This window comes from Artemia sp. Qi Xiang Cuo, chromosome 5 (genome assembly GCF_049724085.1).
Source record: "Artemia sp. Qi Xiang Cuo chromosome 5, ASM4972408v1, whole genome shotgun sequence".
Taxonomy (NCBI): Eukaryota; Metazoa; Arthropoda; class Branchiopoda; order Anostraca; family Artemiidae; genus Artemia; species Artemia sp. Qi Xiang Cuo.
In genome coordinates, this window is record NC_142798.1 from 37,949,620 (window position 1) to 38,209,985 (window position 260,366).

The 260,366-nt window shown below is 35.4% G+C and overlaps 3 protein-coding genes across 3 annotated transcripts in view; 2 read left to right on the forward strand and 1 right to left on the reverse strand.

Moving 5' to 3' along the window:
- Positions 1 to 42,708, forward strand: part of LOC148952113 (proclotting enzyme-like) — a 57,998-nt gene extending 15,290 nt beyond the window's left edge. Inside the window, exons 3-6 of the mRNA XM_089089556.1 lie at positions 3,028 to 3,223; positions 25,298 to 25,572; positions 36,337 to 36,476; positions 40,675 to 42,708. Coding sequence (XP_088945682.1) covers positions 3,028 to 3,223; positions 25,298 to 25,572; positions 36,337 to 36,476; positions 40,675 to 40,833 — 770 coding nt within the window. The 3' untranslated portion in view covers positions 40,834 to 42,708. The remainder of the gene's footprint in view (positions 1 to 3,027; positions 3,224 to 25,297; positions 25,573 to 36,336; positions 36,477 to 40,674) is intronic.
- A 39,088-nt stretch (positions 42,709 to 81,796) lies between these two features.
- Positions 81,797 to 130,645, forward strand: SdhA (succinate dehydrogenase, subunit A (flavoprotein)). The gene is made up of 12 exons (XM_089089557.1): positions 81,797 to 81,980; positions 92,402 to 92,619; positions 101,926 to 102,120; positions 106,173 to 106,365; positions 108,417 to 108,555; positions 110,152 to 110,381; positions 112,109 to 112,243; positions 114,550 to 114,747; positions 118,591 to 118,783; positions 122,848 to 122,990; positions 126,245 to 126,358; positions 130,451 to 130,645. The coding sequence occupies exons 1-12, from the start codon at positions 81,891 to 81,893 to the stop codon at positions 130,535 to 130,537; spliced, it is 1,935 nt and encodes a 644-aa protein (XP_088945683.1). The 5' UTR covers positions 81,797 to 81,890; the 3' UTR covers positions 130,538 to 130,645.
- A 1,542-nt stretch (positions 130,646 to 132,187) lies between these two features.
- LOC148952115 (uncharacterized) lies at positions 132,188 to 227,688 on the reverse strand. The gene is made up of 5 exons (XM_089088848.1): positions 221,651 to 227,688; positions 205,720 to 205,892; positions 139,243 to 139,423; positions 134,558 to 134,866; positions 132,188 to 132,460 (listed from the first exon to the last, which is right to left on the reverse strand). The coding sequence occupies exons 1-5, from the start codon at positions 227,663 to 227,665 to the stop codon at positions 132,425 to 132,427; spliced, it is 6,714 nt and encodes a 2,237-aa protein (XP_088944974.1). The 5' UTR covers positions 227,666 to 227,688; the 3' UTR covers positions 132,188 to 132,424.
- Positions 227,689 to 260,366: the final 32,678 nt, after the last annotated feature.

The following is a 260,366-nucleotide window of genomic DNA, read 5'->3' on the forward strand; positions in this document are numbered from 1 at the left end:
TTCTTGGCCCGCCAACACATCCAGATGGTTCAACTTTATCTCCCAAGCCGATTTGCTACTTTATAGATTCTAGTCCCACAGGGGCTTAAAGTGCAAAATCTTCTAGGTAATTTTAGGCCAAATTTCTTAGCGCCTCTCTCCTTCTCCTCGAGTCAAAAATAGGGATTTATGTACCCCTCCGCCCACAAAAAAATTTTGGTCATTTTCAATTTGATCTCCCAAGCCATTCCCAAGATATTGTAGATACGCTGTTTTCATTAAGCTTGCAACAGATAGTGTTTTTAAATTACCTTTTTACTTAACTAAATCTCGTTTCAGCATATAGCGGAAAAACTGTCTAAGTTGATTTGAAACAAGACACATTTAGCCCCCCCCCCCCAATGTAAATTTGAAGTCCCCCTGCCCCTCCTCCTTCCATCTCCTAAATTCTTCGGAAGTTTCAACTCCATTTCCTTAGCCCAGCGGTGGCAATTCACAGAAGTTAGGGAGGGGGAGGTAAAAATTTAAATCTAGGGGGGATAATTTTGCCGTTTTAAATTTTTTCCAATGAAAGCACCAAAAAACTATTTTTCAATGAAAATACCGAATAAAGATGTTTTCAAACTCTAGGGGTCAATATGATCTTTGTGGGTCAATTCTTCCCCTCCCCCTAATTGAAAAGACTGCCTGAGACGTTCCTAAAATATTACAGACAGAGCCGTTCAAGGGGGGGGGGTAGTTAACTCGGGGCATTTCCGGGGGGAGGGGGGGGCCAAGGGGTTGCCCACTTTGATCCAATTTTTACTTTGATTTGGTTTTTGCTTATATTTGTAGTTAATTTTTCCCTGGACGCCACCAGCCCTAAGAACGGCTCTGATAACAGATATGGTGTTTTGAGAACCTGGATGTAACTAGCGTCGTTTGATTTAACTCTACCTTCTCTTCTATTCATATTTCAACGTCCAACTGTACCGCCACCCCCCTCCGCCTCTAAGAATTTGTTGAAGGTTTCTACTTGATACTTTTCGCAGTTTCTTTTGAATTACGTCGCTGCTCAACTGTGCCTAGTCCTATAGTAGCTTATATTGCCATAAGGTTGTAGTGGCTCAGAAACATGCATTTTTGGACCCCTTCTGCCTCCTTGAAGCACAAAAGTTGACTTAACTTTGCCACACACTCTCCCCTTCCTTTCCATAACAATTCCTGAAAGTTTCAACTTCATCTCCCCAGATCTTCCAGATATATTTCAAATATGATGTTTTATTAACCTGGATACACATGGTGTCTTTCGATTTAGCTCTGCCCAGCCTCAAAGTCAACATTTGGGGTCCCTTTAACCCCCTCCAATTATAGTTTTAAATCAATTTTTCAAACCATTCCCAGGATATTACAGACTATTTGAAAACTTGGATGCATGTGGTGTTCTATTTTTTACTCGGATAGGCGTGTTATTTTCACAGTGTACTGTTGCTGTCTCTGGGGGCTCTTGGGGTTATGTTGATACCAGAGGCGTATTTATTGGACATTTTGACGTTTCTTACCAAAATGGCTTTATCAATATCCAGATCCAATATCGGGTGGTTACGCGGGGATAGGGGTAGCAGGAAAGGACATAAGACAGAGGCTGGGTGATCCCCAATCCCTTTTGATCCTTAAAGAAACACTAAAACTTCTAATTACCAATCGAATGAGCCCCTTCCCAAGTTTCTACGACCACCCTTGCCATGCGAAGTGGATGAGGAAAAAAAGTGACTGTCGCTTCTCTGGCTCTCTGTTGAGCCGGGTTTGGGAGAAAGAGCATTTTTCTTTATATTTTTCCTTCTGCATTGGGGTCCTTCTAGCCAAAGGACTTAAAGATATGAGTTTCGATAATAAAAGTTTTTTGGCCATTTTTAGGTTCAATTTTATTTGGGGGGAGGGGACAGATGGAACCATGCCTCATGGAAATTGTATACAATAGACTCCTCTTGGACCAAGGAATTATGAAAGAAAGTTTCAAACTGATCGGGACAAAAGTTTTATTGTTCATGTCAGGGCCCCTTACCCCCTCCCTACAGAAAAATGTTTCATCCATTAGACCCAGAGAACAATCACTGAAAGTTTAGAGCCAGTCCCAATCCCAAGATCAATCAAGCCCCACTTGTTGTATTAAAAAGCCCGCGTAGAAACAATCGGCAATTTGCATTATCTACAGCCCTTCCATCTCGGGCTGGGGGGCTCCTCTCATCCCTGAGATCATAGTTGGATATTCGGGCTATTTTGAAAAAAAAATGGTATCTCAAAATTTTGATCGGATGCATTGGGGGTTATGCGGCGTAAAAAGAAAGGACAAGGCAGTGGGAGTCGGTTACCTTCCATTCACTATTGACGCTTAAAAAGGATACTAGAAATTTCCACTTTTAATCGAATGGACCCCCTCCAAAGTTTCTATGATAGTGCCTTCCACACTAAGTGGCCGGGAAAAAATATTACAAGACACATGACTCTTTACTTAGGCAGCGCTAGAGCACTGCCTCTGATAGGTTAGTTGTCTAATCTCTGGAAATTTTTCTTTGTCACCATATATACTTCATTTTACAGACGTGCCTCGATTTTTAGGGACTCAATTTCCAACTGCTAGACGTTAATAAGGTCGTAAGCAAAGCAAGGACCCCATCTTCGAGGGGAAAAGCCTGGGTTCCCATCCAAACGACGCAATGTACCAATAGCCTGTGAGAGGTACAGCCAAATTCCTACGACTTAGGAAGTCTAGGACCAATTTGCAAAACAACGGTAGGCTACAGGAAGAGGCCGAAAAGACCTCAACATTTTTTTTTCTGAGTGAACTGAATAGAGAATCAAGTGGTCTTATCTTATTAATTTTCAAAACTTTTCGTGAATATATCTTTGCAGTGAACACATAGGCTATGCATCTTCTGTTAAACAAACAAACATTGTTTGTCCTTTTAGAGTTTGGAGATGACAAATATTTGTTTCTTTCCAAGAACTAACTTTTTTTATTTTCTTTCTTCCGTATAAGAAAAGGAATCCTTTGTTTTTATGTTTTAGATGTTTGTGGTCACGTGACAGTTGCTACTCTACGGATCGTTGGCGGTGAAGTATCCCGAGTTGGTGAATGGCCTTGGATGACCGCTATATATTTGACAGGACCAAATGGAAGAGAATACTGGTGTGGTGGTTCCTTGATCACGTCAAAACATGTATTAACAGCTGCACACTGCACCCAAGACGGAAAACAGAAGAGGTTAAAACAGCTTACTAAGGAATTTTGTGTGATCGTTGGTAAATTACCTCCAAAACCTATAATTCTCAAATCCCATTAAATTTTACGGTCATTTTTGTCCCTGTTGCTTAAGATAATAAAAACAAAAGAACCAATTTTAAGAAAAGAGTCTAAATATAATGCGAATATCAGATCTTTATCGAACAAGTTTTATTCAGATTAAACGAGGACCAAAAAGAATTGAAACTGAAATAACAAAAAAAGAAATAAAGTACAACAATAATGATAAGAGCAAAAAGAGAAAGCAAAAACCAGAAAATGTTTAAAGGATAACTAAATTAATTCAAATCCAAAGAATAAATGCAATCTATGTACAATAGCTACTATTGTCAAATCCAGGTAGCAGCAAAATGACTACGTAATTCACTTATTTTAGGTACCATTCATAAAGTGATAATAGAATTTACAATTTTAGTCACTTCTGTTATATCCAGAAAGTAACTAAGTTATATTGAACAAAAGGCTTAAGAATCCCATTGAAAATAACCCTCTTGTTGGTATCTATTGCAGCTTTACTTTGAGATAATGTATTTAATTGATTCAAATGGGGGTTGAATGTGACCAAGTTACTTGTTTAACAATAGACTCGTGGTTTAAAACCTCATAGTGAACTGAATCATTATTTAGATTACCAATACTTTTTTTCCCAATCTGAGAAAATGTGTGTCTTTTTTTCAAGGATTATGTTTGCCCTTTGTGTAGAACTTATATTTTTAGAGATAAATGAAGTGTCTTCAGACTTTACAAAATAGTAGAGGTGGTTGAAAACATGCTTAATCAAAGTAGAATCAATAGTGTCTGGAGGGTTTCAAAGTTTTTCTCTACAGGATATTCAACAAATTGGTCTCTGAACTTGATGAGTGAGGCGAATTTAAAATTTGCATCACGAACCTGGATTATTTTCTAGAAAATTTCACATGGTTTGACAGATTTGAAGCTATTTTCAATGTTGTGTATTAACCAAGTCCTTTTCAATTATTCGCCTTGACCCGATACATGTGCTAATATCGTATAGCTTGCGTTAACGTCGTTTTTTTTACTATGATGATCTGGAAATCCTATGTTTTTAATTTGTCGTTACTTTCTTTTCTCTGTTTTTACTGTTTGTTTTTTCATAGTTGGTTAGTTCGTGTTCAGATTCTTCAGATTCTTTGGTCAGTTTTATTTCAGATATTGGTTAAGATAATTAACGTCATTGATGGACAGCAAGTTGCATCAAAAGGTTTGTTGTACCATTGCTTGTGTGATGGTGTGCCGCTATTTCTGGTGGATAATCCTTCCAGAAACATGCCAAATGGACAAGTAATTGGCCTCTGCAAGCTGAAACGGCTTATTAGACGAAATTGCCTTATAAAAGAAAGAATTGTTTACAATCTTATCCTCAGCATATGTGACAGTAATCTTTAGGAGACTCTGTAGCCAGATCAGTAATTGTTTCAGAATCCTCTGCAACTGATAGAAGCTAACCACAGCATTTCTTTGTGCCTCTTATCAAAATTTTTGTCCCTCAGTTATAATTGTATCTGAGATTCTAGATGCCCTACATGTTTTTCCTTTCTCTGAGAGAAAGAGGATCTGAAGCTGGAGTATCTTCCTATACCCAAATTTCTTTACTTCCGTTCAAATAATTTTTTTTTCAAATTCTACCAATGATGGATGTCGTCAGAGGTTTAAAAAATCAGTTTCTGTGAATTGAATATTATATCCTTCCTAGAATATAAGCCGCTCTTATGAAGCTAGTGGATGCATCAGATGTTTTTTGCCTCAAGTTCTTTTGGCAAAAAGTTTTGGAACAAGGGGTTGAAAATATTATAGTATGTCAAGGTGTAGTCTGGAAAGGCAGACTCCATTGATCTATGGACTGCATGGATTTTTGAATCTCGACAAGTAAACCTAAAAGGAGGCATTCAATATGCTTTCACTCTGAGATTTTATAAACCATATCCATAATAACTGACCTACGCTATAAAAAAAGGAATAAGGTTTTCGAAACTAGAACCATAAAAGCCTTTTTTTTGCCAACAACCAGCATATACTGTTTCTGGGATTATATCTCTTTAAATTTCCTGACAACCAAATTTGCTACCTACCTTTATTGCTTAAGATTTATAATCCTCAAATGCAAGACCGGATATCTACTTTCTATTTCTAGTAGGGTTGCAGTAGGTTGCAATTGCACGTCATACAATTCCTTGCGAGAATTAATTAGCTATATTCAATTTTTTAAGGTGAGCAAAAGATACTGTGCAATTATTGGGGGGTTTGAGATGGGAATCTTGGAGCCCTACTGGATTAGTATAATGCACCAAGGTGGTTCCTTAGTCATAAGGTAATTTACTTGTTTCTACCAGGAATATTTGAGAACTTGTTCACATTGTATCTAGGTGCACGTCACTTTCTGTCGTAAAAAAAAGAAAATTTTACGCATATGGTGATACTGGAATATGCTGTTTGGACCTGCACAGAGTATATTGTATCATTGGGTGATACTGGTCCATCAGTGCTGCATTTCAGGTTCATGAATTGCCATTCAATAAGTTTATAGCACAATACCCGCTTCCACAGGAATAACGGTCTTTGGATTTTCTTGATTGGTAGCTTAAAAATCCAGGCCGCGCTAGACTTGGACGGCATTTACTAAACTTTGACCTTCGTGAATCAGACAGTTGTTTTGCTTGTTTGGCAGTCCGGGTGTATAGCTCTGAAAATGGAGGTTCTAGGTGTTATTTTAATGTCTATTCAACTGTACATCCCTGATCTAACTCATTTGAAGGTCAGACGGTGAATTGTACTACTTAGTTTTTTGAACTGCGGACCGGTTCTTCCCGGTTCAAAGGAATTCCATCGCTCAAGGATGAGTTTTTGGAACTTTCTTTCTTGTGCCCTTTGAAATTTTATCCGTATATCCTTTACCTTGTTGTTTCAAGATTTTTTCTATAAAGTTTCCAATTTCTATCTAGCATAGTGTAGATGTTTAATCAATCCACAATTAAATTATCATTAATGTATTTGTATCATGTAATAGTGAATGCAACGTTATACAGAAGTATACTGAGTGGTTACAATTACCTTGGCAATATATTTTCCTTCGAAAATAGAGGATATGAGTATAAGCTGCTCTGTGGTAACGAACAGTAATTCTTTAGAAGTATAACAGTAACGAATGGTATATATATATATATATATATATATATATATATATATATATATATATATATATATATATATATATATATATATATATATATATATATATACATGTATAATAGAGGTGCTGATTGTCATAGTCAGCTCAAAGTTTATGCTTCTCTAAATAAAGCACATGTTCAAGTACGGGTAATCACCTTCATGATATGTAGTTAATAATGGGTTTTTTAACGACCTTCTACTGTTTTATGCATTGCTTTTCATACTTTCTATGTCGTTGAATCTTTAATATGATTTTACTGTTCTACAGGGATGCTATTGCTAATAGAAAAGAGAATATTCATATGTTTTATATAGTTTAATTATGGTTATTGTTATAAGTATCTGGAGCTATTTTTTCGGTTTTTTTTCTTCTTTTCTTCAACATATTTCAGATTTGTATGTTTGTGTGTGTGTATGTGGGAATAATTTCAGGCATAATCAAGAGGTAACCTGATTAAAAGTCATTTTTGTTCTAATCAGTATGATATGTTTTTCAACAACTAAATTTGGGAATGAAACAAGATACAGCAATAAGCCTAACAGCATTAGTTCAATGGTAAGAAAATAGTTACATATAGATTGCAAAGGGTTGCTTTTTTTATGATCAGTTTAATGGATTGATTGATTGTAAAAACCGTTTTATTTTTCTCGTAAAAGTTGGAAATACTTGCCTCTTTTCTTTTGTTTTCATTCGACTGCTAAACTTAACTTTTTTTATAAATAAATTCGTTGTACTATAGATTTTATATAAACCTGACCAAAAGCATTATACAAAAAAAGCATTTAAAATTTGCGTAAATGACGATTGTAGGCTACTCATCCCTCTTTTTCTTGATGCTATTTTTGAGAGGCGTAACTTTACTTTGGGCGCGGCGTTGGATGGGGGTGGGTGAGGAAGCGGAAAAACATCGCATTTGTTAGTAGAGATGCCCCTATTGATCCCACGAGAACACCCCTGCTGCCACCTACAACTTTTTTACATAGTTTAATGGGGACAGAGTCAATGACCTCTTTCACCAGGTGTGTTTTTGGCCAAGTGCCTGCTAAGAAGAATGTTATGATGTCAGGAAAGAGTATTTGTTGTTGTTGTTTTTGGCCAAGTGCCCGCTAGGGGAGAATGTTATGATCCAGGAATTGTTTCCGGGGAAGTTAATTAATGTCTGACAGATGACGTCAAGTTGATTAATGTCTTCGGAGTTCGACCAGAATTGTTTCCGGGACAAAGTTTAGATCACACGTGAGAGATGACGTCAAGATAATTAATGTCTTTGGAGCTCGACCAGAATTGTCTCCGGGGCAAAGTTTAAATCACCCATGACAAATGAAGTCATGATTGATTAATTTGACACGAAAGGGGAATTAATTTGTTGTTTCTAAGGGGAATTATTGATTCACGAAAGGGGAATTAATTTGTTGCTTCTAAAGAGAATAGTTTCCGAGCGAATGTCTATTAATGTCTTTGGAGTTCTACCAAGCGAATTGTTTCCGGGCGAATGTTTTGATCTTAGCAATGTAGAGATTGATTAACGAAAGGGTTTCCAAATAATTTCAAATGTAACATCGCAGGGATGCCAAAACAAAAGGAACACGCTGAAATTACATTCAGGGGTTATTTGAGTAAAACCATTTGGAGACATTTTAGGGAATTATTTTGGCGAAACAGTTAGAGACATTTTAAAAGATGATTTTAAAAAGGATTTTAGAAGAGGATTCGAGGGTGAAACTCTGTGGTCGTTATAATACACAAGTTCCATTTGAACAGTGTTGGGAGGTCCTCTACCCCAACCCCAAAGGGTCCTCATACCCCACCCCAACTCCGAAGGAAGCCCCCGGTCCCCAAAGATCCCCCGGGCTCCCAAAGGGCCCCCGGATCCCCAAACGCCCTCCCCGCCCCCCCCCCCCCACAAGAGTCCCCTCTCCATTTTTTAATACTTTTTATGGCTTTATTATATCTTTTCAGAACAAGTTCCTTTCATAATGTCATTCCTAAACCCATTTTCCAACTTGAAGTACCAATCCTTTCACCCTCAACTATACTTTAAAGCTTTTGGATACCTCAACACCAAGATATACATTTCAAATACCATGACAAACCAAGTTATTTTCTTAATGTCCCTTCTAAACCAATGTTACAACTTGAAGTTCTTATAGTTTTCACCCACACCTCTACTGAAAAGCTGTTTGGATACTTCAACACCCAGAAATAATTTTAAAAGACCATTTCAGAGCAAGTTCCTTTCTTAATGTCCCTCCTAAACCCATTTTCCAACTTGAAGTACTTATTTTTTTCACCCACAACTAAACTTTACAGTCTTTTGGATAACTAAACACCCAGAAATACTTTTAAATCAACATTTCAGAGCAAGTTCCTATCTTAATACCATCCAAAGTAGATGTTCCAACTTGACGTAATGATCTTGTTCACACAAAACTATCCTGTACCGATCTTTGGTTACATCATAACCAAGAAATACTTTTCAATGACCATTTCCGACCAATTTACAATCTTAATGTGCCGACTAAACCCATATTCCAACTTGAAGTAATAATTTATTCACCCCAAAACTATACTTTACAGCCTTTAGGATATCTCAACATCAAGAAAAACTTTTCAACTCCAATTTCTGAACAAGTAAGTTACTGAATGAACCTCGACAACTAATTTTCAACCTTGTAGTAATTATCTTCTTCACTCTCCACTATACTTTTACGTATTTGGGATACTTCAACACCCAGAAATTGTTTTCAATCATCATTTCAGAGCTATTTACTTTCTTAATGACACAACTTGGCACATATTACAACGTTACGCAATTCCCTATGTTACACACAACTATGCTATACCTCTTTTTGCATACCTCAGCATCAATAGATACTTTTCAAAGACCATTTCAGAGCAAGTTAATTTCTTATTGTAACTCATAAACCCTTTTTGCAACTTGAAGTACTTATCTTTTTCACCCACAACTATACTTTACAGCTTTTTGGATACCTCAACATCAATAAATACTTTTCAAAGACCATTTCGGAGCAAGTTACTTTCTAAATGTCTCTCCTAAACCCATTTTCCAACTTGAAGTACTTATCTTTTTCACTCACAACGATACTTAACAGCTTTTTGTATACCTCCGCATCATGAAATACTTTTCAACGAACATTTCAGACCACGTAACTTTCTTAATGTCCATTATAAGTCAATTTTCCAACTTGAAGTTCTCATCTCTGTCACCCTCAACTATAGTTTACAGCCTTTTGGATACTTCAACACCCCGAAATACATTTAAAACATCATATGAGAGAAATTTCCTATCTTAATACCCTCCAAAGCCCATTTTCCAACTTTAAGTAATTATCTTCATCTCCCTAAACTTGACTCTACCGTTTTTTTGTTAAATTATAATAAATAAATACTTTAAAATGATCATAATAGAGCAAGTTCCAATCTTAATTACCCTCCAAAGTCGATTTTCTAACTTGAAGTAATTATCTTTTTCGCCCAAAACTATACTTAACAGCTTTTTGTTTGCATCATCAACAAGAAATACTTTTCAAAGAACATTTCAGACCAATTTACATTCTTAATGTCCCTCCTAAACCCATTTTCCAACTTGAAGTACTTATTTATTCAACCCACAACTATACTTTACAACTTTTTGGATATATAAACATTAAGAAAAACTTTTCAACGACAATTTCAGAGCACGTTAGTTAATTAACATACCTCGTAAACCCAGTTTCCAACTTGAAGTACTTATCTTTTTCACCCACAACTTTTATTTACATCTTTTGGGATACCTCAACCCCTATATATACTTTTCAAAGACTATTTCAGAGCAAGTTAAATTCTTAATATACCTCCAAAATTAATTTCTCAACTTGTATTATACTTTATTTTAACCCACAACTATACTAAACAGCTTTTAGAATATAACAAAACCAAGAAATACTTTTCAAAGACCATTTCAGAGCAAGTTACTATCTTAATGTCCCTCTTAAACTAATTTTCCAACTAGAAGAACTTATCTTTTTCACCTACAACTATACTTTACAGCTTTTTTGATACCTCAACACCAAGAAATACTTTTCAAGGACCATGTCAGAGCACGTTTTTTTCCTATTATCACTACTAAGCCCGTTTTCCAACTTTAATCAATTACCTTTTTCACCCACAACTATACTCTACAGCTTTTTCGATGCCTCAACATCAATAAATAATTTTAAGGACCATTTCAGAGTACGTTAATTTCTTAATGTCCACTCCTAAACCCATTTTCCAACTTGAAGTACTTATCTTTTTCACCCACAACTATACTTTACAGCTTTTTGGATACCTCAACACCAAGAAATACTTTTCAAAGACCATTTCAGAACAAGTTACTTTCTTAATGTCCCTCCTAAACCCATTTTCCAACTTGGAGGACTTATCTTTTTCACCCACAACTATACTTTACAGCTTTTTGGATACCTCAAGACCAAGAAATACTTTTCAGAGAAACTTTTAGAGCCAGTTACTTTCTTTATGTTCCTGCTACTCCCATTTTATAACTTGAGTTACTTCTAATTTTCACCAACAAATCTTCTCAAAAGGTATTTGGGATATTTCAACTTCAAGACATGTTTTTAAATGATCATGTAGGAGCAAGAGATATTCCTAATGAAACCCTGAAGAGCATTTTCAAATTTGAAGGAATTATCCATTTCACCCACAACTATCCAAAACAGCTTTTTGGATACCTCAACACCAAGAAATATTTTTCAACGATCATTTCAGAGCAAGCTCTTTTCTTAATGTCCCTCCTAAAGCCATTTTCCAACTTGAAGTAGTTATCTTTTTCACTCATAACAATACTTTACAGCTTTTTGGATACCTCAACACCAAGAAACAGTTTTCAAGGACCATTTTAGTCACTGTAACTTTCTTTATGTTCATACTATACCTATGGTCAAACTTGCACGACAGTGCTTTGTCAACCAAATCTAAACATTAAAGAATTATGGTAGACTCTAAGCCAAGAGGAACTTTTAAATTTTAGTCTCGGGGCACTTTACTTTATTAATGACCATCATCAACACATATATCAAAATGAATAACTTATCTTTTTCACACACAAATATACTTTACAGCATTTTGGATACCTCAACACAAAGTAATACTTTTCAAAGACCATTTCAGAGCAAGTTCCTTTCTTAATGTCCCTCCTAAACCCATATTCCAACTCGAAGTACTTATCTTTTTCACCCACTTTCTCAATGAAAAAAAATTAGTTTTTAATCAATTCTATTTTTCCAAATAATATAAAAATTTTCTACTTCGGTTCACATTTTTCACAAAGGTATGAAAAAATTTAAAATAATGTTCCAAATTTTTTATAGAAGATAGAAAAGTTAAAGTTCTCTACTGAATTTTACCAAAGAAAACACTTCAATTCTAATTTCTCCAGAGAAAACAAAAATTTTCCACATCAGTTCTTTATTTCACAAAGACATAAAGAAATTTAAAGTTCAATTCTAATGTTTCGGTGGAAGATAGAAAAAGTAATACCATACTTGTGAATATTTTCATGGAAGATAAAAAGTTCTAGTTCAATTTAAAATTTTCTCAACGAAGTGAAGAAAAGTTCAAGTTCTCTTCTGAACTTTACCAAAGAACACACTTCAATTCGAATTTCTCCAGAGAAAACAAAAATCTTCCACTTCAGTTCTATATTTCACAAAGACATAAAGAAATTTAAAGTTCAATTCTAATTTTTCGATGGAAGATAGAAAAAGTAATACCATACTTGTGAATATTTTCACGGAAAATAAAAAGTTCTAGTTCAATTTAAAATTTTCTCAATGAAGTGAAGAAAAGTTCAAGTTCTCTACTGAATCTTACCAAAGAACACAATTCAATTTTTATTTCTCCAGAGAAAATAAAAATCCTCCACTTAAGTTCTATATTTCACAAAGACATAAAGAAATTTAAAGTTAAATTCTAAATTTTTCGGTGGATGATAGAAAAAGTAATACCATACTTGTGAATATTTTCACGGAAGATAAAATTCTAGTTCAATTTAAAATTTTCTCAACGAAGTCAAGGAAAGTTCAACAAAATCTTCCACTTCAGTTCTTTATTTCACAAAGACATAAAGAAGTTTAAAGTTCAATTCTAAATTTTTCGGTGGGAGATAGAAAAATTAATACCATACTTGTGAATATTTTCACAGAAGATAAATACCATACATGTGAATATTTTCCCGGAAGATAAAAAGTTCTAGTTCAATTTAAAATTTTCTCAACGAAGTGAAGAAAAGTTCAAGTTCTCTTCTGAATTTTCTTAAAGAAGTGAAAAAAGTTAGCTCAATTCTGAATTTTACCAATGAAAATGAAAAAAGCTCCCACTTCAGTTCATAATGTCTCAAAGACATAAAACATTCAAACTTGTCTTCTAATTTTCCAAGAAAATAAAAAGGTTCCACTTCAGTTCTGGTTTTTTCTCAAAGATATGAAAAATTTAAAGTTCTATTATAATTTTAAATTAAATTTTAGCTCCTTTGTCTTATGGATTTACCCCTCAAATTTTTAAATTAGAAAATGAGGGACTCGTTCTATTATTAAGGACAATCGTTCAAACTCGTTCATCTAACCTCCAAAACAATAGGTTAGGTATAAATAAATATTAATAAATAAATAGAAACATTTCTACATGTTTAAGCTAGGTTAGGTTACCTTATCATGAGCGCTCATGATAAGTTAACCTAACCTTTTCGGGGCAGTATGGTTAGGTTAGGTTAGGCTAGATTAAGTTAGGTTAGATTAGGTTAGGTTAAGTTAGGTTAGCCCACGTACGCTTCACTTAGGTTAGCTTAGGTTAGGTGAGAGACCGGCAAAAAGTTAGTTGTATGATTAGGTTAGGTTAGATTAAGTTAGGTTAGGTTAAGTTAGGCTAGGCTAGGTTAGCCTACGTACGCGCGCGTACGTCGGCTAACCTAGCCTAACCTCACTTATCCTACCCTAACTTAATCTAACCTCACCTAATCATACACCTAACTTTTTGCCTGTCTCTCACCTAACCTAAGGTAACCTAAGTGAAGCGTACGTGGGCTAACCTAACCTAACATAACCTAACCTAATCTAACCTAACTTAATCTAGCCTAACCTAACCGAACCCTACACTCCAGAAAAGTTTAGGTTAACTTATCATGAGCGCTCATGATAAGTTAACCTAACCTAACTTAAACATGTAGAAATGTTTCTATTTATTTATTAATATTTATTTATACCTAACCTATTATTTTGGAGGTTAGATGAACGAGTTTGAACGATTTTCTATAATAATAGAACGAGTCCCTAATTTTCTAATTTAAAAATTTGAGGGGTAAATCCATAAGACAAAGGAGCTAAAATTTAATTTAAAATTAGAAGAGAACTTTAAATTTTTCATCTCTTTGAGAAAAAACCAGAACTGAAGTGGAACATTTTTATTTTCTTGGAAAAATTAGAGTACAACTTTGAATGTTTTATGTGTTTGATATATTAAGATCTGAAGTGGGAGCATCTTTCATTTTCATTGGTAAAATTCAGAATTGAGCTAACTTTTTTCACTTCTTTAAGAAAATTCAGAAGAGAACTTGAACTTTTCTTCACTTTGTTGAGAAAATTTTAAATTGAACTAGAACTTTTTATCTTCCGGGAAAATATTCACATGTATGGTATTTATCTTCTGTGAAAATATTCACAAGTATGGTATTAATTTTTCTATCTCCCACCGAAAAATTTGGAATTGAACTTTAAATGTCTTTATGTCTTTGTGAAATAAAGAACTGAAGTGGAAGATTTTGTTTTCTCTGGAGAAATTAGAATTGAAGTGTATTCTTTGGTAAAGTTCAGAGGAGAACTTGAACTTTTCTTCACTTCGTTGAGAAAATTTTAAATTGAACTAGAACTTTTTATCTTCCGGGAAAAAATTCAAAACTTTGGTATTACTTTTTCTATCTTCCACCGAAAAATTTAGAATAGAACTTTAAATTTCTTTATGTCTTTGTGAAATAAAGAACTGAAGTAGAAGATTTTTATTTTTTCTGGTGAAATTAGAATTGAAATGTGTTCTTTGGTAAAATTCAGAAGATAACTTGAATTTTTCTTCACTTCATTGAGAAAGTTTTAAATTGAACTAGAACTTTTTATCTTCTGGGAAAATATTCACAAGTGTGGTATTAATTTTTATATCTTTCACCAAAAAATTTTGAATTAAACTTTAAATTTCTTTACGTGGTTTTGAAATAAAGAACTTAAGTGGAAGATTTTTATTTTACTCTGGGTAAATTAGAATTGAATTGTGTTCTTTGGTAAAATTCAGTAGAGAACTTGAACTATTCTTCACTTCGTTTGGAAAATTTTAAATTGAACTAGAACTTTTTATCTTCCGTGAAAATATTCACAAGTATGGTATTACTTTTTCTATCTTTCACGGAAAAATTTAGAATTGAACTTTAAATTTCTTTATGGCTTTGTGAAATAAGGAACTGAAGTGGAAGATTTTTGTTTTCTCTGGAGAAATTAGAATTGAATTGTGTTCTTTGGTAAAATTCCGAAGAGAACTTGAACTTTTTTATCTTTTATGAAAAATTTGGAATAGTATTTTAAATTTCTAATCTCTTCGAGACAGATCTGAACTAAAGTGGAAAATTTTTATATTATTTGGAAAAATAGAAATGATTAATGACTAATATCTTTTTCATTGAGAAAATTCAGAAGAGAACTTGAACTTTCCTTGACTTCGTTGAGAAAATTTTAAATTGAGCTAGAACTTCTTATCTTCCGTGAAAATATTCACAAGTATGATATTACTTTTTCTATCTTCCACCGACAAATTTAGAATTTAACTTTAAATTTCTTTATGTCTGTGAAATATATAACTTAAGTGGAGGATTTTTATTTTCTCTGGAGAAATTAGAATTGAATTCGGTTCCTTGGTAAGATTCATTAGAGAACTTGAACTTTTCTTCACTTCATTGAGAAAATTTTAAATTGAACTAGAACTTTTTATTTTCCGTGAAAATATTCACAAGTATGGTATTAATTTTTCTATCTTCCACCGAAAAATAGAATTGAACTTTAAATTTCTTTATGTCTTTGTGAAATATAGAACTGAAGTGGAAGATTTTGTTTTCTCTGGAGAAATTCGAATTGAAGTGTGTTCTTTGGTAAAGTTCAGAAGAGAACTTGAACTTTTCTTCACTTCATTGAGAAAATTTTAAATTGAACTAGAACTTTTTATCTTCCATGAAAATATTCACAAGTATGGTATTACTTTTTCTATCTTCCACCGAAAACTTAGAATAGAACTTTAAATTTCTTTATGTCTATGTGAAGTAAGAAACTGAAGTGGAAGATTTTTATTTTTTCTGGAGAAATTAGAATTGAAATGTGTTCTTTGGTAAAATTCAGTAGAGAACTTGAACTTTTCTATCTTCTATGAAAAATTTGGAACATTATTTTTAATTTTTTCATACCTTTGAGAAAAATCTGAACCGAAGTGGAAAATTTTTATATTATTTGGAAAAATAGAATTGATTAAAAACTAATTTCTTTTTCATTGAGAAAGTGGGTGAAAAAGATAAGTACTTCAAGTTGGAAAATGGGTTTAGGAGGGACATTAAGAAAGTATCTTGCTCTGAAATGGTCTTTGAAAAGTATTTCTTAGTGTTGAGGTATCCAAAATGCTGTAAAGTATAGTTGTGGGTTAAAAAGATAAGTACTTCAAGTCGGAAAATGGGTTTAGGAGGGACATTAAGAAAGTAAGTTGCTCTGAAATGGTCTTTGAAAAGTATTTCTTAGTGATTAGGTATCCAAAAAGCTTTAAAGTATACTTGTGGGGAAAAAGATAAGTACTTCAAGTTGGAAAATGGGTTTAGGAGGGACATTAAGAAAGTAACTTGCTCTGAAATGGTCTTTGAAAAGTATTTCTCGGTGTTGAGGTTTCCAAAAAGCTGTAAAGTATAGTTGTGAGTGAAAAAGATAAGTACTTCAAGTTGGAAAATGGATTTAGGAGTGACATTAAGAAAGTAACTTGCTCTGAAATGGTCTTTGAAAAGTATTTCTTGGTGCTGAGGTATCCAAAAAGCTGTAGAGTATAGTTGTAGGTGAAAAAGATAAGTACTTCAAGTTGGTAAATGGGCTTAGGATGGTCATTAAGAAAATAACTTGCTCTGAAATGGTCTTTGAAAAGTATTTATTGATGTTGAGGTATCCAATAAGCTGTAAAGTATAGTTGTGAGTGATAAAGATAAATACTTCAAGTTGCAAAATGGGTTTTGGAGGGACATTGAGAAAGGAACGTGCTCTAAAATTGTCATTGAAAAGTATTTCTTGTTGTTTTGGTATCAAAAAAGCTGTAAAGTATAGTCGTTGGTGAAAAAGATAATTATATCAAGTTGGAAAAAGGGTTTAGGAGGGACATTAAGAAAGTAACTTGCTCTGAAATGGTCGTCGAAAAGTATTTCTTGATGTGGAGGTATTCAAAAAGCTGTAGAGTATAGTTGTGAGTGAAAAAGATAAGTACTTCAAGTTGGAAAATGGGTTTAGGAGGGACATTTAGATAGCAACGTGCTCTGAAATAGTCTTTGGAAAGTAGTTCTTGATGCTTAATTACAAAAAATTCGCTAACGGATAGTTGTGAGTGAAAAATATCAGCACTTAAAGTTAGAAAATGGGTTTGGGATAGTCATTAAGAATGTAACTTGCTCTGAAATGTTGTTTGAAAAGTGTTTCTGGGTGTTGAGGTATCCAAAAAGCTGTAGAGTATAGTTGTGAGTGAAAAAGATAAGTACTTCAAGTTGGAAAATGTGTTTAGGAGAGAAATAAAGAAAGTAACTTGCTCTGAAATGGTCTTTGAAAAGTATTTCTTGATGTTGAGGTATCCAAAATGCTGTAAAGTATAGTTGTGGGTGAAAAAGATAAGTACTTCAAGTTGAAAAATGGGTTTAGGAGGGCATTAAGAAAGTAACTTGCTCTGAAATGGTCATTGAAAAGTATTTCTTTGTGTTGAGTTATCAAAAAAGCTGTGAAGTAAAGTTGTTGGTTAAAAAGATAAGTACTTCAAGTTGGAAAATGGGTTTAGGAGGGACATTAAGAATGTAACTTGCTCTGAAATGGTCTTTTAAAAGTATTTGTTGGTGTTTAGGTTTGCAAAAAGCTTTTAAGTATTGTTGTGGGTTAAATTTTTAAGTATTTCTAGTTGTAAATAGTGTTGAGGAGGGACAGTAAGAAAGTAACTTGCTCTGAAATGGTCTTTGAAAAGTATTTCTTGGTGTTGAGGTATCCAAAAAGCTGTAAAGTATAGTTGTGGGTGAAAAAAATAAGTACTTCAAGTTGGAAGATGGGTTTAGGAGGGACATTAAGAAAGTAACTTGCTCTGAAATGGTCTTTGAAAAGTATTTCTTGGTGTTGAGGTATCCAAAAAGCTGTAAAGTATAGTTGTGGGTGAAAAAGATAAGTACTTCAAGTTTGAAAATGCCCTTATGAGGGACAGTTAGAATTTGATTTGTTCTGAATTTTTCATTAAATAGTATTTCTTTGAGTGGATTAATCCAAACAGCTTTAAGATATAGGGGTGTGTAAATAACAAAAGTAATTAAAGTTGGAACATGGTTGTGGTAGTGACATTAAGTAAGTAAATACATCTCATAAGGTCTTAGTAAAGTATTTCCTGCTGTTGAGATATTCAAAAATGTGTAAAGTATAGATGAGTGTGAAAAAGATAAGTACTTCAAGTTGGAAAATGGGTTTAGGATTGTCATTAAGAAAGTAACTTGCTCTGAAATGGTCTTTGAAAAGTATTTCTTGTTGTTGAGGTATCGAAAAAGCGGTAAAGTATAGTTGTGGGTGAAAAAGATAAGTACTTCAAGTTGGAAAATGGGCTTAGGAGGGACATTAAGAAAGTAACTTGCTCTGAAATGGTCTTTGAAAAGTATTTATTGATGTTGATGTATCCAAAATGCTGTAAAGTATAGTTGTGGGTGAAATAGATAAGTACTTCAAGTTGGAAAATGGGTTTAAGATGGTCATTAAGAAAGTAACTTGCTCTGAAATGGTCTTTGAAAAGTATTTCTTGATGTTCAGGTATCCAAAAAGTTGTAAAGTATAGTTGTGGGTGAAAAAAGATTAGTACTTCAAGTTGGAAAATGGGCTTTGGATGGTCATTAATATAGTAAATTGCTCTGAAATGGTGTTTTAATATTATTCCTTGGTGTTGAAGTAATCAAAAGGCTGTGAAGTTTAGTTGTGTTTGAATGCGATAAGTACTTCAATTTGGAAAATGGGCTTAGAATGGACATTAGGAAAGCAACTTGCTCTTAAATGTTCCTTGAAAAGTATTTCTTGGTGTTGATGTATCCAAAATGCTGTAGAGTATAGTTGTGGTTGAAAAAGATAAGTATTTCAAGTTGAATATTGGGCTTAGGAATGACATTAAGAAAGTAACTTGATCCGAAATGGTCTTTGAAAAGTATTTCTTGATGTGGAGGTATCCAAAAAGCTGTAACGTATAGTTGTGGGTGAAAAAGATAAGTAATTCAAGCTGGAAAATGGTTTTATGAGTGACAATAAGAAAGTAACGTGGTCCAAAATGGTGTTTGATAAGTATTTCTTGTTGCTGAGGTATCCAAAAAGCTGTATAGCCCAGTTGTGTGTGAAAAAGGTAATTCCTTAAAGTTGGAAAATGGGCCAAGGAGTGTCATTAAGACAGTAAATTGCTCTAAAATTATATTTGAAAAGTATTTCTTGGTGTTGAAGTATCCAAAAATATTTAAAGTATAGTTGTGAGTGGCAAAGTTAAGTACTTCAAGTAGGAAAATGGGTTTAGTAGGGACATTAATAAACTAACGTGCTCTGAAATGGTAGTTGAAAAGTATTTCTTGGTGTTGAGGGATCCAAAAAGCTGTAAAGTCTAGTTGTGGCTTGAAAAAATTAGCACTTCATGTTGAAAAATGGATTTAGACGGGACCTTAAGAAAGTAAATTGTTCTGAAACGGTCGTTGAAAAGTATTTCTTGGTGTTGAGATAACCAAAAAGCTGTAAAGTATAGTTGTGGGTGAAAAAGATAAGTACTTCAAGTTGAAAATGGGTTTAGGAGGGACATTAAGAAAGTAACTTGCTCTGAAATGGTCTTTGAAAAGTATTAGTGTTGAGGTATCCAAAATGCTGTAAAGTATAGTTGTGGGTGAAAAAGATAAGTACTTCAAGTTGGAAAATTTGTTGAGGGTTTTAATTAAGAATGTAACTTGCTCTGAAATGGACTTTGAAAAGTATTTCTTTGAGTTCAATTATCGAAAAAGCTGTAAAAGATAGATTTGTGAGAAAAATAAAAGTACTCCAATTTCGAAAATGAGTTTAGGAGGGACATTAAGAATGTAACTTACTCTTAAATTGTCTTTGAAAAGTATTTCTTGGTGATGAGGTATCCAAAAAGCTGTAAAGTAGAGTTGTGAGGAAAACGATAAGTACTTCAAGTTGGAAAATGCGCTTATGAGGGACATTAAGAAAGGAACTTGCTCTGAAATGGGCTTTGAAAAATATTTATTGGTGTTGAGGTATCCAAAAAGCTGTAAAGTATAGCTGTGGTGAAAAGAATGGATGCTTCAAGTTGGAAAATGGGTTTAGAATGAACATTTAGAAAAGAAGTTACTCTGAAATGGTCTTTGAAAAATATTTCTTGGTGTTGAGGTGTCCAAAATCTGTAAAATATAGTTGTGGGTGAAAGGATTGGTACTTCAAGTTGGAAAATGGGTTTAGGAATGACATTATGAAAGGAACTTGTTCTGAAAAGATATAATAAAGCCATAAAAAAGTATTAAAAAATGGAGAGGGGACTCTTGGGGGGGGGGGAGGCGGGGTGGGGGTTTGGGGATCCGGGGGCCCTTGGGCAGCCGGGGGTATCTTTGGGGACTGGGGGCTGCCTTCGGGGTTTGGGTGGGGTATGAGGACCCTTTGGGGTTGGGGTAGAGGACCTCACAACACTCTTCAAATGGAACTTGTGTATTATAACGACCACAGAGTTTCACCCTCAAATCCTCTTCTAAAATCCTCTTTAAAATCATCTTTTAAAATGTCTCTAACTGTTTCGCCGAAATAATTCCCTAAAATGTCTCCAAATGGTTTCGCCCAAATAATCCCTAAATGTAATTTCTGCGTGTTCCTTTTGTTTTGGCATCTCTGCGCTGTTACATTTGAAATTATTTGGAAACCTTTTCGTGAATCAATCTCTTCATTGCTAAGATCAAAACATTCACCCGGAAACAATTCTCTTGGTAGAACTCCAAAGACATTAATAGACATTCGCTCGGAAACTATTCTCTTTAGAAACAACAAATTAAGTCCCCTTTCGTGAATCAATAATTCCCCTTAGAAACAACAAATTAATTCCTCTTTCGTGTCAAATCAGTCAATCATGACATCATTTGTCACGTGTTATCTAAACTTTGCCCCGGAAACAATTCTGGTTGAACTCCAAAGACACTAATTAACTTGACGTCATCTGTCACGTGTGATCTAAACTTTGCCCCGGAAACAATTCTGGTCAAACTCCAAAGACAATAATTAAATTGACGTCATCAGTCAGACATTAAATAACTTCCCCGGAAACAATTGCAGGATCATAACATTCTTCCCTAGCGGTCACTTGGTCAAAAACAACAACAACAAATACTGTTTCCTGGATCATAACATTCTTCCATAGCGGGCACTTGGCCAAAAACAACAACAACAAATAATCTTTCCTAGATCATAACATTCTCCCCTAGCGTGCCAAAAACAACAGCACCCTTGGAGAAAGAGGTCATTGACTCTGTCCCCATTAAACTATGTTAAAAAGTTGTAGGTGGCAGCAGGGGTGTTCTCGTGGGATCAATAGGGGCATCTCTACTTTCGTTTAAACGTGTTTGGACCTACACTTTTAAGATTCAGTTTCTCTTTTTATATGTGTATTTCTTATACAATACATTCTAATTTTTCTATATCAAGGAACTTTTACGATCCTGATCTATTTTTACTTCTTGTTGTGGTTCAGGTGGAGTAGTAATCACTCTCCCGCGGTCGTTTATTCGCGAAGATTTAAAATGTGGAAAAAGACATATTAAGACAAATAGCTCTACACCTTTATTAAATATGTTTTTATTACGAATTCTTCTGTGTAAGAAAAAGGATGTGGAAATACGTTGTCTGTTGTATTCTCAATCATTTAACAGCTCTCAAGGACGATTTTTGTATGATTCTTCTATGTAATTACGATATAAAATGAAAATTTTTACTGCTGAAGATTTCGGAAACAAGTGCCTTCGGAAACTTGTGTTTTGAGTAATAAGCAGTTTGTTGCAGCAGTTTTGTTGAACCCGCTTTAGGAAAACGGTTGATTCTTGAGCAGAGAGGTTCAGGCTATCTCAAATCGGAAGCTCAAAAAAGGTTCTCTCCAGAAACCATGTATCTCAGCAGCAACACACTATCCATGATGGATTAGAAATCCCCATCTTATACGGTTTTACACAGATTGTGTTACCTGTCAGTGAAAATAGTTAAGCAAGATTTCTGAGATGGCGTATCAACAGAAATGAATAAGGCTGTGGTGAGAAATGGTGCTCGAGAGACATACCAACTATTTGGTGAAACAGCTGGAAAAACAGCAGGCACAGGGCCCCGCACAGAAGGACTTTCACGGGAAAATCATCCCCGATAGTCTTAAGAGTTGGAATACGAATCGTGGACCGTTGGGAGGGGGGTGTGAATGTGTACGAGTGTTTAGCAGAGATTTAAATTTTAAATCTCTACTAGGAACTCGCCCGCCCCCCCCCCCCCTTCCGTCTATGATCCTGACTCTCGGTGAGCCTGCTCTTCATCATTTAACCGCCATACCCTTATGAGGGAATGAATATGAATCCACACATTTGATGAGATTAGTGGGGTCTTATGACTCCTGATAAACAATAAGTCACCAGATGAAGACTCAATATCACTTGAAATATATAAAACTCTTTCTCTCTCAGCCATTTAGGAGCTCCAGAGTGACCTTTGGGAGAGGGATTATGTACCAGTGGACTGAAGGGGATATCCTATTCTCTGTATTTAAAAAAAAAAGATAAGACAGAGTGCATAAACTATAGGAGATTCTTCCGTAATTGATGTAGCAGCACCAATATTCGCCATTATATTGCTCAATAGACTTCTTGGCGCCTTTGACAGTATATCCAGATATAATCAGGGAGGCTCCAGGTTGGGTATTGGCTTCTCTGACCAGATATTGGCTTAAGGCAGGCTTAAACGCCAGCAAGAGATGTTCTATGTGCTCAATGACCTCACTACTGGTTCCACTCGGTGATGTAAGACCTCATGAAGATTGATGATATACCGTTCAACCCAGGAGTGGATTCAGGATTTTTTTTTTTTTTAGAAGGGGGCGCATAATAGGTTGCTTGAAAAAAAATACCAGCAATTTAAAGGGAACCTCTAAGATTGTCCGTCGTAGGTAGGTAGTGGAAATAGTCGTAAATTTAATCTAAAACCTGGTAAAGGTTAAAGTTCTACTTAATCTGTTGAAATTAAAATGATCTAAAAATATTAGTACAAAAATAGTAAGTAAAAAAAATACCCCTCTATATGAATATTAAAAAGCTGTTCACCCTCTAAAAAAATTATATTTAATAGCCCCAAATCCATCGCTACGTAAGGGAGGGGCGCGCTCCCCCTGCGCCCCCCCCCCTGGATCCACCAGCGGTTCAACCGTTTTTTATAACTGAGATTGAGGGGTGGGGGTCAAAAAACTACGATGAGAATCTTTTTGACCTGTAGCGTAAAGTCACAAAAACTCAGGGGAGGGGGAACAAATGTTATTTTTCAAAATTTAAGAGGGCGGGCAAACTCTTCGTTTCTATTATTTTTTTTCAGTGAAAATACAAAAAAAATTGTTCAAAATCTAGAGGGGATGGGCAAGAAATGTAAAGGGGTCAATTTCCCCTCCCTCCAGTAGACGCCACTGTGTTTAACTCTAGATTACATAAAACGTGCTCTGGTATCTTTAAGTAAACTTTTTCGTTTATAATTCTTAGTAAATTTCCATTAAAAAAAATAATAAAAGACCTTGATCATCTTGGTTACTTAACCATATATAGTGACTTGGTATTTTCTCCACGTAAAATGTGCATGGTTCATTTTCGTATTTAATTTGGCAGCAGCATTCTGATGCAGTCCTAGCTCTAGAACATTCGTCAATGAAATTTGATTTTGTAACCCATAAGGCTTTTTCTATAAATCTACCTATAAAAAATGATTTCCTAGATAATTCAATTGAATGGCATATTGTATTAATAAAGGGAAAGATGTGTACGTTGCTGAATATATAATTATATTTTTTTGCACGCTTTCCTATATGTTTGTTTGAATATATATATATATATATATATATATATATATATATATATATATATATATATATATATATATATATATATATATATATATATATATATATATATATATATATATATATATATATATATATATATATATATATATATATATATATATAGACACTTCGAAAATGCAGTCTTACAAAGTTAAAGAAGTTCGAGTCCATCCCAATTTTCGAGCCCATGGCTTTTATAATGACGTTGCAATATTTACACTTGATAGCAAAGCCAAATATACAGATTATGTGAGACCCGTTTGCCTCCCTTCTACTGAAGATGATGAATTTTCACTTGTTGGGGAAATTCCGACTGTTACAGGTTTTGGAGCGACCGATTATGGTAAACTATGTTCTTTTTTTTTTAATCTTCACTAGAATATAGTCTAGTATTTGTTGAAGAGTACGTATAATTTATTTTGTTTATACTCATACCAAGCTGAAGAAAGCAGAAATAGACACAGTCTCAGGGGTCAAAATGTGCATGGTTCATTTTCGTATTTAATTTGGCAGCAGCATTCTGATGCAGTCCTAGCTCTAGAACATTCGTCAATGAAATTTGATTTTGTAACCCATAAGGCTTTTTCTATAAATCTACCTATAAAAAATGATTTCCTAGATAATTCAATTGAATGGCATATTGTATTAATAAAGGGAAAGATGTGTACGTTCCTATATGTTCCTATATGTTTGTTTGATATATATATATATATATATATATATATATATATATATATATATATATATATATATATATATATATATATATATATATATATATATATATATATATATATATATATATATATATATATATATATATATATATATATATATCTATATTTGTCATTCTTTTGTTTTAAGTCATGAGGTGTCAAATAAGCAATAACAACTTAGTTAAGAAAGTCTGGCGTGAATTCAATTCCTTCTTCTTGTTACTGTATGAAAGAAATATCCATTTGATAGGATTTGTTTTCTTCTGAAACTCACTATTACCTCTCTTCTAACTTCAGATTTCTTTTACTATTCGATGCATTTGTTGTGATACTTGTCAAATGTCTTTTAGCAGCAGGTCTCGCTTGCGCTTCATTTTCGTGCATCATTACCTTAGACTTTTTTTCATGCCTTTTTGTTTAGCTGTTCAGACTTATTCATAATCTGTGTTCCAACGCTTATGCCCTCTGAAATATCTGAAACTAGCATAATCATCGCTTTATTCTTTAGTTTCAAGTAATAGGGTGGCAAAACAGCAATTTCAGTTGAATTAAGAACTTCTGTCGTGAATTTCGAATTTTTTTTTCGTAGGTTTTCAAATCGCATATGACAAGTTCGGCGATGTCACTGTTTTGAAAACAATAATTATCTCTTTGATTAAAAGGTCAAGCTTCACAATTTCAATTCCTATATACTTGTAGGTTTGATACTTCTCAATTCAGCGTCGAACTAGGAAGAACAAATCTAATAACAGGAGACACTTCGAAAATGCAGTCTTACAAAGTTAAAGAAGTTCGAGTCCATCCCAATTTTCGAGCCCATGGCTTTTATAATGACGTTGCAATATTTACACTTGATAGCAAAGCCAAATATACAGATTATGTGAGACCCGTTTGCCTCCCTTCTACTGAAGATGATGAATTTTCACTTGTTGGGGAAATTCCGACTGTTACAGGTTTTGGAGCGACCGATTATGGTAAACTATGTTCTTTTTTTTTTAATCTTCACTAGAATATAGTCTAGTATTTGTTGAAGAGTACGTATAATTTATTTTGTTTATACTCATACCAAGCTGAAGAAAGCAGAAATAGACACAGTCTCAGGGGTCAAATCTAAAAGACAAGATCGTCCTAATTCATAGTGCTTCTTGTCCCTCGTTTGCCTCTTATCATTTAATGCTTCTTTATCCCCTCCCATTAAGTTCCGTATTCAGTTCCAAGTCCTTTGTTATGACCGCTCCCACCTCATTGGGGGACAACCTACTTTTCGTTTGGCCTCAGTTTGGATAGCCAAAAAGAACTATCTTCGGCACTCTGTCAGCCTTCATTTTGAAATGTGGCCTGGACATATTAACCTGTCTTTTGGTTTAGTCCTAAGAAATGTGTTTAATCACCTATTTCGCGCAAGTTATTGTTTGACATTCCGTCAGTCAAACAGGCACCTAAAACTATCGTAGACAATACCCCTGGAAAATGTCTAGCAAAACTTCCTCAGTCATTTCAGGCTCCTACGTTTCAGAGCTATGCTTTATCACTGTCAATACTCTTGCTTCCAATATTCTAGTCTTTGTTTGCAGACTTTTCTTCGTATTCTTACAAACATTTGTCATCTGTTAAAAAAAGCACCCTGGGCGTTGGCTATTCTCCTTTTTGTACGTTTAATGCATCCACCACTGCCCTGCCTTAACAACACTGCCCTGGTAATTGAAGCTATCCATTTATCGATCTTCTTGTTAACCAACATCATTTCTTCAACCTCATTTATTCCCAGTATAAGCAGCTTAGTCTTCTTAACATTAATTTTCAACCTACTTTTGCACTCTGATCTTTAAAAACCTCTAAAAATTTATTTATTTTATTAACAATTTTATCTAGGATAATCAAATTATTTACATCCACACAAGTCATCTGTATTTATATATCTACATTCTGTTCAAAATCAAAAATCAAAATTTCCCTTATTTCAAAACACTGACACGGTCGGGCCGATTCTTGGTTTCTTTCGTCAAGGCAATAGTAAATAATTCAAAAAGTCTGCATATTCAAAATGCAATTCTCACATTCAGTGACGCAGTCAAAATAAATACAGTTTTCAGAACGCTTACACGGTCGACAAAGTTAAAAAGACAAAAATTAAAATAACAAACATCTATATATAATTTTAGGCATCTAAGTTATAAAGGCGAATAAACCTAGGGACAAAACTTTTTTTCATATCTTGCATAGATTGTAAATACTTGTTGTATTCTTGGTATAGGTTCATAAACAGACCTTTGCAACCTTTTTCTACAAGGGAAAAATCCGGAGGAAGAATATCACGTAGGTTGGGATTTTTCAAGAAACCATTTCCCAACTTTAGACTAAGTTATTTCCTTCTTTTTTCAAGGATAACAAGTTTAAATTCTTGGAGGAGCGATATATAGGAGACTTTAGGAGATATAGACGCCACAAGCAGGGCACGGTACTGAACTCGCTCCAATGTCTCCGACTGGTCATGAGTAAGGAAGAAATGCCATACTTGAGAACAATATCAAACAGTTCGGGGTAACGAACTGTAAGTAAGGAGCGACCCGGCTCAATGGTAACCGAAACTCTAGAAAACGGGTTTTTGATACCAATTGATACATCAAAAGAATCAGATTTCAATGCTAATTTCAAATATATAACTTTCATCAAGTTTAGTGCTACCCATCAAAAGTTACGCGCATGAGAAAATTTGGCTGATTTTCAAAAAAAAGGGGAAAGACCCCCTAAAAGTTATAGAACCTTAATGAAAATCACACCATCATATTCAGCTTATCAGAGAACCCTACTGTAGATTTGTTCAAGCTCCTATCTACAAAAATGTGGAATTTTCCATTTTTTGCCAGAAGAAAGATTCCGGGTGTTTTTTTATTTGTTTTTTTGTTTGTTTGTTTGTTTTTTTTTTCCCAGGGGTGATCGTATCGACCCAATAGTCCTAGAATATCGTGGGAGGGCTCATTGGAATGAAAATTAAAATTTCTAGTGCCCTTTTTAAGTGACCAAAAAAAATGGAGGGCAACTAGGCCCCCTCCCACGCTGATTTTTTTTCCAAAGTCACCCGATCAAAATTTTGAGATAGCCATTTTGTCAACATGGTCGAAAATACGATAAATATGTCTTTTAGGATGACTTAATCCCCCGAAGTGCCCCGTGGGAGGGCTAAAAGTTATTAACTTTACCAATTGTTAAAATATCGTTTGGTTTTTTGGGAAGTATACATAAGTTTTCAGGTGTGTTTTTTTCTGGTCGGGGGAGGGAAGGGTGGGTCGGTGGTTATGTTGGAGGATCTGTTCATGAAGGAAGTTTTCATGGGGTAAGGGAAATTGCCAAGAAGGGGGTGCCGGACTTGCCAGCATTATTTATTGGTTATTGGGAAGTATACAACCATTTTCAGGAAGGATTTTTTCTGGAGGGGGGGGCTAGAGGAGGGAGTTACTCTGGAGAATCTTTCCGTGGAGGATGTTTCTTTGGGGCAAGGGACATTTCGATGAAGGGGGCGCCGGATTTCCAAGCATTATTTAAAAAACGATCAGAAATTAAATAAAAAACAAGTTTTTTCAACTGAAATGTAAGAAGGAATATTAGAACTTAAAATGAACAGAAATTATTCCGTATATGAAAGGGGCTGTCCCCTCCTCAACGCCTCGCTCTTTACGCTAAAGTTTAACTCTGTCTCACAACTTTATTTTTTTAAACAATAAAAACCTTTAGCGTAAAGAGCGAGGCGTTGAGGAGGGACAGCCCTTTTCATATACGGAATAATTATATTTCAACTGAAATGTAATAAGGAATATTAGAACTTAAAACGAACAGAAATTATAACGTATGTGAGGGGGTTCTCCCCCAAGTCAAAACCTCGCTCTTTACGCTACAGTTTTTTTAGTGCTTTCAAAAGATCTATCTATTCTAATTAAACGGCCTTGGTGATTCAGGGGTTTGGGGCTGTCCCCTCCTCAACGCCTCGCTCTTTACGCTAAAGTTTGACTCTGTCTCACAACTTTATTTTTTAAAACAATAAAAAACTTTAGCGTAAAGAGCGAGGCGTTGAGGAGGGGACAGCCCCTTTCATATACGGAATAATTAAATTTCAACTGAAATGTACGAAGGAATATTAGAACTTAAAACGAACAGAAATTATAACGTATTTGAGGGGTTCTCCCCCAAGTCAATACCTCGCTCTTTACGCTACAGTTTTTTGAGTGCTTTCAAAAGAGCTATCTATTCTAATTAAACGGCCTTTGTGATTCAGGGGTTTGTGAATCAAAATCTTTTTTAACTTTTAACGTAAAGAGCGTGCTATTGACTAAGGGGAGAACCCCCTCATATACGTAATAACGTATACGTAATAAAAAAAAAACAATAAAAAAACAAGCGATACGGTTCAATAGTAATCGAAACTATTAAAAACGGAATTTTGATGTCAATAAATGTATCAAAAGAATGTGTTTATAATGCTGATTCTAAATATATAAATTTTATTAAGTTTAGTATTACTCATCAAAGGCTACGAGCCTGAGAAAATTTACTCGATTTTTTAAAAAGGGAGGAAACATACCCTAAAAGTAAAAGAATTTTAATGAAAATCACACCGTCAGATTCAGCGTATCAGAAAACCCTATTACATAGGTTTCAAGCTCATATCTGCAAAAATCTACAACTTTGTATTTTTTGCCAGAAGAAAAATATACTAATATAGAATTTATTTAATTAATTTATTTTTTAAATAAATAAATTTATAAAAATAAAATTAAAATTTTTATTAAAATAAAAGATTAATTAAATAAACAACTTCAATAAATTAAACAAAAAAAAAACAAGTTTTTTTAACTGAAAGTAAAGAGCGACATTAAAACTTAAAACGAACAGAAATCATTCCGTATATGGAAGGGGCTGTCCCCTTCTCAACTCCTCGCTCTTTACGCTAAAGTTTGACTTTTTCTTACTAATATATTTTTAAAACAAAAAAAAACTTCAGCGAAACGAGCGCGGCGTGGAGGCGGGGCCCGCCCCATTCATATACGTAATAATTTCTGTTCGTTTTAAGTTTTAAGGACGCTCCTTACTTTCAGTTTAAAAAACTTGTTTTTTTTATTTAATTCTAAGATAGAGCCTCAGAAGATGCTCAACAAGAACACCATAACGAGATGGCACTTCATAGCAGAGATACCCATATTTCCACGTTTAACTCTGCTTCCCACTTCTTTGTAGTCCTACTTCTTCCTACTTCCTACTTCCTACTTTATATGTGACAAAATATGGACACCTAGCAGCTTATTTACGGTCACCATCTGCTGTTGGTGTAGCGGAGGATTTTTCGGTTGGTTCTGTCCTTAAGAAAGAAATTGGAAGTACAACGGATTTGTTCATATTCACTACCATGTCGTTACTGGCAGCCTGGTTCTCAGTATCCTCGATGCGGCAAATGTCAATTAATGATAGATCATCAACGTACTTCCACCTTTCTGGATAGGACTCTGCCAGCTCGTTGACCATGACAAGAAGCAAAAACAGGACTAATGATTGTTCCTTGTGACACTCCACAGTAGATTTTAAGCTCTTATATTTAGTGCTTTGCTTTCGATCCGAGAGAAGGCTGGCAACGATTCAAACTAAACCAGGGGTGATACTATACCTTGTAAGTAGCTTTTTGATGAGTTTACTGTGGTTTATCAGGTTGAAAGCCTTTTTTCAGATCTATTGCTATGAGATTTATCCAGCAGTCGGGGTTGTCTAGGTTCTTGAAGATTTCGTCCAGGAGGCTTACCAAATAGTGAGCTGTTAAGGTCTTGGGAAGACTACCAAATTTCTTTGGATCCACCGTGCTGATGTTTTTTTCCTTTAGCCAGGATGAGAGGAATTGCTCGTAGACTTTGCTAAGTATCGGTGTAAGAGTAATCTCCAGTGAAGTCATTAGGTGCGTCTTTTTTAGGTATCGGTGTCAGGTTCAGGTCTTTTATTTACAAACTAAATACAACTACAATATTGGTATATCCGGCTGAGAGTCTAGCTCGTATTACCAGGCAACAAATAACAAATAAAAACAACAAAAGCATAATATATAACTGTATTTGTACATAATTACACTCTATGGTAAATAAGTAAAAAAAAAAAATGTATAACTTACAAAGGAATCACCCCAAGCTAGTAGCCAAATGGAGAACAAACTAATACAAAACACCAAAAATAGTGAAGTGAAGCCGTGGGGAAACTCTACGAAGAGAATGAGTCAGCGGGACAACCATAACTAAATTAAAAATAAATAAATAAATAAAATAAAATGATCAAAGGATTAGTAAAAGACTTTTTAACTGCCTCCACAATGTACCAACAGAAAGACCAATATTAAGACCCGACCCATGCACATTCCAAAGTTTGGTTATGCAGTGCCTGAGTGAGAACCTCGATCTCTCAGTGCACGCTTGGAGGTTCAAATATTTAGAAGATTCTCTTGCTCCATAATCAAGCTCACATTGGTTAAATAGTTCCATAGCATAAAAATTTTTCAGTAGAATTTTAACAAAACATCAATCAATGAAAAGATAATAATAATTCCACAGGTAATATATAAAGGAAAGAATATATACTTTTAATTGGCCATTTTGATTGTAGGGATATTGGGGAGAGGATGAAAGTTTTCAGGATACGCAGTGCTTTATTTTGCTATCTTCCAAAAAGTTTTACGTGTGTTTTAAATGTATTCAGGAAAATCAGGAGACAATAACCCAGATAAGAATGGACTAGGGCAAAATATACCGATCTCATTGCATGAAAAGGTAGAATAAATTTCAAATGCCGCAATATTCCAACACTCCTTCCCAACTTCATCCGCAATTTAGAAATGTGTTCCTTCCAACTCATATTCTGATCAACTAGCACATCTAAATATCTCATAGTAGATACACGCTCTAAATAAGTAGATTCATCAATGGGTAGTCTACTCAGTTCAGGTAATGACTGATCAGTACTAGAGAAAATCAAGAACTTGGTTTTTGACATAATAACAGATCTTTTATTTGCATTAAACCAAGTTTCTATCCTCTCGAAAGCTGCCAACATATTCTTCTTAAGCGACATTTCATCAGCACTGCACAATGTGCAGGCCTTATCGTCAACGAATAGGCCATTGAGCCCGAGATCTTCCAGCACCCGGTTATTGTCGTTAACATAAATAAGAAAGAGTACAGGTCCAAGTATGGACCCTTGAGGAACGCCGACTTGACCAGTGATACCAAGTAGTGAAGAGATAGCATTTCCACCATCCACAAACTGACTGTACCCAGTTAAATATTATTCAATCAGAGAACTTCCAGGTCCGCGTATACCATAAGTTTACGAAGCAAAATTGCGTGACAAATAGTATCGAACGCCTTTTTTATATCTATAAATATAGTAGCCGGAATTTCTTTTTTATCCAATGTGTCGTATATAAACTGTGTTAGGGACAAAATTGCATGCTCAGAGCTATGACCCTTCCTAAACCCAAACTGAAGGTCATTAAAAAATCCCCTCTTATTAAAAAACTTCACTGTGCGGTTGTAGACATCGTTCAATTACTTTTGCAAATTAAGATAGGATCGAGATTGGCCTGTAGTTTCTTGGAACTTTGACGTCATCACCCTTATGCAGGTGTAAAGCGCGTGTAGACTTTAAGCAAATTGGGAAACGTCCACTTGAAAAAACATAAGTTGATAACATGAACCAAAAATTCTGTAACATCAGGCATTATCCGTTTTAATAGGCTTGTTGACGAGTCATCTGTACCTTCCAACGACCCATTCTTCAGTTGGTATATAACTTACAGTAATTCATCCGCTGACACCGGCGTTACGAAAAGACAGCACTCCGATGGAGGCAGCATGGAAGTAGAATATGCTTAATTGGTTAAACTTCGAGTTGGTGCCTCAACTCATGCTACGTGACCAATATTTGCGAAGTGCTCATTTAGGACACCAACAACATTTTGCTTTCTTTTAACAATTTTCTTGTCTTTTGGTGATAATATCTCTTCCGGAAGGTTTTTCATTTTCTTTTTCCCAAGGTATTCATTAATAATCAACCAAGCCTTTTTTGGAGACCCTTCAGCATTTTGAAATTCATGAAGATAGTAGGACTGCTGCGCTTATCGCAGTAGCTTTGTCAGACAATTTCTATACTGGCAAAATTTGGCCTGATTTTCATGTGTAGGATCTGCCATGAATTTACTGAAGAGTTTATTTTTGGTATGGATAGAGGACTGAACAGCACACACTTGAGTAACATTGTACCCACATGTAAAGAAGGAGCAGGGTTAGAAGTATTAAGACTCACAAACTCGCATTTTGAAGCATTTACAGAAAGCCCAATCATACTCAAAGCACTAATCAGAACATTTGGGTTCTTTGTGAGGCCTGACTTAGTATGACTAGCTAGCAGAACATCATCAGCATAGGCAATGTGACTAACAGCACTATTTTCTAAAAACACGGTACGTGACAGCATTCGCAAACAGTCCGCGAGCACAGTTTTAGAAATATATGGAGACAGCACACCACCTTGCATGACTCCCTTCTTTACTGAGATAGGCTCGGATATATCAGACATCCATTTTAACACAACTAACGAATTGGAATACCAATACCCTGCATTGAATACCAATTAACTCCTGCTTTTACTAAGCAGCGAAGCGCTTGCGAATGTAGAACGTTGTCAAAAGCACCCGAGATATCAACCGAGCAAAAATAAAGTGACCTTTTTTGCATTTTGCCGAGACTAGCAAGTGACCAAGTATATGATGGGCTTGAGAACCGTCTCTGAACCCAACTTGATAATCAGAAAAATCACATTTAGTCAAAACTTCAGGCAATACGACATACTCTAACAGCTTGCTCATGAAGCAGGACACTGTAATTGGTCGATAGCTGGAACACTGATCTGCGTCCTTTCCCTTTTTCAGAACTGATGTTACGATTCCCAAAAGGAAACTATCTGTAACTAACGACTGGGCTAAACACATCTGGAATAGGAGCTGAATGTGTGTTAACAATAATGAACACTTAATGGTGAAGTGATTGTAACACATACCATCCATATCAGAAGCACTTGATTTCTTAACACTCTTAAAAGCCCGATAGATATCACCACTAGATATTGACAATATATGGACTTTCCGAAGAACTCGAGTAACACTATTATGCAATAAGGAAGTTCATCGAAGTTTTCTACAAATTGTTTAGCTACCAAACTCGGTGGCCTATATAGGGCGCAACATAACACTTTTGAAGGGCTTAGATCTAGCTCAATAGCACAAAAATCCGAATGAAATTTCTTCATAAAGGTAATCATAATCATTCACTTTTCTTACAGGCATACTATCATTTACAAAAAATACCAACCCTCCTCTCTGTCTAATTATTCTATTTTTAAATAACGACTTATACCCATTTTAATGAGCCAGCTCAGAAGATTGCTCATTTAAAAACATTTCACATGCACCAAAAAACATCAATCTTACGATCGGAAAGTAATGCTGAAATGTTTTCTGAACTACTCATAAGTCAACAAAATTTAGAAATGCTGTTCTTAGACACTTCTTTGTTTGTTTACTCCTAATCATTCCAGGAGAAAGGTATTTGTTCGTGGGTAAATTATTAATAAAATAATCATAAGTGTTTTCATCCTCTCTATCAATGCATGAAAGAATATGTGATAAATTCAAGGGTCTCCCCTCCAACTCACTCAACCTATCGTGAGTTCCACCACAGCCACCACCATTCAAATTACAAAATAATTAGTCCCCCGTATTTTTCACTTGGCGGGAAGACGGGAGAAGTATTCTTTCATAAAGACGGGAAGTTGCCAGAAATGGTGATGTAGTTAAATAAATTTGAAAGTGGTTGAATAAATTCGTCTGGGAATGCTTTTATGATTTGGATTGGGATATCAATTGGCGTGACGCTTGTTCGTTTTAGTATTCTAAGTTTTTTGGTCACCATTTTGGCTATTATTGTTGGGAAGTCCTGATAATCTGGAGGTGGCTGTTGTATCTCATATGGGCCTAAGGGATGTAGGGTTTATACAATGCTATTCAGGTGGGCGTTTAGTTGGTTGGCCAATTTTGTATCTGTATTATCCAAGTTGAACTCTACACACCGTGTAGAGTTCACACCGTGTAAAGCTACACACCGTGTATCTGTATTTTCCTACGAGTTTTTTAACTTCTTTATACCACTATTGGGGTTTGGATTGGAACAAATAATTTAATTTACCTTGATAATAGTCTTTTGCCGCCTGGCGTGTCAGTTTGCGAATTTTGTTCTTCAAAAGAATAGCTGACAATTCTGTTCATCAAAGTAATCCGTATAAGAGGGGTGAGGACACAACCATGCTTAACTCTGATTCAACACCAACCAAGTACTGACCTCCCTTCCTACCTGAACCACAGGAGTTTTGTTCTTGTACATAGCCCTAAGATCTTCAATGTACTTAGCTGTTATCATGGTTGCAGCGGTAGCAGCAACCCAGTAAAAAGTGAACATAATAACCAAAGTAACCATAGTGACCAAAGTAACTATAGTAACCATAGTAACCATACTAACCATAGTAACCAAAAATTACAAAATGCGTTACGAAAAGTGGCAAGTACTATTATACAAGGATAGGACCTTCACTAAAGCTTTTTATCATCTGAAACAAATGCCTGTTCATAATCGATAAAACTGAGGACTAAAGGGCATGATCATTCAGCCACTTTTCAATTATTAATCTAAAAGTAAAAATTAGTCGACGCATCCAATAACCTTCCTAAAACCACCGGTTCTTCTTTTAAAACTTGATCTAGAGTATATCTTAGTCTAATTAGTATCATGCTAGGTAATTTGCTTTTTGCAGAAATCAAAGTGTTAACGGTCATAAATTTACAAATTATCCCTCAAGGAAGGGTCCGTCAGGCCAGTTTTGTGTAGGTCACATGATCCTTTGCATATCTGCCTTCTTAAGAAAGAGAAGATAGACATGTGAAGCTTAGTCTGTGATTGTCTGATGCGTACACAATCAACCACAATTCTTTCCAGGAAAAAGACTGACTGGCAAGTTGTCGAGTGTCAGCGCAATACTTATTATAGTCTGCAAAACAATGTAGATTTAGTAAAGAGCAATGTGTAAATATAATAAAAAACAAGTTAGTTCAACCTTTGCTCCAATTTATGTACTCTAGCTTTCCTTTTCTTATTCACAGTACGAACGTTAAAGTAAGTGCTTAAACAGTATCATTCCAATGGCAGTCAAATGCAAAGCCTAATTAATGCAAAGCACATTGCAAGCAGATTGGTTAATTTCAGACTCGAAATTACACCGTAAAACTAAACACATATCGCTTTATTGTTTCTTCTTCTTTTGTGTTTCGTTTCAGTGACAAATTTTACTACTTAGTAATATTTATTTGTAATCAGTAATAAGCGTAAAATTCGTAGGAGCATAAGGAAAAATTCTTCAAGGTTGCTTACTCCCGGCGGGAGCCATGTTGACTGGTTACTACATGATCACTTTCTATTTTTTTTTGTTGTATAAGACCATAGTGTATCAATTAGGTCAAGTATCAGGTCGATCGTTGAGTGTAAACACATATAAATTTAAAGAAGAGGATGAATTTAAATGTCGAGCAATGTGAGTAGAAGTCATTGATGTGTCAAGGCTCTATTGTACTTGTAGTCTTAACAATAATGCACATTGTTTTCTTGCAGGCGGCCGTGAAAGTAATATACTTCGAGAAGTGCAGATTCCGGTTTGGCGAAACGAAGATTGCGACAGGGCATATATTCAACCCATAACCGACATTTTTGTATGTGCCGGCTACGCTGATGGCGGAAAAGATGCATGCCAGGTAGCTAGCATAAATTTAGGGTTAGCTATTAGGGTGCTATAAAGCTAGGACTACATCCCTAATCATTCTCAAATAAAAAAAAGCTTTATCGGCTGAAAGTAAGTAGCAACATTAAAACTTAAAATGAACAGAAATTATTCTGTGCATGAGGGAGACTGCCCTATCCTCAATCGCTCGTTACGCTAATGTTTTTTAGTGCTTTAAAAGCTTCTTATTCTAATTCAACAATTCTTGTGTTTCGGCAGTCATTCTTAAGGAATTGAGACAAAAGGTCCAACTTTAGCGTAAAGAGCGAGGGGTTGAGGAGGGAGCAGCCCCCCTCAAATACGGAATGTTTTTGTTCATTTTGATTTTTGATGCTGCTACTTACTTCCAGCTGAAAAAAATTGATTTTTTATTAATATTTAATTTTAGATCGTTTTTTCAAATTATGCCCAGATCTAACCAAGATGTTGTGAGGGCTACCGGCCCCATACACCTCCAATGTATATATCAATAAATTTAAATTAAATGGTAGTTTCCCGTTTTTTTAGCTCTTTTGCTGAAGAATTAAAATGTTGGACTGCACTTAAAATTCCAGGCATAATTTGTATATTTTTTCAAAATTTTGGATGAAGTTTAGTCTTATTGAACAAGTTCTAAATAACATTTTTACAACATAATTTCTGGTGGACAGAAAGGGGTATTGCTGTTCATGGAAATTATGCTCGACTTTTGATCTTTTCCACAACTAAAGCCTATGTGACGTCTACATTGGGTTCTGTGATGTTTAAATACATTGACACATATTACATAAACAAGAAAAGAGAAATATTACTATTTCAAATCAAAGAAAACGAAACTCGCGGTAGCACTCTCTGACCCCCCCCCCCAACAAAGCTCTTGGTGATGCTCCTGATGCTCTACTTCGCCTAAACCACATCTATGCTGGTAGACATGTGAATGTAATATTCTATGCTAAATAGAGAAAAATTGTCGCAACGGGAAGGGTACAGTTCCCCTCCCCGTACTAATAACAAAGGTGTAGAACAAAAATGTTCCCGGGGAACAAGAGGTATTAGATATCAATTTCTGCTCCCCCCCCCCCCCCCTCCCCTACCGAAAACTCATTCTATTTTTATCTGGAGGTTCAGTGAAAGTGAAGACATTTAGGTATTAAAATACACTCTTTGAGGCAAAAGCCCTCCCGCCTAGAAAATGAACCACTGCCCCTTCTTCATAATAGCTGATGCACAGTTACACATCACTGTTTATAATCTTATGAAACATGAAGTCAGAAATATTATTCTGCAATAAGAAGGCAGGTGGTGAATTAGACAATATGAGCATTGAAACGTACTCATTTAGGCACCTTGAACCCCCCCCCCTCCCTCTGCCTACACAAAGACCCGTCGCCCCTCCTTCATACTAGCTGATGCGCAATTATATATCATTAAACATAATTTAATGAAAATTCAAGCGAAGCTGCTTATTTAAATAAAGCATTAGTTGTCCAGGTTAGCAATTTATCTTGAACTGACTGCTTACTTTTCAAGAACAAATGCGCCACTTCGCGGTATTACATCCTCTACAACTGCTGAAGCTCACTCTTTTCTGATATTTATCAATTAGCTATCTCAGAATATTCATGTGATAACAACTTGGTCCTATTTGAGGCAGAATCGTAGTTTGGTGCCACAAAAATGGCAGAAACTAGCACTAGAAATATTCATTTCCGTTCGAATGAGACCCCTCCCTGTCCCCTTGGACCATTGATTTGGTACGATCACCCCTGGGAAAAAACAATAACGAACAAATACACGCTCTTCCGTGATCTTCCATCTGAAAAAAAAAATTGGAAAATTCCACATCGTTGTTGATAGGAGCTTGAAAAGTCTAATGATGTAATTCTAATTAAGATCATTTCTCCTTTTAGGAGTGTTTTGCCCTTTTTTCGAAAATCAGGTAAATTTTCTGAGGCTCGTAGAATTTGATATGTAACATTAAGCTTAATGAATTTTATTTATTTTGAATCAACAAAGAAAACACAATTTTTTATATGTATTAATTGCTATCGAAGTCCCTTTTTTAGAGTTTAGGTTGCTGTTAACCCAAAGTCACTACTTACTTGCAATTCTTTACCACGAACTATTTGATCCGATTGGAAGAGGGCCAACTATAGTAAAAAGAATCATTTATAGTTTTAAGCCATCAAGTGAACGAAATATGCATTCTTATCTAATATTTCATATTTTAAGAGTGGGGAATCGAATACAAAACATTTCTTTCGGGTAGACCTTGTTCTGCGCTTTGTCTGGTGTCCTTGTTCGCTCTGATTTTTTGGAATGTTCGATTTTGTTGCCAAGGCTAGTGAACTAAAATGATGTATATGAAAAGAAGTAATCGCGTAATTCTTTTATTTAAAATTTAATATACATTTTATTAAATTCATAGATAGAAGACAAGATTAATAATGATGAGACGTAGTATTGACTTCGACTTTCACGCTTTTTTGTATCGTTTTTCTCTAAACCAAACCAGGAAGCTGTGTTTCGTCAACCAAAGATTTTCTGTCAAGTTTAAAAGAAGGTAAAACAATTGCTTCTTCGAATACTATTTTGGTATTGGGAAGTGTAGTATTAACCCTTACCCATGATTTTCATCCTCTGTGTGCAATCTATGAAGAAATAAATTCTATAATTTCCAGAAAAAGAGTTTTTCTCATGGATTTTTTTTTTTAATTCTGGACTTTTAGCTAAAGTTTCGGTTGTGAAAATAAATCAATATTGATCGCGTAAAAGATAAGAGGACTTGATTTTTTTTGCTTTTTCAAGCCAATTTTTCACTAGAAACTAAAATAGAATAGTTGTATTATTTTTTTTAGCAGATTAAAAAACTACTCTAACAGCTAATAAGATGCTAAAAAGGAACCTGGCAGCCTTCTTGTTTGACTCTCCAGTCATCTATCCAAAAAAAGGACAGGAACAACTAACATATCATTAATCAGCTACTGGTCCCTAAATCAAAGCTGATATCTCTCCGGGCTACATAAGCATTGGAATAGTGTTATTATCTTATAGAACTGTGACTATTATTTAAGCGAGACCATCAATTGATTGGGAGGTGGGGACAAAATATCCTAAATATAAGCTTTAAAAAGTCTATCTGCGAGGTTATCTCTTTTTTATTTAGAAATTTACCATACAAAGTTTCGGTTTGTTTTGTTTTATGATTTAATTCTTAAAATTAAATTTCAAAGAAATTTTACCCCAGAGTCCAAAGTCGCTGATTTTGAGTATATTTTATTTCAGTTAAGGTCTCTCCATCCAAACTTTTTTTAAAAACATAAAAATAGCTCAAAACCAGTCCAGAACTACTTATATACCATCAAATGTAAAATAATAGCGTGGGTAGAACAAAAGTGACTAAACTCTATTTCGTAGTCTACCCTTGTTTTGGTTGCATTGATGAAATAGTCAGGTGACACCAGGAGTTAGCAAGAACTTGAATCACTGCATTTGAGGCACAAGAAAACAATGTCTAACTTGTGAAATTCGAATTTACCTGATTTTGAAAATTTAATAAACAAAACACTAGTTCTAGCGTGCTATGTATGCTTGATTTCCTTGAAGTATGCATCTAATTTGATTTATTTTTTTATCTTATTCTGCCAGATGATGTGTGAAAAACCATCCCAGGATCTCAAACTCAATTTATTTGACAGTATATTAGATTCCAGATACGTAAATACCTCTGACTTTTTATTTCAAATGAAAAAAAAACATCTAAAAAAGTCTTTATTTTGGGAAAAAAAAGAGTCCTGATTCTGATTTTGATCGTTTGCATTATTTCAACAGATTCCTGCCCATTTTAGAATTTAACAGATAAAGTAGATCGTGTCTCGAACTAAATTGTACATTGTAGCCGCATTTTGCCAACTTGACTGTCAATTGGTCAGAAATAGCCGATTAGGTAAAAATAGGGTCTTTTTGTCTTGGTCTATCACTGTGTGGCTTCGTGCGAAATTACCAAGCATTGTGTTTTTTATTTGGCTTTATCTTTTTTTTGTTATACAAGATATATCTTATAGCAAGGTTCGGGGCGTTCACTGTGTAGCTCATGCAGTATGTGGTAATGACGTGTGTACAATAAAATTTCCCGTCAGTTGAAAGCAAAGGCTAATATATTCTACAATTTGATTAAAATATTTACTTTTCAGGGAGATTCTGGTGGTCCTCTGCAGCTTTATAAAAATGGTAACTGGGTACAGATTGGGTTAGTTTCATTTGGTAATAAATGTGCTGAGCCAGGATATCCAGGAGTTTACACAAGGCTAACGAAGTTCGCTAGATGGATTGAAGCAAACTCTATCCCATAGATTCGTCATTTTTCATGTAATGTGAAATAGAGACTTTTAATGTCCTTGCAATTACTTAAAAGGTTAATCTAGCTTTTCTAAACATGTTACATAAAACTATAATATGCTTTTTTTTATTTTCAACAAATTTGAAGTATTTTATCTCGTTGATACTTCCATAGTGATTGAGACTTATTCTTGTAAGTTTCTTAATGATTGGTTATATCGACATTATTTTGTTACACTAATTTTATATGATGTTATGACAACAGTGAGTTTTTCACTTAGAAAAACTGAAGCATATACATGTCAAAAATTTGGGGATAAACCGTTGTGGAAGGCCCAACCGGTCCCATTGAGATTTCCAAAGAGGAAAATTTTGAGCAGTCTGCTATCATCTATCCTTAAGAAGCATAAATATACCAAATATGATTAATATAGCCTATTTATATACCAGGCTATCTATTAAGATAGCCTATTATAAATATACCAGGCTATCACTCGTCTTCTGAGGCTAGAAAACCATTGCACGGGAGAAACCCGCTACAGTCGGTCGTTTAGGAAGGTTCACACGTCTAATTTTAGCTTAGGATTGAGTGACGACGTTTTTTAATAATAAATAAACTTAGTATACACCCAATGATGGATAGTGTTGATTTGCAAAGTGAACAAATTCACAAAAGTGAAGGAAATGCGAAAGTCTAATCTCGTTTTAGGCCGCAAGAGACTCCAAAAATATACAAAATTGTCTTAGGTCTAATTTGATGCATTTTGCACTAAATAAAGAAATTGTTCTTTATCAAACCTGTGAACTGACTGGGCAGATTTCCCATCGGAACTTTTAGACCTTATAACACAACGGTACTTCACCATTTTACCATGAGTGATCACTTCAAGTTTTAGCAAGTAACGCTAGGCTTTCGTAATGATTGCCTTGAAACCTCCTGGCCTTTTAAAAAAAGCACATCGGCGCAGAAAAAGTCACGTCATCGGCACTCAGTTTGATTTATGAACTCTTTGTTAAGCAGTAACCCTAACTTCTTAACTTTTCTTTCAATTATAGGCCTAAGAAGTGGAACCCATCCACATTTTTGTTCCGCTTATTGTTTGACATGCGATCATTCAAACGAAGATTTAGAATATTTTTCATAATTATCATTCAAACGATGTAGAATTATCCTTCCCTTTTAAAATTTTTCAGCTATTAAAAGACACCCTGTGCCTTGTCTACTCTATTTTTTACATCATTACTGCATCCACCGTTCCTACTGATAATTACCTAAATCAATGAAGCTAACCACTTGGTCGATCGTCTGGCTACTTAATATCGCTTCTTTATCCTAATTCGCCTAATTTAAGTGACTTAGTATTCCTAACGTTGATTTTTTAAACTATTTCTCGCATTTTGAACTAAAAACAAGTCTCCGAAATTCATTCATTTGGCTAAGACTTTCATCTGGGACGGCACTCAAAACGTCTGCATTATTCAAGCAAGTGTCACGTTTTTACTCTAAAAGCTCTGTAAATATGCCTACTATTATCGTATTTATGTAATGTTTTTTCCTCGGATATAAGAAATAGAGAGCTGTAACCCCGATTTTAGTTACCTTTGAATTTTAGAGCGCCAGAATTAACAAGAACCGCTATTGGTTTCAGATCCCAGAGGGCACAGACCCTGTACTGAGTAACCAATTTTAGTTAGGACTGATACGTGGCGTGATATTATAAGGCTTAATTTAATTTTGAAGTAAGCGCAAAGACAAGTCTGATTCAAAACAAAGTCCATAACTAAGTCTTAGCAACTACCTAGGATTGTTTGCACTGGCGTATATGGGAAAGTGTTTGCCATATATTTTATTACGTTTTTATAATTTATTAAATAAATTTATATTTATAGTTGTTCCTCTGGTCTTCAATTCTGTTCAGGTTGTGTTATTTTGTCAATTCTAACAGTAGAATTTTTATTATCATTGTCTATATGTAAATCGGCATTTTTTGAAAATCACCTTAAGGATAAAGGGGTCACGAATGGGAGCGTTGAAATTAGCTATTAGCAGAGACTTAGGATCTAACTTAAAGCATATTACTTGCATCACTTTTTCACTAGGGTTTGGTAAAATGTTATCAACTGCATTTGAAAAACGGCACTTTGACGCGTGATAGAAGGGAAATACAACAAAAAGGAAAAACACTTTTTCGCATGGGTTAAATGGATTGCTGTTTTAGTTTCTGAACAAATTACTCAAACACTAGTCTGACAAAGAAAAACTCTTTATTTACCAATATAAAAATGGGTTCATAAAAAAAAATTACATTCTGAAATTAAATATCAAATCTTTTTATAAGTGTCTAGCACTGAAGCAGGGGCTGATACAGAATTAATGTTTGGGGGTGCATCAACAACACTAGGGTTCCCGAGATGGTGTTTACACCCCTCCACAACTGTAATTAGTGAACATTTCATCTTCTTAAGTGGAAGGGGGGCACATGTCCCTAAAACTACTCTTTTGATCCGCCTCTCTTCTGAAGGTGTAGTTCACGACTTGTCGCAATATTATTCATAGGTAGATACCCGAATGCATAAAAACGGTACAAATTAAAAATCAAATCTTTAAATGTGATTCGTTCAGGCTTTGTGGTATATCAAACTAAGGTTCTAAAAGTGTTTTTTTTTTATTACTTTGGAAAACCGATTTATTGTGTTTTAATTCGTAATGAATTATCTTAAGATCGTAACTGTATTTTCAGGTTAAGTGTAAAGCATTGAGTTGCACACGACTTTACGGTTTGAGCTTACAGATGAAAACTTGCATATTGTGGGTAAGAAGTCCAAATACGTTTTGGTTTCTCAATGACGTTTGCTCATTTTGAATTTACTCGTTTTTCCTCATTTTTTGTAAAAAATTCACTTCTTCATTTCTACTTTAGGCTTTTAGTTTTTATCTATTTGGCATCAATTCTATTTTGCTGTATATTCATCCGTTTTGTTTTCATTTTAAAAGTAATCTTGATCGTCGGGAAAAGTGTTTTTTCAACCGTAAGAAAATTCCAAGCTCAATTCTCTTTTACATTCCCTGTAAAAGTTTCTCTACACCTTTTTTGTACCATAATATCCTTAGCTATAACTTTGATTAACTCTTGTCCATCTAGCTTAGAACATAGTTGCCGAAGATGCCTTGATTCATTGGTGGACTGAATAACGAAAGTGGTAAAATTTGTGAGGAAATCAATTAGGAAAGTGGGGAAATTCATTTTTGTTTTCCTAATTAGAACCTATATAAACAAAAATATAATTCAGGCCCTTTTATAAAACCTTACACAATTAGAAAAAAAAGGTGGACCAAATGGTCGTCGAAATTTCAGAATGAATTCGCCTCGAGTGTTGATCATCCATAGCTGAAGCTAAACTAGAAGCTTTTCTTCATTCCAGTCTTTGATTTTTGTAAGTTTTTTCCCCACTTGTTAAACTTAACGTCTGTTAGAATTCAGTTCAATTGTTTTCTTTTTTTCTTTTTTCCAACTGGGTTGTTTCTGCATATGTCATTCATCAGTTCAATTGAAAATTTAGCTGTGCTAACGTTTATGAATCCGTGAAAAATTATCAGATTTATTAAGGCTGCTAAAACATTGAATATTGTACACCGATTGAAAAATACTGAACGAGGTTTATGATAGCCGGCAAATGAAGATTTTGTCTTTAAAGAAACTATCTTGGAAAATTAGGATGTTCGAAACTACCATTTTGGAATTAGTACTTAGAATTTTGTGTCGTATCTGTCTAATCAAATCTTTTGGCTTTGGATTAAAATTTTTGTTTTCCGGGTTTTAGATGTCTTAAAACTTAAAGATTTTACTCTGTGGGTCGTATTCTTTGATTTGATATACTTTGGTTTGTATCTAGAAGCTAAAGCTTAAAATCATAGAGTCCTTCCAGTTGTATTAAATGGTTACATTTTTTCTATGAAATATGGAAATTTGTAAAATTACTCACAGAGTCCCTATGTTTCTGGTTTTTTACTTTTCTGAGATATATATAGATAAACATTTAAAGCCATGCCTGTTTTTATCCATGATTCTTTTTTTTGTGTCTGTATAATTAAATTTTTCTTGAGAATTAAAATGGGCTGCCTAGTATAACAAAAAATCCACTCTTTTTTTTTCATTATAGTTTTCCTGCTATTAGCATTTATGCTCGTACCGCCTTATCCTACTCAAGCGCCGAAAGAATGCAAGACGTGCAATGTTATTTCAAGATTTTAGCAATAGTGTAAAGTTAGTAAAAAGTGACCCTTTTCCCTTTTTTATTTTTTCTCAGCCTAACCCTATACAACACCCCATCGTAGAATGTTGAAAAAAAGATCACTGGGATGAAGCTAACACTGTGAGATAAATTTAGCATTACAGAATGTATTTTTAGTCTTATCACTGTAAGATCCTATTTGGTATTGAATTTATCTGTATTTTACACTTTCGGTGAATAAAAAAATGAAATTCATTTAGCTTTTGAACGCAAATTTTTAGTTCCATGGGTGGTGCTGCTTCAATGTGACCGCATTCACCTAAATCAGAGGCAACGCTATAGCGTTGCCAGTGGTAAAGGCCATACGGCTCCATTGTTTTATTATTTTTTTTTCCAGAGGCACTTCATATGGAAGGGGTCGTCGTATAAACTTCAAAGGGGGCTCATTCGATTGGAAATTGAAATTTCTAGTGCCCTTTTTAAGATTCAAAAGTGATCGATGGGCAATTATCCCCCCCCCCTACGCCCTTCTTTCCCAAATGCATCCGATAAAAATTATGAGATAGCCATTTTGTTAAAAATAGTTTAAAGACCATATAAAAAAAACTCCGGTGTCGACACAACCCCCCCCCCTAACCCCAGGACCCGGGGTCAGGCGTTGTAAGGTACGTCCTGGGGGCATATGTGGTTCCTGTAGAAGGAATGCTCATATAAGACTTCAGCGAGGGCTCATCTGATCGGAAATTGAAAGTTCTAGTTTACTTTTAAGAGTCAAAAGAGATTAAAGGGTATTTCCACAAACCCATTCGATAAAAATTTTGAGATGCTCATTTTGTTTTAAATAGTTCAAAGCTCAGTTAAGAAAACTCCGGTGTCGATACAACCCTCCAGGGCCTGGGGGAAGGTGTTGTAAGTTCTGCCCTGGGGGTATATATGGTTCATATGAAAGGGATGCTCGTATTAACTTCAGAGAGGGCTCATTTGAATGGAAATTGAGAGTTCTGGTTCAATTTTTAAGAGTCAAAAGAGATCGGAGGGCAACTAGTGCCCCCCTCCCACGCCTTTTCCTCCCAAACCAGTTCGATAAAATTTTTGAAACAGCCATTTTTTTTAATAGTTCAAAGTTCAGATAACAAAAACTCCGTTGTAGACACAACCCCCCAGGGCTCGGGGGTAGGCGTTGTAAGTTATGTCCATGGGCATAAATACTTCTTATGAAAGGTATGCTCGTATAAATTTGAGACGTGGCTCATTTGACTGGAAACTAAAAGTTCTAGTTCACTTTTTAATAATCCAAAGATTTCCGAGGCAACTAGCCCCTCCAAGCCCTTTTTTCCCAAACACATCCGATAACAATTTTGAGATTGCCATTTTCTTAAAAATAGTTCAAAGGTCAGATAAAAAGGTGGGGTGTCGACGCAACTCCCCAGGGCCCGGGGGTAGGCGTTGTTAGTTATGCCCGGGGGGCATATAAGGCTCTTATGGAAGGGGTACTCGTATAAACTTTGCAGAGGGCTCATTTGATTGGAAATTGAAAGTTCTAGTTCCCTTTTTAAGAGTCAAAGGAGATCCAAGGGCCACTTACCCTAGCCCAAGCCCTTCTTCCCCAAACCCATTCGATAAAAATTTTGAGATAGCCATTTCTTAAGAGTCAAAGGAGATCCAAGGGCCACTTACCCTAGCCCAAGCCCTTCTTCCCCAAACCCATTCGATAAAAATTTTGAGATAGCCATTTCTTTTAAATAGTTAAAACAAGTATTATTGGGTCAATATAAATGAGCAGACAGTATCCCCACCATACAAGCGGTCCTATATTCCGAGCAGACATATCCATCCCTACAACAGACACATATCCATCCCTACAACAAGACTCATGTCCATCCATACAGCAAGACACAAATCCATCCATCCATACAACAAGACACATATTATAACAAGACACATATCCATCCATACAACAAGACATATTACAACAAGATACATATCCATCCATACAACAAGACACATAATTCAACAAGACAGTATGGGGTCAATGACTTTAACATAACCAAAGTCATAGATGCCATTATTGTTAACTTTAGTTATAAATGAGGATATGTTTTCTTTTCCACAGACACGTTTTTTAGCTTCTAAGCAACTTCCCGTTGATTTTATGAAATTTGTGTTTGATGTAGAAATCAAACATGAGACCCAGGATTTCCTAAGGTAAAAGAACGATACGTTACTCGAATGAGCCAACAAGCCATTGAAAATATTGTGATTTTAGAAATACATTCTAATGCATTCAATGTATTGTATCCGGGACGTTGACCAACTGGTGTTAAGCGTCACAATATAGTAACAAGTTATTTGCACATTCGATTTATCAATTAGATTTTTAGTAGGTGTTAACAGTGATCTGTTTAGGGGCATCATTTATGGCATCCTCCTGAGAATATGCATACACCGATGATTTGAGATGCATATTGGACAGACAATTTCTTCTGATGGTTAATGGAACTGTGCACATCGGTTTTCCATTGCCAGACTTGCGCATGAGTTTGAGCCCCACATTCTCATCCAGAACCCTGAGTCCCCCACCAGGGCTCCAAGTCCCTCATCAGGGCCCCGAGTTCCTACTCCATGACCCCCACTTCTAGGGGCCCCAAACCTCCCCTCTTCAGGGCCCCCAGCCCCTCCTTTTTTCTTAGAATGAAAAAAAGGACAGATTTTTTTGAAACTATGTTCACCAGATTGCATTTCATTTTAAGACATGAAAAAAAATGGTCAAATATTAATAAAAACAATTTTAGCATAGAACAAACTCAACTACTTGGTAAATTACTGTCTTTTAATTGATGACTGAGTACCAAAAATTAACAAGAAAAAACTTTTGCATAGAACAAACTCAGTTTATTGGTAAATTCCAAGTCTTTTAATTGGTGAGTGAGTATCAAAAATTAATAAAAAAAACCTCTCTTGCTCTTAATTGAACCTAAGGTACACGGATCCAAGAGACGAAAAACATTTTAATTTCATGTCCTTGGTTGCAAAACTTCCAAATATAAAGAAAGGTCTTAAAAACTAGTGTCGATGATCAGCCATGGAGTACTAAAGAGTCAGCCGAATAAAAATACACTCAGTGAGTTTTTACATTCAAAAAAGTATAAGCGGTGACACCTTTTCACTGCCTTGACTGCTGCCATCTTTTCAGCTATAGTCATAGATGACAGCACACCTGCTCAGACAGACAGGCATAGTGAGAGAGACAAGCAAAAAGCTAGGATCATTTAAGATCACTTAGCATGGCGTGCCACGCTAAGTCTATTAGCGTGGCGCGCGCCACTCTATGCCTTGTCATTAAAATTAGTTTTTAAAACTTTTCTTTATATTTGGAAGTTTTGCTAACAAGGATATGAAATTAAAATGTTTTAGTTTCTTGGATCTGTGTACCTTATGTTCAATTAAGAGCAAAGTGTTTTTTTTATTAATTTTCGATATTCGCTCACCAATTAAAAGACTTGGAATTTAGCAAGTAGTTGAGTTTGTTCTATCCAAATGTGTTTTCTTATTAATTTTTCATACTCAGTCACCAATTAAAAGGTAAAAGGTAAAGAATACGGCATTGGACTTTACAGTCCCTATCGGCAGAGCTGATCTCCGTTTCTTTGCCCTTCAGCCAGGAATTGCAATGGGGGGGGGGGGGGAGGGGAGTCCAACCATCCTGTACTTTCGCAGACCCTTCCTGTGTACCTTTCCCAGATTTCTCCAGGTACCCATTTAAAGCTGGGTCGACTCTGGCTGAACTTACAGAGTCACGCCACTGACTCCCGTCCAAAACCAAACAATTGAGTACACTAAGATTCGAACCGTCTTCCTCTCGGACAAAGGATCCTAAATCCAGCGCACCAATCCACTCGGCTAGGACGGCTGTTTATTAAAAGACATGGAATGTACCAAGAAGCTGAGTTTGTTCTATGTAAAAGTGCTTTTTTTATTTATTTTCGATACTCAGTCACCAATTTAAAGACCTGGAACTTACCAAGTAGTTGAGTTTGTTCTATTTAAAAGTGCTTTTTTATTAATTTTCGATACTCAATCACCAATTGAAAGATTTGGAATTTACCAAGTATCTGAGTTTGTTGTATGCAAAAAGCAAAAGTGCTTTTTCTATTATTAATTTTTGATTCTCAGCCATTAATTAAAAGACTCAGAAGTTACAAAGTAGCTGAGTTTGTTACTTTGTTTTTATTAATTTTTTATATTCAGTTACAAATTAAAAGACTTGGAATTTACCAATTGGCTTATTTTTTTTTGTGCAATAATGCTTTTTTTATTAATTTTTTATATTCACTCACCAATACAAAGACTTGGAATTTACCAAGTAGCTGAGTTCGTTCTATGCAAAAGTGTTTTGTTTCTTATTAATTTTTGATACTCAGTCATCAATTAAAAGACTTGGAATTTACCAATTAGCTGAATTTGTTCTACGCATAAGGTTTTTATTTATTACTTTTTGATACTCAATTACCAATTTAAAGACTTGGACTTTGCCAACTGGTTGAGTTTGTTCTATGTAAAAGTGTTCTTCTTATTCATTTTTGATACTCAGTCTTCAATTAAAAGACTTGGAATTTACCAAGTAGCTGAGTTTTTTCTATGAAAAAGTACTTTTTTTTTTATTAAGCTTCGATACTCAGTCACCAATTAAAAGACTTGTAATTTACCAAGTACTGAGTTTATTCTATTCAAAAGTGTTTTTTTTTATTATTTTTTTATTCTCAATCACCAATTAAAAGATTTGAAATTTACCAAGTAGCTGAGTTTGTTGTATGTAATATCCCTTTTTTTATTATTAATTTTTGATTTTCAGTCATCAATTACAAGATTTGGAATTTAACGGGTAGCTGAGTTTGTTATTTTTTTTATTAGTTTTTGATGCTCAGTCACCCATTGAAAGACTTGGTATTTATCAAGTAGCTGAGTTTGTTACTTTTTTTTTATTAATTTTTGATACTCAATCACCAATTATAAAATTTGGAATTTACCAAGTAGTTGAGTTGGTTCTATGCAAAAGTGTTTTCTTATTAATTTTAGATTCTAAGTCATAAATTAAAAGACTTGGAATTTACCAAGTAGCTTAGTTTGTTCTATTCAAAAGTGTTTTTTATTAATTTTTGATTCTCAATCACCAATTAAAGGATCTGAAATTTACCAAGTAGCTGTGTTTGTTGTATGCAAAAGTGATTTTGTATTAATTTTTGATACTTAGTCTCAAATTGAAATACTTGGAAATTTATAAAGTAGCTGAGTTTGTTACTTTTTATATTAATTTTTGATACTCACTCATCAATTAAAAGACTTGGAATTTACCAAGTAGTTGAGTTTGTTCTATGCAAAAGTGTTTTCTTATTAATTTTTGATACTCAGTCATCAACTATATACTTGGATTTATCAAATAGGTGAGTGTGTTCTATGCAAATGTGTTTTTCTTATTAATATTTGATACTCAGTCATCAATTAAATGACTTGGAGTTTACCAAGTATTTGAGTTTGTTCTATACAAAAATACTTTTTTTATTAATGAACCTAAGTCAAAATCAATTAACATAATGTAAGCTAAGTGAAAATCACTTGTGATAACATTAATAGATTTAGCGAAAAAAAAGGATGGTAGTACATGGACAGGAAAACAAAAAAGGGATCAGTTATGACTAAATTAATCGATTTTGGTAGTAGGAATTTGACCAAAGTACTTGATTTCGCGAACAATAATAGAAAACAAGCATCTTCTTATGGTACCCTTCCAAGAATATTTACTTCACATAACCATTTGTTAATTGGGTTAATTGAATGCATCTGATGGTATAATGTCGATGATATTAGCAACCTTCACCGATGCTTTGCTTTTCTTAGAATTGTCATAAATTTCTACAGCGATATTAATAAATTTTCTGAAAAATTGATTTCCTAAAATTGTATCCTAAAATTAATGGAGTCATAACAAAGCAATGCATAAAATATTTTAATTAAAATAGTGGCATATACAACGTTACATGATATTAATATCAAAGTATAAAAAAATTAGATGTTTCAATTCGTTCCAAAAAATTGTTCATAATGTTTTTTCGGGACAAGGCACTTATTCCATTTCGGTGTCATTTACGAATTTTAACATGGTTTCAGCTACAATCCCATCATAATTCTCATCATTGGTATTGTTGTGTTCATTGACTGTATCTGATGGTAAACTGTCGATGATACTAGCAACATTCACAGATTCTTTGCTTTTCTTAGAACTCCAATTAATTTCTATGGTGATATCATCTGCTAATGCCCTTTTATTTTGCCGGTGATTTCACTGTCTGTTATCACATTATTTTTACACACATAATAATTCTGACACTGAGACAGGGTCCCAGGTAGAAATATGGTATTTTTACTAGGAGATTTTAACGCCCAGATCGGTAGAAATAGGGATAGATGGTATCTTAACCTAGGTAAATTTGGTGTAGGAAAAGAAAGCAGTAATGGATACAGACTTTTGCAATTTTGTAGATATAACAATCTAGTTATAACCACCTTGGTGTTTGGTCATAAAATGGCTCATAAATTAACATGGTATTCATGTGATGGTAAGACAGCAAACCTCATTGATTATGCTTAGTAAACCGAAGACTGGCAGGATCAATACAGGATACTATGTTATATACTCCAGGATGAGAATTTGAGAGAAAATTACCAGGAACAGTTGAATACTAAACTTGACAGTTTAAAATTTGATAATGTGGAAGATGGTTTGAGTAATTTTAGAAAAAAAATTTGTGAAGTTGCTGAAGGTGTCGTAGGGAAGAAATCTAGGACTGTAGCTAAGAATATTAGTGAAAAAGCTTAATGTTTAATAGAAAGAAGAAAGAACTTGTACAGGAATCATCTGAGTGATAGATCATATGAAAACAAAAGGAATGTAAAGACAGTGGAGAAATAATTAAAATATAAACTAAGGAGGTGTGAAGTGGAGGCCATGGATAAAATTGCCGACGATCTGGAAGATGCAGCTAGATGGCATATTATAAAATATTGTACTAGCATGTCAATAAATTGAGAGGGATTAGTCAATCCGGACTTGGCCCAGTTAAAGATAGAAATGAGGCCACAATTAGCGATAAGGAAAGAATTAAAGAGAGATGGGCAGAACATTTGGAGAATTTGCTAAACTGAAATAGAGTTGCAGGTAAAGATATAGAGGAAAATGAAAAAGTTTGTGATACCTTGGAGGTGAGGGAAGATTTGTTTTGCGATGAATAATTAACGACGGTACTAAAAGGATTAAAAAATCATAAAGCTCCAGGTGTTGATAGGGCAGTAAATGAGTTTCTTAAATATGGTGGCTCTAAGGGTAGAAACAAGTTACTGAAGAATATTAATATGATTTTTGAAAAAGGGGAAGTACCAAATGATTTTAGGAAAACCTTAATTAAGTCACTTTATCAGAAAGGTGATAAAAGTGAGTGTGGTACTTATCGAGGCATTAGTCTGGTTTCTGTTGGTAGCAAATTACTTAGTAATATGATGCTTTTTAGACTGAGAGATGTCATAGACAAAGTTTTAAGAGAAGAACAGTGCAGAATAAGAAAAGGTAGATTCAATTAAATTCAACTCATTTTATTCAAATAAAAATGAAACATAACACCAATAATAATAAGGATCCTGGAAGTGAACTTATTGAGGACCATAACAACAAAAAATTGAAAATGAAAAAGAGAAAGAAAAGAAAAAAGAAAGAGAAAACATGGGTAAATTAAAGCAAATTGTTTAAGAATTTAGAGAATTATAATATCAAAGTTTAGTAACATTGTTATACAGCGTGCGAAAACTTGCGGATAGCTCGACACTGGAGGGTATTATATTTCATTGAAGTATAGATTTATAAATGGGGGACCGCTGGGCGGAGCTAGAGACACACTTGGGGACAATATAGGAACGGTTGGATGAACGGAAGCAGAGGCCTTCAGAATTATTACAATTAAAATAAGATAATAATTCGGGAGGAAGATTTTTATGGTAAGCGGAGTATGCAAGGGATAGATTTAATGTTTCAATTATTTTTTCAAAAGGGATAATACCAAAACCGGAGTACAAGTCCTGGGTGGGATATAGTCGGGGCAGCCGAAAAACTACTTTGATGGCACGGTTTTGGGCAGATTTTAATTTATTGGTAACTGAAGGATAACTGTTGCCCCAAACAGAGCCGCAGTATGAGATATATGGGTAAATAAAAGAGTAATAAAGGGTGAGAAGGATATCAGGAAGAAGAAAATTATTCACACGATTAATCATACTTACCTGTCGCAAGATTATGGCTCTAAGGTAGGAAACATGTGTTGCAAATGATAGGGACGAGTCTATGTGGACACCAAGAAACTTTGCAACTTCGACCTGCGGGAGGAGATTGGTGGAATATTTTAGGCCAAGTGCATGCTGAGCTTTATTTTTTTTGTAAGGGGTTCGAAATAAAACAACCTGACTTTTCTGACTGTTGATGGTCTTTCAGTTAACGAGACACCACTCCTGTACTCTATTTTGAAGGATTTGAGCAGAGGTGACGACGGATGTTAAATTAGGGCCGGTGAAGAAAAAGTTGCTATCGTCAGCAAAAAGTACTGGGTGCACTGATGGACCCATGTCCGTAATCAAATCATTAATATAAATCCTGGGGATAAAGTGGGGATGACTAGGGGGACATCGAGAGGGAAGGGATCTTTTTGAACGGGTGGGTTTGATTTGTAGACATAGGCTGTACATGGGAGGAGGCTCGGTCTAAAGAGTGGACTTCCTTTGCTTCGGATGAAACATGGGTTAGTGATTGACGCTGTAAGTCCTTGAAGGGAGTAACTATAGTTTGGCGTGGAGAATTCGGCGTTGGAAGAGAAAAAAGTGGTGTTTTTTTCGGTATTTTTGGGGAAAACTTGGGGCTAAGAACGGGGACTCTGATGCAAGGGAGATTTAAGGATGTGTAAGAATGAACACTTAATACTAAAACCCACTCCACTGTTAAATTTTTGGCAGGGTCTAAGGTGAAGAAGATTACAATTCGGGTTTTGACAGGAACCTGAATTTAAAAAAGTATACATCAATGGACAAACTTACAACAAAAGCCTCTATTACACTTATTATTCAAATGAAATTTACAAGTGACATTCCTTACTTCGGAATTGTCGCTAACGTCATTGAAATTACTGGAATACTTGTAAACACAGCTGTTAACACTAGTTATCTTCTCCTTCGGTTTAATGTTCACCTTTAATTCACTTTTATTATAAATTGGGTCAATGGCTGCATTTCCAGTTGCGTGACCGGAAAAATATAATCCTTTAAATACAGAGGTTTGGCTTTTGGTTCCAGGGACCCACTTTTATCATAACTTGTCTCATTGAAATTTTGCTCGTTGCACCTCCTTGATTCCTTAATTAAGAATTCATGAATATCTTTTAGATTTTTATTTGTATCACTAATGTTTTTGTCAGTTTTACTTCTTGCAAAATTTGTCTCTAGATCAAAGCAGATTGAAGTCTCCTGGGATTTCTCAATTTCACGAATTTGGACAATATCTGAAGCACCAAATTTAGACATTTGAATAATAATAGTCTCTATTTTATTCTTTAAAGCTATTAGTTTCTGCAGTTTTGTTCTGAACACTGGGAGGGAGGGAAGTGGAAGGCAGCAAGGTGGGTTGGAGTCACAGTCTGTCTGTGTCGTGGCAATTGAGTAGGGAGGCCTCAAGAGGCACTGGACGAACACATGGGCTGCCATCTATAATTGAGTCTATCGCGACCTAACCACATTGACAATGTTATTGATTCACGAAGGGGAGGGAATTTCCGAGAAATTGATTTGCATAATCGAGGGGAATTATTGATCCACAAAAGGGGAATAGAGATATTATGGCTTCTTTGATCTTTAGGTCTGAGGGATAAACGGTCTTTAGTGACAGAGATAAGTCGATATTCTATTTTTAAATATGGTTTCTCAGGTCCTTAGGCTTAGCGATAAATTACTATTCTATCGAAGCCTTAATAGAGTAACCAAGAACACCTTAGAAATGAAGAGATTAACGCGGGAATTTTTTCCTGGGAATTTCAAATATGACAGCGCAGGGATGCCAAAAAAAAGGAACACGCAGAAATTACGTTTAGAGATTATTTGGGCGAAACCGTTTGAGACATTTTAGAAGATGATTTAGGCGAAACAGTTTGAGACATTTTAGAAGATGATTTTAGAAGATGATTTAGAAGATGATTTGGGGTGTTCCATTTGAACAGTGTTGTAAGGTCCACTACCCCAACCCCAAAGGGCCCCCCTACCCCAACCAAAAGGGCCCCCTACCCCAAACCCAAAGGGCCTCGTCCCCCCGGGCCCCCAAAGTCCCCCGAGCCCCCAAATGCTCCCAGGAACCCAAAGGCCCCCGAGCCCCCAAGGCCCCCGGGCCCCCAAAGTCCCCCGGACCCCCCAAATACCCCTGGACCCCAATGGCCCCCCGGGCCCCCAAATACCCTTGGACCCCAATTACCCCCGGGTCCCCCAAATGCCCCCGGACCCCAAAGGGCCCCCTACTCCAACCCCAAAGGGCTCCCTACCCCAAACCCAAGGGGCCTCATCCCCCCGGGCTCCCAAAGGCCCCCGAGCCCCCAAAGGCCCCCGAGCCTCCAAGGCCCCCCGGGCACTCAAAGGCCCCCAGTCCTCCTAAATGCCCCTGGACCCCAATGGCCCCCGGGCCCCCCAAATGCCCCCGGACCCCCAATGAACCCCCAGCTCCCCAACGTCCCCCCAGGTCCCCAAAGGCCCCCGGGTCCCTAAAGGCCCCCCGGTCCCTAAAGGCCCCCGGGCCCCTCTCAAATGCTCCCGGACACCAAATGGCCCCCCGGGTCCCCGAAGGCCCCCCGCGCCCCAAAAGAACCCCCGGGCCCCCAAAGAACCCCCTCACCATTATTTTTAATACTTTTTTGAATCAATTTATTTGTATGTCTGGGCTGGTGTTTGCAAGTCCAAGTGTTTTCCTTTGCTGGTTTGAATGTATGAAGTGCCTGTCTTTCTCTGCTTGTATGCCTGAATCTATTTGTTCGCATGTCTGGGTTGGTGTTTGCAAGTCCTAGAATTTGTCTTTTTTGGTTTGAATATCTAAAGTGGCTGTCCTTGTCTGTTTATATGTCTGAATCTATTTGTTTTCATGTCTGGGTTGGTGTTTGCAAGTCCAAGAATTTGTCTTTGTTGGTTTGAATGTCTACAGTGTTTGTCTTTCTCTTTTTGTATGTCTGAATCTATTTGTCTACATGTCTGGGGCTGATGTTTGCAAGTCCAAGAATTTGCCTTTGTTGGTTTGAATGCCTAAAGTGTCTGACTTTCTCTGTTTGTATGTCTGAATCTATTTGTTTGCATGTCAGGGTTGGTGTTTGCAAGTCCAAGAATTTGTCTTTGTTGGTTTGAATGACTAAAGTGCCTGTCTTTCTCTGTTTATGTGTCTGAATCTGTTTGTTTGCATGTCTGGGCTTGTGTTTGAAAGTCCGAGAATTTGTCTTTGATGGTTTGAATGTCTAAAGTAACTGTCTTTCTCTGTTCGCATGTCTGAATCTATTTGTTTGCGTGTCTGGGTTGGTGTTTGAAAGTCCAAGAATTTGTCATTGTTTGTTTGAATGTCTAAAGTGCCTGTCTTTCTCTGTTCGTATGTCTGAATCTATTTGTTTGCATGTGTGGGTTGGTGTTTGCAAGTCCAAGAATTTGTCTTTGTTGGTTTGAATGTCTAAAGTGTCTGTCTTTCTCTGTTTGTGTGTCCGAGTCTTTTTGTTTGCATGTCTGGGTTGGTATTTGCAAGTCCAAGAATTTGTCTTCTGTTGGTTTGAATGTCTAAAGTGTCTGTCTTTCTCTGTTTGTATATCTGAATCTATTTGTTTGCATTTCTGGTTTTGTGTTTGCAAGTCCGAGAATTTATCTTTGTTGGTTTGAATGTCTAAAGTTCCTGTCTTTCTCTGTTTGTATGTTTGAATCTATTTGTTTGCGTGTCTAGGTTGGTGTTTTAAGTCCAAGAATTTGTCTTTGTTGGTTTGAATGTCTAAAGTGTCTGTCTTTCTCTGTTTGTATGTCTGAATCTATTTGTTTGCATGTCTGGGTTGGTGTTTGCAAGTCCAAAAATTTGTCTTTGTTGGTTTGAATGTCTAAGGTGTCTGTCTTTCTTAGTTTGTATGTCTGAATCTGTTTTTTTGCGCGTCGGGGTTGGTGTTTGCAAGTCCAAGAATATGTCTTTGTTGTTTTGAATGTCTAAACTGTCTGTCTTTCTCTGTTTGTATGTCTGAATCTATTTGTATGAATGTCTGGGTTGGTGTTTGCACGTCCAAGAATTTGTCTTTCTTTGTTTGAATGTCTAAAGTGGCTGTCTTTCTCTGTTTGTATGTCTGAATATGTTTGTTTGCATGTTTGGGTTGGTGTTTGCAAGTCCAAGAATTTGTCTTTGTTGGTTTGAATGTCTAAAGCTCCTGTCTTTCTCTATTATTATGTCTGAATCTATTTGTTTGCATGTCTGGGTTGACGTTTCCAAGTTCATGAATTTGTCTTTGTTGGTTTGAATGTCTAAAGTGCCTGTCTTTCTTTGTCTGTATGTGTGAGTATATTTGTTTGCATGTCTGGGTTGGTGTTGCAAGACCAAGAATTGTTCTTTTTTGGTTTGAAGACTTAAAGGCTCTTCTTGTCTCTACTTATATGTCTTACTATATTTGTTTGCATGTCTTGGTTGGTGTTTAAAATTAACAGAATTAATCCTTGTTGGTTTGAACGTCTAAATTGCCTGTCTTTTTCTGTATTTAAGACTGAATCTTTTTGTTTGCATGTCTGCGTTAGTGTTTACAAGTCCAAGAATCTGTCTTTGTTGGTTTGAATGTCTAAAGTGCCTGTCTTTCTCTTTTTATATGTCTGAATCTATTTGTTAGCATGTCCGGGTTAGTGTTTGCAAGTCCAAGAATTTGTCTTTGTTGGTTTGAATATCTACAGTGCCTGTCTTTCTCTGTTTGTATGTCTGAATCTATTTGTCTACATGTCTGGGGCTGATGTTTGCAAGTCCAAGAATTTGTCTTTGTTGGTTTGAATGCCTAAAGTGTCTGACTTTCTCTGTTTGTATGTCTGAATCTATTTGTTTACATGTCGGGGTTGGTGTTTGCAATCAATCAATCAATCAATCAATATATTAATACTAAAAAAAAAATACTACAATTACAAACTTAAAATTTATACACGCCCAAGAAGCTAAGCTTGTAAAGGGCCAACAAAACAAATAAGACACTATTATAAAGCACATAAAAAAAAAAAAAAATTGGATAAGAGACATTTATGAAAATAGGAGAAATAATAGGAGAAAATAGGAGAATTATTTGAAATATATTGAATGAAAAAAAAGACATATAAATGTGGATGGAATGCAAAAAAAAAGAAAAAAGGGGGAAAATACTATCCTGGAAATACCCAGCGAGAAAGTGCGTTTGCAGAAAGAGATAGAGGGACATCTGGAGGGATAGAGTTCCATAGTAAAATAGATTGATAAACAGGAGACCTCTGACCTGCTGTCGATGATCGCTTAGGTAAAATGAACCTGCGATAAGAGCTACGTAAAAAAGAAGAGTACCTACCATTTTGTCCGGGAGCATTTGGGGGGCCTGGGGGCCTTTGGGGACCAGGTGGGCCTTTGGGGACCCGGGGAGCCTTTGGGGACCCGGGGGCCTTTGGGGAGCCGGGGGGCAATTGGGGGTCCGGGGGCATTTGGGGGGCCCGGTGGCCATTGGGGTCCGGGGGCATTTGGGAGGACTAGGGGGCCTTTGAGTGCCCGGGGGGCCTTGGGGGCTCGGGGGCCTTTGGGAGCTCGGGGACTTTGGGAGCCCGGGGGGATGAGGCCCCTTGGGTTTGGGGTAGGGGGTCCTTTGGGGTTGGGATAGGGGGGCCCTTTGGGGTCCGGGGGCATTTGGGGGCCCTGGGGGCCATTGGGGTCTGGAGGTACTTGGGGGCCCGGGGGCCTTTGGTGGCCCAGGGGGTCTTGGGGGCTCGGGGGCCTTTTTGGGCCTGGGGGCATTTGGGGGCTCGGGGGCCTTTGGGGGCCCGGGGGGATGAGACCCTTTGGGTTTGGGGTAGGGGGCCCTTTTGGGTTGGGGTAGGGGGGCCCTTTGGGGTTGGGGTAGTGGATCTTACAACACTGTTCTAATGGAACATCCCAAATCATCTTCTAAATCATCCTCTTAAATCATCTTCTAAAATGTCTCAAACTGTTTCGCCTAAATCATCTTCTAAAATGTCTCAAACAGTTTCGCCCAAATAATCTCTAAATGTAATTTCTGTGTGTTCCTTTTGTTTTGGCATCTCTGCGCTGTCACATTTGAAATTCCCAGGAAAAAATTCCCACTTTAATCTCTTCATCTCTAAGGTGTTCTTGGTTACTCTATTAAGGCTTCGATAGAATAGTAATTTATCGCTAAGCCTAAGGACCTGAGAAACCATATTTAAAAATAGAATATCGACTTATCTCTGTCACTAAAGACCGTTTATCCCTCAGACCTAAAGATCAAAGAAGCCATAATATTTCTTAATTCCCCTTTCGTGGATCAATAATTCCCCTCGATTATGCAAATCAATTTCTCAGAAATTCTCTCCCCTTCGTGAATCAATAACATTGTCAATGTGGTTAGGTCGCGATAGACTCAATTATAGATGGCAGCCCATGTGTTCGTCCAGTGCCTCTTGAGGCCTCCCTACTCAATTGCCACGACACAGACAGACTGTGACTCCAACCAACCCTGCTGCCTTCCACTTCCCTCCCTTCCAGTGTTCAGAACAAAACTGCAGAAACTGATAGCCTTAAAGAAAAAAATAGAGACTAAATAGAGACTCGTATTATTCAAATGTCTAAATTTGGTGCTTCAGATATTGTCCAAATTCGTGAAATTGAGAAATCCCAGGAGACTTCAATCTGCGTTGATCTAGAGACAAATTTTGCAAGAAGTAAATCTGACAAAAACATTAGTAATACAAATAAAAATCTAAAAGATATTCATGAATTCTTAATTAAGGAATCAAGGAGGTGCAACGAGCAAAATTTCAATGAGACAAGTTTTGATAAAAGTGGGTCCCTGGAACCAAAAGACAAACCTGTGTATTTAAAGGATTATATTTTTCCGGTCACGCAACTGGAAATGCAGCCATTGACCCAATTTATAATAAAAGTGAATTAAAGGTGAACATTAAACCGAAGGAGAAGATAACTAGTGTTAACAGCTGTGTTTACAAGTATTCCAGTAATTTCAACGAGGTTAGCGACAATTCCGAAGTAAGGAATGTCGCTTGTAAATTTCATTTGAATAATAAGTGTAATAGAGGCTTTTCTTGTAAGTTTGTCCATTGATGTATACTCTTTTAAATTCAGGTTCCTATCAAAACCCGAATTGTAATCTTCTCCACCTTAGACCCTGCCAAAAATTTAACAGTGGAGTGGGTTTTAGTATTAAGTTTTCATTCTTACACATCCTTAAATCTCCCTTGCATCAGAGTCCCCGTTCTTAGCCCCAAGTTTTCCCCAAAAATACCGAAAAAAACACCATTTTTTTCTCTTCCAACGCCGAATTCTCCACGCCAAACTATAGTTACTCCCTTCAAGGACTTACAGCGTCAATCACTAACCCATGTTTCATCCCAAGCAAAGGAAGTCCACTCTTTAGACCGAGCCTCCTCCCATGTACAGCCTATGTCTACAAATCAAACCCACCCGTTCAAAAAGATCCCTTCCCTCTCGATGTCCCCCTAGTCATCCCCACTTTATCCCCAGGAATACGCCACTCCCCTATATACCTCCCAACCCTCCTCACACAAGAGTTACCCAGGTGTGAATTATTTGGAAGCAAATACAAATTGTCTTACTATACCACTTTTCCCACCCCCCAAAAACTGTCCCACCCTTAGAGAAAATAACAATCCAGACTCCACTACCCATAACAAACCTCCTCCAAAATAATAAATCTAAATCACATGAAAAATATTGTGACGCTTCACGTTACAATTTTCCCAAAATTTATCTAAGTAATGCCGAAAGCTTGAATTTCGACAAGCTTAAGGAAGTAAGTATAACTGCGGGACTATTGGATCTCGACGTTATTTCCATCACGGAAGTGCATAACCATAATCCATCTTTACTACATTTAAATGGTTACCATAAATTTATCAAATTAAGGCCCCATGACCATCCTCTGGGAAAAAAGGGGGCGGTATTTTTTTGTTTGTTAGAGAATATTTATGCCCAAGACCAATTCCTACACCAGATTTCAATGAGTTTGATGAAATTCTTAGGATATGTATTAGACCGAAGGTTTTGCCCCGTCCATTAAATATTATTATGCTCCCAATCAAAACCTACAATCAAAACAGAATTTCATAGAAAAAATAAATGGCAGTATTGATCGAATTCAACTAAAATATCCTTACGCCGGAATCTTTTTATTAGGGGATAAAAATGATTTATCTTTACGATCAACTTGCCGTAACTTTAATCTCAAGCAAATGGTAGATTTCCCAACGACGAAGGGAGGCACCCAACTAGATGTTATTTACACCAATACAAAACAATACTATAAAAAACCAACTCTGCTTCCTGCGCTTGGTGGTAGCTACCATTATTCAATTAAAATTATCCCAGATTTTGAGGCCAAACACAATTATAAGGTTACTGAAAATTTGCTCCAGATCAGTAACATATAAAGGCTTATTGGAATTCGGAAATTGGATAACAAGCGAAACTTCGAGTGAAATTATAAATACAACCGATGTTAATGAGAAAGTCTTACGGCTCCATGGACTCCTAGCTAAACACTACATTGGATCATTCCCAGTACAAAAGACCAGAAAATGTTCCACTAACAAACCATTCTTTAATCATAACCTTAAAAATATAATTCTGGAAAAAATTAAATGCCTTAAGGAAGGAAAAATTCTAGAGGCCAACAAATTAAGGAAAAATTTAAAGAAGCAACTTCGTAGGCCTGCATCAAATTTCAAGAAAAACACAATAAATCTCTTAGGCAGTGCTAATCAAAAAAATAGTATGGTTCAAGGTTCAAGGTTCAATGAAGAGATAAAACTTATTTGTGGCAAAGAACCTAAACAACTAAACTTTAACCTAAATGAGCCTCCTATGGAAAACCACGAACGACTTAAACTGCCACCTTAGTTTGATTTCCCAACGTTACCTACCCCTGAATCCCGAAAGAATTTCTTCCTAAACCTCTGAAGATAATTTAAAAATAATCACAAAATCTTAGATTACAAATAAAATCAAAAATTTAAAAAGAACCAGCATCTGCCCCGTACATATTTCGGTCCCACTCATAAAAGCTTTCTCCGATAAAATCTCAAAGCCACTGTAGATATTTTCAACAAGATCCACAAAAACAGGTGAATTCTCGATTCTTTGGAAACAAGGTTATTAACTCCAGTTTCTAAAAATGGTGCCGTGGTTGATTTTGACAAAGTTAGACCAATAACATTAACACCATTTTTTTCAAGGCTGTTTGAATCATTTTTATCGGACTGGCTCAGGTTCTCAATTGCAGAACGTATTGAAAACCGACAATTTGGAAACGTCCCAAAAGTGTCAATCTCCTACTATCTAGTACTTATGAATGACACAATACTGAAAAACCTAGAGATACCAAATACCTGGGCTAATCTCATCTCAGTTGACCTAAGAAAGGCTTGCGATTATCTTGACCATAGTGTTTTAGTTGATAAACTTTCCCATGAATTCCAAATCGACCCCTCTCTGGTAAAAATTATCTCATCATTTTTAAGCCAACGATCTCAAGTGGTCAAATACATGAATACTTATTCTGAAATCTACCAGTCTATAAAAGAATACCCCAAGGTAGTATAATTGGAACCATCTTATTCAGTGTTATGGTAAACAATTTGGCAGAAGATATCCCCTTAAGATAGAAATTTGTGGATGATAAGACTCTACTAGAGGTCGCCAGGAAAAACATAAAAAGTAGTCCACTAGAAATCCTTGAAGATGTTGCAACAGATGCCCTGAAAAATAAATTTAAACCCATTGAAATCTACAATTGTAACAGTCAATTTTCTAAGCACATCCCCCTCATCTACGTCTATTATTCCAAGTAAACTTATAACACAAAAGATAAAACTTCTAGGAGTAACTATAACTTCCGATCTTAAATGAGAAGCCCATATTTCAAATATTATCAAGCAAGCCATTATTTCCCTAGCTTTCCTTCAGCAATTAGCAAAATATCAATGCCCTGCTTCTCATATTTTAAAATTTTACATATCTTTTATTCGTCAAATTCTCGAATATGCTTGCCCTCTATGGTAGTTCTCATTAAATAAAAATCAAACCAAAAGGTTGGAATCTGTTCAGAAAAGGGTTTTAAAAATAATCGCACGGGAAGGGAAGTAGCCTTACTCCTGCTTCTTACAAAAGTTTAAAATCAAAACCCTGGTAAAAAGACGACATGATCTGTGCCTCCGTTTTGGTGGTATTGCGAGAACGAACAACCAAACAGAAAACCTTTTTCCACCTTCCCATAATCCTGAACGGAAGCCTATCCCAAGAGATGCAAAAAATCCCATCCCAATTCTAGAACGTGAAAAGACTAAAAGAAAAATATATTTTGATAGCTTTATACCAACCTTCACTCAAGTCCTTAACACCTCCAATACCTCTTAATGAATTCTTTTTTTTTTACTATTTTGACACTCTTCTTATTTATGATTTTTTTCATTTATTGATTTATTTTATTATATTCCGTTTTATGACTTAATTTTTACCTTTAATGTATGACCTGTTTGATATGACATTATTTTAGCTACTTTAATATTTTTCTTAACTGTTTAATTTCTATTTGTCTGTAGCTTGTCTGTTTATATTTCTTAATATTTTGGTGTCCCTGAATCTAATTTCATTGAAGTGCTTGTGGTGGTTGTTGTTTACTTTATTTTTTTTGTATGACACGAACTTATATTCGGCGATTTATCTCTTGTGAAAAGTTTTAAGAATAAATCTTTATTCTATTCTATGAAAGGAGGTTCGATATAGCAGAAAAGAAAGATCTAAAGAAGAGACAAAGACAAGATAGATATCTCTATAAAGGGCACTATCAAGAGAGAACACGATGAATTATTTTATGATGCAGATTCAGAATGTATAAAGTTGTTCAACGATGTTAATAATGTATACTATTGTATGGAAAATGTTTTTATATTAATATTCTACATGTCATTACTTCATTAAAATTATACTATACATTAATTTGATATATTTCTATTATTTTTGGAGTACGCAATCACTTCAAACGCTTAGAATATCTATTAAAACGTTGGAGATGTATGATATTAACAAACATGTAATATTTTACCAGCTACACTACGTAACAATTTCCATGTTTCATTTGCATGCAATAGACACCGATATTTTTATGACTCCTCAACACAATGAATTCAGATGGTTTTAGGACTCCTCCCCCTAGTCATAAGTCTTTCTAACCTTGAGCAAAGATATAAAAGTTTGATGAAGTACTTCTCTGCTTAAATATTACACTAATAGTTTCCAGAATGATAGTACTATATGACACAGAATTTATTGGTTTGAAAAAATCATCTTGTGGTGTTATATTTGAATGTGCATTTTTATCATTGTCTATGGAACTCGAAAAAATTGACTGTTATCTTTGGATAGTGAACTATAATATGTTTGAGTATGATAAAAGCCTAAGAAGTACTAAATTACGCCGTATAAACAGACTGGTATTCTACGACAGAGTGATTACACCACATAATAAAAGTGGTCAAGAACTGAGAAATGTTCAGGAAGAAGTCAGTGAAATTTGCAGCTTTTTCGGGGTTGAAGCACTATACGTAAAGGGTAACGTACCTACAGATAGAGTTTTAAGTCTAAACTGTGACCATAGGATTCCACTTTTTAATTTAGAAGAATTTAAATGTCCTAAATTTGAAGGGGCTTACCACCGTTCTGAAGACGAGGTTAGGTTCTTCGCGCAGTGGTTTACTAGGGACATACCTGATCGTGATAAGTGCATAATTCACTGTAAAAACTATTCTATACCATGGGATCCTCGTTCGTGGAGGTTTAAGAGTGAACTTTCAGTATTATTTTTATTTAAATATGTGTTTTTTCCAAAAAAAAACTAATTTTTAATATGTTTAAGCAATAAATATTTTTAAGCTTAACGCGTCTTTATTCTTTAGAATAGTTCTATTCATTCAAGAAATTATGAAAAAAAATTGTAAGTAAGTAACCAACTCCTTCTTGAATTCTCCTCTTGAATACACAATACGGAAATTTTATTCATTAAATTATGAAAAAATTGTAAGTAAGTAACAAACTCTTTCTATATTTCGTCTCTAGGTTGCAAAATACGGAAATTTCATTCAAGGAATTATAAAAAATTGTAACTAAGTAACAAACTCCTTTTTGAATCCACTTCTTGGATACACAATAAAATTTCATTCAAGAAAATATGAAAAAATTGTAAGTAAGTAACCGGCCCGTTCTTGAATTCACCTCTTGGGCACACAATACAGAAATTTCATTCAAGAAATTACGAAAAAATTTAAAGTAAGCAACAAACTCTTTCTTGAATTCGCCTCTTGGATACACAATACAGAATTTCATTCATGAAATTATGAAAATAAAATTTTAAGCAAGTAACAAACTCCCAGAAGTAACAAGTTTTTTGTCAAGGATACCAAATTGTTCTTAGAAGTAATAGGTATTTCTTAAAAGATAACACGTTATCTGTTAGAAGTCATAACTTTCCTGTCATAGATATCAAATTTCTCTTAAAAGTAACAATTTTTCCGTTATGATAACAAGTTTTCTGCCAGAAGTAGCAAGATTTCCTTAACACTAACAAATTTTCTCTTAGAACTATCAACATTTTCCCTTGATACTAAAAAAAAAATTACTTAACACACTCAAATTTCTCTTAGAAGTAAGAGGTATGTTCTTAAAAGAAACAAATTTATTCTAATAGCATCAAGTTTCCAGTCAATGATAATAAATTTCTCATAGAAGTAATAATTTTTCGTCAGTGATAACAAGTTAAATGCTAGAAGTAACAAGTCTTCTGTCAAAGATACCAAAGTTTCTTAGAAGTAACAATTTTTTCGTTACGATACCAAGTTTTTTGTCAGAAGTAGCAAGTTTTCCTTATCACTGACAAATTTTTTCCTCAAAGTAACAACTTATTCCTTAATACCAATAAACTTTTAATTAACACACTCAAATTTTTCTTATAAGTACCAGTTTTTTTCTAAGCAGTAACAAATTTCTTCTGACAGGACCAAGTTTTCCATCAAAGATAACAAATTTCTCTTAAAAGTGACAATTTTAATCAATGATAACAACTTTTCTGTTAGAAGTAGAAGGTTTTGCGTCAAAGATACCAAATTTTTCATAGAAGTATTAAGTACAATTTTTTCGTTTATGATAACACGTTTTTTGTCAGAAGTAGCAAATTTTCCTTAAAACTCACAAATTTTCTCATCGCAGTAAAAAAAATTTCCTTAATAGTAAAAAACTTTTACTTAACACACTGAAATCTCTCTTAGAAGCAATAGATATTTTCTTAACAATAACAGATTTTTTTCTAATAGCACCAACCTTTCCGTCAATGATAATAAATATCTTTTAAAAGTAACAATTTTTCGTCAATGATAACAAGTTATCAGTTGGAAGTAACAAAATTTCTGTCTACGATACCAAATTTTCCATAGAAGTAACAAATTTCTCGTTGTGATAACAAGTTTTCTAACAGAAATAGCAAGATTTCCTTAACACTAACAAATTTTTCTCCTCGAAGTATCAACATTTTCTTTTAATACTAACAAAATCTTACTTAACAGGAACAAATTTCTTCTAATAGCACCAAGTTTTCCATCAAAGATAACAAATTTGTCATAAAAGTAACAATTTTTTGTCAGTGATGACAAGTTATCTGTTAGAAGTAACAAGTTTTCTGTCAAAGATAGCAAATTTTTCCTTGAAGCAACAATTTTTTCGTTATGATAACAAGATTTCTGTCAGAAGTAACAAGTTTTCCTTATAACTAACAAATTTTCTAATCGAAATGACAGCATATTCCTTAATACTAATAAACTTTTACTTAACACACTCAAATTTCTTTTAGAAGTAACAGTTTTTTTTCATAGTAGTAAAAAATTTCTTCTAATACCATCAAGTTTTCCGTCAAAGATAACAAATTTCTCATAGAATTAGCAATTTTTCATCAGTGATAAAAAGTTATCTCTTAGAAGTAACACGTTTTCTGTCTAAGATATCGAATTTTTTTTAGAAGTAACAGGTACTTCGTTAGTGATAACACATTATCTGTTAGAAGTAATAAGTTTTCTGTCAAAGATACTACATTTTTCTCAGCAGTAATAATTTTTTAGTTATGATAACAAGTTTTCTTCCAGAAGTAGCAAGTTTTCCTTAGCACCAACAAACTTTCTCTTCGAAGTATCAACTTTTTTTCTTTGATTTCAACAAACTTTTACCTGACACTACCAAATTTCTCTTAGAAATATCTTTTTTTTTCACCAGTTATAACACGTTTTCTGTTTGAACTAGCAAAATTTCCAGCAAAGATAACAAATTTTTCTTGGAAGTAACAATTTTTAATTTATGATAACAAGTTTTCTGTCATAAGTAGCAAGTTACTCTTAATTCTACAAGAAGTAGCATGTTTTCCTTAACACTAACAAATTTTCTCTTCGATGTATCACCTTTTGTCCTTAATACTAACAAACTTTTACCTAACAATAACAAATTTCTCTTAGAAGTAACATTTTTTGACAGTGACAACACATCAATAGAATGTAACAGTGTCATGGTAAACCACGGCACAACATATTCCATGTCTTAAATTTCAATGAAAAAAAAATCCAAAGTGAACATTGAAACATCAACAGAATGTAGCAGTGACAAGGTAAGAAAAGGAATTTTCAGAGATAAATATACTGCTAGCAGGCTCATAGGGAATATATTAGAAACTGAGATAGGTTAACAGAACTTATACCAAAGCCTGAGCATACCCTAATACTAAGCAATACTTTTCAAAAGACATTATTCTATCGTTTCTCTTATAGTGCTGTCAAATCATCACTTAGAATACACATTATTTTATTAATTTTGCGGGCAAACATCACAAACATCACATTAACCCATTCGAACAACAGATTTTATTTTTACTGTCCTCGGTGCTGTAACAGTAAACAATAAGTCAGTGTGGGAGGATCTTACTCCAACTCAACCCCTGAATCTTACTATGAAGTGGTACTAGAAAGTTTATATTAAACTAAAAACATCGACACAGGAAAAAAACAATATAAAAAATCAAATTGTTGCCCCGCAACCATATTCTTCTATTTGTACAGGAAGATCCCATCCCAAATCACACCCAATGAGCCCTTGGATCATCCGTCTCCCCCCATAAAAAAATAATTAAAGTTTTCATAAGTCGCCTACATTGTAATATTTCCACCAGCCAATTTTGAAAAAGAATGGCACAAGAATGTACCCAATGAGCCCTTGGATCATTCATCACCCCCTCCCAAAAAAATATTAAAGTTTTCATAAGTCGCCTACATTGTTTAATATTTACACCAGCTAATTCCGAAAAAGAAGGGCACAAGAATGAACCCAGTGAGCCCTTGGATCATCCCCCACCTCCCTAAACAAATATTAAAGTTTTCATAAGTCACCTACATTGTATAACATTTCCGCCAGGTAATTTTGAAAAAGAAGGGCATAGGAATGTACCCAATGAGCTCTCGGATCATCCCCCCCCCCCCAAAAAAAAAATATTAAAGTTTTCATAAGTCACCTACATTGTTTAATATTTCCATCAGCTAATTTTGAGAAAGAAGGGAACAAGAATGTGCCCAGTGAGCCCTTGGATCATCCCCCACCTCCTTAAAAAAACATTAAAGTTTTCATAAGTCGCCTAAGTTTTTTAATATTTCCACCAGCTGATTTAGGAAAAGAAGGGCATAGGAATGTACCCAATGAGCCTTCGGACCCTCGGATGTGTATTATAGCGACCACATCCTAGAAATGCTAACTTTTTCCTTAATTTTCTTTCAATATTCATTTTATTGCTGGATGTCTGTATGAACAGTTGAAGTGGAAGTGTCAAAGGTTAGTAATTTTCAGAAGTCGTAATCAGGAATCATTTAGGTCATGGGGAGCTTTTAAAAAGATATTGTTAAGCAGGAAAGTGTCAGAAATGAAATCTCAATCCCTTCGCTTGTCTAACTCCCGAAAGATGAGGTCTGATATGACGTTCTGATAACTTTTTCTTGTATATTTATAACTCTTAATGGAGCCTCTTTACTGAAAATTGGAACTTGTGTATTATAGCGACCACAATCTAGAAATTCTAACTTCTTCCTTAATTTTCATTTAATATTGATTTTATTGCTGGATTTTTGCATGAACAGTTGAGTGGAAGTGTCTAAGGTTAGTAATTTTTGGAAGTCGTAATCAGAAATCCTTTAGCTCATGGGGAACTTTTAAAAAGATAATGTTAAGCAAGAAAGTGTCGGAATTGAATGTTCAATTAGTTCGCTTGTCTAATTCTCAAATATGAGGTCTGAAAGACGTTCTAATAACTTTTTTCTTATACATTTATATTCTTAATGGAGCCTCCATATTGAAAATTGGAACTTGTGTATTGTAGCAACCATAACCTAGAAATTCTTACTTTTTGCTGTCCAAATAACCCCCTAAAATGTCAATTAATGTCTGACGGTTCCATTGTTTTGGCAACTGTGCTTCAAAAGAACTGCTATCTTAGGCTTGAAGAGCAAACAAGATATACAATGTTCCAAGGTGAAATTGCATCAAAACAGACAATGCGTAGTTTGATTTCGACAATGCATATTACGTAAATTCAAGCTAATAATTCCTAAAAGGCAAGTGACGTCACTACCGGTAGTATTTCTTATTTTTCCCAAACCCATGCAGGGTAGGAAAAGAGTTCGCGAGAAATACTGTCATTATTATATCGACAAGGGGGTCCGTTTAGCTTCCAAAAATTAGCTAGAGATATTAGTGGGGACACACGTTGTGGCACCCTTGGCCCACAGTTTGGCCCTTTCAGTCGTATGATCACGTTACCATATTCTAACCGACCACCAGTGGCACTGATGTTGCATTAGACAGGTCAAGTAGCTTGTGGCCCCAAGGCATCCAGTACGAAAAATGGTGCCAGCGTTGGCCCTACATAGAATAGTGGTACCAGCGGTGGCTATACATTATAATGACGCCCCCCCCCCAAAGGAAAATGTGAGTATCTACACCCCTCATTATCCTTGGAAAATAATTTTTTTAAACTTTTCAAAAAAAAGTTTATCAAAGAAAAGTAAAGAGCTATGTTAAATTTAAGACCAGCAGACATAAATTCCTATAATAATTCAAACTCTGGACGGCCAGAAATTAATACTGCAGGATAAACTAAACCCAAAGTGAGCAAAAACTAAACTAAACGATCATATCCAACAAAAAGATAACAAATACTGATATAGGTGAATATGTCTTAAAAATAGTAGAAATTAAATTGAATACTCAAGTTATACTTAAAACGAAAAAAAAAAATACTAAAAACAGTAGTTTTGCGACTATCTGCTTCCACCTCTCCTAACCGCAAAAAGTTCTAAAGCTTATTGCATTAAAAAAATATTTCAGTGAAATTAAATCTTGAATAGCCGAGTTTCCAGGAATCAGTATCATTGTATATTAAATGTTTAGTTTGTTTTCATTGGTGATCCCCAGTCATCTAGATTAATATATTGATTTTCTTATTTAATTGTCGTCGATTTCTTGAAAAACTAAACTACACTGTTCGAAATAGATATGGTTTCCAATAAAAAGCAAATAACACAAGCCGTCTTTACTTTTCTTTGAACAACTTCTTTTTCTGAAAGTTTTTATTTAAATTAATTTCTTTTCGTTTTCGATTACCAAAATTTTATTACTGGTTTAATTTAAGGAATGTTTCTTCAGCTTTTCACGTGTTTGGCTTAATAATCAAAACATCGGATTCTAATTTATTAGTTCTAATTATTGTCTTTGGTTTATTTCAATATCTCCTTCAACATTCCCTTATAGTTTCAAGTAGAAACCATTAGCTGTTCTTGAGATATTGCAGAAACTTCCTTCTAACAACCTGGATGTACATAGTGCCTTTTGGTCGAGTTCAACATTCCCCTCAACTGTGTCTGAAAGTTTCAACTTAATACCCTTAACTGTCGTCCCATGTGCTTTAACACATCTCTATCTACTTGAAAAGCAACTTCAGAAACCGGTAATAGCGACTGTGATGACAACCAAAGGTTATTTCTGAAATATTTAATTACTAAAATATGGTTTAGACATTCCTCTGGTCATTTAAGAACACTTTCTGAAAGGCCTAAGGGATTCTTAAGTTACCACAAGCTGAAAGTGACTGCACAAATCAAGTGAGGGGGGGCTGAATGCCACCAATATCAAAATCTTTATCTGGTCTTAGTTTCAACAAAGGCTAGCGCGTCCTCTAAAATATAGCTACGAAGTATAAGTTTAGAATAGACTATTTTCATAATGTTGGGTGCTTGTCCTAGCTTATAATTTCAGAAAGGCATTCACAGTAGCAAACTATTTTAATAGCTCGTGAAAAAGCTATTTTTTTTGCAGTACGACTGACCGGATGGGTACAGAATACGATTTCGGCTTGATCTTTGCCAATGAGGTATTTAATACTTATAGGGTCCACAAAAGGTTAATAGCATAGATAGAGGGGAGGGGATTCCCTTTTTTTAGGTGATATTACTATTCTCAACCAAGTATCTTGTGTTGACATTTTTGGAGCAACTATTGATATAGAGAAAAAAAAAACTAAAAACAAAATTGCACTATTTTACTCCTTTAAGGTTTATTCCACCAATCTTTGATCTGGTAAAAAAAAAAATGAGCAAAAATAAAATCAAATAATCTGCCAAGCGTGATTTTGATTACTAAATATTAGTATATGTATATTAAACTGACCATGCACATTCATTTGTTTTTTTTCAGTAAAGTGCAAATTATATTCTGGCCTTGGGAAGGCATAGGGGGTTTTGAGCCCTACTCATGTTAATTTCTGCTCGTCTTGAGTTTGGCTCGGTTATTTATTGAAATTTCTGTTCGTTTTGGGTTTCATTTATTTATCGATGCTGATTTGTGGTAGTTTCACGCTTGGTAGATTATTTTATTTTTGGTTTAATGGTGTTCTTTACTTTCCTTTGAAAAACTTATTTTGGGGAAAAAGTTTTTTTAATTAATCAAAATTCTACAACATCGCTCTCTATAAAAACCTTATATGCCCCTAGAGCATAACTTACGACCCTTGCCCTGAGGGCTATGGGGGTGGAGGGGTTGTTATCCTTAAAGACCTAATTTCCAAAACATTCAACTACGTTGAATAAAATGGCTATGTAAAAGTTTTGATTGGATCTGTTTGAGAAAAAGGCGGGCGTGAGGGGGGGGGGGTAGTTGCGCTCTCACTTTCAAGACTATAAAGAAGGGCACTAGGCCTTTGAATTTCCAATCAAATGAGCCTTTTTTCAAGTTTCTACGACAAAGATTTCAATAAAAATTACATGCCCACAGGGCATAACCTATAATCCTTGCGCTGAAGACTGTGGGGGGAGTGTCCTGCTCAAAGGTATGCGCAAAATATATTTTGCCGCCAGGGCATAACTTACAGTCCTTGCCCTGAGGGCTGTTGGGGAGTGTCTTCCTCAAAAACATAATTTATATCTGGGAATCAACTACGCTGAACAAAATGGCTATCTCGAAATTTTGATTGAATGTGTTTGGGGATATGGTGGGCATGGAAGGGGTGTTTGTTGCCTTCCAATAACTATCGGCTATTAAAAAGGGCACTAGCCACTCCAATTTTTAATTGAAAGAGCCCTTTTCGAAGTTTCTACGAATTTTCCTTTGATACGAAGTGCCCTGGTCTAAAGGAGAAAAATAATACATTGTGCTAACATCGTTCTTATACGCCCCAGGGCATAGCTTAAAATCCTTGCCCTGATGGTTGTGGGGGAGTGTCCGCCTCAATAAACATATTTTCTATCTGGAAGTCAACTACGCTGAACAAAATGGTTATCTCAAAATTTTGATTGGATGTGTTTGGGGGAATGATGGACGTGGGAGGGGGGGGGGGTTAGTTGCCCTCCCATCACTTTTGACCATTTAAAAGGGCACTAGCCACTCCAATTTCCAATCTAATGAGCCCTTTTCAAAGTTTCTACGACAAATCCTTCGATACGAAGTGCCCTGATCTAAAGCCAAGAAAAAAATAAATAATACATTGTGCCAAAATTATTCTTTACTTAGGCAGCGCTATTGCGCTGCCTATGATTATTACTTCACCGTGAATAGAACAAAATACCCTCAGTAGTTCTTGGGATACTGCTGATTTGCCTTATTGGTAATTAGAGTTAACACAGTGCATTTTGATTTAATATTAAAGAAATATTTAGTTTTTAAACATAAAGGCAAATATAAGGGTGGGCGTGGGAGGGAGTTTAGTTTCCCTCCAATTACTTTCGACTATTAACAAGGGCATCAGCCCTTTATATTTTCAATCGAATGAGCCCTTTCGAAGTTCCTACGACAACTCCTTCGATACGAAGTGCCCTGGTCTAAAAAAAAAAACAAAAAAAAAAATAATAATAATAATACGTTATAACCACATCGGTCTTTACTATAAAAATGTCAAGCCTTCCAATCACTTTCGACTATTAAAAAGAGCACTAGGCCCTTCGATTTCCAATCGAATGGGCCCTTTTTGAGTTTCTTCGAAAACCCTTTCTATAAACACCTTATATGCCCCAGGGCATAAATTACAACCCTTAACCTAAGGGCCGTGAGGGTGGTTGTAATCCTTTAAGACCTAATTTCCAGAACTTTCAACTACGTTAGACAAAACGGCTGTTTCAAAATTTTGATTGGATGTGTCTGGGAAAATGGTGGGCGTGAGAGGGGCCTTAGTCGCTCTCAAATCACTTTTAACTTTTAAAAAAGACACTATCCCTTTCAATTTCCAATAAAATCAGCCCTTTTAAAGTTTCTACGGCTATGCTTTTAGTAAAAACCTTATATGCCCCCAGGGCATAACTTACAACCCTTGCCCTGAGGGCTGGGGGGGTTGTCATTCTCAAAGACCTAATTTCCAGAACTTTCTGCAACGTTGAACAAAATGGATATCTGAAAATTTTGATTTTATGTGTTTGGTGGAATGGTGGGCGTGAGAGGGGGGTTAGATACCCTCCTATCACTTTCAACTAGTAAAAAGGGCACGAGCCCTCTCCATTTCCAATTGAATGAGCCTCTTTTGAAGTTTTTACGACAACTCTATCTATAAATACCTTACATGCCCCCAGGGCATAACTTACAACCTTTGCCCTGGGAGCTCTGGGAGGTTTTTCATCCTTAAATACATAATTTCCAGAACTTTCAACTGCGTTGAACAAAATGGTGATCTCTAAACTTTGATTGAATGTGTTTGGGGAAATGGTGGGCGTGAGAAGGGGGTTAATTGCTCTCCGCTTACTTTCGACTATTAAAAAGGGAAACTTCAATTTCCAATTAAATGAGCCCTTTTTGAAATTTCTACAACAACTTTCTATATAAACCTTATATGTCCACAGGGCATAACTTAGATTCCTTTGCACTGAGGGCTCTGATAGGGTTATCATCCTAAAAGACCTTATATATGAACGAAACTTAATTCCCATTGAGGGCTATATTGCAGAAATACTTAGGGGGACCGAAAACATAACATTTTTAGCACCTTGAATACAAAATTTTAAATCCACTTGTCCCTTTCCATTACCCCAATTTCTTCCTGAGATATCGTTGATATGTTGTTTTGATTGGTGGATATGCATAGTATTTTTAGATTCATCTCTGCCCATTTACAAAATTCAAAATTTGAGGTCTCCTTGGCCCCACAGCTTGTTTTGGAAAGTAAAAATCGATCTCCGGAGCCGTTCTTGAGTTATTGAGGATACCCTATTTTTTTTAACCTGGTTAAATACAGTTCCTTTTGATTTATATTAATTGAAAAAAAAATTTCCACAAAATAAGTTTTTCAAAGAAAAGTAAAGAACTCCATTAAACAAAAAATGAGCAAAAATAAAATCAAATAATCTACCAAGCGTGAAACTACCACAAATCAGCATCGATAAATAAGCGAAACCCAAAACGAACAGAAATTACAATAAATAACCGAGTCAAACTCGAAAGGAGCAGAAATTATCATAAGTTGGGCGAAAACCCATATGCCTTCCCAAGGCCAGAACATAATCTGCACTTTACTAAAAAAAAATATAAATACATTTACTTTTATAACTTTAATAAATCAAGTAATATTAACATTTGGATTACTAAATATCAGTATATGTATATTAAACTGACAATGCATATTCATTTGTATTTTTTTCAGTAAAGTGCAAATTATGTTCTGGCCCTGGGTAGGCATAAGGGTTTTGAGACCATTTTATGTTAATTTTTGCTCGTTTTGAGTTTGACTCGGTTATTTATTGTAATTTCTGTTCATTTTGGGTTTCATTTATTTATCGATGCTGATTTGTGGTAGTTTCACGCTTGGTAGATTATTTGGTTTTATTTTTGCTCATGTTTTGTTTAATGGAGTTCTTTACTTTTCTTTGAAAAACTTATTTTATGGAAAAAGTTTTTTAATTAATTTCTGTTCGTTTTGTATCGACATAGTATTTTCAGTGAAAAAGAAAATAAAACTTTAAATCTTTTCGTTTTTTAAAGAATTTATAGTTTGGCCTGCTATTTGTATGCTGGAGAAAAATTTTCAGTTATTTTTACAACATACACCCTTTTAAAAATCTGGATGAAAATAGTAATGTTTAATTTAGTTTCAAACCTCCTCTAGTTGACCTGAAATGGAAAACTTAATACCATTCGCAAAAAGGTCTGTTTACTTTCTTGATAGCAAGGATACACTTACGCTATTTTGATTTGGTTAAATTTTGAGAGCAGAAGTAGCCCCGAAAGTTTGAACATAATACCCTCAGTCGTTCTTGGGACACTGCTGAGGTGCCTTATTGGGAATTAGCATTAACAAGGTGAATTTTGAATTAATCTTAAAGCAACATTTAGTTTTTAAACATAAAGACAAATAGGAGGGTGGGCGTGGGAGGGGGATTAGTTTCCCTCCAACCACTTTTGACTATTAGAAAGGGCATCAACCCTTTCTATTTTCAATCGAATGATCCCTTTTCGAAGTTCCTACGATTACTCCTTCGATACGAAGTGCCCTGGTCTAAACAAAAAAAAAAAAAAAAAAACATTATACCCACATCGATCTTTACTATAAAAATGTCAAGCCTTCCAATCACTTTCGACTTTTAAAAGGGGCACTAGGCCCTTTGATTTCCAATCGAATGAGCCCTTTTTGAGTTTCTACGAAAACGCTTTCTATAAGCACCATATATGTGCCAGGGTATAAATTACAACCCTTATCCTAAGGGCTGTGAGGGTGGTTGTCATCCTCTAAGACCTAGTTTCCAGAACTTTTAACTACGTTAAACAAAATGGCTATCTCAAAATTTTGATTGGATCTATTTGGGGAAATGACGGACGTGAGAGGGGCGTTAGTCACTCTCCAATCACTTTCAACTATTAAAAAGGGCACTAGCCCTCTCAATTTCCAACTGAATGAGCCCCTTTTGAAGCTTTTACGACAACTTGCACTGAGGGCTCTGATGGGGTTATCATCCTAAAAGACCTAATTTCCAGAACTTTCGACTACGTTGAACAAAATTGATATCTCAAAATTTTGATTGCCCTTTTTAATAGTTGAAAGTGATTGGAGAGTGACTAACGCCCCTCTCACGTCCGTCATTTCCCCAAATAGATCCAATCAAAATTTTGAGATAGCCATTTTGTTTAACGTAGTTGAAAGTTCTGGAAACTAGGTCTTAGAGGATGACAACCACCCTCACAGCCCTTAGGTTAAGGGTTGTAATTTATGCCCTGGCACATATAAGGTGTTTATAGAAAGCGTTTTCGTAGAAACTCAAAAAGGGCTCATTTGATTGGAAATCAAAGGGCCTAGTGCCCCTTTTAAAAGTCGAAAGTGATTGGAAGGCTTGACATTTTTATAGTAAAGATCGATGTGGGTATAATGTTTTTTTTTTTTTTTTTTTTTTTTAGACCAGGGCACTTCGTATCGAAGGAGTTGTCGTAGGAACTTCGAAAAGGGATCATTCGATTGAAAATAGAAAGGGTTGATGCCCTTTCTAATAGTCAAAAGTGGTTGGAGGGAAACTAATCCCCCTCCCACGCCCACCCTCCTATTTGTCTTTATGTTTAAAAACTAAATGTTGCTTTAAGATTAATTCAAAATGCACCATGTTAATTCTAATTCCCAATAAGGCATCTCAGCAGTATCCCAAGAACGACTGAGGGTATTATGTTCAAACTTTCGGGGCTACTTCTGCCCTTAAAATTTAACCAAATCAAAATAGCGTAAGTGTATCCTTGCTATCAAGAAAGTAAACAGACCTTTTTGCGAATGGTATCAAGTTTTCCATTTCAGGTCAACTAGAGGAGCTTTAAAACTAAATTAAACATTACTATTTTCATCCAGATTTTTAAAAGGGTGTATGTTGTAAAAATAACTGAAAATTTTTCTCCAGCATACAAATAGCAGGCCAAACTATAAATTCTTTAAAAAACGAAAAGATTTAAAGTTTTATTTTCTTTTTCACTGAAAATACTATGTCGATACAAAACGAACAGAAATTAATTAAAAAACTTTTTCCATAAAATAAGTTTTTCAAAGAAAAGTAAAGAACTCCATTAAACAAAAAATGAGCAAAAATAAAATCAAATAATCTACCAAGCGTGAAACTACCACAAATCAGAATCAATAAATAAATGAAACCCAAAATGAACAAAAATTACAATAGATAACCGAGTCAAACTCAAAACGAGCAAAAATTAACATAAAATGGTCTCAAAACCCTTATGCCTTCCCAGGGCCAGAACATAATTTGCACTTTACTGAAAAAAATACAAATGAATATGCATTGTCAGTTTAATATACATACACTGATATTTAGTAATCCAAATGTTAATATTACTTGATTTATTAAAGTTATAAAAGTAAATGTATTTATATTTTTTTCAGTAAAGTGCAGATTATGTTCTGGCCTTGGGAAGGCATATGGGTTTTCGCCCAACTTATGATAATTTCTGCTCGTTTCGAGTTTGACTCGGTTATTTATTGTAATTTCTGTTCATTTTGAGTTTCGCTTATTTATCGATGCTGATTTGTGGTAGTTTCACGCTTGGTAGATTATTTGATTTTATTTTTGCTCATTTTTTGTTTAATGGAGTTCTTTACTTTTCTTTGAAAAACTTATTTTGTGGAATTTTTTTTTTTAATTAATATAAATCAAAAGGAACTGTATTTAACCAGGTTAAAAAAATAGGGTATCCTCAATAACTCAAGAACGGCTCCGGAGATCAATTTTTACTTTCCAAAACAAGCTGTGGGGCCAAGGAGACCTCAAATTTTGAATTTTGTAAATGGGCAGAGATGAAAAATACTATGCATATCCACCAATCAAAACAACATATCAACGATATCTCAGGAAGAACTTGGGGTAATGGAAAGGGACAAGTGGATTTAAAATTTTGTATTCAAGGTGCTAAAAATGTTATGTTTTCGGTCCCCCTAAGTGTTTCTGCAATATAGCCCTCAATGGGAATTATGTTTCGTTCATATATAAGGTCTTTTAGGATGATAACCCCATCAGAGCCCTCAGTGCAAAGGAATCTAAGTTATGCCCTGGGGACATATAAGGTTTATATAGAAAGTTGTAGTAGAAATTTCAAAAAGGGCTCATTTAATTGGAAATTGAAGTTTCCCTTTTTAATAGTCGAAAGTAAGCGGAGAGCAATTAACACCCTTCTCACGCCCACCATTTCCCCAAACACATTCAATCAAATTTTAGAGATAGCCATTTTGTTCAACGTAGTTGAAAGTTCTGGAAATTATGTATTTAAGGATGAAAAACCTCCCAGAGCCCCAGGGCAAAGGTTGTAAGTTATGCCCTGGGGGCATATAAGGTTTTTATAGAGAGAGTTGTCGTAAAAACTTCAAAAGAGGCTCATTTAATTTGAAATTGAGATGGCTAGAGCCATTTTAAATAGTCGAAAGTGATTGGAGGGTATCTAACCCTCCTCTCACGCCCACCATTCCACCAAACACATAAAATAAAAATTTTCAGATGTCCATTTTGTTCAACGTTGCAGAAAGTTCTGGAAATTAGGTCTTTGAGGATGACAACCCCCCCACCCCTCAGGGCAAAGGTTGTAAGTAATGCCCTGGGGCATATAAGGTTTTTGTTGAAAGAGTTGTTGTAGAAACTTAAAAAGGGCTCATTTTATTGGAAATTGAAAGGGCTAGTGTCTTTTTTAAAAGTTAAAAGTGATTTGAGAGCGACTAAGGCCCCTCTCACGCCCACCATTTTCCCAGACACATCCAATCAAAATTTTGAAACAGCCGTTTTGTCTAACGTAGTTGAAAGTTCTGGAAATTAGGTCTTAAAGGATGACAACCACCCTCACAGCCCTTAGGTTAAGGGTTGTAATTTATGCCCTGGGGCATATAAGGTGTTTATAGAAAGGGTTTTCGAAGAAACTCAAAAAGGGCCCATTCGATTGGAAATCGAAGGGCCTAGTTCCCTTTTTAATAGTCGAAAGTGATTGGAAGGCTTGACATTTTTATAGTAAAGACCGATGTGGGTACAACATATTTTTTTTTTTTTTTTTTTTTTTTTTTTTTTTTTTTTTAGACCAGGGTACTTCGTATCGAAGGAGTCGTCTTAGGAACTTCGAAAGGGCTCATTCGATTGAAAATAGAAAGGGCTGATGCCCTTTTTAATAGTCGAAAGTAATTGGAGGGAAACTAAACTCCCTCCCACGCCCACCCATCTATTTGCCTTTATGTTTAAAAACTAAATATTGCTTTAAGATTAAATCAAAATGCACTGTGTTAACGCTAATTCCCAATAAGGCATATCAGCAGTATCCCAAGAACTACTGAGGGTATTTTTTTCAAACTTTGGGGCTACTTCTGCTCTTAAATTTAACCAAATCAAAATAGCGTAAGTGTATCCTTGCTATCAAAGAAAGTAAACTGATCTTTTTGCGAATGGTATCAAGTTTTCCATTTCATGTCAACTAGAGAAGGTATGAAACTAAATTAAACATTACTATCAACAGTGTCCAAATTTTTAAAAGGGTTATGTTGTAAAAATAACTGAAAATTTTTCTCCAGCATACAAATAGCAGGCCAAACTATACATTCTTAAAAAAAACGAAAAGATGTAAAGTGTTATTTTCTTTTTCTTTTCTTTTTCCCTGAAAAGACTGTGTCAATACAAAACGAACAGAAATTAATTAAAAAAACTTTTTCCACAAAATAAGTTTTTCAAAGAAAAGTAAAGAACTCCATTAAAAAAAAATGAGCAGAAATAAAATCAAATAACCTACCAAGCGTGAAACAACCACAAATCAGCATCGATAAATAAATGAAACACAAAATGAAAGAAATTACAATAAATAACCGAGTCAAACTCAAAACGAGGAGAAACTAACATAAGTTGGGCTCAAAACCTTTATGCCTTCCCAGGGCCAGAACATAATTTGCACTTTACTAAATGTAAAAATAAAATAGAAATGTAAAAATAAAAACTAGATGATACAATTTTACGTATGGAGGGATATTCGGAATGAATGCTCAGAAGGGAATTTCCTGAACGGAGTTTTCTACGGTGGGGGCGGGGGATTTGCTGATAGGGAATACGCCTAGAACCTCTTCGGGATAAAAGTTATCTGGCTTTTAGCCAAAAGGGGATAAGTCACATTTTTAGTGAAAATGAGTGACAAACACCAACCGATTTTTCTCTTCAAGGTCTACAATTTGTTCTAATCGTTATGATATTAAAAACCTCAAAAAAACAATATACTAAAATGGGATTAGTCACGCATCTCTTAAATCTGTTTATCCAGGCAGATTTGAGTAAGTTCATTCGATTCATCGTGAAAAACCAAGCTAAATCCCCATTTTTCGGGAAATCCCACGTATCTCCCATTTTTCACGTCGCAATTTACAGATTTGATGGAAAAAGTTTAACACTATATTTGCTCTCCTGAAAAATAAGAAAAAGGTGATTTATTCCATTTTGGCTAAACGCCAAAGATTTTGTTTCCTAAAAATTGGCTTCTAAAAAAGGACCTATTTTTTTTTCTTGAAAGCTGGAATTATATATCCGTAAGCTATATGGTCTGGGAACCCTTGTGCTCAGATTTTTTTTTTTTTAAGGCTAAGTCTCTGACCGTTAAGATTGAATCATGATAAAAATTTCCCCGGATTATCTTAGGTTCTAATAGGGCTTTTTACTTTTCTCCAAAAAGCTTCTTTTTGAATCTGTGTTTAAAATAATTTTCAGAAAACACAAAATGTAGACGTGCTTGTAAAAGTAAACACCTTCCAGGCTTGCTTACTCAGCGCGCTCTTGAGTTTGTAAAATTAGATGGCATTGTAAAGCTCTATGTTTGAGCTTGTAATTGGAAAATAACTAACAATTATATAACTCAAAAATTTGAGTTTTACATTGATCCTTATTTTTGTGTCATTGAGTTATTTGTCTTTGAATTAGAAGGATGTTAAAACTTGGGCGAACCTGTGCCACTTTACTTAAAAAACAGGCAAACCAAGTGCAGGGATTGGCTCCTGTCTCTGGAACAGTCATTGTAAGTTGCCTAGGTCCTAATCTAGTAGCCCAACTTTATGAGACAGTTGGAAAAGGACTCCTTATTCTAACACTTTTTGAAAAAAATTGTGTTGTTACATAACTAGTATGTATTTTGCAAGGTTACAGGAGTTGTTAAGATAGCCTAGATTATATGTACACTTGTCTTTTATGCCATTTTCTAAGCCTTTGAAAAAGGGATGGGTCAGAAATGAGAGTTTATCAGACACCTTCCTGGGTCATAATTTAGGTTCTTAATTTGGTAAATTTTTGGCAGTTCACATTAGGCCTATTGACTTACAAATAAAGTAAACACAGGCTAACACTCAATGCGTTTTTTATGCTCTTTCCAAATATAACAATCATTGGTAAAAATTTACCAAATCATATTTTTGACTTGCAAATAAATTGAATATACCATTTGATCCTTTTTTTATGCTGATTACAAATATAATAATCATTTCTATTGGAAATGAATTTTAGCCCCCCCCCTTCTATATATTACCAATTCAGGGTATATATTTTGAAATAGGGGGGGGGGCAAATTTTATTTCTGATTTAAATGGGAGGTAATTTAAAAATTTGCCCCCCCCCCCCCTAATGTTGAAATATATACCCTGAATTGGTATTGCCTATATAGGGGGGGGGGCTAAAATTCATTTCTGACAAAATTGATTTATATTTGTAATCAGCATAAAAAGGCATCAAATAGTATATTCACTTTAGTTCATATTTGTTGGAAATGAATTTTACCCCCACCCCTATATATACCTATTCAGGGTATATGTTTGCACATTAGGGGGGTGAGGGTAAAGTTTATTTCTGATGCAAATGAGTGTTAGGCCTAAGTTTAAAATTTACCCCCCCCCCCCCTAATGTACAAATATATACCCTAAATTGGTATATATAGGGGTGGGGTAAAACTCATTTCCAACAAAAATGATTGTTATATTCTTAAAGAGCATAAAAAAAGGCATCTAGTAGTATGTTCACTTTATTTGTAAGTCAATAATTTGAACTGCCAAAAATTTACCCTTAATTCATTCTTGAGTATATCATTACCCTTACACAACTATGCCTAGCCTATTGTCCAAAATAGCAAAACTCTTCAAATCTAGAATCAAACCAGTAAGTACAAGGCACACTGGATGCAGGGGTGCAGCTCAAGTTCTAAGTTTGGCAGCTCAATTTCTAAGTTTGGAGAAGTGATTTAAAGAATGTACTTACTTACTTACTTACTTAACTCCCATCCGGCCAGATTGGCCGACTTGGGGCTTCTCCTCTGACTGAACTATGGCAAAGCTTCTTATACGATTCCCAGTTCGCTGCAGTCTGAAGGAGTACTGACAGGGGATGGCTGGGAAAGTTTTCCCTCCAGCGCTTGGGAGGTCGTCCTTTTGGGCAGGAGGCATCAATCCTTCCTTCAAACGCAATTTTTGGAAGTTGGGCTGGGGACATCCTCTGAACATGGCCTAACCATCAAAGCTGTTGAAGCTGGATGGTCTGGGAATAGTTGAGCGATGACAATAGCCGTTTGTTTGATATTTGGTCTAGGTAGGTGATGCCAGCAAGCTTCCTGAGGGATTTTGTTTCAAAGGCCGCCAACCAGCATTTGTCTTCTGCTTTCAAGGTCCATGTCTCTGCTCTGTATGTTGCTACTGGAACCACAAGAGCTCAAAAAATGCGTGTTTTTAGTTTCAGCAACAGATGTTTGTTTTACCAGATCAATTGCAATGACTTGAAGCATGCTGAGGCAAGGGCAAGGCTTCATTTAATGTCTTTTGAGGAGTCGTTTGTGGACGTCAGCTCACTTCCTAGGTAAACAAAATGGTCAACCCACTCGATCTCTTCCCCCTGGATCATAATTTTGCTGGGTTGAAGGCCTGTATCTGTATGCTGCGTTACCTTCATGGCTTTTGTCTTGTTGGCATTGATTTTCATCCCAAAGGAACTAGCTGCATGATCAATATTGTTAGCGCTTGATTACAGTTCCTCTAGTTGTTTGTTTAGATGATTAATGTCATCAGCATATGCAAGCAAGTCAAAGAGGTGTCCACTCATGAGTGCTCTCGTGTCATTGGGCACCAGTGCCAGTACAGCATTCAGGAATAGGCAGAACAGAGTGGGGGAGAGTATCCTTGCAGCACTCCTTGCAGGCATCCTTGCAGCACTCCTGAAGAGGTTGAGAATTCTTCAGTAAAGCCTTCGCTGGTCTGCACCATGCTTCTCGACTTCTCGTACATGCTCTTGATAATGTCAATAATGTCAGTGGGAATACTGTAGTGTGCCAGGATGTGCCATAGGCCATCTCGCCAAATTAGATCGAAAGCTTGTTTGAAATCAATAAACAGCTGGTATAGCTCTTTCCCGAATTCCAGGTATCTTTCCATAATCTGTCTGATCACAAAAATTTGGTCTATGGTGGATTGGTTTTGACGGAAGCCAGCTTGATATTCAGGGATTACGTGTCTTGTCAGGTTTCTGATCAAATCAAGAAGAATTTTTGTAAGGATTTTAGCTGGTTGGCAAGTAAGCGATATGGGTCTGTAGTTTTTGCAGTTACTTTTAGATCCTTTCTTGTGCAAGGGCACTATGACAGATTTCAAGCAAGACTCGGGAAAGTATTTTATTTCCCATACAGCTGTTACTATTTTGTGGTACAGATCAATGACGATATCAGATTCCACTTTTAGCAGTTCTGCCTGTATACCGTCTATTCCGGGTGCCTTATTTGACTTGAGGGATTTGAGTGTGGCTTCTACTTCTGACCTTAAGGGTGGTGGGGGTGGTTCCTCATCTCTGTGTGCTGGGAACTTTCGAAGCACTTCAGGATCTGGGTTTACTGTGAGATTAAGCTTTTCCTGGAAGTGTTCTTTCCAGCGATCTCAGATTCCAGCACAAGTAGTGATTTTGTGTCCATTTTTATCTAAGAGATTGAGGCACTTCGCTTCTTTGCGGTTTGTCAGTTCTCTAGCACGTTTGAACATGAGGTGTGAGTTACCCCTACGGGAGTCCTCACACTGCCAACATTTTTCAGTAATCATGTCTTTTAGTGCTTGGCGGGTTTTCTTCTCAATTTGATGTTTAAGGTTTTTGAATCTATCCTTGCTTTCTCGATCTTGCTTGTTTTGGAGAGTTCGTTTCTCGGTACACATATCAATAATCTCCTGGGTAATCCATGGCTTGTCTTCTGCAGATTTACGGCCGAGGACGAGCTCAGCTGTCTTGCATACGGCCAGGCTGCTTTGTGAAACAAGTAGATCAATGTCGGCTGGACTCAGCAGATCAGGGGTTTCTTGCAAGGTCTTTGACAGTTGTTTGTTGAGCTGCATTCTGTACTCTTGTCTAGTCTTTAAGGGCTTCTATCCGGAATCTTGGAACTTTTTGTTTCGGCTTGACAACAGCCTTTAATCTTAGGCAAAGTGATGACATGAGGAGATTGTGATCACTATCAAAGTCCCCACCTCCTAGCGTCACTGTGTCTGTGAATGAAGATTTCCATTGGCTGGATACCAGTATATAATCTATCATGTTGGCAGTCCTTTGATCAGGGGACCACCACGTGACTTTTCTCTTTCGTCTGTGCTTGAACATTGTGTTTGTGATAAAAAGCTCGTTATCTCGGCAGAATTCAGTGAGTTGTTCTCCTCTGCTGTTGATCTGTCCGATCCCAAACTTGCCCATGACATCTTCGTTTCCGCTATTGTCCTTCCCAACGATGGCATTGAAGTCCCCGAGGACTAACACAATGTCTTTCTTTGGAATGGTGTTGACAAGGCTCTGGAGCTGAGAGTAGAAATCTTCCGACTCTTCGTCCAACCGTGATGAATCCGGAGCATAGACCTGACACCACTGATAGAACAGATTTCCTTGCTGCTTTTGTCAGCAAAAAGCTGACTCCTTGTCTGTGTGTTCTGTCTTGTCTTCCAGAAAGCAGGAGGGTTGTGTCTCCTATCTGTTCTTTGCTGATACCTGGTAGATGAGTCTCTGAGAGGCCAATGATGTCCCAATTGTAGTGGTTTGCTTCACGGAGGAGCATGTCTTTCTTTCCTGGTTTTGAAGATTTAATGTGCTGATTCTGGTGGTGATTTTCGTAGATAAAACCGGTCTAGCGTCCGTTTGTGACGGACTTGTCAAACGTTGCCTTGATTCGTTTCCAACGCTGTTGGCTGTCAATACATTGGTTGCCCCAGATGCGGTAGCTTGTCCGTCAGTTTCCCCGGATATGGTAGCTTGTCCGTCGGTTTCCCCAGACACGGTAGCCCTATTTTGTGTTCTCATTGATTGCCTAGTCATAAATCATAAAGAGGAAAAGTTTCTTGGCTAGCTTTTGAAGCAACGGCAAGCCAATACTCTCTGCTTCTAGCCGGGACTGTTGACACCCTCGAGTGTGTCTTCCGCTCTTTGCAGTTGTCCTTGCTGGGAGGATCATCCCACTTGGCATCACGGCGTCACGTGCTGACAAAATTGTCCAGTATGCCAACAAATATAGACACACAAGCTAAATTTTCAAGGTAAAAAGGTAAATTTTGTAAGGTGTTGAGATGTGGTGATAATACTTTGGAACTTGCCCCCTCTCCACCTTATAACACCCTGTCTCTCCTTTAGCTGCACCCCAGACTAGTTATCATGGTTTTATCTGATTGAATCTTGGATCTTTCAACCATGCAAGTGAACATTCATTAAACAGAAGCATATGGTTCATTTTATGCTTTTTAGTTGTTCTGGTAGAAGATGTATGTTCTTGAAGTCACCATACATTTAGAACATTGCTGCATCGGGTCTGTATTGACAAATATTGACAACAAATATACTTTGACTTCATTTGACTCACCTCTGCTGCTTGCTTTACTATGATCAATCTTAGCTGTTGGCACTGCCACCAAGGACAAAACAAGCAAAAATTACATGAGAAAATCTGGTACCCTCTTCTGGACAAGTTGCAGACAAAAGAAAAAAATATCCACTGATAACTGATATTTTTTCCTGATATCTGATAATGACAGTGACCCTCATATCAGCCCAATAATATCAGTTGGCAAATATATTGGTTGGGTCCTTACAGAGTTGGTTAGATTTTTAATATAATGCATTCTGGTCAGCATGCTTTCTATAATTCTCTGTTGTAGTTTCCATAATTTTGCTACTAAAGTATTATTTTTTCATCCTATTTTGGTATGTTTCATCAGGATTAACCTAAGTTCACTACGTGAGCATGGTCAGTATAATACACAAGTACCAGACCTCAAAGATAGTATAATAGCCATCATATAGGATTTTACACAAAATTATCTAGCAAATTTGGAATAATAGGTATTTCACTGCCTAGGAAACCAGGTTAGCTAGGTAAATAAGACTTCTAGGAATAGATCTAGAGCCATCTAAGAAACAGATGCATTTTAAAAGCAAGTGCAATCACCATAGTCTGTGGCTGAAATTGGCTTTGTGGTGGTATAGTTAAAAATTACCACGTTTTAGAAGAAACTAGAAACAAGTCACCATGGCTAATAATATCCAGGAAAGAGTTAAGTACCTTGTTCTTCGGATATTTCACTGCAAATTCTGAAAATAGATTTTTAATTATCCAATTTTTTGCTTGGCCCAAAAAATTACCCTTCTGGGATTACAAAACAAAAGATGGCATTATACAAAAAGAAAGATAATGTTTTGCTCCAAAATTTTTTTGGCTCACAAGTGCCTACAGAACGTCTATTGTTTGTTTTGTTATGGAATCCAGAGTAGTCATTAATTCTTTTGTCAATTATGGTTGAGTTAAAAAGTTTAAATTACAATATATTACAAGTGTTTGGGGTGATAGTATGTTATTATATTCAGTATTAAAGGCTATAGTACTGAGGTGTCTTTTTTTCATAGCTTTTTTTGGCTTGCTATTTCGGCTTTTCTTAAGTTTAAAAGAAAATTTCTATATTTCTTAAAATAAAAAAAAATTGTCCAAAAAGCAATTATCTACCCTAAATCAACCTCTTGGAATGTGTTTTTAAGCTCTTATTTCTAAGGTGTAGAACTTTGTACAGAAGGCAAATCTACTTGTGCCAAAATTGAAAAACAACATTTTTTCCTTACTTTTTGTTTGAGTCTACTGTTCTACCTTAGTTTTGCTAAGGTAGTTAGTTTTGCTTTAACATCAAACTCTCGAACAGATTCGAGGCACTTGCTGATATACCACAAGATGTGGAAGAAGCTTGGACGACTATACAACAGAACTACGCAGAGACTGCTGAAGAAGTTCTTGGCTTTAAAAAGTCAATAAAGGAACAGTGGATATCCCAGAAGACATGGGACTTGATTGAAGACTGCAAGAAAATAAAACAGAGCACGCTCAGTAATGATCCCTCTGCTGATGTCATGAAAGACATAGCTTATAAAGAAGTGGACAGAGAAGTGAAGAAAAGTGCTAGGTCAGACAAACGAAAGCACCTCAATGAGAAAGTAAGAATGGCAGAAGAAGCAGCCCGACGTGGTGACACAAGAGCTGTGTACCGCCTAACTAAAGAAATCGTTGGGAAGACCAACGTACCAGTAAAAGAGACCAGTAAAAGAAGGACCAGTAAAAGGGGAAAACGGAAGACTGCTAACCAATCCAGATGACCGAAAAAATAGATGGGCGGATTACTTTGGAAACCTTCTCAATTGCCCGTCCCCTTCTGTTCCACTAGATATTCCGGACAGCCCATTTTTGGATCTTCTCATTAATGAAAACGAGCCAACGGCGGACGAGATCCTTTCAGCCTCGAATAAGCTGAAAAATGGAAAATCTCCAGGTAGTGACCGTAAATCTCGAGAAATAGTCAAGTCATGGATCCTCAGGTCCCTTTCGGTATGGCTGGTCTTCTTTTCCCTCCTCTGGCAAAAAGAAAAAGTCCCCAAAGACTGGAGAGCAGGAACCATTATTAAATTGCTCAAAAAAGGAGACGTGACAGTCTGTGGTAATTACAGGGGCATCAACCTCCTCTCGATACCCGGAAAACTCTTCTGCATAATCATCCTGACATAACTTCAAGCTGCCTTAGACCCGCACTAACGCGAGGAGCAACATAGTTTCCGACCAAAAAGATCTTGCGCCGATCTGATATTCACACTGCAGACCATGCTTGAAGAATCAAATGAATGGAGACAATGTCTATATTTATTGTTCGTCGATTTTGAAAAAGCGTTTGACTCAATAGACCGCCCAATACTATGGAGGATCCTGATCTTCTACGGTATTCCTGAAAAGCTGGTTCGCCTTATCATAGCTATGTATGAAGACATGGAATGCTGCGTGAGAACCTCCGAAGGAAATACAAGATATTCCAAAGTGATGACAGGTGTCAAACAAGGATGGGCATTGTCTCCATTCCTCTTTATTCTCATAGTGGACTACATATTCAGACAAATTGATGGATTCGGGATCAAAATTGCAGACAGACTAGTCCAAGATCTCGACTTTGCAGACGATGTTGGATTGATGGAGAAAGACAAAAGCAAACTTCAAGACTTTTTATGCAAGTTAGCCGAAAGAGCGGAGCAGTTTGGGTTACATATCAACGCCCCCAAAACCAAAGCGATGTCAACCACTAACTCACCGATGAATATTTAGCTGGGGACTGAAAGCATGGAGCAAGTCACTGACTTCCGATATCTTGGCAGAACCGTCTCGTTTAGTGGCGACTCCGAAAAAGAACTGCGAACACGAATAGTCCTGGCAAGCTCGGCATTTCAACGACTTCGACCAGTCTGGAGATCAGCGGAGTACTCACTTCAGCTAAAACTTTGCCTTTTCAGAAGCAACGTCCTTTTGATCTTGACATACGCGATGGAATGTTTAAAACTCACAGCTGAGCAGGAAAAACGACTCACTGCATATGAAAACAACTGTTTTCGACGTATCCTAAACATTAACTGGAAGGATAGGATAACAAACATGGAAATTCGCCACTACACAAACCAGCCTGATGTTGCTGATGTAGTCAGGCAACGAAGATGGCGCTATCTTGGCCATGTTATCCGTATGCCAAGATCGAGACTACCGAATATGATCCTTCAGTGGCAACCAGACGACACGCGTCGACGAGGAAGGCCAAAAAACAAGCTTCACAGGACATATGAGCGGGACAGGATAGCCCTTCATGCATCTTTAACCCTAGAGTGGGAGGACATCTACGCCGCAGCTCATTTGCGGGATGATTGGAGGGTGTTAACGGACGCCCTGTGTGCCTCTGGAGGTACAGGAGGAGCTAAGGTCTAAGGTAAGGTCATTATACTAGTCTCCTAGTTTTAAAGGTCTGGCCTATCTGTACTTGAAGACAGTGTATGTTAACCATCAATGAACATGCTATTGTCAAATGGTGAAGTCCTGGGAATATTGAATCCTAACATATTGTTGTCTATAGTAAAATTCAGTGAATATGGCTATTTACCATCCAGTTCAAAATTGCTCTGTTGTAGTGAAGCTTGAATTTTGTAAATATGGTTTTATCCAGTGGCTGCAGTTATTTGTAGCCTGTGGTGGAGGATTAAATTGATGGTGTGATTGTCTAATTCCAGCTATATTGCATCTGTTGAAAGATCATATCTTTATACCTGTATTCTTCCTATTTTATTTTAAACAAATCAGAGTGAGCCATATGCTTGTCTTGTTCAGATGTTTGTAGCTTGAGACCAGCTGGAAATAAGAATTTGACTCTTAGATGCATTTTTAGTATTCACAATTAACTACAGACAAATGTTCCTCAGTGGATGACAGTGGTCAGCTGAGGTTTAAGATATTTTCAGCATAGTTCAGTGTCTAAAGGTCCAGACCTCTAAATTTTACTTGTTGTGACTTTCCCCTATGCTTTTAGAATTCTTTAGTTATAAAGAAGTGGTCACAAAATGACTCCTTTTGTTTTAACTGACACTATTGTTTGCCAATATGGCTAGCAATGCATAGATACTTTTCAAACATAGTTATAAACAACAAAACAAATATATTGTGAAAATCATATTAATGCAATCTGTGAAATCATAAATTACACATTAGTTTTCTGAACACACCTTATATGTATCACAAGCATACACAAGCAAAAGAGCCAGCTTGGCCAGTCTTTTGTTGCCTTTCTCCGCTTGTTTAGGCCTTTGGCCCTCACAAAGAGGTCTGGGCCTTCAGCACTTGCAGATATAGCCCTGCTTGTTATGGTTGGTAGCCCAGGCCTTTAGCTCTTGTTTGCTTATTATCCTGATGTCCCATTTCTAGTTTTTTTTTGTTTTTTTAGTATAGGTTGATGTTTTTTGTTTCTTTTTGCTAGTAATTTACATATTTTTATCATCTTTTTAAATCTTATGGTTCTAAAATTAGTCTTGATAAATTTTTACATATTTATCTTTTAGCTTATTTGTCTGAAAAAAAAGTATATAGGCTACTTTTTATGCTCCATTTTAGTCACAAAAGATATGTTTTATGTATATTTATATAAACTGATTGCCCATTTATCTATTTACGAAACTGTGCTTACAGCTAAACAATTCTAGCTAGAAATCTGAAATTTTTGCCAAATCATTTTTTAACCAGAAGAATGCACAATATGGAGTAAAAGTCTTGATAAAAAAAGAAATGGTAATGTGATGTCATAGTAAAGTTGGTGTTTGCAAAAATGGCATTGCATAAATATTTTTGTGTATTTTCCTGAGCAACTACAGCAGTGAGTTCTAAGAAAAATGCTTGAGTTTAGCAAAGTCAATACAATGACATCTATGTGTATCAGCAACCACCACAGTTAAGAGCCAACACTTTCATGTAATTTAACACGATTTATGCTAGACAAGTGAGACCAAAGGAAAGTGAAGTGTATCAACTAGGGCCAAAGGCCTAAGTAAGAGGAGAATGGCTAGGTAAAGAGCTTGACAAATTTTAACTTGTACTTTGTTTTAATTTTATCAACACATATTGCAAACCATAATGATACTTGTATAATATAGCCCATACCTAATATTCTTCTAATATGTTTCTCTGATGCTCAATCCTAATAAAATATACCTAAGTATGATAAAAACATAATACTTTAGAAACAAATTAGGGCAATATATTTGCACATCGGGGGGGGCGGGAATATAGCGGGTCTGCATGCCTAATGCACTAGGTACTATTATTTTTGCATATTATGAAGTAAGAAATGTTTTCCTACTTCAGACTGTTCAAATATCCCCCCCCCGCCCGACTGTTGAAATATATAGCCCAACATATATTTTCCATCTATTCTGTCACTTCTTTTTGTCTTGTTTCATGCTAAGCTGAAAGAAACTAACAAAAAAAAAGTTCTATAATGTGCCAATGAATGAACAATGTGAGTGGTAGGGGATATATCATACAAGTACCCCATAACAGTCTTTCATTTCTGGAATCAAATAAGATTAAATTGAAGCTATTTATGTTTTGACTTTCAGTCAAAAAGAGACTACACAATAATTGATCACACTTATGATGCAGTGGTTGTTGGTGCTGGTGGTGCAGGCCTTCGAGCTGCATTTGGTCTAGTACAAGAAGGTTTTAAAACAGCGGTTGTTACAAAACTATTTCCAACTCGTTCTCATACTGTTGCTGCACAAGGAGGTATCAATGCTGCCCTTGGAAATATGGAAAGTGATGATTGGAGGTGGCATATGTAAGTAGTTTCATATGAAAATGATATTTTTGTGAATTTCTTCTCTAGGATTGTCTTAGTGTTATTCTAATTCAAGAAATTAAATAAAAAAAACAAGTTTCTTTAAGTGAAAATAAGGAGCAACATTAGAAATTAAAACAAACAGAAATTATTCCGTATATGAAAGGGGCTGTCCCCTCCTCAATGCGCTAAAGTTTTTTTTTGTTTTAAAAAATAAAGTTTTGTGACAGAGTCAAACTTTAGCATAAAGAGCGAGGCGTTGAGAAGGGAACAGCCCCTTTCATATATGTAATAATTTCTGTTCGTTTTAAATTTTAATGTTGCTCCTTACTTTCACTTAAAAAAACTTGTTTTTTTTTTTATTTCTGAACGTTTTTTAATTAATGCAGCTTTGATTTTGGCTCACCATAAATGAATAATTAGAATGAAATTTGCATATTAATTTTACTTGTTTCGGCTAAATGGCTTTCTCGAAATTATTTTCTGACATAACTTACGAATTAACTTATGTAACGAACTTCTATATTTGTATGTTTTTATTACGTATATTAGGGAGTCTCTAGTCTGTACCTCGCTCTTTACGCTAAAGTTCGAATTTTGTTCGAACCACAAACCCCTGAATCACAAATGCCGGTTAATTAGAATAGATAGCTCTTTTGAAAGTACTAAAAAAAACTTTAGTATAAAGGGCGAGGTATTGACTAGGGGGCGAACCCCCTCATATACGTAATAATCTCTGTTTGTTTTAAGTTTTAATGTTGCTCCTTACTTTCAGTTGAAAAAACTTGTTTATTTAATTTCTGATCTTTTTTTAAATAATGCTGGGAAATCCGGCGCCCCCTTCACAGAAATGTCCCTTCCCCCAAGGAAACATCCTCCATAGAAAAATACTACCCCGTAATTCTTCCTCCAACCCTTTCCCCCACCAAAAAAAAATTCTTCCTGAAATGTCTGTATACTTTCCATTAACCAATACTGTATGTAAACAATGGGCAAAGTTCATAACTTGCAGCCCTTCCCCTGGGAACTGTTGGGGATTAAGTCATCCTCAAAGACAATTTTCGGCTATGCTGAACAAAATGGCTATCTCAAAATTTTGATTGGGTGACTTCGGGAAAAATGAGCGGGGGAGGGATCCAAGTTGCCCTCCAATTTTTTTGGTCACTTAAAAAGAACACTAGAACTTTTAATTTCCATTCAAATGACCCCTTTCCCGATATTCTAGGACTAGTGGATTGATACAATCAACCCTGCGGAAATAAAAAAAAAAAAAAAAAAAAAAAAAAAAAAAAAAAAACATGCATCGATCTTTCTTCTGGCAAATATACAAAATTCCACATTTTTGCAGATAGGAGTTTTATAAGTGTCACCATGTCTGTTTCCACAATAGACTCACTAAAAAATCACTACGGTACCACAAAAATGTCATAGTTATTTGTACATAAAGATTTCGTGAAAGCTTCTCTTGATAGCTGGATTAGCTGGATCTTTCTTCTGGCAAAAAAATACAAAATTCCACATTTTTGCAGATAGGAGCTTGAAACTTCTATAGTAGGGTTCTGATACGCTGAATCTGATGGTGTGATTCTCATTAAAGTCGTATGACATTTAGAGGTTGTTTCCCCCTTTTTTCGAAAATAAGACAAATTTTCTTAGGCGCGTAACTTTTAATTGGTAATACTAAACTTGATGAAACGTGTGTATTTGAAATCAGCATAAAAATTTGATTCTTTTGATGTATCTATGGGTATCAAAATTACAGTTTTTAGAGTTTTGGTTACTATTGAGCCGGGTTGCTCCTTACTTACAGTTCATTACCACAAACTGTTCGATTGAAAAAGATTGAATGATTAAAGAGGAACAAGAACTGCTGGAAAGTAGAGAAAAATGACACTAACTAGATGAAATAGGAGGGACTGAAAGTCAGAAACCTATTGACAGCAAATAAACAAGAGGTTGAAACAAAGAAATTTGCCAAAAGAGTTTGTATAGAACAATATACACTTAAAAAAAAAAAAACAAAAAAAAACAAGATAAACTGGATTACCAGGTTGTTATTACTATTTTTTGTGTTTTGCATAAATTAATAATGGTTCATAATTTTTTGGGTTTAGAAAATTCTAAAGGGCATAGATAGCAGTCATTTAGAAAAAGCTTAACTTCTTCCTTTGTCAATTTAACAGCAAAGCAAACTTTTCAGTAAGATTATTTAGCCCTTTTCCTTTTACTTCCCTTTGTGGACTACAGAGCTACAGGCCTGATTGTCTCGTCTTTATTATATACATAAAGATACATTTCAGCAGGTCTTTCGTATCAAGGAGCTCAAATATAAGATGATAGATGTCGATTTCTATGCTCTGTGTGCAGGTATAGTTGGCTAGGCTCTTGGCTGATAGTGGGATTTTGTGGTGTTTAAATTATTTTAACAGTTTAGAAAGCAAGGTATGTTGTGCAGACGTCAGCATATTACATTCAAATAGGCAATGGTCAATTGTTTCATTATTCATATTACAATGCCTGCTAAGAGGGGACAGGGGAATTGAAACACTTGAATTAGAAATCTTATATGAGAATGCAAGGAAATTTAGTCCATTTGTTCCAGAACGAATTCTATGATAAATTTTAGAAAGACACTTATTGGGAAAGGGGGAAAGGATAGGATTAATCTTATTAAAATGAATATCTGATAGCCTCCATCGGTAAATGTCTCTAATTGGGATTGGTCTCCCACTTGGCTGGTCAATATTTATAGCATTTTTTGCTATTTCATCAACCTGATGATTGCCACTTATGCCAGAGTGGCTAGGAATGTACTGAAAGTAAGTTTTTATGCCACTTGAAGCAAGATTATCAATAATACTGTGACAATGATAAGTGTCAATGTCCAACTTATATTCAGGAGCTGAGGCCAGCAACTCAAGGCATGATAAAGAGTCGGAATAGATGATAATATTATTCGATTTTTCAATCAAAGATTCGTTTTGCTTAAGGTGTTCTAATGCCATGATTATGGCATTTAACTCAGCAGAAATTATAGATAAATTATTAAATAATCTCTCTCCCATTGCAATTTTAAGGTGAGGAAGGAAAACACCACTTGCAACCTTCTCATTCATTTTTGACCCATCAAAAAATATTTGGAAGTGATTTTTATAAGTAATTGTATTAAGTTCTGCAAATTTTTTCTGGACAAAAGCAATTGGGGTTAAATCTTTATTCCATTTTGAAAATTCAGTATTTATTATGGAACATCACCAATTCCATTGAGGGGATTGGGGGAAAGTAGGTGCAATAGACTTTGCTGGTACAGGGAACTTCTTTTGAATATTGGCATAATCATCTGCAATACCTCTATACATGGCTGGATTTCTTAACCAATTATGTAATGTGTGTGATTCAATTTTTGTAAGATGTTTTATAAAGAGAAAGCTACGTCTCTCCCTTATTGTTGTTAATCCACTCTCCATAAGCAGAGACTTGGTGCTTGTGGGTTTCCTAAGACCAAATATGAGACGTATTATATCATTTTGTGTTGTTTCAATTTTTTGCATCTGGGTCTTTGCACATGCACCATAGACAATGAGCCCATAGTCAATATGGGGTCTTATATGTGATTTATAAAACTGGAGTAAGGTTTTCCCCTTACAACCCCAGGGTGTGGAAAGAAGTCTTTTTAGTATATTTGCTTTTCTATAACATTTTTTTCTGGTGTTTGAACTGGGGAGGTGGAAATTAAGTTTTTGGTCAAGCATGAGACCTAGGTAATTAATATTATTATTTTCTGGAATAGTTGTTTTATTTAGAGTTAGTTTTGCATTAACATGGTTTCGCTTCCGGTGAAATTGGATTATTTTTGACTTGGTGGGTGCAATGGGTAAATCTGAATGTTGAGAGAATTTTTCAAACTGGAAAAGTGACTTTTGCAGATTTGACTGTGCTATCTGAAAGGTGTTGCCAGATGACCATAGCACCAGATCATCAGCATATTGTAGATTCGTGTGGGGTAGGTTCATGTCCCAGAGATATAGGGCAAATAGGAGGCAACTGAGGACTGCTCCCTGAGCTAGGCCTTTGGATATTGTCTTTTGGGGTGAAGAGGCTTAACCAACACAAACAATGAAACTTCGCACTTATATGAAGGATTTAATAAAGGATACTAGCTTAGGAGGTACTCCAATGTTTGCAAGTTTATTTAACAGGATTTGGTGGTTCACATTGTCATATGCTCCTTCAAAATCTAGGAAAGCTGCTACTAGGATATTATTATTTGAGAAAGATTCATTTATTGCATTTGTTAGCAAAATGAAAGCATCTGTTGAGAAGTGGTATTTCCTGAATCCAGTTTGAGTGCGTGGGATCATGTTATTATTCTCAACAAACCAGAGGAGTCTGTGATAAATCATTTTCTCCATTATTTTCCCCATCACAGGTGTAATCATTATGGGCCCATAAGACACAGGGTTATCTTTTGGTTTATTTTTCTTTAGGATTGGTAGAAGGGACGAACATTTCCATATATTGGGGAACCTAGAAGATGCCCAAGCGTGATTATAACAATTTAGCAGTTCATGTTTGTATGAAGGTGTGAGATTCTTTATCCATGTAGGGTGTATATTGTCATAGCTGCTGCTAGTTTTGGTCCTAATATGATGTATTGCATTATTCAATTTCTGGATTGAAAATGGATTGGTTATGTACTCGGATCCTGGGCGTGGTTGGTAACTATGATTCATAGGAATTGTGGACAGTTTGCTTTGATTATCTGATGTTAGCTTATTAACAAAAAGAGTTGCAAATAGATTAGCCTTTTCATTATCATTGTCATAATGGGTATTATTATGTATAAGCTCATACAGGAGTGGGTTGGGAGAAGTCTTTTTCCCACATATGTGGCTTATGACTTTATGTATAATTGGCTCATGCATTTCTCTGGAGAGATTATTTGCAAAATTATTCCAGTATTTATATTTAGCATCTATTATAGTCCTTTTTAGATTAGATTCTGCTTGTAATTTTTTTAAATATGTAGTAGGTGTTGGTTTTTTTTATAAATTCTGTCCTAGCTGCCTTTTTTATCCTCCATTTATTTAGGCACTCATTTGTCCACCATGCTTTAGGAATTTGTTTAGGGAATGTTTTCTTAGGTGTTGTCCTGGGAATAGCATGATTAGCTGTATTTATTAGTAAAGATGTCAAGGCTTCAGCATGTGTGTTAACTGTTGTGTTAGAAATGCATGAACTTTGGGTGAAACTTGTAATTTCATCATTTAGCTTATTTTGGAAAATAGACCAATTTGCTTTAGTGTTGATATATTTGGAGGTATGAAATGAAGTTTCAGCAGGTTCATTTAGGGAGCAAACTATAGCAAAGTGGTCTGTACATAGACTATCAATTTTATTTATGTAAATTTTGTTCCAAAAATTTAAAGACACAATTTGTAGGTCAATTGTGGAGAATTTGCCACTTTTGGGGTTAAAATAGGTATTCAGGTTTGGAGGGGCAGCAACAGCTAATTCATTTTTATTTGAAGTCATATACTCAATAAATTTAACAGCTTTATTTGCTGGTTTATTCCCCCACAAAAGGCTGTGGGCATTGAAATCACCACAAATAATGATATTTTTTAACATATTAGAATTATTTATATAATTAAAGAAATCCTTGGCATCTGTAGTTTGGCCATTAGGGTTATAAAAGCTTATTATGTAGGTTTTTAAATTATTCAGCCAAACACTTATACCAATTACATCAACATCATTTTCAAAATCTGGAAATTTGATGCCACAAAATTTTATATTATTATTAACTAATAAAGCTATACCACCTCCTTTTCTCTCTGAAGATCTATCCTTTCTCAGGATAGTATATCCCAGAGACTTAATTTTTTGATTTTGGGTTAAATGAGTTTCCTGGAGGCAAGCAATATTAATGGAATTATTATTCATACATGATATTAGTTCAGTTAGCTTATTTTCTGTGAGTGATCTTACATTCCATTGGAGTATTGATAAATGTTGTGTTGTTGATTTATTCTTCATATGACTGTGTATCAATATTCAGCTTTGTTAAAAGTAAAGAAAGATCTTTTTTTGCTTGAATGAGCATATCATCTGAGATGTATATTTTTTCCAATTCTGCAATAATTTTTGTTTTCTGTAGTTGATGTATGTTCATGGCCTGAACTGCATTACAGTTTAGAATGAATAAGCATATATTTGGGGATTGCATTTTTGGTAGTGCATCCTGTTTGTTGGTTAAGGGATTGATTCCTGGTAGTGTTTCTGGTTTGTTTCTTCTTGGGAGGGAGGGCCAGGCTGGCCTCATCGCACCGGAAAAGGAGGCTTGTTGGCCTGGTGAGTCCTTCTGAGAGGGATTTGAGCTAGGGGGCTTAGAAGCTGGTGTTTTCTCTGGGGTGCTGGATTCATTGGGGGCATTTGACTTGGGGGTTTTGGTTGGTTTCATTACAGGCTTTATTTGGTATTGTTGGGCAGCATTTGCTTCCATTGCTGCAAAGGGGTATGGGATGGCCTTCTCTGTTGATATTTGGAGTGTTAGAGCTCTTTTCTTGTATGCAGGGCATAATGATTTATTTGTAGATTCATGTGGGCCTTTGCAATTGATGCATGTAGGCTGAGTGTTGTTGCAAGTTGTCAGCTCTTTAGGATGGAAAGATTTACAATTACTAAAATCTTGGAGAATTTCATTGCATTTGTTTGTCGTGTGTCCCAGTTTGAAACACTTCTGACACTGAATAGGCTTAGGTTTGTATTCCTTGTGTGGTTTGATTTGCCCAAATAGGAATAATTTTTCTGGGATATCAATTTTATCCTTTAGTATGAATAAGAAGGATCTACTAGTTTTTAGGCCATTCGAGTTAGGTTTTCCAAGTTGGGTAACATCCTCAACTGGGATTATGTTTCCAGCCCTATCTGAGAGCCCTTCTTTTAACTCCTGAGTAGATATCTCTGGGGGAACATTATAAACTACTATTTTTGTTGGTGATTGTTTTGGGTTCCAATTAGATGCACTAATTGGGGTATTCAGAAGGGATTTAAGGTTAATTATTGTATCTGCTGATTTCTGATCTTCTACAGCTATTAGCAGAGATCCATCACGGTTGATGTTAAGAGAGAACATTGATTTTAGCAATTTAAAAATTGCAACTCTTATTGCATTGATCATTTTTATTTCAAAGGGGGTAGGAATAATTTTAAGTTAATTTCCTAAGTTTTTGGAGGGAGATTCTTGGGCAGGGAGAGGGGAAATGCTGTTAATTGGGGAGATTTTTATACTTTTTTTAGGACTTCTAGAAAGGACCTCTTGAAACCCATTATCATTGATTATGGTTACATTAGCCCTTACACTTATCATGGTCCTATTTTCCGAATTGGAGCTATCATTAGAACTTTGAGATAGGGTGCTTGACCAGCCAGGATGGGTATCTTTCACTATGACATTTTCACTGGAATTTGATTTGGGATCTGGGGGGACTTTTTTTTTGGAGGACTTCTAATCATTGCCTATTCGAAAAAGCTTTAAAACACAAAAATAAAACTAAAAACAAGAAGGAAGAATCGATGATATCAAACCATCTGCTCTATATTATGGGGAGGGTAAACACCACAGTATAGCCCTGAGGATGACTTGAGCAGAATTGGTTTAGTACAACTGCTGTTTAGAAGAAATAATAATCACAAGAAAATATATTTCAATTTTCTTAAGAGGTTGCTGTTGCTGTTGAAAGCGTCATGAAAAAACAAAAAAAAAACACAAGATAAACTGGATTACCAGGTTGTTATTACTATTTTTTTGTGTTTTGCATAAATTAATAATGGTTCATAATTTTTTGGGTTTAGAAAATTCTAGAGGGTATAGATAGCAGTCATTTAGAAAAAGCTTAACTTTTCTAATCTTGTCCCGTTTGCTTGTTTCTTTCTTAAAGTCTCTCCTTCTCTTTTTGAAAAAGTTTGTCACAATTTTTGTGCCTGACTAGACATATCATTTCAAGTGGGAATGAAACAAGATGAATGGGACTTTGAGAAGCACTGCTGTTTAGTGTTATTTCAGGATTGACAAAGAAGCCTTGCTAAATGGTTTTTCAGTTCTGTCTTTGTATTCATGTAAACTGTTTCGGTTTTGAAGGGGATGTCCAAAATTGGTGAAAAATATTGGGAGAGGTGAAGGGAGCTGCTGAAATCCATCAAAGAGTTTTACACTCATTGCTGCAAGTGCAAGCACTTCATTGATTCTCCAACACTGTTATTACAGACTGAAAGTTTTACTATCATCTGTGTGTATGTCTGATCTTACCATAATCGCTGAACTTCTGTGCCTATTGTGAAGAGTAAATTTTTTGTGATCCTAGAACGTCAAAATAGAGGGTGTTTTCAATCATCCTGTAGATTTTTAATCGCATATATATCTTAGCATTCTAAAAATATTGAAGCTAAGGCCCCATCTATTGAATAAGCTTTGTGAAATTTTATTCAGATACATGGTTTAATTTTGTAACAGCCCAAAGCAATGGTTTCCATTTTGGTTTATGTGTAATTTAACAGAATTTAAAACTAACAGTAGGCTTTTTCTGTAACTTTTATATTGATGCAGTAGTGTCAATTCATAGTAATTGAGGGAGTGGGGTAAAATGTATTTTTTCCATTATCTAGGGGGGGCAAATTTGTTGTTTGTTTTCAACGAAAATACCAAAAAGAGCACTTTTCAACGGAAATACAGCCAGAAAGGGGATGTTCAAAATATATGGGGGGACACGGGCTCCTTGCCCTCAATTGAACTCTCTGCATTATGTTTTGCACAAGAGTAGCATTGTCAGCAAATGAGTTAGCGAAATCATTTAAAGTCGTTAATTTAAACATAATGTAGCTTCACTCTTTTATTGCAATTGCCTATTTATATCACTATTAAAGAGATTGGAATGTAAAAATTTTATTTATGGGAATATCACAAACGTTTTGTATAAGAATATAAAGGCTTGTAATTGATATACTTCAAAGTCATAAACTCTATATCTTGATCAATCTTCAAAACTTGCAACGGCTGCACAAAATCATAACACGTTCCAAACAATAAAGCGTTGAGCAATTATTAAGTTACATGGTTGCATTGCAAAAAAAAAAAAAAAAAAAAAAAAAAAAAAAAAAAAAAAAAAAAAAGACATACAGTGATATCTCTTGTTTAACCAGTTGATTCAGGATGTTTTGATTTCGACTTAAAATTGGTTTTGTTGGAAAAGTGTTTCTAATATGAACTTCCATATCCAACTATTATTATTTATGCTTTAATTTAAGGTACGACACTGTCAAGGGTTCCGATTGGCTCGGGGATCAGGATGCCATTCATTACATGACAAGAGAAGCACCAGAAGCTGTTGTTGAATTAGAGAATTATGGCATGCCATTCAGTCGAACTTCAGATGGCAAGATCTACCAGAGAGCTTTTGGTGGGCAGTCTTACAATTTTGGAAAGGGGGGGCAGGCACACAGGTATATCAATTCTTTTTCTTTTTTACATCACGTAAACACACTATGGTGACCTGAGAGTGTAATCAACCTCTTCTCTAAGAAACCAAAATTTGTTGGTTTTCTGTCAATTAGCAAAATATTTCCCACTTTCGAATGCTCAAAATGAGAACTGTACAATCCTCTATTGCTTAGCAATAGAAATTCGGTTTCATCCTAATTAACCACTTCTCCTAACAGGTAAATTAGCCTATCCTACTTATTGGTTTTCACTGTCAATAACGGTTGAAGAAAAAATTAAGCAGATACAATTTCATTAACTGGACTTAAAGCTTTTGTAAAGGAGTGTTCTGAACTTTTGATGGTATTTCTCTCAGAATGGGTTTTCTACCAGAAGGACATGTTTGCTCTCATGTCTTGATGTCTGAGGAGTTTCTAAAAGAAATACACGCGCTAACAACTAATGAGAAAAAACAAGAAAGAAAGAGCTAGCCTCAGGGGTTTGTGTTCCCGTTGACCTGTGGTACATATGCCACCTCGGGTTGACAATGAACTAGTTAGTATGTGCAAAAAAACAGTCTTTATATCAACCAAAACCTGACCATTTACAGCATTCAAATTTCGTTCAACGCATATTTAGTTTTCTCTCTCTCTACCCCATATTTTTGGCTTTATTATTCACTTCTAATTTACAGAAATAGTCATTATGAGAACCACAAATAGAGTAATTAAAATAGAAGTTGCATTTTATCGAAAGCCTTCCCTAGAGGCTTTTAGAATAATTCACCTTCGAAAGAAGATGTACCAAAAAGTGAGTACTTCTGTCCTAGCCTACAATCTCAAACTTACAATTTATATAACCATTGAAGAGGTTCTCTTAATTTTTTTTTTTTTTATGAAAGAGTCATTGTGTTTTCTTAGAAATAGTTTAACACACATTAAAGGAAAATTGATTTCGAATAATTATTTATGAACTTTTTGCTTAAATTAAAAAAAACTTTCCGAAAAATAAGTTTTTCAAAGAAAAGTAAAGGCCATTTTAAAGTTAACCTCAGGAAATACAAATACCTGTTAAAATTCAAACTCAAAACGACCAGTAATTACTATTAAAGAATAAATGAAACCAAAAACGAACAGAAATTAAGTAAACAATCATAGCAAAAAACTTACAAGTAATAATATAAATGAATAAATAGATCTTAAAGCGAGTAATGCTTAGATTGAATATGAAAATATAGTTTAGAACAAAAAGAAATATTTTGCTATTAAAGTATAAATGAAAATTAAAACGAACAAAAATTAAATAAACAATCCATGCGAACAAATATACAATATATATTATTGTAAATGAATAAATAAATCTTAAAACAAGTGAAACTTAAAAAGAATATGCAAATCAAGTTTGAATCGATTAAAAGTAATTCCAGACAAGAGTTTTGTTATCGCCTCAATTCAGAAGCCTAAGACCTACTGTGTCATTGGTGCTTTATGGAAAACAATTATTTGAAATGTTTTTACTTTTGTAACTTTAACAAATACAAAATGATTTAGTACTTTAGGGAATAAATATCAGTATATGTATATTGAATTGACAATGCACATTTTTTTCAGTAAACTCATTTGAATTTTTTTTCAGTAAAGTACAAATTATATTCTGGCTTTTAGAAAGCATTTTGAACCCTACTCACATTAATTTATGCTCGTTACTCTAATATTTATTTTAATTTTTGTTCGTTTTGGGTTTCATTTATATATTGATACTGATTTTGGGTAGTTGTATGCTTGGTAGATTATATGATAGTCCGGACGCCAGGTGTTGAAAATGTGAACCACACCACGAAGGAATGGGGCTGCGAGAATTAGCCTACCCTCCACCCCCTAAATTGACCATGCGGATTCAAAAATACCAATGGCACTTGCTTGCGAGTGGTGGAACACTCCGAAACTTGACATTTTATTATATTTTGGTGTTTGATGCAAGAAAATACATGTTTCACAAAGTGTGAGGTGCAGTTTTCCGCTCAAATAGAAATGCCTAGAAGCCATAGAATGTTTTCATAACAAACTAACACGATTAGTTAAAAAAAATGGCAAAACTTTATGAGTCTTGAACAGTCTTGGAAAGTATAAACAAAATCAAATTGAATATTAGATATATATTAATTGTTGAAAGATCAATCTGTTCAAGTTTTTTTTTCACTGTAATTTTTATTTTCATTTCCAATGCTGTAAGAACTGGAAAATAATAAATTTGTAATATAAGAGTAATTCGTTTTCAGTGAAGCACCAATGACGCAGAAGGGTTTAGGTTTTTACAGTTAAAGAAGGGTGCAGTATCCAAATTTTGCTTGTAGTGAAACTACATTTGTCTTGACTAATCTTTAAAAGAACTAATATATTAAACTGAATATTTGATGCATAATGATATTAATTGCTAAAAGCTCATCAGTTCAAAATTTTACTGTAATTTTAATATTTATTTTCAATATTAAGTACAAAAGAAAACATTTGTAATATAATTCGTTTTCAGTAAAGCGCCAATGACGCAGTAGGTTTTAGGCTTCTGCAGTGAGACCATACCCAAACTCTTGTTTGTAGGTATTTTTATTCGATTCAAACTTGATTTGAATATTCAATTTAAGTTTCACTCGTTTTAAGATTTAATTATTCATTTACATTAATAGATTGTATGTTTGTTCGCATTGATTGTTTATTTAATTTCTGTTCGTTTTAAGTTTCATTTAAAACTTAAAACCTTTGCCCTGAGGGTTGTGGGGGATTGTCCTCCTCAAAAATATATTTTCTATCTGGAAATCAACTACGCTGAACAAAATGGCTAACACCAAATTTGGATGAGATATGTTTGGGCAAGGATGAGCGAGGGGGGTGGGCTAGTTATCCTCCAATCACTTCCGACTATTAAAAAGGACACTAGCCCTTTGAATTTCCAATTGAATGTGCCTGTTTTTAAATTTCTACGAAAACGCCTCCTACAAAAGCCTTAATGCCCCCAGGGCATAACTTAAAACCTAGTTGCCCTCCTTTGTTCTAGTTGCCCTCCAATCACTTTCGACTATTAAAAGGGCACTAGAACTCTCGATTTCCAATCGAATGAGCCCCCTTTGAAGTTTCTACGACGACCCCTTCCATATGAAGTGCCTCTGGGGAAAAAAATAGTAATAATAAAACATTGGAGCCGTATGGCCTTTACTATAGGCAACGCTACAGCGTTGCCTCTGATATCTTGTATTTTGTCCCGAAAATCGGACTAATATTAAACACCCTAAAGAACACCCTTTACGGTCAATCATTTTGATCAAAAGCTTTCGTCAATCAATTGATTAAGGCATGATTGACCATCTAGTAACCTGTTTGACGCTTGAGTCAAGCGTTAACGGTGATTGATAGAAAGTTTGGATGACTCAATCGGTTCCTAGACGGTCAATCATGCTTTAATTATTTGATTGACGGAAGCTTTTGATCAAAATGATTGACCGTCTAGGGTGTCCTTGATTATTTCTCAGGAATAAAATAGACTGGAAATGACAACGCAGAAGACCTTAATTAGGGTGAAAATTCATATTACACCCAATATCTTTAAACTTGTGATTCTGAGTGATTGATTGCTCTATTTCATTTTCTATTTCTCAGTCGAGTTTCAAGGTAATCGAGGTTTTTGGGTTTCCTGGTAGCACATATTTTTCATTTACTTGAAAGCCTTAATAAAACAGCACTTGCTTGAAAAAATATGTTCAAAAAATAACCCAAGAGTCATTTTTCCGTGTTTTTTTATGTTTTGATTTTTAGTGTTCATTTTAATGTAGGTATCCCTTAAAATCTAGGTTTTGTAACTTGATACCTTTCGATTTTATCTGGCAGAGAGGAATTAGGGCATTATGATCTTAGAAAAGAAGATCGAATCATGAATATTGTTTGATTGAAACGGCCTGCAAAAGTATTTGTACTCAATTGTTTCTTTGCACTTAATAACTAAATTTATAGTTAATTTTCTTAAGGTACTACAGTTTTATGGTTGTTTTTGGTTGTTCTAAATTTCTTTTGGCACTTCAATTCAGGTGCTGCTGCGTGGCTGATAGAACTGGTCATTCCCTGTTGCATACTTTGTATGGACAATCTTTACGATACGATTGTAACTACTTCGTCGAATATTTCGCCTTGGATCTTTTAATGGAGGAGGGAGAATGCAGGGGAATCATTGCCATGTGTCTTGAAGATGGCTCCCTTCACCGATTTAGAGCAAAGAATACGGTTAGTGATTTTTTTTTTTAACGAATATGTGTTATAAAAATGAAAATATAGTAAAAAAAAGATATCGCACTAGCTTCAACTGTTGAAAGAGCAAAAAGCAAATTTTAACAAACGGGAAATTATATCCTATTCGTCATTATTCAAAAAGATAATTTGGGGACAAAGTTGGAAGCTAATGCAGAGCTCCCATTGTGCCAATAAAGTCAGTAAACTCTTTTACAAAGTGCATACCCCAAAGTTCGTTCCGTTCACACACGAATTTCACCTATGTTAATATTGGTTACACTTAGCTGGCTTTCGTGAAAAGTTAAAATAAATGTTAACTACTTCCGAACTTAATCAAGCAGACAAACTCACATGAGGGAAACGGTTTATTAACTTTGTTGACGACTTTATTAACCCTATAGTTGTAGTAAGAGCCCACGTGAGGAATCTTAGTTTCGAAATTTAATTTGTCCAAATTTTTTGTTTTAAGATTTTTTTTTTTTTGGTTTAAGATATTGTATTTTTAGTTTTTGGTTTCTTGGGGACTGCCACTAACTTAAGAATTAATCACGATTTGTAAATTATCTAAAATAGATAAAAGCTTTTCATGCCAGAGTATTGTCTTCATTTGGCCCTTTACCTCAAAGCTATCAACAAATTTTTAGGTTTTTTGAGAGACATACAATGGATAATTTAATTGACATTAATTTCCTATGCCATTGATTTTTAAATTTTTGATTTTAGAGTGTACGAGTAGGATAATAATTCAGTTTTTACTTTTCCAAGGATATACATTGTTTGTTTGGTCTGCTCAACATTATCGTCGTTTTCACCATTTGGCTTTTGAGTTTTAGATTTAGCGTTTCTGTAATTAATTGTTCTTCTTACTAACTGATAGCCTGTGATACATAAATGATATAACCACATTTTAGATAATAGTAGAAATAATTCACAATGAGTAGTAAGATCCAATAAAGAGTTAACAAAGAATCTTTGTGTATGCAAATATATTTTTAAATTAGAATTGAAAAGCAATTTAAAGCCTCATTTAGATATTTCACTGTAAATTTTGAAAATATAGATTTTAATTGTTCCACTGTTTGTTTGGCCCAAAAACTACCCTTCAGAGATTGTAAGAGATAAGATTACATAATGCAAAAACAAAGGGAATTCCATCTGCCGAAGTTGTTTTTTGTCTTTCAAGTAACTTAAGAATTTCCGTATTGTTTATTTTTATTGTCTAACCCAGAGTAGGCATTTATTTGTTTTTTTCAATTATTGTTAAATTAAATTTAAGTTTAAAGATGTTAAAGGTGTTGGAGGGGATAATTGTGAGACTATAGTGGATATTAGAGGCTATAGTACTGAGGTGTGGGCATTTCTTATTTCTTTTCTTTGGCTTGCTATTTGGAGTTTGACTAAATATTAAAGGAAGTATTGTCCAAGTATAAATTTCTGGCTCTTTATGCTAATCCAAAATTTCTTGCATGAATTTCAAAATTCTGAAAAACTATCTTTTTCGTGTATGTATGTACACTTTTTTTTGGATTAGGACAAAAAAAAAACACATACTAAAACCAATTTATGTTGAGGTTTGTTTTATATTTGCAGCTTTGATATCCTCGGTGTACGTAAGCTTCAGGTCGCTTATAAAGACGCTATTGTTTTCTGCTTGAACTGCCTTGTTATGTCAGAGTTTTTGCAGATTTTTGTTTGCCCGAGTCAAACTAACCTATCTAGCAATAATTGCTTTTCCGCTTGTGGGTCTTCTGCCATCAGACAATGAGTTTGGATTCGGCATTGTGCCTCTATTTCTGTCTCACCTGGCACCTGGAATTCAGATGCTACTTCGGATATCTTTCGTGGCATGGTAAATGTTGTATGGGCCTCCTGATGTTGGCTTGGCCGTTTGTGTTTTATATTCTTTTTTTTTTCTATTTTCTTGTTTTTTTTACTGGGATAGAAAGTCTTGATTCGAATTCTTCATTTTTTTTTTAAACCTGTGTTTCAGCCATTTTTATGTTTGTGTGAATTTGCTCGAACTAGCTGAGTGATTGAAATTGCAGGTCCTTGCAACTGGCGGATACGGACGGGCTTATTTCTCCTGCACATCTGCTCACACATGCACTGGGGATGGTATGGCCATGGCTACTCGCGCTGGAATCCCGAGCCAGGATCTTGAATTTGTACAGTTCCATCCCACAGGTATCTGTAATCATATTAACGCTTCAAATATATCTGGTTTAAACACAATTATTGTACTACTTTTCACGCTCTCAGAATTGTTAACTCTATGTTCATTTTATTTTTTCAGATTATAATTATTGGGAGGAGTGACGGCTTGGAGTGAAAATCTTAGTTCTAATATCACAAATGAAATGTGGATATTGGATCTGAGCTTTAAACCGGAGGGCCTTTTCCCCATGCCCCCCTACTTGGGGCTCTTTACACATGATATAGAGCGAGTTGTTGTCTCTGCTCTTCTTTGAAAGCTAAACAGATTCCCATGAAAATAGATTGAGTGTGAATAAGTATAAAAGCATTGAATGTATGTATGTCAGTTAGCCTGTTAATACGAAACTTTCCTTTCTCTTGCGGCCAGATTTGCTGCTCCATCAATTGCTTCATGACATGTTGCAAATTTTGGCTTCAATTATTTTCTAACGCATACGAGTAAAAACAAAAACAAGTATTGCATTTAGGTTTTTGCATTAAAGTGTTATTAAAGCTGAAGTTGCAATTACATTAATTTAGATTTTTTTTTTAATATAGAAGTTTATACATATAAAAGAAGAGGTTTGACCTTAAGAATTAAAATTCAACAATTAAAGAGGTTTTCTTTTCATTTATTGTTTTATAAATATTGTAAAAAAAAAAAAAAAAAAAAAATGTTAAGCTAGATGTTTCTATTTTCGAAGTGTGTCCTAGGAAGAAAATCTTTGAAATATAATCTGTCAATTTCTTAGGCCAACAACGGAAGTGTAGCTAACAGTTATTAGAGAAAACAACTAATAAATAATAACATTTGCCTTTTTTTGCACATTCCTTGATTATAATTTGGTTTGATGATGGGACATTTTATTTCCTTTCGTGTTGATATTTTGTTGCATAGTATCTTTTCATGCAAATTTGGCTACTCGGTGCCCATTGCCAATATCAAACTTTTAGGTATTAAGTTTGACGTGTCCTTAAATTCCATATTTTTATTGAAGCCGGATTCTGCCTAGGTTTGGTATCTTCGTCACACTTACATGTGTTGTTTATTTATCTTCTATTGTCGTTTTTATATCTCAGTTACCAAATTTCCAAATCGATTAACATAATAAGATAAGCGACAAAGAAAGTTGAAAAAAATGATGCTATAAAGCTTGAGAATGGTTTGTATATAACCATGCCCAAAACGAAAGGGTGCAACTCTAACTTCTTATGAAAAATTAATTCCCAAGTGAGTAAATCATCTGTACGCTTCTCCAGGGGCGTATTTACTGCTTAGGAGATCGATCATAAAGGGGACAAATTACGTTCAAGTATTTCTAGCTTAAAAACTACCTAACTTAATTTTATATACTGTACACCAACGTAAGCCACGTTATTTCTGATTCTACGCATTTTTGCCTGTGCAAAACCACGAAGAGAAAACTTTTTTTTCACTAAAAACTTAAAAAATCTTTTTTGTCTTCTGTAAAACATGGCAACATGAGAAAATTCCTTCATTTTGGATACAGATATATCTAGTGACTATACAGTTTTACCATGTCAATATTGTTTCGTGTTTACTAAAACCAGTTAATTGATAAATAGGAATCTATGGCGCTGGTTGTCTAATCACTGAAGGATGCAGAGGTGAAGGTGGATTTTTAGTAAATTCAGAAGGGGAACGATTTATGGAGAGATATGCTCCTGTAGCCAAAGATTTGGCTTCGCGTGACGTTGTATCAAGATCCATGACTCTTGAAATTCTGGAGGGCCGTGGATGTGGACCAGAAAAGGATCACGTCTACCTTCAATTGCATCACCTTCCACCTGAGCAGGTAAAGCATTTAATCTTCTTTGCTACCATCAGCAGGCAGCTACTGTACTGTCTTTATTTCTATTATAGCTGTTATGAATAGTTCTAGTTCAAACAGTTTAGCCTATCTTAATTTATATATTCTTGTGAAAAAATTGAATACAGTTTCGACCACTAACTATGTGCGCAAAGAAGATAAGGAGGGGGTCTTGTCCCTAATATTGTTCTGTAGGTCTTCCTCAGTAAATTTAAACCTGAAAATAGTGGGTGGTTTTGGACCGCTCCCACCCGAAAAAAGCTTCTGACTGGGCTGAATATATATTTGTATATATTTAACATGCGAAATTAATTCCTGTTTTAAGGCCACACCGAGAAGTTAGAAATTGTTCAAAGGGTTGTGAAAAACACTCTAGTTAATCAAAAATAATATAAATAATCCAGATTAAATCTCTCAATCAGCAGCACGAATCATTCATCTAAGCAATTTAATTGAATCTTCCATTATAATCATGCATGTTTATCAATAGCTATAAGGAATAATGGCGCTAAAATCATGCTTTCTATGCTTTCATGCTTTCTAAGTGTTTCTTTAATTACTCTCTTAGAAGAAGAAATATTACCAATATGTTATTTTGAGCCAGATGGTTCTCACCTCTGATCTGCCATTGAAGCAAAGAAAACTTCAACCGGGCTTAAACAATTTATGAGATACTAATCTATGCAGAGAACCTAGTATTGCAATCGTGGGCCAAAGCACTGAGATTTGCTAAAATATCGACATGTATGAGGTGTATACCATATTTAGCCGAAAAATACGCGAAAATGTGTAAAAATTCCGTAATCTGGAAACTGGCTGAACCTTTGCACACCGAATTCCGGAGTTGTAGACCACCCAAAAACCGATTTTTTTTTTTTTTTTTTTTTTTTTTTTTTTTTTTTTTTTAAGAGAACAACGGAAAATTGACCCGTAGGAATTTTAACAATAGTTTAATGCACTATTTTCCAAAAATAATCAGTTGAAAAATTGTCGCTGAACTCTTGCAAATAAAAAAGAGCTGGTAAATTGTATGTTCGACAGGATGTAAACTCTCTCTTAAAGATCTTCTGTCTTTTTATTGAATAATAATGCTCGTTTTTTTTTTCGAAGTAATTCAAGATCGAAATAAGAGGAAAAAATGGAAGATTTTAAGGTAATTAATGCCAGAATGTTAAGGGGATTCGACACAACCTGTCTTGCTAGGATAACAATATTAGATGCATCAGGCGGTCATCAGAAGGCAGTTAGGCTGCTTTCATTCACTACAAGACTTTCCTAGGAAGTATTGATTATTTAATTGTATTATTTTTGTCAGCTTTTTGTGAAAGAGCCTCTGTGCAACAATTCAGCTTCAATTATTTTTAATGATCAGTTTAGGAGTCAATTCAACTTGTTCAAGTTTTGTTGTGTTAGCCAACTTTTTTTATAGCTCTATTTTACGGATGCTAATGTCAATAACAGTGTTACGATTGAAAAGAAAGTCAGTCATTTGTAAAAACCAGAAAAATATAAATCCAGCCTATTTTGGTTTTATAAGAGCTACTATTTATGATGAAATAAAAATCGGTAGTTGAAAATCTGCAATGTAATATGGAAAATAATTGTCTCACTATTCTGAAAATTTGGTATTTTTGAGTTGTGACACTTCTTAAATATTTACGTTGCATAAAAAAATTTCGTTCAAAATGTCCTATTAATATTTTGTTTTCCAGCTTGCCCAAAGACTACCAGGTATTTCTGAGACAGCAATGATTTTTGCCGGTGTAGATGTCACCAGGGAGCCAATCCCAGTGCTACCAACTGTTCATTATAACATGGGTGGAACTCCCACTAACTACAAGGGCCAGGTAATTAATTTTTCCTTTTCATTAACCTGCTTGATAAACTGTTGTATAATTGTTATAAGCAGGGGTAGTGAGGGGTGCCCCCCCCCCAGCTTTTTTGACATTCGGTAAAATTTTCGCCGATGGCGAAAATTTCGTCAGAAATTTTGCAAAATCGGCCGAAATTTAGCAAAAATCTGGATTTCTGCAGAAAATTCGGTACAAATCAGGTAGCAATTCGGTAAAATTTACGAAGATTTCCCCCTGAATAAAACGAACATCGTGACGCCCTTGGTTATAAGTTGTTGTAAAAGGTTTTGAAACGATATAAATAGGGTTAGAGCCTTATCTGAAATTACTGTTACAGGAATTGCAAACCGACAAAAGCCTCTTACTTGCCTCACGAAAACGATAAAAATTGGTTGTTGCTAGCTGCAGTCATTCAGAAAAAAGCCAAAAAAGGAAGCACTGAAAACCAGGCAACCCTTTAAAAGATGGTTTTCATCTTGGGTTTTCTTTGGTTTTGTCTACTTAAACTTTTTTCATTAATATGATGCTACCTTTTTTGTGTATCAACATTGTTAAAATAGAGCTAACGTGCGCTAGGTTTTTTTGTATACTCTCTAGTTATTTTAGTATACCATTTTTTTTATAGCAGAAAAGGTTCAAAATAGTATTTTACTTTAGTTTTTAATCTGAATATTTCTGATTAAAGGCAATTCAGTTAGCACATTGAATTGCCTGGACATCTTTTCTGTTTTCTAGGCTTTTAAGATGTGTAAATTGCCTTACAGAAATATATTACTGAGACCGTACAATGCGTTGACCCAATAATTTAAATAATAGAGGAGAAAAATCAAAAGTTGAAGAGGGAATACCATTGTTTGGTCTTAATTCTGTTTGTCTGGAAGCGTTATATCTATGCATCCTCTTTTCCTCTCATCGTCTCAGGTTGGGTTTGGTGTCCCACAAGGCTCAGTTCCAGGACCAGTTCTGGTCCTTATTATTTTATGACCTTATTGTGGCTATTATAAAGCATATACCACTAGTTTGTTGTCGTCTATGTCACCCCAAATCTTTCTATACCCAGGAATGTAGACATACATCAAAAGATTAAAATACTTTAGTTTCTTTCGCTGATGACAACAACTACGGCACTGCTGACAGATTGGAGCCTGAGATCCGTATCAAATTGATTAGTTGGTCCGAGGGAATAATTCATGGTCCGACGCTTGTTGTCTGTCCTTAAATATTGCTAAGTCAAGTTTTCTCGCGAATTTACCAGGCTTGCCCTAAACTATCTATACCGTTCCTCGGTATTCTTCTTGATGGGGACATCTCCTTCTGCCTTCAGGTTAATATAATTAAAATGAAGATATCGAGGAATCGTGAAATTCTGAGGTAGCTCACGCGTGTAATCCTGGGTCGATTATATTGATTTTGTTTCATCGTTGAATTCAGTCTTATGTTTCTTATTGCGTAGCTATGTGGATGTCAACTTTTTTTTCTCCTTTCTGATGTGGGTTTTTAAGGTATTTGATGTAGTGACAGACCTTTTCGTTGATGCGAATATTTCTGTTAACAAGCCGTTACTTGATTTGACGTCTCTTTATATTTTTACATGTGTGTCTTTCGTTTTTTTTTTTTTTTTTTCATTTACGCAGTATTCTTCCTGCGACTCTTTCTTCTTTATTTTCTCTCTGTATTTCCTGCCATAGAGCATTGCAATGGGTAAATTTGCTGTTTTATAAAACAATTTGCTTTTTTATAAAACAATTTGCTGTTTTATAAAACAATTTGCTGTTTTATAAAACAATTTCTTATTAAATCTATCTGCCTTTTTCTAAATTGTAATCATTTAAAAAATAGTCTGGAAAATATTTCCGTGTCTATGTGGAACATTGCAACAATGACGCACGGTAATGAGTCCACGAAGACTTGAGCCAAAATTAAAATACCAACATTGCACAAATATCCCTTTCGCAGTTGATTTAACACGTTTTAGAGGTTTCTTCTATAGATTTTCTTTTTTAATCGCTCCCAAAACCTGACATAAATCTCTGTGTTCCTAACTCGAAAGTCCTAATCAGAAACAAAAAGAAAATTTGTGACCTTGGAACAGACTCGCAGGAGGCTGCTGAAAGATTCTAATCCCTGTTAATTTGTGGCTGATCTGGGTTGAAATTTACTTTTGAATGAGTTGCACTATAGCTGAATACCACGAAATTAGAACCAAAGTTTATTTATTTGTTACCTTCTAAATCGTTTATTGTATAATAACACAAGCATGAAGTGCTTGCACAATTATAATTTTATTGACATAATTTCAGGTAATCACTCATGAAAACGGTGAAGATGTAATTATTCCTGGACTGTATGCAGCTGGGGAAGCTGCTTGTGCCTCTGTCCACGGCGCCAACAGGCTCGGTGCTAACTCTCTTCTTGATCTTGTTGTTTTTGGTAGAGCCTGTGCAAAGACGATTGCAGAGGAAAATAAGCCAGGTGAAAAAATTGGTGAATTGAAAGCCGTGAGTCTTTAATCTTTTTTCCCCATATTTTCTAATACTGATAATAACCAATTAACTTTTAGTATATGTGACAGTCTCCTGTGAGACTGCAACAGTCATCTTATAGGCAAACAACAACAGGTAAGACAAGGAAGAATTAATCTAAAACAGTGAAATTTTTCGTCCCTAAATGAATATTTCGGCTCTATATCCAAGGACCGTTCTCGGCAAAGTACATATAAAAATAAAATAAGACACAATAAAATGGGTAATCATTGAAACAAAAAATTGAAACAGTCCTAGAATCGTCACCAGGACTGAAGAAAAACAACACAAAACAAGGGAATTTATTCAGGTGAAAACAAGTCAAGAGCACGTTTTTAATGCTATTCTCGCTTTTTGGCAGCTAAACTAAAAGTTTTTTTTTATACTGGTTTATTGGCATTAGATATTGGTTTTGTAATGTAATTTGTAAAATCATTTTTAATTATATTTGCATATAATACATTGAGTGAATACTCCCCCAAAGCCGTATTTACAGAAGTATTAATATTGAACTTAAGTTTAATTTCTAATGCTTCTCGAACAAGTTGTTTAATAACTAAATCGGTACTAATGAGGGAGGTGTTTTTATGAAGTATTGCATGGAATTGGTTTTTCAAAAATATGGCTGCTTAGAGTAGAATCAAAAGAATTAAGCACACTATTAGAATTCAAAGCCTTGGTTATATCTAATTTTGATATATATAGAAAGTAGATTACATTTAAAGGTTTATTAGCAACTTTACATGATAAGAGATTTTTGATTTTAAGAGAATGTCTTTTTAGGCTACGGCTAACTATTGTAATAAACAGGATGGGGCAACCATTTCCAAAAAGATTTTGGATAAAATTTAATTCTGCTGTGACACAAGACTCAAAGCGAATGTTTAGGACACGATCCACGGGAGAACTTACAACACCTATTTGAACTTGTTGGGGGTGATTAGATTTAAAATGAAGATATCTGTCGTTTTGTCTAAGCTATCTTTAAATAGTAAAATGTAGTTTATCACTGCTGCGAAGTTTTCATTATATCAATAAAATGAATTAATAATTTCACTGTAATATAAAAACACCTTTTAGATTTTAACTTACTGTAGGATTTTTTCGAATTTCTCTGGAGGAGGTAATACCTAAAAAGATACAAAGTGGTGTGCATAAAAGTATAGAATACATTCTGTTGCGGAAATTTTACGTGAGTAGAACATAAAAAAAAATAGAAAATAGGCTTCAACAGTACAAAACAGCGATTGGTTCCTCTGTAAAAAGAGACTTTGGATTCAGTAGTTTCCAAACAATTATTTGATCTTCCACACCATAATGTTGTGTTTGATTAAACAATAATAATTGATAATTGCGTATGACTGTTACTTTTGGGAGACCATAAAAATTAAAAGGTTTATCTATAAGGGCATTCGTGTAAATATGAGACAAGGGAGAATAGAGGTTAAATCCTATTTATACTAGCTTAATTGAAAACAAAGCCAGATCTTCTTTTATTTTTAATAATGAAGAAGATGAGGAGATTTTGGAGACTTGGAGACCCCAAAAACACTTCAATTAACTAAATAAAGCTCAAAACGAGATGAACCTTGGGTATATTAAGGCATGTCTACCTAATCCACCTTGATTAGCAAAAGAAAAAATCATCTAATTCTAATTAATTTAACCTAGTTTATCCGTAAGGTTTTTAAATAAAAGGATTGTTCCTTTTTGTTTGAACCTCATATCAGAATGTAACCATGGACACGCATCATAATGCAGCAGTATTGTTGTTTGGTGTCGGTGTGTATGCAATGGTTGGATTACTTTTGAAAAACAGCTACTTTAGTTGTCTTCTATACTTTCGTTTTTTTTTCTTTTTCTTTCTGTAATGTTTGTGTGTTTTTCTGACTTTTTGTTTTATTTGCTAGTTTGTGTCAGGTTTTTTTTAATCTAGTTTTATTTTAGCATTTTATCCTTTCTTTTTTTTTCATGTCGATAAGGGCCACTGAATATAAATCCGAAAAATTCGGACATATATTAGTTTTTGTGTAGTAACGTTTTTTTTTTTTTTTTTTTTTTTTTTTTTTTTTTTTTTTTTTAGATATCACTGAATTTGTCAAAAATTTTACCCGTTCAATGCTATCGTTTCATTTGACGCACCTTACAATCTCCTATTATATGCCTTGCAGCCTCACTAAATGTTTAAGTAACTAATTTTACTGGTCTATTTTCGATGTTAGCGTGTCGGAAGGGGGTCTTTTGTGATTAGACAAATGTTTAAGGGAAACGATTTTCACGGCATAATTTTTCAGATGTTCTTTGAGGAAAACTGGAGAAAGGAGGGCATCTTCCCTCCTCCCTCTGTGTCGGCTTCAAAGGGATTTTTTTTCTCTTTTTTCTTTTATTATGCCATACGTATGCTCATATACATGTTAGCTATAGAAATTAAACTTATACATCGTTTAATTTAGAATTTCTGGATCCAGTGGCTTCTCATTTTTTGGAATGAAACAACATTTACACCTAGTGTATTAAGAGTCGTCATGACACAAGTACGAGCTTTACCTCTCCAGAAATTATGTGAATTAGATTATGTATTTATGTGGTTTTTTTTTTTTTTTTTTTTTTTTTTTTTTTTTCTTAGGGATAGGTCTCGAAATGCGCATTAGATTAATTAAATTCTGAGTGCATAATAACGATTTTAGATATAGGAAAGCTGTTATAGTCCAAAATTTGTATTAAAGGATTGCTTGCATTTTTGAATAAAATCAGAGCTTAAGAAAAAAGAATACCATTATAGGCAATATAGCTCGTGATAAAATTTTAACTTCAGTGCAAATGTACGTTGCCAGTAATTAGTCAGCACAACTTTTAAAGACTTCTGTTTGATTTGAGTTCTGTTGAAAGATTCCAACTAGGAATGTGCTAGCTGTTGCAAAACTAGCTGAGCCGAAAGCAATTTAACTATGTCCAAAATCGTATTGAATGTCCGAAATTACTTGTGGTTTAGTTTATGTGAACAAGTTATATTGTAGGAGCGGATTTTTTCCTTCGTCTTTTCTTTATTTTCTGTTTTCTAATCTGTTCAAGAGCATGACGAAAAAAGAAAAAAAGAAACGAGATCAGAAATTTGGTTTCTTTTTATCAGATTTATAAATGATTTTTTCTCACTTTGTTTGTGTTTTTTTTTTTTTTTTTTTTTTTTTCATTTTTACAGAGTATCAAAACACTGCTTTAGTCCGCGAATTTTTAGCTCGCTCTTTGGATTTTTTTTCCATTGTGATACAACTACTACAGAATTACCCTAATGCAGAAAAGGGCTAAAGGGGCGCCATTGTTGCAGAATTTTGCCAAATAATAGGGGTTGTTGGAGGGAGGGGAAGGAGGAAAATATATCTTATCTTGTATGTTAACAAATATTAAAATTTCTGTGTAGGCTATTATTTAAATGTTAAAACCCAATATTTTAAAAAATACGTGTTTCTTGATAATGAAGAACCATGTGACTTGGTATTAGGGTGGAATCTTGGATTAAACCTCCTGGAGAGGAGGGGGGGGGGGGAAAGGTGACAGGCCCCTTCCCCACAATTATAAGATTTGATTTTTTGCTTTAAAGTATTTTAAAGGAAATTTCACCAAAAAATTACTTTGCTAAAATCCTCTCCTTCTTGCTTGGAGCAAACTCAGGAAATATGCCTAACCTTTTCTTGTTAGGATTTAGTGTTTAATCTGATTAGTATACTATTTAGTTTTAGCTTAAATTAGGTCCAATTGTCAACGCTGTAGTTAAACGTTTTAATTTCTTTGTCAAATTTTACATGTGATGATCCTTTTTAGAATGCCGGTGAAGAATCAATTGCCAATATTGATAAATTGCTGAGCTCTAAAGGATCCGCAAGGACTTCTGATTTGAGGCTACAAATGCAAAAAACAATGCAAAATCATGCTGCTGTCTTCAGGACAGGCAAATCACTAGAAGAAGGTTGCAGAAAAATGTCAGCAATGTGGGATGGCTTGAATGACGTTAAAGGTAAATCCACTATTTTAGCATAAACCTGCACAAGGCACAGCCCGCGTGCTGGATGTGGTCCACTTTTATTTGGCTGCAATAACTTATAAGTCACTTAACCTTTTTTTCTTGTCGTTTTTTCTTTTTTTTTTTTTTTTTTTAATAAGATTAAGACCCTAACTCCTTCAAACAGAATACTGTGTGCTTTATTGGTTGATCTTAAAATCTACTTGTATCTTATTAGGGTTACAGAATTTTTGATTAAAAGTGTGATCTCATACATTGCCCCGCTGATGCTATCTTTGAGAACAACAAATGTCTCTCTTTGCTGAAAGCAAACGGTGTTTGGCAATTATCTCATAAGTGCGACTACAGTTGCATCATGTACGGCCGTTAGGCCTGACAACGACGATTTGTTCTTTTTTTCATTTGCAAAGCTCGCATTTAGAGTGCAACTTTCGATTTCAAAATTGTTTTGTCTTGAATTAGTACTACTACTACTAGCAACTCATCGAAGCACCTCACCGAAGCACCAAGTTGACTGAGGCCAACACAGCTACGTACGATCTTCCTCCATCCCAAGCTATTCAAAGTCTCTCTCTTTACACCCTCCCAGGAACTTTCCGTTTCCCTTAAATTTTTCCTTACGACATCTTCCCACCCAAACCGAGGACGACCTGCTCTCCGTTAATTTTTAAACTTATTCTAGCACCCTGAACTCGCAAAACATCTAAAAAGTTCATTCATTTTGCTCACACTTTCATCTAGGATGCTTAAATCATCAGCATAATATAAGTCCGGGAGTTTTTTACTCCCCCACCTAATTTTGTGTTCTCCCCTTGCCTTTTCTCTGCTCCTTTAGCCAAAGTTCATTAAAATTATCCATATAAATGGGGATAAAACACAGTCCTGCTGAACCCCTAATTTAATACGAAACCAGCTACTAACCTCATTTCCTACCTTAACCGCAGCAATGTTATTCTCGTACATAGTACTAATCACTTTAATGTATTTATCCGGTATACCATACAACAATAAGACCTTCGCTAAAGCTCTTCTATCAGCTGAATCAAGCGCTTGCTCATAATCTATAAAACTGAGGACTAAAGGTGTTTGATGACTCAGGCACTTCTCAATTATTAACCTAAGAGTGAAAATTTGGTCACCCTTCCTAAAACTGCACTGTTCTTCTCTTAAAACTTTGTCTACATCATCTCTAAGTCTAAAAAGTATCGCATTACTAAATAATTTGCTACCTACAGAGACCAGGCTATTGCCTCTATAATCACAACGCTCGCTCTCTTATCACCTTCCTTATACAGGGGTTTCATTAGGGTTTTCCTAAAATCCTTTTCAAAACCCCTTTTTCAAAAATCATTCATATTAGTAAATTAAAATTATTTATGAGTTTTTATAAAAATCATTAATCTTGAATTGAAGGATTGAAAATTCACCTTTTTTCCAACAGTTGTCACTAGTAAAAAAAAACGTTGAATTAATCCAGCCGTATTTTCATATTTGCCCATGAAGCCTTTAGCCGAGTTGCCTGCCTGCTGAATAGGAAAAATGTCACAATAAAATCTAGAGCATAATTAGGATCATAAATATTCAAGTGATGTTCCAGATGAGGAATATACAGCAATAAACATAGTTTTTTACGTCAAAATCATTTTGACAACAGTATTTTCATGCATATAATAAGACTTGTTTATGTTTGTACTAAAAATTTCTTAGTTTTTACTCCATATTTCTTCTCTATATATTTATTTCCAAGCTGTCTTTTGTTTCATTACGAAGTTTAATTTGTTATTTTACTCCTGGAAACTTTTTGATAACTATTCGTGTTTGCCACTTAATTGGCTCCCTTGAAGTATCTCCCAAATATAACTTAAAAAGAAAATCTCCAAAGTCTGCGGTTGTCTTTCATGTTGACTTTAACGTTCACGATTGCACCAGGCAATATACCGACAGATAAGGAGGGGTTGGGTGTTTACGATCTATACCTTTCCTATGAATCAAATAACTTTTGGATTTCGGCACCTACACAGGCTGTTTGGGCAATCTCGTTTTGACCCGTTTCTTGACCCATTCCAATTCATTAAAGGCTGGTACTCATGAATATGCTGCCTTCACTAACCGAACATGAGAGGAAAATGTTGCAATATGAAAGAGGAGATTAGAAGGGATGAGAAATTGCCTTTACTTCCAAATAATGGAGAGTCTTCCTGGAAGAACATTTTGATATGGCTCTTGAGCTGTCCCAGCTGGTCTGGTTGACTTAATTTAGTCACATCCTTTGAAAGCAAATTGTTTTGAAGAGAGAAAATCCGGTCTAACCTTCATCGAGAAGGCAATAAGAGCAAAGCAAAAGGCTCCTAGTCGTTGGAGGTTATTCGAAAGTAAAAAGACACGATGGAATTGTTATTAGAGAGTAAGAAGACAAAAAAGGGCAAGCAACTAGTTGTGCTGTCTGTGCTTCTCGGTCGGAAAAATAAAAAAAAATTTGTTAGAAGAATTCATTGGCCTCTGTTGAAATATCAGGGGAGAATTCTTAGAGGCTGTCGGCATCTCAGAATCCTCGAACGTTTTTACCATTTCATCCTTTGAAGTTTACGGGAATGTTATTAAGATCCACATACAAAGGTCATGGCTTTTGTAAACCCATTGCTCAATTTTCTAGCCTTGAGGTTGAAGGGGGCCCGCATTTCCCTTCCATACTGATACCATCCTTGACCTTGTAAGATATTCAACCACCAAAATATGCTGTATTCTGCAGAACCAGGTACATCAGTGGCCCCATGTGTAACAAGTCCTTAGCTTAGTTTAATTACTAGATCATGTGTATATGTCGAACCTTCGACCGAAGAAATCAAATGATAGCTAAAATAGTTGGTCTAATTAATTCTGATAAATGAAGGAATTGGCCAAACTCTGATCTGAGACTATGCTCATTGTAATCCCCTACCTCAAACAGGTATGCTGTTTTGGGTTTGGGCCAAAATTTATCAAGTAGACGTTGGCCTTGCCCAATGTTTTCTCGTATTTATTAACAGATAAGTTAAAGGTCACTTTGTTGGATGATTGACCATAAAAAGCCTTACATCTCCAAAAGCAGATATTATATTCGTAAGATGAGTAAACAATCAAAGGATCCTGTGCTTATCCTTAGCAAGAATGGTAGGAACTCCTTAAAGGGACTGGGGCGGAAGATAAAATCTATCTCACATTAGTTCTGCGGTCTCTTCTTTTGTGGACAGGGTCTTGATACCCCAAATAGTTAACTGGGGTCAACTACTGCAGCACTAGCTTACTCGACAGGATCAAACACCCTTGTGCTATTCTCTAAGTGGGGCCCTAAATTACACTCTTGTGTTTCTTACTGACCAAGTGAATATACATCGATTTCATGAAACAAATTGAATTTAAAAATATGTGTACTGTTTAGAGTAAGTTCACTCAAATGGTAATAATTCATTTGTGTTTATTTTCCCTCAATTGAAGGTGAAAAGATTGCATCTTCCTTGTTGTATATCACTATTTCAAAGGTGCTCAGTGTCAAAATTTTATGTTTGGAATAAGTACTTTTTCTGAAAATCCTAAGAGGTTGACCCTCAAACTTTTTTGGAAGGATTCTCCTCATTACTTGTTCTCTTTTTTTATAAAGTACATTCCCTTGGTATCACATACTTAATTACGTATGAATGGTCGTTAAAGTTAGTTTCATTCCATTTCTACGCAAAGAAACAGTTATTGTTCTCAGCTTTTTCACTTTTCAGTTAAGGTTAATGTTAGCCCTTTAATTTCACGATATCAGTCCTACAATGCTAAAATGATCCGAATTTCCTAAAGAAATGTTGAAAATACAATTGTGGTGAGCGAAGATGTCTTTGACATCTGAAGGAACGAGCTGGACTAGTGTCTTAATATGAATGATGAATCATTATCAAATCACATGGCTCGTAAATTTTTTCAATAATGTCCAATTTGTTGCCTAACTTCAAATATTGGTAGAGTTTGATGGTTCAATGTAAGGTCTTTTCGTCAACATAATTACCGCGTAATTTTTCAATTTTTTTCTATTTTAGTTGAGGATAAGGGTCTTGTGTGGAATACAGATTTAGTAGAAACCCTGGAGCTTCAAAACCTGATGGTGAACGCCGTACAGACAATTTATTCGGCTGAAGCAAGGAAAGAATCCCGTGGAGCCCATGCCCGTGATGACTTTCAGGTAAAACAGAAATAACAGTAATACTTTTGCGCTTTACTTTATGTATAAATCTTTTAATGAATTTTATGAATATAGATTTTTTTTTTTTTTTTTTACTTTTCATAAGGAAGCCAATAGTAGAATATTTCTTGCGTTGAAACGGTTTTATCTGTTAATGAGTCAAATTTGTAGTTTGTTTCAATAGAAGCAACTCTGTAGACTTATGTAAAATCGCTCTTTCTCCCTCTTTCCTTTCCTCCCTCCCTTCTCTCTCCCTTTTTTTCTCCTCTCTGACTCCCCCATCCTCTTTCTCTCCTCTCTGACTCCCCCACCCTCTTTCTTTCCCTTTTTTCTGTCTCTCGTTCTCCTCCCTCTCCCTTTCTTTGTTTTTGCTTTTCATCGCTAACTTTCTATTGCTCTATCTCTCCTTCTCTTTTGCTCTCCCTGTCCTTATCTCTTATTCTCTATGTATTTTACGCCCTCTGTCTTTCTTTGTCCCTGTCTATCTCTCTCTCTTTCATGTAAACGTTTTTCACGTGAAAATCCACTTCTCGGGGGAAAAAAGAGCAAAACTTTGAAAAAACAGACACTAATTCAGTTTGGCTTATGCCCTGCTTCTCCTGTGCCACTAGCCTTGGCAAGGTGTTTTCCATGAATGTAACCATATTCTAGCCAGACTTGCTAGATTAGAACAAAGTCTTTTTTCCAGAAAGTGAGTGACTCTTCAGGCGAAAAATGGTGGCTAAGAAGTTAGAAATACCTTTCCTGACTAGTTTGAATCGTTAGTCTACTCCTGAAAGTTTCAGTGACCTAGGGTTACTGGAGCACAACTTTTAGAAAAGCCTCTCGATATCCTTATTATTGCCCCTGCAGAATAAAATACCTAAAATAATTGAATAATGTAAAGATAGAATATTATGCATAGTTCCCTATCTCTCAATCTACTATAAACTAACGGAGAGTGACCCATGACCCATTGTAATGAAAATGTGTTGGGGAAGCAGTTGTCCAGTGAGAAAACTTGCAATTACTACTTTATTTATAAATGTCACTTCCCCGCATCCTATCTCAAAATATGTTGTAGTCATCAAAATAAAATTTTGAGTGTTTCAGAATGGTGACTGAAACCTCTCGGAAATTATATCAGACGAAAAAAAAAGTTCACCGTCGGAATCGCTTTAGTTGCAAACCCTTAACTATCGGCTTACAACTTCTTACGTCTCCGTATCTATTTTTATCAACGCTAGCAACCTACCGTATTGTTTTAGAATGATTTTTGGAGGCTCATTCGATATATAAATTTTTCTATTCGTTAATTATAAGTTCCAATAGCATTACGAGAGCCAGAACAAAGTGCCAGAGGGCACTGACAACATGACAAGTTTTGACGCCATCTCTAAAATTAGTAAGACCTACTGGAGAAAGGATGTTGGTTGCATCCTTTCCAAAACTGTCTTGTCTAAGAGCCTCTTAAGCTTGAACATAAAAGGGGCGGGAAAAAACTTTTCAGATGCTTTTCGAGGGGGGAGTAATTAAGGTATACAAGGACTACTCCAATGGGCTCACTCATCTGAGTGCCAAATATGGAATGGGAAATACCGCTTCGGGTTGTTATCTGTGGGATGGGTAGATTGATGTAGTAGATCTAAATAATTTCTTAGACCACGCTGCTTTTCCACTTACAAAAAATTAAGCAAGAAAAACGGGTTTTAATTTTTATAAAGCAGTGAATACAATAAAATAAACACTTAATTAAACAAAAATGCTCCGATTATTTCGGTCCCATGTCTAGGAGCCTTTCTCAACGGAAAAAAAAAAAAAAAGAAAAAAATGAAACAAAAAATGTTCTTTTTAAAAACCTTAACTTACATCAAAATAAACAAAAAAAACACACACACACAAAAAAAACGAAAAAATATAAATAAATAGGAAACAAAACTCACATATTAAATAAACACTTCCATTCACTGGCATATAAACAAAATCGAATGTCTATATTGATTCAAACACGTCTCCTCATAGTATATAAATTGAAATATATTAAATAAACACTTCCATCCACTGGCGTATAAACAAAATCGAATGTCTATATTGATTCAAACAATCCTCCTCACAGTATATAAATTGAAATATATTAAATAAACACTTCCATTCACTGGCGTATAAACAAAATCGAATGTCTATATTGATTCAAACACGCCTCCTCACATTATATAAATCGAAATATATTAAATAAACACTTCCATTCACTGGCGTATAAACAAAATCGACTGTCTATATTCATTAACACACTCCTCCACACAGTATATAAATTTAAATATATTAAATTAACACTTCCATTCACTGGCGTATAAACAAAATCGAATGTCTATATTGATTCAAACACGCCTCCTCACAGTATATAAATGGAAATATATTAAATAAACACTTCCAGTCACTGGCGTATAAACAAAATCGAATGTCTATATTGATTCAAACACGCCTCCTCACATTATATAAATGTAAATATATTAAATAAACACTTCCATTCACTGGCGTATAAACAAAATCGAATGTCTATATTGATGGAAAAACGCCTCCTCACAGTATATGAATGGATAAACACTTCCATTCACTGGCGTATACACAAAATCGAATTATTTCCATTTATATACTGTGAGGAGGCGTGTTTGAATCAATATAGACATTCGATTTTGTTTATACGCCAGTGAATGGAAGTGTTTATTTAATATGTGAGTTTTGTTTCCTATTTATTTATATTTTTTCTTGTTTTGTTTTTTTTTTTTTGTGTGTTTGTTTGTTTTTTTTCATTTTGATTCAATTTAAGGTTTTTAAAAAGAACATTTTTTATTTAATTTTTTTATTTTATTTTTTTTACTTTTAAAAAAGCTCCCGGACGTGGGGCCGAAATATTCGGAGTATTTTTGTTTAATTAAGTGTTTATTTTATTGTATTCACTGCTTTATAAAAATTAAAACCCGTTTTTCTTGCTTAATTTTTTGATGTAGTAGATCTGTAGAACTGAGATTTATCTTATTGCGGGGCGCACAGAAAATGTCCTAAATATGGGGGGAGGGTTGTCCTCACTTCACACTGAAGTAATTGACATATTTAGATGGCGAGACCCTGTTATATTTTATATTGTAGGCCTACGTATGATCAACTTATTTATTCCTTTTCTTCTTTTTCTTTCTTTGCTATTTTTAGTCATTTATGTAAGCTCTATTATGTTTATTAGTTTATTTATCTATTCTCAGAGGATGCTTTCCTTACAGGATAGAATTGATGAGTACGATTACAAAAAGCCAATAGCCAGTCAAACTCCTAAGCATGTTGACGAGCATTGGCGAAAACATACTCTTTCTTGGTGTGACGCCAAGACTGGAAAGGTAAAGAAAAATATTTATAATATATTCTTAACTGTATGTCGCCTAATTGTAATGCCCAAAAACAAAATCTAAACTCCTTGACCGATACTCTAACAAGCAAGGGTAAGTTTTTGACTTGATACTTGGAATTTAGAAGAGATAGGTAAACTTTTTTTTATAGCCAGATAGTAACATTATTGTTTTCTATGTTTTATGAATTTCTACCTGTTTTGTGCTTCTTCTTTTTTCTAAAGTTAAGGTTTTAGCTTTGAAGAGCTTAATATTCTATATCGGACAGTTCATTCCTAGCAAGCAAAGGCTAATATTTTCACCCACCCAGAATTTTGAATAAATTTGGTTGACTTTTTTGTTTTTTTTTGTTTTTTTTTTAGTTAGAGGTCTCACTAAAATGTATTTAAACTGATTTGGAAAAAAAATTAAAGGTGACCATGATAGTGACATGATTTGTGTTTCTTTTGTTTTAGAACAAACCCAGACTTTGCTAAATTGCCATATCTTTTGAGCATATTTTATTGCTGCTAAAACGCTCATACTCTTCTTTTTAGAATTCTAAGACTAATCATAAGAGTGATAATTTTTAGTAAATGAATTGAAAAACAAATATTCAAATATGCATCTCTTCGTTATCTGAAGCTTATACTCTTTTTTCTTTTTCTTTTTTAACGTTTGAAACCAAGACAGAAAAGGATATAATAAATGAAAAATAAATTAAAATAGGCGATAAAACGAGGATTTTTTCAGCCCAGTGGCAGAATATGAAGACCAAGAACAAGCAAACATTTCGACCAGGACCTCCAGCAAATCGTCTTCAGTGCAAATAAAAAAAAATATATATATATAACCTTTCGAATTGAACCTAGCAAGAGCAGAACAGATACTGAATAAAAAAACCAGCCAGTAATAAATAAAAGAAAATTCACCATTTGAATTGAATAAGTATTTTTTGCCTGGCAATAGACTTCGCCATTCTGCAACTTCGATCTTCATTAGATATGTAGACAGGTTGTCTTAAATTAGACTGGGCGAAAATATTGATTGAATCTTTTGAAATTCAGTTGTTATAAATTGGGTTTAAGGAAATACCTCTGGTGTCTCTATTTATAGCCAAATTTCTGTTTATATCTCTATTTATAGCCAAATTTCTGTTTATATTTTTTTTTTTATCTCAATAGCCTTTTTAAAAGATTGTGGTAGGCCATTTACAGTAGATATTAAAGTTGCTTCCTCAAAAAGAACCAAATGTGTGGGATTTTCAAAGATATGGAGGGCCAAAGCAGAGTCAAAGTTGTCATTTTTATTTTTGAATCTCAGGGACTTATCTATTGAAATTTTGTGTTCATGCAAACGTTAACCTAGTTATTGGTTGGTCCTACATATGTAAAATTTCCCAAATGGACACGGTATTCTGTAGACACAACTACTCAGTATAGGGTCAGTTTAATCCTTTCTCGAGTTGAAAAAATGTTCAACTTTTTGTTCGGTTTTGAAAGAAACAGAGAGATTATGCTTCTTTAAAATTTTTCCAAATTTGTCACTGAGTTTCGAGATGCATGGTAAAGTGGTGAAAGTTTTGTTCTCAATTACCAGAATAACTGAATCAAGGGGGGCGACTCCCTATTTTCCTTTTCTATCTTTTTTAGTCGTCTATTAATGATATTTTCAATAAGGTTTATTGGGTAGCCATTGCAGAATTGAATGTTTTTGACATGATCCAATTGAGAATTTACCTGATTACGCGAAAAGATTTTTAGAACTCTGTCGACTAAACAGATTATTACCCCTCTTTTCACAGAAGGAGGGTGATTTGACGAGAAATGTAGATATGGATCATTATGGGTCGGCATATTTTATTTTTTATAAAATATTCTGCTAACGGAGCGAGTTCTACAAAGTCACTGTGACAAAAAGTGACAAATCCTGATCTTATTTCGGTAAATTATTTTTTAAAAAAACTATAAAATTACACTTATATGTACATTAATAAAATGTCTTGTTTGATCACCATCAAACAATAATTTATCATTAGTTAAATTTATGATTTTGATGACTGTTAAAGTTCGTCCAAAAAATTGTAAGTATTGTTGAAATTATAAAAAAAAATTCAAATTGTAGAATGCGGAAGAAATTTAAATCCCGAAATTTGCCTCTGAGCAAAGAAGCCACTTCTCCGGTGTATGTCAGAAGACGTCGATTCTCTACACTTTGCCATACTATCATTTTGCATAACTATATCCCCAAATTTTCACAAGTCCCCATTAGTATAGTATATTGGTATATAGGTACTAATTGTGAGTTGAAATGTCGAAGGTTCGATTCTTTGTTTGAGAATATTTTTGCAGTTTAAACCAACATAAAGTTTCAACTGAACTGATGTAGACATATTTGGCGAGAGCCACGTGTTATCCTTTCTGTGTCACTGAGTATCTTGCATACATAAAGTTAAGAAAGTGAATACATCCCCTATCACGCTAAATACTACTTTAATGAAGCCAAACAAGTGTCTATTTCAAGCTTCTACAAAGTGCAGCTTTGCGGAAAAGCGAAAAAGTTTGAACCAGCCGTTTGTTTTTGTTTTTTTTTGCTGAATTATATATTGCTGTAGTTGTCAGAATGCTATATGATTTGCTACCAGAGAGGAACACCCTTGGTAATTCAAAGGATTTTTTCTAATACGTTTTATGAAAGTGATATTTATAACCCGCACTATTAATCGGGATGCGCTTGAACAATTGCTCCAATATGTTTCCTATATCTTATTTGGGCCATAGCGTAAATTGCTGGAACTTTTTGCTTTTTATATCAAAAGCGGTGTTTCTTATCTGGAAGTCCGTATCAAAAACTCTGCGTGAACAAACAGTTGTTCCTTAATAACAATTGGAAATCCAAAAGAGATATTTCAACTTTCTCTCTTCCCTGTAAAACTTTTATTGTTTTAGCCACGTTTTGAATTAGCATCGCCATATTAACGATTATTCCGAACTTTGTTTCTATGTACCTACAGTGAATTGCAAGTGTACGTGAATGGTATTTTCTCTTGTGTCTTTCATTTACTTTTGTTTGACGTATTTGTGTGAACTAAAGGTCATTAAGAATATTTTTCAGTTTCGGCAAAAAAGGGACGAATAAAACATACACAAAAACTACTGTAGTGACTGTCCGGTCCCTTAAGGGACCGGACAGATTGAACGGGATAAATCTAAAAAGTTTTTTTACTCACCAGCACCCGCTTATCCTCATTGATACACCAGAATAACGGATATGCTTCGGAAATCGAATGAGTTAGGGAAGTTTTTTTGCAAGTTTATTCCGGAAGGCACATTGGTTAAACGCCTTTTTTCAGAAGCGAGTATCTTTTTTCATTAGAATCCTGGTCGAAATAGGAGCTTCAACAACGTTTTCCCTTCCACAAAGACGAACTTGATGATTACTTTGATAATAGCAAAGGGTCTGAGACCCTAGTGGTGGACTTAATATATTCTATTTTCCAGCTGAGAGTTAAGGTCTCGGTTCTCTATTTAATCTTTTCATTTAGAACTTATGATCTATAGAGGAGGCACTGTTGATAAGAATGCTTTAACTCAACGTATATTGTGAGCAATATCTCTTTGTGTGTGTGTGTGTGTGTGTGTGTTTTGTTTACCAGAGAGCTTAGGCTTCAGTCCTATGAAGCCTTGGTTTCCAATTTCGAATTTCTGACCTTTTAAACTTTCGATATGGTACCTTAATATTCCGTATAAGAAAATGTTTTCAAATCAGAAAGTGCTATTTTTTTGACATGATACCTTTGATTCCAAAAAGTTTTACTTAAAGGTTCATCCCCATCTCCTCCTCCTCCCCCTAAGAAAAAAAATAATAAATCTTTTTTTTTCTTTTTTTTTCAAATGAAGCAAGGCCCTGGCAGTTAAAGAAAAACAGCTTGCTTGAAAATTTTCAATTTTTAACTTTTGATCTTTAAACTTTAGGTATGGTACCGTCCTTAAGAATCTTTCTTCTTTTTATACTGTCACGCATTCAAAGGTTACGAGTTATTTACCAATATGCTGGAAATATTTATATTGTAACAATAATACTGAGAACATGATTTTAATTCAGGTTGACTTGAGATATCGACCTGTTATCGACCATACCCTTGACGAAGAAGAGTGCAAGTCAGTTCCACCTGCAATCCGTTCGTACTAAACAGAAAAAGTATTTTGTTTGTAGCTGCGCACTAATTGTTAAATAATGGCAGTGAACTTATCTTTTTGTATATTGACTATGTCGTGAAATATAATTCGTTCTTTCGTCTTTTCTTTGCTATCATTTATATATTAGACCTATTTCACACCTATAATTTTTCTAATGGAAGCACATAAGGACCGAGTCTTACTTTCATATTGGCTTTTAGCATTGGTGTTATAATTAGGAAGGAGAAGCTGTGATAGAATGAACGAAGTACTGTAAGCTCTGACACCATTTGGAATTCTTCATACAGGAATTGATGCATCTGTGGTAGACACATGTGATAGGTTCTTGTTGTGATTCTCACCTATTATTTCGAAGGTTTTCCAGCATTTAAGGCAATCTTAAGCGACGTTAATCTGGTTATTGTGCAAATTAATTGAAAAAATTGCATCCATATTTAAAATTTTTTAAGTATTAACGTTATTATTGCTACTAATTCTTAACACATTTTTACCTATTTTCTATTTCTTTGAAGGAATAAATTCTATCTATCCTAAAATAGTTATTTTTGTTGCAGTATTTTCTCTATTTAAAATTGATGCATTCTCTTTGTAATTATAGGTTGCAAGATAACAGAGACATAGTGTAACTGTCTTGGACGAAGTTTCTAACTTTCAGGTTGGAACTCCAAAAAGAAATTGTATGTTGCATAAAGGGCTGTTTGAAAAATGAAGGGAAATTAAAATAAGAGTCTAGATTTTCAGCAATGCAAATCCTTGATTGTTGAATTTTGTCGAGTTTCCAAAATAAATCTCTTGGCTCAAGTAAGAACTCGATTCTTGTTTCTTTTCTTCGTTTTTATAAAATCTTGTGAAGAGCATTTTGTGAAAACTTTAAATTTAAGCTAAATTCTTGTAATCGTAGCTCATATCCTTGTGTATAACACTTGCCTGATATTCCAGGAGCATACAAGAGAAATTTTAAGAGTCGAAGTCCTCGTAGGATGGTCCTTGGCAGTAAGGATCAGTTAGTAATTTTTATTTCTTGCATAATTTGAATAGAGAAATAACGATTTATTTCAAAAGTAATTAATTGTAAAAAAGAAAAAGCCAAGTTGTTATCTTTATATGAATTAAATGAGATAAAAAAGTTTTTCAACTGAAGGTAAGGAGCAACTTCAAAACTTAAAACGAACAGAAATTATTCCATATATTAGGTGGCTGCCCCTTCCTCAACCCTCGCTCTTTACGCTAAAGTCTTAGTTCTTTAAAAATACTTCCCATTCAAATTCAACAGCCCTTGTGCTTCAAAAGTCGTTAAGACTATTAATTAAAAACTGAAGATACAATAATAAGATGGGGACGTTTTTCATGAATTTCGCATTTTGGGGAATTTTTCGTATTCAGGTGTATGTTGATCCTAGCAGTCATTTCTGCAAAACGTCATAGAGAATCTACAGTGTGACGTGAAGGGGTTAGGTATCTAGTCCTCATAATCAGTGGCTTTTTATGTGGGCAAAACACAGCTTCAAACACTTCTTAAAGGGAATTATTACTTAAATATTACATGTTGCTTTTTAGCCCGACCCAAAATAACGCTTGGAAAGAAAAAACATTAAATACGGCTGTAGCATTAAGCAAGGTAAAACACTGTATTGGATTTTGTTTTAACAAGACCTTTTATTCTTATAAGCTATAGACATTGCTATTAGGAAACATCGCATAACTCAATGATTAAAACTATCAGTAGACATTAAACTACACATGTCATAATTTTTAAATCAAAATTCGAAAAAGAAAGTATCACAACATTGATCACAATGTCTTACAGACAGCATGTTATTAAACAAAGCTTCGTTTGAAATTTCTCTAAAATAGGTTAACTGTATGAGGTAACATGACGCTAAGCAGTATCGTTGCATTCGTTCAATGTCGTCACCTGAAAATAAAATGAGTATCAGGGTCTCTTATGAAAAACAACTACATTTTCCGTTAAAAGCAACAGCTAATGTATAGTTTGGCTTCTTCAAGGGCTATATAGCACAAATGAAATACAAATACTATTTAAGATAGAAAGAAGTAAACTTTCAGATTTATCCCGTACCACTGCAAGTTCTACAACGCTCCTGAAAACAATTTGATTCAGACTGTTAAATTGTTATTATTTGGGGTTCATTGTAGGTGCACAATCTTCAAACGTTAAAGGGGGGAATGAAGAGACGGATCTTTTAAAGGAAAGGGTTACCAAAATAAGCAAAAACTGCATTTTTTAGTCACTATTGTTAATTCTTCTAGGAGAGGGGAGCATTGCAGACCGACGACAGGAACTCTCCGGCTTATCCCTCTGCGTGCAGCTGCGGGAAAAGATTGCTTAAATTTTAAAACAGATTTCTCGTGCTTCCTGACTTCACGGGGTATACGTTTTATTGAGATTTAAAAATGTAATAAGGCCTTCCAAAGAACTTGAACATATTAAGGCTAGCCATCATAATTTTCAATCAATGCTATTCTTCCTATACCAAGAAATCGCGAATAATAGTCATGATTTAAGGGATTTACGGCTTGATTGTTTCTTATAATTCCTGAAAAAAAGGAAACCAGAAACATGAATTTGATTTTACCTTTTTTTACATCTTCCTTTGATAGTTCAGAAGAAAAAAATTCAAGGTATTTGAGTTAGTTGAATAAAATGTAATTCATGGGAAATAGATTTTTTTTTTCTGTTGATTCGACCAATAATATGCCAAAAAAAACTTTGGGTCTGTAATCCTTATACTTATGTGGAAGAGTTCCAGGCAAATGAGAAAAAAGAATTCCCTAAAATCTTCGATTTTCAACATTTCTCTTATTATAAATCGCAAAATTTGCTGGAAGGACTTAGTTTCGAATGACCTGCAGTTTCTGTAATCTGTAACTATAATAATAAGTGGCATCGCTCTAATGCAAGCCAATTGCTAATAAAAGGAAACAAATCTCTGTAAAACCAATTAAACAAATCAATTGGTTTTCACTTTGTATTCCACTGTCTCCTCGGTAGCGTTATATTGTTGGCTAGTAGGGGAACAATCAATCATTATAAACCCTCATTAGTTAGCCGAGTTTCTAGGGTTGCCATGGACGCAACGTTCGTAACATTTTTGCCACGTTTTGACATTAAATGTTACTATTGGCGTTACGTTGCAAAATGACGTTTTTATATTACGTTTTTCGGAAGGTTAAGAAGTGCCCCTCGCCCATGAATGATTTGAAGTCAACAAGAATAAATTAACAATGAAAAACCCAGGACATTACAAGGTATGCAATCCACTATTTCTTGGATAACAGTATTTACCCCCTATGAAGGAAATACTTACGAGCAAAATTCTTGCTTGTGGCTTTTTTTGGATTTTCGGATACACTTCCAGTTTATCCCTCCCCCTAATCTTTGGATGATATAAACAAGGAAAAAAGTCTTTGGCTATAAACAAGATTTCACTGATTTTGTTGTTGTTGTTTTTCATGTTTTTATTATGACAAACAGTGAATGAGCAATAAGTACGTGAATGGGGTTACATTATTGGCTTAGTCAGGATCAGGGTGGAAGTGAGGAACTTGGTCGTTCTCCTCAAATGAAAACTCGGCTGTGGTAGTTTCAATTGTGTTATGTTATAAGACATGAATTTTGCACAAGAGCGAAATCATTGAAAATACGTTCGCCTCTCCCCTTTCTCGAAATGTCGTTCATTTTTGTCGGAGATGCCACCCTGCTTTAGCATATAGTCTAAACGATTCAAAAAGTAAGACATCAGAGTAAAATACAGCTGAAAAAAATTTCAAAATTATAAGACAACTCATTATTTTTCATATTTCTGCATTTTATGCAAGTTTTTAAGAATAATACAGAAACTTGATTTGAAAATAGTTTATGATTCAAGATGCACATGAGCATACTTTCGACTATATGTATTTTTTTTAAGTTTACTGATGTTACCTTTAACCTGCTTATCGATCATATACATTTACATAGGATGTAATTAGGTAAACTGAATAAACTCACCTCAGAAACTTCAGCATATCCATTACTTTCCAATTCATGTTCTTGTTGTGTGTCAGGATGCAATAAGTCCTCGCCCATCTTCATCTGATCGAATTCCTCCATAGCTTTATACTCTTTTGTAACTAATTCTACAGGGTCAGGTAGTTGCCAGTCAGCCAAAACTGGGCTAGGGGGTAATTCTGGCAGTGCCTCCGTTAGTAGGACAGAGCTTAAAAGGGACATGGTGCGTTCCACTTTTAAAATATAGTCCCTTATCACGTCTTCCTCGTTAGGGTTTGGACTTGTCAAATTAGCTTCACGAATTTGTCCCTGTAATCGAGGTTTTTGACATTGAAAAAATAATATGCTTGTGCACATGCTTTGTTTAAATACCATGTATAAACAATTAACTAGGAGGAAGAACTACAAGGAGTCATTACATGGAAATCCTGTCATTGTCAAGAGAGGAATTGCAGGGCAATTTTTATTAGAAATAGACTGTTAATATTTGACACGCAAAAGACCAAAATTTTAAAAGTAGAAGAGAAAACCAAAACAGGAAAGAACTTTTTTTATTGATGCTACAACTGGCATGCATTTCAAGGGGAGAAGTTACTCTTATGTGATCGTCCAGTATCATGACAAAATAGCCACTGATCAACACAATATCCACAGAATAGCTGATGGCAGGCCAAGCTGTTATACTAAACTTAAACATCGAAAGAAATGAATACCACCAAGACAAAAATATGAAATGGAGTACTGTAACTGTAAAAAGAGAAAGCTCAATGAAACTGTCTTAACAAATCGTTAGAAATATGAACAGAACGATACAAATACAAACCGCTGCATCAGAAAAAAATTTCTTCTTCAGCAAACAAAGAATCCAGCACACACAGTAGAATATAACACATTTGAATCAAAGTCTAACGGTAAAACACTTTCTATAATCGTAAATAAGCCGAAAAATTACTTAAGGGAGAAAAGAAGAAGACAGAAGTAATTAGATTAATAATTCAGTCCATCACCATGAAAATTCTTCGATATGGTATTCCATGAAGTAAGGTGAAGTAACATATATATATATATATATATATATATATATATATATATATATATATATATATATATATATATATATATATATATATATATATATATATATATATATATATATATATATATAGCTACAATACTATATAACTACATTTATACACAAACACTAAAATACTTAGAAAAAAAACACTTATACACACACTAAAATACTTACAAAAAAAAAAAAAAAAAAAAAAAAAAAAAAAAAAAAAAAACCTAACATTCACTAAACACTCCTCAGAAAACTTTCACAATAACCTCAAACATAAAATCTATTAGTGCTAAACAGGAATTTTTTCACTATGTTCCTAACATTTTTATCATCAATTATCAAACTTAAATCAAAAGGGAAGCTAATATTATGTTCTCTCAATTCAAAAATCATATTAAACCTCTGACGAACATAAAAAGGACAATCATACAGGACATGCTCACAGTTTTCTATACATCCACATTTACACGTTGGGCTATGAGTCATGCCTATTTTATGTAAAAAATAATTCAGTTTCGAATGACCTGTTATAAACTGAGTTAAAATATAACTTGGTTCAAGTTTTTGCGCACAAATTAAATCTTCTTTACATTCGAAAAAACTAACAGGCCAACTACTTACATAATTTTCAAATATTACATACCATTTATTATATAGAGCATTTTTTAAAATACTAATGTTCTGTTTGAAAGGTGAAAAATAATATTCCATCAGAAACTTAACTCCTAGCAACTCAGCAACTATTTCATCGGTAAAAACACTATGATCAACGGAGTATCTATTTAAAGGAAAACTAGGATGCACAATATCTGGCCAAAAAGGGGGACGTCCCTTTTTACCAAACCTCATCACTGCCAGTTCTATTGCTCTTAGACCGATTGGAAGGACACCAGAAAGGGCTTTAATTATATGATTTTGAGCAGTTATAAACGACTTTGAAATACTAAGGGTTGAATATCTTTGTGCTGACTGTAACATATTTTGTATTTTTTTTTTCTTAAGGCCCCAATCCATACTGGAGCAGCATACAAAATAGTACTTTCAATTACTGACTTATACAATTTTCTAAGAGCGAAAGGCTTTAAGCCCCAGGTCATCCTTGCCGCGCTTAAACGACGACTCGAATATTTCTTAGCCTCATTAATTCTGCATGTTATATGTTCTGTCCAAAGAAGTTTCCTATCTAAAATTATACCTAAATATCGAACTATATCCTTAACATCAATAACGTCACATCCAACTACTAAATTAACGTGGAGTGTTTTATGTCTATATGTGAATAAGACGACCTCTGTTTTTAATGTGTCAAATGTTAATTTATTATTTAATGCCCATTTGTCAAAATTCTCGAAAATCTTATTTGCTACTTTTTCCAGTGTACCTACATTCTTTGCTGTAATAATAGAACATATGTCCTCAGCGTATGCTTGAATCAAACAATTTTCATTTATATTAATTTCAAGAATGTCATTAATATTAACAAGCCAAAGAAAAGGAGATAGAATTCCACCTTGTGGACATGACTTTTCTAGTAAATGTAAGTTTCCATTTTCATGTGCGACTTTTCGATCTGATAGATAACTATGAATTAATTTTATTAAGCCAGAAGGGCGTTCTTTTTCCTTTAACTTTTTAATAATTCCTGGATGCCAAGCATTATTGAACGCCCCTTTTATATCAAAAAATACACACAATGTAAATAACTTCTTCTTTTTGTTTTTTTCAACCATAGTAACCAAATTATCAGCCGCGTCTACTGTGCATTTATTTTTCGAAAAACCAAACTGATAATCAGAAATCCAATTTTTATCATTACTTAAATTATTCAGTCTACCCATTAATAATTTCTCAAAATTTTTCCTAAATTAGAAAGCAGACCTATAGGGCGATACGATCGGGCGTTACCGTCATTTTTTTACCCTTTTTATTTATTACAATCACATTAGCCCTTTTCCATTCTTTAGGGAAATACGAAACTTTCAGATATGCGTTTAAAATTATCAAAAGAGTTGGTGCAATTACATTCATATTTTTTTTCAAAATTAAATTTAAGATTCCATCTGGGCCTGGGGCTTTCATTGGTTTTAATTTTTTTATAATTTCTAAATGGTCTTGAAAGTGAAAAACCTCGCTATTTTCTATATCTTATTCTAACGTCTGATTTAGTTCTGGACCAATTGTATGATTATTGCTATTGTCATCTATCATCTCATCTTTCGTAAACCACTTATTTAAAAGTACATCCCCAGCTTCAGTTATTGAATTCGTAAAAGTACCATCACTCTTTTTAATATGGATAGGCTTTGCAGTCCCACCCTTCAACCTACAAATCTTATGAATCGTATTCAACGGATCCGTAGTCCCCCTTTCTTCACAAAAACGGCTCCAATCTTCTTTTTTAGCCTTCAAAATTTCCATCTTGTATTTACTTTTAGCATTTTTTATATTTAATTCGCTTTCTATCGATCTTGATATTTTAAAAATTCTCGTATTACGTCAGGGCGAGGTAAATGTTAAATTAAGCATTAAAGGCAACGCATTAGTGTTGACTTGTAGAGACCAATTTATCTCCCACGTACTTTTTTTTAGGGCAAAATTGTGTAGAAAGAATGGTACTACAAATTTTGGAGGGGCTCATGTGATTGAAAATTGAAAGTTCTACCTTTTTAAGGGTTAAAAGTGACAGAAGGGAACCATCCCCCAATGCTCTTTTTTAATTCCAGGCACCCCGTAGCACTAAATCAAAACTTCGAGGTAGCTATTTGAATTAAAGCAAACAATAGAACCAAAAAAAGCATATACAGGGTAGGCATGCCTCACACAACCCCGTGGCCAAGGGCCTCAAATTTTAAAATCCGTTCCATTTCTTAGCAGATGCATTTTAGTCGAACAGGTTGTTATGTTGCACTTTGATGAAGCTCTAGCCTTTAGGGGTTTTGCAAGGGTAGTAGACCCACTTTTGTTACTGGTAATTTGTGTTTGTTCAAAAAACCTGGGTCAATTTTAATTTCTGATTATCTTTTTATTTATTCCTTTGTTGTAAAATCTTTAATTTTTTTAAGTTTAACTCAATTATCCTTTTAATTTCGATCGTTTCAATTCTAACCCTTTATAAGACTTTATTTCTACTCGTTCTATATTTTAATATCGTTCTTTTCTTTTTTTGAAAACGTTTATTTTTAGATTTTCTGTTTATTTTAATAAATTTTACTAGGCATTCATGTGTTACCATATTTTACCATTAACGAAAAGACTCCAATATTTCATGACTAACGTAAACAAATTTAAAGATAACTGTAGTTTTGATTTGTTAGTGGGCCCTCAAAGATTTTTTATTGTGGTTGCGGCGATCGCTGCAACCTAGTTAAGGACGAACCTCAGCCAATAGTAACGCAAAATTAATAGTTTTGAAATCAAATTGGATCAAAATAAAAAGTACACCATTGAAATCACATAGACCAAAAACTCTATGCATAAATCTTACAGTCCCCTGCTTTGAACAACAAGAAAAATAACTTTTTTTTGACTGGGAAGCACTTATGTATCCTCATTTTTTTCTTTTTATATTTATGAACAGTCTCTGTACTTTTTATTTGTGAAACAGACTATAATTTGTTACCTTTTCAGCAGTATCAAGTTTGATTTTCTCCATAGTAGCGGTCACTGTTCCAAAACAATTAGCAACATCTTTTCTAACAATTTCGTTTTCAGCGTTAATCAATTGATGTGTTTCTTCCCATGCTTCTAATGATGGCTGCAAATCGAAAAGCTCTTGCAAGTGTGACTGGATAGCTGCCAATCTGCAAACCAGAAAGTCATATTAATGGGCTTATGAGCCTTCTATGCGCATCATGAGCACAAGAGCGTTACGTATAGGGGAGGGGGCTTTCCTATGTTTCAGCCAATCGGAAAAAGAACTGAGTCAGAAGAATAGTGGTGCGAAGCACCGCTATTTTACTGGCTAATATTTTGCTTTATTGACAAATGAAATTCAAGAGAGGAGAGAAAGTAACATAATGAAAAATTAAATCAAAACGTGGGAAGAACGAGGATTTTGTTAGCCAGTGGCGAACCATAAAAATGACAAAACATAACAAAATATTTCTACAAAGGCCTCCACCATGTCGTCCTCAGTACTAAACAAAAAAGAAAAAAAAACACGAAAATCTAACCTTTCGAAGTTTACCTTACAAAGACAGAACAGACACTGAATAAAAACCAGGAAGGAATAAATGAAAACGAATTTACCAAGATGATTGGGCAAGGATCTTTCGCCTTGCAATAGTTTTAGCTGGTCTACAATTTCGGTTTTCATTAAATATGAAAATAAGTTCGTTTAAGTTATATGGGTTAAAGATATTGATTGGATCCTTTAAAATTAAACTATTGAATATTGGGCTTAATGAAATATCTCCAGTGTCACTATTTATTGCTAAATTTTGGTTTATATATTTTTTTATCTCAATTACCTCTTTAAAAGTTTGTGGTACGCCATTTACAGTTGATATTAAAGTTGCCTCGTCAAACAGAACTAGATGGGTCGGATTTACGAAAATATGCGAAGCCAATGCCGAATCAAAGTTGTCATTGTTATTTTTTAATCTCAGGGACTTATCTATTGACATTTTGTGCTCATGCAAACGTTCACCTAGTTGTTGATGGGTCCTACCAATGTAAAATTTTCCACAAGAACACGGGATTCTGTATACACCACTATCCAGTACAGGGTCAGTTTTATCCTTTCCTGAGTTGAAAAAGTGTTCAACTTTTTGTTCGGTTTGGAAAGAAACAGAAAGATTACGTTTTTTTAGAATTTTTCCACGTTTATCGCCAAGTTTAGGGATGCATGGTAAAACGATGAAAGTTTTTTTCTCAACTGCCGGTGTAACTGAATCAAGGGGGACAAGCCCCCTATTTTGTTCTTTTATCTTTTTTAATCGTCTAACTATTATATTTTCAATGAGTTTGATTGGGCAACCAATGCAGAAAAGAATATCCTTGACATAATTTAATTCAGGATTTTTATGATTATGGGAACAAATTCCTAAAACTCTGTCGACGAAAAAGATTATTACCCCTTTTTTCGCAGAAGGAGGGTGATGGGAAGAGAAATGTAGATATCGATCATTATGAGTCGGCTTTCTATACATAGAGAATTGAAGACTAGGCTTAGTTTTTGTAATCCAAACATCCAAGAAAGGCAGCTTACCTGAAACTCCGAGTTCCATTGTGAACTGGAGATTCGAATCAAAAGAGTTCAAATGTGCCAAAAAATCTCTTAGAGAGTCTTGTCCATGTTCCCAAACAGAAAAGATATCATCAACAAAACGAAACCAGATAGAGTGTTTTAAGTATAAAGTATTCAAAGCAGACTGTTCTATGAAATCCATGTAAAAATTTGCCAAATAAGGAGACAAGACAGTGCCCATGGATAAGCCCATTATTTGAAGAAAAAATTTGTTTTGGAATTTAAAATACGAGGAGAACTTGTTGCAAAGACTTGTTGCAGAGAACTTGTTGCTTTATTGAGCAAATGGGCAGATGGGAATAAATGACGTAAGATCAACGGAAGATGATCGGTCTCAGCCAGAAAAAAAGTGATTTTCATGGCAATATCACCCAAAGCAGTCGGTAAAATCTATTGACTCCCTCCGAAAAAAATATTTTGACTAGTGACGCCTCTGTATGAGCACACTTCATATCTGTCAGAGGCTTTGTTCAAAAATTTTGACCGAAATAAATGTCTTATAAATTTTAGTTTTACTTGCATTAATCATGCAAGTAAGTTTTTGATCATTCGCCAGAAATTAATTGATATCCTATACCTCCTGGAGAATACGACGCAAAGAAGTTTATGTGACCTCATCTTTACTTCTTTTTCTGACAAAACTTTTATCGAAGTTGTGATGATATTTCAAATCAGTACCAACAAAATCTTTACTGATATACATCTTTGCCCTATATTTTCTTGTTATCACTTGTACCTTTTCCACTACTGAAGATACAGTGATTCAGCCTCGGAGAAATTATGGTTATTTTCTAAATTTTCTAGTTTCATTGACTGAGACCATTTAACTGAATCCCCCTTTAACTCCGCCCCCATTGAACTCAAACTTATTTTATTGGACACTCGTTCAACTTAACCCCCGTTTAATTCAACTTCCGTTTAATTCAACCCCTATTCAAATCAGCCCCCATGCAACTCAGCCCCCGTTTAACTCAACGCACATCTAACCCAACCCCAATTTTAATCAAGCACTGTTTGACTCAACTCGACCCAAGGACTAAGAATAAGTTTGAACTAGTGCTGATTAGAAGTTCAAAATCTATTTCTCGCTTCGGTCGCTGATCAAATATTACAATTAGCTTGTTTTAAAATGTGTGAAGGAAGGGTCTCTGAATTTGGACCTTAGCCCAAAAATTAGAAATAAAGTTTTCTCTGGTTAAGCTTAAAATTTAAAAGAATGCAGTCTCTAGTCTAGGAATACAGTATATCAAGAAATAATCTTACGAAAAAAATGAGAAGTATGGAGAAAGAAACCGGCTTAAAAATTTCTACCGCAAATAAAGGTTCTAAAAGAAGATTGGGACGGTAGAAATTATTATACTTGGAAGCAGCTTTGAATAGCTAATCAATCGTCTTTTTCATTTGGAACTTACGGCTAAAGTATGGCATGCACACACAAACCCATGACCAGTTAATGCATGCCTTTATGGGGCTGGCAAATAAAACCATAATCCTGAGAGCCTTGGATGATTATCAAATTGAACGCCCGTATGATATTCCAGTGCCCCGATATGGCTGGAGAAAAAAAAAAGAAGACATCTCCAGATTTCAAGCTCTTTTTCAAAATTCACAAAAATTGTTTTCGTAATTAATTTTGGTGTTAATATGAAAATAAATAGTATATATCATTAACGAATCAATTTTGTATTTGAATGATTTTTTTTTACTTGGCCGTTTTTTCACAACTCTTTTTTTATTTTCCACTTGCAAATGGTACTAGGAAGGAGAGTGTTCAAGAGGGCGATTTTAAACCACAGTGTAAGGGTTTTTGATCATTGCACTCGAGAAATGACACTAAAATCATATTTTGATGCCAATAGGTTATGATGGTGTTGTCATGATGAAATTATATTAAACACGTAAATGAGAGCATGGGCTTTCAAAGGACCTTAAAATAGCTCTCTATGATGTTCTAGTGCCCAATTAGTACTGAAGAAATAAAAAAAAAAAAAAAGGATGCCTATTAGAGTTTCCAGCTCTTTTTAAAAGCTCCCATAAATTGATTTCCGCAATAAGCTTTTACTAATGAGATGAATCTAAATAATAGCTATAATTCTTAAATCAGCATTAACGGTAAATTTTCTTAAGAGACAGAGCTTTTAAGCTTTTTTTTAAACGGGCTTTTCATCTTTTGGTGCTTGTGATTTTCTTTGTAATAGATCGAACTAGTACTAGTAGTTGAGTTGAATGGGGCTTGTTTTGCACGATGGATGAATTAAAAAGCGTTGAGTTAAAAGAGGATTGACCCGCACAAGGGTTGAGTTGAATGAGGACTGGGTAGCATGCTGGTTGAACTGAATAAAATTGAATTGCAAGGGGGTTTAGTCGAATGAGTGTTGAGTCGAATGAGGGTTCAATTAAACAGGGTTGTGTTGAAAGTGGTTTGAGTTAACAGGGGATTGAATTGCATTGGGGCCGAGTTAAACGGGGGGGGGAGTTGAGTTGTACGGGGTTAAGTTAAATGGGGTTTTATTTGCACGACGGTTCAGTTAAATAAATGATTAAAGAGAGAAAAAAACGGGTATAAATTTCGGTTAAATCGGTTCAGTTAAAGGGTTCAGTAGCACGGGGTTGAGTTGAATGAAAGTTGAGTTACACTGCGGTCGAGTTGAATGGGGGATCCATTTAATGGGGGTTGAGTTCTATGAGGGTTCGGTCAAATGGGTTAAGTTGCACGGGGTTTAGTTAAGCAAAATTTCAGTTATAAGGGAACAACATTTTCCTTGACTGATCAGGGACACACACTATGAAAAGAATTGGATGTATCGGCTGGGATGTGATTAAACCGAAAGCAAATATTAATAATGGCAATCTTGCTGCAAGACTCCCCTTCTAAAATAGTGTTAGTTCGTTCTTAGCAAACATTCACTATTAACACGGGTATCTCTTTACTTACATTTTGCTACCAGAAACTCTTTTGAAATTTGACTCCATTTTCCCGTTTGTTACATTCAGATCTCCCAATTTCCCATATTTGATTGGTTTGAAGGGCTGATTGTTTTACTTATCACATTTTGAAAACGTGACCATAAAATGAAAAAGTTTTAATATGTGTATTGCATGTCTTCAGAAATACAGCAATCAATTGAAAAAAAGCCATCTTTTCATTTTATACTTTACATGTGAAAGTTGCTGGCATGAAACTTGAGATTAAGTGGGTAGATTAAGCATAGATAAATTATTGTTTCGCAATGATAAAATTTGTTTCAAAGGTATATTGATTCAAATCCCCTTTTCGAACCATTGGGATGTCTATATTCAGACCGGGATACTGTCTTAAAAAAATTAAATTAAGCTCTATTTAATATAAAAACAGTCCATCGATTCTCATGATCAACAAAACAAGCCTAATAGTGGAGGAAAAATACGGTTTGACCTCGGGGAAATTGTCAGAGATTTTATTTTTGCACCAAAATGTTCAGAAAGGTCAGCTTAATTACAAAAACAATCTACCCGAATTCCCCTGGAACAAGTGTCCCAAATTTGCCCTTGAAGGGGGAAATGAGGACGGAATTCGATGACATAAGACATTGAAAGACATTGCGTGGCAAACGAGTAGATTTTCTACTGCTTCAGTTCCTAGTTTGTTCCTGATCCTTTTTATGTCGTACGCTCGTCGGTTATTTTCATGCGTGTCTGTCTGCATAAGGATATCACATGCATCAAGCTTGGCATGGTACAGCAGAAGGACAAATAGGTCGGTATCATTCCCAATCAAAGTGGTCGACAAAGTTTCAGCGCGATTGACTGCAGTTTGTACAACTAAGACATAGGCATGATCCTGAGGATTTAAAACTTTATATCTTGAGTTCGCCAGTCTCTCAGTAAGTAGGTCGATGAAGTGTTGTTTATTTTAGGGTTTTTTTTATTTTTTAAATTCCTCCTTGCTTGACAATCTTCATGTTAGGAGAGAATTCAATCGTTGGACACGAACAAACTTTTGGTTCTCTTCAGCTGTGTGCAATTTTTTGTCCCTGGTGTATCAGTCAAAGAGTAAAAAACTACCAATGCCTGGCGGAAATGTCTTGTGACACAATCTACTACTACTGCTACTACTGCTACTACAACTAAGGGTATTAAGGCAAAAAAAATTTGGAAATATGGAAACAGCATGGAGCTAAATTGAAACACACTATGCCTACACAGGTTGTCAAGAGGACGTATCAGAAATGCCTCAGGAACAGCTGATGGTATTAAGTTGAAACTTTCAACGTGCATTGAAAGGGATGATGAACAAACCAAAGGTGCTATGCATACTGCTAACAATGCTACTCAAACTATTGCTACTATGGAAGCTATGAGCATTAAGGTGAAGCTTGGCGGAAGTTGAACTAAATCAAAACGAACTATGAAAAGCCAGATTTTCATCAAAACGAACTATGAAAAGCCAAATCAAAAGCCTGGTTGCCAATAAGACACCTCAGAAATATATCGAGAACGACTGAGGGTATTAAGTTTAAACTCTTGGGACTACTACTATTACTACTTCTGCTTTTACAATTTAAATAAATCTAAAGAGTGTCAGTGTATCCAGGTTGTCAAAGACCATAGATAGAATTTTTGGGAAGGTTATTAAGTTTTATTTTCACTCTCAACATTACTTTACAATTTTTTACATACCCCAACACCAAGAAATACATTTCAAAAGGCTTTTTTATATTATTTAAGAACAAGTTCTTTTCTTAATATTCTTCCTAAATATGCTTTACAAGTTGAAGTACTCATCTTTTTTCACTCCCAACACCAAGCAATACTTTTCAAAATGCATTATTATTTTATTTCAGAACAAGTTCTTTTCTTAATATTCCTCGCACGTAACGTGCGCGCACGTAACCTAGTCTAAATTAACATTAAAAATGAATAAAACCCAACTTTATTAAAAAAATATGTAAAAATGTACCACGTCACCTATTCTCAATTACCCTTAAAAGGTTGAATAATCCCCCACTTGAAAAGCATTGCTTGGTGTTGGGGTATGCAAGAAGTCGTAATGTAATGTTGGGAGTAAAAAGATGAGTACTTTAACTTGTAAAACAGGTTTAGGAGGAATATTAAAAAAGGAACTTATTCTGAAATAATATAATAAAGCCTTTTGAAACGTATTTGCTTGGTGTTGGGGTATGGAAAAAGTCGTAAAGTAATGTTCTAAAACACAAAGCATGTTCTAAAATAATATTATAAAGCCTTTTGAAGAGTGTTGCTTGGTGGTGGGGTATGTAAAAAGTCGTAAAGAAACGTTGGGAGTGAAAAAGGATGAGCACTTCAACTTATAAAACAGATTTAGGAGGAATATTAAGAAAAGAACGATTTTTGAAATCATTAAATTGATCCATTTATAACGTATTGCTTGGTGTTGGCCTATGCAAAAAGTTATAAAGGAATGTTGAAAGCAAAAAAAGATGAAGATATGTACTACAACTTGCAAAACGGGTTAGGAGGATTCTTGTGAGAGGAAGTTGTGCTGGAATAATAAAACACAGCCTTTTGTAAAGTATTGCTTGATGTTGTGGTATGCAAAAAAGTCGTAAAGTAATATCGGGAGTGAAAAATATGAGTACTTCAACTTGTAAAATTGGTTTAGGAGGAATATTAAGAGAACTTGTTCTGAAGTGATATAACAAAGCCATTTGAAAATATTGCTTTGTGTTGGGGTATAAAAAAAGTCGTAAAGTAATGTTGGGAGTGAAAAAGGATGTGTATCTCAACTTATAAATGGGTTAAGGAGAAATATTAAGAAAAAAACTTGTTCTGAAATAACAAAATAAAAGCCTTTTGAAAAGTATTGCTTGGTGTTGGGGTATACAAAAAGTTGTGAAGTATTGTTGGGAGTGAAAAAGATGAGTACTTCAACTTGTAAAATGGTTTTAGGAAGGATATTAAGAAAAGAACTTGTTCTGAAATTAAATAATAAAGCCTTTTGAAAAGTATTGATTGGTGTTGGGAGTGAAAAAGGATGAGTATTTCAACTTGTAAAACATGTTTAGGAGGAATATTAAGAAAAGAACTTGTTCTAAAATAACATAAAAAAGCATTTTGAAATGTATTTCTTAGTGATGGGGTTCGCAAAAAGTTGTAAAGTAATGCTGAGAGTGAAAAAAGACGAGTACTTTAACTTGTAAAACAGGCTTATAAAGAATATTAAGAAAAGAACTTGTTCTGAAATAATATGATAAAGCACTTGAAAAGTATTTCTTGGTGCTTGTGTACGCAAAAAGTCGTAAAGTAATGATGGGAATGAAAAAAGATGAGTGCTTCAACTTGTAAAACAGGTTTAGGTGGAAAGCATTTTGAAAAGTATTGCTTGGTGTTGGGGTATGCAAAAAGTCGTAAAGTAATGTTGGGAGTGAAAAAAGGTTAGTACTTCAACTTGTAAAACAGGTTTAGGTGGAATATTAAGAAAAGAAATTGTTCTGAAAATAATATAATAAAGCATTTGAAAAGTATTGCTTGGTGTTGGGGTATGCAAAAAGTCGTAAATAAATGTTGGGAATGAAAAAAGGTTAGTAATTCAACTTGTAAAAGAGGTTTAGGAGGAATATTAAGAAAAGAACTTATTCTGAAATAATATTATAAAGCCTTTCGAAGAGTGTTGCTTGGTGGTGGGGTATGTAAAAAGTCGTAAAGTAATGTTGGGAGTGAAAAAAATGAGTACTTCAACTTGTAAAGTGGGCTTAGGAGGAAAATTAAGAAAAGAACTTGTTCTGAAATAGTATAATAAAGCCTTTTGAAAAGTATTGCTTGATGTTGTGGTATGCAAAAAAGTCGTAAAGTAATATCGGGAGTGAAAAATATTAGTACTTCAACTTGTAAAATGGGTTTAGGAGGGAAGTTAAGAAAAGAACCTGTTCTGAAATAATATAATAAAACCCTTTGAAAAGTATTGCTTGGTGTTGGGGTATTCAAAAAGTCGTAAAGTAAAGTTGTCGGTGAAAAGGATGAGTACTTGGTGTTGGGGTATGCCAAAAGTCGTAAATAAATGTTGGGAGTGAAAAAAGGTTAGTAATTCAATTTGTATAAGTGGTTTAGGAGGAATATTAAGAAAAGACCTTGTTCTGAAATAATATTATAAGGCCTTTTGAAAAGTATTGCTTTGTTTTGGGGTATTCAGAAAGTCGTAAAGTAATGTTGGGAGTGGAAAAGGATGAGTGCTTCAACTTATAAAACAGGTTTAGGAGGAATATTAAGAAAGGAACTTGTTCTGAAATAATATAATAAAGCCTTTTGAAAAGTATTCGCTTGGTGTTGGGGTATGGAAAAAGTCGTAAAGTAATGTTGGGAGCGAAAAATATGAGTAATTAAACTTATGAAATGGGTTTAAGAGGAATATTAAGAAAAGAACTTGTTCTGAAATAATATAATAAAGCCTTTTGAAAAGTATTGCTTGATGTTGTGGTATGCAAAAAAGTCGTAAAGTAATATCGGGAGTGAAAAATATGAGTACTTCAACTTGTAAAATGGGTTTAGGAGGGATATTAAGAAAAGAACCTGTTCTGAAACAATATAATAAAACCCTTTGAAAGGTATTGCTTGGTGTTGGAGTATTCAAAAAGTCGTAAAGTAAAGTTGTGGGTGAAAAGGATGAGTACTTCAACTTGTAAAATTGGTTTAGGAAGGATGTTAAGAAAAGAACTTGTTCTGAAAAGATATAATAAAACCTTTTGAAAAGTATTGCTTGGTGTTGGGGTATGCAAAAAGTCGTAAAGTATTGTTGGGAGTGAAAAAAGATGAGTGCTTCAACTTATAAAATAAGTTTAGGAGGAATATTAAGAAGAGAACTTGTTCTGAAGTGATATAATAAAGCCTTTTGAAAAGTATTGCTTGCTGTTGGGGTATGCAAAAAGTCGTAAATTAATGTTGGGAGTGAAAAAGATGAGTACTTTAACTTGTAAAACAGGTTGAGGAGGAATATTAAGAAAGAAACTTGTTCTGAAATGATATAATAAAGCATTTTGAAATGTATTTTTTGGTGTTGGGGTATGCAAAAAGTCATAAAGTATTGTTGGGAGTGAAAAAGATGAGTACTTTAACTTGTAAAGCAGGTTTGGGAAGAATATTAAGAAAAGGAGTTGTTCTGAAATAATATTATAAAGCCTTTTGAAAAGTATTGCTTGGTGTTGGGGTATGCAAAAAGTCGTAAAGTAATGTTGCGAGTGAAAAAGAATAGTACTTCAACTTGTAAAACCGCTTTAGGTGGAATATTATGAAAAGAACTTTTCCTGAAATAACATAATAAAGCATTTGAAAAGTATTGCTTTGTGTTGGGGTATGTAAAAAGTCGTAAAGTAATGTTGGGAGTGAAAAAGTATGAGTACTTCAACTTATAAAACAGGTTTAGGAGGAATATTAAGAAAGGAACTTGTTCTGAAATAATATAATAAAGCCTTTTGAAAAGTATTTGCTTGGTGTTGGGGTATGCAAAAAGTCGTAAAGTAATGTTGGGAGTAAAAAAAGATTAGTACTTCAACCTGTAAAACAGGTTTAGGAGGAATATTAAGAAAAGAACTTGTTCTGAAACAATATTATAAAGCCATTTGAAGAGTATTGCTTGGTGTTGGGGTATGCAAAGGTCGTAAAGTAATGTTGGGAGTCGAAAAGGATGAGTACTTCAACTTATAAAACAGGTTTAGGACGAATATTAAGAAAAGAACATGTTCTGAAATAATAAAATAAAGCCTTTTGAAAATTATTTGCTTGGTGTTGGGGTATGCAAAAAGTCATAAAGTAATATTGGGAGTGAAAAAAGATGAGTACTTCAACTTGTAAAATGGGTTTAGGAGGAATCTTAAGAAAAGAACTTGTTCTGAAATAATATTATATAGCCTTTTGAAAAGTATTTCTTGGTGTTGGGGTATGCAAAAAGTCGTAAAGTAATATTGGGAGTGAAAAAAGGATGAGTACTTCAACTTGTAAAACAGGTTTAGGAGGAATATAAAGAAAGGAAGTTGTTCTGAAATAATATAATAAAGCCTATTGAAAAGTATTTCTTGGTGTCGAGGTATGCAAAAGTCGTAAAATAAAGTTGGGAGTGAAAAAAAGATGAGTACTTCAACTTTTAAAACAGGTCTATGAGGAATATTAAAAAAAGAACTTGTTCTGAAATAATAAAATAAAGCCTTTTGAAAAGTATTTGCTTGGTGTTGGGTTATACAAAAAGCTGTAAAGTAATGTTGGGAGTGAAAAGATGAGTACTTCAACATGTAAAATGGGTTTAGGAGGAATATTACGAAAAGAACTTGTACTGAAACAATAAAATAAAGCCTTTTTGAAAAATATTGCTTGGTGTTGGGGTATGCAAAAAGTCGTAAAGTAATGTTGGGAATGAAAAAAGATGAAATGAGTTTAGGAGGAATATTAAGAAAAGAACTTGTTCTGAAATAATATAATAAAGCCTTTTGAAAAGTATTGCTTGGTGTTGGGGTATACAAAAAGCTGTAAAGTAATGTTGGGAGTGAAAAAAGATGAGTACTTCAACTTGTAAAATGGGTTTAGGAGGAATATTAAGAAAAGAAGTTGTTCTGAAATAATAAAATAAAGCCTTTAAAACGTATTGATTGGTGTTTGGGTATGCAAAAAGTCGTAAAGTAATGTTGGGAGTGAAAAAAGATGAGTACTTCAACTTGTAAAACAGGTCTAGGAGTAATAATACGAAAAGAACTTGTTCTAAAATAATATAATAAAGCCTTTAGGAAAGTATTTCTTGGTTTTGGGGTATAAGAAAAGTTGTTAACTAAGGTTGAGTGTGAAAAAAGATGATTACCTCAACTTATAGAACAGGCTTGGGAGGAATATCAAGAAAAAACCATGTTCTGAGTTAATATAATAAAGCATTGAAAAAGTATTACTTGTTGTTGGGGTTTGCAAAAAGTCGTAAAGAAATGTTGGGAGTGAAAAAAGATGAGTACTTCAACTTGTAAAATGGGTTTAGGAGGAATATTAAGATAAGAAGTTTTCCTTAAATAATATTTTAAGGCCTTTTGAAGAGTTTTGCTTGGTGTTGGAGCGTGTAAAAAGTCGTCAAGTGAAGTTAGCAGTGAAAAGGATGAGTCCTTCAACGTGTAAAATGGGCTTATCGTTGATTTTAACAATAAAATTACTTTATTTGAAAACTAAATATTATTAATAAAACCTGATATATTTTAAACGTGGGTGTCCTTGTTTCCAAAAACTAAAACCCAGCTTTATTAAGAAAAATCAAATATTATTAATATAATAAAATGTATTTCAAACGATGGTATTCTTATTTCTGAAAATTAAAGCCTATTTCTGAAAACTAAAACCCCACTTTATTAAAAATCAAATATTATTAATATAATCAGATATATTTTTAACGCGGATGATCCTATATCTGCAAACTAAAACCAAAACCTTATTAAAAAAAATTATTATTAAAATCAGATGTATTTCAAACGTGGATGTTCTTATTTCTGAAAACTAAAACCCAACTTTATTAAAATATCAAATATTATTAGTAGAAACAGATGTATTTTAAACATGGATGTTCCTGTTTCTGAAAACTTAAATTCTCTCTGCTGTGTTTCAGGACGGGTGTTTGCTTGTCTGTGGAGGTTTTTGAGAAACAAATTCAGCTCATCTCTCTCAAACTTTGGTAAAAGTTCTGTTAAAGTATCTCGTTTTCTAATATATCCACTATGAGCCTGCTAGTAGTTTCTTTATCTCTAAAAATTTCTTTTCTTACATCCCTCACCTTTTTAATAGATATTCTGAACGTTTAACGTTTTAGTATACCCAAAAATAATGAACACTTTACAAAGTAGTACATAAGATATTTTTAATGAAATAACGACATGTAGAATATTAATATAAAAATATGTTACATACATTATTATACATTAGTAACATCTTTAACAAGTTTTGAGCATATTGAGTCTGTTCCATATATTACTTCATCATATTCTCTCTTGACACTAAAGTTGTACTCTTCTCTTAGTTCATAACCAGTAGATTAATCATTAATCTATCCTTAGTCATACACCTTTTTTACAGGGGTGTCAGCTACAGGTTCAATAATTATTTCACCTTTCGTATTATTGGGTTTGTTGACTATACGATCGATGTTATTAATAAAGTTAACTTGCACTTCACTTTCCATCAATTCATCTCTGTATTCATTGATGATATTGTCTGCCAATTTCTTTTTTATTTTGCCCTTGATTTCACTGTCTATTGTCATATTATTTTTACACAGATAACAGTTATGGCACATAGACAAGATATGATTAATGACATTAGTGCAGGAGTATGCCTGTCTTCTTCTTGTCTTCTTTAAAATGCTAATACCAGAAAGATCACGGTAGGATGTATCAACAGATAATATGTTACCAGCAACAATAGCAAGGAGTTGTCCCCGATCATCGACGATTATTTTTATGTTTGCATTCTCTTTGAGCACTAATTTCTCTGGTAATGTTACTCTCATATATCCACCATTTACACGATTGAAGTTCTTGGATACTCCAAAGAAATCTAACTCCTCGCTCTCATGACAACGCACGCATACATTTCCAATAGTATTACCACTTGTACTTGTTTCATAGTTCAGGTATTTCTCCTTGTCAGCATTAAACACGACGATGATTTTATCATGTGCACATACTTTTGTCGAATAATTCTTCCTCACTTTTTAAACAAAAATATGATGTTGATGTCAATCGTTCCACTGCGTAACAAATACTTATTTCATACATGCAATAAAGTAGGTAGTGTCGATAACCAGCCAAAGAGTACCAGTGGGAAAGCCGCATCGTTCTTATGAGCAAGCATAGAGTGCAATTGGTAGAGCCGTAAGCATATTTCATGTCATTTTAAGGTATATAAAAAAAAGGTGAAAAAAATACCACGTTAAAAAAAATATAAAAAAGTTAAAAAAAAACTTCCAAAACAAAGTGTAGAAAAATGGGTTGGGGGGGGGGGGTGTAAAAAGTTGGGTGGAGGGGGGGCCTTCTGTGTCTCATGGCGCAAAAAAAAGTATTAAAAATGTGGGGGGGGGGGCAAAAATTTGGGGGAGGGGGGGGGACTTTCTGTGTCTCAAGCGCGCAAAAAAAAGTATTATAAAAATGGTGGTGGCCTTGGGGGTTGGGGTAGGGTACCTTACGACACTGTTCAAATGGAACTTGTATATTATAACGAGCATGGAGTTTCACCCCAAATCATCCTCTAAAATGTCTCAAACTGTTTCACCCAAAATAATCCCTAAAATGTCAATTAATTTGTTTCGCCCAAATAATCCCCTAAAAGTAGTTTCTGAATGTTCCTTTGTTTCGGCATCCTTTTGTGGTGTAAGAGAAACCTTACATAAATCCATTGACCTAGAAAGAAACATGTGATCTTGTCCCGTTAGACTCGCTCTTATCTGGCAATGATGTAAACTTCTGTCTGTATTCAATAGGCATTGAAACATCAAACCACATAACCTTCAACAAACAGAACTAAGAGACAACATCAAACCACATAACCATCAAACAATATAACCATCAAACCACATAACCAACAAACAATATAACCATCAAACAGGTCTAGAAAGAGGTGTGGTCTTGTACGTACAGGGATTCTAGGAATATTATTGGTCCTGAAAGAGACACGTTTACCAAGGACATTAAATCTCGTCCCAAATTTTTACCAAGGACATTAAATCTCATCCCGGCTTTTACCAAGGACATTAAATCTCTTCAATGCCCATATATGGATGTACGTCTTGTACCTTCTGAACCATTCCTACTGCTAGCTAAGATACGGCGGTTAAATTTAAACTTTAACGCAACTAGTAAACCATACGCATTCCTAGCATTTCTGGCAAAAAAATCTTTCAAAAGTTGACGCGTGGCGCGAAGATTTGACCCAATTGGTGCACCAGAATACGTCAGTGTATTTTGTGATTTAATAGCGTGTTCACCTAACTGAACATTTGTGGGGCAATATGAACGGTGATTGAACACCAGGAACTTAGCCTTACTCTCATTAAATTAAAGACCAATACGTTTATACTCTCTATCGAGAATTCCAAAATTTTCCTCAATTCCAAAGGCTGTTCTACTAATATCAAGGTTGTCATCAGCATAGTTAGCCAGCGAAACATCAATACCATTAAATATACATGTGGTTAGTACGTTCTGTTGTGGCAAAATGACAGTATTATTAAACAGGGGCGGAGAAGTAACAGCGCCCTGTCAAATATCTTTTTTTACGGTAATTGAAGGAGTGAGTTCAACCGTACCAGGTGAGATGGTAACCTTAACTCTGGCATTTAGCTTTTTATACATATCATGTATCGATTTGATGACAGAAATATTAACTTCCCGCTTATAAGCAGTTAATAAGATATGTTGATGTATACCCGTATCGAAAGCTCTAGATACGTCTAACCCAGCAGAATATAATACCTCATTATTTTCATGATCATGTAGAAGTAAATTAGCAATCGAATGGTGAGCATGGTCACGAACTACTCATTTCTTGAAGCCGAATTGGTTATCCGGTGTATAACACTTATCAGATATCTCGTCAATAATTAGTAACTCAAAAACAAAGAACATAGAAGAACATTGGTCCGAGGGCTTTCCCCTTTTTAACACCGGGGTTATTACTCCAGTACTGAACAAATCAGGAACCATAACACAACAGAATATCATCTGAAAGAGTAAGGTCAGATGCTTAATCAGGAGAGGGGACCCACATCTTAGATGCTTTGCACAGAGGCCATCAACACTACGGGAATTTTTCTTTTGTAGCTTTAAAAGGCACTCAGTAACCGCAGATCGAGTAACAATAAAACTGATCTCATCAATTGATTGGCCTAAGCAACCATCAAGCTCCCTTTCATATTGATTTGAAAATGATGGATCAGGCTCGGAAAATTCACTTTTAAAGTAACCATACCACGGGTCACTGGTAACTTTGAAAGCATTATAGGCTTTTGAATTATCTCTTTTGAGCAGTTTCCATACGAAATTAGGTTCACTTGTGTCTTTACTTGATAGTTCAGTAACTGATCTAGCCTGGTGTTGCCTAAGCATTTTTGCAAAATGTCGCTTTGTTTTCAAACGAATTTCATTTACCAAACCTTGCCGTAGCATACCACACTCCTTCCAGATATAAAACCAGAATTTCGATTTAGCACAAGAATCAACGAGGTCAGGATTACCTGACCAACCATGCTTCTCAGTTCCAAGACGTACTCTTCGTATGGGTACACTAGCACGTTCGGCAGCGCGTAGAGTGTGAACGATCTCTGCACAGTAAATTAAATAAGAAACAAGTTTTTTAACTGAAAGAAAGGAACGTCGTTAAAACTTAAAAAGAACAGAAATTGTTCCGTACATGAAAGGGGCTGTCCCCTCCTCAACGCCTCGCTCTTTACGCTAAAGCTTTTTATTGTTTAAAAAAATAGAGTTGTGAAAAATTCAAACTTTAGCGTAAAGAGCGAGGCGTTGAGGAGGGGGCAGCCCCTTTCATATACGGAATAATTTCTGCTCGTTTTAGGTTTTAACGTCGTTCCTTACTTTAATTTTTGAATGTTATTGAATTATTTCAGGTTTTGATTTTGGCTCACCGTACATGAATAATCAAAACAAAATTTACATATTAATTTTACTTTTATTTGGTTAAATGGCTTTCTCGAAACTTGTTTAATTTTATTTACGAACGTTTTTATTAGTAATAAATATACTTAACTTACGAATTAACTTACGTAACAAAATTCAATATTCATATATTTTTAATACGTATATTTTTAATAGGGGGTTCGCCCCCTAGTCAATACAGTGCTCTTTAAGCTAAAGTTTGAATTTTGTTCTAATTCTTCAAAAATGACCCCTTAATCACAAAGGCCGTTAATTAGAATAAATATCTCTTATGAAAGTATTAAAAAACCGTTGGCTTAAAGAGCGAGGTATTGACTAGGGGGTGAAAGTATGGGGAGAGGTATTACTCCGGGTGGAGTGACATCACAGCTAGATACGAGTTTCATGGTTATGTTATATTGTTTGATGGTTATAGGGTTTGATGGTTATATTGTTTGATGGTTATATGGTTTATTATTTGTATGATTTGATGTTGTATCATAGTTCTGTTTGTTGGTCAACTCGTTTGATGTTTTCATAGTTCTATTCTGTTTGTTGGTTATATGGTTTGATGGTTATATTGTCTGTTGGTTATATGATTTGATGTTGTTTCATAGTTCTGTTTGTTGGTCAACTTGTTTGATGTTTCTAAGCCTAATGGATACAGACAGAAGTTTACATCATTGTCAGATAGGAGCGTGTCTAACGGGAACAAGATCACGTGTCTCTTTCTAGGCCAATCAGGGAGTCGGAAACACGAACGTGACAAGATCACAGTGAATATAAGGAAGGATTTTTGCTATAGTTGTTATTAGTGTGAGAATAGAATTCAAGGAGTGAGAACAGTTTGACCTTACTCGTTTATTAGGATATATTTGTAATAATGAGTGGAATATTTACACTATTAGAAGTTGATAACAGCAGCAGCAATGATACAAGAGCACCAAACGTAGCGGTAGAAATCACAAGAGGATCACGGCTTTGTCTTGAATGGGATGAAGTATACGCAAGATATGTATTATCTTTGAACAAATTGAAAATGGAGTATCAATTATTCTTCACTGCAAAAGTTGGTATAGCACATGTGAATCGACTTCAATGTGCTTTATATGCAATAGCGAAGTATATATATGACCATGAGCTATATCGATCATTATATATATGTACAATATATATTATTGTTGTAATTTTACACGCTCAATAAAATTGTTTCGAAATCAAAAATGTCACCCTTTACTTTATGTTAGGTTATCAAATATTCTTGAAGTAGAATGAATCATGGTTAGTGTAGAGTCAGCAGTGAGAGCGAAAGGATTGAAAAATGAATAAATTTGAGAAAGAGAGAATTAGGTTGAATCTTGTGATTATGGAAAAACATTTGATTCTGGATGACGACTTTCTTCAGTTATCCCTTCAATGGAAGATATTCTCACAGGGAACACTTGACAATATAATGGGGAATGACTCTCCCCCATTGACTATTGTATGAAGCTTTTACAACGTGACTCAAATGCTTTTACTCAATTTATTGATACATTAATTGAAACAAAGCAGAATAATATTGTGGATATACTTTTGAAAACATTGGCAAAGATTCTATGTAGATGGCCCCCCCCTTCGAGAGAGGTTATGTAACGTCACAGAGTTACTCCTCTCCCATCCCCCTCTGAATTTATCGAACGTGGATCAGTTTCTTTTTAGCCGTGAGAGAGTCGCCATCAGAAACCACAAAAATGTTCTATACATGTCCACTATGCATATACACTCTTGTCAGTTTGTCATCATGTGAGAATTGTACAATTATTGATGACTATAATGAAAAGTGTAAATTATGCAATCCCTGTAAATTACATAGAGGATATGCAGTACAAATTAAAGGCTGTAATTCATGTCTTGAAGATATTTGTGACTCTAACCCTAGAAGACATCTATGCTCCAACTGACACTATGACAAATGCGATCAGTGGGAGAATACTTACCCAGGTATGATTGGAAAGAACCCTAAACGTGATTTTAGTTTATTTCTACGAGATTAGTATCGTCGTGGATTTAAATTACTTCGGGAGGAAGAATCAGGTCTACGATTCAATTGTTGGGGTAACAAGACGATTTAGTTTCTACGTCATCGTTGTGAAGACACTGCCTATTATGACTGTAAACCTAGTGATTTTCATTTGGCAGTTACCGAATGTGATTCACCATTCGAAAACACTGTATGTGATATTGCTTCAAATAGACAGATTGAAACACGTGAATTTCACAATATGAATGTAAATAGTATCACTGACTATATAAATAGATATGACAAGAGTGAAGTTACATTATACTGTAGAAAATGTAACTCTGACTTTGCAGCCAATTAAGATAAATATACAGTGAATTCAAATTTTCTACCAGCATTAGTAGTTCTCAACAGTTGCCTATACACCGAAGAACAAAATCTAAAGTGAAGAATAAAGACATTGTTGTATACATTTTTTTCTTTATTAATAAACAACTTCGCATACATTTTAAAAGCACTTTACTCGTAGGGCACTAAAATCAATATTATACAGGTCTGAGAGGCTATTTTTCACCATAAAGTCGTTCAGACGTGGATTGTCTACGTAAATGATGAGAAACTGCTTTTAAACAACCCCATGACGTCTTAACACAAAATTTAGCAGCGCATGGAAACCACAACTTTTCTTTGTCAGATCCTGTACTCTCCTCCAATTTTGAATAATAATTTTTCTAATGCTTACTATTTTGTTGCTGATGTGTGGAGTGTAGAATGTATAGGGTAGGCCGAGAGGATCAAAAAATTCAATCGTCTTCATTGTTGGAAAGACGAACAACCAACGGCCAGTATTCACAGTCGACGGACTGCTGTTAACGATGATTAGGGTATTGTTTGCACCTTGAATTTTTCCCAGGAAGTCCGATGGTAAACAATAGGATCTGTATTTGGACATGTAAGGGTACATATTAAATACATTGATTATTTGACTCGTGTTCATGGTGCAAGGTCTAGTAGAACACTGCCTTCGGGAGTGATTTCCAAATATGTTTCATATTGACTTAGCGAGATTAGTGCAATACTCTCAGGTAATGGGTCGGCAAATGTACACTCTAAACGCGCCTTCCCCGTTCGTATTATACTCATATCCTGGGTGCCAGACAAATCCAATACAATGATACCATGTGGTTTAGCGAACATTTCTTCGGTAATACCATTTTCAAATAGTTGTAAATCATGATCTAGGGTATGCATGGTCAACTCATACAATGTTCTATAGGATTTATCAAAATATAGATTGTAGAGTGGGATTCAATTTACTTTGCAGACAAGAGATGAAAGCCCAAACACTTCAAATTTATGTGGACAGCTAATCTAAAGTCATCTTGTAATAAAAGTTTTAACAAGTGTCATGGCCTATTTTGACGAAAATTCGCCATTGGCAAGAGGTGCGCCAGGGATGGTACGTGAGCATGTAATATTACGTAGCTGATGTGGGATCGTATAAGGAAAATATATTTTAGTATTATTTTCACTGGCTCTCAGTTGTTCCACTTCCAAAGTACCATAACTGATAACCTGCTGCTTTCGTACATGTAGTATTGCCGAGGTGAGGGAGAGAGTTACATCAGGATTGGCAGGAAGTTCTTTTCTTAAAATGAAATTGGATGGAGAAAGCGTCAATTTTACTACCCACTTTAATATTGGGTGGTAGCCATTGGGGTATATTAAATATTTCATGATATATTTTTCCAACTAGATGTAATTCACTAGTTGTAGCATTTTTAAGTACATCTGTACTATCAGTATTAGTAATATATTCATATCCATTGGAGGTGCATCTCAATTCCTTGTATGACTTGGGTGTCATCAACATCAACTGCATATAGCTTTTATAATTTGAGAAACTATTGCTTGTGCTAACCAAAGTACCATTTATGCAGACACTGATTTGACGAAATAAATTATGTAATATACAATTTTCATAGGATATTCCATCAGCATGAACTGGCAATGTATTGTCGGATTTCCGGACTTTCATTCGTAAATCTATAAATTTCGAAGATATGTCCATAAAGAAGTTTTCATTGGAATAAATTTGAAAGTGGATATTATCGGAAAGGGATTTTTTTGGATAAAATTGTTCATAGTATCCATGTTTTACACTCGCATCAAAATTTTCTGCATTGAATAGATTTAAAGATGAAGTGATTGAAGATTGGGAATCCTTATGCTGTATATATGCCATCTATGAAAATAAATCTATTTTCGATCTAACAATTCTCTTCCTAGGGCTTCTTCTTCTACTGTTTACTCTATGTGTCGTATTTTTCCTTCTTTTCTTTGACAAGGGTGATGTCTTTCGTTTCTGACATGAGGAGAGACTGATGAGAGGTGCACTATTTCTCGACCTTTTTAAACCTTTTCCATTTTGGTGAGATTTCAACTGTTCGCCAAGGGATCGTGCACTGGACCTTGGATTTTCCGAAGCAAATTTTTTAAATCCTTGCCACAGCCCCAATCGTATAGTGTAGAGGATGCAAAATCTGTCGCAGCCGGTACAATATATTTTCTAACCAGAGGTAGTGCAAAGCGAAAAAGCTTAGCAAACCAACTGCCAAGACCATAGCCTTTGAGCGACCTTTGTAATAGTCCTTTTAATTGTCCACTTGTATTGGGCCAAGAGTATTAACATAGCAGTCAATATCAGGGCAAATGAATACCACTTTTCTATTAGTTATCTTGTTGCTGAATGGGTCGAAAATGTGCATGTAATCACAGCCAAACCTTTTGATATTGCTAGGGGAATACCTAATTCAGTTCTTAGTGTTAACTGACAGAGTTCCAAATAGGAAGTGTTTACGGGGATATACTGAAGATGCTTTATATTGTAATGGTGAATATGTTCTTGATTGGTTTTTCGTTTAAAACTCGTAGGAGGGGGACATTGCTATTACCAACTCTGGATGTTTCAACAAATGAAGCGTAGAGAAATATACAAGTGTCCGTGGAGAAGGCAGATTGGTCGAATTTGAACTTCATATGCGCCGTCGAATTTGATGGTGGGGGAGAATTTTATGCTAAAATCACTTGTTTTATGCAAATCCTTTTAAAGAAGATTAAAAGCTATGGTCATGAAATTCATATTGCAACCACTGGGCATTGTCAAAGTTTTCAGTTGCAACTTAATAATCAAAATCAGAGTTGTATCCTAGCCAAAGAACAAGCAACTGTATTTTACCTCTGCAAATACGGCTCTTTAATATCTTTTAAATTTGATAAATTTCACTAGTGTTTCTAACTTTTTGCAGTTCATATTCATAAAAACCGCCGAGAATCTCATCATCTTTGGTGTCTCGTAGACGATATGTTGTGGGTTCAGTGTCTAGGATTTTGGACACTTTAAAAAGTTCAATGCTCCATAAATAATTCCCCTTTTCAAAAATATTGGTGGTTTTATTAATTCGAACAGTATCGCCAACATTAAATTTCTTCTTCTTCACATTTGTTTTTTCATTGGAATATTGCTTTAGAAAAGCGTCAAATGTATTTTCACTGCAATGAACTTCCTGAGGACTAACATTAGACAGGGATCGATTTGGTCGTTGGTTATATATTTGCATTATTTTATCTAAATCATGAATAAGATTAGCAGTATTTTTCAGCGTGCAATATCTTGAAATTAATAGACGAATTGTTCTTATAAATCGTTCAGCCAACGCAGCCTTTATCGGACTGTGACTATAATATAGCTTTGTATCATATTTCAATAGAACCTTTTGCACATGAGGATTAACAAATTCACTACCACGATCCGATTGAATTTTTCTATAGCTATCTGTTTCAAGAAGACTTTCTAAAGCATGAGTAATTTCAACACCTCTCTTTCATCACAGAAGAATAGCATATGCATGGCAACTAAAGACACTGGTTGCCACTAGAATATATTTTTAGGATGTATTCTGACCCCGTTGAATCGCATCTAAAGTTAAAAGATCAGTTTGCACTATATGCAGAGGGAAAAAGGCTTTATTTTGTCAATATTGTTTACCACCAAGCCTGTGATTCCGATACAGAGTGTAACTCGGTTCATTTTTTAGATACTCTTTTGCTTTTTTTGATGTGCTGCCACCTATGTCAGAGGCAACTTTAGAAAGCTTTGTGGAAGAACTTAGACTTCCCACTTCACCAATATTTTCATAGACATGTTTTAGAACTTCATCCATTTTGAATGCAAACACGTAGTGTAATGTCCACTCCTCTTTTGCACATTGGAGGGTGAATCAATACGTCTTCGCTTTTTTCTAGCCGTCGTCGTTGTGTTATCAAATCATTGCTGCTGCTAGGTGTGCTAGTATTTTCAAATATTGAATTAAAATCTTCATCTTCTTTTTTAAATGTTGTTGTTGATGTTAGAGGACTATATTCTCTTAATTTCTTTAGAATTTGCTTCTTGCCAATTAGACTTTTGGGGACGTTTGATGCATTTAGAAAGGTGTATAGATTTTTACCAAATGATAAGAGTAATTTACAATTCGTCAGCATATCACAAATTAAATCAATCAAATTATACCTTTTTCCCTGAATTATAATTCTGTTCTCTGGATTATTAACTTGAAATTAATAATCATCACCACCACTTTTCAATATGACATGTGTTAATACTTTTTTATTATGTTCCTAATAGGTCATTGGCAATAGGTTTCAAATTGATGTCACTATGGAATTCAATTCCTTCTCGGTTGATTGCACTGCTGCAGAATCTTGAGGAGATGTTTCCTGTTTAGGGGGATCTGTGAAGGCGATGGGTCTCTCACGATAAGGTCTGTGTTTGTCTACACGACGCAATGCATCTTGAAGTAAAACTAGCTTTTTATCATCGGCAATATTTTCATCATTAATGAATTTCCTTAGATTGTCTTCATAGTGTTCCACGGGTGAGAAGACAAGTTCTATTGGGGTCAATTTATAGGGTTTAGACATCTAGAGAAAACTGTTTACAAGTCCTGCGATTATTGGTAGTAAAAGAATAAAAAAGCTACCGCCCGCTTGAAGGAGACGTTTTCTTTAAAAAATTTTTCTTTTGTTTTTGCAAGCCAAGGCACGTACAGTGGAACGATGTTGCTTTGTCTGTTGTCTAACACCTTCTGGCAAGTGTATAATGCCCTCAGTTAAATTTCAATAAAGTTCAAATTATAGATTAATGAAATCACTGTCAACGCCATGTTTGAGTATGGCTTGCCTGAGTGGAGGTTTTGAAGCGCCTAGAACGGAAAATAAATGTCTATTTTCATGTAGTCTCTTCAATTTCATGATGGTAACTTATAGCCTTTTCTACTATTCACCGGAAGATATAAAGAGATTTCCTTGTCGAAAATATCTGTGACTACACATAGATCCTCGGACGTATTCTGATTAAGATCTAGCAAAATGTACCCATAGGGCTTATTTGTCACCTGACAGTACGCTGAAAGTAGAAATTTGGAAGCACCGGGATATATTTGTTTATTGAGAGTTATTAGCGAGCTAGAATCACGAACAACCCGGTAGATAATATAAATGTTGCAATTCAAAGCAAGGGTTATCATACATTTGCTCTGATGAAACAGACTGTGTAGAACTAGGGTTATGGAAATGTGTTCATGATGAGAACGAACATTAAACAGTTATAGCATTTCCTGTGAGAACTGTTCAATTGATTCGGCCAGATCATCAATAATCAGCCATGAGTTTGATTCAATACTATTGAAAACATCAAGTCCCCGTATGAATTGTATTGGCATGGACGTGGCAGTGGCAATAGCTTTTATTTGGTCGTAGTATTCTTTCCAAATACTATAAAAATAATAAATTTTCTTTCGTTTTTCCAAAAACATTTTATTACAATTTTTTATTATTTTAGCTAAAAGTTTCGTTTTCCCAAACACTGACGGGTCACACAGAAAAGACCTGAATGGTGTTTTAAATTGATACATACTGCTGTTAACAACAGTTGGCCTACAACTAACTGTAAACCATACTTGTCTAATGAATAAATAATACTTTTCCTATAGATCTATCTAGTACGTTAACAAGAACAACAAAAATATATTTTTTTTCCTTTATTGACAAAAACAACTTAAAATACAGCAATATTTTTCATTTACTACCAAAAAAACTTAAAATACAACAATAGCACACACTATTTTTCATTTATTACCAAAAACAACTTAAAATGCAATAAGAACAACAATAGCACACAGTATTTGACTTATTGACAAAAACAACTTAAAATACAGCATGAACAATAGCAGCAGAGTTGAACAAATTTCTAGACTATTTACAACATTTAAAGGATGAGAATCTTCCCCCAGGGAATCCCCATCAGCCCCGGGCGAAGGCTGGCTGCGGTCGGGATCCTCACCCCCCGGGGTCGAAGGCCGGTGGGAAAAAAAACTGTATACAATAGCCGCTGCTGCAAATTGATGTTGTCCCCCCCCCCCGATTTTTATACTAAAGTTAACTTATCCAGACCGAGTTGGTTTCGATAGTCCACACATTCAAATCGATCTGAAATTCGATAGTGGTCGTGGGGGAGTACTTTTACACCATTCTCGAGCACATAGACCTTGTCGGATATGCATGACATGGCACTTTTTTCTACTCTAAGAGTATAGCTTCTATACTGTAGAGAGCGAATTGCTAGCACTTTTGCTCTTGGCACTAGACAACTATCTACACAGTTTCTGTAGACACTCATGTCGAAATTATTTTTTACAAAGTGTGTAGGCACCCCTTTGCACGCCTGTTTTATATCCTTGTCCTGTGTTTCCACACAGTAAACTTTAGGATCGGGGAACACCTGTTTGGATATTAAATCACTACCCGTCTCCGATTTTTACATAAATAGTTGGTCGGGGGCCTGACATTTCACCAAATTGGGATACAGGGACTCTTTACAATTGGTGTAATCCATCCGCAAGCTGATAAGCAACCGATTTTCCAAATAGTTCAATAAGTCCACGATTTTGATTTTTAGCAACAGAGAATCTGTGTCCCCATAATAAAATTCAACCTCCCCCTATCTTGGCCATTGTACCTTGCACAAATTTTAAAGGGACAAAAACATGGGTTTCCTGGAATTATTCAGTACTGAACTGCCCCACGCTATATTCTTATTCAGAACAACATTTCTCTTTTTTCTGTGCAGAAGAACGATATTCGGTTTTATGTTCGTGAATGTTATAAAATTGGGGTCGGTAATAATTCGTGCACATTCTTTGGGGGATGTTACGACGTCACAACGTGATCTGTTTCGTACGCTTTCACAAATTTTGCCAAAAGCTGAATTTATAATAAGTTTGTATATTTCTTATTCGAATTTACTTTTTGCCATTGAGCGTTTACTGACAAAGTTGTCAATAAACGTCTTCAAGTAGGGTTTCTGATTGAATTGCAGGGCCCTGTGTATTTTTGTGACCCTGAAAGCATTGCTCGTAATCCATCGCAAAAGCACATGGTAAACAACAAAATTCTGTATCGGGTCCTGATCTGCAATTAATTTCTGCTTGGAGTGGGTCTAATGCATGCCCATATCCTCGACCAAAGACCGATTGTATGGGCTCAAAGAATCCTTGGTCACAGGTCTATTTACGCACAGAAATACAAAATCTTTTACTGTATCGTGAAGTTCCAGTGTTATGTGCCCGTCAATTTCAAAGAACCATCCTTGTGGCCCATTTTCCTCACCGGTTTGAACGTGAGGTAGATCAAAAAATGTTTAAAACAGTTAGTTCTTACCTCAAGGTAAAGTGTTTTTACGAATAGTCAAGATGTGCAATGAGTGCTCATCTAGAAAAACTTTATTAGATCTTACACCAGGGTCCGTCCCAGTTGGATTCATTGTTAGAACATGATCCCCATGAAAAACATACCCCCTCTCATTGATCGTTCTACAAAAACGTGTTGATTCACATCGGTGATCAACCCTATTTCCTCCTTACTATTTTTTAGAATCTAGTCCATTGCCAACTGAGGGGTGGAAAAATAAGTAGCCAATGTCTAGTCCAAATTCATAATAAATTTGATCTGTTTTTTTGCAGACAATATCCAAAAGACTTAAAACATCAATGGCCAAGTACATTCTACAATAATCCCAACCATTTTTACAATTACCCTTATCCCAAACCCTCATAGAAAATTCATATTCTTCGACAGTGCATTCACTATTGGTAAGTGAATTATACAATGCCTCAATTAGAGGTAGTTTCTCCTTATTTAACCCGGCGCCAGAACAGTTATAGTCATACGCATGTACGTCTTTACTGGTGAGTATGTCACACATTCACTGCCTTGACCACGCTTTTTAAGCCGAGAAAAACTATCAAAATTTTCACTTTTCCGCACTTGCAAAAATTGACTCAGAGCCTTGGGGAAGAAACTATAAGAATCTAAAAACCGGATTTTATTCCAGCACATATTTCCATTATTCACTACCTGCCATTTTAATTCTAAAAGCAAGAGCTTCTCAGCAGATTTGGGGATAATATTATAGGTAAATAATACCCATGGACTATATACTCCCCCCTATCTTTGCATACGTGCCAAAGCCGGTAAAATAAAGTAAAATAAAATAATAATATAATATTAAAATAATATTATACGTAAATGGGTTATTTACCCATGGACTATATACTCCCCCCTCTCTTTGCATACGTGCCAAAGCCGGTAAAATAAATTTCAAATAATAATTTGAATTGTGAAGTAAAACCGTTATAAAAAACTGCTGGCTTACATTCACATTGCACGATTGATGTGCCACCCCACGAAAATTACCACCCCCTGAAGATATTCCCTGCCACAAGTGATTATGATCCCTGACTTTCCCCCTCCCCCCTCTTTTCCCCCTAGTCCCTTTCCCTTTAGCCCCTCGTCAAATTCCCCCTTACAGACACAGCATATTGTCTGATTTTTAATAGCCAGGCGATCCTCTGCTGACAATAACAACGGGTAGTGAGTATTTCTCAAACGGGAAATAGCTCCATTTGCAGGGACAATTAATTTAATCAATCCTTTGATCATGCACTCATTCTCATCCGATGTTTCGACTATTTCTAACAATTGCTTTGTGTTAGAGCTGTCTCTTTGTGCATGGCCATAGGAAACCGCAATAGATTGATATTCTTTGATACGATTCGGAAACTGTGGGTAGTTCACATCCAGTAGCTTAGCTTCACAGTCCAAACGGATTTTATTGCATTGCATTAGAGTATTCCGGAAATTTTTTAATCTGAAGATGGCCCTGTCACCCGAAACTGTTTCCACCGATTGATGTCCGTGACGCCTGCAATGTTTCATATGATTTTGTAACTTTAAATCACTATGAAATTGGGACAAACACATGGGGCAGTAGAAACATACACCCCCACCCCTTTTTACCCTCCCCCAGAACTCTACTAATGTCCGTAATAGGATTGAAATGTCCAATTGAATTGGGTTCACTAGGTGGTGTATACAACAACCAAACCCAGTGTTTCACAGATTAAATCGACGGGGTCCTTACTGAGGATAATACACCTTTTTTACTAGTACGCACTCCCCCTTCAAATTCCGTTTCATATTGGAGCACGATAACACCTATATTTAAATAGGCGTTGGACCGTTCAAAAAAGTCTATCGACCTGAGTGTTACTGGAAATTTTCCCCCTAAACAAGAGTTATCTCCGTGAGCAAATTAGACCCCTCTTTCCCATGTACAGCTGAATGTCCCAATTAGCTTGTTGTAGTGTCATCCGTCTTGGGTTTGAAAACTAATAAGAGAAGAGAACACTTGGAACCTCTTTGGCCTGTTTTAAAACAGACTCTTTGAAAACCCTAACAATCTTTTAAATCGGGATGATGTTTTAAAACTGTACCCTCCTTCCTCTCCCAACCTCTTAAATTAAAATCTTTTTTTAAATTAGCATATATTTACACTTAAATTTTCAATAAATAAAACTACAGACCCACTCCCGGACTCATTATAATTTTCGAGATGAGTGATAATATTGTCAATCCAATGCCTAAATACAGTCTCGTAATTCTCCAAATAAGGACAGGCCACTAACATCTCGGTGTGTACATAGTGATCGTACACTTCACTATGTCCTTCATTCAAATAACATATTTTTAAAACAATTGAGGCCTTAATGGAGTCCCTACCCCCCCCCCTCCACAACTGAATCTGGTTTTCTAAAAGTGAGAGAATTTTTTTACATATGCATGAACGATATAAATGGGTTCGGTTATAAAATTTCCCCCCATAAGTGAATTAAACGGATCCCCAAAAGTTGCAGTATAAACGACTATTGTATTCAATATTGAATTTGTTTGTTGAAATTCCGGTAGTGACGTGAATTGTAAATAATTACCCCCTCCTCCTTGTATATTATCTAGACCCTCCCCCTCTTGTTTATTATCATCACCACCTCCTCCACCACTTTGTTCAGCAATAGGGCTCGTCCGTGTACCAAAATCCGTCGAAGCCATTTCATTTTTAATTAAAATTGATTGAACCGGGATAATATTCATTAAATCAGTGGGGGAAGGGTTCTCATTTAACTCGCTGGTAAAATTATCTAAAATTTGTCTAGTATTCGGGCTTAGCGATGGTAAATCGCCCTCTGAACTAACTGCAATGCCTTGCTCAACCGTACTAGCGTCTACATCTAAATAATTACTCAATAAATTGGCAATATCAGAAGGTATTTCGTCTAAGTTAACACTACTATCATAACCAAAACGAAAGAATTTACCATATCGATCGTCGATATCTGGTATTTCAGTGACCTGATTGTCCCTGATTGTCACGAAACTCCATTGGCGGTTCAATGCGAACACATAGTTCGTGATTTGTTTCTTCAGTTGGTGGGGGGGGGGATAGAGCATATGGAAGCAATTCAACCTATAATGAAAATAGCTTATTTTCAAAGTGTCTAAAACACCTTATTTTGAAAATTGGATTATTATTTCATATTATTTAAAACATGTGCTTAAAAAACATGCTTAGTAGTAGTAATATCTGTGTGCACATAGTACCATTTGGTTAATTTACTGGTCCCCGCTCTATATATCCTGAAAGTTTCAATTTATTAGCCACCCCATATGCATTGGTGATATATAATAGTTACAATCCAAGCAAGACATAGTAGATTTTGATCTCGTTCAAACAACCCCCCAAAATTTCATTTTAATGCTCTTGATATGCTTTGTAAAAAAACGGGGTCTTTACTTGCTAGTCTAACTCTTCAGATCATCTCCTGAAAATAGCTTGTTCTCTATGTGTATAAACCAATCTCCTTTGACCTTACATCCGTTATTGCAAGTCTGTTATTTCCTAGATTTTCCGAAACAAATGATAAAATGGAGACCGTTAAGTGTCACATCTCTTATCATAGCTTTTATTATGTAAATTAGAATCTGGAATTATTTCGAAGTCTAACGGTACAATCTCTAACCTTAAAATTGACTTGGGAGAAAGAATCATTAGCGAAAATAAAATTTAAAAACTTACATTATGATTTGCAGCTTGCATGTTGAGGGCTCTAGGAGGCTCATTTTCGCCTTGTACAGAGGGCGTAGGTCTTGAAGGCCCCGGTAATGCTTGTATAGGTGGGGGGGGGGGACCAGCGATGTCATGGGCTTGTATATGCGTGGTATGCTGGGCTGAAGGTCTTGGCCAACAACCATACTGAACAACAGATGCCCTTACTGAGGTTTTTTCTTGGACCCTAGCCCTCCTATCAGGAGGAGGGCATTGCTCAAAATTGTACTTAAAAAGAAGAGAAAATTTAGTATAAAATGGAATACCTCTACCCACCTTAATAGAGGGGTCCCATACATAGGAAAAAAGCACCCGATTTCGAAATTCGATGCGCAACTCCTTTGCCCTAAAATGAACTTTCTTGACCATAGTAAGATTGAACAATTTGGTGTGGAAAACCAGGCTCCTCCCTCTTCGATATCGATGTTAGAAAATCAATTTCCAGGTTATATCTATTTAATATATGCTATGCTTTACCCACCCACCCTATTGTGCAAATATATTGGCCAAATTTGTTTCTAAACTACTATATTTTATTGCATTAAGTAAACTTTACTTCTTTCGTGTGTATCGTTTAATGCATAAGTACCATGTTTCCTTCAGAAAAGTCTATAGAACAGAAATGACACACAAAAAAAAGCATAGAGTCCTGTAAATATTGTAGAAATTAAGTTTCTAAAAACCAGGGTTAATGAAAAACCGGGGATTGTGGGGAGTAAATTGTCCAATTTAGATAGTCCCGTTGGCTACAAACCCATAGGATAACTTTCGAAATGTTTTAAAATCTAGAACAAGAATAAATCAAACTTTAATAGCCCGAAAATAAACGGAAAAATAGGTCTCATTTTCTCTCAACCTAAACCATTTCAACATTAAAAAAAAGTACCTAAAGTATGCAAATTTCTTATAAAAAATTGGGCACTCAAAGGAAAAATTCTAAACAATAAGACAATAATTAGTCTGTAGCCTAGGCTTCCATGTGACCCTAAAGGGGGGAGGGAGCAATACATAATATTCCTGTTTTTACCATATAGAAAAATCTTCTCGCCTCCCAGCTCTGCATCTATTTTAAATATAACACGATTTTTTACATAACTATTTTACGCAGAGATTTAACTAAGGCCGCTATATCACATCATCAAAGTTGTTTGAAAATAGAACAACACAATATGACATATTAATTGGCAGCAAAAGCATCCTTTTTCCACTCTGTTAATAAAAGATGTCTTTCGTTTAGAGTGCAAGAGACATAGGTCTAATTTTACCCCCCCCCCCCTAAATTAAAGACTTTGCTTTCTTGCCTTATACTATCAAAGTTAAAAACCATAGTTTTCACGCTCCTCGCTGAGAATATAAAGGAAACTTTATCGAAAGATAGCTAGAAAAAAGGAATAATATGCACTCTAAAGGACGGTTAGTATCCGCCTTTTACATAATTTCCATGTCTTAAAAATAACTCTTTTATTTTGCAAATAATTCGTTTCCCTCTCTCAAATCGTCTAGAATTATGTGAACCCATAAGCTTAATCCCTTCCATGTGGTGCTACCACCCTTGTTTTCTTAATTTAGATAAAGCACGTGCGAAAAAATTTGTTTACGAAACCACCCCTCTTGTTGGAGATTCACACACAGTTTTTGGGGTGTTCCCATTTGAGCGCTTTCCCATTTGAGCGCCACGGAATTTTGTTCCATTTGAGCGCCATGGAATTTTGTTCCCATTTGAGCGCCACGGAGTACCATTTGAGCGCCAAACCCAAAATTGTGATTTTGCGGTGGATGAAGCGTGGTTTGCTGCCACATTGACCTGTAGAAATATTTATTGCCACGAAGACAACGAACAAAACTGAGGATTTTATTGGGTCAATGGTTGTGAAAATAACTTCCATTTATAGTATTATAAACTAAGTAAATATATATAGTATTTATGTATACCATATATATTTACTACTAAAGGTATATACAGGTACTTATGCATTATGCGGTATCCACCGCTATATACTGTATGAGGAAAACAGACATGAAGACCCGTCGGTAAATTTTTCGCAGTTGATATTATTGACATAAGAATAAAGTAAACATACCACTCGATACCTTTTTTATGCTCTTTCCAAATAGAATAATCATTTTTTCTGATATGAATTTTACCCCCACCCCTATATATACCAATTCAGGGTATATATTTGCACATTAGGGGGGGGGGTAAATTTTATTTCTGATGTTAATGGGAGGTAAGTTTAAAATTTACCCCCACCCCCTAATGTGCAAATATATACCCTGGATTGGTATACATAGGGGTGGGGGTAAAATTCATTTCCGACAAAAATGATTATTATATTTGGAAAGAGCCTAAAAAGGCATCGAGTGGTGTGTTTACTTTATTCGTAAGTCAATAATATGATTTGCGAAAAATTTACCTGATCACCTAGCTATATCACCTAACATACGCAAAATATTATCTGGCGCTCAAATGGGACACAACTGAACTAATTAAAATACGGCGCGCAAATGGGAAATGCCCATTTGCGCGCCATGGCGCTCAAATGGGAAAGCGCTCAAATGGGATACACCCCAGTTTTTGTTTAAATTGCAAGAGAGCCGATTCTAATTTGATGGTTTTAAATGCATGTGAAAATGGCTCTTTTGAGTAATAATTTCAATTGAACGAATTAATTGTTATCGAATGGTGGGAAGAAGGGAGGAGGGGTTACATGGAAATAAGAGTATATTTTGAAACATAGTATAGAGATTTTTTTGGGGGGGGGGGGAGGATACCTTGAATTTGAATATAATGGGGGGACTACAAAAAATGATTTTATTTGGAAAAACCAAAAAGAACTCACATTATAAATCTGTGCAGCTAAAACTTCTAAGTCCACACTATTCGATGTTTGTTCCATTGTGTCGTGAAACGGTATGTTACTTTAACCTCAAAGCATATTCATTATAAGCAGAATCTCAAGGATGAATTGCGACGTAAGAGAAACCTTAAGTAAATCCATTGACCTAGAAGTAGGTGTCAATGATCCTATCCCGTTAGACACTCTTATCCAGCAATGATGTAAACTTCTGTCCGTATCCTTTAGGCATAGAAACATCAAACAAGTTGACCAACAAACTGAAACAACATCAAATCAAATAACCAACAGACAATATAACCATCAAACCATATAACCAACAAACAGAACAGAACTATGAAAACATCAAACGAGTTGACCAACAAACAGAACTATGGAACAACATCAAATCATATAACCAACAAACCATATAACCATCAAACAATATAAACATCAGTATATACCATCTTTTGAATTCTACGACTTTACGTTCCTTCCGGTTTTTCTGTTAGGTAAACAGGTCATTACACTCTTTGCCGATAGGATTTGCGTAATTTCAAAAGTTCAGTGTCTTTTTTTAGTGGTAAACCCAAACCACAGAGTATAACTTGAGTGGTGATTAGGATTTGAATAAAAAAAAAGGGTAATTAGTAATTTGAAAATTTCTTAATGCTTTTACAATCGGAGATGTTTGATTAACCTTTTGCAAAAAAAGGGGTAATGGGATATGCGAGTATTTTCAAAAAAGGGGTAATTAGTGAATGGATATTTTTTTTAATGCTTTTACAATCGGAAATTTTTCATTAACCTTTGCAAAAAAAAGAGGGTAATGGGATTTGCGATTTGGAGGAGATGGGATGATAGTGTACCGTATAATACACAAGTGATGTTTTGGAGTGTATTGTCAATTTAACGAGAAATGACTGAAAAGTGTTTTGAGGGAGATGGGTTGCATGGAGGGTTGAGTTGCATGAGAGTTCAGTTAAAGGGGGGCGGGTACAGTTACACGGAGGTTTAGTTAAATGGGGTCGAATTGCATGAGGGTTCAGTAGCACGAGGGTTCAGTTGCATGGGGGTTCAGTTGTACAGGGGTTCACTTACATGGAGGGATTCAGTTGAACGGGGGGGAGATTTGCGATTTGGAGGAGATGGGATGATAGTGTACTGTATAATACGCAAGTGATGTTTTGGAGCGTATTGTCAATTTAACGAGAAATGACTGAAAAGTGATTTGAGGGAGATGGGTTTCATGGAGGGTTGAGTTGCATGAGATTTCAGTTAAAGGGGGGAGGGGGAGAGGGTACAGTTACACGGAGATTTAGTTAAACGGGGTCGAGTTGCATGAGGGTTCAGGAGCACGAGGGTTCAATTGCATGGGGGGTTTAGTTGTACAGGGTTTCAGTTAAAGAATACCTCCTCGACATTAAACCTAAGGAAATTTATGTATTTGGAATCAGCGTATAAAGCCCAATCATTTTCATGTATATATAATTATTAAAATTCTTTTTTTTAGAGTTATGGTTACTTTCGGACACACTCAAGAAGTGAAGTTAAAGCAGATAATGGGAAAGTGGAAGAGTTGTAGCCTAAAACAGCCATAATTGTAATTTCGGTTCATTTAGGGTTTCATTTATTTATCGATGCTGATTTGTGGCAGTTTCATGATTGGTAGATTATTTGATGTTATTTTTGCTAATTTTTTGTTTATCATATAAGGCTATTGCGTCTTTCTGAACTTTCTGTTTGAGGCGGGGGTAAGTATTTAGTTTAATTAATTCTAGGAGGAATTGAGTTTTGTGGATGGTGTTGAAAAATGGTACGTGTTGAATATTTTGGTAAACATACGGCTAAGAAACGCTTCACTATAAATAAGGCTATTGTGTCTTTCTGAACTTTCTGTGCGAGGCAGGGATAACTATTTAGTTTAAATAAGTCTAGGAGGAATTGAGTTTTGTGGCTGGTGTGGAAAAATGGTACTTGTTAAATATTCGGGTAAACATTCGACTATAAATAAGGCTCTTGAGTCTTTCTGAACTTTCTGTTGGAGGCGGGGGTAAGTATTTAGTTTAAATAGTTCTAGGAGGAATTGAGTTTTGTGGATGGTGTTGAAAAATGGTAAGTGTTGAATATTTGGGTAAACATATGGTTAAGAAACGCTTCACTATAAATAAGGCTATTGTGTCTTTCTGAACTTTCTGTGCGAGGCAGGGATAGCTATTTAGTTTAAATAATTCTAGGAGGAATTGAGTTTTGTGGCTGGTGTGGAAAAATGGTACTTGTTAAATATTCGGGTAAACATTCGACTATAAATATGGCTATTGCGTCTTTCTGAACTTTCTGTTGGAGGTGGGGGTAAGTATTTAGTTTAAATATTTCTAGGAGGAATTGAGTTTTGTGGAGGGTGTTGAAAAATGGTACGTGTTGAATATTTGGGTAAACATACGGCTAAGAAACGCTTCACTATAAATAAGGCTATCGTTTTTTTCCGAACTTTCTGTGCGAGGCAGCGATAACTATTTAGTTTAAATAATTCTAGGAGGATGAAGTATTTTTTTACTTAACAACTACATTAATAACTTCCAAGGTGATAGGACAGTATGACACAGAATTTATCAGTTACCGAGAGTTCAATAACCCCCCCCCCCGCAATGACTTCCAGGGGTTTTATGACTCCTCCCCACAATGAATTCAGATGGTTTTAAGGCTCATCTCACTAGTCATAACTCCGTTCAACCTTGAGCGAAGGTATAAAAGTTTGATAAAGTATTTCTCTGCTTAACAACTACATTAATAGCCTTCAAGATGATAGGACTGTATGACACCGAATTTATCAGTTTGAAAAAATCATCTTGCGGTGTTATATTGGAATGTGCTTTTTTATTATTGTCTATGGATCTCGAAGAAATTGACTGTTATCATTGGTTAGTGAACTATAATCTGTTTGATTATGATAAAAGCTTGTGGAGTACTACATTACGTTATATAAACAGACTGGGATTCTACGATAGAGTGATTACACCACTTAATAATACTGGTCAGGAACTGAGAAATGTCCAGGAGGAAGTCAGTAAAATTTGCAGCTTTTTCGGAGTTGAAGCGCTCTACGTAAAGGGCAATGTACCTACAGATAAAGTTTGAATTCAAAAGTATGACCCTAGGATTCCACTTTTCAATCTAGAAGAGTTTAAGTGTCCTAAATTTGAAGGGGGCTATCACCGTCCTGAAGACGAGGTTAGGTTCTTCGCACAGTGGATACCTAAGAACATACCTGATCGTGATAAATCCATAATACAGTTTAAAAAAGATCCTATAGCCTGGGAACATCTGTTGGGGTTTTTTAATTGTTAACACTCTGTGATATTTTTATTTAACATTTTTTTGTTGTTTTTTTTTTTTCTCAAAAAAAAATTATTTTAATAAATTTAAGAAAAAAATATATTTAATAATAAACCTTTAGTTTTTATTTATAATATTTATATTTTAGTCAATTAAAAAACTATTTACTGAAGTCACCTCTTGGATACACAATGCAGAAACTTCATTTAAGAAACTATGAAAAAAATTGTAAGTAAGTAAGTAACAAATTCCTTCTTGAAGTCACCTCTTGGATACACAATACAGAAATTTTCATTAAAGAAGTTATGAAAAAATTGTAAGTAAGTAGCAAATTAATTCTTTAATTCACCTGCTGGATAAACAAAGACATTTCGTTCAAGAAATTATGACAAAATTCTAAGTAAGTAACAAACTCTCTATTGTTTACATGACTTAGATACACGATGTAGAAATTCATTTCAAGAAATTATGAAAAAATTCTCAGTAAGTAACAATTTCTTTCTTGAAGTCAACTCGTGGATACACAATATACGGAAATTTCATTCAAGAAATTATGAAAATATTTGTAAGTAAGTAAAAAACTCTTTATTGATTTCACCTCTTTGATAAACAGTACAGATACTTCATTAAAGAAATTATTAAAAAATCGCAAGTAAGTAACTTTTTTTTTCTATTTACCAAAAACAATTTTCACGTAGATAATTGATGTATAAGTTTAATTAAAGAAATTATTTAAAAATTCTCAGTAAGTAACAATTTCTTTCTTGAAGTCAACTCTTGGATATGTAATACGGAAATTTCATTCAAGAAATTATGAAAAAATTGCAAGTAAGTAGCAAATTCTTTCTTGAATTCACCTGCTGGATAAACAAAGACATTTCGTTCAATAAATTATGACAAAATTCTAAGTAAGTAACAAATTCTTTATTGTTTACACGACTTAGATACACGATGTAGAAATTTAATTCATGAAATTATTAAAAAATTCTCAGTAAGTAACAATTTCTTTCTTGAAATCAACTCTTGCGAAAGCGAGGATTTCTGTTAAACAAATAATTCTTATATTTTTTCCGTTCAATTGAAAACGAGGATTTCTGATAAATAAATAATTGTTATACCTTTTAAAATGGTTTTTGTTTTAAACCTTGTGATTTTTTATTTACATGGTGTTCGTTAAAAAGATTTAACCTCTTGGATAAACAGTACAGATACTTAATTAACTAAATTATGAAAAAATCACAAGTAAGTAACTTTTTTTTTCTCTTTATCACAAATAATTTTCACTTAGATAAATGATGTAGAAGTTTAATTCAAGAAATTATTAAAAAATTCTCAGTAAGTAACAATTTCTTTCTTGAAGTCAACTCTTGGATATGCAATACGGAAATTTCATTCAAGAAATTATGAAAAAAAATTGCAAGTAAGTAGCAAATTCTTTCTTGAATTCACCTGCTGGATAAACAAAGACATTTCGTTCAAGAAATTATTACAAAATTCTAAGTAAGTAACAAATTATTTATTGTTTACACGACTTAGATACACGATGTAGAAATTTAATTCATGAAATTATTAAAAAATTCTCAGTAAGTAACAATCTCTTTCTTGAAATCAGCTCTTGCGAAAGCGAGGATTTCTGTTAAACAAATAATTCTTATATTTTTTCAGTTCAATTGAAAACGAGGATTTCTGTTAAATAAATAATTGTTATACCTTTTAAAACGGTTGTTGTTTTAAACCGTGTGATTTTTTCTTTACATGGTTTTCATTAAAAAAGCGAGGATTTCTGTTAAATAAATAATTGTTATACCTTTTAAAATGTCTTTTCGGGGGCTTGATGTACTCTGGTGTATTCATCCAGTTTTATTTTTTTATTTACATTGTTTTCTTTAAAAATAGTGAGAATTTATTTTAAATAAATGAATATTATATTTTTCTGTTAAATTGAAAGCGAGTATTTCTGTTAAATAAATAAGTTTTATAACTTTTAAAATGGATTTACGGTGTTTTAGGGACTCTGTTGTTTTAAGCCGTGTGATTTTTTATTTAAACGGTATTCGTTAAAAAAGCGATGTCTTATGTTATATAAATAATTATAATATTTTTTTTCCGGTCAATTTGATGCGAGGAGTTATATTAAATCAATTATTTTTCGAAATATTAAATTGTCTTTCCTGTGGGGTTTGGTGCACGGTTGTTCTAATACGTTTGATTTTTTCTTGAAATGTCGTTCGTTAAACATGCGAGGATTTCTGTAATGCAGAAATTTCATTTAAGGAATTATCAAAAATTTTAAGTAAGTAGCAAATTCTCTTGGATACACAATATGGAAATTTCATTCAAGAAATTATGAAAATATTTGTAAGTAAGTAACAAACTCTTTATTGATTTCACCTCCAGGATATACAGTACAGATTCTTCATTCAAGAAATTATGAAAACATCGCAAGTAACTAACTTTTTTTTTCTCTTTATCACAAACAATTTTCACTTAGCTAAATGATGTAGAAATTTAATTCAAGAAATTATTGAAAAAATTCTCAGTAAGCAACAATTTATTTCTTGAAGTCAACTCTTGGATACTCAATAAGGAAATTTCATTCAAGAAATTATGAAAAAAATTGTAACTAAGTACCAAATTCTTTCTTGAATTTACCTGTTTGACAAACAAAAAAGACATTTCGTTCAAGAAATTATGACAAAATTCTAAGTAAGTAACAAACTATTTATTTTTTTCACAATTTAGTTATACGACGTAGAAATTAAATTCAAGAAATTATGAAAAAATTATCAATCTAAGTAGCAAATTCTTTCTTGAATTCACCTGTTGGATAAACAAAAAAAAAACATTTAATTCAATAAATTATGATAAAATTATAATTAAGTAAAAAAATTTATTTTTTTAACTATTTATATATACTACTTATAAATTAAATTAATTAAATTATTAAAAATTCTCAGTCTAATTATCAAATTCCTTCTTTAATTCACCTTTTTGATAAAAAAAAAAAAAAAAAAAAAGACATTTCGTTAAAGAAATTATGAAAGAATTTGGTAAGTACAAAACATTATTTTTTTCACGATTTAGATATACGATTTATAAATTAAATACATTAAATTATTAAAAAATTATCAGTAAGTAACCATTTCTTTCTTGAAGTCAACTCTTGAATACACAATACTGAAATTTCATTAAATAAATTATGAAAATATTTGTATGTAAGTAACAAACTATTTATTAGTTTTACCTATGGGAGATACAGTACATATACTTCATTCAATAAATTATGAAAAAATCGCAAGTAAGTATCTTTTTTTTCTCTTTATCACAAACAATTTTCACTTAGCTACGCGATATAGAAATTTAATTCAAGAAATTATGAAAAAATTCTCAGTAAGTAACAATTTCTTACGTGCGCGCACGTAACCTCGTCTAAATGAACCTTAAAAAAAAATGAAATAAAGCTATGTCGACTTTGCATATCTCTCCTGATCGGTCCCTAAAAAACCAATCTGGTTGAAAACGTGGAGTTTTCGTACTGCTCACTTTTTTGCAATGTGTAGGAACCAGTGGGGAATCCCCGCTCGTTTGGAAAGGTGCCAAGGAAAGGCATACAAATAGTATGCAGTTTCAAAACGTGTTTAATCATGTTTCTTGAATGAAGTATCTGTACTGTATATTCAAGAGGTGAAATCAATAAAGAGCTTGTTACTTACTTACTTACAAATATTTTTAATAATTTCTTGAATGAAATTTTCTGATTGTGTGTATCCATGGGTTGACTTCAAGAAATAAATTTTTACTTACTGAGAATTTTTTTCAGAATTTCTTTAATTAAATTTATATATCTTGTATCTAAGTTAAAATTGTTTGTGATAAAGATAAAAAAAAGATACTTACTTGCGATTTTTTCATAATTTCTTGAATGAAGTATCTGTAATGTATCTCCAAGAGTTGAAAATAATAAAGAGTTTGTTACTTACATACAAATATTTTCATAATTTCTTGAATGAAGTTTCCGTATTGTGTATTCAAGAGTTGACTTCAAGAAAGAAATAGTTACTTACTGATAATTTTTTCATAATTTCATGAATTTAATTTCTACATAATATATCTAACTCGTTAAAACAATAAAGTTTGTTATTTATTAAGAATTTTTTCAGAATTTCTTGAACTAAATGTCTTTTTTGTTTTTTTTTTGTTTATCCAACAGGTGAATTAAATAAGGAATTTTCTACATATACTGAGAATTTTTAATAATTTAATTAATTTAATTTCTTAGTCGTATATCTAAATAGTTAAAAAAATAAAGTTTTTTATTTAATTATAATTTTATCATAATTTCTTGAACTAAATGTTTTTTTTTTGTTTATACAACAGGTGAATTCAAGAAAGAATTTTCTACTTAGATTGATAATTTTTTCATAATTTCTTGAATTTAATTTCTATTTCGTATATCTAACTAGTGAAAACAATAAAGAGTTTGTTAATTACTTAGAATTTTTTCGTAATTTCTTGAACGAAATGTATTTTTTGTTTGTCAAACTGGTAAATTCAAGAAAGAATTTGGTACTTAGTTACAATTTTTTTCATAATTTCTTGAATGAAATTTCCGTATTGCGCATCCAAGAGTTGACTTCAAGAAAGAAATTATTACTTACTGAGAATTTTTTCAATAATTTCTTGAATTAAATTTCTACATCATTTAACTAAGTGAAAATTGTTTGTGATAAAGAGAAAAAAAAAGTTACTTACTTGCGATTTTTTCATAATTTCTTGAATGAAGTATCTGTACTGTATATCCTGGAGGTGAAATCAATAAAGAGTTTGTTACTTACTTACAAATATTTTCATAATTTCTTGAATGAAATTTCCATATTGTGTATCCAAGAGAATTTGCTACTTACTTAAAATTTTTGATAATTCCTTAAATGAAATTTCTGCATTGCAGAAATCCTCGCTTTTTGAACGAACTCCATGTAAAGAAAAAATCAAACGGCTTAGAACAGCAGAGCCCCTCAAACCCCAGTAAAGCCATTTTAAAAGGTATAAAAATTATTTATTTAATATAAATCATCGCCTACAATTGAAAGGAAAAAAATATAAGAATTATTTATATAACATAAATCCTCGCTTTTTGAACGAATACCCTTTAAATAAAAAATCACACGGCTTAAAACAACAGACTCCCTCAAACCCCGTAAAGCCATTTTAAAAGGTAAAACAATTATTTATTTAACATAAATCCTCGCTTTTAATTGAACGGAAAAATATAATAATCATTTATTTAACATAAATTCTCGATTTTTTTAACGAACACCATGTAAATAAAAAAATCACACAGGCTTAAAACAACAGAGCCCCTCAAACCCCCGTAAAGCCATTTTAAAAGGTATAACAATTATTTATTTAACACAAATCCTCGCTTTTTGAACGAACACCATGTAAAGAAAAAATCACACGGTTTAAAACAACAACCATTTTAAAAGGTATAACAATTATTTATTTAACAGAAATCCTCGTTTTCAATTGAACGGAAAAAATATAAGAATTATTTGTTGAACAGAAATCCTCGCTTTCGCAAGAGTTGATTTAAAGAAAGAGATTTTTACTTACTGAGAATTTTTTAATAATTTAATGAATTAAATTTCTACATCGTGTATCTAAGTCATGTAAACAATAAAGAATTTGTTACTTACTTAGAATTTTGTCATAATTTCTTGAACGAAATGTCTTTGTTTATCCAGCAGGTGAATTCAAGAAAGAATTTGCTACTTACTTACAATTTTTTCATAATTTCTTGAATAAAATTTCAGTATTGCATATCCAAGAGTTGACTTCAAGAAAGAAATTGTTACTTACTGAGAATTTTTTCATAATTTCTTGAATTAAACTTCTACATCATTTAGCTAAGTGAAAATTGTTTGTGATAAAGAGAAAAAAAAAGTTACTTACTTGCGATTTTTTCATAATTTCTTGAATGAAGTATCTGTACTGTATATCCAAGAGGTGAAATCTTTTGAACGAACACCATGTAAAGAAAAAATCACAAGGTTTAAAACAACAACCATTTTAAAAGGTATAACAATTATTTATTTAACAGAAATCCTCGTTTTCAATTGAACGGAAAAAATATAAGAATTATTTGTTTAACAGAAATCCTCGCTTTCGCAAGAGTTGATTTCAAGAAAGAGATTGTTACTTACTGAGAATTTTTTCATAATTTCATGAATTAAATTTCTACATCGTGTATCTAAGTCATGTAAACAATAAAGAATTTGTTACTTACTTAGAATTTTGTCATAATTTCTCGAACGAACTGTCTTTGTTTATCCAGCAGGTGAATTCAAGAAAGAATTTGCTACTTACTTACAATTTTTTCATAATTTCTTGAATGAAATTTCCGTATTGCGTATCCAAGAGTTGACTTCAAGAAAGAAATTGTTACTTACTGATAATTTTTTTTTTTAATAATTTCTTTAATTAAATTTCTACATCATTTAGCTAAGTGAAAATTGTCTGTCATAAAGAGAAAAAAAAAGTTAATTTCTTTCGATTTTTTCACAATTTCTTGATATAGCATCTGTAATGTATATACAAGATGTGTAGTAAATGGAGAGTTTTCTACGTACTTAAAAATATTTTCAGCATTTCTTGAATGAAATTTCCGTATATTGTGTATCCACGAGATGACTTCAAGAAAGAAATTGTTACTTACTGAGAATTTTTTCATAATTTCTTGAAATAAATTTATACATCGTGTATCTAAGTCATGTAAACAATAAAGAGTTTGTTACTTACTTAGAATTTTGTCATAATTTATTGAACAAAATGTCTTTGTTTATCCAGCAGGTGAATTCAAGAAAGAATTTGCTACTTACTTACAATTTTTTCATAATTTCTTTAATGAAAATTTCTGTATTGTGTATCCAAGAGGTGAGTCCAAGAAGGAATTTGTTACTTACTTACTTACAATTTTTTTCATTGTTTCTTAAATGAAGTTTCTGCATTGTGTATCCAAGAGGTGACTTCAGGAAAGAGTTTGTTACTTGCTTACAATAGAACTATTCTAAAGAACAAAGAAGGGGTTAAGCTTAAAGATATTTATTGCTTAAATGTATTAACAGATTTTTTTTTGAGAAAAAAAAAACAACAACAAATGTTTACATAAAAATAGCACTTAGAGTTCACTCTTAAATATCCACAAACGATGGTCCCATGATATAGAATAGTTTTTAACATGTCTTATGGATTTATCACGATCAGGTATGTTCTTAGGTATCCACTGTGCGAAGAAACTAACCTCGTCTTCAGGATGGTGATATCCCCCTTCAAATTTAGGACACTTAAACTCTTCTAGATTGAAAAATGGAATCATAGGGTCACACTTTTGAATTAAAACTTTATCTGTAGGCACATTGCCCTTTACGTAGAGCGCTTCAACTCCGAAAAAGCTGCAAATTTTACCGACTTCCTCCTGGACATTTCTCAGTTCCTGACCAGTATTATTAAGTGGTGTAATCACTCTATCGTAGAATCCCAGTCTGTTTATATAACGTAATGTAGTACTCCACAAGCTTTTATCATACTCAAACAGATTATAGTTCACTAACCAATGATAACAGTCGATTTCTTCGAGATCCATAGACAATAATAAAAAAGCACATTCGAATATAACACCGCAAGATGATTTTTTCAAACTGATAAATTCGGTGTCATACAGTCCTATCATCTTGGAGGCTATTAATGTAGTTGTTAAGCAGAGAAATACTTCATCAAACTTTTATACCTTCGCTCAAGGTTGAACGGAGTTATGACTAGTGAGATGAGCCTTAAAACCATCTGAATTCATTGTGGGGAGGAGTCATAAAACCCTTGGAAGTCATTGCGGGGGGGGAGGTTATTGAACTCTCGGTAACTGATAAATTCTGTGTCATACTGTCCTATCACCTTGGAAGTTATTAATGTAGTTGTTAAGTAAAAAAATACTTCATCCTCCTAGAATTATTTAAACTAAATAGTTATCGCTGCCTCGCACAGAAAGTTCGGAAAAACAAGATAGTCTTATTTATAGTGAAGTGTTTCTTAGCCGTATATTTATCCAAATATTCAACACGTACCATATTTCAACACCATCCACAAAACTCAATTCCTCCTAGAATTATTTAAACTAAATACTTACCCCCGCCTCCAACAGAAAGTTCAGAAAGACGCACTAGCTAGATTTATAGTCGAATGTTTACCCGAATATTTAACAAGTACAATTTTTCCACACCAGCCACAAAACTCAATTCCTCCTAGAATTATTTAAACTAAATAGTTATCCCTGCCTCGCACAGAAAGTTCAGAAAGACACAATAGCCTTATTTATAGTGAAGCGTTTCTTAGCCATATGTTTACCCAAATATTCAACACGTACCATTTTTCAACACCATCCACAAAACTCAATTCCTCCTAGAATTATTTAAACTAAATACTTACCCCCGCCTCCAACAGAAAGTTCAGAAAGACGCAATAGCCTTATTTATAGTCGAATGTTTACCCGAATATTTAACAAGTACCATTTTTCCACACCAGCCACAAAACTCAATTCCTCCTAGAATTATTTAAACTAAATAGTTATCCCTGCCTCGCACAGAAAGTTCAGAAAGACACAATAGCCTTATTTATAGTGAAGCGTTTCTTAACCGTATGTTTACCCAAATATTCAACACGTATCATTTTTCAACACCATCCACAAAACTCAATTCCTCCTAGAACTATTTAAACTAAATACTTACCCCCGCCTCCAACAGAAAGTTCAGAAAGACGCAATAGCCTTATATGATAAACAAAAAATTAGCAAAAATAACATCAAATAATCTACCAATCATGAAACTGCCACAAATCAGCATCGATAAATAAATGAAACCCTAAATGAACCGAAATTACAATTATGGCTGTTTTAGGCTACAACTCTTCCACTTTCCCATTATCTGCTTTAACTTCACTTCTTGAGTGTGTCCGAAAGTAACCATAACTCTAAAAAAAGAATTTTAATAATTATAGATACATGAAAATGATTGGGCTTTATACGCTGATTCCAAATACATAAATTTCCTTAGGTTTAATGTCGAGGAGGTATTCTTTAACTGAAACCCTGTACAACTAAACCCCCCATGCAATTGAACCCTCGTGCTACTGAACCCTCATGCAACTCGACCCCGTTTAACTAAATCTCCGTGTAACTGTACCCTCTCCCCCTCCCCCCTTTAACTGAAATCTCATGCAACTCAACCCTCCATGCAACCCATCTCCCTCAAAACACTTTTCAGTCATTTCTCGTTAAATTGACAATACGCTCCAAAACATCACTTGCGTATTATACAGTACACTATCATCCCATCTCCTCCAAATCGCAAATCTCCCCCCCCGTTCAACTGAATCCCTCCATGTAAGTGAACCCCTGTACAACTGAACCCCCATGCAACCGAACCCTCGTGCTACTGAACCCTCATGCAATTCGACCCCATTTAACTACACCTCCGTGTAGCTGTACCCGCCCCCCTTTAACTGAACTCTCATGCAACTCAACCCTCCATGCAACCCATCTCCCTCAAAACACTTTTCAGTCATTTCTCGTTAAATTGACAATACGCTCCTAAACATCACTTGTGTATTATACGGTCCACTATCATCCCATCTCCTCCAAATCGCAAATCCCATTACCCTCTTTTTTGCAAAGGTTAATCAAACACATCCGATTGTAAAAGCATTAAAAAAAATTTTCCATTCACTAATTACCCCTTTTTGCAAATGCTCGCATATCCCATTACCCCTTTTTTTGCAAAGGTTAATCAAACATCTCCGATTGTAAAAGCATTAAGAAATTTTCCAATTACTAATTACCCTTTTTTTATTCAAATCCTAATCACCAATCAAGTTATACTCTGTGGTTTGGGTTTACCACTAAAAAAAGACACTGAACTTTTGAAATTACGCAAATCCTATCGGCAAAGAGTGTAATGACCTGTTTACCTAACAGAAAAACCGGAAGGAACGTAAAGTCGTAGAATTCAAAAGATGGTATATACTAACATCAAACCATATAACCATCAAACTATATAACATAACCATGAAAGTCTTATCTAGCTGTGCCGTCACTCCCCCCCCCCAGAGTAATACCTATCCCCCTACTGGTGAACCCAATCATATACGTAATATTTTACGTTCGTTTTAAGTTTTGATGCTGCTCCTTACTTTCAGTTGATAAACTTGTTTTTTTATTTAATTTCTGATCTTTTTTTAAATAATACTGTGAAATCCGGCGCCCCCTTCATAGAAAAAGTCCCTTCCCCCATGAAAACTTACTTCATGGAAAGATTATCCCATATAATCCAAGACCCCCCCCCCCCACTACCGGAAAAAATCCCCCCTGAACACGTCTGCATATTTCCCAATAACCAATACTGTATGTTAAAATTGGGTAAAGTTCATAACTTTCAGCCCTCCCCCCCAGGGACTTCGGGGGATTATGTCATCCTAAAAGACATAGTTATCATATTTTCGACCATGCTAAACAAAATGGCTATCTCAAAATTTTGATCGGAGGACTTTGGGAAACAATGAGCGTGGGAGGGGGCCTAGTTGCCCTCCATTTTTTTTGGTCACTTAAAAAGGGCACTAGAACTTTTAATTTAAGTCTCAATGAACCCTCCTACGATATTCTAGGACCACTGGGTCGATACGATCACCCCTGGAAAAAAAAACAAAAAAACAAATAAACACGCATCCGCGATCTTTCTTCTGACAATAAAAATGCAAGATTCCACATTTTTGTATATAGGAGCTTGAAAGCCCTACAGTAGGGTTCTCTAATACGATGAATATGATGGTGTGATGTTTCTTAAGGTTCTATAACTTTTAGGGGGTCTTTCCCCCTTTTTTCGAAAGTCAGCGAAATTTTCAGGCGCGTAGCTTTTGATGGGTAGGACTAAACTTGATGATATTTATATATTTTAAATCAGCATTAAAATCTAATTCTTTTGACGTATCTATTGGTATCAAAATCCCGTTTCTAGAGTTTCGGTTACAAGGCCGTATCCAGGGGGGGTTACCCGGTTTGAACCCTCTCCCCCCACCCCCGAAATTTTTGACCGAGTTGGAAATACGTCGAAAATTAGTAAAACCTAGGTAAAAATCAGTAAAATTAGTCGAAAACTGAGTCAAAATTAGTACCCCCCCCCCCCCCGAAAAAAAATCCTGGATCCGCCCTTGTTCGGTTACCATTGAGCCGGGTCCTCTACATTACGGTGCTCAACCTCTACAGTAGGGTCCTCAACCCCTAGAGTAGTGTTCTCTGATACGCTGAATATGATGGTGTGATTTTTATTAAGGTTCTATAACTTCTAGGGGGTCTTTCCCCCTTTTTTCGAAAGTCAGCAAAATTTTCAGGCGGGTAACTATTGATGGGTAGGACTAAACTTGACGATACTTATATATTTGAAATCAGCATTAAAATCTGATTCTTTTGATGTATCTATTGGTATCAAAATCCCATTTTCTAGAGTTTCGGTTACCATTGAGTTGGGTCACTCCTTACTTACAGTTCATTATCACGAACTGTTTGATATTCAGCAATATTTGCTTCTCTGCAAAGGTTAGTAATTTTTTTGGGGGGGGGGAAGTAGATAAAACGGCACTTTGATCATTTTAAAAATAATAAAAAAAAACTTTCCGAAAAATAAGTTTTTAAAAGAAAAGTAAAGGTCATTTTAAACTTAAGCTCAGCAGATACAAATGCCTGTTAAAATTCAAACTCAAAACGACCAGAAATTACTGTTAAAGAATAAATGAAATCCAAAACGAACAGAAATTAAATAAACAATCATAGCAAAAAACATAAATTAATAATATAACTGAATAAATAGATCTTAAAGCGAATCATACTTAGATTCAATATGAAAATCAAGCTTAAAACGAATAAACATTTTGCTATTGATGTATAATGAAGCTTAAAACGAACGGAAATTAAACAAATCATCAATGCCAAAAAACGTAGAGTAGACACTAATGTACTTGAATAAATAAATTCTATATAAAGGGACACTGCTATCAGATTTGCAAATCAAGCTTGGAACGACCAAAATCACTATGCACAAGAGTGTTGGTGTTGTCTTCTTTTCTCACTAGAAGTGACCCTATTGATCGTGATACCCACCCCTGCTGCCATCTACAATTTAGTCTAACTCTGTCAGTACACCAAATATGGGCATAGAGTCATTAGGGAGAACAAGTGGTAATGTCAGTCGTGACGGGGCACCATATATGGGCATAGAATCATTAGGGAGAACACGTGGTTAATGGGGTCAATGACCTCTTTTTCCAATGTGTCAACAACAACAACATCGACCTTGACATTCGCTGAGAGCGTGCACTTACAACAACAACAACATCGACCTTGGAACACCTGTGATGTCGACCTCAATTCACCTATCGTGAATCAATAATTCCCCTTAGAAACAACAAATTAATTCCCCTTTCTTGACAGATCAATCAACCAATGACATCATCTGTCAGACTCTAAAAATTTTCGCATAGAAACGATTCTCCAGGAATAGATCCAAGTCATTACTGTCTTTGCCTCGGAAAACAACGCTTTTGGTCAAACTCCAAAGGATATTAATAGCCAAAGGCCATGGAAACAGTTCTCCAAGAAGCATCTTAGCCATGAATTGTTTTAGCGCGGGAATCAGGTTTCTTATTAATTTGAAATGCATTAGCGCAGAGATGCCAAAAACAAAAGGAACACGCTGAATTACGTTTAGGGATTATTTGGGCGAAACTGTTTTAGACAGGTTATGGAACTATTTCGGCGAAACAGTTAGAGACATTTTAAAAGATGATTTTTGAAGAGATTTTAGAAGAGAATTTAATGGTGAAACTCTGTGGTCGTTATAATACACAAGTTTCATTTGAACAGTGTTGTGAGGTCCTCTAACCCAACCCAAAGGGTTCCAATCCTCCTACCCCAACCCCGAAGGAAGCCCCCGGTCCTCAAAGGCCCCCCAAGCTCCCCAAGGGCCACCAGCGCCCCCAAAGGCCCCCCCAGCCCCCCCAAGGCCAGCCCCCGGCCCCCCAAAGGCCCATCGGGCCCCCAAAGGACCAACGGGGTCCCAAAGGCCCTCCACCGGTCCCCAAATGTCCCCCAGGCCCCCAACTGCCCCCCGGACCCCCAAAGGCCTTCCCTGTGCCCCAAAGACCCTTCCTGTGCCCCAAAGACTCTCCTTTAGCCCCCAAAGGTTCCCTCGACCCGAGACATACCAGCAGGAAGTACCGCGGGCCCTACCCGTGCCACAGGATGTTCTACAGAGCGGTAGTATGGGTCAGGCACGCGCCGTAGGGGATGCGCCGCCGGGTTGTACCACGGGACCGTGCTACGGGATGTACCGCGGGGATGCGCCGCACAACAAAGTAAACCAAAAAGTAAAAATTTCGCAATGTTATCCCCCACACGCCCGCCTCAGCCCCCCAACGGCCCTCCCCTGGTCCGCACAGGTCCCCCGGGTTCCCAAAGGGCCAACCGACCCCCAAGGGTCCCCTGGTCCCCCAAAGGTCCTCCCCCGGTCCCTAAAGGTCCACTGGGCTCCCAAAGGCACTCCCCCAGTTCCCAAAGGGCCCCGGCCCCCCCAAACCCCACCCTGGGCCCCCAACTCCCTCCCCCGGGCCCCAAACATGCACACCAAAACTTACACCCACACAAAAACTTAAACACACACACAAAAACATACACACACACACGAAAACATACACACACATATACGAAAACTAACACACACACGCAAACAATTACACACACACACACACACACACAAAAACTAACACACACACACACATACAAAAAAACATACACATGCACACTAAAACTTACAAGCACACAAAAACTTACATGCACACAAAAACTTACACACACACACACACAAAACTTACACACACACACACACACGAAAACACACACACACACCCCAAAACACACACACACACAAAAACTTACACACACACACAAACAAACACACACACATAAAAACTAAAACATACACACACAAAAAAAAAAACACACACACACACACACAAACAAAACTTACACACACACACAAAAAACTTACATACACAAAAACTTACACACACACACACACACACACAAAACTTACACACACACACACCAAAAATTACACACACACACCAAAAATTACACACACAAAAACTTACACACACACACACACACACAAAAACTGATACACACACACACACAAAAAAAACTAACACACAAAAAAAAACACACACACACACACAAAAAAACAAAAAAACACACACAAAAAAAACTTAAATCAAAACACAAAACCTTACACACACAAAAACTTACACACACACACACAAAAACTTAGACCCAAACTAATAAAATTAAAAGCACACAAAAACTTACATTCACACTAAAACATACACACACACAAAAACTAACACACACGCACAAAAACTTACACACACACACACACAATTACACACACACACACATGAAAACTGACACATACACGCCAAAAAAAACACACAAACGCAAAAACTTAAACACACACACACAAAAACTTACACACACACACACACAAAAACTTACACACTCACACGAAAACTTACATGCACACAAAAACTTACATGCACACAAAAACTTAAACACAAAAACACACACAAAACTTACACACACACACACACACTAAAACTCACACACACACTCAAAAACTTAAACACACACAAAAAATAAAACACACACACACACACATACAAAAAAAATTACACATGAACACAAAAAAAACTCTAAAACACACGCAAAAAATCTTGCACACAAAAACAAAATAAAAAAAATTGAAACAAGAACCAATATATATTAAACAATATAGCAACATAATAATAAAGCATAAAATTACACACACACACACACACACACAAAAACTAACAAAATCAAGAAAAAACTAACAAGCACACAAAAAATTATAATAACACAAAAAATTACACACACACACACACACAAAACTTACACACACAAAAACAAGAAAACACACACACACACTCCAAAACTTACACACACACACACACACACACACACACACAAAAACTAGCACAAGAACACAAAAAAAACACACACACAAACGCACAAAAACCTACACACACACACACACAAAAAACTCACACACAAACACACCAAAACTAAAACACACAACCCAAAACTAACACACACAAAAAATAACACATACACACGAAAACTAACACACACACACACGAAAACTTACACACACACCCCAAAACTTACACACACACACACACACTAACACACACACACACACACACAAAAAAACTTACACATGCACACGAAAACTTACATTCACACAAAAACTTACATTCACACAAAAACTTTACACACAAACACACACACAAAACTAACACACACACACACACACACGAAATCTCAAACAAACAAGCCAAAACTTACAATCTAAAAAAAACTTACACACACACACACATACACAAAAACTTACACATGAACACAAAAAAAACTCACACACACACGCACAAAAACTTACACACACACACACACACACAAACTAACACAAACACACACACGAAAACAAACACACACACGACAAAACTTACACACAAACAAACTTACACACACACACACACACACACACAAACAAACCTACACACACACACCAACAAAAACTTACACACACGAAAACTCACACACACAAACAGACACACACAAAAACTTACACATGAACACAACAAAAAAACTCACACACACATGCACAAAAACTTACACACACTCACACACACTAAAACTAACACACACACTCAAAAACTTACACACACCAAAACATACACACACACACACGAACACTTACACACACGAACAAAAAACTAACACACACAAAAACTAACACACACACACAAACACACACAAACTAACACACACACACAAAAAACGTACACCCACACACAAAAGCTTAGACACACAAAAACTTACACGCACACACAAAAACTTAAACACACACTAAAAAACTTACATCCAAACAGAAAATTAAATTCACTAAAAAACTAACAAAAACGCAAAAAAAATAAAAAACCCAAAAAAAAAATTAAAAAAAAAAAAAAAAAAATGAAAAACACACAAAAACTGACAAACACAAACACACACACAAACAAAAAAACTTAAACATGCTTACTAAAACTTACAATCACACAAAAACTTACACACACACACACACAAACACGAAAACTTACACACACACACATCAAAACTTACACATACAAAAGCTTAGACACACAAAAACTTACACACACACACACACACAAAAACTTGCACCCACACGCAAAAACTTACATGCACACAAAAACTTACATGCACACAAAAACTTACACACACACTAAAACTTACACACACGCACAAAAACTTACACACACACAAAAACTTACACACACACATGAAAACATACTCACACCCAAACACACACAAAAAAAAAAAAACTTACATATGCACACGAAAACTTACATGCACAAAAAAACTTACATGCACACAAAAACTTACACACACGCACAAAATATTACACTCACACACAAAAACATACACAAACACACACTAAAACTAAAACACACACACGAAAACTTACACACACACACACAAAAACTTACACACACACATGAAAACTTACACACACATACGAAAACTTAAACACACACGCCGAAACTTACACACACACAAAAACTTACACACACACACACACACAAAAACTTACACATGCAAAAGAACACTTACAGTCGTACAAAAACTAACAATCACAAAAAAACTAACACAGACACACACAAACACACACGAACAAAACTAACACGGACACACAAACGAACACTAACACAAACACTCACACACAAGCACACACAAACAAACTAACACAAGCCCACACACAAAAACTAACAAAATCACCCGAAAACTAACATGCACACAAAAACTTAAATCCACATAAAAAAATACAAACACACACACACACAAAAAAACAAAACTCACACACACACACACACGAAAACTAACAAACACAAGCCAAAAAAAAAACACACCCAAAAAAAAAAACACGCACACACACACACACACACACAAAAAAACAAACACAATAACACAAAAAAAACACACACACACAAGCACAAAAACTAACAAAAACACAAACACATACAAAACTTATACACAAACACACTAAAACTCACACACACACTCCAAAACTTACACACACAAGAACTAACAAACACACACAAACACACAAAAACTAAAACACACACACACAAAAAACTAACACCCAAACACAAAAACAAACACACAAACAAACACACACAAAAACTTACACACACACACAAAAGCTGAGACACAAACAAAATTACATACACACACAAAAACTTACACCCACACTAAAAAACTTACATTCACACAAAAACTTACATTCAAAAAAAAACTTACACACACACACACAAAACTTACACACACGCACAAAAACTTACACACCCACACAAAAAATTACACACACACAAAAACTTACACACACACACACACACACAAAAAAACTTACACATTCACACGAAAACTTAAATGCACACAAAAACTTACACACACACACACACACACGAAAACTTACACACACACACGTCAATACTTACACACACAAAAGCTTAGACACACAAAAACTAAAACACACACACACACAAAAACTTACACCCACACGCAAAAACTTACACCCACACGCAAAAACTTACATGCACACAAAAACTTACATTTACACAAAAACTTACACACACACTAAAACTTAAACACACTCAAAAAAACTTACACACACACACAAAAACTTACAGACATACACGAAAACTTACTCACACACACACACATACACAAACACACAAAAAACTAAAACTTGCACACGAAAACTTACATGCACACAAAAACTTACATGAACACAAAAACTTACACACAAGAAAAAAATCTTACACTCAAACACATAAACTTACACACACACACGAAAACTTACAAACACACACACTAAAACTTACACACACACACACACAAAAACTTACACACACACACAAGAAAACTTACACACACACACGATAACTTACACACACACCAAAACTTACACACACACAAAAACTAACACACACACACACACACAAAACTTACCTTCACAAAAAAACACACACAAATACAAAAAAAAAAAAATCACACACACACACACACACACGATCACAAACACTAACATGAACAAAAAAAAACACAAAAAAACAAATACACACACACACACACACACAAAAACTAAAACAACAAAACAAACAATAACATCCACACAAAAACATACATGCACACAAAAACTTACACACACACACACACACACACAAACTCACACACACACACACACGAAAACTTACACACACACGCCAAAACTTACACACACACACAAAAACTTACACACACACACACAAACACACACACAAACACACTTAAACATGAAAAAAACAAAAACTCACACACACACAAACACGAAAACTAACACACACATACACAAAAACACACAAAAATACACACACACACACGAAAACTCATACCCACACGCAACAAATAAAACACAAACCAAAATACAAAAACAAACAACAAAACACACACACAAAAAAACAAAAAAACAAACATAAACACACACACACAAACACAAAAAATTAAAAAAACACACAAAAACTTACAAAAACACTCAAAAGCTTAGACAAACAAAAACTTACACACACACAAAAAAACTAACACCCACATTCAAAAAATTACATTCAAACAAAAAATTAAATTCACACATAAAATTACACACACACAAAAACTTACACACACACACAAAAACTAACACACACACATACAAAAACTTACAAACACACACAAACTAACACACAAACACACACAAACACACACTTAAACAAGCACACGAAAACTAAAACTCACACAAAAACTAACACGCACACACAAACACGAAAAATAACACACACACACGTCAAAACTAACACACACAAAATCTTACACACACAAAAACTAACACACACACACACAAAAAATTAAATTCAAGAAAAAACTTACTTTCTCACATAAACTTACACACACTCACAAAAACTTACTCGCACGAGAAAAAACTTACACACACACACACGAAAACTTACGCACACACACGAAAACTTACGCACACACAAAAACTTACACATTTACCATATCAGAGTTACATTGTCTTAATTTTTCAAAGTTCCTTTTGAATTTCTGTCGTGAAATGCAAGAGTTGGAATATTTCAGTAGTGACTTGTTGTGCTTTACCTTCTCACAGTTACATTTTCTTGATTTTTCGAAGTTCATTTTGAATTTCTGTCATGAAATGTAAGAGTTGGAAAATTGGGGTCTTAGTCCACCAGCCCAAATGGTGGAAATCCACTAGCTCAGTATTGGGGTCCCCAGTCCACCAGCCTGAACGGTGGAAATTCACTAGCTCAGAATTGGGGTCTTAGTCCACCAGCTTGAATGGTGGAAATCCACTAGCTCAATATTGGGGTCTCAGTCCACCAGTCTGAATGATGGAAATTCACTGTTTAAGTTAGGTTAGGTTAACTTATCATGAGATCGCATTAGTAGTTATACTAAACTTTTGCGGCGAGTATGGTTAGGTTAGGCTAGATTAAGTTAGGTTAGGTTAAGTTAGGTTAGGTTAGCCCATGTACGCTTCACTTAGGTTAGCTTAGGTTAGGTGAGAGACAGGCAAGAAGTTAGGTGTATGATTAGGTTAGGTTAGGTTAGATTAAGTTAGGTTAGGTTAAGTTAGGTTAGGCTAGGTTAGCCTACGTACGCGCGCGTACGTAGGCTAACCTAGCCTAACCTAACTTAACCTAACCTAACTTAATCTAACCTAACCTAACCTAATCATACACCTAACTTCTTGCCTGTCTCTCACCTAACCTAAGCAAACCTAAGTTTGTATGTGTTTGTGTGTGTGTGTGTAAGTTTTTTTTGTGTATGTGTGTATGTTTGTGTGTGTGTGTGTGTGTGTGTGTGTGTGTAAGTTTGTTTGTGTTTATGTTTTGTAGTGTGTTCGTGTGTTGTCGTGTGTTTGTTTGTATGTTTTGTGTGTGTGTGTGTGTGTGTGTGTTTGTATGTTTTTGAGCGTGTGTGTGTGTATGTTTTTTTTGTTTTCTTGTGGTTGTTTTTGTGTGTGTGTGTGTGTGTGTGTAATTTTTTGTGTGTGTTTAAGTTTTGGAGTGTGTGTGTAAGTTTTAGTGTGTGTGTGTGTGTGTAGTTTTGTGTGTGTGTGTGTGTGTGTAAGTTTTGTGTGTGCATGTAAGTTTTTGTGTGCATGTAAGTTTTCGAGTGCATGTGTAAGTTTTGTGTGTGTGTGTGTGTGTGTGTAAGTTTTTGTGTGTGTGTAAGTTTTGGCGTGTGTGTGTAAGTTTTCGTGTGTGTGTGTGTGTGTGTGATTAGTTTGTGTGTGTGTATGTGTGTGTGTGTGTAAGTTTTTGTGTGCATGTAAGTTTTTGTGTGTGTGTGTGTGTGTGTAAGTTTTGTGTGTGTGTGTAAGTTTTCGTGTGTGTGTGTGTAAGTTTTCATGTGTGTGTGTGTAAGTTTTCGTGTGTGTGTGTGAGTTTTAGTGTGTGTGTGTAAGTTTTCGTGTGTGTGTGTAATTTTTTGTGTGTGCGTGTAATATTTTGTGCGTGTGTGTAAGTTTTTGTGTGCATGTTAGTTTTTTTGTGCATGTAAGTTTTCGTGTGCATGTGTAAGTTTTTGTGTGTGTGTGTGTGTGTGTGTGTGTGTGTGTAAGTTTTCGTGTGTGTGTGTAAGTTTTTGTGTGTGTGTGTAAGTTTTTGTGCGTGTGTGTAAGTTTTAGTGTGTGTGTAAGTTTTTGTGTGCATGTAAGTTTTTGTGTGCATGTAAGTTTTCATGTGAATGTGTAAGTTTTTGTGTGTGTGTGTGTGTGTGTTTGTTTTTGTGTGTGTCTGATTTTGTGTTTGTGTGTATGTTTTAGTGTGTGTGTGTGTAAGTTTTTTGTGTGTGTGTGTGTGCAAGTTTTTGTGCGTGTGTGTGTGAGTTTTTGTGTTCATGTGTAAGTTTGTGTGTTTGTGTGTGTGTGTGTTTTTGTTTTTGTTTGTTTGTTTGTTTTTGCGTTTGTGTGTGTGTGTTCGTGTGTGTGTTTGTGTGTTTAAGTTTTGTGTGTGTGTGTGTGTGTGTAAGTTTTTGTGTGCATTTAAGTTTTTGTGTAAATGTAAGTTTTCATGTTATTGTGTTATTTTTTGTGTGTGTGTGTGTGTGTTTTTTCTTGTGGGTGTGTGTTTTTGCGTGCGGGTGTAAGTTTTGTCGTGTGTGTGTAAGTTTTCATGTGTGTGTGTGTGTGTAAGTTTTTGTGTGTGTGTGTAAGTTTTTGTGCACGTGTGTAAGTTTTTGTGTGTGTGTAAGTTTTTGTGTGCTTGTAAGTTTTTGTGTTCATGTAATTTTTTGCGTGTGGGTGTAAGTTTTTGTGTGTGTGTGTGTGTGTAAGTTTTTGTGTGTATAAGCTTTTGTGTGTGTATGTAAGTTTTTTTGTGTGTGTGTGTGTAAGTTTGTGTGTGTGTGTGTGTGTAAGTTTTTGTGTGTGTTAGTTTTTTTTGTGTGTGTGTGTGTTTATAAGTTTGTGTGTGTGTGTGTGTGTGTATTTTTGTGTGTGTGTAAGTTTTTTCTTGTGTGTTTTATTTTTCGTGTGTGTGTGTGTGTAAGTTTTGTGTGTGTGTGTGTGTGTGTGTGTAAGTTTTTGTGTATGTAAGTTTTGGATTGTGTGTGTAAGTTTTCGTGTGTTTGTGTGTAAGTTTTGTGTGTGTGTGTGTGTGTGTGTGTGTCAGTTTTTGTGTGTGTGTGTGTGTAATTCTTTGTGCGTGTGTTTTATTGTGTGTGTGTGTGTAATTTTTTGTGTGTGTGTTAGTTTTGGCGTGTGTGGGTGTGTTTTAGTGTGTGTGTGTTTGTGTGTAAGTTTTTTGTGTGTGTGTGTGTAATTTTTTTTGTGCATTTTTTTTTTTTGTGCATGTTAGTTTTAGTGTGCATGTTTTAGTTTTTGTGTGTGTGTGTGTGTGTAAGTTTTTGTGTGTGTGTGTGTGTAATTTTTTTCGTGTGTGTGTTAGTTTTCGTGTTTGTGTGTGTTAGTTTTAGTGTGTGTGTGTAAGTTTTCGTGTGTGTGTGTAAGTTTTTTTGTGTGTGTAAGTTTTTGTGTGCATGTATGGGCACCGGGGGAGGGCCTTTGGGGCCCAGGGAGGGCGTTTGGGGGGCGGGGGACCTTTGGGGACCGGGGGAGTGCCTTTGGGAGCCCTGTGGACCTTTGGGGACGGGGGGCGGACCTTTGGGGACCGGGGGGGCCCTTGAGGGCCAGTTGGCCCTTTGGAAACCCGGAGGACCGTGGAGGACCATGGGAGGGCCTTGGGGAGTCTGTGGAGGGCGTTTGGGGGATATCATTTCGACATTTTTACTTGTTAGTTTACTTTTTTTTTTGCGGCGCATCCCTGCGGTGCATCCTGCAGCACTTTCCTGCGGTGTATCCCTGCAGCGAATCCCCTTCGGCGCTTCCCTGACCCGCGGTGCATCCCTGCGGCACATCCTGCGGCGCTTTCCTGGCCCACGGCGCATCCCGGCGGCGCTTCTCTGGTCCGGGGGACCTTTGGGGCCCGGGGGAGGGCCTTTGGGGCACAGGGAGGGCGTTTGGGGCACAGGGAGGGCCTTTGGGGGTCCGGGGGGCAGTTGGGGGCCTGGGGGACATTTGGGGACCGGTGGAGGGACTTTGGGACCCCGTTGATCCTTTGGGAGCCCGATGGGCCTTTGGGGGGCCCGGGGCTGGCCTTTGGGGGTCTGGGAGGGCGTTTGGGGGGCGCCGGTGCCCCTTTGAGAGCTTGGGGGCCTTTGAGGACCGGGGGCTTCCTTCGGGGGTGGGGTAGGAGGATTGGAACCCTTTGGGTTGGGTTAGAGGACCTCACAACACTGTTCAAATGAAACTTGTGTATTATAACGACCACAGAGTTTCACCATTAAATTCTCTTCTAAAATCTCTTCAAAAATCATCTTTTAAAATGTCTCTAACTGTTTCGCCGAAATAGTTCCATAACCTGTCTAAAACAGTTTCGCCCAAATAATCCCTAAACGTAATTCAGCGTGTTCCTTTTGTTTTTGGCATCTCTGCGCTAATGCATTTCAAATTAATAAGAAACCTGAGTCCCGCGCTAAAACAATTCATCGCTAAGATGTTTCTTGGAGAATTGTTTCCATGGCCTTTGGCTATTAATATCCTTTGGAGTTCGACCAAAAGCGTTGTTTCCGAGGCAAAGACATTAATAACTTGGATCTATTCCTGGAGAATCGTTTCTATGCGAAAATTTTTAAAGTCTGACAGATGATGTCATTGGTTGATTGATCTGTCAAGAAAGGGGAATTAATTTGTTGTTTCTAAGGGGAATTATTGATTCACGATAGGTGAATTGAGGTCGACAGCACAGGTGTTCCAAGGTCGATGTTGTTGTTGTTGTAAGTGCACGCTCTCAGCGAATCTCAAGGTCGATGTTGTTGTTGTTGACACATTGGAAAAAGAGGTCATTGACCCCATTAACCACGTGTTCTCCCTAATGATTCTATGCCCATATATGGTGCCCCGTCACGACTGACATTACCACTTGTTCTCCCTAATGACTCTATGCCCATATTTGGTGTACTGACAGAGTTAGACTAAATTGTAGATGGCAGCAGGGGTGGGTATCACGATCAATAGGGTCACTTCTACTTCTCTCACTGTAAAAGTCTAAAACCTACTGCGTCATTGGCGCTTACTGAAAACCAATTTTATTACAAATATTTTCATTTGTACTTGATATTGAAAACCAAAATTAAAGTTATAGTAAAATTTTGAACTGATGAGCTTTCAGCAATTAATATCATTTTACATTAAGTATTCAGTTTAATTTATTAGTTCTTTCTAAAGTTGTTCCAGACAAATATAGTTTCACTACAAACAAGAGTTTGGATACTGCCCCCTTCCTTAACTGTAAATAAAAACCAAAAGCCTACTAGGTCATTGGCACTTAACTGAAAACGAATTATATTACAAATAATTTCTTTTCCAGTTCTTACTGCATTGAAAATAAGAATAAAATTACAGTGAAATAAATTCTTGAACTGATGGATCTGTCAACAATTAATATCATTATATATCAAATATTCAATTTGATGTTGTTTATACTTTTCAAGACTGTTCAAGACACATATGCTTTCAGTAAAGCGCCAATGACGCAGTAGGTTTTAAACTTGTACATTGAGAGAAGGAGGCGATTCCCAAACTCTCGTTTGTAGTGATTTTTATTCGTTTCAAGCTTGATTTGCATATTCAATTTAAGTTTCCTCGTTTTAAGATTTATTTATTTATTTACATTAATATCTATTGTATTTTTGTTTGCATTGATTGTTTATTTAGTTTCTGTTCGTTATAAGTTTCATTTATACATATCTATGTATTACTCACTTTAAGATCTATTTATTCAGTTATATTATTACTTGTTGTATGTTTTTTGCTATCATTGTTTATTTAATTTCTGTTCGTTTTGGGTTTAATTTATTCTTAATAGTAATTTCTGGTCGTTTTTAGTTTTAATTTTAACAGGTATTTGTATCTGCTCAGCTTAAGTTTAAAATGACCTTTACTTTTCTTTGAAAAAATTATTTTTCGGAAAGTTTCTTTAATTAATTTAGTTTTTTTTTATTGCAAAAAGTTTCAAGTTTCTAAAGATTCCTTATTTTAAAATCAGACTTTAAAAAAAAAATCAAATGTTCATCAAAGTATCAAAACTAGTATCAAAGTAACAACATCAAAGTGAAAAATGGGTTTTCGTCAACCTCGGAGTTTTTATTATCTGATTTTTTAACTATATTTAACAAAACGGCTATCTCAAAAATTTTTTTATCAGATGGGTTTGCGGGAAAAGGGCGTAGGAGGTAGGGGGGAGGGGTTGCCCTTCAGTCTCTCTTGACTCTTTAAACGTGAACTAGAACGTTCTGTTTTCAATTAAATGTGTCCTCCCTTAACTTTTTACGAGAATCCAATCTAGTAGAGCCATAGTTACCCTAACGGTTTAACTTACAACGCCTGTCGTTGGACCCTGGGGGTTTGTGTCTGCCCCGGAATTGTAATATCTGATGTTTGAACTACTTTCAACAAAATGGTCACCTCAAATTTTTATCGGGTGGCAATATCCATCCAATAAACCCAAAGGCGCAGAGAGCGGGAGGGGCTAGTTGCCCTCCGACCTTTTTTACTCTGAGAAAATGAACTAGAACTTTTAATTTCCATTCAAATGAGCCCTCTCTGAAGCTTGTAGGAGCATCCCTTTCATAAGAACGATATACGGCCCCAGGACATAGCTTACAATGCCTGCCCCCCGGGCCCTGGGGCGGTTGTGTCGACACCGGAGTTTTTGTTATATGACCTTTGAACTAATTTTAAAAAAATGGCTAGCTCAAGATTTGTATCGAATGGCTTTGGGAAAAAAGGGCGTGGGGGGCAGCCACTGCCCCCCACGCCCTTAACTATTTTAAAAAAAAATGGCTAGCTCAAGATTTGTATCGAATGGCTTTGGGAAAAAAGGGCGTGGGGGGCAGCCCTCTCCGAAGTTTATACGAGAATACCTTCCATAAGAACCATATATATCCCCAGGGCATAACTTGCAACGCCAGCCCCCGGGCCCTGGGTGGTTGTGTCGACACCGGAGTTTTTTTTTTTTGACCTATGAACTGTTTTTAGCAAAATGGCTATCTCAAAATTTTTATCGGATGCATTTGGGGGAAAAGGACGTGGGGGGATAGTTGCCCTCTGATCTCTTTTGACTCTTAAATACTAAGCTAGAACTTTCAATTTCCAATGAAATGAGCCCTCTCTGAAGTTCATACGACCATCCCTTCCACAACAGCTGTATATGCCCTCCAGGCATAACTTAAAAGCTTACCCCGGGCCCTGAAGGATTTTGTCCACCCCGAAGTTTTCGTTATATGATCTTTGAACCGTTTTGAAAAAAAAAACTCCTCTCTCAAAGTTCTTATCGGATGGGTTTGATGAAAATAGGACGTGGAGAGGGGGTGGGGGCTAGTTGCCCTTCGATCTCTTTTGACTCTTAAAAAGTGAACGGGAAATTTCAATTTCCAATCGTATGAGCCCTCTCCGAAGTTTATACGAGCACCCCTTCCATAAGAAATATACATGCCCCCAGATCATTGCTTACAATGCCTGCCACCGGGCCCTGGGGGGTTGTGTCAACCCCGGAGTTTTCATTATATGATCTTTGAACTATTTTCTAAAAAATGGCTATCTCAAAGTTCTTATCGTCACGGTTTTAGGAAAAAAGGGCATGGGGGGGGGGGGGGCTAGTTACCCAGCGTTATTTTTTGACTCTTTAAAACTAAACAAGAAATTCTAATTTCCCTTCACATGAGCCATCTCCGACGGATTTTCGAGCATCACTTCCTTAAGAACTATATATGCCCCTAGAGCATTACTTCCAACGACTGCCCCGGGCCCTGGGGGGGGGGGGGTTGCGTCGATACAGGAGTTTTATTTATCTGACCTTTGAGCTACTTTTAACAAAATGGCGATATGTAAAGGAGTTTTTGTTATATGATCTTTGAACTATTTTTAACAAAATGCCTACCTCAAATATTTTATCAGATGTATTTTTGGAAAAGGGGCTTGGGAGGGCTAGTTGCCCTCCGATCACTTTTGACTCTTAAAAAGGGCACTAGAACTCTCGATTTTCCAATCGAATGAACCCCCTTTGGAGTTTATACGACGACCCCTTCTATACGAAGTGCCTCTGGAAAAAATAAATGGAGTGTGGGGGGGTGGGAGGCTAGCTACACTCTGATCACTTTTGACTCTTAAAAAGTGAATTAAAACTTTCAACTTCCAATCAAATGAGCCCTCTATGAAGTTTATACGAGCCAACACTAAAACTATGAAGTTTTACAGGACAACACTTACTACCCCTACCCCCCGGGCCTTGGGGGGGGTGTTGACACCGGAGTTTTTGTTATGTAATTTTTGAACAATTTTGAAAATCCTGGCTATCTTAAAGTTTGTAGTGGATGGGTTCGGGGAAAAACGGGCGTGGGGGGGGGGGCTAGTTGCCCTTAAATCCCTTGACTCTTAAAAAGTGAACTAGAACTTTCAATTTGCAATCAAATGAGCACTCTATGAAGTTTATACGAGCATCCCTTTCAGAAGAACCATACATGACTTTAGGGCATAAATTAGAACGCCTTCTCCCGGGCCCTGGGGGGTTGTATTAACACCGGAGTTTTTCTTGTACGACTTTTGAACTATTTTTAACAAAATGTTCTATCTCCCTAATTTTCATCAGATGTGCTTGGAAAAAGAAGGCGTGGGGGGGGCTAGTTGCCCTCGGAACTCTTTTGACTATTAAAAAGTTTTCCAATCAAATGAGCCCTCTCTGAAGTTTATATGAGCGTCCCTTTCATAAGAACCATATATAACCCAGGGCATAACTTACAACGCCTGCCACGGGGCCCTAGGGGGTTGTGTCGATACCTGAGTTTTTGTTATCTGACTTCTGAACAATTTTTAAATTAATGGGTATCACAAAAAATTTTTTCGGATGCATTTGGGGAAAAGGGGCGTGGGGGGTATTTGCCCTCCAATCTCTTTTCACTCTCAAAAACTGAACTAGAATTTTCAATTTCCAACCAAATTAGCCCTCTCTGAAGTTTTTACGAGCATCCCTTTAATAAGAACCATATATTCCCCCAGGGCATAATTTCAATTTCATTGGGTGTTTCCCCTCCCTTTTTAAAACATCAGGCAAATTTTCACAGTGTCTTAGCCTTTGATGGGTAAAACTAAGCTTAATGAATCTTATATATTTGGAATCTACATAATAAGCCGATGATATATTGATTGATATCGAAATTCCGTTTCTAGAATTGACAGAGAAAAAGGGTTTTATTTAAAAAAAAATAAAACACATTAACAACAAAACCCGAAGTTTATTAAACTTGTATGGGCAGACATCACCCTTTACAAAACCCTACATACACAATTACTACCAGCCATCCTTAGCCCCCCCCCCAAAAAAAAGGGCAAACAATAATAATAATAAAATAAATAAATAAAAATAAACGAAATAAATTCATTTCTAAAAATTTCACGACCTAATTGGATACCGAAGACACAAAACTAAAAATCATTCTTCTATTCTACCTCCTCGTCGCCCTCCCAAAAAAAGTGTCACAATCACTTGAGAGAAAATTCGCCCAGCAAGGATTAAAACTCATGTAGACAAACACTGTCCTTTTAATTTACTGCGAAATTCATTTAGCTCATCAACTGTTGAAATTGCCTGAGTTAATGGTTCCCGCACACGAGGGCCAACATGTCTTATGGGAAAAACGGATCGCTTTGTAATAGCCTGAGGTCGCCGAACTAGTGTTGATGCTCTAGTCGAGTAGATATGAAAATTAACACCACTTGTAAACATTTCCCGAAAACACTCAGGTAATAACGCGTGTGTATACTTAAACATAAAAAGAGCATTATAAAAACGGAATAATCCAGCCGAATTGTGGTTACTTTCGAGCCTTGCAGCTTCATTCTTACAATTCGTTACCACAAACTGTTGGATATGTTAGAACATAAATCCAAAAACTTAAAGAATAGCACGTTATCTGCGCATATTAGGTGTTTCAATTACAAATAAGAGAATTTGGAGAATTATTGGAGTTACGATTAGATATTAGAGGTAGAAATTAAAATAATTCGACGATTCCCAGAGTAGATACCCGTCCCCTTACTTCCAACCGATTTCAATCCTCAAACTACAATCGATTTAATCTTATTTATTTACTCCATTTCTATTCTATTTGTAGCTGTAGAGGGTGTGTTCATATCCACCAATCACTCCACTTTCAAAGGTTTTAACAGAAGAAAATCTAATTTAGAACGGATAGATTACAGAGAAAAAAAACTATAAAAATGAAGAAAAAAATTTGACCTGAGCAATTGTTGATAAATAGGAAGTATGGAACATTTTTGCAATTTTACGATTAACTAAGTTCGCCTATTATCTTGATGATAACGCTCTGGGGTCATATCTTATATAGAAATATGGTGGGAAATCGGAAGTTTCAAAGGCGGTATATTTGCATAAATGCTAATATTAGGAACTATAATGACTCACTATTTTGCGTTTTTTAAAATTAATTAACTTCTTGTATAATTTATTCGACTGAATCATAAATCTACGCGCTATGTCGTGACAAATCACCAGATTTTGGAAAAAAAATCACGGTAATGTGCTAATATCCAGGACACACACGAGAAGTGATAATGCTAACATCAGATAAAAGCCTGTTAGTCTGCAATGATAAGTGATTGAATGAACATGGATGCTAAAATGAAGTGCGGGACACATGCGAGAAGTGAAGTTTGGGTAATGCTAATGAAATAAAACAAAAGTGGTTTAAAATAGAATAATTTATGAACAAATTTGGGCTATACATATGCACATTAGGGGGAAGGGTGGAGGTAAAGCATAGCATATATTAAATACAGAACACGCTGATACTGAAATGCTTTACCCCCACCCACCCCCTAATGCAAATATATAGCCCAAATTTGCTCATAAACTATTATATTTTCATCCTATTTTAATTTTTTTCATTAGCATTAACCAAACTTCAATTCTCGCAAGTGTCCTGGGTTTTAGCACAATACCAAAATCACTAGTTTTAGAACAAAAATCACTATAAATCACTAGCTAGAAAAAAATCACTAGTCAACATAAAAAATCACTAGAAATAGTGATAAATGCCTAGGGGTGGCAACCCTGGGCGACAGCCTCGCTCCTTCTCCCTGTAATAAAAAGGCCGTTTTCTTTACTCATCTTTGTGCTAAGATCTTATATCTTTTGACAAAGAACATTTAAAAGTGAAATGTTAGCACTAAGATCTTACTTCTTATAGCGTTCTTTTGCAAACGTCTTTCATCATTCTGCTCTGATCAGCGATCTAAGAACAATGATAAGTATATCATCAAAGTTCTCTCATCATTGTTCTACATGGCAGAAAGATGGCGTCTTTCATACTTTTTGCTAACATCAGTGACCTACAAGATCTTAGAACAAAGATGAGTTAAAAGAAAGGAAATCTTTGCAGAAAGATGTGAGATCTTAGATGTAAAATCTTAGTGCAAAAGAACGGGCCTAAAGACCCAGCAACTGAAACGTCGATTCAACGCCTTATGCGCCAACAGCGGCTCTAGATGATCTTTATCCTGGTTTAAGGACTGAGGACAACCTTTTTCAAATTACAAGGCCCTTTAAAATGCTTCAAAAACTCTGCTGAAAAAGCTACTGAATGTAAAATAATTTAGATAAACTCACCGTTTTTCATTGTTTTTCTTTAAAACAGAGATGAGGAAATCCAGCATCGACGTAAGTCTTAGCACATACCGTAAATTGTCATCTTTGTCATTAGAGCGGACCTCTAGATCTGCATACATTTTTTCAATATCCTCGCGTTTTGCTTCTATTTCAGCCTTTTCTTTTTCGATCCCCTAAAAATATTTTTTTTTTTTAGATTTCGCCATTTCGTCCATGTTCTTTTTTAAATTCAGTATCAATCAGAATCGGTGACTATACTAAATGTTTATGGATATTGCTGAATATAATCATGTGTGTTGTATAGTACAGGGATTTGTCAGGAATTTTATAACCTGTGCTACACAGTAAATGGATTCTAATAATTAATAATAATAACTTATTTATAACCCACTTTTATACAAAACAAACGGAGTAAAGAACACTAAAAAGGGTAAAAAAAATAAATCAAATACACCGAAACAAAGATAACTTAAACCTTAATCACTGACAAAAACACACGGATAATATTATGGTTTGGGCCTAGGGACACAAAGGCATGTCTTGTTAAATTACTACTAAGCAATTCAAACGATTGGATAATGTTGGTAGCACCATACTTCTCAATAATACGTGTATTACGATATAAAATGGGAAGGTACAGTAAAAATTTGCCATATCTAAAATAAGCGATGCAGATCCGGCGCCAATCATTTTAATTCAATAACGAATACATTCCACTTAAAAACAAGACAGAATGGTTACAATATGTGGTATACATTTTAGCTAAATCTCGGCGAAAATAATTTTCCACGGTTAGGAACAATTTTCGCATATCCGGTATTCAACTTTTCTTTAACATCTCTCACAACTTGAAGTCGCAAACAAGTGAGTGTAGAACAAACACTAATTCCTAACCACCGTAAAATCGTAACATTGCGAATTACTGAGGACCCACAGGACAAATTACGAGCTGATGATTTGGGATTGAAAACTAAATATTCGCATTTATCAACATTCAAATACAGACCAATATCCCGAAACATCATAGAAATACGTTGCACCGATAATGCCAAAATAAACTTGGTTCGGCTTAAAACTAGCAGGTCGTCCGCATACGCAATATAAGACACATCAGATAAATTATAAAAATAAGAAGGCTTGATTCCCAATAACGCATTTTGAATGCAAGCATTAAATAGATAAGGTGATAGCACCCCACCCTGTCGTACTCCAGATTGGACTGGTATATTACCGCAGTACCCTGTACCAGTGTACCAAGTACCCTGTACCCTGTACCAAGAAACAAACTACTATACCAAAATTTAAGTACATGAATGACAGAAGGTTTCACTCCAAACTCTGAAAAAGAGTGCCACATTTGTGCATGGCAAATACTATCGCAGGCTTTAGATAAATCCAAAGCGCAAATATGTAATTTGTAACCTTTATACTGGGCATCATAAAGAGTTGAAGCTAAAATCATATGCACATGTTGACACACAATACGAGGTTGAAATCCAAATTGGTTTGAGTCTTTCGCAGTTCGTTCAATAATATATGGGAGTAGAATATATTCAAAAACCTTACTAATATTGCAAGCAACAGTGATTGGCCTATATGAACTGCAGTCAAAATGCCTCTTCTGCGTCTAAGAATCAAAATTACCGTTCCACAAAGGAAGGAATCACGCACCATTGACAAACATAAACAGAACTGAAAAAGTAACTGGAGCTGAGCGACTAGTGCCAGACAATCACAACGTAAATAGTGAGCGCTAATCCCATCAAGATCACTTGATTTAGACTTAAGGTTAAGTATGCAATTAACAATTCTTTTAGTTGAGACGGGAATAACATGAAGTTGCAAAACTTTAGCTGGCAAAAATTTAGAAACTAAGCACTGAAAATGATAATGAACACTATACTCAATCTTACAAAAAATATTTTTATAATTCCCAAGCCAAGACGAATCTGGGATAACATCACTGGTCCCTAATGAATCAAATTTAGACGTACTAATGACTTCTTTCCATTGTACTGCACTTTTAGGGAACTCCGCCCCATTATATCGAACCAAACGAAGATACCATTAATAGTACAGGAAAATGAGCTCCAAAAAGAGGTCGACCCGAAACAAATTGCAACAGAAATGATTTTTACACCATCTTGTAGAGAAAAAAAACCTGAACAACATATAAATTTTCGCATATTCTGAGTCGACGCAAAATAACCGTTTTTTGGCTTTTAATGCTATTTTTTTCGTTATTCGAATAAATATCGCAATTTTCGTGGACATCGGTTTTTCTTGAAGGGAAGTATGATTCTAACCCAAAATAACATGGCGAGACCGAAAACGAAGTCGGATTTAGCGTAAGAAGCACCATAAAAAAAGTAACTGTATTTTTTCGACTTTTTTCACCTAAAAAATACAATTTTCGTTGTAGCCCGATTTTCTTGAATGAAAGTGTGGTTCTGACGTAGAATCACGAGCTGAGATCGAAAATAGAATCAAATAGGTTGTTCACTGAACCAGAAAAAAAAATCGTAATCATTAATGAATGATCTACATTTTTTTAGAAAATAATTAGGGAAAGTGAATTACAAACCGAACTGGTTTTTAGTGGTCAGTATCGTAAATCACACTTAAAACACTCTTCGTATACAATTTAGGGTCAACCCATAGTGTCTAATCTTCACAGTCTATTAAATAGAATCAATCTTATAAAAAATACAAAATAGAGAATCAGATTCCGACTAGTTTCACAACTGTTTCATTTGGAATGGATTAACGACTAGGGTTCTAGGTTCTCTTCATCATTGTTGCTGTCGATTTTTGGGGAGTTGGAACACATTGTTCCCTTGCAGGTTCTGCATGCTGAAGCACAAACTAAGCCGTTTTTAAAGCAGCTACACCTCGCTGAACTACACAGTACACGACAGGATCACTTCACGATCTTTAGGAGCATACGCGGGGCTGGTGGGAGGTCAGTTGTTAATGGGTACAAGAAGTCATATTTATTCTTCCATCCCCATTCCTCGGCTTTCAGTTCCGGATCAGGCTCCCCGGTCCATACCTGAACTTGATAAAAAACTCTATAGCTATGAAACTTGGCTGCATCAGAAGTTGGTGGCAGATGTTCTGGGTGAACAAAAGAGTTTGCCGTTGTCACTTTCTTTTCAAAAACTTCTCTGCGGAGTTTGTTCAAGTTCCCTCCTTTCGACGAACCGTATATGATCAGCAGGGAGTCTTCACCAGCGGTCTTGATTTCCTCCTTCGAAGCGGACTTCTGCATGAACACTGCAGCTGATGTTCGGAAATCATTGTCTTCTATCAGCCTCTTCAGTGCAAGACCTTTTCCCACACCGTGGATTCGCGAAGTAGAGTCACAGCCTAACAGGGCGTGAGCAAAAAGGATCAGATGACAAGTATCTTGTCCCAGCTTCTCTTTCAGGGTGTGTATGTCCCATATTCGGGGAGCTTTATTCGACTTTGGCTCAAGTGCGAAGAATAGTTTCTTGCTTGACAAGTCACAGTGGTAGCATAAGAGAACCAATAGATCGGTATCGTCCCCAACTACGGCAGTGTCGTGATACCGTGAAGAGGCAACAGCAGCTTCCACAATCGGGACATCTGCGTCACCTGATGCCTGGGAGACAGAGACACCATTTGCACGGAGATGATCAGCCAAAGCGCAGATAAACCTGGCTTTGTTTTTCTTGCAAGATAAGAACTCTTCTTTCTTCAGCTTGAGCTGCATATCTGCTGTGAAGAAGATCTCACGGCCAACTGTACGACTCCTCAACGAGTGAGCCATATCTTTTATGGAAGCCCCACCATCGTAGCCGTCGAAAACGATAGTGGCAGAAGGGTACTTTCCTGTCACGTAAGTTGCATAATGGTCTAGAATCTCCAGGTATCTTTAATTTTTTGTCCATGGTATCCTGTGCAGCAGAGCTCCTCCGTCTAGGATATATCGAGTGCCTTCGGGGAGGGGAAATGAATGCTTCTCAAGGTTGCACGCCTGGGCTATGGCCTTCGCAAGTTCTGGTTTGTTCGCAGTCCGGAGCATGCAGGAGCTGTCAAAAAGTGACGCTGGGTAGGAACACAGTTCGTGTTGAAAGTACTCAGTTTCCGTAAGATTGATCCTTTTCGCGATCATGATAAACCTCTGAAAAAGAAGAGTCGGGTCTAGTCGTTTTCAGTATACCCTTTGCAATTTCGTTGTGGTAAAAAGGAATTGCTGTTCTTTTAGTAGAAAAAAAAAGTAAGAGACCAACAGTACCCACAAGGCGTCAAAGACTTTTAGGCCAACATCTTTGGCAGAATCAACGTTGGCAGACGGATAGGCAGTTAGACCATTTGCTATGCTTCTTAACTGAACATCTCCCTCAAATGGTGAACCCCTTTCCAGAAACTCGATAATCGTCTGCGTATCTTTGCAGTATCTCAGTTGCATCGGCTCTGACATCTCCTTGTGCTGATCGCTTGTAACGTACAGAATTTGTGAGATACGTTCCATCAGAAGGTTTACTGTAGAGCAGACTGGTCGTGACAAAACCCATAAGGACCTCTGAGCCTCTGTCATGCCGCTGCCGTTGGTAAGGCCACCACAGGTTTTAAGAGAGCGCATAAGCTCCTGTTCAATGACAAGATCTGTGGAGAGTCCTGCCCAGAATCTATCAGAACGTCTTACTACATGCATACCACTCTGGAAAGCCTGGTAAACCGTAGGATGGATATCTTGGAGCTTGTCCATTCGTTGGAGGTTAAGATGGCATGATTTCGTATAGTGGTTGTGTCCTGCAGCCGCCAGGTAAGGTAACATGTCTGAGGTAGACTTCAAATGGAGCTCCCATGACCCAGATCGTTCTCCTTTTACAAAGTTTCGTAGAATCGCAACCATGTCCAAATACTGGAACCAAAGCTTTGATGTTCGACACTGGAGCAGTTCTTTTCTCTTTCTGCTGATGAATTCCTGTATTTTTTCTAAGGAAGGATTGCCTTCTGCAACCTCAGTAACTACTTCCTTATTCATCAGTTTCTCGTATAGGTTTCTGAGTTCCACAATTTCTTCGGATTGTAGTCTTGGCTCATCATCACTAGCTTGGTTGTCGGCAAAAACCTCAGAAAGCAGAATGGCGTGTAGCGCAGCGTCAATAAGTAAATGTCCACGTACTGCTCTAGCGATCGCTTTTCCGCTGAGAAGGTGGGGAACAGTATTGGGCGCATACACGTGTTCAAGAACCTCTCTGAGTCCTGACCCATCCATGATGTAACCCACTGCTCTAAGAAAACTCATCATGATATGGAATCCGCCAAGTTTCAGGACGACTTTTGAAAGTGCACTTCCTGGTGAAGCCGCTTCGACCATTGTCATGGCTTTCCACCACACGGGTTGGTCAAAGGTTACGACGGGAGTAAATCCATGTCGCATGGCCTGGTCTACAATAAAAAGCAAAGTGGAGTAAATACAGGTGTCGTCACTAGCTGGGAGATCGATCATTGGGAGGAAAACAATAGACGATTTCCCTGGGTGATTCCCCACCATAAGTGCTTGCTGCGTGGCATTCCAACCCGGTCTTGGAGTTTTCAGGTACCAGGAGGAATGCCAGAGGATTTCAAGGGTAGAGTTAACAACTGGTTGAAAATCTCTCAGACCTTCATATCTGATTCGCGAGAGTATGGAATCGTCTGATTTATGGTGCACAATGCGTATCTTTTGAGCATTTCTTATGTCATCGGCAGTGGGATTAATCCTAGGAATGCGTATTCTAGCAGAAGTTGACGCTGGTGTCACAGAGGCAATGATACCCATACCGTGGAAAGTATTGTTGCCATCGAGAGTGCAGATATCATGATCCACGTTGTCGGCAACGTGGTGAATAAACCCGCCAGGGAGAATTTCATCCAGATCCTCAACTGCGCTGATGGCTGAACATCTTTCGAATCGCCGAACTTCATAGTACGACGAACAGAATCCCATTGCGTTCAGAGTGTCGATGAGATATCGCGACGCAAAGTGATGATGCATCTGTACACCCAGACCTATTTGCAGAGGTGCAATTACAGCTTGTGGTCTAGCTGCTTGTATGATTGCATGACCAATACTAGCAATCTTGAGGTCTACGGTCTTCCCAACAAATATTTCCCGAAGAAAAAGTCTGAGGCTGTCAGGTACAAAGTTCACAGCTTCTGAAGTGGTTGACAGTTTTTCTAAAACGTCGTAGTCGTCTTTGTTTGTCTGTAGGCCTTTTATGTCGTTTTTCAACAGTTTCGCTGCAGCGCAAAGCAACTGTGCTTTTTCCTTCTCGGGATCTGCAGATCTTGCTTCCACATGATACTGATTTAAGATTGATGACGCAGTATCCGTGAAAGTCACTACATTCGACTTTCCGTCGACAGTCGAGATGAGAATTCTAGTACCGAAGTGCTCGAGAATCTTTTTCTTCATATAAACATTGCTGTAAGGTTCAACATCCACTTCAAGAGCGTCACGCATCTTTTGAACTACATCACTGACTGTTGTCTGTTCTTCGTCATTCCTTTCAAGAAACTGCATCGCTTTTATGAAAGCATCCGTTTTCACCTCGTCCTCTGGTCTGCCTGACCTTCTTCTCTTTTTCTCAGGCTCACAGTTCATGTTCTCGTATTTGAATGGAATCCCTCGGCTTGTCCGAAAGTTATTGCTGCAAAGCTGATGGTACACGGCATCAGCGGCATGAAGGTCTGGGACGGTGCATATCCTTCGGTAAACACTGACTGCCCAGTCATCATTTCTCAGTTCGCATGTTTCTTTAATTGTTTTGTCAAAGTCTATGGTCCGAACGCAGAAAACATCTGAGCCTTTCCGGTGTGAAGCTGAGAGGTCAACAGGGCAGCCACAAAACAAGCAACACTCGTTAAACCTGAACTGTGAAGTACTCGACCGCAACTCGCACTTGGCAGTGGAAATTTTAGCTAGCCACTCATCCTTTCGCCTTTGAGTGTCATTGTCAATGTTATGCCTGTGTGTATAATTTTTTCTGCATAACTCATGGACCTTCTGTCCGGCAGTGACCACAACGGTATCCCTTCGCATCTGACTAGATTGGTTAATTCCGGCAGCTCCTTTCTGTGTAATAATCGTGTAATGTGAGTCGTCTTCGACATTTCTTTTGCAGATTCTGCAGTGCTCCAACTGAGTAGACATCTCGCTATAAAAAAAAAAAGAGTTATTAAGCAAAACATATCTGATCGAAATTTTAAGAGATTTCTTTTGTTCAGCCTTGTTGAAAGGTCCAGTAATAATGTCTCTAGGGATGTCAACGTCCCCAAAGTCTTCAAGACAACGGCTATAGGCAAGGCAATTACTTCATTGTTGCACATGGATACGTTATTGAGAGGGCTATGTTTGTTTGAACTTTACTTTCCAAGAAGACGAGGGATATTCAAATGAGCCTTACAGAGAATGTTGAGGAAAGTGTTGAACTAAATGAAAACACGTTATGTTTACACAGATTGTCAAAAGGGTGAAACACAGGAATAAGTAAGTATATTAATTGGGAAAATTCAGGGAATGATAAGGGATATGATCAAAAGACAATATTTGCATGCGACCAATACTACTTGAGCTACTACTATCATACTTCTCCATTTACAATACTGAGGGGAAAGTTGAACTAAATCCAAAGACGCTGTGTGCATGCACAGCGTCAAACTAGCCTAGCTCAAGAATTAATTGGGGTATTAAGTTGGAACTTTCAGAGAATGCTTAAAGGGGAAATATCGTCTCATCAAAAGGCAATATGCGCACACTACTGCTAACGCTACTGTTAGTGCAACATTTACTACTACTACTTCTATTGCAACTACTTTTAAAGTTAACCTGTCGTGATGATGAGGTCACCTGTTGGTACAAGGTGTATTTCAGGGGACGATTGTCTTCTCAATAGATGTCGCTTTAAAACAAAAAAAAAAAAACAAAAAACTTCAACTGACATGAAACATCAAAGAATTTTACGCAAAGCAGTAAAGTACAATAATTTATCCTTTAAAATTTTAAAGTATTCAGTTCCGAACCACCATTATAAAAACCGACTTCTTACCTGCGCTAATCATTCATCAGAACACTAGCAGATTCACCGGAAAGTATTACTCGACTGTTAGATGGCGGAATTTCGAATAAAATTTTTCTCGGGGTAGATGGCGAATTTAAATAAAGGTTATGACTGTCACTGACCGGAACTAGTTTTCTACTCGACTTTCTGGCATTACTTGAGGTCTTCGTCTAATTGATTTCTCAGTCAAATCTTGGGAATAAACTTTGAAATCTTTAAAACACTGAGTGATGAATGTGACGATTTTCATTTTTATTGCATTACGTAGCCTTCGAAGTGTCTTATACTAGTGCCTAGTTCAGGTATTTTTACGAACAACCGATCATTTGTTGAATAACAAGTGCCGATTGATTGTCTTTACAAAAATTACCGCAACGCATATTGATGATAGTGAAACTTTTTTGTTTTGCACCAGACACCCAATCGGACTTCATTTTCTGTCTCAGCTTGTCATTCTGCATCAGAATCATACTTCATTTCAAGAAAAACGGTCGGATACTAAAATTATATTTTTTTCCGGAAAACGTAAAAAAAATCGCATTAAAAGCCAAAAAACCGTTATTTTGCGTCGACTCAGAATATGCGAAAATGGATATGTTGTTCAGTTTTTTTTTCTCTACAAGATGGTGTAAGAATCATTTCTGTTGCAATTTGTTTCGGGTCAAACCTCCATTTGCCTGTACTATTAAACTCCGCTTTTGTCTTACTTTTTATATCAAACACTTGGCCTCGCAAGGGCCGCCCACACACAATCCAGATGCAAAGCCTGAGTTTAGCATGATTTTTGACGGCTTTAAGACTCGGGTCTTCTTTCCAAATTGGACTTCAAGTTTTGAGTTTAACCCGGACAAAGGGAACAGCCACATTCTCAGCTTGTTTCATGCACTTAAATAAGTGAAGGTAATAAACATTCGGTTGCACTCTGGCTTGTGGCGAAAAAACACTCATGCACAGTAGATTAAAAGGGATCTTGACGCAGGACAACAGAGCTGTTAGGATAGAAATATATAAAGGCCAATTGGCTTTGCTCCACTCTCGAGTCATACAACATTTTTTATTAGAAGCATAAGGATAATTAGATGGATCAGCGGTTAATGTCACAGTAAGGCAAAGGGGAAGGTGGTCAAAATCACGTTCGTTTTCGTCAATATTAACGAAAGAACAGGGAACATCGGCAGAGCAAATAAAATCATCAATATTGGTCACAGTACTACTATTATGAATATAACTGTAATTAAGAGCTTTGGGTACTATATAAAAGGGTGCTACTACAAACATTATTTTTCTAATAGTGAAAGTCATGATTTGGCTTTATTTTACAGTGAGTTGTTAGTAGTAGTTCTATTTTCATGTTTTTTGCAATTCATTTGTACCATATCTTAAACATTTTCAGACCTCAGGTGGCTTAGTAGTGCATTAAGTTGTTAGTGCTAGTAGTATTATCGTGTTTTTTGCAATCCATTTGTACTATACCTTAAACATTTTCTGATATTTTCTTGATGAAACGTAGCTTTATTGTCCTCAGGTGTCCTTATGTTGCAGCGAGTTGCTAGTAGTAGCAGTAGTAGTTTTCGTGTTTTGCATGCCATTCATACTATAATCTATAAATTTTCAGATATTTTCTGGATAATGCATACTTTTGTTGAACAAAAGTAGCTTAGTAGTGCAGTACGTTTCTACTACTAGTAGCATTATCGTGTTTTTGCATACCTTCTGAATTATACCTAAAACATTTTCAGGTATTTTAAAGATAAAATATGTGTGTATTGACCTCAGGTAGTTTTATGTTATAGTTAGCTGTTATTAGTAATTCTATATGTATGTTTTTTTGCATGACATTTATACTATATCTTAAACATTGTCCGTTATTTTTCTTGATAAAACATAGCTGTATTGACCTCAAATGTCCTTATGCTATAGTAAGCTGTTAGTAGTAGTAGTAGTTTCATGTTTTCACGTGGCATTCATACTATCATCTATAAATTTTCAACTTTTTTCTTCATAAATTGTACTTTTGTTGACCTCAGGTGGCTTAGTCGTGCATTACGTTGTTGCCACTAGCTGTATTATCATGTTCTTGCCAGCCATTCGGGCAATAGTTTCAGAATTTTCAAATGATTCTATGATGAAATGTAGCTATTTTATCAGCAAGTATCTTTTTGGTTAAGCTACTTTTTAGTATTCTTCATATTGTGATGTTTTTCGCAATCCATTTGTACTATACCTTAAGCATTTTCATATATTTCATGATAAAACGCATCTGTATTGACCTCAGGTGCCTTTATGTCACACGAAGTTGTTAGTAGTCCTTCATTTTTCATGTTTTTAGAAGCCTTTTGTACTATGCATTAAACATTTTCAGATACTTTCTTGATACAACGTGGCTGTATTGGCCTCAGGCGTCCTTATGATGCAGCAACTTGCTAGTAGTAGTAGTATATTCATGTTTTAGCATGCCATTCATACTATAATCTATAAATTTTCTAATATTTTCTTGATAAAACATACTTTTGTTGACCACAGGTGACTTAGTTGTAGAGTAAGTTGTTAGTACTAGTTGTATTATTGTGTTTTGCCAGCATTTCATACTATAGCTTAAACATTTTCAGATATTTTTTTGATGAAACATACCAATAACGGCATGTGATATTTTTATGTAGCATCTATCTGTTTGTGGTATTTCCATTTTCATGTTTTTGCAAGTCTTTTTTACAATACCTTATATATTTTCAGATATTTCTTGATATAACGTATATGTTTTGACCTCATGTGTCCTTATTTTACAGTGAGTTGTTAGTAGTAGTTCTCTCTGTTTGGATTTGATGTGTAATACACAGTTTGTGGTTACGAAGTGGGAGTAGGTAAAAACATTTTTATATTGTTGCTTTATTTGAATGTTGTAGCAGGGGTGTTTACAGATGAATCGTGTTTGTAGCTGTGCTTAACTATAATCACTATTTGAATAAAATCAGAGAAGAGAGAAAGATAAAAATAGGCTCATAATCAATCATTATGGCTCATAATTAGCTATAAGCTAAGCACAGCTTATAGCTAAGCTGTGCTTATCTATAATTACTATTTGAATAAAATCAGAGAAGAGAGAAAGATAAAAATAGGCTCATAATCAATCATGTAAACGAGAATATTCAAATAAAGAAGAAATGTCATTACCCCAAATTTACATGAGGCGAAAAATATGTCTTTTTAGGCACTATTACAAGCCTACACTCATTAAATCACTAAATGCAGTTACTAAATTTATCTGACATTTTCCTTGTCCCCCCCCCCCCATTTTCATGGATTTGGCAATTTATTTGTGTTATTGCTTAACTAGTATTATTTATTTGTACTTTCTTGATACAATTACTCAGGATTTTAAGGGCTTGATACTTCCAATTATGTTTGGGGCACGGCCGGGTATTATTCGAGACCAGCCATAGGTTTTGTAAAAAATAGGAACTAGTTATATTTATTTTAAGTTTTAAGATTGTTCCCAACTTTAGCTGAAAAACCTTTTCTATTTGTTTAATTACATTTCATAAAACTTTAAAGTCTTAAGAATCCAATACTTTTGGTAACGTAAAAAAAATATCTCTGTTTGGATTTGATGTTTAATCAAACAGTTAGTGGGAGTGGAAGTAGGTAAAAGCATTTTTTATATTGTTGCTTTATCTAAATGTTGTAGCGGGCGCGTTTGTAACTGTGCTTAGCTATCATTACTATTTGAATTAAATCAGAGTCGAAAGAAATATAAAAATAGGCTCAAAATCAATCATGTAAACGAGAATATTCTCATTAAATCACTAAATACAGTTACTAAATTTGTCTGACATTTCCTTGCCACCCCCCCCCCCCCCCTATTTCATGTTTTTTTGCAATCCATTTGTACTATACCTTAAATATTGTTATTTATTTACATGTTTTAAATGCAATTAATCAAGATTTTAATGGGGCCGATACCTCAAATTAAATCTCGGATAGGGCGGGTGTGATTCGGAAAACAGCCAGAAGTTTAAAAAATAGAGAGTAATTATATTTATTTTAAGTTTTAAACTTGTTCCTTACTTTAGCTGAATAACCTTTCCTATTTGTTTAATTACATTTCCTAAAACTGTGAAGTCTTAAGAATCCAACACTTTTGGTAACGTAAAAAAATTATCTCTGTGTGGATTTGATGTGTCATCAAACAGTTAGTGGCTACGAAGTGGGAGTAGGTAAAAGCATTTTTATATTGTTTTCTTTATTTAAACGGTGTAGCAGGGGTGTTTGTAGATGAATCGTGTTTGTAGCTGTGCTTAGCTATAATTACTATTTGAATAAAACCACAGTCGTAAGAAAGATAAAAACAGGCTCAAAATCAATCATGTAAAAGAGAATATTCAAATAAAGAAGACATGTCATTACCCCAAACTTACACGAGGCGAAAAATATGTCTTTTTAGGCATAATTTATAAGACTAAACTCATTAAATCACTAAATGCAGTTACTAAATTTGTCTGACATTTTCCTTGTCTTCCCCTCATTGTCATGTTTTTTGCAATTAATTTTTGTTATAACTTGAATATTATTAGTTATTTGTATGTTTTAAATGAAATTACTCAGGATTTTAAGGTGTTGATACTTCCGCTTATATCTCGGGCAGGGCCGGGTAGGATTCGGAAACCAGCCAGAGGTTTTGTTAAAATAGAGAATAACAATATTTATTTTAAGTTTTAAACTTGTTCCCTACTTTAGCGGAAAAACCTTTTTTATTTTTTTAATTACATTTCATAAAACTCTAAAGTCTTAAGAATCTATTACTTTTGGTAACGTAAAAAAAATGTCTCTTTTTGGATTTGATGTGCAATCACACAGATTGTGGTTATAAATTGGGAGAATGTAAAAGTATTAGTGTATTGTTGCCTTATTTAAATGTTGTAGCAGGAGTGTTTGGAGATGAATCGTGTTTGGAACTGTGCTTGGCTATCATTACTGTTTCAATGAAATCAGAGTCGAAAGAAAGATAAAATTAGGCTTAAAATCAATCATGTAAACGAGAATATTCAAATAAAGAAGTAATCTCGTCACACCAAACTTACATGAGGCGAAAAATATGTCTTTTTAGCCATTATTTATAAGCCTAAAGTCATTAAATCACTAAATACAGTTACTAAATTTATCTGACATTTCCATGCCCCACCCCCTATTTTCATGTTTTTGCAATCCATTTGTACTATACCTTGAATATTGTTATTTATTTACATGTTTTAAACGCAATTAATCAGGATTTTAAGGGGCCGATATCTCAAATTATATCACGGGTAGGGCCGGGTATGATTTGGAAACCAGCCAGAAGTTTTGAAAAAAATAGAGTAATTATATTTATTTTAAGTTTTAAACTTGTTCCTTACTGTAGCTGAAAAAACTTTTCTATTTGTTAATTTCCGTGTCTCAAGCACGCCACTTAGGAACAATAAACTATTCAACGTTTTGTGAACGATCGCAAACTGTATCTAGCCAGTAGACATTTAATTTATCAGATCAGTCAAAAATGTCTATGAAAATAGATATTTTCATTGTGTATAATTTTAAAATTCTTGTAATTTCTTTTAATATGGATTTTATTGGTGAATGTTTGCATGAATAGCTGAAGTGCCTAAAGTTAGTAAATAGAAAACTCATACTGAGGAAACATTTAGGACATGGGGGGGACTTTTAAAAAAAGGATAACATTCTAAATGACATATTTGATAATGATAGGCAAAAAGTTTCGGAATTGGACGTTCAAAGCATCCGCTTGTCTAAGTCCTGAAAGATGAGGTCTGAAATGAAGTTCTGATGACTTTTTCTTACACATTCATAACTCTTAATGGAACCTCTATATTGAAAATGGGGGGGATGTCCACACAACTTTGGAGGGAGGGGACTCCTTGGTGGTTGGGAGAGGGGTCCCTTGAAGGTTGAGGTCCTTGATGGCTAGAGTCATTGGTGGTTGTGGTCCTTGATGTTCAAATCCATAATCGTCTCACTAATCCCATATTGTGTACTTGTTCATTCTAAGATATGTAAAAAAAAGTTGAAATAAAATTATCATGTTAAAAATAATCTACAAAAAGGTATAAAAAAATGGGGGCTTGGGCCCAAAAATTTGGAGGGGTGTGGGCTCCTTGGAGGTTTGGGGAGAGGGGACCTTGGAGGTTGAGGTCCTTGGTGGCTAGGGTCCTTGATGGTTCATATTCATAATCATCTCACTAGTTGATTTCTAAGGATTCCTGAGGATTGTTCTGAATTTCTTGGCATCTACACCTTTATTAGTATCGACTTTTTATAATGACAATACGGCTTAAATGGTACTTGTGTAATATACAGAACACAGTTGGGAGGTAAAACTAGGTTAATTCACAATGTCATCTTCACACCAAGGGCTCTATTACTTTCCACTTTTTAGCATACTCCATTGCCAAACACAATATTTTATATCGCCCACATCATTCATTGCTGAAATTTCCCGGGATATTAATTGCGTCACTCCCGGTCGTATTTCTAGCTGTGTGATTGGCTGTGATCGTGTACTGGCAGTATTCTAACTCATTGGAGGTCAATGATCTTGTCCCGGTTGTATTCACTGAGCGTATTGCGAAACACCCGAAAGTTGGTCAATGGCCGCATATGGTGTTCTCCCAGTGGTATTACCCCCCCAACCCTACTTTTATTTGTACAAACTGAAGGCATCGTAAGATTTTTAAGATTTTCGTTGAGCCAGCCAAAGTTTAGCCCTAAAACAGGATAGAATGGAGGAGGAGTGTTTGACTTTTGACAGATTAACGCTGCTACCAGTTTGTAGTATTAGTAATTTCGAAATTGTATAGGAAACAAAGGTTAGATAAATTTCCTTCTTTTATAGGCTTTATTTTTAACGTTTTTACGACAAGTTAGTGCAGTAAGCTGATTAAAAAAAAGCAGAGATTTTTTTATTTGACTTCTAAAACACACATCACGGACACAGTCCATTTTCATTTCCAAAATATAAGTTTGTTTTGTTTGAATTTCGCCTGTTCGTCGAGAGTTTTATTAATTCCAAACTTTATTGTTGTAGACACGCAAACAGGATTTTTTTTAGGGGGGGGGGGAATGATGAACAAACTTATTTTTTGGTAATATGAATAAGAAATGCACTATTTCGGGGAGAGAGGGATAGGCCCCGAGGCCCCCTGTGTACACCACTACATCATTGTACAAAAATAGAATTGAAAAAATTGAAATACTAAAGTAGGCCAAGAACTATTGGTATAAGGTCCACCCAGAGAGCTCTTGCCTCTAAATCATCATTATTTACTCGTTGTTTGACCTTGTTGTTTACCACTAGGTCTATCCTTGGTTTGCTTTGGAAATTTTCTTAGATATTTCTAAAGATTTTCTAGGCAAAAAGAAAAAAAAAACACTAAATAAAGCCAATCTCATCCCATATTGTAGTGATCCGATTACTCACATCTAACACAAATTATCCATCAGAAGCCCTTGTTTACCGTGTGTAAAACTTGGCTAACCTTTGCCCGGCTATTATGTGTTATCAAAGTAGATATTTAGAAATGAGGACGGAAATGTTGTTAAGAAAATGGCTCAGTTTCTTATTCAAAATTAAAGAAAAAAAATCGAACACTTTTCTCAAGAAAACTTTTTATCACGAGTAACAAATTAAAGGAACTAGACGATGGAGAGAATATTGTCTTTATTTAGCTTTTTAACGTAGTGACTTCTTGCTAATTTCTTGCTCCATTATATAAGCTTTTTTTTTAATATCATGAGTTTTTGTTGAAACTAAATAAATTAATGTAAAATGGAAGCTATGAGCATTTACTGAAGATTTTATTACTAACCTCAATGATTTCCATTAGTCCTTTAATCTTCTTCAATAATATTGTTTTTTCTTTTTTCAGTTCATCAATAGCCAAAAAAGCACCGGTGATATTTGAATCCTTTTGCCCAAGTTGAGTGGAAGTAGGGGGGCCACTATCATCCTGTTTGACTCTAAGAAAGTCACGTATATTTCGAAGCGAGCTACTTCCAGAAGGTGTGGTACTAAATGATTGTATTTGGCTGCCAGGTGTACCGCTGGGGATTTTATCCCTCTGCAAGGAACTTAGCATCGTACCAGGTCTCTTCCTTTCTGCTTCTGTAGTAGATACATTAGCCAATTCACTAAAACCAGGTCGAAACGCCTTTTTTGAACTTCCTGGGAGTACATTTTCAGAATTTACACCCGTGGCATTATTGCGATTTATAAATGAAAATTTCATCAAGCCTTTCCCACTTGTTTCACTAGGATTACTATCGGAGAAGTTCTGCAGCCCACAAGTACTTTGTTTCGCTGCTAGGATATTTCTTTGCATAACGCTCTGCGACAATGGTTTCTCAAATTTCTGACTGCAAGAGGGAACAGGACTTGGCTTACCGTCCTCATCATCTCGCTTCTGAGTAGTGTTTGGCTGTTTTTTAATAGGGTTTCTACTATAATCATGGCTTTTAATGTTGGATGATTTATTAGGAAACATTTCTCGCTTGGTATTGAACAGACTTAATGGAGAGTCATGTGTAGTGTTGTCTTCTTTGAACGGAGTTTTTAAAATTCTTAATTTATAGTCACCATCACTTGTATTTGAGCTTCTTTGATAATCAAATTTCATTAATGGGTCAAGTTCCTCAAGATTTTTTTGATTCTGAAGCTTGTTTGTGCTCTTGTGTAGAATAAAACAATCGTCAGAAGAGTCAATAATTTCGTACGACTTTTTACGCCACGTGCCTTGGTTTGGATGCTGCATTTTGCGATTATTTGTTTCCATGCTCAGAGTTTCAGGATCAGCCGATTCTTCCCTTGCATCGTTTGAGCTGTTACCTAAATCAATGTTTTTTCTAGCAAAGCATAACCCAGAAATTTGGGCTGATTCCTGAAAATTTGTCGTCTGCCAATCATAGCTTTGGAGAACTTTCTGATTTATTGTTTGTCCATCTGTCTTAACACCATCGCTAGGATTTCCCAAGCGAAAATTTTCAGATTCATCACTAATTACTTTTTGCTTTGATCTTTCATCGAGTTCATTTTGAAATTTATCTAATATCTCTTTTGACTTCACAGAAAACTCTTCAGGTGAATTGTGAAATTCATTTTGAAAAGCTTTGTAATCTATTGAAGATACAGAATCTTCACGAGGTTTACTAAGCAATCGGAAGGAATAATTTCTAATCGCAGGATCTACATGAGGAAGTGCTCTAACACTTTCTGCACTGGATGTGGGATCTACGTTTGTATTTCTTACCACTAAACCTTTTGTATTTCCAACTTCCATCCCACGACTAAAGTCAGAAGAGCTTGCGAAGGATTCGTCATAATGCGGAGTATGATCTTTGTCTATTTCTTCTTTGATGAGTCTAGCACTGTTTTGTGCGTTCTCTTCTATACTGGGCATCGTGTATCCAGTTATTGTTTTATCACTACCTATAAAAGACTGATTCATCACAGAAACACTTTCAGTCAGTGTTGGAACCTGTAGGTGTTGTTTTTCACAGATAACTCGATCAAAAGTACCTTTAATTAATTTGTCTGGCTTCATAAAAATGTTACTTTCCAAAGTGTCAGCTGAAACCAAGGCTTCGACACCACTTCCCACGGTAATACTTGTAAAAGCCTCAAACCGACGATCAATAACTTTGTTTTGGCATAAAGCACCATCTTCAGGCAAAGTCTCAAGAAGATTTTGATCTTGACTCTCTTTTTCAAATTCATTCTGTTGTTGTGTGATCGTATTCACACACTGCTGATAAGAGTATAGACTTACGTCTGGATCCGTAATTTTTTCTGAGCTCTCACTACGTTCAAAATTTTCAGCTTGCTTTCCCAGCATGACAGATAATGGAGAATCTTCAGTGGATTCTTTCACTGATGCAACATTAGTTTTATCTGTGCATTTATCAAGCTTAAGCTCATGTTTCTCTACATGCATATTTTCTCTTGTCATGACATCCCGAAGTTGGGTATATTCACAGTTTCTTTGCAATTCGGCGTAACCAGAACTGGGATCTTTGAACAATATCTCATTTATATCTACCTGCTGATGAAGGGAATCTCGAAGATTATTAGCAATTTTCCCTTTGCATTCTTCACTGTAATAGTCGGTTTCCACCCCCAAAGGTGGATTCTCACATTCCACCTTTGAATTGCGCTTATCAGGATAGTCATTAGGCTTTGAGTAGAAAGAGTATCCAGAAGAGTGAATCTCGTTACTTTTTTCAGCCTCCGTTTCACCACTTTCAATATTATATGATGAAGCTGCTTCAGTTATTAAACGTGCAGGATCTTGGGAACAGCTTTCAACTGAGTAGGGATCAATATAATCATGTCTTATTTGACTTAGTCTTCTAAGAGTTTCATCATGTCTTGAGCGTTTTATACTTCTAAGATTAACATTAAAACGTTCAGTACTATTACTGATATGATCTGGACATAGTCCTATTGTGCTATCAACTTCTCTCTGGGTTTCAAAATTATTGGCACCAATTATTTGATTTGGTGGATTTTCGGAACTCTCAATGGCATTATCAGACTGAAAAATTGCAGAAGTTCTAACGGACATGTTGAATTCAAAATCACTTAAATCTTTCGTATTTTTTTTACTCGTCTGCAATTTGGAAAAGACATCAATACTCTGAAGTTCCGACTTATCGGTATTTGCAACATTTTCTTGTTCATTTTTGTTTTCTGAATAGGTGTAATCACGGATTTCATAGGAACGACAGTCGTTCTTGTCTGGCTTAAGAAATAAAGGCGTTTCTTTATCCGAAATATCTCCAGACAAATTTTCATTTTTTAAATCGTTTTCACGTGCTTTTTCGGTGTCTAGTCTTATGGATTTTGGATCATCAACAGGTAATTTTTTCATGTTATCTGAAACTACCTCGGAACTAAACAATGATACTGAGAGGGCTCTATCACTCTCTTCAGATATTTTATACAGGGGTATTTTAATACTTTCTTTATTACTAAAACCTGGGGTTTTATCAAAAATGTTTGAGTTTCTTATTAAATTTTCTGTGCTATTTGAATGACCCGATTCGTATACTCTATGAGCGTACGGGTTTGCAAAGCTTTCCACACGGGAATCAGCCTGTTCTACCCAAAGAATATCGGAGCTACTATCACAGCTTTTGGTCGTTTCAAAATGTTCAGATGGCAGTATTTCATTTTCATAGACCCTTTTAGCAAAGGTTTTACTTGTACATGAACTTTGACTATCGGACAGCTTCTGAGAGCTCAAGTTTGACCCTATCCCTGAATCCTCTTGATTTTCTTGAGAAATAGCAGCAGTAGGTTTACGAAGAGCGCGCATTATTTGATCATCACTTAGGTCTGGTTTACTGTCTTTTTTTAAAACTCGAACAAATGATGTCTCTTCAATCAAATTACTGTATGTCTCATTTGTACCAACAACTGCAAGCACCCGGTCATTTACCTGACCAGTTTCTAATGTAGCAACCATAGAGTATTGACGTTTAAAAGATTGTTCAGAATTCCCCAGCTCTTTGGAAGTTTCTTCACTTGATACTTCTTCCTTACAAATGAATTCTTGAGTTAACTTTTCGTAAGTTTTATTTTTTGGGGTTTCAACTTTGCGAGACAATTTTTCATTTAGAATATGGTTTGTTGCACACGTACTAGCGTCACTAGGTTGTTGGGCGTCTAAAGCATAGCTAATGTCTACTATTTTAAGTGGACTTGAATTACAAACGGATGAATTTACCTCCTTTTTTCGAGCATATTTCTCTTCATCGTAGCCCCCTTCTGCGTCACAAACATTATCAAGGGTCAATTTTTGATCAGGACTATAGTTGGCAAGGCCGCTTTCATTCTGAGTTTGCTTTTCGGAACTAAAATCACTTTTAAGATGACACGGTTTGGCACCAGTTGATTCAGCTGTAGGCTTTTGTTTATTATACTTTGCAGCATCTTTCTTTTCTTGCTTGCTTAGTCCCTGTTCTGTATTATTTTGCCCGTGTGTTCTATTATGACTTTCTCCTGTATTTTCACTAGGTAGTTTTCGCTTCGCGAGGTGTCCTTGACCACAACTACTGAGTTTCTTTGAACCAATATTTTCCATTCCTCTTTTTTCTATTACTTCTTTGTCATTGAGAGTCTTTCCGGTGGACTTTAGTAACCGACGTTTCCTCAAGTTACCATCTGACCACATCTGACTGTCCACGGGAAGCTTACTTTTACATTTTACTCGAACAACATTTTGCACATTATCAATTGGCTCCGTTCTTCTCTTTACTGAACTAGAGATTTGATTTCCCTGGACTGAGTTTTTATCTACATGATTTTGAGGAAAACTTCTTCTAGAATCCTCCCAAGAATCATTAGGAGCAAAATATAGAGAACGGGGTGCTTCACCAAAATCACTTGAGCGCTTCGTAAGTTGACGCTCATGCTGTCTCAATTCATCCATCTCTGATCTAAAGTCATCATTGTTTTTCAGTTGATTTTTGAGCTCATAATTTGCAGGATTTCTTGTTTTTTTCGCATGTAGACCTTTTATTTTTTGCTTATTTGCGGATTGATTCTGGTCCCTTACATTTTCCAAAGGTCCACTTTGGTGATTTTCAAAGTAACAATGTCTTGAAAGTTCATTTCCACAAGTTTTTCCATTGAGTGTTTCTTGCATACACTCCTTATTTGGAAGAAAAAATTCACGACTCTCTGGAGGCTGGGTTTTCTCAGCAGCACTTATTTCTAAACCATTTTCTCTTTCATTGCTGGAACTTCTAGACACGCTAACGTCCATGGTAGCTGGTGATTTGTTTGAAAAGGATCCCGCTGTGGCAATCTTTTTTTTATTTCTCAAGTTGAAGTCCTTTAATTTTTGTTTCAATTCTAAGATGGAGGTAATCCCCGTGGAGTCTTTACTGGCACCCATTGACGATAATGGAATTGATTTACTTGTTACATACTTCTGGTTTCTTTGCTGTTTAGGGCTAGAAACTTCCCCAGTTTCTTGTTCGTTAGTAATTTTATTTCTGAGCTTACGAAGGTCATCATAAGTCAATCCAAATTTTTTACTATTTGACATTTTTGAAACGTCGGTTGAACTTTTATATTCACGGGATGTTCTTAATCTCTCCTTTTCTTTTTCAAAAGTTTGTCTTTGATAATTATTGACATTTACAGATGAAACTTTTGACCCCATTTCTTGGTTCTCTTTCAAATGTAGTGTTTGTTCTTTTTTACGTTTTACGCTTCTTTTCTTACGTTTTCTGGCTAAGCGTTCAACAATTCTAGTAGATTTAGAATACTGAGGAAATCTGAATGAAGATAAGATTGAATGTTCTTGTTTCATGTTTTGTGATAATGATTCAACGAGGTTACAATTTTCCAGCCATTCTAGAGTTGACTTATAACTTTGATCACGTAGAGCTTTTGCACCTTTCTTTAGTTGATTTTTACTAGCTTTTTTGAAATGAATGAACTCGGTGACACTCCCTATGGATGGACTCGTTGGACAACTGTTTACGCCATCTACATAAACGTGTCTAAAGGGACACAGCACTCTTCTAGAAGTAACAATATCAACCATTCTGTTGTTCAAACATCTTAAATATGAACAAATACAGAAATCACTGCATACAAATTTTGACGGTGCGCATTGGCAGTAAGTTTCACCCTTAGCTACACTAAAGTATTTTTGACGCAGCAGTTTACCGTTCACTAGCGTATAAGTATCATTAATGTCCGTGATAATAGAAGTATCTGAGCAAGAGCAGAATTTAATATCGTCTACTTCTACTTCTATGTCAGAGACACATTGACAGAACGTACTTGAATCAATAGGATCAGTAAACTTCATATGAGTTTGACGGCTAGATCCATTCTGTATATTAAATGTTGATTTGAATGAGACCGCGGGCATCGTTATCGAGCTATCCCTGCAAAAGTTATTCGTGTTAAAAAGGAAATGAACTAAAAAAAAATGGGATACATAAATTGGTGTTAAAAAGGGATTAAGGCTAAAATTTATTTCAGTGAAAATGTATAAAATCCAACCTAATATTTTTACAGAAGTTGGAACTAAGACTATGGCCTCTATAAGCCGGACAGTAAAAATTAGAGATGTATTTTATCAAATAGCACCAACTTTACTTTCCAAACCAATTTATTAAATAACCAGCGGAAAGTGAAAAAAAAACCTTTTGTGTTTTAATTTAGAAGAAAGACAATATCTGGGGCTTGAGATTGAAGGCCATAATCCGCAGAGTCATGATAGAGTTGCCTAACCTTCTTGAAGCATAAAAACAGATCAATAGGTGTTCCTAGAAATTATGTCTGGAGGCTGCTAAAACCAAGAAACATAGTGTTAAGTTCATTACATTTTGCTGCTTAATAAATTTTTAGCAAAAGAAGGGAATAGTAATGACAATAAGTAACTGCAAAACTCATTACGTATATTATACGGGAAATACCTATGTTCATTCAATGAATTTCTACGGGAAGAAAGCTTTGGCTCCTTATTCCCCTCAACCATGCATGCACCCATGAATCGGCCAATCGTGGATAACATTTGGTAACAACGTCTGTTTGAATTTAGTTTCAATTTAGATGGTCATACATAACAGTGAGAGAAATTACAGAGTAGTTTCAGACAAAAACATATGCTAGTAGAAGGCCAGGTATTACCGCGATACGAACAAGATCATTGACCTACTAACGGTACGAACAACAGTACGAACAGGATGCCAGCCAATCAGAGGGCTACAATCTGTGGACGAACAAGATCACGTGCCTCTTTCAAGACCAATCACGGATGGCCGAACAAGATCACGTGCCTCTTTCTAGGCCAATCAGGGGGTCGGAAATACTAACTGGAAGTAACGCAACTGATATAAGGAAGGATTTTCAGCATAGTTAATATTAGTATGAGAATAAAACTAAAGAAGCGAGGACAGTTTGACATTGCTCGTTTATTTATTCATTAAGATATATTTGCAATAATTAGTGGAATATTCATATTATTAGAAGTTGATAGTAGAGTTAGTAGCAGCAGCAATGATACAAGAGTAGCAAACATTGCGGCGGAAATCACGAGAGGATCACGGCTTTGTCTTGAATTGGATGAAGTATATGCAAGATACGTGTTATTTTTGAGCAAATTTAAATTGGAAGATGAATTATGCTTCTCAGCAAAAGTTGATATATAACATATGAATAGACTTTAAAATGCTTTAATTGTAATAGCGAAGTATATAGAAGACAATAAGTTATATCGATAATTGTATATATGTAATATATTATTATTGTTCCAATTATGATCACACACAATAAAATTGTTTTGAAATCGAAAATGTCCCCATTTCTTTTTGTTAGATTTTTTTTGGGGAGGGGGGGGGGGCCGGGAGGTTATCGAATATTCTTGAAGTAGAACGAATCGTGGTTAGTCTAGAGTCAGCAGTGAGAGTCTTAGGATTGAAAAATTAATAAATTTCAGAAAGAGAATAAGGTCGAATCATGTGATTATGATAAAACATTTGATTCTGAATGACGATTTTCTTGAGTTATCTCTTCAAAGGAAAATATTTTCTCAGGGAACACTTGTCAATATAATGAAAACTGATTCTTCCCCATTGGACTATCGTATAATGCTTTTATACTGTGATTTAAATGCTTTTACTCAGTTCATTTATAAATTAATTCAAACAAAACACGATAATACCATGAATCTACTTTTGAAAATATCGTCAAAGATTCTGTGTAAATAACTCCCCCTTCGAAAGAGGCTATGTAACGTCAGAGAGTTACTCCTCTCCCACCCCCCTCTGAATTTATCGAACGTGGATCAGTTTCTTTTTAGCTGTGAGAGAGCTGACATTGGAAAAAGAATGTTCTATACATTTCCACTATGTATGTACACTCTTGGCAGTTGGTCATTATGTGAGAATTGTATAATTATTGATGAATATAATGAAAAGTGCAAGCTATGCAATTCATGTAAATTACATAGAGGATATGCAGTACAAATTAAATGCAGTATTTCATGTCTTGAAGAGATTTGTGACTCTCACCCTAGAAGGCAACTATGCTCCAATTGCTACTATGACAAATGTGATCAGTGGGAGAATACTTATCCTGGTATGATTGAAAAGAACTCTAAACGTGATTTTATTTTATTTCTGGGACATTGGTATCGTGGTGGTTTTAAATTATTTTGGGAGGAAGAATCAGGTCTACAATTCAACTGTTGGGGTAACAAGACAATTTGGTTTCTACGTCATCGTTGTGACGACACTGCCTATTATGACTATTAACCTAGTGATTTTTATTTGGCAGTTACTGAACGTGATTCACCACTTGAAATTCACCACTTTTAGTCGTCAGAACCTAACGTCAGACCCCTCCTTCAATAAAACTTATATGACCCAATGGGATAACTTATAAACCTTGCCCTGAAGACTGTGGGGGGAGTGTTCTGCTCAAAGATATAATTTTCTGAACTTTAAACTGCGTGAAAAAAATGGCTATCTCAAAATTTTGATTGGATGTGTTTGGGGAAATGGTGGGCGTGGAAGTGGTGTTAGTTCCCCTCCAATTACTTTCGACTATTAAAAAGGGTACTAGCCATTTTAATTTCCAATCGAATTAGCCCTTTTTGAAGTATCTACGACAACCCTATCTATAAAAACCTTATGTACCCCCAGGGCATAACTTACAACCCTTATCTTGAGGGCTCTGGGGGGGGGGGGAGGGTTCTCATGCTAAAAAGACCTAATTTCCAGAACTTTCAACTACGTTGAAAAATTGCTATCTCAACTTTTTGATTGGATGTGTTTTGGGAAATGATGGGCGTGAGAGGGGAGTTAGTTTCCCTCCAATCACTTTCTACTATTAAAAAGGGCACTAGCTGTTTCAATTTCCAATCGAATGAGCCTTTTTGAAGTTTCTACGACAACCCTTTCATCCTAAAAGACCGAATTTCCAGAACATTCCACTAAGTTGAAAAAAATGGCTAACTCCAACTTTTGATTGGATGTGTGTTGAGACATGATGGGCGTACGAGGGGGGTTAGTTGCCCTCCAATAACTTTTAGCGATTAAAAAAGACGCTAGCTCTTTCAGTATCCAATTAAATAAACTCTGTTTGAAATTTCTACGACAACACTTTCTATAAAAACTTATGTGCCCCCAGGGCATAACTTACAACCCTTGTCCTGAGGGCTCTGAGGGGGATATCATCCTCAAAGACCTAATTTCCAGAACTTTCAACTACGTTAAACAAAATTGATATCTAAAAATTTTGATTGCATGTGTTTGGGGAAATGGTGGGCGTGAGAGGGGGGTTAGTTGCTCTCCAATCACTTTCGGCTATACAAACGAGCACTATCCCTTTGAATTTCCAATCAAATGTGCCCTTTTTGAAGTTTCTACGACAACGCTTTCTATAAAAACCTTATATGCCTCCAGGGCGAAATTTACAACCCTTGCCCTCAGGCCTCTGAGGGGGTTATTATGCTCGAACACCTAATTTCCAGAACTTTTAACTACGTTAAACAAAATTGCTGTCTAAAAACTTTGATTGTATGTGTTCGGGGATATGGTGGGGATGAGAGGGGGGTTAGTCGCCCTCCAATCACTCAACGATTTAAAAGATTATAAGCCCTAGGCCTTTCGATTTCCAATTGAATTAGCTCTTTTTAAAGTTTCTACAACACTTTTTATAAAAACCGTATATGCCCCAGGGTATAACTTATAACCCTTGCCCTGAGGGTTTGGGGGGAGTTCCCTATTCAAAGACATAATTTCCAGATCTTTAAACCACGTTTAACAAAATGGCAATCTCAAAATTATGATTAGATGTGTTTGGGGAAATGGTGGGCGTGGAAGGGATGTTAGTTGCCTTCCATTTATTTTCGGCTATTAAAACGAGCATAAACCCTTCCAATTTTCAATCGAATGAGCCCTTTTTGAAGTTTCTACGACAACTCCTTCCATACGTAGTGCCCTGGTCTAAAAGAAAGAAAGAAACCAAAAATAAGACATTGTGCCAACATTGTTCTTTACTTAGGCAGTGCTATTGTGCTGCCTTTGATATATTGAAATGCTTGCGTGATTGCTGATCAAACAAGGTACAACTAGACTGCTGTTTTGCTAAAAAATTGGCATTGCAAGGGACGGGAAGAGGCAGTTTAACGGGCTAGGGGCCCAAGCGTTGCCTCCATTTATATAGGTTGAAAATCCTCCACAGGATTCTGCCTAAAAAAAACCTGTGGTAAAAAACGGTAGTGTAAAGAGCTCTCGGGAATTCGAGTATTTTTGCTTGTTTTAAATTCTAACTTTGCTCTTTACTTTCAAATGAAATTTTTTTTTTCCGTAGTGGAAAAAAAACTTTCATCCCCACTTTTGAAGTGGGGATGACAATGGAAGTGTTTGTTCATCAGATATATGGTTTATGAGGCAATAATACTTTTCCAAAGCGGATTTCCAACTCAAATTCCTGCTTAGCTGATATAACCAGAGCTGGTAATCATAAGTTAAACACACACGCCTCCCTCTTATCGACCACTTTCAACAGGAAACTTGTGGACAGGAATGCTAATTAAAAAGGCTTTTCCATTTTTGGAGCAAGCCACAATCCCATACGATGAGAATCGCCGTCAACATTTCTATAAGTTTTTTTTTCATCTAAGTATGCTGTCAAAATCTTTTATCCCGAGAGGTCACGATTTTAGATTTTAGCTTTTGTTCGTCTTTTTGCTTCGAAGTTGTTACCACAAGTAGAAGGCCAGGTATTACCGCGATACGAACAAGATCATTGACCTACTAACGGTACGAACAACGGTACGAACAGGATGGCAGCCAATCAGAGGGCTACAATCCGGGGACGAACAAGATCACGTGCCTCTTTCAAGACCACTCACGGGAGTCAGAAATACTAACGGGAAGTGACGCAACTGATATAAGGAAGGATTTTCAGTATAGTTATTATTAGTGTGAGAATAGAATTCAAGGAGTGAGAACAGTTTGACTTTGCTCATATATTTATTCTTTGAGATATATTTACAATAATGAGTGGAATATTTACACTAATAGAAGTTGATAGTAAAGTTGGTAGCAGCAGCAATGGTACAAGAGTAGCAAACATTGCGGTAGAAATCACGAGAGGATCACGGCTTTGTCTTGAATGGGATGAAGTATAGGCAAGATATGTGTTATCTTTGACTAAATTTAAATTGGAGGACCAATTATGCTTCGCTGCAAAAGTTGATATAGCACATGTGAATATACTTCAAAGTGCTTTAAATGCAATAGTGAAGCATATAGAGGATAATAAGTTATATCAGTAATTCTGTATGTGTAATATATATTATTATTGTAATTATGATCACACACAATAAAATTGTTTCGAAATTAAAAATGTCCCCATTTGTTTTTGTTAGATATTTTTCTGGGGGCGGGGGGGGGGGGGGTTATCGAATATTATTGAAGTAGAACGAATCGTGGTTGGTCTAGAGTCACCAGTGAAAACCTTAGGACTGAAACATGGATAAGTTTGAGTAAAAGAGAAATAGGTCAAATCTTGTGTTTATCAAAAATCCTTTGATTCTGAATGACAACTTTCTCAAGTTACCTCTTTAACTAAATATAATCTCTCTGGAATCACTTGTCAATATAGTAAAAACTTATTCCCCTCCATTGGACAATTGAGTAAAGCACTTATGACGTGACTCAAATGCTTTTACTCAATTTATTGATATATTAATTGAAACAAAGCAGAATAATATCGTGGATATACTTTTGAAAAAATTACCATAGATTCTACGTAGATGGCTCCCTCTTTGAAAGATGTTATGTAACGTCATAGAGTTACTCCTCTCCATCCCCCTCTGAAATTATCCAACGTGGATCAGTTTCTCTTTGGCTGAGAGATTTGACATCAGAAACCCCCCCCCCAAAAAAAAAAAAAATTTCTATACATGTCCACTATGTATGTACACTCTTGGCACTTGGTCATCATGTGAGAATTGTACAATTATTGATGAATATAATGAAAAGGGCAAATTATGCAATTCATGTAAATTACATGGAAGATACGTAGTATAAATTAAAGGATGTGTCTCATCTTATGAAAGGATATGCGACCCTCGATCTAGTCGGAGACTATGCTCGAAATCCCAGCACTGCCAGAGTGATTGGTGGAAGAATGCCCTCTTCTGTATGACAGGAAGAAATGCAAACGTGATTTTAGTTTATCTCTAAGAGTCTAGTGTTGTCATGGTTTTAAATTATTTTGGGAAAAAAGACAATCTTCGCGACTCAACTATTGGGGTACCAAGACAATTTGGCTTCTACGTCATCGTTTTGACGACACTGCCTATTATGACTATAAACCTAGTTATTTTTATTTGGCATTTACCGAATGTGCTTCACCGCTTGAAATTCACCACTTTTAGTCGTCAGATCCTGTAATCTCTTCCGATTTTAAATAATAATTTTCCCACTGCTTCCAATATAGTTGTTGATGTGTGGAGTGTAGAATGTATAGGGTAGGCCGAGAGAATCAAAAAATTCAATCGTCTTCATTGTTTGAAAGATGCACAAACAATGGCCAGTATTCACAGTCGACGGACATCTATTTACAATGATTAGGGTATTGTTTGCACTTTGAATTTTTCCAAGGAAGTCCGAGGGTAGACAATAGGATCTGTATTTGGACATGTATATATGATAGTGATTTTTTTCATGATAATTAGAAACTAGTTCGTGTTATGTTTCTAATTATCTTGAAAAAAATCACTATCATAACCAAGATTACTGAAAAGAACACATGAATGTGGATTCGTGAAGACTAAAAGAAACTCAATTTCAAAAAACTAAAAAAAAACAATAATAAAAAAAAACGTCCTCTGAGGGGACGCTAAGCTGCTTTTATTTTAGTCTAAAAAAACTGTATTTTGTTTAATTATAATTGTGGTAATATAAGTAATATATTAGGAAATTATTAGGAAATGTAATATAGCAATATATAGTAAATGTGGTTACATTACTTATATTAATTTACTTATATTACTGAAGTGCAGTAATTCCTGTTCATACGGCTTGCACCTCTTGTGTCAATACATGTTTAAGATACCTCTTTGTTCTTCTTGATCCAGGCATCTTTCAGCTCCCAAACGAATATTATTTTTAAGCCTCTACATTGTCTCAGACTTTAAGTTCGAATTTTTTCTTTCAATGAGTACATCAAAACTAAAGTTGTTATCCCTTCGAAAACTATTAAATGGTGTACCTCATGAAAACTCTTAGTGGGCTTTCAGACGGTGGATTCTGTCTCAGACTCTGTCCAAGTTTCCCGCTCAGAATTGTTGTTAACTCTAGATGTGATTCAAAGACGTCACAATACACCCTAAAAATATATTGTAGTAGAAGTCAGTGTCTTTAGTCGCTATGCATATGCCATTCCATTGCGATCAAAGAGAGGTGTTGAAGTTACTCAGGCTTTAGAAAGTATTCTTGAACAAGATTGCTATAGAAAAATTCAAAGTGACCGCGGGAGCGAATTTGTTAATCCTCATATGCAAAAGGTTCTATTGAAATATAATACAAATCTCTATCATAGTCACAGTACGATAAAGGCTGCATTGACTGAACGATTAATAAGAACGATTTTTCTATTAATTTAGAGATATTATACGCTGAAAAGTACTGCTGCTGTTATTCATGACTTAGATAAAATCATAGAAATATATAACCAACGACCACATCGATCGCTGTCCAGTGTTAGTCCTCAGGAAGTTCATTGCAGTGAAAATACATTTGACACTTTTCTTAAGATGTATTCCAGTGAAAAAACAACAATAAGAAATGTGAAGAAAAAATTCAATGTTGGCGATACTGTTTGAATTAATAGAAGCACCAATATTTTTGAAAAGGAGAATTATTTATGGAGCACTGAACTTTTTAAAGTGTCCAAAATCCTAGACACTGAACCCCCCCACATATCGGCTGGTTTTTATGAATATGAACTACAAAAAATTAGAAACAGTAGTTAAATTTATCAAATTGAAAAGATATGAAAGAGCCGTACTTGCAGAGGCAAGAGACAGTTGCTTGTTCGTTGGCTTGGATACAACTCTGATTTTGATTCTTGGGTTGCACTTGAAGACATTTACAATTCAGAATGATTTCTATGTGACGTTCATTTCCAATGTCTCTGACCCTCTCTACAATGATTTGAATAGAACAAGTGGTTTTGGACGAAACTCTCTCCCACTATCAAATTCGACGGCGCGTATAAAGTTGCTCTTGTCGACTGTATTCTCAAAAATGAATATGATATCCTAAGATAAGATCGCAAATATGATATAAAAATTAGACCCTATGATTAGCCACCACCACCCGATAGCAAACAGCATAAAATTCAAATGATCAATTGGATGGATTATCCATATGTTGAATTACCATACGAAGAACTCATCTGTATGAATGATGTGTGTCGTTCTATCAATAAAAGAGTTTCCGTTCGTAAAAAAGGAGCCTTTCATTTCAACTATTCAAAGGAAGAGGGCAAGATCTACATCAGTTCACCCATTGCCGATGAAAATGTTATTCTCAATGATAATCTAAAAGATGTTCTTGGCTTTAAGCTCAATATAATTAATGATAAAAGTGCTGGAGATACTAATGTTATTTTTGCTGACTACACGCCAGCCTTCTCCACGGACACTTGTATATTTCTCTATGCTTCATTTGTTGAAACATCCAGAATTGGAAATATTATTGCCCCCCTACTACCATTTTTTAGACGAAAAACAAATTAAGAACCCATCCTCCAATAAAGATTAGAGCATCTCAAGTTTATCCCTGTAAACATTTCCTATTCGGAACTCTGCCAGTTAACACTAAGAACTGAATTAGGTGATCCCCTAGCAATATCAAAAGGTTTGATTGTGATTGCATGCCATTTTCGACCCATCGTTGTCGGTGTTCAAAAACAAGATGTCTAATAGAAAAGTGGGATTCATTTGTTTTGATATTGACTGCTATGGTAATACTCTTGGCCCAAGACAGCTGGGCAATGGAATGGACTATTACAAGGGTCGCTCATCAACGTCCGGCTATGGTCTTGGCAGTTGGTTTGCTAAGCTGTTTCACTCTGCACTACCTCTGGCTAAAAATATATTGTACCGGCTGCGACCGATTTTGCATCCTCTACACTATACGATTGGAGCTCTGGCAAGGATTAAAAAAAAAGTGCTTCGGAAAATCTTAGGTCCAGTGCGCGAACCCTTGGCGAGCAATTGAAATCTCAACAAAATGGAAAAGGTCGATAAACAGTGCACCACTCATCAGTCTCTACTCAGGTCAGAAACGAAACACATCACCCATGTCTAAGAAAAGAAGGAAAAAGACGACACGTACAGTAAAAAGAAGAAGAAGCCCCAGGAAGAGAATTGTTAGATCGAAACTGGATTTCTTTCGTAGACTGAACAATGGCATATCCACCGCATATGGATTCCCAACCTTCAATCACTTCATCTTTAAATCTATTCAATGCAGAAAATGTCGATGTGAGTGTAAAACATGGATACTATGAACAATTTTATCCACAATAAGCCCTCTCCGATAATATCCACTTTCAAATTTATTCCAATGAATACTAATTTAAGGACATGTTTTCGACATTTATAGATTTACATATGATAGTCCGAAAATCCGACAATGGAAAGCTAGTTCGTCCTGATAGAATATCCTACGAAAATTGTATATTACATAATTTATTTCGTCAAATCAGTGTCTACATAAATGGCACTTCGGTGAGCACAAGCAACAATCTGTCAAATTATACAAGCTATATGCAGTTCATGTTGATGACACATAAGGAATTGAGAGGCACCTACAATGGATATGAATATATTACTGATACTAATAGTACAGATGCACTTAAAAATGCTACAACTAGTGAATTGCATCTAGTTTGAAAAATATATCATGAAATATTTAATACACCCCAATAGTTACCACCCACCGTCGCGGTAAGCTTAAAATTGGCGCGTGCTCTGATCGACTCAAGTTTGCAAAAAGGAACTGTTGGAAGCCCCGTTGTAACTCTCTCTCTCTTATCGTAGCAAAACTTTATTTACGAAAGAATTATATTGTGACTTACATATCTTTGCTACTGGAGAACCTGAGAGTCAATAGGAATAATACTTAACTACTTGTTCCTCATACAATCACCAATCAACGTCATATTACCAAAGGCTCACGCACAATTCACCGACTCATCCTTTATCAATGGAGAAATTCCGTCAAAATTGGCATTGGCATTTGTAAAAAGCGCTAGTACAATAGGATTGTGGACTGGCTGTCCACACAAATTTGAGATGTTTGGTCTTTCATCTCTTGTCTGCAAAGTAAATGGAATCCCACTCTACAATCTATCTTTTGATAAATCCTATAGGACTTTGTATGAGTTGACAATGCAAACCCTAGATCATGATTCACAACTATTTTAAAATGGTATAACCGAAGAAATGTTCACTAAAGCACATGTTGTTACTATATTAGACCTGTCTGGCATCCAGGATATGAGTAAAGTACGAACGGGTAGTGTGCGTTTAGAGTGTACATTTGCCGACCCATTACCTGAGAGTATTGCAGTAATCTCATTAAATCAATTTGAAACCTATTGGGAAATCACCCCCGAAGGCAGTGTTCTACAAGACCTTGCACCATGAACACCATTCAAATAATCAATGTATTTAATATGAAACCCTACATATCCAAATACAGATCCTATTGTCTACCCTCGGACTTCCTTGGAAAAAATTCAAAGTGCCAATAATACCCTAATCATTGTTAATAGCAGTCCGTCGACTGTGATTACTGGCCATTGGTTGTACATCTTTCAAACAATGAAGAAGATTGAATTTTTAAATCCTCTCAGCTTACCCTATACATTCTACACTCCACATATCAACAACTATATTGGAAGCAGCAGGAAAACTATTGATCAAAACCGGGAGAGAGTGCAAAATCTGACGACTAACAGCTGAGGTTTTAATGTGCTACTATATTCCGTGTTCAGATGTCTCGGCTATGCTTACAAATAGTTTTCAAAATTAATGTAGACAATCCACGTCTGAACGACTATATGGTGGGAAATATCCTCTCAGATCTGTATAATATTGATTTTAGTGCCCTACGAGTAAAGTGCTTAAAAAATGTATGTGAATTTGTTTATTAATAAAGAAAAATGTTTATATACAACAAAGTCTTTATTCTACACTTTAGATTAAATTGTCTACCTTTAGATTATATCTTTAGATTTAAATCTTTAGATTATATTGTCTACCCTCGGACTTCCTTGGAAAAATTCAAAGTGCAAACAATACCCTAATCATTGTTAATAGATGTCCTTCGACTGTGAATACTGGCCATTGTTTGTGCATCTTTCAAACAATGAAGACGATTGAATTTTTTGATTCTCTCGGCCTACCCTATACATTCTACACTCCACACATCAACAACTATATTGGAAGCAGTGGGAAAACTATTATTCAAAATCGGAAGAGAGTAATGGATCTGACGACTAAAAGTGGTGAATTTCAAGCGGTGAATCACATTCGGTAACTGCTAAATAAAAATAACTAGGTTTATAGTCATAATAGGCAGTGTCGTCACAGCGATGACGTAGAAACCAAATTGTCTTGTTACCCCAATTATTGAATCGTAGACTTGATTCTGCCTCCTAAATCAATTTAAGACCACGACGATACTAATCTCGTAGAAATAAACTAAAATCTCGTTTAGGGTTCTTTCCAATCATACCAGGACAAGTATTCTCCCACTGATCACTTTTTTCATAGTGCCAATTGGAGCATAGTTGCCCTCTAGGGTGAGAGTCATAAATCTCTTCAAGACATGAATTACATCCTTTAATTTGTAGTGCATATCCTCTATGTAATTTACATGAATTGCATAATTTGCCCTTTTCATTATATTCATCAATAATTGTACAATTCTCACATGATGACCAAGTGCCAAGAGTGTACATACATAGTGGACATGTATAGAACATTATTTTGGGGTTTCCGATGTCAACTCTCCCACAGCTAAAAAGAAACTGATCCACGTTCGATAATTTCATAGGAGGATGGGAGAGGAGTAACTCTGTGACGTTACATAACATCTTTGAAAGAGGGGATCATTTACATTGAATCTATGGTAGTATTATTAAAAGCATATTTATGGTGTAATCCTGCTTTGTTTCCACTATTTTCGTGATAAATTGAGTGAGAACGTTTGAGTCAAGATACAAAAGCTTCATACAATAGTCCAATGGAGTATAGTAAGTTTTCATTATATTGTCAGGCTATCCCTGAGAAAATATCCTCCGTTGAAGAGATAACTCGAGAAAATCGTCATTCAGAATCAAATGTTTTTCCATAATCACAAGATTTGACCTAATTCTCTCTTTCTCAAATTTATTCATTTTTCAATCCTAACATTCTCACTGCTGACTCTAGACTAACCATAATTCGTTCTACTTCAAGAATATTCGATAACCCCCCCCCCTCCCCAAAAAAAAAAATCTAACAAAAACAAATGGGGACATTTTTAATTTCGAAAAAATTTTATTGTGCGTGATCATAAATACAACAGTAATATATATTACACATACAGAATTACTGATATAACTTATTATCCTCTATATGCTCCACTATTGCATTTAAAGCACTTTGAAATATATTCACATGTGCTATATCAACTTTTCCAGTAAAAATTGGTCCTCCAATTTAAATTTGCTCAAAGATAACACATATCTTGCCTATACTTCATCCTATTCAAGACAAAGCCGTGATCCTCTCGTGATTTCTACCGCAATGTTTGCTACTCTTGTACCATTGCTGCTGCTACCAACTTTACTATCAACTTCTATTAGTGTAAATATTCCACTCATTATTGTAAATATATCTCAAAGAATAAATATATGAGCAAAGTCAAACTGTTCTCACTCCTTGAATTCTATTCTCACACTAATATTAACTATACTGAAAATCCTTCCTTATATCAGTTGCGTCACTTCCAGTTAGTATTTCTGACTCCCGTGATTGGTCTAGAAAGAGGCACGTGATCTTGTTCGTCCCCGGATTGTAGCCCTCTGATTGGCTGTCATCCTGTTCGAACCGTTGTTCGTACCGTTAGTAGGTTAATGATCTTGTTCGTATTGCGGTAATACCTGGCCTTCTACTTGTGCTAACAACTTCGAAGCAAAAAGACGAACAAAAGCTAAAATTTAAAATCGTGAGCTCTCGGGATATAAAGATTTTGACAACATACTTAGATGAAAAAAAAAACTTATAGAAATGTTGACGGCGATTCTCATCGTATTGGATTGTGGCTTGCTCCAAAAATGGAAAAGCCTTTTTAATTAGCATTCCTGTCCCCAAGTTTCCTGTTGAAAGTGGTCGGTAAGAGGGAGGCGTGTGTGTTTAACTTATGATAACCAGCTCTGGTTATATCAGCTAAGCAGGAATTTGAGTTGGAAATCATTTGAAAGTAAAGAGCAAAGTTAGAATTTAAAACAAGCAAAATACTCAAATTCCCGAGCGCTCTTTACACTACTGTTTTTTACCACAGGCTTTTTTTAGGGAGAATCCCGTGGAGGATTTTCAACCTATATAAATGGAGGCAACGCTTGGGCCCCTAGCCCCTTAAACTGCCTCTTCCCGTCCCTTGCAATGCCAACTTTTTAGTAAAACGGCAGTCTATTTGTACCTTGTTTGATCAGCAATCACGCAAGCATTTCAATCTATCAAAGGCAGCACAATAGCGCTGCCTAAGTAAAGAACAATGTTGGCACAATGCCTTATTTTTGGTTTCTTTCTTTCTTTTAGACCAGGGCACTTCGTATGGAAGGAGTTGTCATAGAAACTTCAAAAAGGGCTCATTCGATTGAAAATTGGAAGGGTTTGTGCTCGTTTTAATAGCCGAAAGCAAGTGGAAGGCAACTAACACCCCTTCCAGGCCCACCATAATCCCAAACACATCTAATCATAATTTTGAGATAGCCATTTTGTTAAACGTGGTTTAAAGATCTGGAAATTATGTCTTTGAGGAGGGAACTCCCCCCAAAGCCCTCTGGGCAAGGGTTATAAATTATACCCTGGGGCATATACGCTTTTTATAGAAAGTGTTGTCGTAGAAACTTCAAAAAGAGCTAATTCAATTGGAAATCGAAAGGCCTAGGGCTTATAATCTTTTAAATCGTTGAGTGATTGGAGGGTGATTAACCCCCCTCTCACACCCACCATTTCCCCAAACACATGCAATCAAAATTTTGATACATCAATTTTGTTCAACGTAGATGAAAGTTCTGGAAATTAGGTCTTTGAGCATGATAGACCCCTCAGAGCCCTCAGGGCAAGGGTAGTAAGTTACGCCCTGGGGGCATATAATGTTTTTATACAAAGTGTTGTCGTAGAAACTTCAAAAAGGGCTCATTCGATTGGAAATTCAAACGGATAGTGCTTTTTTGAATAGCCGAAAGTGATTGGAGAGCAACTAACCCCCCTCTCACGCCCACCTAATCCCCAAACACATGCAATCAAAATTTTGAGAGTTCAATTTTGTTCAGCGTAGTTAAAAGTTCTGGCAAACAGATTGTTGTGGAGAATGACCCGCTCACAGCCCTCAAGGGAAGGGCTTTCATCTTAACTGTAAAAATACACAATATTTTTATAGAAACCTCTGTCCTAGAAACTTCAAAAAAGGTTCGTTCGATAGGAAATTGAAAGGGCTAGTGCCCTTTTTAATAGTCGAAAGTGACTGGACGACAAGTAACCCCCCTCTCACCCCCACCAGGTCCCCAAACACATCCAATCAAAATTTGGAGATAACCATTTTGTTCAACTTAGTGGAATGTTCTGGAAATTTTGTCTTTTAGGATGACACCCGCCCCCCCCCCCCACAGCCCTCAGGGTAAAGGTTGTAAATTATGCCCGGGGGGCATACAAGGTTTTTTTGGGAAAGGGTTGTCGTAGAAACTTCAAAAAGGCTCATTCGATTGGAAATTGAAACAGCTAGTGCCCTTTTTAATAGTAGAAAGTGATTGGAGGGAAACTAACCCCCTTCTCACTCCCATCATTTCCCAAAACACATCCAATCAAAATTTTGAGATAGCAATTTTTCAACGTAGTTGAAAGTTCTGGAAATTAGGTCTTTGAGCATGAGTACCCCCCCCCTCCCACAGCCCTCAAGATAAGGGTTGTAAGTTCTGCCCTGGGTATATAAGGTTTTTATAGAAAGGGTTGTCATAGAAACTTCAAAGAGGGCTCATTTGATTGGAAATTGAAAGGGCTAGTGCCCTTTTTCATAGTAGAAAATGATTGGAGGGCAACTGACCCCTCTCTCACTCCCACCATTTCCCCAAACAAAATTTTGAGATATCCATTTTGTTCTATAAAAAAAAATGGCTATGTTGAAATTTAGAGATAGCCATTTTTTTCAACGTAGTTGAAAGTTCTGGAAATTATCTCTTTGAGGATGAACAGCCCCCCCCCCCCCGCACACACAGCCCTCAGGGAAAGGGTTGTAAGTTATACCCTTGGGGCATATGAGGTTTTTATAGAAAGCGTTGTTGTAAAAACTTCAAAAAGGGCTCGTTCGATTGGACATTGAAAGGGCTAGTGCCCTTTTTAAGTCGAAAGTGATGGGAGAGCAACTAACCCCCCTCTCACGCCCACCATTTCTCCAAACATATCCAATCAAAATTTTAGATAGCAAGTTTGTTCAACATAGTTTAAAGTTCTGGAAATTAGGTCTTTGAGAATGGCCCCCCCCCCCCCGCAACCCTTTTTGGGTTGTAAGTTATGCTCTGGGAGCATATAAGGTTTGTATAGAAAGTGTTGTCTTAGAAACTTCAAAAAGGGCTCATTCGATTGGAAATTGAAAGGGGTAGTACGAAAGTAAGTGGAGGGCAGCTAATCCCCCTCTCACGCCCAAAATTTCCCCAAACACATCCAATCAAAATTTTTAGATAGTCATTTTGTTCAACGCAGCTGAAAATTATGTCTTTGAAGATGATAAACCTACCAAACCCCTCAGGGCAAGGGTTGTAACTTCTGCCCTGGGGACATATAAGGTTTTTATGGATAGCGTTGTCGTACAAACATCAAAAAGGACTTTTCAATTGGAAATTGAAATGGCTTGTGCCCTTTTTAAAAGTCGAAGTAATTGGAAGACAACTAATCCCTCTCAGGCCCACCATTTGCCCAACACATGCAATCAAAACTTTGAGATAGCCGTTTTGTTCAACGTAGTTGAAAGTTCTGGAAATTATCTCTTCGAGGATGACAAACCCCCCCTCCCACAGCCCTCAGGGCAAGGGTTGAATTGGAAAGTTCTGGAAATTATGTCTTTGAAGATGACAAACCCACCAAACCCCTCAGGGCAAGGGTTGCAACGTATGCCCTGGGGGCATATAAGGTTTTTATAAATAGCGTTGTCGTAGAAAATTCAAACAGGGCTTTTCAATTGGAAATTGAAATGGCTTGTGCCCTTTTTAAAAGTCGAAATTAATTGGAGGGCAACTAATCCCTCTCAGGCCCACCATTTGCCCAAACACATGCAATCAAAACTTTGAGATAGCCATTTTGTTCAACGTAGTTGAAAGTTCTGGAAATTATCTCTTTGAGGATGACACCCCCCACCCACAGTCCTCAGGGCAAGGGTTGTAATTTATGCCCTGGGGGCATATAAGGTTTTTATAGAAAGCGTTGTCGTAGAAACTTTAAAAAGGACTTTTCAATTGGAAATTGAAATGGCTTGTGCCCTTTTTAAAAGTGGAAATTAATTAGAGGGCAACTAATTCCTCTCAGGCCCACCATTTCCCCAAACACATCCAATCAAAATTTTGAGATAGCCATTTTTTTCAACGTAGTTGAAATTTCTGGAAATTATCTGTTTGAGGATGACAAGCCCCCCCCCCCCCCCTCACAGCCCTCAGGGCAATGGTTGTAAGTTATGCTCTGGGAGTAAATAAGGTTATTATAGAAAGTGTTGTCGTAGAAACTTCAAAAAGGGCTCATTCGATTGGAGATCGAAAAGGCTAGTACCCTTATTAAAAGTCGAAAGTGAGTGGAGGGCAGCTAACCCCCCTCTCACGCCCACCATTTCCCCAAACATATCCAATCAAAATTTTGAGATAGCCATTTTGTTCAGCGTAGTTGAAAGTTATGGTAATTATGTCTTTGAAGATGACAAACTCAAACCAGGGCAAGGGTTGTAACTTATGCCCTGGGGGCATATAAGGTTTTTATAGATAGCGTTGTCGTAGAAACTTCAAAAAAGACTTTTCAGTTGGAAATTGAAATCGCTTGTGTCCTTTTTAAAAGTCAAAATTAATTAGAGGGCAACTAATCCCTCTCAGGCCCACTATTTGCCCAAACACAAGCAATCAAAACTTTAAGATAGCTATTTTTTTCAACGTAGTTGAATGTTCAGGAAATTGGGTGTTTGAAGATGACACCCCCCCCCCCACACACAGCCCTCAGGGTAAGGGTTGTAAGTTATGCCCTGGGGTATATAAGGTTTTTATACAAAGGGTTGTCGTAGAAACTTCAAAAAGGGCTCATTTGATTGGAAATTGAAAGGGCTAGTGCCCTTTTACAGAGTAGAAAAGTGATTGGAGAGCAACTGACCCCCCTCTCACGCTCACCATTTCCCCAAACACATTCGATCAAAATTTTGATATAGCCATTTTTTTCAACGTAGTTGAAAGTTCTGCAAATTAGGTGGTTGAGGATGACAACACCCAACAGCGCTCAAGGTAGGGCTTGTAAGTTATGCCCTGGGGGCATATAAGGTTTTCATTGAAAGCGTTGTTGTAGAAACTTCAAAAAGGGCTCTTTCGATTGGAAATTGATTGGAAAATGGAAATTAGTCAAAAGTGATTGAAGGGCAACAAACCCCCCTCTCACGCTCACCATTTCCCCAAACACATCCAATAAAAATTTTTAGATAGCCATTTTGTTCAACCTATTTTAGAGTTCTAGAAATTAGGTCTTTGAGGATGAACCCCCCCCCACAACCCTCCGGGCGAGGGTTGTAAATTATGCCCTGGGGGCATATAAAGTTTTCATAGAAGTGTAGTCGTAGAAACTTCAAAAAGGGCTCATTCGATTGGAAATTGAAAGGGCTAGTGCCCTTTTTCATAGTCGAAAGGGATTGGACAGCAACTAACCCCCCTCTCAACCACCCCCCCCCCATTTCTCCAAACACATCCAATCAGATGACAACCCCCCCCCCACGCATGGCCCTCAGGGCAAGGGTTGTAAGTTATACCCTTGGGGCATATGAGGTTTTTATAAAAAGCGTTGTTGTAAAAACTTCAAAAAGGGCTCGTTCGATTGGAAATTTAAAGGGCTAGTACCCTTTTTAAATCAAAAGTGATGGGAGAGCAACTAACCCCCCTCTCACGCCCACCATTTCCCCAAACACATCCAATCAAAATTTTAGATATTAAGTTCGTTCAACGTAGTTTAAAGAACTGTAAATTAGGTCTTTGAGAATGACCCCCCCCCGGCAACCCTCAGGGAGAGGGTTGTTAGTTATGCTCTGAGAGCATATAAGGTTTTTATCGAAAGTGTTGTCGTAGGAACTTTAAAAAGGGCTCATTCGATTGGAGATTGAAAGGGCTAGTGCCCTTTTTAATAGTCAAAAGTGAGTGGATGGCAACTAACGCCCCTCTCACGCCCACCATTTGCCCAAACACATCCAATCAAAATTTTGAGATAACTATTTTGTTCAACGTAGTTGAAAGTTCTGGAAATTATGTCCTTGAAGATGACAAACCCACCAAACCCCCTAGGGCAAGGGTTGTAACTAGCGCCCCGGGGGCATATAAGGTTTTTATAGATAGTGTTGTCGTATAAACTTCAAAAAGGACTTTTCAATTGGAAATTGAAATGGCTTGTGCCCTTCTTAAAAGTCGAAATTAACTGGAGGGCAACTAATCCCTCTCAGGCCCACCATTTGCCCAAAAACATGCTATCAAAACTTTGAGATAGCCATTTTGTTCAACGTAGTGGAATATTCTGGAAATTAGGTCTTTTAGGATGGCACCCTCCCCCCCCCCATTCCTCAGGGTAAAGGTTGTAAATTATGCCCGGGGGGCATATAAAGTTTTTATAAAAAGGGTTGCCGTAGAAACAAAAAAGGCTCATTCGATTGGAAATTCAAACAGCTAGTGCCCTTTTTAATAGTAGAAAGCGATTGGAGGGCGACTAATCCCCCTCTCACGCCCATCATTTCCCCAAACAAATCCAATCAAAATTTTTAGATAGCCATTTTTTTCAACGTAGTTGAAAGTTCTAGAAATTATCTATTTGTGGTTGACAACCCCCCCCCCCCACAGCCCTTAGGGCTAAGGTTTTAAGTTATTCCTTGGGGGCATATGAGGTTTTTATTGAAAGCTGTGTCGTAGAAACTTGAAAAAGGGCTCATTCGATTGGAAATTGAAAGGGCTAGTGCCCTTTTTAAGTCGAAACTGATTGGAGAGCAACTAACCCCCCTCTCACGCCCACCATTTCCCCAAACATATCCAATCAAAATTTGAGATAGCAATTTTGTTCAACATAGTTTAAAGTTCTGGAAATTAGGTCTTTGAGAATGACCCCCCCCACCGCGCCCTCAGGGCAAGGGTTGTAATTTATGCTCTGGGAGCATATAAGGTTTTTATAGAAAGTCTTGTCGTAAAAACTTAAGGGCTCATTCGATTGGAGATTGAAAGGGCTAGTATCCTTATTAATAGTCATTCGATTGGAAATTAAAAGGGCTAGTACCCTTTTTAATAGTCGAAAGTGATTGGAGGGCAACTGACCCCCTCTCACGCCTATCATTTCCCCAAACACATTCAATAAAAATTTTGAGATCGTTATTTTGTTCAACGTAGTTGAAAGTTCCGGAAATAATTTCTTTGAAGATTTCAAACCCCCCACACCCCTCGGGGCAAAGTTTGTAAGTTATGCCCTGGGGGTATATATGGGTTTTTATAGATAGCATTGTCATAGAAACTTAAAAAAGGCTCCTTCCACTGAAAATTGAAATGGCTTGTGCCCTTTTTAAAAGTCGAAAGTGATTCAAGGTTGACTAACCCCCCTAACACACCCACCATTTCCCCAAACACATCCAATCAAAATTTCGGTCTTTGAGGATGATCAACCTCCCACATCCCTCATGGTAAGGATTGTAAGTTATGCCCTGGGAGCATATAAGGTTCTTATAGAAAGGTTTGTCGTAGAAACTTCAAAAAGGGCTAATTCGATGGTAAAATTGAAAGGGCTAGTGCCCTTTTTCTTAGTAGAAAATGATTGGAGGGCAACTAACCCCCCTCTCACGCCCAAACCAAAACTAAAAAAAATCAAAATTTTGTTTATGTTCTTTTTTGTTACGTTTTTACGAGTCGAACAAACATTCCAGGGAGGGGGAGATTCAAACCTCCCTAACCACTCCCTGGATACAGCCTTGTCTAATAAACAACGGAGTCAAACTCAAAACGAGCAGAAATTAATATGAGTAGGTTCTAAACCACTATGCTTTCTAAAAGCCAGAATATAATTTGTACTTTAGTGAAAAATTCTTTTAAATGTTTTCATTTTCATAACTTTAAGAAATCAAAAATTAATTAAGATTTTAAGGAATAAATATCAGCATATGTATATTAAACTAACAATACTTTTTTTTTTCAGTAAATTCATTTGATTTTTTTCAAATTATATTTGAAAGTAAAAATTGTATTCTGACTTTTAGAAAGCATAGGGGTTTAGAGTTTAGAACCCTAGTCATATTAATTTCTGCTCATTTTGAGTTTGACTCTGTTATTGATTAAATAAAAAAAACAAGTTTTTTAAACTGAAAGTAAGGAGCGACATTAAAACTTAAAACGAACAGAAATTATTCCGTATATGAAGGGGGCTGTCCCCTCCTCAACGCCTCGCTCTTTACGCTAAAGTTTGACTTTCTCACAACTCTATTTTTTTAAACAATAAAAAAACTTTAGCGTAAAGAGCAAGGCGTTGAGGAGGGGACAGCCCCCTTCATATACGGAATAATTTCTGTTCGTTTTAAGTTTTAATGTCGCTCCTTACTTTCAGTTTAAAAAACTTGTTTTTTTATTTAATTTCTGATCGTTTTTTAGTTAATGCAGCTTCTATTTGCATAAAAATTTTACTTTTCTTTTGCTAAATGGATGTCTTTACAAATTAACTTACGTAACTAACTTCTATATTCGTATATTTTTCTTCTGGCAAAAAATACAAAGTTGCAGATTTTTGCAGATATGAGCTTAAAACCTGTTTACTAGGGTTTTCTAATACCCTAAACCTGACGGCATGATTTTCATTAAAAGTCTTTTACTTGTAGGGGATGTTTCCCCCCTCGTTAAAAGATCGAGTAAATTTTCTCAGGCTTGTAGCCTGTGATGAGTAATACTAAACTTAATAAAATTTACATATTTAGGATCAGCATTATAAACACATTCTTTTGATACATTTATTGACATCAAAGTTCCGTTTTTAAAAGTTTCGATTACTATTGAGCCGTATCGCTTGTTTTTTATTGTTTTTTTTTATTACGTATATGTTATTACTTATATGAAGGGGTTCTCCCCTTAGTCAATACCACGCTCTTTACGTTAAAAGTGAAAAAAAATTTTGATTCACAAACCCCTGAATCACAAAGGCCGTTTAATTAGAATAGATAGCTCTTTTGAAATCAATAAAAAAAAACTGTGTCTTAATGAGAGAGGTATTGACTTGGGGGAGAACCCCCTCACATACGTTATAATTTCTGTTCGTTTTAAGTTCTAATATTCCTTCTTACATTTCAGTTGAAAAAACTTGTTTTTTTTATTTAACTTCTCATCGTTTCTTAAATAATGCTTGGAAATCCGGCGCCCCCTTCATAGAAATGGCCCTTACCCCCAAGAAACATCCTCCAAGGAAATATTCTCCAGAGTAATCCCCTCCTCTAGCCCCCCCCCTCCAGAAAAAATCCTTCCTGAAAATGGTTGTATACTTCCCAATAACCAATAAATAATGCTGGCAAGTCCGGCGCCCCCTTCATGGCAATTTCCCTTCCCCCATGAAAACTTCCTTCATGGAAAGATTCTTCCATATAGCCCCTGACCCGCTCCGTCCCCCCCCTACCAGAAAAAATCTCCTCTGAAAAAGTCTATACTTCCCAAAAACCAATACTATATGTTAACATTGAGTAAAGTTCATAACTTTCAGCCCTCCCCCAGGGGACTTTGGGGGGTCAAGTCATCCTAAAAGACATTTTTATCATATTTTCGACTATGCTGAACAAAATGACTATCTTAAAATTTTCATCAGGTGACTTTAGGAAAGAAATGAGTATGGGAGGGGGCCTAGTTGCCCTCCATTTTTGGTCGCTTAAAAAGGGCACTAGAACTTTTAATTTCCGTTCCAATGAGCCCTCCTACGGTATTCTAGGACCACTGGGTCAATACGACTACCCCTGGGGGAAAAAAAAAAAACAAAAAAAGAAATAAAAACGCATCTATGATCTTTCTTCTGGCAAAAAATGCAAAATCTCATATTTTTGTAGATAGGAGCTTGACACCTCTACAGTAGGGTTCTCTGATATGTTGAATATGAAGGTGAGATTTTCATTAAGGTTCTATAAATTTTAGGCGGTCTTTCCCCCTTTTTTCGAAAATCAGCCAAATTTTCTCAGGCGCGTAACTTTTGATGGGTAGCACTAAACTTGATGAAAGTTATATATTTGAAATCAGCATTGAAATCTTATTCTTTTGATATATCTATTGGCATCAAAAACCCGTTTTCTAGAGTTTCGGTTACCATTGAGCCGGGTCGCTCCTTACTTACAGTTCGTTACCACGAACTGTTTGATTTTAATTTCTGTTTGTTTTGGGTTTCATTTATTTATTGATACTGAGATGTGGTAGTTGTATTCTTGGTAGATTATTTGATTCTATTTTTGTTCATTTTTGGTTTAATGAAGTTCTTTACATTTTTTTTGAAAAACTTATTTTGTGGAAAATGTTTTTGTAAATTAATATTATTAAAAAGTAAAAGTTTGACATATGCTTTTTGTACACCCAACCCCACTTCAACTTTTAAGTGATAAGGTAGGAATGTTTGGGTTTTTTAGATCAAATATGTACAATGGTCTTCAATGCGTGTGATTTAAGACATACATTGGACCTGTGGCCCCTTGAACATCTGTCACCCTGTTACAGACTTCTTAAAAGAAAAGTGGACGCGTTTCTCTATATTTGAAGTAGAATCATTCACGAGTTTCCACCTGCATGATAGAAGGCCAAGTGAAGTGGTTCCTCGGGCCCTCATAAGACAACCTTCTATCACCAACTGTTTTGCAGGAAGAGATAGCTATTTTGTTCAGCATAGTTGAAAGGCGCAATAACTATGCCTTTCGAAATAACATGACCACCTACATCCAAAGGGGAAAGGTCTTAACGTTATAAAATTTGCCCTTCGTTTACGTATAGTACTTTTTATTGGGGAGCAAGCATACATTTTTTCGGATGGAGGAGGTGGGCAGCCTGCTAGGAAGGGTTTTCCACTGGGGGAATTTTCCATGGGAAGGAAAATTTCCAGGGGGTGAATTTTTCAGGGGAAATTTAACACTGGGGGAATTTGCCAGAATTCCTATACGAAATCGTTTTTATATATCTTGCTTTCTCTTTGCCGACTCAATTTTACTGCGTGGAAATATTAAGGGTAGTTGTCCGGGGTTAATTTTCACCAGAATTGAATTGTTTAGAGGATATTTCCGTGGGGAGGGCGGATTTTTCCGGTGAGGGTGAGACAGATTTCCTGGCATTATTTAAAAAACAATCAGAAATTAAATAATAAAAACCAAGTTTGTTCAGCTGAAAGTAAGTAGCAACATTAAAACTTAAAACGAGCAGAAATTATTACGTAGGCCTATATGAGGGGGGGGGGGGGTGCCCGATCCTGAATACCCCGTTATTTACGCTAAAGTTTGAATTTGTCCCAGTTCTTTAAGAACGACTTCTGAAACACAAGAGTCGTTTAATTAGAACAAAAGAAGCTTTTTTGAAAAGTACTAACAAACTTTAGCCTGAAGAGCGAGGTGTTGACGGGGGTGAACCCCCTTCATATAAGTAATAATTTCTGTTTGTTTTAAGTTTTAATGTTGCTCCTTACTTTTAGTTGAAAAAACTTTCATTTTCCATTTAATTTTATATAGATTCTTTGTAATAATCAGTACTGTAGGCCCAATCTATTCCAGAAGTCAGAAAGCCAGGATTTCCAGAAGTCAGATGGCAAGGATTTCTGGAAGTCAGATGCCCTGGATTCCATGACGCCCCTACAATGCGACCGCTCCCTGTTTTAAATGGTCAGCAGATGTTTGTTACGTCACAGGGGTGACTAGGAGATGCAGCTGCTATATCAATGTTTACATTTGGGAAGACACGCCCCCCGAATTCTACCAGTGCCCTGTTTTAAATGGTCAGGCGTTATGTCACTGTAATAGAGGATGACAGAGTCTTGCGTGACCCAACATGTGTTATATCATAGGCAAGTTTAACCGACGTAATTGGAGTTGAGGGTAATGCGTGACTTTAATGAGTAGATTTATCTGGAATAACGTAATGACGGTGCACACGTGGGTCCTACATAATGGCAGCGCACACATGAGTATTAGGTAATAACGACAAATACGTGGGTTTTACGTAATGACAGCGCCAGGCAAATGAATTTTATTAAGATATATAAACGTTTTTTTCAAGACGTTTCAAGACATTTCAAGACATTTCTCTTCAAGGCGTTTTCTAAGACATTTTTTCCAAGACGTTTTTTCAAGATGTTTCAAGACGTTTCAAGACATTTCTCTTCATGACGTTTCAAGACGCTTCAAGACATCCCAAGATGTTTTCTTAGACATTTTTCTTCAAGACTTTTTTTTCCAAGAAATTTTTCAACATTTCTTTAATTCTTACGTAATTGGGAATGTTTATGGATGACGCATTCTCTCGTGAACCATCGCAAATTTAAGACCTATTGATGTATTTCTGAGAGCTTTAACGAAAATAAAGCGTTTCTTTGGGGGGCAAGGCTTTAATACTATAACACTTCCACCTAAACTTTAAGGTGTAGATTATGTTACTCCAAGCAATTCACGCCACCACGGCAGTTGACAAGCACACATTTGAATAATACTTTTCTCTTTAAATTTCACATAATCTCGTTAGAGATAAATTTAAACCATATTAAGAGATATTTCCGAAGGGCGTTTAATGGAAAATCCCCTCATTTCATTAACTGCATGTTAGATTTCAGTCACCCTATCTCCCGAAAATCTATTTAACACCTCAAGCTTAACTTTAAGGTGTAGATCATGTTACTCCAAGCAGTTCACGCCGCCACAGCATTACTCGGCTGGTAAATTTAAACCATATAAAGAGGTATTTCTGATGGGCTTTTAATGAAAATTCCACGTTTCTTTGGGGCAAGACTATGCCCCCTCCCAGTTGACAAGCGCACTTTTGAATTACATTTTCTCTTCAAATTTCGCATAATCTCGCTAGAGGTAAATTTAACCCCTATTATACATAACACTTTATTATTTATTATCTCTGAGAGCTTTAAACGAAAATGCCGCGTTTCTTTGGGGGGCAAGACTCCCCCCCCCCCCTGTACAAGCGCAAATTGAATAATATTTTGTCTTAAAATTTCACATAATCTCGCTAGAGGTAAATTTAACTTCTATTAAGATTCTTTGAGAGCTTTAACGAAAATACCACGTTTCTTTGTGTCAAGACTATGAATATTCACCCTACTATGGCAATATGCGGATGGCCCACGCCCAAGCAAACAATTCCAGATCGGGAGGGTTGTTATTAGAGGCAAATTTAAGTGATATGAAGAGGTGTTTTTGAAGGGCTTTTAATGAAAATACCACATTTCTTTGACTGCATGTTTAATTTCAGACCTTCCCACGCCACCAAAAAAATTCGTTTACCACCTCCCGGCTTAACTTTAAGCTGTAGAACATGTTACTCCAAGCAATTCACGCCACCATGACAATATATGGCCACCCCGTGACAATCCTATGATACATATTATCATTCCTAAGACATTTCTAGACATTCCCGGATAAAAATAATATTTGAATCCGTCGATTCATGTTTTCGCCAACCAACCCTATCATAATGATCTCCAAAACACCTCACACCACCACGTTATTACACACCTGCCCTCCTGCCATTTACGTGGCATCCATCATCATTTCTAGAACATTTTCAACCATTTCCCCAAAATAAGTAAGCCTATAAATCTAAATTGAACATTTGTTTTTATTTGAACAGCAGAACTTATCATTTCGTTGATAGAATGTGACATTCCATGGCAATTAACGTCACTTAGAATTTAAAACATTTCTTGAACGGTGTTTCGCCTTATTTTCAGTGGTTTTATAAAAATTGTCTGCATGGTGGCACCCAGCGAAACCAGTCATCATCATTTAAGCATTTTCCGACGTTTGAATACTCTGATAAATATATTTTCTATTTTTTGTTGTTATTATTTTCTGTCAATTCCAAAGCTGTACCACACTATGACTGATCCATGGCACCATTTACCATCAAATCATCATTCCCAAGACATTTTCCAGATATTTCTCATTGAAAATCCTGCATTCAATCCATTGATTCATGATTTTTGCAACTCATCCCTCCCTGATGCACCATGTCAATTCACACTATCGTGCCACACTACTAATACCCTTCTGGCACCCGATCATCTTTCCTAAGACATTTTCGGTACATTTTTTAATAGGGTGATACCCAATTCCTCTTTCCCTACTTCTGACTCCCGATTACAACAGTTCCATCTCATATTCCGCTGGCTTCCACCCCGGTTCAACCGACTCCAGCTCCATCTATCCCCCTCTTACCCCAAATCCGACTGCCGTTGCGTCAGTTCCGGATCCCCCACTTCTACCCCCGATTTCACAATTCTGATTCAGCCAATTCCACTCCAAGTTTCGCCAATTCCAAGATTGTATGTGGCTCCCTCCGTGTTAATCCATGACTGGCAAATGGCATCCCTCTGGTGCATATTATCAGGATTAAGGATTTTTCTAAGCCTTTTCCCCCACCAAAGTAACTATAAATTAAAAATGACCACTGTTCTTTCCCATTAATACCTCTTCTGATGAGTCCACCCAATTGCGGCCAGCGTGACACAATGTACCACCTATATGACACCCTCCAGACAACATCCTAAGAAATCACAAATTCTAATCACAAAATACTTTTTACACAAAGAAAAATTACTACGAATCAAAATGCAACCTAAGAAATCCCAAATTCTTCTTATAAAGCAAAAATAATTCGTACAAAACGAAAAAATTCTTACAAAACAAAAATACATCCTAAATAATTCCTACAAAGCAAAAATACATTAAAAATCAAAGATTATTCTTACCAAACACAAAATTCTTCTTGTGTCATACAAAATACTTCTTACGAAACAAAATTTTTTTTACAAAACAGAGAATACATACTAGAAAATCACAAAATAGTTGTTCAATTTTGAAATACATCCTAAATAATTCCTACAAAAACAAATACATTACAAAAATCTGAGATTCTTCTTACAAAATACAAAATTCTTCTTACAAAATACAAAATACTTTTTACAAAAAAATAGTTCTTACAAAACAAAAATGCATCCCAGACAATCATATATTGTTCTTACAAAATACTTCATACCAAACAAAAATAATTCCTACAAAACGAAAATAAACCCTAAACAATCACAAACGGTTCTTACAAAATGCCTCCTATAGAATCAGGGATTCCTCTTACAAAATACGAAATACTTGTTACAAAACATAAAAAACTTCTTACAAAGCAAAAAATAATACTTAAAAAATACAGAATACTTCTTACAAACCAAAAAACTCTTACAAAACAAAAATACATCATAAAAAATCACAAAATCGTCTTACGAAGCAAAAATAATTATTACAAAACCAAAACTCATCCTAAGAAATCGATAAATCTTCGTACGAAGCAAAAATAATTCTTACGAAAGAAAAATACATCCTAAGAAATCACAAATTCTTCTTACATCATACAAAATACTTCTTATAAAACAAAATATTCTTACAAAACAAAAATACATCTCAAATGATAAAAAAAATCTTCTTATAAAATACTTCTTACAAAACAAAAATTAACACTTACAAAACAAAAGTACATCCTATGATATCCCAAAATCCTCTTATAAAACAAAAATAATTCACATAAAACAAAAATACATCATAAACAATCACAACTAGTTCATAAAAATTACAAAATAAATCCCAAGAAATCAGAGATTGTTCTTACAAAATACAAAATACTTGTTACAAAACAGAATATACTTCCTGCTAAGCAAAAATTAATTCATACAAAACAAAAATACATCCTAAGAATTGAAAAATCTGTTCTTACATACTAAAAAATACTTCTTACGAAACAAAAAGTCTTACAAAACAAAAATACAACCCAAATGATCACAAATTTTTCTTACAAAATTCTTCTTACAAAACAAAAAATAATTCTTACAAAACAAAAATACATCCTAAGATACCGTAAAGTCTTTTTTTGAGACAAAAATGATTCCTACGAACTGAAGATGTATCTAAAACAGTCACAAGCGGCTCAGACATAATGCAAAATACATCCTAAGAAATCAGAGATTGTTCTTACAAAACACAAAATATTTGTTACAATACTAAACATACTTCTTATAAAGAGTTAGAGTTAGTTAGTTTAGAGTTAGAGAAATACGAAGTGGGAATTTATCAAGATTCAAATAATTGCATTCAAGTTAGGTTCATTTAGGTTCACTTAGCGTGCCCCCACAACGCTAAGTGAACCTAACTTGAATGCAATTATTTGAATCTTGATAAATTACTACTTCGTATGCCTCTAACTCTAAACACTTCTGATAGTCAAAAGCTGTCGTCATCTGAGCAAAAATGAATGAAAGACAGCAATAGGAATGTTATATTTTGTAAGAACAATCTCTGATTTCGTAGGATATCTTTGTTTTGTAGGAATTATTTTGGTTTTTTAAGAATTATTATTTGTTTTGTAATAAGGATTTGTAATTGTTTAGGATGTAATTTTGTTTTTTAAGAATTATTTTTTTGGTTTTGTAAGAAGTTTATTGGTTTTTTGTAAGAAGAATTTACGATATTTTAGGCTGTATTTTTTTTTGTAAGAATTATTTTTGTTTTGTAAGAAATATTTAGGTTTTGTAAGAATTAATTTTTGTTTCGTAAGAAGTATACTGTATTTTGTAATAACAATTTGTGATTTCTTACGATGTATTTTTGTTTTTTAAGAATTATTATTTTTTGTTTTGTAAGAAGTGTTTTTTTTAAGAAGTATTTTGTATTTTATAAGACGAGTCTCTGATTTTTTGGATGTACTTTTGTTTTGTAAGAATTCTTTTTTATTTTGTAAGAAGTATTTTGTATGATATAAGAAGAATTTACGATTTCTTAGGATGTATTTTTGTTTCGTAAGAATAATTTTTGTTTTGTAAGAATTATTTTTTGCTTTGTAAGAAGTATTCTTTGTTTTGTAACACGTATTTTGTAATAAGAATGATCTTTGATTTCTTAGGATGTATTCTTGTTTTGCAACAATTACTTTTTGCTTTGTTTTTTCACTGGCTGTTAATTGTCCTCGTTTTCTTCCTTTTTCGCGATTTTATGGTTTAAATTTTTAGTAAGAAATATTCAGTATTTTGTAACAAGAATCTCTGATTTTTTAGGATGTATTTTTGTTTTGTAAGAACTAGTTTTTGTTTCGTAAGAAGTATTTTGTATGATGTAAGAAGATTATGTATTTTTGTTTTGTAAGAATTCTTTTTCCTTTGTAAGAAGTATTTTTATTTTTGTAACAACTGATTTGTGTTTTGTAAGAACAATCTCTGATTTTTTGGATGTATTTTCGTTTTGTAAGAATTACTTTTTAATTTCTAAGAAGTATTTTGTATTTTGTAGGAAGAATTTGTGATCTTTTAGGATGTATTTTTTTTAGGAATTTTTTGTTTCGTAAGAAGTATTTTGTATGACCTAAGAAGAATTTGTGATTTCTTAGGTTGTATGTTTGTTTTATATGCATTATTTTTTGCTATTGAATAAAAATTTTGTATGATGTAAGAAGAGCTTGTGATTTTTTAAGGATGAATTTTCATTTTGTAAGATTTATTTTTGCTTCGTAAGAAAATTTTTTGATTTCTTACGATGTATTTTTGTTTGCAAGAATAATTTTTTGTTTTGTAAGAAGCATTTTGTATTTTGTAAAAAGAATTTGTAATCATTTGGCTTTGTATTTTTGCTTTGTAAGAAGTATGGTTTGTTTTGTAACAAGTATTTTATGTTTTGTAAGATAAATCTCTGATTTCTTAGGACGTATTTTGTATGAACCGGTTGTGATTCTTTAGGATGTTCGTTTTGTAAGAATTATTTTTGCTTCGTAAGAAGAATTTGTGATTTCTTAGGTTGCATTTTTGGCTTGTAGTAATTATTTTTTGTTTTGTAACAAGTATTTTGTATTTTGTAAGAAGAATTTGTGATTTCTTAGGATGTTAGCTGGAGGGTGTCACGGGGGCGGTACATTGTTTCACGCTGGCCTCAATTGGCAGGACTCAACAGAAGAGACATTAATGGGGGTTTTCATAAAGTTTAAACGATCGATTCTAGTGTAAATGGATATTTTGCAGGAAAATAGCTGAAGATATTTTAGGTGTGATAATGCACGTCAGTGGGTGTTACCTGCTAGCCACTGCGTGTCATAGCGTGGGAATTGGCACGGAACATTGCAATATATCAAAAAATGGTAGGTTTTCGCTGTTCAAATAAAGAACAGTGGTCACTATTAGTTTATTAAGTTGTTTTTGTGGGGGGAAAGGCTTGAAAAAATCCCTTAAGCCTGATAATGTGCATCAAAGGGTTGCCATTTGCCAACCATAGATTACCACTGAGGCAGCCGCATGCAGAATCAATTGGTGGAACTTGGAGTGGAATTGGCTGAATCGGAATTGTGAAATGGGGGGTAGAAGTGGGGGACCCAGAACTGACGCAACAGAAGCCAGATTTGGGGTCGAAGGGGTATAGATGGAGCTGGAGTCGGTTGAACCGGGGTGGGAGCAAGCGGAACTAGAGATGGAATCGTTGTAATCGGTGGTCAGAAGTGGGGAAAGGGGAATTGGTATCACCTTATTAAAAAATATATCTGGAAAACATCTTAGGAATGATGATGGGGGTGCCAGAGGGGTAGTAATAGTGTGGAACTATGGTGTGAATCGACATGGTTCATCAGGGAGGGTTGGGTTGCGAGAAACATGATTAAATGGATTAAATGCATGATTTTAATGAGAAATATCTGGAAAATGTCTTGGGAATGATGATGTGGTGGAAAATGGTGCCATGGATCAGTCATAGTGTGGCACAGGTTGGGAATTGACAGAAAATAATAACAACAAAAAATAGAAAATATATTTATCAGAGTATTAAAACGTCGGAAAATGCTTAAATGATGATGACTGGTTTCGCAGGGTGCCACCATGCAGCCAATTTTTATAAAACCACTGGAAATAGGGCGGAGAACCGTTCAAGAAATGTTTTAAATTCTAGTTCACGTGAATTGCCATGGACTATCACATTCTATCAACGAAATGATAAGTTCTGCTGTTCAAATAAAAACAGTGTTCCATTTAGATTTATAGGTTTATTTATTTGTGGGAAAGTGGTTGAAAACGCTCTAGAGATGATGATGGATGCCACGTAAATGGAAAGGGGCAGGTGTGTAATACCGTGGTGGTGTGAGGTGTTTTGGAGATAATTATTATAGGGTTGGCTTGCGAAAACATGAATCGCAGGATTTAAGTCATATTCTTATCCGGGAATGTCTAGAAATGTCTTAGGAATGATAATATGTATCATAGGATTGTCACGGGGCAGCCATATATTGTCATGGTGGCGTGAATTGCTCTGAGTAACATGTTCTACAGCTTAAAAATAAGCCGGGAGGTATTAAACGAATTTTTTTGGTGGCATGGGAGCTGAAATTTAACATACAGTCAGAAAAATGTGCTATTTCACTAAAACCCCTCAGAAATACCTCTTAGTATGACTTAAATTTACCTCTAATAACAACCCTTCCCCTCCGGAATTGTTTGCTTGGGGGTGGGCCATCCGCATATTGCCATGGTGGGGTGAATATTTATAGTCTTGGCTCAAAATGTGGTATTTTCGTTAAAGCTCTCAAACTATCTTGATAGGAGTTAAATTTACCTCTAGCGAGATTATGCGAAATTTGAAGAGAAAATATTATTCAATTTGCGCTTGTCACGGGGGGGGGAGGGTAAAGTCTTGCCCACAAAAAACGCGGCATTTTCGTTAAAAGCTCTTAGAAATAATAAATAATATGTATCATGTATAGTAGAGGTTAAATTTACCTCT

Excerpts from the sequence above, each read along its gene's own strand:
- LOC148952115 (XM_089088848.1), bottom strand. The coding sequence starts at position 227,665 with ATGAAGTTTACTGATCCTATTGATTCAAGTACGTTCTGTCAATGTGTC. Across the intron at positions 134,867-139,242 it reads AACTTGATACTGCTGAAAAG|GGACAAATTCGTGAAGCTAA; the intron begins GTAACAAATTAT and ends CCTCGATTACAG. Across the intron at positions 132,461-134,557 it reads GATATGCTGAAGTTTCTGAG|GTGACGACATTGAACGAATG; the intron begins GTGAGTTTATTC and ends TTTTATTTTCAG.
- SdhA (XM_089089557.1), top strand. The coding sequence starts at position 81,891 with ATGTTAAAACTTGGGCGAACCTGTGCCACTTTACTTAAAAAACAGGCA. Across the intron at positions 114,748-118,590 it reads AAATTGGTGAATTGAAAGCC|AATGCCGGTGAAGAATCAAT; the intron begins GTGAGTCTTTAA and ends GATCCTTTTTAG. Across the intron at positions 126,359-130,450 it reads GTGACGCCAAGACTGGAAAG|GTTGACTTGAGATATCGACC; the intron begins GTAAAGAAAAAT and ends ATTTTAATTCAG.